Source organism: Oreochromis niloticus, linkage group LG6 (assembly GCF_001858045.2).
Source record: "Oreochromis niloticus isolate F11D_XX linkage group LG6, O_niloticus_UMD_NMBU, whole genome shotgun sequence".
NCBI lineage: Eukaryota > Metazoa > Chordata > Actinopteri > Cichliformes > Cichlidae > Oreochromis > Oreochromis niloticus.
This window is the reverse complement of record NC_031971.2, coordinates 11591672-11838552: the sequence shown is the minus strand read 5'-3', so window position 1 is coordinate 11838552 and position 246881 is coordinate 11591672. Positions and strand designations below refer to the sequence as shown.

The 246881-nt window shown below is 40.7% G+C and overlaps 5 protein-coding genes across 7 annotated transcripts; 3 read left to right on the top strand and 2 right to left on the bottom strand.

Moving 5' to 3' along the window:
- Positions 1 to 13703: 13703 nt before the first annotated feature.
- On the bottom strand, positions 13704 to 147170 carry LOC100697202 (protein ELFN1). Of its 3 annotated transcripts, XM_025908167.1 has the most exons (7): positions 146575 to 147170; positions 70955 to 71018; positions 48252 to 48299; positions 32243 to 32937; positions 32005 to 32158; positions 28719 to 28885; positions 13704 to 27059 (listed from the first exon to the last, which is right to left on the bottom strand). In XM_025908167.1, exons 4-7 carry the CDS (start codon positions 32530 to 32532, stop codon positions 24971 to 24973), a joined length of 2700 nt encoding a protein of 899 aa, XP_025763952.1. In that variant the 5' UTR covers positions 32533 to 32937; positions 48252 to 48299; positions 70955 to 71018; positions 146575 to 147170; the 3' UTR covers positions 13704 to 24970. The 3 variants fall into 3 exon arrangements, with proteins under 3 accessions (XP_025763952.1, XP_019215731.1, XP_019215732.1); XM_019360186.2 differs by lacking the exon at positions 48252 to 48299; XM_019360187.2 differs by lacking the exons at positions 48252 to 48299; positions 70955 to 71018; positions 146575 to 147170 and adding an exon at positions 46133 to 46183.
- Positions 147171 to 206812: 59642 nt separating this feature from the next.
- Positions 206813 to 218828, top strand: parn (poly(A)-specific ribonuclease (deadenylation nuclease)). Its single transcript, XM_003457760.5, has 26 exons — positions 206813 to 206970; positions 207216 to 207293; positions 207385 to 207464; positions 207640 to 207707; positions 209096 to 209177; positions 209348 to 209408; positions 212035 to 212203; positions 212373 to 212435; positions 212528 to 212566; positions 212646 to 212688; positions 212777 to 212857; positions 212974 to 213030; positions 213221 to 213298; positions 213411 to 213454; positions 213561 to 213603; positions 214557 to 214632; positions 214722 to 214832; positions 214909 to 214978; positions 215074 to 215129; positions 215389 to 215475; positions 215562 to 215636; positions 215736 to 215904; positions 216033 to 216157; positions 216560 to 216617; positions 216703 to 216863; positions 217880 to 218828. Exons 1-26 carry the CDS (start codon positions 206952 to 206954, stop codon positions 217924 to 217926), a joined length of 2040 nt encoding a protein of 679 aa, XP_003457808.1. The 5' UTR covers positions 206813 to 206951; the 3' UTR covers positions 217927 to 218828.
- A 2705-nt stretch (positions 218829 to 221533) lies between these two features.
- On the bottom strand, positions 221534 to 234144 carry rexo5 (RNA exonuclease 5). Its single transcript, XM_013265751.3, has 19 exons — positions 234020 to 234144; positions 231816 to 232088; positions 231560 to 231686; positions 231349 to 231460; positions 231043 to 231150; positions 230334 to 230422; positions 229897 to 230012; positions 226819 to 226957; positions 226449 to 226543; positions 226272 to 226374; positions 226122 to 226192; positions 225025 to 225133; positions 224694 to 224810; positions 224472 to 224609; positions 224280 to 224372; positions 223805 to 224165; positions 223559 to 223716; positions 221990 to 222099; positions 221534 to 221903 (listed from the first exon to the last, which is right to left on the bottom strand). The coding sequence occupies exons 2-19, from the start codon at positions 232064 to 232066 to the stop codon at positions 221849 to 221851; spliced, it is 2352 nt and encodes a 783-aa protein (XP_013121205.1). The 5' UTR covers positions 232067 to 232088; positions 234020 to 234144; the 3' UTR covers positions 221534 to 221848.
- On the top strand, positions 233115 to 237874 carry eri2 (ERI1 exoribonuclease family member 2). The gene is made up of 9 exons (XM_005462638.4): positions 233115 to 233466; positions 233729 to 233790; positions 233884 to 233964; positions 234062 to 234189; positions 234270 to 234426; positions 234651 to 234751; positions 235034 to 235115; positions 235190 to 235278; positions 236059 to 237874. Exons 1-9 carry the CDS (start codon positions 233444 to 233446, stop codon positions 237526 to 237528), a joined length of 2193 nt encoding a protein of 730 aa, XP_005462695.1. The 5' UTR covers positions 233115 to 233443; the 3' UTR covers positions 237529 to 237874.
- Positions 237875 to 240113: 2239 nt separating this feature from the next.
- On the top strand, positions 240114 to 242849 carry thumpd1 (THUMP domain containing 1). The gene is made up of 5 exons (XM_003457757.5): positions 240114 to 240618; positions 241108 to 241285; positions 241382 to 241467; positions 241605 to 241767; positions 241856 to 242849. Exons 1-5 carry the CDS (start codon positions 240412 to 240414, stop codon positions 242182 to 242184), a joined length of 963 nt encoding a protein of 320 aa, XP_003457805.1. The 5' UTR covers positions 240114 to 240411; the 3' UTR covers positions 242185 to 242849.
- Positions 242850 to 246881: the final 4032 nt, after the last annotated feature.

Sequence of the window (246881 nt, the reverse complement as noted above, 5' to 3'; positions counted from 1 at the left end):
ATGTGTTTGAGGGTTTCGCATAAGCTGTGCAGCACGCTGCGATCTGCTGTACCTTTGTCGTTTTTGTCTTAAATTTGAAATGAAAATGTTAATAAAACACATTGGACTGTTGATCGAGTGAGATTTAATGAGTCACTGCGTTAATAAATACTTCGCGAAGGAGAAGCGCCACCCAGACCGCAGGCATTAGGAGACACTTGGATGTGGAGCTAGCACTCGAATGACTGGTGTCCGGGCTCGCATCCATGGGTCTAATTTGCCTCAGACTATGTCCAGATTGACAGATTGGCTACACAGAAGGTGTAGTGTGAGCAGCATGTCAGTGGAGCAGCAACAGCCGCTCTGCTCCTTTCCAGAGTTAGGAGCGGGGGGGGGATCCATCCTTGTGTTTTTATAAAGCACTCTGAAGTGTTTTGGTGTTTAATAAGCCTTCACACTAATGGAACTGTTACCCAAACTGCACTTCCTGGATCACATTTTTTGTCATGGATAATTGAAGAAACACATTTTTGGTTTGTGTGTGTGTGTTTTGTTTCTTTCTGAATGCTGATTACATGTAAATTAGTCTCTACTGAACAGTGTCTATAAATGTGCGAGCTCAACCAAAGAGGTAACAAGTAGTAGCCACTGAATACCTACCAGTGGGCAGCTCAGGTGTATTGCTTCTTGCATGATAGACACTGTATTAACTTAATTTTTTTTGAATATATATATATTTTGGGGTGTTCAAACTCTTTATTACTATAGCAGCAGGTTGTGTGTTTAGAGGGCCGAGCATTACCAACTAGATATAGTTAAGACCGTCTAAGCACGGCTCTCTTTCTGGAGTCAAACTCCCACCAGGGCTGGAGTTGCTCTGAGTCAAAGTTGCTGGCAGCATTCATGTCTGACAACCCAATAACACGGTGCTGGATGCCGAAGGAATCTGTCAAACCAAAGTACAAGGATTTCTGGGCTTAGTTAGCTGACAAATAAAACAGAGGTGAGGAAAAAGGAGAGCCTGCTGGTGCCACTGTAGAACAGACTGTAAGAAGAGTCTATGGGGTTATTAAATAGGACTTAACCTACATGCTCTACGTTTCCATTTTGCAACAGAGGAAAAATGTCTGGCTCATTATGGTTCTCTGTCATTTCTAGCTCATTTATACTTGGGTCCAAGCATTTTTTTAACAGTGACTTTTTTTTTTGCTATTACCTTCATCACCAAATGCTGTTTCCTGTCTTGAGATGCTCTGTCAGGCCTTTACTGCAGCCACCTTCAGTAGCTGCTTGTTTGGTTTCAGTCTCTGCCTCTGATTTTTTATCTGTGTTTCTAAGACTGAACTTTGCACACTTCAGATTTCAGTTCCTGAATCCATCTCTTGCTTGTAGACAGCGACATGCCTCCTCCAGTGTGTGCTGGACATGGTTGGATGATATGAAGTTGTTTTTCTCTTAACCATGGATGTAATTTTATTATCATTCACTTTAGTTTTACTCTGTGGTCTTTCAAACCTTTTGGTAAGCTGGCCAGTGCATTCCTTCTTTTTAATTATGTACCTAAAGTTCTTGCTACCTGATTTTATTTCGGTTTTTCAGCCTAATGACGGCATCTCCTTGGGTCTCATCTTGATACCAAATACAAGTTCAGCACTTGAAATCACCGACAGATCTTTTATCATTGTATTTTTGTACTTAGTACACATTACCTTTGAATTTTGTTACAATAAAATATAGATTTGTGTAGAAAATCAATTAGAAAGATCAAGTTGACTCCACATGCATTTAGTCTTATTTAAATACTTTGGCTTTACTAGTAAAAATTAAGCGAGGAAGAAAAGATAAGTTATGGTAATTCACCAGATTTTAACCTCATGGGACAGATTTACACAATAAAATCAAGCAAAAGCACGAAACTCATTTTCAGTTGATTGACCTTACAGATCTTTTATCTAGCTATTTTGTGATGAAATAATGAGGAGCAGGCCTCACCTGGCCATGAAACTGTTTGTCAATTATATGTCCAATTCCCTTTGAGCCTATCAAAATGGGGGACTATGCAAGTAAGTATGGTTACTTTTATTAAATGCCTTGAATTAAAGCTGAAAGTCTGCGCTTCAATCCTATACAATTGATTTGGAATCCATTGCGGTGGTGCACAGACGCAAGACTACAGAACTTGTCATTTTTCACTTGTGTATGTCACAATAGGTCCACTGTTGCATTCAGGGACCCTTATATGAAATCTGTCCAAAGCTTCTGATAATTTTAGTCTAAATCTAAGCGTTCAGACTCCCCTAATCACTGTTTACACTGTTTCTCTTCACGTCTCACTTTTTCAGCTTTCCTGGGCGCGCCACAGGCACCCACCTGTTGACTCTGCATGTATGTTTGAATGAATCAAATAGGAGGGATTTCCCCTGACACAGCCACTGTGGGCAAAGAACAGTTTCATTTCTGTCTTTGAATTTTAATTTCTGTTGTTTTTTCAGTAACAATGTCATCAGTAGCCTTCAGAGTGCTGTTGTGCTTAAACAATGGCTTCTCGCTCCAGGCAAAAAAGAGAAGATATGTTTAAAGCTGTCCTTTTTTTTAGGTTTTCTTTGCTTGTAATCAGCTGGAACCATGTTAGCTCTAGTTTACCACCGAGAATTACCTGAAGCACAGCTAATAAAAGAATCATCGCTTCCTAATCATTAGTGCATCGTTACAATCTTAAATGTACATCAGAATAAAAGAAAAGCAGGAAAAGCAGTGAACATCTCGATCGACCACATCATGTCCATTATTATTATAATCCTTCGCTACCTGCTAAACTACAACCCCCTCACACTCTTTCATCATCCTGCTCCCCTCCGCTCTTTTATTCATTCCTTTATCTTTATTTCATCAGCCCATCATCTCAGAGTCGAAAAACAATTAGCACAACCCTTGATATCTCATTAACTATAAATGAGATGGTGGAGTGAGGTTAAAAATGCCATGGCTGAGCTGTGCGCCGTGCATCAGATTGCACTGGCGCGCCAAACCTCATCAGGCAGTAAACAATCCATTTGAAAGGTGTATTTTTAAAAGAAAATACGCAGCGGAAATCATCTCAAGGCAGCACTAAATCTTTAAAAGCAATTCTCGTGCATGATTAATTTATCTTTAAAAAATTTTTTTAAAGGAGTGGTACTTCAACTTCATCTTTTCAGCTTTATTTTTTGTAAACCACAGAGAAATATTGATGAGACCCGCTGAGGAGAGACATGCCCGCTACAGAGGGGAGTCTCAGCTGGAAACTAGAGGGAGGCTTATGGGACAGTAAAAGAGGAGAGAGAGAGAGAACCTGCCACTTTGTTCTTTCATCTCATCCCTCTTCCCTCTCTCTCTCTGTCTCTCTGTCTATACCTTCCTCACTAAACTCTCCATCTGCCAGCTTCCACTCGCACAGGAAGCTCTGCATCATTTTCTCTGAAGTGAGTCTTTCTCCCAGTGCTTCCTCCAGTCTCCAGCTCTCTCCCTCACTGTAGTCCCAGCAGAGAGAGAGAGAGAGACAGTGCAGCTGTCATGCTTTAGTTCAGATCTGAGCTTCTTTTCCTCGGGTTCCCCCCTAGAGTAGAAACAGCAGGATGCTGTATTCACTGAGTAAGGTGTGTGTCTGTGTGTGTGTGCGAGGGCATTCATGTATTCTTACAGTATTGTGCCCCAGAACAGCAGTAAAAAGCTCTTTGCTATGTAACTGTTTTAAGAGAAGGAACCCAGTCCAATATTTAACTGCACTTTTCCTCTGGGTCGTAACAGATGCTGAACTTTTACAGAGTTATTGTAACGCCGTGCCTTTTCCAGCTGAAATGAAATTCTTGGTACCGACTTGGATTTAGAGATCCCGCGAACGTTCAACACAGCAGGAGGCGTGAGGTGTGAGGTTATCATACAGGCTTAATGTTAAAAACAAGAAAGAAAACCTCAGCAGAGAAAGGAAAAGAGAATTCAACTCTGACCTACTGCGAGCAGTAGGAGCGTGCCAGATTTTCTTTTGAAATTATAAATGCTGAGATTATTGTAATGGGAATGCCTACCTGGAAGACAAAACAAGGCTTTATTGGGTGCTGTTGCATGATTTAAACTGACCCTGGAAATAAGTTTTAACTCTTTAAGACATGGCAGCAGCATGTAAATATGATCAAGGCAGCCTGCTAAAGTTCAAACTGAGCATATGAATGAGGAAGAAAGGTGATTTAAGTGACTGTGAACATGGTGTGGTTTGTTGGGCTGATCTGCTGGGATTCTCCCACACAGTCATCCCTAGGGTTTACAAAGAGTGAGCTGAAAAAAGAAAATCTCCAATTTGAGACAGTTCCCTGAGTGCTGGGTGATACGGTTCTGTTTATGTTAGACCTTTGAGGCTATAGGAAGGCAGCTGAAACTAAAATAACCACTCATTTCAACCACAGTATGCATAAGAGTGTCTCTGAATGCACAACACGTCAAACTTTGAGGTACAGTAAGATGGGTTAGAGTAGCAGAAGACCTCACCGGGTGTCACTCCAGTGAGTTAAGAACAAACTGAGGCTTCAATTTGCACAGATTCACCAAGACTGGATAACAGACGGTTTGAAAAAAGTTGCGGCAGCATCAGCATTTGGTGTAAACAACACGAAAGCATGGATCCATCCTGACAAACAGGGTCCAACCTGCTACTAGGAAGGTGTAAGTAATGAAGTAGGAGTGAAGATGTGAGATATTATCTAAACAAAACAACATGTTGCTGCCTTAACATTATAACTCTAGAACTCCGACTACAGTGACACTGAAACACCCGACTCATAGATGGTTTTTAGGTAGCTAATCAACACCAAGCTTTGCTTTGACAATGAAGAATTTCTCATCCTTCACCTCCTGAACAACATTATTGACCCACCAAGATAGAAAATACACACTGTCTGTGTTACATGCTTTGATGCTGGTGTAAATAAAGGGATTTTCCACAAGCTGCACTAAACAGCTACAGCACAACATTAATACCACCTGTCTTATATTGTTTATTATGCTCTTCTTACCCATTGTGGTGTGAATGCAGGATCTCTGTTGGTGTCCTGTCAGCTTTGAAATGTTAGCAGTAGATCCACTGGGTCCTGTGGGTTGTCTTGTGGGGTCCCTATGAATCAGATGTGTTCTGGATGCTTAATCCAGTTGGGATATGGGGACTTGGGATGATTTGGAATCTCCTTTGGGTTCTTTGTCACGTTCCTTGAGCCTTCGGGAGACTTGTGGAATTTGCAGGGGGTTGGGGGTGTTTCAGCTCATCTGCAACAATGATTAGTTGGGTGGAAAGTGTTGAGGAAAAATCCACATGAATGCCAGGACTCCACTGGACTTCGCTTTTGCACTGTTGTCAAAGCACTTTCTAAGCCCTGTTTTTAAAGATGCTATTATATTATCATCGCAGAGCTCTGGCAGGGGGTTTATTGATCGAAATACTGCAGCTGGTGCTGCATACAGATTGGAGATGCACCAAAGAAACATTCCTCAGGGATTTTACTCCATATTGACATGATAGTATCACACAGTAGCTGCAGATTTGTCCAGGATTTAAAGCTCCCGTTGCAATACAACCCAAAGGTGCTGTGTTGAATTGAGATCTGGTGGCTGTGAAGGCTGTTTGAGTCCAGACAACTCATCATCATGGTCAAGACCAGTTTGAGATGATTTTAGCTTTGTGACGAAAATATCCCCCATACCATTACATCATTACACACCAGCATCCTAAACATGGCATCAGTTCACAACAACATGTTTAGCCTGAGTTTCCTGTTTTTAGCTGGCAGAAGTGGCACCGAGTGTGATCCTCTGCTGTTGGTCACCTGCTTAGAAGTTCAGTGTGTTTTTTGTGCAGAGACGCTCTTCTCCATTTCTTGGTTGATCCGAGTGGTTATTTGAGTTACTGTTGTCTTTCACAAATATTTGTCTTTGTGCATAAATGTGCTGAGTTACTGCCATATGATTGGGCGATTAAACAGATGTACTCTAATAAGATTTCTGGTGAGTGTATATGCTGCATGTAGAGTAAAGCAGTTTTCCTGATTGTCTGGCTGTTAACATATCAACATTGCCTTAACATTAGATCTCAGCATCTGACAATTCAGCCTTTTGACAGACAGAAATACAACTAAAGAGACTGTATCCTGTTTAAAATTACACGGTCATGAGTAAAACTGAATTAGCTGAATTCCCATTTAACAGAAATGATCTTTCAAACATTACCTTATGCACTGGTTTTCACTGGTTTTCCCAAACTTTCAGGGCAAGGAGCACTTTAGTGAAGATATATGTGCTTTGTGAAGCTTCGCCACAATTAATGACCTTAATGTGGAAATGACTTGTGATTCTTTTCTTCTGTCTCATTTGATGAGACAAAAGTAAGGTCACGTAGAGGAGAGAGTGTCATTTATTCTAATCAGAAGTCTGAAAATTGAATCACAAGCTGGTCAAACGTAATTGATGTTCTTTCTCAACTCTCCAGTTATGTCTTACTCCTCAGATTCATAACAGGAAATGATTCATCTCATTAAATGTTTCCTACTTTGCTGCATGCTGACAAATTTCCAAACATTGCTTTCCTGTGTTTCAGACAGCTTTTATTTTCCAGCATCCCTCTGTGAGTTTACACAGACATGAGAGAACACTCTGTGTTTGTTCTTCTTTATTCCCAGTACCCTTCAGACTTCAGATCCCCTCTAGAAGCTCCCAAACTGCCCCTGCCTGATTAATCTATCAATGATGGGGTTACAACACAAGACATTTATCCACAATATATCATATTTGCCTAACTGAATTTGTTCAGTGCACGGTAGTGTTGATGTAGCTGTTTATTATCATTATTTGAGTTTTAAAAAATGTTCATGTCATTAATGACCTCCTGGATTTGCATAGCTGCAACTTCTGTTCAGTTTATTCCCATTTATTTAAGCTCCACCATAAAGACTTTTATTTATAACTTTTTAATGTAATGTGTTTATATAATATTTGAGGTTATGTTAAGAGGTCAAAGTGGGATTTGGGGAAACCTTAAAACCAGGTACCAGTGTAGAAATACTTCACATAGTCACTTCTTCTGTCAGGGTGTGATCAGCTAACCTGGGCTGCTACTCTGCTCTTTATTGATTTAGCCACCTGAATTCAACAAAATATAAGTAGATGTTACTCGAACTGCTAATTTTCAGCTCCTTTACACTGTTAAACCTGTTTAAAAGTTATAATTTGATGACCGGATCAAGCCAAGATCACGAAACACTGACCAATACCACCGTGTCTGCTCTGTACCGTTCCAAATTACTGTGCAGAAGCAGTTTGCGTTCGCCACCTGCATCTAACAGTAGTGCTAGTTTCTGACTGCGACCACAATTTTACATCTGCACCATGAACGCATCACAGCATTGAGAATTAAGGATGTGTTGAGGGTAAAAGCGAGTCCTTGGATGTCATTATTTTCTTATTACCATGCAAGTATCTCCATGCTGTCACTGGAAGTGACGCCACGCTGCAGCACATGAAAAATGAACTCATTTGACAGTAATATGCAATAACCTACCTATCAGATTTAATTGTTCATTAACAGAAGGTGCTGGAACGCTGTTTCAGATTATTCCAGCCCACTTTCATCCCTCTTTATGTTTCCTACAAAAGTCATAATAATTTCGCTCTCTTTGGCTGCCTGTTTTCAACGTTTGTTCTGCTGGCTCTGTGCCAGTCCATTTGGAAACTGCTGGTGTGTCCTTTTTAATGTAGCAATGCAGATATGAGCAAAAACATATATGAAGCTTCATGGAAGTGACTCCACCAAAGTTCTGCCATGAAAGAATTCAACCTCTATAAGCTATACATTGACAACCTGCACTATATTGTGTAAATATATATATATATATATATATAAATATATATAAAAGGAAAAGCACAACAAGCAAGCACAGACGGTTTGAAAAGCATAATGTCATCGCTTGTGTGAGCCAAGCTGCTGTTCTGACTCTGAAATGTTAAAATGTCAGTGGGTGACAGAAACACCAACAGAAAACACGGCTCTCTGTGCCCCTTCCTCGTGACAATAACATAACTCTGACAAAACCTTACGGTAAGGAAATGCTCTCAGTGATGGATTACCAAACTGGACAACATTTCAAGCTTTTCCAAATTGATTTTCATGCTTCCCTGGCGTGGTACGGTATCACTGGCTTCCGTGGTGGAAAATCTCTCTGAAAGATTGATAGTAAAATGATAACTGCAGTGTATAGTTTTCAATACACTCAGCAGAACCGCATCTTTGTACTCGTGCTAGGTTGGGCATCCTTTATTTCCTTGAGAACTGCCTTAATTCTTCATGCTACAGATTCAATGAGATGCTGGAAACATTCCTCAGAGATTTTGATCCATATTTACATGACAGCATCACACAGTTGCTACAGATTTATTGGATCCATGACAAGACTCTCCCATTCCAGCATATTCCAAAGGTGCTCTATTGGACCGGCATCTGGTGACTGTGGAGGTCATTGAACTCATCGGCATGTTCAAGAATCAAATTTTGAGGTCATTTGTGCTGGAAGCAGCCATGAGAGGATGGGTAACTGTGGTCATAAAGGTTGCATGAGGAGCAACAATACTCAGGTTCTATAATCAGTAACTGAATCACCTTTCTTCCCCATTCTGATGTCCAGTTTGAAGTTCAGCAGGTCATCTCGACCATGTCAAAGTCCATGGTTATGCGCTCTGAGTTTAACTGGTTAATTAGATATTTGCCTTAGTGAGCAGTTGAACAGCTATAGTAACAAGTAACAAGTTTCTGAGCTAAAAGCCATGAATGTGTGTGCTTTAGAAATGTATCATTAAAGTTATTTGTAAAAGCTGGCCCACTCAATTGAAATTTCTGATATTTTCCATCGTTACTACGGGCAAGTTGGTGATCATCCTCTGGCATAACAGTTGGTCTAAACTGATATACACTCAGTACTGGTGCCAGATCAAGAGAACCTATTTGCAGGAGCTGTCAGGGGGCATACATTATGAACTTCCACAGAGCAGATTCATTTACAGATTTCTCTCCATTAATTTCTGTAGTTTGGAGCAGTTGCGCTGCCTAAAGTCTAAACATCCACTAATCCTCAGACCCATACAGTATATAATGTATAGTTGAGAGGGCCAGTGGAAATGTGCAGGCAGGCAAGTCGCCAGGCACACTCCAGTGTGGCTGCCAGAGAATGAGAGTGACAGTTTGGCTAATTAGAGCACTTTTAATATGCACTGCTCGAGCTCTCGTCTTAGCTTCCTTCAGTCTGTGTATGTGCGGGAACACGTGCTGGTGTGTGTTTGTGTACTTTGAGCTGATTCGGTGTCACCTTGTGTGGTAATTTAGAAAGGTGAGAGAGTCTGAAGAAGGCTAAGAAACCAAATATCCGCCAAACTTTGTTTGTCCTCTGCTTATCTGCTAATTCTTTGGGTTTTTAATCCAAACTCATTTTCTTTGTGGCGCACGTTCTATGATTTGATTTTTAATTAATTAATTATTTTTGTTAAATTATTTATTTATTTTGTATTTATTGGGTTTAACCCCAAATTTCTCCAAATATACTCGCTCTCGACACTCAGTACAGTAGTTTGTGTGTGCCAAGTGGCAACGTACAGGACAAAAAAAAATAGTTAAAGTGTGTAAAACTGCAGTTCCTCTACTGGCCGGCTCCAAGTGTGAGTCAATCCCATTTACTGTTAAAAATGACCAACTTTAGATAATTAAAAGCATGTTTATGGCCTGGTATAACAACCAGTTTTGGGCTCTGGTGATCGTTTCCTAACAGTCCTGTAGGTGATTTTCATTTAATAGCTCATCTATTTGGATACCGGCTGAATTTATTTGCAGCTGACTGGTCTCTTTGATTGAGAGTTGTGCTGACCCAGTGAGCCGTAGGTGATCTGTCTTCCAATTCCAGAGGTGGCAAAACTACAGACTTTCTGTATTTAAGTAGAAGTTCAGATACTAGCTTTAAAAAATACTTCAGCACTGATTCATCTTCTTTACTCAAGTAAAAGTGAAAAAATACCGGCTCTGAAATGTAAGGAAGAGGTTAAAGTGGGATTCAGCTGGTGGGGGAACGCTAAAATCGCTTGTAATGGCTCAGTGTGGGGAAAAGAATCACAACTCACCATCATTTCTATTGAGAGCTCCAGTAGATTTTTTTTTTAATGTACAGGCTGTGATCAGTCCGTCGTGGTGAAGAGGGAGCTGAGTGTAAAAGCGAAGCTCTTAATTTACCGGTCGATCTACGTCCCGACCCTCACCTATGGCCACGAGCTGTGGGTAGTGACCGAAAGAACGAGATCGCGGATACAAGCGGCAGAAATGAGCTTCCTCCGAAGGGTGGCTGGCCTCTCCCTTAGAGATAGGGTGAGAAGTTCGGCCATCCGGGAGGGGCTCAGAGTAGAGCCGCTGCTCCTCCACATCGAAAGGAGCCAGTTGAGGTGGTTCGGGCATCTGACAAGGATGCCCCCTGGGCGCCTCCTGGGTGAGGTGTTCCGGGCATGTCCCACCGGGAGGAGGCCCCGGGGCAGACCCAGGACGCGCTGGAGAGATTATATCTCACGGCTGGCCTGGGAACGCCTTGGTGTTCCCCCGGATGAGCTGGAGGAGGTGGCTGGGGAGAGGGAGGTCTGGGCTTCTCTGGTTAGGCTGCTGCCCCCGCGACCCGATCTCGGATAAAGCGGATGAGGATGGATGGATGGATGGATGGCTGTGATCAGCTGATCTAACTTCATCACAGTACAGCAAACTAACCTGTTTATTCTGCACTAACCGGCAGAGGATTTTCATGCAGCCTTTAAATAACAGTTAGTCTACCTCGGTTTGTTTTGCAGCATATTGTCCCAAAATACAAACCCAATATCTGATTTAATAACATGAGGACTTACATGTAAGCTTTAAATTACCAGTTAATCAAACACCACTGAGCATCCTTACATTTACATCTAAGCTCTCTTCTTCTTCTCCTGTTCTGACTTTCTTATCTTTGTCCATCTCTGAGTGACGTTAGCTCTGATTCTTTTCTCTCCCTGTGAAATACAGCAGCTGGATCTTTAGCTAGCAACACACTGTGCTACAAACTACACACAAACAATTTGTGTGTTTGCTGATGTTTGTTGAGCTAATAGAAACGCTGAATTTGAAATTACGTACTGCAACATTTCACACCTTTATGCTTGCTCGTCTTTGCATGGCTAGCTAGAAGTACCGCAACTCGTGGACACCTGCAGTCATTAAGGTGTCCCCCCCCCCAAAAAAAGCACCAGTCCACTGTAACTCATGACTATGGCACATAGTTTTGCCTCTTTCATCCTTTTTGACATGAACAGGACTGCCTTTCATGTGTTACTGTTTAGGCATCGGTTTGATGTTTGGAGGCTCGCAGTGATGTGAAATAATAACTCCCCTCGAATCCATTAAACCAAAAGTAACAAGCCTGTTTTGGAGGGAGTAAAGCACAGATACCCGAAAATTGTACTTGAGTACAGTAACAAAGTATTTTATTTGTACTTTTTACTTCACACATCTGTCAAGTCATTTAACCTCTTGGAACTGTTGACTATCTTGACAGCACTGATTTGATTCATTTTTCATGGAACCACCTGATAAATAATGTGTTCCTGTGAGGTAGAGGCCAGGCGAGCAGTCTTCTGCTTCAGTTTTGGTAGGTGAAATTCTAGACTTTTGTTTGTATGTAAGATAGCAGATGTGTGTCTGTACATTGCAGCTGTGCAGCTTGCTACCCAAGCAAAACAAGCTAAATAAAGCTCACTTGTAATGTCAGCAACTCCACTGACACTCCCCACTATCACTTAACAATAGGAACTTCTTTCTCTAAAACTGCTGAGATGTTTATCTCAAGAGTGATTGGCCTCATAAGATATTTAACCAGCACCAGGTTGGATATATACCTCCTGTCAAACAGAAGATAACAGCCTAACCACTGACCTAATAACTCCTAAGTCATGTTGTTTGCCTCTCAGCCAGCCTCGACCTTTCCACACTGTTCTCTTAGTTAGACTGTACATTATTAATGCTGCTTGGCCTCTATGTGTGGCTGCCTGTGTATTGAAGTAAGAAGTGGGGCCCTCCCTTTAGCGGGTTGATTTTAATATGTATTAATACAGTGGTGAGAATGTTTCTCATTATTGCCCTTATCATCATGCTCTATCAAGCCGCCTCCTTCTACAGGCTGGCCCACATTAGGCCGTGATCTTTGAGAGAGACAGCGAGTCTAATTCTCATTTTTAAAAGAAGGTTATTTCACAAAGACAACCCCTGGGGCTCTGTGAGAAATCAAAACCGAAAATGAGCAAAGAACTCCTTCTTTCTTCGCTCTTTTATCTTCCTTAGCCCCTTATTCTTAATTCCATTTCCTTCCCTTTTCTGTTTTTCTTTCTTTTCCCCTTCTCTTCCTGTCCTCATATCTCTGCCACCCTCCATCCCTGCCGGAGGCGTCACTGTAAATGCCAATGTGGAGAATGAAGGAGGGTGGTTATTGTTTGTGCCTGGGGAGGGTTCCTTTTGTTACTTGGGCAGGCATAGAGTGATGGGGGAGACAGGCGGCGTGTGCGCACACACACAGACACATAGAAAGACGGATATTTTGGTCACTGCAGTGTTGGCTGTGACAAGCCTGACAACTACTTGTGTTCCAAACTCTGATGCCGGGTCAAGCTGGAGGCTCCTTCTCCGGTCTGCGTCAGACTGCTTTGATAATACCACATCTAGAAAGGGCAGCTCTCAAGCACAGCGCTTCAAAACTACACTTAATGTAGGTTCCTTTCCACTGTGCAGCAGCAGTAATACCAGGAGTTGTTTGGCTGCCCTTTTCAACTGGCCCACCGGGTACAGGAGCAAAATCTTTCATTCTCCTGGCCGGGAGTGCTCTTTAATAAACCACCCCCACGTCTACGAGTGCGTTTTTGTGCATTTCTGTAAATATCATGTGCAAATTTTAAAAGTTCAGCAATAAAGTTAAATCTCCAAAAGCTCCAAATTAAAATCGTTTAATGACCTGGCACAAAAAAGTGTGTTTTACCCTCCCCGCGTGTTCAGATTTGCAGAAAAAAATCATATGTGCTTGCAACTACAGAGTACGTCTGTCTCTGGGAGTTTGAGAGTGAGCAAGAGATCTGAGATGTCACAAAGGGAGGGAAATGAGGCTGGGGAGGCAGATGATGTAAGCACAGAGACATACCACACTCACCTGCCCTCGGTAAAAATCACACAGGAGAGATGGGAGATGGAAGGATAATGAAAAGGCTCTGCCAGAGCAGGTTCCCTTCACACTGTCTTGATAGAAGCCGCCCACTGTCAAGCCCCTAAGCCAATTGTACCACTGCAGTTTAAAGATAAGGAGTAATGAACCTTGCTGGTGATGTACTGAAGTCACAATTTCCAGACAGTCAGTTCAGGATAGAACAGTATTGTGCTCCAGAACGTGAATTACACCACTGCTATGAATCCAAAGAGCTTTTTCACCTGCAGCGATAAGCTCCCGGTACAGGCTTAGTGGCGGTTTAGTCATTAACTATATGTGCACTTAATTCTTCTTCACCATTAAAACATGCATACTGAAAGTCTGCACAAAAATGACAACATCAGACCTGAAAATAGGGAGCTCAATATCGTGTTTTAAAGTGAAACAATTACATGTCCGTGTCTTGTTTTGAGATGATGTTCTTTATTATCTTTTTTGTCATTTTGCCTAAATGTAAATGCACATCATAGTCATATTGCAGACTTCAGCTTTAATTCATTGAGTTTTACAGAAATTTTCCATGAGCTGCTTAGAAATTACAGCCATTTTTATACATGGTCCTCCATTTTTTAGAGGCTCAAAATTAATTGGACAAACCAACATAACTTTAAATAAGAAGTCGAGGACTGACTGGCATCACCAGTTCCTTTAGTCCTCTTCCTTGAGATGCTGTGGCAGGTCTTTACTGTAGCCAACCTCTGTTGCTGCATTTTTCTGAGCATGCTCTGTTGAGTTGAGATCAGGTGGCTGAGTCTTCCCATCGTTCTGTCACATAAGTTCATCTTTGTGTCATCTGTCCCAGTAAATGACCAGGTGCTGTGAGTTCAGAGCTTCAACTCCAGAACTTTTATCAAAATAATCAAAGAGGCCTCACCTGGCTGTGAAACTGCATGTCAGTCAAGTGTCCAGTTATTTTTGAGCTTGTGTATGGAAATTTACTTTTGGAAAATGGCAGTGAATGCAAAAACTAACAAAAAATGCAAACCTGTAAAACTTGTAATCTGTACATATACCTTTGTGGATTTTGTGAGTTGCTAAACAAGGCATATACAGAAGCCATATTCTGTACGGTGGCCCTGAGGGGTCAAACACACTGCAACTTCAGAAAACACCAGCAAACAGAAAAATGCTGCAAAAGCACACAAAACACAATCGAGGTTGAATAAAATGCAACAGAAGTAGACGCTGATGTTTTCTTAACTTGCAGTGCGTTTGACCTTTGAGGGCCACCGTATGAACATACTGCAGTCCATGCGCTCAAGTTACTGACATGCAACATTGGACCTCTGAGGCGAATGGAACACGTTATTTTGTGCTAGCTTGCTGATTGAGAGTTGGTAAAGTAACACACTGTTTAGTGATGAAGAAAAAAAAACTGCTGGGAAGTAAAATACTGCTGTAAACAGGTGGATATTTAAAGATTTAAATAGTGCTAATGTTGAATGAGCAAGAAAGCTCTTTCATCATGTTTGTTAGACTGCAAGGATCCATGTGGTTCATTTTTAGTGAGGAACACTGAAGGTAAACATCGCTCTACAGGGTGCCTTTGAAGTACTGAGCTGGAGTTGGGAGGTGATTAGCTTAGCTATACACACTTCAAATTAGGTGTTTGTCACTCTTTATAGCAGGAGGAACAGTTAAAAAAGAGCCTGCCTACTAGCACCTGTAAAGCTCACTAAATTACTAAATCTCAACTGTTAAGTCCCCAAACTCTCTGCTCTTGTCCTTTTGATTGTACAAGTGAAGGGTTCACTACATTAACTACTATTAGTTAAGCGATAAGTGGGCTAACGGCTTACTAACCACACTTCCTGCAAGTGCAACATCTGTTTTCTGCCCGGAGAGAGAAAACTCATCACACCTACAAATACGAGTTCCATCTGATTATTTCAGAATGACTACTTCAGTGAAAAATTAAATAAAAAATTAAAATAATGGCTTCTGTTAATGTAAACTGAGCAAAAAAAAGTAAGATAATTTTTGTTTGCTTTATTATCTCTTTGTTGTAACAATGTTTTTTAGCAATAAATCTTAAACCACTAGAAAACCTGTTTATTTACCCTTAAACTGTGACACATTTGTAAGGAAAATGTATTTCTGGGTTGAGCAGCAGAGGTGACTCTTGGTTTGAGCTTCTGGTGCCCCAGGTCCTCACAGGTGCCTGATCACATGCCTGAGAACATGAGGCCTGCTACAGCGGTCAGTTGGTGTCTGCTCCAAGCATGCCACGTTTGACTGATCTGAATAGGGCTCACGCCACAGGGAAACTTCAAGCTGGTGTTCAGCTTGCAGTGTTATTTGAAAGAAGCCCTGGTACCATCTCCATATTGAAGAGCAAATTCCCTATAATGGGGGAGCAGAGACAGGCCATGAATTGAACGTCCCAAGAACCAACACCACAAGAAGACTGTTTCCTCATCCTGTCAGCACTAAGGAAACGATTTTCAGTCAAGGTTTGTTGGACAATATGGCTGATGGCTCTCTACCCAGACAGACTGCACAAAGCCAATCTCTGGTCTGGGCTGACAGTCACTGTCAAGCCAGTTTGCATTGGTGTCACCAACATGTGCACTGGAACCTGAACCTATGGAGGAACTTTGTTCAGTGATGAGTTCAGATTCTGCTCATGGTGTCAAAATGCACTGCTAGAATAACAGCTTTCAGTGGAGGCAGTGTAACAGTGTGTGGCGCCATCTCCCTCACTGGAAAAATAGGGCTCGTCTTTACTGGAGGCAATCTCAATGCAGATACATATCAAGATGAGATTCTGCAACCAGTGGCCATGCAATATCTCCCAGTCTGAGACTCAACTCTGTCCTCTAAGATGACAAAAATCTGCCTCAGCAGAGTGGGGTTTATCAGAGACTACCTCCAGAGTGGAGTGGAGAGGATGGAATGGAGCGACCTCAACCCCACTGAACACTTGTGGGATCAGCTTGGGCATGCTGTTTGTGCCAGAGTGATTAACACAACCACACTGGGTGATGCGACAAATGCGCGTTGAAGAATGGGACAGCAGTGTGTGACCAAGTACAATCAATACCCACATACTCCACTCTGTAGCTCAACCCACAAATGCATTTTGCTTACATTCTTTTACCATTTAGGGGGAAATAAACAGGCTTTCCAATGGTACAAGATTTATTGCAAAGAAGCATTGTTACAACAACGAAGTAATCGACCAAAAACACAAACGTCCTTACTTTTTGTGCTAAGTTTACATATATGGCAGTTTCTTGTATTTGAAGGCAGACTCTATAAAATGTCATCTTGCTGCAGTCATTGTAAGTAACTATAAAAACAATATACTGGAATACACGTTGTCAAACATATAACACATCCGTGTCAATAAGAAGTCATTAGCTGATTTTCAAGGTGAGACCCATCCCTTCTTGTCACATCCAGTATGTTGCACACAAAGTAGCAATGTTGGAGACGCTCACCTCGAGGCTTCAAAACAGGACTTCAGAAACCAGCCGGTGACATCACAGCCATCTTTTATACTGTCTGTGATTGTACCTATTTATGTACTTTATTATTGTATTCTTTTTCTATTGATGTTATAAAAGCTAATGACAGAAGACAAAAAGGAAGAAACAACTGAACGCAGAACAGAAGACACATTTTTGATTGTAATACATCCACGTTATAACAGTATAAATCGGCATGGATGCTGATTTTAAGTTCCCTTTTGGTTCTGTAGAAGAGCAAGGACTTTCCAAAGCTTGCCAATGTATCTGTGCCCTACCTCTTAACTAAGAGACCCTCCACAACAGCACACCGAGTTGAAGGGGCTAGATTGGAAACGAGCACAGCTGTTTCCCCTTACAGCTCGGAGCCACTTTAAGTCCCCACACTTTGCAAACTTTAACTTGATTTTGTCTTGTTATTAGCCCTTACCTGCCATAATAATGGCTAAAAACACATTCCCTTTCAATAACCTGGTCTGTAACCAGGATTTGTGTTCAGAGTGTGCATTCTGCAGACCCGCACAGGTACAGTCACTCAAGTGCTTTCCTCAGATGTGACAGAGCTCCTCCAAACACCTGCTTTCACAGCTTGAATACTTTTAACGGTACCAGTAAATTCACCTTGTATAAAATAAATAAATAAATACATGAAAAGCAGTGAAGCAGTGGAGTACAGTCACTTACAATCACCGAATGTGACATAACCGTCCATGTGATGTAAAACGACCAGCATTTGTAAAAGAACTGATTTAGAATTTCTCTTGTAACCCCATCATTGCACAGCATTAGAACGTCTGCCTTGTCTGTTGTCTGTTATCAGTGCACTCACCTGCTTCACGCACAGCAAAGCCTCTGAGAGAAAATTGGATCGCCTAACTATGTGGAAAATGTCATGTGTTGTTTGAGAAAGTTAAAATTCCCTTGTGTACGTACAGGTAGCCCAGATTTTGCACTATTATTTAAGCTGCTGACAGTTCAATCTCCAGCCACGTCAAACTATTTTTTTTGTTTTGTTTTGCACAAAACAGCCCAAGAAGTGGGTTACATCAGCAGCGCCGTATGCACAAACGCCGATTGTTCCCTGCACAAAGAAGGAGAATGTCTAATTTTCTTAAATCTGTCAAAGTTGTTTTTAATGCTGCATATTTGTCGGCATATAAAACACAAAATTTCAAAATATGTTTTGACACATACTGTGCAGAAATACTTACTGCCAATACAGTTTTCATTAGACAGGTTCATTTGGTCCATTCAACTGATATCTGTCAAATTAAAATTGAGCAAAGTGAGCATCCCGTCCCAACCGCGGTGTCAATCCAAAGTGCGATCTTTATCAAGTGTGTCGTAGATTTGTCAGTATCCATATCCATCCATGTTTTCTTAAGGGGAAATGTTCACCTTCAAGTGGTGTGTAGGTTTGTCAAAACTGATTTATTTTATTTTACATATGTTACGCAGTTTATTTAATAGTAATATATTTAAGTACAAGACAAAAACTTTTTACAAGCATCAGTTAGTCAGAGATTGCCCAGTTTTAATTACTGTGATGTCTCCATGTATGAGTTTTTTTTACAAACTGGCCTCAGGCTATAGGTCAGAACTAAATATAATTACCTCTGTATGATTGGTCAGCCAGTCTTAACTACATATCAGAAGGCAGGACACTGTTCAAGTAGTGGCTCTATAGTGTTTACGCATTCACCTAACAAATGAAAGATCCCTGATTTAATCCAAGGAGAACACATAGATCCTTTGGGGGTTGCATCAGGAAGAGTATAAAAATCTGCCAAATCAAATATCAGAGCAACCTGCTGTGAATAAGAAGCAACTGAAAGCAGCTTTTTAAACTTTCCTTTGGGATCAATAAGTATCTATGTAATTATTTTTAGCAATAGGTATCAGTTGGTGTAACCCTCAATCACCTGTAATGTGTCAAGTTACTTGCTTCTAGCTATAAAGATCATTTAGCTTTGTTTATAGGTTTGAGATGTGGTATTTGTCTCTCAGATTTCTGCCTACACAGTGAGGGTGGCTGCAGGTTTATTGTGCATTATAAAAATGGTCCCAGTTAAACATTTTAAAATAATAAAGTATGTGATTTCTTCACAGACAATGTGATGCTGGCATGATCGTGGCTCTTTGTGCAGAGGTTTGTCCATTTTCATACTTAACCATGAGATGCATTATCATTACATGTTGTACAGACATTCATGGTACCCAGAGGTAGGATCCTGGTGATTTTGGTGAGTTAGATTTCAAATTCAAATCAATGTCTTATCCATGAGCTTCACCTGCTCTTTATGCTAAGTTTTAATTAGTACATGTTTGGATGCTAATGAAAGAAACGCAGGTGGTGACCATAATGAATATTCTATTTGCTAACTATTATTTAAGCAACAGACAGCATAAAATATGTATCTGAAAGCCACCAGATGGTGATACCTGTGATTGCTATTACTGTGATTGTTAGGGTGTGCCAGTTCTCCTCTAACATTACTGTGGGGTTCTGCAGGGCTCAGTCCTGGGTCCATTATTATTTTCTTTCTGCATTCTTTTGCTCACATACAGACAATTAAACAAACTTCCTGCAGACTATGTATTCCAGCTTGCCACTAAACACACTTGTGCTCACAGTCTTTGTTCACAAGCGCATAATTTGCTAGTTGTTCATCATACAAGGGTGAAGAAGAGGGGGAAACAGAGCCTTTAAGTCTGTGGCACCAAGATTTTGGAACATCTCCCACCACATCTAGCTGACTCTGTGGACTTTAAAAAACATTTAAAAAGTTTGTTTAACTGAGTTTGTATAAAGACTTTTACTGACAGTAACTGTTTTTAAAATATTCTCTGATTTAATTGTATTTGTTTTGCAGTCAATGGCACTTTAATTTTTTTTTTATTATCATATTTTACTGTGATTCTTCGCAGTTTATATTTATTTTAAACTTAGAACTCTATTGGAATTGTTTTCTGTCTTAACTTCTATAAACTCTTTCCTGACAAGTTCGAGTCACCAGTTTTGATCATATTGAATAAAACATTACACTTTTTTGTAAATATTGGTTATATTATGTTAAAAAAAAATGGAGGAGTATCTGTGGTTTACTTATTGGCTAATGACTTGACCAAGCAGTTTCACAGTCAGACCCACCCCTCCTTATCCCGTCGTATTTTTCAAAACCAAGATGTCAACAACTCAGCTAATTCTCATCTCTGAGCCTTATTACTCATTTATGTTTTAGGCTATTTTTAATGCAAATACGTAGCAATAAAATGACTTGCTAGCTCCTCTACTCAAGAGGAATGTCCTCCAGTCTTGGTGAGTGAAGTCCTGGTATTTTCTTAGTCTGATACTTAGAACTAATGAGCTAGTGTCTATAGGCTAGCCGTGAGTGCGTCTTGCTAACCAAACTTGTTAGCGTTAGCTAAAAACTTGGGACTCTACCCATTCATGTAAATATGGTCACTTCTGGATCCCAAAAGACAGAAGTGACCAGCCGCAAAGCAGAAGTCAAAGACAGGACTTCAGAAACACTAGGACGTCATCACAGGGGCCACATCCATCTTTTAAATACAGTCTCTGAATACATACCTTAGTTCTTAGCATTTCTGTGTGCGCCCTACTTCTTCAAAGGTCAGACTGTTGTTACTGTAGCAGTTGATGTGATGCAAGCTTATGAATTTCCCCCAAACATCCGTTTTTCTATTAAATCATTTATTTTGGATTTTAATCTCCTGCCTGTTTGGTTTGAGTCTGTGCTGGTGTTCTCCGGTCACAGTGTTTTCCAATAAGGCTGGAGGTAGGTTACCATGCAGTTGCACTCTGTTGATAAAAGTTACTTGCAATTTGAATATGACCAAACTGCTGTATGCTGTTCTATTTAGTACCTGACTCTTCCTGTGTGAATCCTGCAGAGATTTGATTTCACTAACTAAAGTTTTTAACGATCCCGGTTACAAATTTGAATTTATTTGCCTGATTAATTGTTTAATTTAAGTCAGCGAAGGACCAGTTTATGTTTTTAGTTTATTACATTACTATGTTATTCAGGCCTCGCAGGCACCCAGCACACACAACTCATGGATTTCAGTATTTCTGTATTTCATTCGGTTGAAACTAAAGAACCAGAGATCCAGTCTCCCGTCTCATCATTTCACAACAGAACATAACACAGACAAAAACAGGTGTAACACACGTTACAGTAGCACCACAAATAATGTCATTTCCCTCCACTATATAAGGAGGCAGAAATCTGAGAGATAAAATATCCTAAAGCTGAAGAACATTTATTTATTTGTGTTAAAGGATCCAAAGGTTTCACCATCAACTTTTTTGAGTATAACTATTTTAAAACTTCCCACAACATCTTTTGTGTATTTTGCAGAGTAACTGGTGTAGTTTTGTGGAAAAAGATGTCTCCTGAAATGTTCAGCGCTGAGAACCACAGACGGTTTCTTTTTGGCCTCCGCCTTGAGATAAAAGCAAAAATGTCCACAACCTTGTCACAAACATATGACACCAGAATTATCTATGGCTATACAAGTAAAACTTTTGAAAAAAAATGACCTTGTACGCATTTATCCCAGCAAATGTAATCCATCAAACATCTTTTAAATGCGAAATGAAAGTCCTGTGATACTTCTGGCACTTGTGGCATTTGTATGGTTTCTCCAGGGAAAGGAGACAGTGAAAGGAAGGCTATTTTTATTGTGCTCATTTTAATTTTTTTTGACAATAAAATAAAGAAAGCCTCTTTCTCTCTCTCTCTCGCTCTCGCTCACTCTCTCTCTCTCACTTCCTCTCTTGCTCCTGAGTCATTCACTAGAAGAATATAACACAAGCTTCCACTGAGGATTTCCTTGCAGCATGCTCCATTGTCATTTCTCTCTGTTAGTAGGACCTCGGTTTATTTCCACTTTCTAGGCATTGTTGTTTCAAAAACACAGTTTCACTTCATCACGGTTCAAAGAATAGCAGCGCTGATTGGGGTCACCGCCGTCTGGTCGCCTTGACCATCAGCTCGTTTGTGACTTACTCGAGGTGAGCTCTGCTACTCTCTGACACATGATAAGTTCAGGCCATTACTGTTTATAAAATATAATGAAAAAAAGAAAGAAAGAAAAACAAACCAAAAACAGTAATTGAATACATCGCTACATTGATATTACTGTTACTAAAAGAATGCTCAAGTGAGGCTTCAGAATCAAGCAATTATAAAATTGCAGTCGGGTGAAGTATATGTTAAGAAATCAGGATTTTTTTTTTCAATTCTCAAAGCAACACTAAAGTTAAAAAGATGAAAAAAAAAGAATGTTTTAAGGCTATTGTTTGGTTAAAGCCACAATCTGGAACGTGTAACGCAGAAACAGCCACGGCTCATCAGTTTCCTTTTAGATCAGAGTTGGATTGTTTGCTGCAGCAGCAGAGGAACCATGTCATAGCCGCTGCAGTGTCAGGGAAGAAGAAAAACATTTTTAAAAAATTTGCCTTTTTTTTTTTCTTTTCCAGCCACACAAATGAATGTGCTTTTTGCGGTGCTACAGACAGCTGTGATGATTTTACTCACACGCGATTATGGCTTTAACCGGGCTTAATGACTTGAGCATTCTGAACTCATTATAGCAGAGAAAAAAGTTTTTTTTAGTTTTTTTTTTACAGTGTTTCCACTCAACAATAAACTTGTCATTGTTTGCCATCTCTGTTGTGTTCTCTGTAGATTTTCAGTGTCATCGTTTCAAGGTTGGAGTCAACTCTGTTTCAAATCATGTCGCAAAACTTGTTAGCGTTAAATTCAAAGTGCATTGATATGAAATTCTGTTGACTCCACCCCTGGTTTACAGTCTCATTAAATGACTTGTTGTAGCACAGTTCTGTGTAAAGTATATTATCACATTTTTCTCCTATTTTCCACCTCCAGTGTTTAAATCCTGCAGATATTTCAGATATACACAAAGTCTCTGTTCACCACATAAGTGATACTAATCACATTTTACCATAACACTTCATATATTTAAAAAAAGAAACAACCAACTGCCAGTACTTAAATAGAACCTCTTTAGCAACTGCTTTGGGCTTCCAGGACAAACTGGTCAACTGTGTGCACCAGTTTGGTCACATTTGATTCTATAGGAAGCCGATCGCTTCTTATTGATCTCCCAATTCTTGATCTCACAATTGGCCATCTCAAAGAGAGTTTCCTCTCAGACAATGGGCACAAAGACTGAATGCAGCTCGTTCATCAGAATCCAGCTGCTGAACAGTATTAACTTCTCGAAGAATACATTCATCTGTGTGTTGGTTGCGAGTGCATGAGTACACTTGAAGTTGCATGTATGCATGTGCTAGAGTCGTTAACTGTGAGGATGATGGTGGGTCAACAGTTGGGTCCTGGCTTTGAGAGGGCGGGTTGGGGAGGGGGAGGGTAAGGTGTCAATTTATTACCACAGTACTTTGGTCTTAGAAATGATTGGAGGCGGGGGAGCAGTGAGCCAATGGTGGTGGATCGTTTTGTGCAAATCGTAGTTCTGTTTGGCACACTGACAAGTATTGATGCGAAGGTAAGAGGTCTGTAAATAGTAGTGTTTAAAATCGTCTCAAATGTGTTGCGATTTGTCAAGTTAGCACGATGGCACCACAGTGGAACCAGAAGAATTCAAAAAAAGGTCAAACGTTAAAACCCTGGGAGATGGGACGAGGGAGGGGAAGGTGAGGGAGGCGGGGCGATGGGCTTGAGGGTTGGGGTTGGGGGGGGTGAATTGTCGATAAAAACACAGTGGCGCTACAGTGTATCGGGAAGGAAGCTGAGAGTTTTAGGTCTTTTTTCCTTTTTTTCTAAGAGTCGTTTTTTGATTTTGAACAGTGCAGATATGCTTTCCCTACGGGAATTGAAGACATTCATTTGAAGATTAGAATTGTTTTTCTTTTTTTTTTTGAAGTTCGATTTCAAAATCAAAAACGTACCATTTGTAAGTGATCCGGTAGGTAACTAACTCGGGATTCTGGTTTCTGAAAAGTCTGAAAGATTTCAAAACCCATGTTGTACAAACAAAACAGTCACCTCTGTTTGCAAATATAGAACTTCTCTCTCTCATCTGTACAACGTTCTCCTCTTTAGGAGGATGAGGGTGGGGTGTGGGCGGGATGGGGTTCACCAAGAGAAAAGGTGGGCTTGTTTCTGGCTCGGCGAGGAGCACATTCCTCTTGGTAGAAAAAGGAGAACTCAAAAGTCTTGTCCATCGACTGTTTGTGTCTCTGTTGGTGTGCACTTCTCAGCTGAGAGGTTCAAAACAGTCAAAAAAACACAGTCACACGATAGAGCCATGCCATATTCAAATAATAGAATATTAATGATGAGGATCATAGGAATAATAGAAGACCAGTAATGATAATAAGAATAATGAATAGTAATAACAACATATCATATTATCAGTTTTTTTTCCTTTTTTTTTTAAACCCTGTATATAAAAACAGTGGTGAGGAGAGGTTGATACACAGTAGGGCTCTACTATCCCCTTGGTTGATTTGGCACATTATATTCACTCTCTGATGAGAGCTACCTACTCATTCTCAGCACAGTTAAATATTACTGTAGCCCGGCGACCCATCCAGAATTTGTTGCTTTTGATGTTTTCAATCTCCGAAATCGCAGAAGTTTAAAAAAATAAATAAATAAAATAAAAAAGCCCACTCATGTGGCAGCATCGCAGGACGCGATGCAAAAACAACCTCTCCGGAAAAGCAAAGTCTTTATTATACACCGCTGCGACGAGATTGAAAGCATCCCTGGACTGTTCAGGATGGCCCGCCCAGCAAACATTTAAGGTTTCTATTCTTACTGATGATTCTGTTTTTCTTCATTCAAAACTTAGTACAAATAGCTACATAAGTCTGAGCTATAACTTCCATTACATTACAAAAAGTAATTCAGTCTCTATATGTTATAATTTTTGTCGTTCAGTATAATATATTAGTTTGGTCCTCCTCCGTGCTCTCAGAAGAAAAGGCTTAGTTTGTGTAAAGTATGTCCATGTGTGTGTGTCTGTGTGTACACGTATGTGCAATCTGATTCTGTAGATCCTGTAAGATGTGTGCATTTGTGTGTATTTACAGCTCTTTGTTGAATAAGTCACTGTGTATCAGTATGTCATGGATGCACTTTTGTTAATTTTCCATCTTCGAATGGTTTGGGGGGGTCTCCACACGTGGGATCAGGCCTTCTGCTGGGCGGACACACCCTTCCAGTAGTCCAGTATGTCATGGAGATCTTCATCCTTGGCAAACTGAACTTTTCGCCTCAGCGCATGTCCGGCTGCCACGTAGCCTTCATCCTCCATGGATGCCTGCCTGTGCCTCTTGCGATGCAGTTTGAACCGCTCCCACAGCCCCAGGGTTGGGGTGCAGAGGAGCCCTTCCTCCTCCTCGTCTTCCTCGGGGCTGGAGCAGTAGCTCAGGTTGTGGTACTGTGGCGAGAGTGGGTAGTGTGGCGAAAGCTGGGAGTAGGCTAACTCCCTCTGCTTGGCCTGCCTGCTGAGAGTGAGGGGGTCTAACACCGAGGGCTTGCGCCCCCCTGGGTGGTGGTGGAGCTCCTGCAGGATCTGGGGGTGGTGCTGCAGCTCCTGGAGATGCTGCTGGGAGCCGGGGTAAGAGTGACGGTGCTCGTTGTACTGGCGGATTCTCTGGGCTTCAGCTCGTAAGATGGCTGCAGCCGGGGTGACTGTGCGGATGGGCTCACCTCCCCCGCCTCCCCTTTCCCCTCGCTCTCCTGGTGAGGCTCGCTCGATGTAGCGGGACTCTGATGAGTGGTACCCTCCCTCTGAGCGGAAGGAGCGAGGGCTCCGGGCGGAGCCGGGAGAGGAGGACGTGCTGGGCCTTTTAGATGTTGGAGGAGCCTCCATGCTGTGGTGTCGCTGTAATGAATGATGGTAACTTCTCCCCCTCTCTTCTCTTCCTCCTCTCCCTCCTTTGTACACCGGGGAGAGGAACTCACCTCCTCGTTCCCTTTCTCCTTGCTCAGACAGAAGCACCAGCTGTGGCTCTGCTGTTGAAACAGCTCCTCCACCTGCAGAAGAGGGGGATTTGATCCCCTGTTGAAAGGAGGTAGATTCAGATTTGAGAGCATCTATACAATTGTTGATGATCTGGTTAACTTTATCTACTTCCTTGGCAATGGTAGAGATCTCTGCTACTGAGCCTTGGGGATTTGCTTGCGGCGACATCTCCCTTTCCCTCTCTCGTTCTCTCTCCCTTTCAATGTCCGACCCTCTGACCTCCATATAGTTGAGTTTAGGGGGCTTGTGGGCCGGTGTCTCTATCACTTCCTGAAGCTTGTATGGATCTATCTCACCACCCTGAGGTAGGTAGGGCATTCTGGACAGACTGTCCCCAGCACCAAGCTTCTGGGAAACGGATCCTCCACTCCCTCCCTCTATATCCCCTTCTCCACCATACTTTAGCTCTATCAGTGTTCTCTGGATCCTGCTCATCTTCCTTTCCTTTTCCTCCATGATCCTCTTTCTCCTCAGGCAGTGGACAACAAAGCCAAGGAACACCAGCATTCCAAACAGGCATCCCAAAATTGTCATAATGTAATGGGTTACTGATGGCGGTCTGGGTACTTTCTCTGTTCCGACTCGATGGCCTGTTGAGATGGTCAGACAGGTGTGGTTGAAGCGAAGGGAGTTTCGTATAGAAGCCACACAGTAGGTGTAGTCAGTGTTTGGTTTTAAGTTCTTTAGCTCAATATCTTCTCTTTTATCTTTCAGATTCTGAATGTCCGTGAAGAAACTATTGTTATAAAGCATCAGGATGTACATTTTCTTGTACGGATCGGGAATCTGAACTGTTATCACAGCGCTCGAAGGTAGCACTTGCTTTACAGTCATAATGGGTTTGGCATCGGGGAAAATGGGACTCAAGCTGATCACCTCACCCCCATCAGGAGGGGTCCCAGAAGCGCAATCATCCAGTCCGCAGGGAGAGGCGAAATCTGGCGGAGGAGTTGTGGAATCAATACCATAGAATGATGTTGCACTACTGCTGTCATCTGTGCACACGTGACTGAGCGCATACAGAGCACTGCGCTGGTTAAGCATGCGGGGATTTTGGTTGAGAAGGTTGTACCCCGAGAATCCATGAGGGGAGTCACACACCATCCTCTCACTGGTCCTGTTGGGGAAGGCTGCAAGCCAGCGAAGGAAACCCAGCAACTCGCAAGAGCAATTGAAGGGGTTAGTGTAAAGTTCACAGGTGGTCAGCTTAGAGAGTCCAGAGAACAAGCTGCCATCCAACACCTGAATCCTGGAAAAAGATCAATAGGAAAGTATAGATTTATTGGCAAATTACCCCTTTAGATGCACTCACAGAGTGAGATAGTATGTTCTTTCACATTTAATGCACCTGTTCCCTCCATTTAATAGATTTCAGCTCATGGTCAAAAACATCTTCTGCAATACAACTTTCAACAAGCCCAAAAGAGCAGTTAAGCTTATTTCATTTAGCTGTTGCTATACATTTAGGTCAACAGATCAATACCAATTACCAAAACCAATAGTAAGAACAAGACAGTCATTTCCACTGAGAAAAAAAGAGAGTAGCGTAGGGATCTGCTGAGGATACCGTCATGGGAGAAAATTAGTATCACGGAATGTTCAGTAGTGCATTTTTCCATCATCAGTGCAAATAGGTGAATTTAGAAAACAAGCATAGCTAAAATGCCTGGCATTTTTATTTTTGTTTGTTCTCCAGTGCACATGTGCTGCAATTATTACAATTACAATTTCACTATCTATATATATCAACAATGATCAGGCATAACATTATGAGCACTGACAAGTGACATTTGAAATGAATAACACTGATTATCTCTTCATCATGGCACCTGTTAGTGGGTGGGATATATTAGGGAGCAAGTGAAGATTTTGTCCTCACATATACTGTGCAGGAAAAATGGGCAAGCATAAAGATTTGAGCGAGTTTGACAAGGGCTAAATTGTGAAAACCGCAGCTTTTGTGGGGTGTTCCCACTCTGCAGTGGTCAGTATCTTATCAAAAAGTTGTCCAAGGAAGGAAGAGTGGTGAACCAGCAACAAGGTCATGGGGAGCAAAGGCTCACTGTTGCATGTGGGGAGCAAAGGCTGGTCTGTGTGGTCTGATCCATCAGTTACTGAAACCTAAGTTTCTGAAAAAAGTTAATGCTAGTTCTGATAGAAAGCTGTCAGAATACAGAGTGCATAATAATGGGGCTGCCCATGCTGACCCCTGTCCACCACCTGAAGCACCAACAATGGACACGTGTGAGAGATGCACTATGGGAAGAAGGAAGTTGACAGAGGCAGTGTGATGCTTTGTGCAATGGTCTGCTGGAAAAACTTGGGTCCTGCTATCCTGGATATTGCTTTGATACGTACCACCTACCTAAACACTATTGCAGAACATGTACATGGATATGGTATTCCCTAATGCTGGGGTCAATTTTAGCATGCACCCTGCCACAAAGCAAGTATGATTCAGCAAAGGTCTGCACAACAACAAGTTTGAGGTGTTAACCTGGCCTCCAAACTCCCCACATTTCACTTTAATCAAGCATCTGTGGGTTGTGCTAGACAAACAAGTCCAATCCATGGTTGCCCCACATTGCAACTTAAGGGACCCAAAGTATCTGTTGGTCACTTCCAGATACCACAGCTTCAGGGGTCTAGTGGAGTCTGTGCGTGGATGGGTTAGGGCTGTTTTGGCAGCAAAAGGGGCACCAAAACAAGAGTCACAATGTTATGCCTGATTGGTGTACGTATATTATGGCTGAAAAAGCAGCAATTTCCAACATTCAAGCAGTTTCACCTAGTAAGGATGATTTTGTAGTAGTTTTTACTTAAATGGTTTATTGACATTAACAGTTTAATTTTTCTTCACTACCTCAGTATTGGGTCCCTCATCAGATGCACATAGTCAGGTCAATACCTGTTCATGGAGAGGTCTATATTCTCTATATTCGGACATTCCCAGAAGGTGTTGGGTGTAACAGTCTCAATGAGGTTGGCTTGCAGGTAAAGGTACTGCAGCTTGCCCAGGCCTCGCAACATGCCCTCTGTCAGGTTCCTCAACTTGTTAAAGCCCATCTGGAGAACCTGGGGAGGCAAAGACAAGTGGGATTAGTCTAATCTCCGAAGACCTAGCCTGTGCCAGGCATCACTCACCACAAGCTGGAAACATACAGAACAAACAGATGACGATTCAAACAATTTGTGTTTGACACGGTGATCTAAGCCTGTGTGCTGCGCTGAATTTACTGAGATCTTTCTTGTTCACATTTTACCTCCTGGCTCAGCTCCAGCAGCCGGATAGATGTGTAAGTATGCCAGCTCATTATGGATGTGTTGAGATCAGTTTGGTGAAACACTTTGCTTGAATATTCCTGGAAGCCATAATGAGCGGGTGTTGTCCTTCTGATGTGTCTTTGTCCATCTGTGCATATATCGATGGGAAGAATTTCGATCTCTTTTGACCCCTGTTTTGGTTTACATATTATTCTAAATACAACAGTTTCAACTTGTAATATATGATGAGTACAGTTTGAATAAGTCGATGTTTATTGTAGAAATCTATAAGAATAAGTAAAGGAATGGTATGCATGGTTTGAATCTAAACTCTTTGTCTCTATGCACTCCTCGGGACTATTTTATTTGGATTACTTTCACATAAAATTGACAATTGTACCATATAAACGAAACATTAACCTCTGTGTCAAAATGACCCAAGTTTCATATCAACAATCATCACTAGTGTAACGTGAGGGTTCATCATAGGCTACTAAATCTCTCTGAGCTGTTATAAACATCAAGATGGAGACAGATAACTTTCTCAACTTGAGTCCCGGCTTACATTAACACAACAACTTCCTTGTTCAGACTCCCCATGTGACTATATTAACCAATGAGAAGCCAGGAAATCCTAGCTTTAGGTGAATGCAGGAAAATCAACTAGGCAGATTCAACACATGGTTTTGAAACATCCAGACATGTAAAGAATAAATATAAAAGGAACTGTGTGGGCTCAAATTGTGGTCATAAATATTTTGTACTTGTAAATCAAATGTGTATTTGTGTACTGAGTGTTGTAACCTTGTAAACGAAAATATCTGAAAGTTTTATGTTTGTGCATCTACAGATGAGAAATTGTGTGTTTGTAAAAAATATTTACACGAGTTACAAATTTTTTTGTTAAGGTCTGGTTACAGATACAAAGCAAAAAACTACGTGTAAAACTCTGCGCTTAGGTTTCCTGGCTGCGTGTGGATTTCAACTTACAAGTACAAATTTCGACCCGATTTTTCTTCCTTTCAGCTGATTGGTCAATGCCATGTTAATCACAAATTTAACAATCCAATCAGAGAACAGATGGGTTTGGCTGTTGGAGGGGTGCTTTAAGGAGCTTTTCTTCTACACTTTACACTAGCGTTGAACCAAACAGCAGCTTTTAGTGGAAATGTATGCAGAAAACAACCAACCATTTGCACTCTGCGCATGTTGAAAATGCAGACCTGAGTAAGTTCAAAAGTTACTATTTCGACAGGAAGAGATCTTTTTACTAAGCCTCCCTTCTTCTAAATTTAACTGGGTAAATTATCAAGAAGAATCTATTTAGCTAACAACAGGATGGCCTGCTGTAAACACAAAGATGAGCCATGAAACTTTATTAAAGCTTTTTTCTCATAGATTCCATGTTATTGAACCTCTGTTATATTCCAAACTTCTGTCCATACTTTTGTGTGTTTTTATTTCAGTCTTTTGTCTTTTGTCTAATAAAAACAATTAATTACTAAATAATTAAGCCAGTTCTGTGTCTTTTTTCTTTTCTATCTATTTTTCTCTGCTCTCCTCTTTCCCCTCGTCCTCAGCCAGTCATGGCAGAGGGAGTATTTTCTTCCCACTGTTGCCAAACGGTTGTTCACAGTGCGTGGTTTGACTGTTTGGGTCTTCTCTGTATTATTGTAGGAGCTTTATGATATAAAACACCTCGAGGTGACGGTTCTTGAGATTTGGTATTCACTGAAATACATTTCTTTACCTTGAGATACTCTTTTGCTGTTAGCACCGTCTGACTACTTTTGCAGCATTTTGCTAAATCTGAGCAGACAGTATAGCCCTGGACACTTCAGAAATCATAGTACTTCTATCAGCAGTCACATAATCAATAAAGACTAGTAAACGGTTCCAAGAGCAGCCAAACCTGCACATTCCATAACATTACCTCCACCATGTTTCACAGATGTGCTATACTGTGGATCAGGAGCTGTGCCCAACAATGCCTTGTTGCAGACACTCTGCATTTCCATTCATGAAGGCATCTCTGCATTGTAGACTTCACGAGTGATGCACCAACCTCCTTGAAAGTGTTCTTGAATTGGTTAGATGGTGTGAAGTTCTTTTTCTTAACCAAGGAAAGAATTTACGATGATCCACTTTGGTTGTCTTCTGTGGTTTTTGAGGCTTTTTGGCATGGTTGAACTGCATTCGTTATTTGTTAGAAAGTATTAGATTTGGTCACTCCTAAAGATTTTGTGGCCTCACTGACAGGTTTGCTTATCTTTAATCTCCCTTAGAATAACAAAGAACCTGGCCTCAAGTGGCCATGAAACTGCTTGTCAGTCAATTGTCCAATCAAAACCTGTCCCATTGTCCAAATACTTATGGACCTGACTGTAAAATGGAAGCCACACTGAACTGCATGGACGAAAACCACCTTGAGGAGGGGATCAGATTACTAGAAATCAGATAAGGCATTTGCTTTTTACAGGGAAAGTGGCAGAACTGTTTTTTTATTACATACACATAAACATACACATACTACTACTACTACTAATAATAATAAGAAGAAGAAAAATAATATATTTGGTTGGTACATAATAGTATAGTAATTTGATACCAAGTGTTAAGTATACATTGTGTAATTGGATTATTAGCCCTCTGGTGCACTGTGGGATTCAACAGCAGTGTAATGTAGGATATGCACTCTCATATGCACCAACACTTTGTTTACATTGAGACTGATGGATTGCATTTAGTTACTGTGTACACTGTGAAATTATGGAGCACTTTTTACATTATCCAAATACATCCAAACAGTTTGAAGAGTGCATTTCATGTACCCAAATAATACTGTAATTTTCCACTGCTGTATGAATGTGCATTGATGAATGAGCACCTATATGGAAAAACTTATGAATGCATATTGTGTCTGGACGCACCTGCAGATTAAATTGTGCTGAAAACGCTCCATCTTCCACGTAACTGATATCGTTCTTGGTCAGGTTCAGATAGGTGAGGTTGCTGAAGCGACTCAGTGAAGAATAATGGACCGCCCGTATCTTGTTTTCGTTCAGCCTCAGATCCACAATAGTGCTGTGGAGAGATGTGTAAGATCTCTCAGCATCCAGCAACTCGGGAAAATACTATGGAAATAAGTTTCATTGTAAGTTTTCTTACCTGTTAATGTGGGAGGGGATGGCCTCGTAGGGAGGCTGGTTCATACTGCAGATAGCCAGCCACACGAAGCCTTTCTCCCCTTCAATAAGCCAGCAGTCCGCCTTTACCACCGGCAGCCGCATCACTGAAAGCAGTGCAAGGAAACAGAAGAAGGAGCTGGCTGTAGACAAGACCACTGATGAAGACCCTCCAGTCGTGTTATGTCGCTGCCGTCCCTGTCCAGTGTTCTGGGCCATTTGGGATGTCATTGCAGTATCCGCTGGAGAAAGCCGACCAGAGTTGCTCGCCATCTAACATTTATTCTTGTAGACTAGAGCCATTGGGAAGGGAGGGTGGGTGTGTTTTTTAATGGTTATATTTTCATGAACAGAGACTTGGTTTTCTTGAGAATTGTGACCGTTTTACGAGCGGCAAATGTGCCAAACCGAGAAATTGCTAAAAGCTTGAAGAAATAGAGTGCATGAATGGGATGTATCACTTCATTGGCAGTATGTGTGTCTAGGTAAACTGTATAAGTCGTTTAATTAGCGGGGTCACATTTGATTTATGTATGATTTGGCAAGTGGAAGTCGTCCTAGTGCCAGATTGGCTGGTATTCATGTCTTCTGTGGCCATCTGCACCTCTGATTGGACAAGCACCTCTTTTCTTTCTTCCTCATTGCGTGCTGCTCTGTACTTGGTGTGAGAACCGGTCCCTGGAGGGAAAAGGAGAGAGAGAGAGAGATGGGAGGAGGGCGTAAGAACGGGATTGCCAGTAAAACACAGTGGTTTGTTTGTGAGCTGCAACAAACACAACCCTGTTACCAGCATGATGAGATAAAGGTGCTTATTTTTTCCTTATATAACAGTCTGACGTGTGCACATGCATACTCAAATTTAGGCATTCGCACACACACAATTTTTATATACAGTGACATTTCTTGACAAGTCCAATTAGTGTACACACTGGCGCAGATACACAATAAGCACCTGCAGATCTTAAAAATACACACAGCTTGCTGCTGCTGTGAAAAACAACACACACAGACACACACACACATGTTTTCTGCAGTTCCATTAGCCTCTGGGCCTCGATGGCCTGGGCTAAGAATGGCCATGGCTCTGATACTGTATCTAATTAATTAATCTGCTCTAAATAAAACACTTCCTGGGAAAAACAGCTGACATATGACGGAATAGGAGAGACAGGGAGGCGGGAAAGTGAAAGAGGCTCTCACAGGGCTGTGCTGAGCAGGAGGAAGAAAAAGTGGGTGCAAGGGAGCTGCAAGGAAAGATGCATGGGGGAGGGGGAGAGAGATGGCGAAATGGAGAGGAGGTTGAGGTAGAGGGAGGAATAAAGCAGTCGGTGGTGAAACAGACAGCGGTTCTGTGGGAAAAACAGGAGGCTGAGAGGGGGAAAAAGGGATGTTGTGGGACTCTGTTCAGGGAAATTGCGAGAAAAGTGGCTCCCTCTTCTCTTTTCTGAGCCTTTTTCTCTCAGCTGCGAGAGCAACAAACAGGAAGTGACATCACCGAGGTGAAGGAGAAGAAGTGGTTAGGAGCAAAAGGTCGGGCCTTCCTGACAAGCATCTCCTGGCTGCTGTTGACAGATTATTGATTACGGCGAAGCAGAGAGGTGCTGATGTGTCACCTCTGATCTGAGGAGGAGGGTAAATGAGAGCGGCGTACTTGTGGGGAATAGGATACAGTTCCCCTCGAATTTTTGTGTGCTTTTAGAGAGCTGGCTTCTGGAATCATTCACGTATAGCTTTTTAATGATGCATTCACATAATGAGTGATGGTAATGACATTTTTCACTTTTAATGACACAAGGGTTTGTGTTGATACCCTCCGTGTTCCCTCTCATAGCTCATCAGTCATCTGGCCTTGGTCAAGTAGGTAGCACTAAACCTGCAGTGGTTTGGAGCTCGTTGGAAATTGTGTTAAATGGAGATTAAAAAAACCAAAACAATAGGAGTAATCTTTCATGCACCACCATCATGTCTAGACAAAGATATTGAACGGCACAAGCAATTGTAAGGCACAACTGTGCTCCAGGTTTTCTTTATCATTTGATTTATAACAAATGCTATGTGTTTTTCATTGAGGGGGTTTTGAACTTCTAGACTTGCAGGGATTGATGTGCCTCTGTTGTATGGCTTTAACTTCTCCAGTATGCAGTCTGTCCCTTTTCCTCTTTGTCCTCTCTCCCCTCTGTACCTTTTCTCATGCATGTCTGACTCCAGAGCTGCATGTTTCTGATGCACGGTGACTGTCCCCACCAACCTGCTGAGTGTTTACTGTTATATTGTTTGTGATTTGTTGCTCCTCTTTTTTCTCTTTGCTTTCCCCTCACCCCAACCGGCTGAGGCAGATGGCCGCCCTCCCCGAGCTCGGTTTACGTCGGCGGTTTCTTCCTGTCAAAACAGAGTCCGACCGCCTGCCGTTACAATGTAAAGTTCCCTGCAATAACTGCTGTTGTGAATTGGCACTTTAGAAATAGAAATGAATTGGGGGGGAAGAAACCCCCGGAAGCCTTCTTCATAAATGTGACTAATGTACGCTGGGATGCACGAGTGTTTGCCGGTGTAGAGCCATATGCATGGGCTTTCCCACCCAGTCAGCATAATCTATAATTGATGGTAAGACTTCCTCCCACGTTGCATGAGACAAACTACCTAGATGGGACATGAGAGAAAGTGTAGGAACTGCTGCCAGCAACACACACGCCGACGGGAGATGTCCATTTTGCTGACCAGTGGATAAACTCGAGTAAACAAACTGTTGAGAGGGAACAACATGGTGTTGTAGCAGGGGTGCAGAGCACTGTGTGTTTGTGGGGCGGTTAGTGAAGATGCTGATTTCCACCTGACCTCTTTCTTTTCATACTGAGGCAAGTACAAGGGTCCAGGAGACAGAACAAGAGTGCAGGTTACCAGAAAGAGAGATCCAGTAGCAGTTACTGGCTTTCACTTGACCTTCTTTTGTAGTAAATACACTTGTAGTAGCTAACGTGATATGCACAGAAGGAACTGTTAAGAGCCTGTCGGCCTCTTTTCCATTTTGCATCATTCATCGCATTCCCCGACCTTGGCCGCACTCTCTGCGCGTACGCACGCTCGACGCTGCCTCAGCTGCGGAGAACAGGCATGTGGAATATTCCAGCACTCAGCATCGTGACCGCCTCACTTTTCAGTCATGTCACACTCAAAGATTTATAGGGTACAAACCGTCATCCCGAGAAAGACTGAGACTCTAACCTCGCTTTGACCACGGTGGTGTCATGGCTGCTGTACTTTAAGGTAATGTTGTGTAGATGTGCATGTTCTCTGAAACTCTGGAAAAGCAAGCCACCTGGGGACAGATTTATATAGCTGTGTGTGCACAAAAGCACAAAAATGCATACGCTGTCTTCTTGAGAGATTTAGAAACCCACGTGTTTGCGCTGTCCTCTTTTAAAAACACAAATCTCAGTCACTGTGAGATTTTACGCACATGGCCGAGCCAACTCTTTGCTCGCGACTTTAGCCACGAGTGGACACAGACGCTTTCTTATTTCATCAGTTCCATATAAAATCGCTGTTTGCAACTCAGGTTAATGAAGAAGTGCAATTTACTTTGTGGAGGATGTGGAGAAAGTGGAGAAAGGGAAATGTGGCTTTGATTGGTTTTGGAATTAAAAAGAAAAGAAAAACAGAACGGGGATAAAAAGCAAAAGACCCTGGCAAAAACCTAAATGTTAGACTACAAACAAAAGGCAAAAAAAGGAAGGCAGACCATTACACATGGTCACAGCTATTTATAGCATCAGTGATGACAGACCATTGTAAAAACACTGGCTGTTTTGCTTCATGCTAGTTATTTCTCACCTTATTTTTCATCTCTAGGCTATCGGACTTGGCCTTCTCTAGAAGCATTTTTACAGTTAATTTTTACATTATAAAAAACACGTTGCATGTGGGGAAAGTCATATTATATGCATGTTCTTTTGTACATACACAGTTTATGCAGACAAAAAACCCCCAAAACTGGTCTTTGTTACAGTGCTGTGCCTCACCTTCCTCACATGATTATCAGATTATTGAGTCTGATTTTCAACATGATTTTGATATTGTGTCTTTGTAATCTGGAGACATAATTCTGACTGAATCTCCCCTTTAGACCCTCTCGAGCACTGGAGCACTCTCCTTTGAGAGTCACTCTTTCTTTATTTACTCTTGTTTCCATTTCAGATTCTATTACTCTCCCTTTTCATCATGTTTTTTTCTTTTTTGGTCAGGCATAGCCACAGTCTCCTTCCTGTTTTGAGCGTTCATTTTCCTGGGAGATTTTTAGTATCCAGACAGAATTGCATAATAAAAGCGAGGATTGTAGTTAGCCAATCTAAATGCAGACCGCATCATTATTCTCATTTTACCTGTTACTCTGTGCAGTAAAAAATAAGTGCTTCATCTTTAACAGTGCAATAAATGAACAGTCCATTTTCCTTTGATTTAATGAATCTAAATAACCTCAAATCACAAACATCCATCATCATACGCTCATTTGCTAGAAAGGAGCTGGTGTAAGACAGCAGCAAGTGGCCCGTAAAACAATAATAAACTATTTTCAATCAAAACACATATTAGAACATTTTAAACTATCAACAAAATGTTTAGTAGCGCCTTTATTGTATTTCTGATTTTCGCTCTTCTTCTCGCTCCCTGCGTCAGCGCTACCCCAAACAAGTGAGAAAGATCCACAGCATGACTCAGAAAAATCTAAGAGAGTCAAGCAGAGAAGGTAGATTGCAGATGATGTATCCTGTTTACAAAGCTAAAGGCTGTTCTTTCTATCTCTGCTGAGAAAGCTACAGAGTTGCAGTCCTGTTCGTTTGATATTTTACACATTTCAGATACACCTGGTTTAGGGTGAGGCCCTAAGGCTAAAGAGAAAGAAGCGAGTTTTCTGGTGCAGATCCCTGAGGGTTTATTTTATATGCTCTCATTTAAATGGATCAGGTATATTTAGTCGGTGTTTGTCAGTTGCATATAGAGAGGTTCACGTTAAAGGAAAATCCTGAACCCTTGACTCCTGAAAGGTATCCATTAAGTCTCTTGTGCTGTAATGGGCATTTTGTCCCCCTATAGGGAAGGGTTGCACCTCATCAATGCAGTATTGTCCTGAGTGATCACCTTTAACCCTGATGGGAGTGGTCGCTCAATCCAAAGGCCACAAGGAGTCACCAAGTGAAAATAACTGTGCTCATTTACTGTGAATCTTTAAGTCACCAGATGGAAAAGTCTGCGCTGACAGGTTGTACAGCTCTCTGCTCCACGGTCATGAAAGTACCAAGTGAGGGAATATATATTTTATTTTATTCCAGGTTTCTAGTAGCACTCAGTTTTCTTTTCCTTTGGGTGATAACTTTCTTTTATCATGCAAACACTCACCTGTTTATTCCTGCAATTACCTAGTCACACAATGTACCAGCAGTACTAAGCATAAAATCCTGCACACAAGTCCGGGGCTTCAGCTAATGTCCACATCAAACATCAGAATCAAGAAAAAAAGCGGTCTCCGTCACTGCGGCCGTGATGTGAGTGTTGATGCCAGATGGGCGAGTTTGAGTATTTCTCAGACTGCTGATCTCCTGAGATTTTCACAACATGAAAGTATGGCTGACGAATCTGCAGAAACCATGCGATCCAATCATGTCAGCATGGACCAGCATTTCAAAGGGATGTTTCCAACATCTTGTAGAATCTATGACATGAAACATTTGGGCTGTTTTGACAGCAGATGGGGCTGGTCGATGTAATGGCGGTTTTCATAATAAAGTGCTTGGCGTTCCTACTTTTGGATAAACTGGAACCTGCATGATCATTAAAAGAGATCAGCTGTTTTTACCGCTGCAAAAAATTGTGTAAATGTTCTTACTAGTAGAACTGAATTCTCTATTTTTTTAACATCTTCTACATCATTTTTCACTTTTTTTCCCGCCATGTGACTGATGAGCAACACTTAGGAGATGGGTCACACTCCTGGGCAGGCTGTGAATGAGGCTAAAATATGAGCGCATTAATAACAGGGATACTGTCATATAGCCACATACATAAGGAGGTGCTTGCTGCAGATCCCCATTTCAGTGTGTAGTGGGGCATCTCACACTCATGCCAGTGCTTTCATTACTATTCAAAAGCAATGTGGAAAGCAGCAGCGGCACAAAGCGGCTGGAAGCCATGGACGGAAAAATGATGATGAAGGTGAGGCAGAACGAGGAAGACAAATGACCTATATTGCCCATATACCTGTATATGTATGTGTGTGTATGTGTGCATTTACTGTGAAGCCATACTATATTTAAATGTAAGTAGAAGTCCTGTCAGAATAAGTTTCATGATATCACTGGCATTCCTGTAATAATAGCATAATAATAGCATAATAATACAGTGGTTTCATCTGGAGTTTAAAATTGTATATCTCATTTTTCAGAGTAGTTTTTTCTATAACAAATAGTGGAATCTGGCCATCTCCACCCTGAAACTCATCAGACTGCCTGATGCATGTGTTTATTGCAGCAGTACTTCTCACTGATAAGAACCTCACTGTTAACTGTTGCTGTGTTACGGCTTATGCAAACCTAACATTTCCACCTACTTTACTTTAAAAGCTTTCAATGAGATGACATGGAGGTTTTTTTGTGAACCACTGACTCTACATCTGTGCTTGGGTATCCTCATAAACTGTAAGAGATGAACATGTCTGCTTTGACATCAGTCTGTGCTTTCTGGATGCCTCTTTTGAGACTTTGAGTGTGGATGTTGCTGTCTTGTGTTGTTAACTTATTCCACAATTAGCTTTATTTACGATTGAAAACCACATGTGCACATCTGCAAATTAGCAATTACACATTAGGCCAGGTGTGAGCAGTTAATTTTCCCAACAGGCCAAATGAGAAACTGGGACTGCTGTGGAGGGTCACACCAACAGGTTTATGAAGAGATAACATTTCTGCTTATTTGTGCAGCCCTCCACAACAGTCCCAGCGCAAAGGTCCACATGTGGTGTTCAATCATAAATGAGGCTAACAGCTAACTAAGCTAGCTGTAAAATGATTTTTCCAGCCCATGCATTATGTCTGAAGCTACGCCACCACAGAAATGTCTTAAAATAAAGTCATACCCCCTGGGTGTTCAAAAACATCTCTGCCTCCCACAGAGTACAACTGCAAAAGTGTCAGTGAAAAGAAGAACCCACCCTTTTAAAGTACAAAACGCAGATGCAAGAGAAGCTGTGGAGAGTTTCTACAGTGACATAGCTCCTCACATCTTTCAGTGACTCAACAGACACAGAACCAAAGTAACACTGGAACTGACATTAAGAAAGCATTATAGCTAGCTTTTACTTCAGTGTAACATAAACTTACAATGGGTCCTACCCAATGAATGCCAAATGTTTTAAAGTTATTGGGCTTGTTGTCTGCACCTCCTAAATGTCATTCAGGCAGTCTTGTGAAAGAACGATGGCCCAGAAGGTTAGCTTAGCTTAAATTCTGAATCCAAAAATACTTAATAGCCAAAAAAGGGTTTCATCCTCTGGAATAGTATTAAAAAAAGCTACTGAATGCTTAAGTTAGTATTCTCTTACACAAACAGTCTGAAGAATTTCAGTTCAACTTTGTTTTCTGGGTGTGGTGTTTAGCACATCAGAGCAGCTCGCTCCTGGGTTTGAATCCGCCAGTTGACCGGGACCTTCCTGTGAGGAGTTTGTTCTCCTTGTGCCTGTACGGGTCATCACCGCGAACTCCAGCTTCCTCCCACACCCCAAAGACATGCATGTCAGGTTAACTGATGATGCTAAATTGGCTATAGGTGTAAATAGGTGTAAATGGTTATCAGTCTCTCGGTGGCCCCCTGAATTAGAGTTTTCGCCTTGTACTTGATTTTTTCTTACACCCTCTAGACATTCTACAAATACTGTCACATGCAGCTTCTCTTAATGCTGTATGTTGATTTGCAAGGCTATTTTGGGATTGCTCTCAAATTATTTGAGTATTTATGTAACCAACACAAATATATGGATGTTAGCAGTGTACAGTTTTTCCCTTTGTAGCTTCAAGCCCTGACAGAGATGTTCTAGACAGTCTTTATGATGCTTTGAGTTCATCGTGTAAATTTGTCTGCTTAAAGGCTCGAAAATTCAGAAACTCATTTCTCTGCCAGAGTTCAAAGCATTCATTGCAGCTGTGTGAGATGAATCCTTGGGAGTTGTCATTGCTTTGAATAAGTTTTTTTTCCTCTTTTTTCTTTTTTGGGGGGATGCTAGGCCTGTGTGTCTCTGTCGGTCTGCCTGTCTGTCCCCAGAACTTTTCGCGCTGTATTATTTATTTAAGACCTCTATCTACAGAATATAGCTGTCTTATTGGTGAGGTCTCCCTTGCAGAGTCTGGATCCCAAAAGGTGCAATCTGGTTAAATATAGATTTAGCGTTAAAATGGAGCGAGAGTGAATTCCTCTTTCCTGTGTTTTTACTATGTACGATGCTTATTGATTTCCCAGGACATGGAGATGTCAAACGGTGGACAAGCTTGTGAAGAATTCATCTTTGCTCAGTATCTTGGGACCTCACAACAAACCGTATCACACAGTCAGCTCTGGGCAGTACAAAAGTCCTCACACACGCATGCACACACACAGACTTTGCACAAATGGTACACGAGATTTGTGCAATCGATGAAAGTGAGTCATCTGGATTAGGTTAGATTACAGAGCAAGAAAAGGCGAAGAGGAATGGAGAACGAGAGAGAAAGAGAAGAAAGGAGGCACGGGAGTTAAAGGAAGTCAGATCAAAACGCGCCACGCTCTGAGGCAAGTTCTACTACAGCTCTCACAACCGGGAGGGCGCAGCGCGAGTCTGCGTCTGCCTGTCGTCCGCATGATTCAAAGACATCTGTGAGAATGTAATTTGTTTTGACTCTCAGTCTCACCCATCCCTCCCCACTCTCCCCCCACCACAGTGATTGACTATTACGGATATAAGGCTTCAACATCACACAACATCACACGTCCCTGGGGGACGAATGAAAGCAAAAGCCAGCGTCTTCTCTCCCCCTCTCTACTCAGTCACGAGGGTAAGGGGTTTAAAAAGTGGGGGCGGACTGGGGGGGGGTTTAAATGAGGAGTGGGCGATGGATGGAGCGAGGGGTAGAGGAGTTTGGGGGTTAAGCTGACGTCCAGACTTGGCATGATGGACGTTTCTATAAGAGATATGGAAACACGGAGCGTGACGGACATTTCTATTATAGAAATTTTATGCTGCTTGCTACCCAGCAGTTGGGAGCGAGAGAGAGAGAGAGAGACTTCTATGCAGTAAGGCATGCCAGACAGGACAAAATGTGGAGAATAATGCTATTGATACAAGCTTGTACTTTTCTCATCCTGATCTAATATCTGTGTCCTATCCGTCTCTGTCTTTTTCTCCATCACACAGTGTCTTCCTGTCTGTCTTTCGCCGTCTTTGCAGTGAGAGGGTTATGCCAGAATAATAGGCAGTGCTGATATATATCTCCTCCACGGGCCCTGCAGTGCTACACTTGTCACTCCCCTGTAGAGAGATGTGGACATGTGAGATGCCGTGGATGATCCTCTGTGGCGAAACATTGTACGGTTACGTAATGCATTTGGTATTCAGAGAGGAGAAGAAGAGGAAGGAGGAAAGATGGGAAGCAGAGGTGGAAAGAGTCACAGCTCTGTGTAACACGGCTCAGTAAATGAGGGCGAGGAGCTGACTGGAAAGATGCCACGTTGTTCATTTTGACTTAGAATTAAATCTCCCATTTCTTACTCTTAGTATGGAGTGCTGAGTGTGCTACCTGAAAACAATCACATCTGGAGGTCTCTTTAAATATCAGTTGTAATCTTGTTTTTAATTGTATTATTTGAGCATTTGAAGAAAAACAACTACCAGAAGACAGAAAAAAACCCCTCATCATAAAAAATAAATTAACAGTTTTAAGCTACTCATCGAACATCTTTGAACATTCAGCCAGTGCAGATAAATGCAGAGAAACTTGAGCTTCCAGCAACAAGCAAGCTCACTTGACTGATATCAAAACAGCAAGCTTGTACTGGAATGCCTCCAAAAGAAACATATAGTGGCACTCTGCTAACATTTAATACTGTGCAAACGTATTTAGCCAACCCTCATTTCTTTAGATTTTTCTGGGAAAATGGAAAATATGCGCAGCGATTTATTGAATGTGCAAACATACTTGGAAATACAGTACAGAAGGCAAAAAACAGAGTTTGCACAATTCCAACAACTTTGAAAGTCAATATTTGGTACGACCACCTTTATTCTTTAACACAGTGCTGCTGCTGCTGCTGCTGCTGCTGCAGTTTTATGCCTGTCAGACAGGGATATGTTTTTATCTTAGTTCTTGTAGATTCAACTGAAGGAATGGAAACAAATTGCTGTAAATGTTTTGAGACAGGCTGCTAGTAACAAAGTGCCTAAAGATGCCATTGATAATTGGATCTTTCTGTGGACGCAACACTGATTCATCTGTTGAACCAGTGCCATCAATATAGTTACCTTCTGTCCCCAAAAGTTGATTCTGTTCATCTGGACGCAGCGTTGTTAGTGGGAGAAACGTTTCATCACTCATGCAAGTGACTTCTTCAGTCTCAGCTGACTGCAGGTTTCCCCAACCTTATAAACAGTACATTACATAATGACTGAAACTAGCACCACTGAATGAACAATGGGCTGTGAGGTCAGTTCATTGATCATTAATATGCAAATTCTCATGACCACTGATCAACAACCACTGATCAAAGCTCATTGATCAATGACCATGAGTACCATCCACAGAGAGTTGGGGAATGGCTGCAATCAAAGCATTGTAAGATGGTAAAAGATGTACCCTTAGGCCCCCTCCTCGATTGGGGAAAGCTGCAGTCAGCTGAGACTGAAGAAGTCACTTGGATGAGTGACGAAACGTTTCTCCCACAAAACGCTACGTCCAGATGAACGAAATCAACTTTTGGGGATTTACTTACCTGGATGATTGAGCATGCATCAAGAAGTTACCTTTTGTATGGACAAAAAAAAGAGACTTTGAAAATGGTCAGATACAAGAAGTGGACTGAAAAGGAGTGAAAAAGCAGTCAAAGAACAACTTTGACTGGCATGAGAACTATTGCTCAAGACCACTTTAGAAATGTTTGAGAAAATGTGGGTGTTTGGAAGCAAAATATAAAGAAATAACAGTCGACTCAAGAGTTTTGCACAGTATTATATAGAATTTATTCAAACTTTTCCAAAGTTCTTCTTCTGTTTTAACTTTGTGTAATCTTTCTAAAATGAATGTAACTGTTCACACCTCAGTTCCATTTAGAAGTAAGGAGAATCAGGTTTGTACGTCACTGCCAAACATTTTCAGTAGAACACATTTTCACAAAGCGAATTCAAAGTTGAATCAAAGAACTGTTTATTTTGTCAATTTAAAGGTAATTTAAATGCAGGAAGTGTCACACAGGTCATGCCAAATGTTCGTCACTGCAGTCAGGAACAAACTCAACTCACATTTAAAACTCATTTCAGATAATGAAAGTTTGGAGTTGTCGTGTATGCAGAGTAGGACGCAGCTCAGAAAAGAAGTGATGGTGAACTGCTCGGTACTGTGTATTCACAGCGGCTGATGACACAGATCTGACCACAGATGTTCCTCAGTTGTAGCGTTCAAATCTGATTCCCATCTCGCTGTCTCTCTGTAGATTTGTGAAAACGTAGCACAAAGCCCTTTTTTTCAACAATGATAGATATATTTTAGAACTCGGTTTATATGGGCGTCCCTCATAAAGCAATTTCTCCACAGCAGTGAGCACAGTTAAGGTCATTTCAGAAAAAGACCTTAACTGAAGGTGAGCGAAAAGTCTTGCTGAATGGATTCACGTTTTCTCGTTAGTGGTTCAAAAGGAATAAAGAGCTTGTCTTCAAAACAGCCTTCCAAATATTGGACTTCTTTATGACAGCACAGTCTTATTGTTTAAAGTCATGGGTATGAGTTTTTTTTTTTTCTCAGACATGTTTTTGTTGACAGACTGAGATCTCTGAGTCACATACACAATTTTAATACTTTAAGATATATTTACTTCATTTTTGAGTAGATGAAGGGCACAGTTGCCATAAACATTAAATAGACCTTGAGGTGAGATTATTTTGTCGATTGTTTTGTTGCCAAGGTCAAGAATAGACTCTGAGCCACAACTTCACTCCCTCCTACTGCTTATTTCAAAGCAGCTAATGAAGTGCTCTTAAATTATGCATTAAAAACTAAGTAAAGTAATTAATGATTTGCGTTAATTGCTTTGGTTCTAATTAAGAGAATTCTCTCAAAAAGTTGTGTAATCTCGCACAGCCCTGCACAACCGTGTAATGATACCAGCTCGTAAACTTCTGACCACTTGTTACGGACCATCTATCTATCCATGGTTTTACCATCTAGTAATCTCATAAGGCATCGTGGGAAGCACAGATAGTTTGCTTTGACATGTCAGTGCCCCTGTGAAGAAAGGCAAGTCCACAAAAATAGCTTTTCTAGTGTGGTGCTAGAAAATGACTGCCACAGAGCTCTGACCTAAAACCAACAAATAAAAAACAAGAGAGTGAGCCAGCTTTTATCACCACAGACATTAAAAGAGAAAGCCGTGGCACTCTAGCAATCAGGAAAAGGTCTTTATTGAAGTATTCTCTAAAGCCAAATGGAGCCTGTCCTTCCAAAGAATCAGCCAGCAGCTGGGATCTTGCTGCACTGGCACACATTCGTATTAAAATGTTCAATTTCAGCTGTGTGGTGGGCACGTTTGCTTCCAATTGAATAGTATTTGGAATTTTTCACAATTCCCTAAACCTTGACTGAATTCCCAGATAAACAGCCTCAAAGCATGGCACAACCACCACCATGCTCGACAGTGGGCAATGGTGTTGTTTTGATGAATAGCATGTAGTGCAGTTTTTGTGCCAAACATATCATTTACATCACAGCACAACACATTTTGGAAAACTTGGTGTATCTTGCTTCAAACTTTAGCCAGGCTTGAATGTTTTTCTTTAGTTTCAGCTCCTTAACAAAAGATCCAACAATGAGACACCCCCCAGAAAAGGAATGGATTTACAGGTTAAGGCCACTGACATTTTTTCCCATAGAGGGGTGCAGAGGAGATTTAGGAGACAGGCAGTTACTCTAGGAGACTGTAGAACATCCTTAACCCATCAGCAGGACAGATATCTGCTCCTTTGTGCAAGGAGGAACAGGACGAGCGCTGCCTGAGCTACAAAATGACCTCCAGCAGGTCACTGGCATGAATGTCTCTGATCCAACAATCAGAAACAGACTTCATGAGGGTGGCTGAGGGCCTGATGTCTTCTAGTGGGCCCTGTGCTCACTGCCCAACACCGTGGAGCCCGATTAGCATTTGCCATAGAATACCAGAACTGGCACCCTGTGCTTTTCACAGATAAGAGCAGCTTCACTGTGAGCACATGTGACAGACGTGAAATGGTCTGGAGAAGCCGTGGAGATTTCAGGCTTTCTGAAGATCTTTTACAAACATTATAAGAACTCTATTTTTGCCTTACATACATTTCCATGTATGTTTGCACATTTCAATAAGTCACTGAGTCTATTTTCTATTTTTCTAGCATCATACAAAGAAATAAGTGGAAGCTGAAGACTTGTGTCCCCTTCTGAAAGGTTCCACCTCGCTTGTCAAAGGAATTGTACAGATTACACATTAAATTGTGGTTGTATGTAGTATGTAGACTTTTTGAGTATGTCATATTCATGGTTCCAAAGCTTCTAGATACCAACGAGACCTTGAACCCACATTAGATTCACAAACACTGTTTTTGGTAGAAAATATTCACCTGAAAATTACCACCATCACACGATATAGCTCTTCTCCAAAAGCTGATGCACGTCCATATCCACACGCAGAAACATACACAGATGCCTGCATAACAAAACAAACACACATACAGGTGTGACAACTGCGAGCGTGTCTGTGTGTAGGGCGTCTGCCTCTCCAAACAGGCAGTAGGCCAGAGAGGGGTTTTAACACACTTAATGGGATTTCACACTCTGAAGTACACACGTGTACACACTCTCGGACACACACTAATGTTGAAGATAAACATGTCTGAAAGCTATGTGTGATCCCAGACAAATAAACACACACATTCACCCACACATGCACACTCTCTGATATAAAAGGATTTGTCAGGCTCCCACATTGTACACATGCAAAATTAATGGACTCCAGTATCCACACAGAAACACCAGTGTTACTCAGTCATTTACAAAAGAGATGTGGCTTCACACACCTGACAGAGTGAAGACGCAGAAACACAGACGCTATACAAATCTTCCATTATGTGTCAGCCCAGGATTGTTGGGGCTTTACCGGTGCTGTGGTCATGGTGACCTCTTATTCTTCAGGGAGTGTTTAAGGAGTGCTCTGCTGAAAATCTATATTTTCAATCATCTGGTACTTGATGTCTCAAAACTTGCTGAATGCTGCACCGAAAAGTTTGTAAGTTGCCTTTTTGCAGAGAACGACAGGTGCGGTAGGGTTGCTGTGACCGCAGTTTGAGCGGAAATTGAATCATAAGTCATTATTTTTTGATCTGTGTATTTATGGTTTGTTCTGTCTTGTCACATGAGCGGTTAAGCATTCGGAAGAGTACATAACTTTTTTTCCATCCCTCTTGATTGCTATTGGGATCCATGTAAGGATCGACTTAAACAGATTAAAGGAATAGTTCAAACCAAAAGCAATTTATGCAAAAATTTGGCTCAGTTCTTGGAGTTCTGGTTTCTCCTGCCATCCTAAACATGCTGGTTTATTTCTCAAGCATGTACTAATATGAGCGTAGCAACTCTGGTTAAATTGTGACCGATAACAATGAATGTATTTCCATCCAAACTGTCAAAAACGTGCACACACACACAGGCCGAGGTGTACTAATGTGTGCACACAAAAACCCCCATAAAACATTGGTAAAATCACGTGTGAAATGCATTCATTAAACCCACTAAAAACATCAACCGTGTGGAGTGATAAAGACCTGGAAAGCTTCACAAAGTAGCAAACAACAAACTTTCCAGAGCCACTTATCAAGCCTGTGCGGTGAGAATTTAGCACACCAATAAAATTGATTTTCTTCAGATTTATTTCTCTAAGACTACATCTGTTTGGGACTAATGCTCAAAAACAGGTGTGTTTGGGGATCAATTTAATATTTCTCAAGAAGACAGGCTCCAGACTTCTCTCGAAGTGGACAGCATTTTTTTATTTTTTTATTTTCCCCAAACAAGAAACTCTGCGGTAGTTATCTGTTGTCTTCAGAGCATGCAATAAAATATGGGACCTCTGCGCTGAGAGAGTGAGTGAGAGCGAGAGAGAAATTTCTTAGTAATAGAGCTTATGTGCTCTGGTAGGTGGACCGTGTTATGGCCTGTCTGAAAACTTTTGCAAAGTTTGGCATTAGAACTTCACCAGACAAATGACCTGGGCCACATACCATAAGTCATGGAGGAAAGCATCTCTCTCTCTCTTCCTCTTTTTCTCCCTCACTTTCTAGTTCTATCTGTCTCTCTCACTTAGGTGCACACACACACACACACACACACACACACACACACACACACACACACACACACACACACACTCGCACACAGCTAGCGGCAGCTGAAGCAGCATCACTCAGACACCTCAAGCTGTTAATTTCCTTCCTGTCTTGATACATGCAGCCAAGTGGAAAATATTATAGAAGCAACAGCAGTGTGTCCGCTGAGCGCTCACACAAGCACCCCGATCTCTCTTCACCTTCTGACAAACACGTGGTTAAAAGTATCCGTGCGACTGTGCCAGGAGTGCCTGTTGGTGTCACCGAATGCCTGCTGGCTGCTGTTTGCTTTGTGTGTGTTACTGTGCGGCACACACTGGTGAGCTGGGAGGTCGGACGTAATGGAAATGCGGCTCACCTGCTTTCCTGGTCGCTGACGTGCCGACTGATGGAGAGGCGACCTCTGCTGTGATGGTGGGGACAGAAATTGAGATAAATGATGGAAATAATGGCACACCATGGTACAAACTTTGTTTTTCTCTTTCAGCTATGCATAACTGACATTCAGTTTTGATACTGTGCAAAAGGCTTGAGGTCTGGAGCCAGACTTTCTTGTAATTTTATAGAAAGTGGTCTTGAGCAGTAGTTCTCCAGGTTTCCTGGAGGTCTTTCAAAGTTTTTGTTTGGACATGGGACTGATTTTCACTCATTTTCACTTCAGTCGTTGTACCTGACCATTAACACTGACCTGTGAATTATTGAAACATAAATGCACCTAACTCAAAGTATGAACCAGTGTTGTGTCTACACATGATAGACGACTTAGCAAAATTGTAATAAATTGTATCTTTAGGCTCTTTTTAATTAGTCAGTTGTAAATGCACATAATTTGTTGCCACTTCTTTTGTTGCATCTATGAAAAGAGACCAGCAAGGTCATTCCCACAGTGCTATTAATTGAAAACTATATCTCAGCATGGTGTGCAGTGTGCACTTAAAAATTTTGAGGAAACTGGAAAAGAAGCCACAGCAACTGGTGTTGGGGATCTTGTTGAAAAGTACCATCAGAGTTTGGTCCACTATCTAATACAACCTGGAAAACATCTGATTTGGAACAGCTTCATTTTTCAGCATGACAGTGATCCCAAAAAACTGCTAGTGTTGTAAAAGCCTACTTGGATAGAAAAACACACATCAGCCGTGGATTGCCCTTTTCTGAGCCTACACCTCAACATTATTAAAGCAGTGCAGGATCATTTTGACTGATTTTGGGTCCAGTTTTGTGCCATTTGGCATACCTCAGCCTTTTCTCCCTGTTTTCCTCCCTTAAGAATGACTTGACAACCACCCTTCTACTGAGACCATTTCTGATGAGGCTTTAGTGAACAAGGACTAAACTAAAAATGTGTGAAAAAGCAGCTAAAGCTCAAAAGAAAAAAATTGAAAGACCTTCAGAAGACCTGGAGAACTATTGCTCAAGACCACATAAAAAATTACAAGAAAGTCTGGCTTCTTGGAAGCAAAATATAAAGAAATGACATTTCTAACAACTCTCATTTAGTCGTTATTCCTCTTGCTTATATTGGCCGTTGTTGCTGCTGCTACACTTTTTTTTGCCTCTTTTTCCTACACTCTCAAAATAACCTTGTTCAAAATCTCTCTTGCCCAATGACCACTCTGCCAGTTTAAGCCAACCTGCCCCTTTTCCCTGTTCTTTAAATCCACTGTGATCTGTCACTCTGCATTTCAGGCTCTGTATTGGTACATTTGGACATTGGACATTTTGGACATTCAGGCTGTCATCCAAACTCCGATCCAAAGTCTCTACCTCAACACCACCATGCTAGCCTTCCAAACAATCCCTCCTTATTAAAATGGTATATTGTCAATATTTTACAAGAGGCTCGATGACAAAATGAGAATCTAATCTTGTGTAACTGAGCATACTTTTAAGCAAAGCTTCACCTGCTCTCAGCACAAAAAGTCTTGTTTCACCGGAACTCTAAATTTCATGCAAATATAATTTTACTTTCTTGATATAAAAAGGCACAGTTCCTCCTTCATTTTATCAACAATAAATGCCTTTATAGAGTCGTTTGTAAATGCTGGCTAATCACCCTTAGTTTGTGTATGTGGGGATATACCCACATACATAATGCTAAGTGCCCAGAGTGAGGGACAAAAACAATATCCATGTGCAAAGTATTTGAAAATGAAAGTGCATGACCCAAATTGGGACCGATGGTCTGTTGCCCTGCTACAATTTGTCTGGCTTATTTCCAAACACTGTTGTTATTTGCTCAGACTTGGCAGTAGTTCGTAATTCTTCAAAAAAAAAAAAGGGAAAGTCAGCAAATGCAGACGCCGTGAACAAAGTGGATTATGTATTATGATTAAAGTCTCTGGGTCCACCTGTCACAGGATATTGTTGTGGGCAGAATGCTGGTAAAATTAATTATGGATTTAAAGTAGTGCATTTCTGCAGAAAAAAAACAGGAAGAGCTGCTAGCTTCTGAAAGAAGGTGCTTTTCTTTCTTTTCTTGGATGATATCTGTTCAGCGAGAGGCATTCGGGATTTCAAGAGTCTTCTTTGGTACTAAAAACATGAAAACAACATGAGTTATCAAGATGACAGTGCACTTGGGTTGATTTGATAAGTAGCTATTGGCTCACCAAGACACACTAAGTGGATAACAGGCAAAGGTGAAAACTCTCTCTGCTTTAAAGAAGAAGAAAAAAGCGGTGCGCTGCAATAATTCACCTGGTGCAGATGATAGGATTTAACAGCAGAAGTGCTGGAGGCAACTTTGCTGATTTTATTTATCCGTCCTAAACTCAGTAAGACTTTCTCTGTTTTGTGACTGTAAGATTGCAGTCCAGGTCCTGCAATTTGGCTTCAATATTGGATCTTAACAATTTCATCCCACCTGTTTTTGTCATAATGCACCTCCATCAACTTTACCCCGGAGCTCGGACACAGCCGCTGCAGCTGCCGTCTCTGCCTCGCTGCCATTAACTCATCTGTGCTTGGTCCAAAGTTGCAGTAAACAGTTTTGCTTGCTTGCAACTTGGAGTTTTATTATCCAGTAATCATGTAACATATTGCCAGTAAACTGCACACAGCTGGACGATACAAATACAGTCGGTAAATTCTCTGCCGAGCTTTCACTCGACAGAGTTTGCACTTTTTTTTTCAACTTTTCTATCTAAAATAGCTGTTTTGTTTGAACCCCGGGTACATTAATAAGATCTTCAGGTTACGATGTAATAAAGAAGGTCACAATAACTGAACATAGTGAACCTTCAGTTGTTATTTAACAATCTCAGCTGGATCGATTGCTCAAATACTTAGCTGTTGCACTTTAAACAGGATACAAAGTGACAACAGCACTGATATGTGTATCACGTTTCCCGCTGATACAGACACAGATCAAATCATCTGTGTCGCATCTGGTTTGCCCGTGGTTTTTTTGTTGTTGTTTCCTCTAATGTTGCTCTACTTTGTCATCCTGGCTGATAAAATGTTTGTAGTTTTACATAAAAAGCCCACACTGGGCTTCTTTGACAGTGCAATCAAACATTTCTAAACTCTCAGATCAAGAAAATTCCAGCAGCATCCTTCATCAGCTCTGCTGGGTGCTTTAAATTCAGTCTTGTCTCAAGTATGAAGCGGTTCGTCTTTCCTAAAATTCGAATAGTGCATCGCTGCCCATTCTGGACTAAACTGCTGCTGAAATTTCCAAAGCAAATCTGCAGGACAGTCTCAATGGCACAACAGCACAATCGATCAAATACTCTGTCTCTGTGTGTAAGCATAAACATGTGGTTACACAGAACTTAATCTGAACAATCTGAACTCATTCGAGAAAGTTAAATCACCTGGAAACATCTCATATTTCCTATAACTTTACAATTCGAAAAAAAATATTCTTACTTACAAATTGATTGATAACTTCATTGATTTGATCAGACTGCCTGACATAGCTTCCTAGTAACCATCCTCAGATTCTGAAGATGTTTCTAGAAGGTATTTTGATGTAAACACTGCAGACCTGCCACTGAGGTACAGCCTGTTTATACTGAATGGTATTTGTGATTGTTTTGAACAAATTGGGTTTATCCTGACACAAGTCTAAGCCCTCTCCCTGCTTTTTCTTTTTACCATTGTGTCCTCTGGTGTGTGCCACTGTGTGTCTCTCTCTATCCATGTGTGCTCTCCTTGTCACTTTTTGCAAGGATAGTTTAATGAAAAACCAACCTGGGATTTGTTGCATAATTCTGCTAACACACAAACAGACAGGGAAACAGAGAGGAAAAAACCTGCAACATCCCATTTATAGTCTTCTAGTTCCTGTCCCCCACAGCTTGATGCCTCCACTGCCGTGTTTGACTGTAGGGGTGGTATTAATGAGGTGATGCTCAGCGCCTAGTTTCCTCCAAACATGCCGCTGGAAATTGCGGCCAAATGGTTGAATCATCATTTCATCAGACCAATGGATTTCCCCTTCTAGTGGTCGTTCAGGTGGCCTCTGGCAAAACTCCCAGCATGTTGTGATGTGCCTGTTAGTGAGGAATGAGGTCCATCTGGCCACTCCACCATTAAGGTATAATTGGTGCTGCACTGAAGGCTGTCCTTGTAGAAGGTTCTCCTATAGCCAAGAAGGAACTACAGTATGGCTCTCATCCATCCCTTATTACTCATTTTGACTGGGTTTTCAGTTTGACTGTTGGTTGCACCACACTTCTTCTGTTCAAAGTAACATTGTTTAAAATTTCTTTCAATGCTTAAAGTATTGTCTTGTATCGATCCCCAGATCTGTGCCTTGACACAGTCCTGTCTTGCAGGCCTATGGACTGCTGACTTGACCTAACAGCTCTCATGATAATGTCCAATATTTTATCCACCCTTAGGAACCCAGAGTTTTTAGGGTTTTTTTCTCCTGTGCATCACCACAGTGGAGTTTAGGTCAAACAGTCACTACGTGGCTTCAACTTTAATTCAAAAGGTTTAATCAAAGTACTGCATGACCTGTTCATGAATTAAAGCCATTTTTATACACCGTCCCACATTTCAGAGGCTCAAAAATAATTGGACAATTGACTGATAAAATAGCTTCATGGCCAAGTGAGGCCTGTTCCTTCAGCAGATCACAGCAAATTAGGCAAATAAAAGATCTGGAGTTGATTCAAAGAGTTGAATTTGGAGCTCTGGTAGTCACGAATCTGTTCATCAAACAATTGTCCTGTTACTTTCGATCCTCTGAAAATGAGGGACTGGGTATAAAACTGGCTGTAATTCCAAAACAGTATTTTTTTTTTTTTTAAAGCATAAAGCATTATTTTTTAACTAAAGCTAAAAGTCTAGATTTCAACCACATCTTGATTGTTTAACTTAAAATCCACTGTGGTGATACACAGAGACAAAAACTACAAAAACTGTGTCATTTTCCAAAAATACCCCTATGAACCCAGCTATAGTATTTGAGGTTATATAACTGTAGCATTAAATACACCATATCTGTTCTTTAATGTATGTGTGAAATAATTCCTGTGGTCACTGCAAGGTGCTGTCACAATAAAAGGGGTCAAATTAACACAGAATTTATTGTTATCAATTTCAGTATTTCTTTCAATACATAGAGTGAATGATTGGTGGGTGTACAACCAACGCAGAGTGACTGTGAACAGTTCATCAGCTCGATGGTGATGACACTGCAGGGAGGTAAAAATACTGATTTGTTGAAAAGTTGGCTTGAATTCAAAAAGGAGTGACAGCACGCTTTACCACAAACATGAAAATGTATAAAACAATCATCAAAGCACATCAATGCAATTCAATTCAATTCAATTTATTTATATAGCGCCAACTCACAACAACAGTCGCCTGAAGGCGCTTTATATTGTACAGTAGACCATACAATAATACATGCAGAGAAAAACCCAACAATCATATGACCCCCTATGAGCAAGCACTTTGGCGACAGTGGGAAGGAAAAACTCCCTTTTAACAGGAAGAACCAGGCTCAGGGAGGGGCGGGGCCATCTGCCGCAACCATTTGGGGTGAGAGAAGGAAGACAGGATAAAAGCCATTTTTAATGGGTTCTTACACTCACTTCATAATGAAGAACTGTTATGTATGTTGTCCGTGAGTAGCTACACTAAAGGAACAACAGCAGTGCGAACACAAACAAAAGTTGCCAATGTCCCCTGGTGACAATACACAGCTACATCACGTAGATGATAATCTGCAAAGCTCCACGTAGGAGCGCTGCCATAATCGTGCCAGTCACTTAAGCTGCTTGAACAAACATCTTACTGGGGCAGGGAGGGGTCCGTCTATTTATGTTTTTTGAAAAATCTATACACGCCTCAGTTTCTGGCACGAAAAACATTGAGGATAAAAACTGCATTTCTTATTTCATCTATTTCATGAATTTGTTGATGCTCTCACTAAGTGCGTGTGAGAATCGGCGAGTGCCTGCTTTGTAAATGTGTGTCTGGATAATGGAGAGACCAGTGATTGATGGAAAGGTTAATCATTCTAGACAGATGGTATGTGCTGCTAAATCAGCACGAGGTGAAGTCAGTGTGTGTGTATGTGTGTGTGCGTGTATATCAAGGCGTTCATGTCCGCTTAAGCTGTAATGAGCGGGTTTTTCTCTGTGAGGGAAGAAGGACCGGGCCATTCAGGCATCATGGGAACCAGCAGCCTCATTATTTTCAGAGAACGGAGACAAGGAGAAAACAGCGTATTCATTTCCTAGCTTGTGTGTGGGGAAGGTGTTCGGCCACTGAAAACATAAAGCAAGCCGAGGTCAACAGCTTATCGCACCAGAGCTTCATAGAAATCTACAGTAACGCTGCCAAGGTCACTTCATAGAAACAGTGAATCCAGACGTGTGATTGGAATGACCTGATATGAAGAGGTCGAGTGCATCTGTGCGTGTGTGTGTGATGAATCCGATGAGGCTCATGCAACCTTTTTGTCTAGACCTCATAAAAATCTGCTGACCCAAGCTGACTTTCACGCTAACACATGCACACTTCCACTGCACACCTTGCTGATCAGCTTAGACATGCTCAATGCAGCTGCAACATTTCCATGCCTTTCATACATAAAACATGGCTTCTGTGTAAACAGAATACCTTCACATGAGTAAACTAAAGCACAGCCTCCCCCGACGTGAGTGCACACACGAACGCATTCACACACGCGCTTGAAAGGATGGAGGAGGCAGCGGCAGGCCATAGCTAGGAGCTAGGGCAATGTGATAAATGTGTTTGTACGTCTCATATAGGCTCAAGAATGTGGATACACACAGTGGAGGCGAGGAAGGAGAGGGAAGGAGGAGGAGGAGGAGGTGGAGTGAGTGGGTGGCCGAAGGAGGTTGTGAATGAGGAGAGAATAGAAGAAGATTTTTGTCATCTCGGTCACAACTTGAGGGTGATATTTTATTAATTAAAATGGTGGCGCTGTTTATTGCTCATTAATAATGCTGCTAATATCAATATTACTACTGCCAATAATATATTAAAGACTAGAATGATTTATTAACACCATAACAAGACAGCAATCAAATTACTCAGTGACAGTAGACTGTTGAGGTCAGGCAATAATAACACCCGGATAATTGCAATATGGTCTTCTTGAGCTATTCAGTGACAGAATGGAAAGTCTGATGATCGATATTTCAAACAAAACAAACAAAACAACTAAGACGTCATTCTCTGCTGCCACTCTTTAAATGCTCTGTGGAGAATCGCATGCTCTACACGGTTTGACAGACATCTCCGAGGTGCCGCATCAGAGCTTCATTTCCATGGCTCCTCTCAGGCACAAATAATCAGTTTGACCAGTGTCATATTTCAACACTGCTTCCTTCTTTGTTATGCCAACCTCCTCACATTCTCTGTATTATGCTACTGCCGTTGAATACTTGGCAGAGGTGCTCATATTAAAAGGTCCATTCAGCACCAATCAGATGCATTGAAATGCCTGCTGCTCTTTTTATATCTCTGTTGAACATGAAGTACAGCCGTAAAATTAGAGGCTGCCGAGTGCGCAAACTACCAAAAAGAGACGGAGAATATTTCAGACAAATGATCAGACAGGAAAGGAAAAAAAAAACAAGAAAAGAAGATGCTGTTTATAAAACTCGCTTGCATCATATTCTCCACTTTTATCGTTTATTTCTAATGACCAACTGTTTGTTTTATTTTGCTCATACTTCAACAAAAAGCATTTATTCAGTGTAAAAACAAAAAAACAAAAGAAAAAAGTTTGGTATAAATCCCAGCTAGAGGTCAAAGTTCACATCATATTTTTTATAGAATAATAACTTCATGAAAATCTGGCTGTAACCTTTGCGGTGTAACATTTTCCACAAAACATAAAACACTACAGCAAATTTTTCAAAGCTGAGTGTAACCAAGTCATCTAACTACACACACATACACTGATGGCAAACCAGGGTAGTGGATACAGCTGGGCAACAAGAAACAAGTGACGACAATCAAGACAGGAATGAACTGAACTGAAAAATAAAGTGGAGAACACAAGATGAAGATGAAGACTGAAATTTTTGTTTTTTTATTGGAGTGCATCATGTTATAACAAAGTGATGCTCACGTTCAACGTGTGGCTATTTCAGCACAGAACAGCTGTAACTCACACACAATGACGTAAAGCATACAATAAATAAAGTACAAATCTGAGGCGCAACCAAGCAAATCATGGTCTGAATGCTTCCCAAGAGGAGCATTGTAGACTTTCTATAGGCTTCCTCTTGTTGCCCTTTTTGTCGTATTTATTTATTTATTTTACAATATTATTCACATTATTATCTGTGTGTGTATTATGTTGGAGTGGGCAGGGGGTGAAGGCCAGGTTGGTGAAAGGAGAAGAAGAACGAGGAACAGAAAAAGAAAAGTGGGGGTTGAGGGTGAAGCCAACAGACATGCATACACAGTGTTTGTCATGAGCATCATGCTAACAGGGGGCAGGAAGGACAAAAACATGGCATGATACACATGATACACTAATAACGAAAATGTATTTTTATTGATTTATTTAGGCAGCAGTAAATTAAACTAGTCCTATAATGATCATTTCCATATTTTCTTTATGTTTTCCACTAAAAGTATCTTTGCATGATTCACGATTCAAAATAATTGCATCTTGGTCCAGCCGCCCACTGCAGCTTCTGTCTGGAAAAAGCTGTTTCAGCTCCTTTCCTCTTAAGTTTCTTTCTTCTGACTGGCTGCCCTTCAACAAACAAAAGGTTTGGTGGGGCAGCAGGTGGGTGGTGCTGCTGTGCACACAGACCACACTGAGCATATCCTCTCTGTGACGTTATACAAAGACAAGAAAAAAGTGTCCCACACTATTAGGAGCAGTGAAATTTTATTTCATGGTGATTACCTGCACATATCCTAACCTCCTTCGTTAAAATGTTGCACACGTGGCTTCAGACACCTATCAGCAGACTCACAAGAATATTTTCCGAGGTTTATCACATGCAGGACGCAGGAGGAGAAAGTCAGCTTCATGCACATTTTTAGTGGAAATACTAATTTAGTCAAGACCGCTGTCCGGTTAGAGCCACACGATGACCCTTCACTCACTGTAAATACACAGAACCAGGACCAGCGCTGCTCTCACATCAGAACAGCTGGACATAAGTAGGTGAGACAACATGTGCTTGTCGCATGCAGTTCCATCAGGTAATGTCTAGAAAAGTTCGGGGTTATATATATACACCATGTGTGAAAACTTGAGATTGCACTGAAACAACATTTTTCTGAGCCAAGAAAGAAATATTGTAGTTATTGTTGCTTTAGGCTGAGATTTTTCCCACCAGTTATCTAATGTATATAAAACTGAGCATATGGTTTTTGCTCTGGCAGGCCTCAAGTTCAAGCTCAGCTGCAAATCCGTGACTATCAGCTGATGTCGGTGCCAGCCAGCATTATCTGATGGTTCACCTGATGCTCTTCTAAGCAACCAACTGGCAAATATCTTATGAGGCATCCTATTCAAAATGGTTCAACCTGCCTCCCAGCTCCTCCTTTTCATGTTATTTCTCCATTTATCAGTCATGTCTATTATTATTGATGCCATCTCTGTTCTGTGAGGGGATCTTGTTGCTTTGGCTTGACTTTCCACATTTCCACATCGCTTGTAATATCTTTTCTATACTGTAGCTAGTATTGTTTTAACTTTGGAATATTCAATTTTAATTTAACATGACACTCGAGTGCCTTAGTTTTACTTACTTTCACTTATTTTTTTCTATAGAGTTTCTATCTTTAATATTAATAGTTTAAGCGAGCATCAGTATTCTGACTCTAAAATGTGCATTGAAGGGCAGGGAGGTCTGGATGCGGATGGATTAACAGTTTAGGTTTGACTGAAATGGTCCTGACGCGAACGCTTTTAGAATAAAAAGAATATGCCCAAATCACTGAAACACTCGACTGGATGAAGAGCAAAGTTTCACTACATCAATATTCATGTGGTGAAACATAACTGGGCACTTTTACAAATCTATTCCAAATGAAGTACCATGCATTTGTGCCTGCTATCACAGGATCTACCTCTCAAACATCATTTGATGCTTGAAATGAGCTCTTTCTTTCCAGCCTCCTCACCTGCCTTCCTCATCACAGGAACAGAAATGTGCGCGGTATATTTTTGGTTCCCTCTTCGGCAGACAGGTATTGTTTCGGATTCGTGACAAACGTAGAGTCGGGCTCTAAAGCGATGATGAGGGATTATTCTATTACTCATTTTTCCTCACTGAAATAATGTACACGGGAATATTTAATATGGCTTTGGCTGCTGGGTGGAAAGCATCTGACTAGACTGCAGATTTACAGCGAGGTTCTGACCATTTTGCATAATCCCAGGAGACATCTGTCTATGTGAGTCCCACCTAGTACATTTCACATTTGAAGAATTTAAATGAGGCGCTTAAGGAGCAGACACGCAAACAGACTTTTCGAAACACATACAGGCAAAGATGCTAATTTCCAACAGATAATCGGCTGTTCGCGGATAATCTCTGTTGCCCTAAAGCATGTACGCACTTTAAACCAGATTTTAATTCAAAAATAAACCATAACTGTTTAAGGTGTGTGTCTTTCTGCGCGTGTGAGTGCGCAGAGTAAATCCCGAGCCAAAATCTTTCCAGCTGCACTGCTGTTTATCTGTGTATCACTCACTTTATGGTATTTGTTCGCTGGTTTTTCCTTGTTTGCAGAACTCAGTGGATAAGAAGCACTTCTGTCTCAAGTTATGCCAGCCCTCCAAACACACACACGCACGCACGCACACACACGTTCGCAAGTCAGTTGTTACACTCTGTCCCTCTTCCTTGTCCTTGTAGTTCTTATAAATACAAATTACGCGTCCTCATCCTCTTTGATTCCTTTTGTTAAGTTTTTTTGTGCTCCTCGCGTGTCCCGCCGCTAGACGATAGTCTGTCACATCTCGGAGGTGTCTGTGCACATGCGGCGTAGATGTGTGGGCCCGTATTAAAGCGGGAAGAAGTTATGTGGCTGATTCTGATCTTCTTTCAAGTGTCAGCCGGCTCTGCATCAACTTCCCTCCGCCTGTCTTTTACTATGTATGCCTCTCTTTCTACACCTGTCACCGCCATGCAACAGAGACAAATGAGCCTCACGGATGGTGACAGGATCTTTTCACAACATTTTCCATCACCCTCATGTGTTTCTGTTTTTGCTTAACTTTCTGAAATAAACACATTTACTACCAGATATTAGTACAATCAGTATATAAACAACACTACCAACAAGATAATTGGCAGTGCCCGTTGCACCGTTTCTTTTCTCTCTCTCTCTCCGTCCCTCTGGACCAGATTTTATGTAGTATTGCACAAAAAGCTGCTGTTCTTTGGCTTCACAGAATAATCTTTCTCTCAGCACATATTGGACAGCTGAATTTGTTCAAAGCAGCTGATTTTGGGAGCTCACGCACAGAAGAACGTAGGCTGTGGAATCGATTATAGGGCTAGTTATTAAAACAGTTAAATAACTGACCTTTAGTGAACTCATCAAGTCTCGCTGGGGTTCGAATCAGGAGAAAATGCTAGAGGTGGAACTTTTAATGAATTAATTCAGGTGTGTGACCTGACTGGATAATTAGGAAAGCAAACAGGAGATTAGGCGAGTCATCCAGATGGCATTGAAGCAATAGATCAACAAGAGAGAAACTAAATATCATTATTCTCTCACACAAAGGATCTAAATTCAATTGTCTAATTCAAGCCTGTATGCGCTGTTGCATCCAGCATATGCAAACAGCGGCCGCATCACGTCGCTGCAGTTAAAATGCTTCTACGTGTTATTTTGTTCATCCTTGTCATCATATCTGGTGTTTCCCTGTGTTTGGAGATTTTTGTATTTTGGTTTATTGGTTTTTTATGTATTTTCTTAGTGTTTATGTGTTCTTTGTTTGTGGCTATAGGCTCAGGTACGATTCCTGTTTTGACTTTATTTTTCTTCCTTGTACTTTGTGTTTATTCTTCTTTATATCCTTAAATCCTTTGTTTCTTTTACTTAGTTCAGTTGCCTCATCTTTCTGTCTCATTTTCCTGTGTTTTCTACTTTATTAGTTCATTCCTGTGTCAGCGTTCCTTGGATGAGTTAGAGTTGTTCATTTCTTGTCTTGATTGTCACTAGTTTTTTCTTGTTACAAAGCTGTATGGATTGCCATCAGTGTGTGTGTGTGTGCACATATGTCCACATGCTCTTTTGGCTGTTTTTTCTATACGTATTTACCTTAGGTGTTTTTTAAGTTTCTGTAAAATGATTTTCAGAAGCTCCGTTTCTGTGTCTACATGAGGAGAAACTGAGATTTTGTCCTGCAGTATCAAAGGTGTTTGCATCTTTCACTGACGTCGGATTGCGCACTGATTTATTGCTTGTAATCTTCTGATTGGCCAACATTTCTTGATGACTAGATTTATACCAGCAGCTGCTGATTTTGCATGCTCTTAACGGCACTTGACATCATATTTTTCTTTTTCATGTGGACTACGTGGAGCTTTATCTCAGCAGAAAAGTGTTTACAGGGGTAAGGACAGAAAGACTTTTTCCCCATAAACTTCTACAAGACTATCGTCATCTGGTGACCATCAGATTTCCAGCTTGGCTTTATTTTTCCTTTTATAGTGCATTCCTGATGTGTTCCTAATATTTGGATAACCTTGTTCTGATATGTTTTGCATTTGAGTTTTTCACTGGACTATGTTAAATTATTTAGTTTGTTCACTTTTTATTTATGGACTTTGACATTTAGTTGTTTTCAACCCTGCATCCAGAATCTGGGTCCTGTCCCCTTCAAATAAAACAATCCTGTGTGAAAACAGTTGCACAATCCTGACAATTCTGTATTGATGGTGCTGCAACAGCATCAGTGTTGCTAAAGCAACATGTCTGCAACTGACCAGTCACGTTGACATGTTCTGGGATATTTTGACTTCAGGACACTCTGGCAGAAACACTTTCAATACTGTGTTCAACACGTGATTTTTTTCCTATACTTAACCAAAGGAAAGTAAAAAACTCAAAACAAATAAGTCTTAATCAGCTGAAGTCAAATCACATCAAAATTAGAAAGCAACACTGATATGAACCGATACAGTATCTTCTGGATGTATGTTCAGTGTTTGACTCATCCAGCATTACCTCTAGTCTGCACAGACTGTGTTGCTCTTTATCTCACCTCACTTCCTGAACCTTTCTGCTTAAAAGCCAGGAGGCCTGTAAGACACAGAAACACACTGATTGCCAAGTAGTCCAACTTGGCATTTTTGCCAGTGAGGCTTATTTGGCATAAAGCCCTGAAGGCAAACTTCACACTAGCTTCCAACTACTCTACTATCTCACCAGTCTGGTCTTTTCCCCAAGTCCCAAATCTACGGCATCACAGCGGTGTGATAGGTCAACCCCACCGAAGTTTCCTGAAGCAACATTAATCATAACACTGTAGCAATGCTGGGGCAGTAATGGATACTCCAAAAACAATGAACAAAACAAAAGGAACAAGAAAGACAAGTATTATACTGCAAAGATGTTGATGACATTTCTCAGATTACATGTCATGAAGATCTCTGAATCAGGGGACGATTTGTTTTGGAAAAAAAAAATCTCTGAAAACAATCTGCAATTGTTGAAAACAGTTGTGTTTTTCCATTTGTGTCTGTCTTTGGCTGTTTCATAAATCATTCATGAAACCAATACCTCTTCTAACTAAAAAAACAGATTGATTTTCTGAAAATGACTCTTTGTTCAAATTTAAAGATCCTTAAACCTTCAGAAGAAAAAGTGAGCTGAACATTGAGCAGCAGAGACAAACAGCATTACGATGCCTTGTGCAAGAGTGTCCTGGGCCAAGATGGGCAGTGTTAGTTGCATTTTTTGATGGGCTGCAGAAACCAGGGCCAGCAGAGGAAACCAGCACAAACACCAGGAGACACGACTTCCCACGGTATGAAGGAATTAAAAATATATAGGAGCCTGCTGTCTTTTCTGTGCAGTGTTTGCCTGTAGTTCCCATGTCTGTAGGTTTACTTGTTGTGTCTCATCAGGATTGTTTGCCGTACGAGAAGCTAAAGTTTTCTTGTTATTTTATATCTTTCTTTTTTTCATTATGATTTCTGGTGACTTTTCCGAGCTGTTCCATCTCTGGATATAGTGCTTGGAAACTTGCACCCAGCTTATTTACTTCTTTTTCTCATTATATATGTTATGACCGCTTTGATTTTTATGGTGCTGCTGTTGCGTGGTGACCAGAATAACAACAACAGACATGCCCGCTGAAGGATCAAAGGCTGAGGATGACACACAGAGGATGTGAAGAAGGAAAGAAAGGATGAGAAAAAAAGCTGAAGAGATATGAACTATATCTTCTATAATGTGCTGTCGCTGGATGATGGATGCGAGAAACTGAGGGTCCATCTGTGATGGTACAGTTATATGTTTCAATGAGGCATTACTCTGGATCTGATGGCGACTGCTGATAGTTCCAGAAAGTTAGGGTGACCATGAATGAGCATGCCAAGTATAGAAGGGGATGATACTAATATGGTCACATTACCATGAAGGAAAACTTCTGCAGCACAAACTTTTACCCATGCAGTTACATCTTGATGGCACTCCTAGATGCCCAGGAAGTTGTTTGCATCCCTCTTTATGCTAACATGCTAACCACAGGTAACGCCATCCAGGCTCTAGACTGTGCATTCAAATGCTTTCAAAACAATTTCCCATCTATTTCAGTTTCCTAAAATAGAAACTCCAAAACATCTTCACACCGTTCACATCGTAAATGTAACTTTACCAAAAAAGTTCCTCAAATGAGAAATCAGACGCTATTTTGCATGTTTAGTTTGGTCTTCTTTGTCATTAATCCTCAGAACGGCAGTTAATTTGACCAAAATATATATATTGATGTTTACAAATAGCCCGCATTCAGTAAGGTAGATACATGGATAATTAAAGTGTGGTGCCAGTGACAGCTGAGTGGTGAAATGTGTCTCCTGCTGTCGCTGTGCTTTATCAATAAACCAAGATGGATCTCCTCTGCGTGCCGCTCTGTCTAATTTGGATGTCTACCAGAGCCGACACCCAACCAGAGAGATATCAGATGACTTCAGTGATGTCACAGCGAGCTGGACATGATATTTCTTATTGCATCAAATCAACTTGAGCTTATATTAAAGGAAAATAATGTTCATTCTGGCTTCCTTTATAAAGTAGAAGCAAAAGACTATTAAAAATTAGTGCAGTCATATTTGTAAAACGAAAACAACAATTGATGAAAAATCCTTTGTTTTTTTAAATTAAAAGGTTTTCTTCATGATTTTCTGTTTTCATAGAAAACAATTTTTCCTGCTAATTAAAATTCAAAGGAAATGCCCCTTTGTGATGATCTCAGTGCTGAACTGTTCAATTTCTCATCATTACCAATTTTTGCTTCACTGCAATCTTTATATAATACAATCTTTTCAAACTGGATTTTTAATGCATTTATTTGATATAACTCCTTTTTTAATCATATCAAAAACAACCAAACAAAACACAAACACAACTCCCCACGCTGCATAGCTCAACCTAAGCAGTGATCTTAGCTACCACTATAAAGGACTGCTGAGACACCCCTACTAAATCTGCTCTGAGCATGAAGCTCAATCATGATCGTGTGCCAGAAAATAGGACTTGGTCTATCCTCATTCTTGCAGTGTCAGCGTTTACTAACAGCCCCGAAGCAGCCTTTGTATCATTACGCACCATTACATACTGTGAGTCCTAACAGCCCTGTGATTGATCACTCACAAGCTGGTATAATTTATGATGTCATGCGTGTTTTCCTGCATCTTTTTCTCCTTTTTTTTGGTGCAGACAGTATGTAAATACATTTTCTTCAGCAGAAATGAAAGTCTCTGTGTGGAGTTTTGACCACTGGCTGCACTGCATAGCCATGATGTGATTAACTAGCATGAGTCAAGCCAGACTCTGTAATGTTTACCATTAAAATCAAACAGCATCATTTTGGCTTTTCCCAATGATGTCTGTGGAGGGAAGCAGCCACTGAGTCAGACACCTCATTAACACCATCCTTGCAGTCTAACACGATGGTGGCAGCATCACGCTGTGGAGCTTTTCTACCACAGGGACAGGGAGGATGGTAAATGAAAAACATGAAACAGGACTGGATGAAAACTTTTTTTGTAATTACTTAAGGTCTTTGACTGAGGAAAAAGTATTTATTGCTATATAGAGTATACATGGCTTATAGAACCACCTTTAGCAGCAATCATGTTCTTTCCTTATGTTCACTGAAGTTTGCAGGCAGTCATTTATGCACAGCTCTCTTTAAGCACCTCTACAGCATTTCTATCAGGTTGAAGTCTGGACTTTGACTAGACCATTGACGCACTTTGATTCTTGTGTTTTTCTGTCATTCTGTTGTAGAGTTTATGCTGTGCTTGGGATCATTGACCTGTTGCACGAGCCAATTTCAGCCAACCTTTAACTGTCAGACAGCTAGCCTCACTAATGACTCTACAATACTTTGGTATACAGAGGAGAATGTGCTCACCTCAATGACTGCAAGGGGCCCTGTGACTGGAATACAAGACCAAATCATCACCCTTCCAGCAGCTGTATGAGGTGTTTGGTTTTCTCCAAGCATGGTGCTGTGCACGATTGCTGATTGATATCTGCCTTTAGCCTCATCTGCTCAGAGGACATTGTTCCAGAAGTGTTTTGTTTTGTTCAGATGCACATTTGCAAACCTAACCTTTGATGTTCTTTTTAGGGAGAAAGGAGAGGCTTTCTCTTAGCAACCCTTCCAAATCAACCTTACTTGTTCACTTTGTTTCTTGGAACTTTAACATGCTAAGTGGGCCCTATGGAGATTTCTCTGAGCATTGCACAGTCCAACCTTGGGATCAGTCCTGGGAACATTGTGGCATTGTGCTAACACACACTGGTATGTATCCAGACCAGCAGGCTACTGAAACGTCTGTTTTTGCAGCTGTGGTCACAGTTGCCGATGATTAATTAATGAAGTGGATTTGATTAGTAGGGAGTGGCTGCTGCTTATCCTCTTAGTTCCTCAGAAATCACTATTTTAACCTGTTGTTAAGTGAAATGTCAAAATTGTTAGTGGAATATTTTAGCCTTTCAGTCTAAAAAACCCACATCTTTACTTTATAATTTTGGAGTCTTGTGTGTACATCAGTGAGGAAAAAGATAAGATTCGAATCCATTTTAAGATAAATCTAAAACAGAAACAAAGATGAAAACAAAGATTAAAGCAGTGTGTATCTGATGTTTTTGGATTTACAAAGCTCTAATACATCTTTCTGAAGCATATAGTAATGTTTCAGATGTCTGTATGTAGAACTTAATTGCTGATGACTTTTCCCTTTTTCACAAAAAAGAGTGAAAAAATAGAATATTTATGAAGCAAAATGTCTTGTATATCTGCTTCTTATCCTTTATACAGTGAGTAACTCCTTCACATGCTTCATGAATCCTAGGAGGTGGACTTCACCCCAGAGCTGGTTGATGCAGGTTGCTGCTTGTTAAGTTGCTTTTTAATTATCATTATTATCATTGTGTCTTCTGTCCTGTGTCTCTGCCCTCAGTAACTAACTGTCCTTCTCTGAGCCTGGTCCTGGCAGAGGTTTCTTCCTGTTAAAGGGGAGTTCTTCTTTCCCACTGTCACCAAGTGCTTGCTCATATGGGTTTTGTTTTATTGTTGGGGTTTTCTCTCTATTATTTTAAGGTTTTTAGTTTACAATATAAAACTGTTGGTATCATTTGGGGCTATATTCAAATAAAACCGAATAGAATTAAACTAGCAAACATACATAACGTAGCTCCATCTCAGACAACAACTCAGTAATAAAATGCTTCTTTTAAACTTAAATGTCAGCATTAAAAATCTAATGTCACATAATATAAAAGTCTCCGAAAGCAGAATCAGGTTTTCTTTTGAGCCTGTAGCTCCCACTCTGGCACACCTTTGAGACTCAACTTAACATGTTGTCCAAATTCAACAATGCACACAAATCCACATGCACTGATAACAAAATGTGTGGATATGCGTGGATGCATGGTGTTATACGCACACACTAAGACATGGGAAAGAGTCTAATTTCTCAGTGGAAAGGAGCATGTCTTTGTATGTAAATTCATGTACTCATTGTTGTGCCTGCTTGGCTCACAAGACAGATGAAGCAGCACTTGTCTCCCCCAGTCAGATAATCTGCTCTCCTGTAATTTAAAATTCCACTTTCTCCCAAAAAATCTCTCGTCGCAACAAACACACTCCCCTGTTCACACCCAAACAGCCCTCTTCCTCACCCCTGTCCCTTTTCCTCGCTCTTTATCTTTTCTTCTCTCTATCACACACACAGGCTGGTGCCAAGTTGTTAAATTTGAGCTCTCCATCTACTTTCCTATACAGACAAACACACACAGACTCACACTCTCTCTCGCACACACATGCACACACATGCACAAACAGAGGCAAACACACAGCCTTGCAAAAATAGCATTCATCTCTGCATCCATCTCTGATTCTGGGCTCAAAGATGAGAATCCTTTGGCAGGAATCTATCACTCTGTCTCACACACACACACACACACAGGGAGAGACAAGCATAATCTCTCGCTTTCTATCTCACCACTCAAATTGAATCTGCGGTCTTGACAGGCCAAGAGGACAGGGACGACGAATAAAAATCACCTCATTACGCACATACACATCCCTCACACACACATACGCAGACAGACGTAGGCAAGCAGGTCATTCACATGCATTAGGGATGGGAATAGAGAAGCCTTGAATCTTGGTCAAACACCATTTGGTGTGTAAATGCTGACAGACGAGGGTAGGAAGCCACATTTGTGTCTGGAGGATCAGAGACGCTGTTTGGCAGAGAGGCTGGAATAATGGAGGGACGGACGGAGGCACAATGGTGTGTACATTTGTGCAGGATAAAAATAATGATGATAATGATTAGTCTGATGAAAGAAGGTCACAGTGACAATATAAGCGCTGAAACTGATGATAATGATAGTGTTCTGTCAACCATTATCTCCTTTTGATCATCGATCCTGGCACACTGGGTGGATACAATCATAATAAGATGTGCAAAGCCTCCTGCTGTTAATTTTGTTTTAGGAATCTTTTAGTTTGCGCTGAGCTCTGACAGACAAGGACTGTTTAAAGAATGAGATGTATGCCACTGGATGAATACTGCTGTGTACAAATTGGCACCAGTGTGTTGTCAAAAAGCTACAGGCCACAGGGAGCATCACAAACAAATACTGAAGGCTGACACACTGTCACCCTAGAAGAATCGACAAAGAGCACTTTCACAGGAAGTGGCAATAATAGGACAATAATTACAGAGCAGGTATCAAACCTGTGAACTGCCTCATGAATATAGGTTCGAACTCAAAATACACAGAAAATTTGCACTACTGGTGGCTGGTCCTCGAGACCCTTTACATACACAAGCTTTGTCATGAGTTTAACTTCACAAAGTTATTATTCTGATCATTATATAATCAACATTTTAAATGAATGATCAGTCTAGCATTAGTTTCACTTAAGTATATCGTTGATGGCTGTTAATAAACACTGAAGTGATGATTAACAATGTCATTAATAGTGTTTGTTTGTCATTAGTTAGTTAGACATTTCGTGTAGCATGCCGAGGATAAGAGACAAGATTTATGTTTTGATGACACCGCCTCTGTTGTGTACGTGTTAATGACTTTCAGTGTTTCGTAACTGATCAGTGAATCAGTTCTCATCACAAATCAATCAAATGCTGCTGTTTTATCATAGCTATCAGTATCTCAGAGGTACGCTGCCATTGGTGCAGTGACACACTTGACTTACGCCCAACTTCTTACATTTGAACACTTCAGTAGGACTCTTTAACATCCATCCATCCCTTCATCTGTCAATCCATCCATCCATCCATCCATCCATCCATCCATCCATCCATCCATCCATCCATCCATCCATCCCTCCATCTTCTTCACGTTTCAATTATTTACTTAAAAGTTAAATAAAAACAAAGGACTGTTTGAATATGTTCTCCAGACAGCGTAAAATTTAAACTGGCTCACTGAGCAGTATTTCACATATAAGGAGTATATATGATCTAAATAAAATCCCCCAGGTGTTTTTAATGTTACAACGCCCAGGTTGCTAAAACATACAGAATAAAAAAAAATTCTGGTGGTCAGTTTTGCTTTGGCCTATCCTCACAACAAGCCTGAGAGGCTCAGGGATCAACAGATCACAGTGTGTTTGTGTGTTTGTACTGGGAAGCTGAATTTTAACAATCCTAATCTATGACACAAAGCGATTGTTTGTTTTATAGATCTGTACTGTAGCAACCTGATGTTAATTTGGAAGGAAAGTAAAATCTCAAAAGAGGACTGGAATTCAGCTTGTGCTGATGCTCATTCAGTGCACGCCTCTGATTAACACACTGTAATCATGCAAACATAAGTAACCTCTGACAAGTCATAATTATAATCAGACTACATCAGGTATATGCACCAGATGCACGGAGGCTAAACCAACAATGTTTTACTGTGTTTGTCAGTGAAAGGAAGATTAAAATATTATTATATGTGAAAACATGCATCTTTTCCTGCTGTGCTATTGTAATTTCAAGCAAAGAAATACTTTGTTATTCTTTTGTTTTGTTTTATACTTCTATATTTCTATATACAAGGTCCCTCTTGCAAAAGATGCAAACTACAACATTTATTTATGGTTTTCAAAATTTCTGGTTTTGATCGTCTTCCAACTCTACGACCCACTGCCAACTCTAAGTCTCGTAAGTGTAGTTTATTATTTTTACTTTTTCACTTTTCTGTGTTTTTAAGTGAAACTGTATAAACTAGCAACATTGCTGGCACGGGTTCATGTACTGTGTAGAAACAGACTGCACACTTATTAAAGAGATACTAGATTAAACAGGTTTACCAATAACACCTCATCCTTAAAAAATGATTAAATTAGTGCTGAAAGCTGAATGTTATTATTAATAAATCTTTTGTCGCTATCATTCAGCCTACATATGTAAATTCTTTACTTCCTAGTAGTGTAATATAAAATAACCACAGCATCCATGCTTGGTTCATGATTCTAACATTTGGATGTAGCATTGTTTTCTTGTCCTATGTTTATAATTATAGGAACTGTGAAATTTTGAGGAAATGTGGCATTTTGCAGCTGTGATTTCTGGTTATTACACAGAAGCTACCACACGTTTTCAGGAAATCATCACATTATTTGAGGTTTGACTTTACATAATGTGTGCGACTCTGATACCTGGTTATTGATTGATTGATTGATTGATTGATTGATTGATTGATTGATGATACTTTATTCATCCCGAGGGAAATTGGGTTAAGGCTGCCAGCCGTGCCAGCGCCGTCTTACCCTTCCGACCATACATACATTACACAAACATCACATGGGGAAGACAGGTCAGAGGGGTATAACATGGAAAAGCACAACATGAGGAAAGATAAGGAGAAAACAATAACTCCCCCCAGACTGAGCTCCAACAGGGAGATCAGTTTGAGAACAGAAAAAAACACCTCTGCACATAGCACATGAAGAAACTCTTAATACACCAAAGAAACACATGACAAGCAACAGGGATGGGTAAAGGGTGAGAGACAGCCAATGTAGACAGTACATCCAGGCCTGCAGCCTATGCGCTGGTCTCCATGATCCACCGTCAGCATCGGAAGGGAATAAGCGTCGAAGGCGTTTGTTTATGCCCCTGCATAAACATCGTTACTTTGTTAACTTTAAACAAAGAAGAATTCCAGCATTATAATATGATCGTCAACCATTATCATTATCATCCATGAATCCTCTGCCTCTTATCTTTATCAGGGTGACAGAGTAAGAGTAAAATTTAGACCTTTCAAATTTCTAAACCCTGGTTACAAGCCTGCTTGACTTTAGACAAATCATGTTAAAGCTTCCGATTCAAAACATAAAACACCGTCGGCTCATGCTGTAATGCTCAGTAGGGTAAGTTTGAAATATTGTGGTATTTTCATTCTAAGCACAGCTCCAATTTGAGTGTACAATAAACACGTCTAGATTTTTCTGTTACCAGTCCCGTGTCCTTGGGTGGCCGTAACCCTTAAACTTTGACAGCTCACAATTTCTCATAAAGGGAAGAGATAATAGGATTTTTCATCTCTCCTCACACACGTGTGCACGCGGTCACACACAAAATCTCCTCCTGCGTTTGTGTCATGAACATTTTCTCAAAGGAAATAAAGGGTAAATCATGTGATGAATTACCTTTTCACCACGGTGCACGCCTGTTTATGTATGTGTGTGTGTGTATTTTGTGCATTTGTCTGAAATGTTTGCCGCATGCCACTTTTTGTCTAAACTGTTAAAGCTCTGCTTTGTATTCTGCAGATGTCTTCTCATCCAGCAGTGAAGGTTGGCGTTTAAAAGCAGAGACAGAGAACAGAATGAAAAACCGACAGACACAAAGAGGAAGGGGGGAAACTTTTTACCTTTGCAGATGGAGGTCCTTTCCAAACCAGCTGAGCCTTCAGTCTCAGAGCACTTTTCACATCACTAACAAAAAAGGGACAAAAAGTGGGAAAGGGAACAGGAAGAAGAAAATAGAGAGAGGTTAGTTTAGGTTAGAATGAAACAGGTCATTAAACCCATTTAATGCCTCTACTTCAAAAACAAGAAAGCTGAGCAGTGAGGTTGCATCAGGAAAAACACAGGAGCTGCTTACTATAAGTCTGAATGTGCCATTTTCCTGCAGTTACTGCGCGAGAGTCATTCAAAATAATAATATGAATTAGATTTATATAACACATTTATAGGACATTAAAAAATCTATGTGTGTCAGAGAGGGAAGAGAGATTGACAGTGAAATGGGACACAGTCATGGGAAAAAAAGTGAGGAATTGTTGAAATAAGAGCTGTGTGAGAAAACAGAGGGGGATTCCCATTAGAGAGACAAATGAAGGGACGGCTGAGGATGACAGCAACATCTGACAGTTGGCAAGTCAATGATGGACAGAGGGAGGGAGACAGAGAGAAAGAGCCCCTATATATTGAGGCTAATATGTGGCTCTGCCTCGCAGGAAAAACAAAGTCTCACACAGAGAGAGCTAACAACCTCCTCTGGCCTCTCTGGCACATGACTGTTTACTTGTGTCAAGACCCATGTGTATGTGAGTGTGTGTAGAGGAGAGACTCCCATCATTCAGTTGGTGGATGAAGAGAAAACAAAAAAACAAAAAAGCAAAAGCCTGCCGGCTATGTTACTATAAAGTACCCCTATTATTTTGTCAAACCCCACTAAAATATGACCAGGTCATTGCAGCCCATTACAGAGGACAACACCACAACAGACCTTTGACTGTGACGAGGCTGACCCACAAATGCTTCACAAACATGCAACTTATTTAAGCCAGGGTTGCTGTTTGAGGATAAGCAAGATTTTTTAAAATGCAACAGTGTCGAGACTCAGACAGAGGCAGTATTATTGATTTAAGCACGTTTTAAGTCATGCTACTTACGTAGGCTTGCAGAATGCTGAATGGAAATATATCATGGTATTCATATTATTTTGTCCATCCCTGTAAGAAAGGATTCATGGTTGAGGAGGGCATCTTTGCTGGCATGATCGTCATAGCACTAATAACCAGCTAGTTAGCTAACTGTTGCCGACTTTGTTCAGTGGACCTTTATGGTGCTGCGTTTCTGTCCGTTTTCTTAGGTATTTGGATATGGAGAGTTATTCTCAACCAACACAAACATATTAGACTCCAGTGCAGTCTTCCAAAAAACACAACAGTGCACAGCTCGATGGTGCACTGTCAACAGGCGATTGATTTACAAATCAGCCATATAACAATATGAAACGCACAGACGGTGGCTTTAGAGGACACTTTTTAATTGTTTCACTTCAACTCTTTGTATGATAGAACTTTGTTCTTCTTCGCATCTGGCACTAGCCAACAACAACACAAGCAAGAGCAGGCAACATGTCTGCCTGCAGATGCTCTCAGCTGTCTGTAGCTCATTATTATTTGCCAATGCACTGCCAATCAAGAACCCAGCTGAGTCCTTAAGGCCCCAGTCCCACAGGTCTAGAGGCCAGTGCCTGGCTGTCTGGCAACCACTGGTTGCTAGGGAAAAATGTACATTTCCCAACCAGTTGGCAACCTCCTTGCAATTGCTTTGATCTTTAGCAGACTGGAACTTGCTATCATATCTGCAAACCCCCATTTCAAGTACTCTCTGGGCAGTAGCGAAACTGTGGAAAGTGTGACACAAACCAGAAATGCTTCTATTTTACTTTTACTTTACAGGCAAACATTCTACTTTTCCAGCATTGCACTTTTTCACATTTTTTATCACCTGGTTTGTAGTTAGCATGTGTTTGCTGGTGCAGCCCCCTGTTTGTGACCAATTTCACCTCGTGACAGAATTACATTTTGTTACCCGACTGCACAGGCAACACATCGTTCTCTCAGGATATTTGCATAAAATGATTTCATTGGCTAACAGCTGCACTGGATCATTTGAACAAATGTGATTTGATTGGCTGACGGCTGCACTGGCCCTTGGGAAGTTGAATTTCTCTCGACTTTGACTCCAAGCAGGAAGACTAAAGCGAAACAATGGATCCATAATTCAGTTTGGCAATGTGTGACATCACCGATTCAACGCAAATGAGAAGTGAAGGCGTCGAAGCCTGAAATGCATCCATGTGAATCTTGCCTAAGTCTATGAAGCCTAATACTCACGGCAGTAATTGTCATACAGTTCCCCTACATCACCTTTACTAATGATAAGTGTCATTGCAGAATTACAAATTAGATTTAAATTGCATTACATGATATTGTGAGCTCAATAATTTGATTATCTACATTTTGCAGGATAATTTAATGCAAATTGACAGAATGTTATGTGTTATGCATGCAGAGGTCTATTCTTCTGTCAAGATGCTTTTTGGCAATAAAAATCTTCGACCCAGAATGAGTTTTATCTTTTCATAGACCTACTCTATATTCAGATATTGCACATAAAAACTGGTAACACATATCAATTTGTTGCATAATTTGATTCGTGTTGTATTAATCATAAGTAAAAATTACAAGATTATCTCTGTTTTTTCAAAAGGACAAAGAGCTCAAATGTTCAAGTCCTTTTGAGTCATGATGATTTGATGTCATTAAAGAAAAGTCCAAATCTAGTCATGCGGCTTCTCTCAAGCTTGAGCATAGCTTTGGAGTCTTGGCTTTATGCATCTTGTTGAATAGTCAGTATACTACATAATCCCTTTATTGTAGTTTCCTCTATTTTGAGCACTCAAGGGACCTTTTGTAGGCCTGTAAACCAGAACAAAGAGACTGATGCTGATCTCTCTTTTTCTCTTTTTCTTTATTGTTTGTTTTGTCTGTCTGTCAGTGTTAGACCAGTTACTTATACAGAATATGTATTCCTTATTACCAATGAAAAAAGTTGTTGCATTGCTTTCGGGCAGCTCAGCAGCAGACATCCAATCATTCACACCTACATGTTGCATCTTTTGTATTTAATAAGTAGAAATCAAACATCAGACTTGCTGCCATCCCTACAGTTCAGAAACATTTAATGACCTTTTCACCAGCAGGTGTTTTAGCCTCAGAGGCTCCACAAAGTTCTCCAGAAATCTTTAAACATTTTGATACCAGCAGACTACTGACAGCAAACCAGCCACGCACATAGATATCAAAACACAGAGTTCATAATCATCACATGCTACAGTGAAAAGTAAAATAATATATGATTTTAAAATGATGGAATTTTCCTTATTAATTTAAAGATTTTTTCCCATATGTTTTTACCACACGCTGAATAGTAGCGCTTGCCTTGTAATATTGTATCCATTTTTTTTACACTTTTTTTGTTTTTTACATTGTACTCCCTTCACCCATCACAGACTGCCCCTTACGAAGTGTGTATGCGTGGTACTGGAAAATAAAATCACATCACATTTTCCTACCCAACACTGGTCTGAGGTTAGATCAGGCTGTTGAGAGTGAAACTAAATATAAGAATAAAAAGAATAAAAATATAAACCTGATGTCTTTGGAGATGTTCCAGCTTTTTTTACAGGCTCAAGAAGTCAACTCAGACATGTCAAGTCTAAAGTCAAGTCATTTGGCCAAAAGCTGGAGTTGGTACTTTGAACTGAAAATGATTAAATCTACTTCCACAATTGAAAGAAATGACGACGAAAATAAAAAATCACATCTGCACAAACATACTCACACAAAGACACTCATTCAAGCACCGCAGCTTATGTTTTTTTATTAGCAAGAGAGCCGCTTGAGCCTGAGGATGCGGAGATGGACAGAACCAAGAGGGAGAGAGACTGAAGGAGGAACAGGAGGATTCTGGGGAATGAGAAGTTGCCTGAGTGGAAAAAGGCAAAATAGCAAACAGTTGCAGATGAATGGCTATAGAATGTTACTTACAGCCGAATGATACTGCTAACAAGTGTAGCCATTTTGTACTTGTGTGAGTCCTTGGAGCCTGCTGGCCAGAATAAACAGTGAGACATTCAGACAACATCCCTGAGCTCCGCAGCTCTGATCTTTACTGCAGGGATCCGTTTTTTCAAACATCACACGCTTTCCGTAATCGCAGAGGGCGACGGTGAAAACACACGTATTCTGTGATCAACCACAAAGACACTTCTGTCTCTCGTGTCATTTCTGGCATTTGACATTACAAACCGAATGGAGACAACACAAATTAAAATCATTCAGGTGAATCCACATGCAGTGGAGGATGAAACAGAGGAGGTCTGGTAGGTTTACAAGAACAATAAAGGAGAAAAACATGGGGAAATGATAGGGGTGGGGGGTGTTAAAGTAAAACAAAGAACAGCTAAAATTGAGGTTCTGATGCATTACCTGTGGCAAATTAGCTAAACATAGAACTACTACTGAACTGCCTCGCACACAGACGCACACTGAGTGCTCTTCAAGTATTCCTTATGCATTAGCAGTGTGCTTGCTTCTCTGTAGTCCCCTTGACTGCAAATGGAGAGGACAGCAGAGAGAGGTGCTGCGTGTTTATTGTTATCCTGACAAACTAGTGTCTGTAAAGGCTAAAAACGCAGTGACCAGCGAGCCCAGGAGCACTGTGAGTGAGTCAGACTCAGCTGGTCTCCATTAGTGGGAGGTCTGTAGTGTGGGATATCTGATTTGCTGAGAGAAATATATATATATATATAAAGAAAAGAAAAAAGGGAAAAGAAAAAAATCAGGTTGGCCGCAGGCAAGCTCGGGGCACTCTGAGCCGGCCATGGCAGCCTCTGTCTCAGCCCTCTGAATGTCATTTCACTTGACTGCTATAAACATATGCCCTGTATGTGGAATGTACCATGCGGTGTATGCATTGTGTTAACATTTGTCAACAACACGTGCTTGAATAAAGAGCTGGATGAAGTTTGCATAAGCCGTAGGAAGCTGCACAGCACCTGCCTGACACCGAGCAGCAGACAGACTGATCCTGATCCTTCTTTGCTGTCATGCAGAAGCCCGCTCCTATCAAGACTGTAAGTGTGTGGGCTCAGGAGTGTTTGATGGGCTGCAGGACCACTAACGAATGCAAAGAGCCAAACCTGCTCTGTGGGACATCAAAGGACTCTCCCACGGCATTAGAGATTACCTCGGTGTCTGCGTGGACACTTAAGATACCAATAAATGTGTTTTCCAAAGGACACACGCTGGACGACAAAAGCCATCAAATCCCTTATAAATAGGAAGAAGAGAGCTCTCGGGGCTTTGGGGAAGAAAGGAAGTTAAGTCTGTCCAGAGGGAGCCGAAAAGGAGAATGGAGGATGGAACAACACCTACCAGGACCGGCGAGAACAATCTGCGACAAAAACAGTCTAAAGGAGGTGTAGAGTGTGATGAGAACAATCGAACACGCAACTAGGCCAAACTGAGAGAGGAACAAGTGGAATACTTAAAGGGGAAACAGCTAGCTGGTAAAATTTTTATGTACACTGGGACTTTGTACCTGGTCTTAATGACCCTCTCTGTCCCACTCCGCAGACACTTGAGTATGCATGAACTGCATCAATGTGTTGATATATATATATATATATATATATATATATTTCAACACTATGTATTTCCAGAATAAAAATGACTGTCATTGTGACTTTCAAATCAAATGTGAAGGCATTTTATTTTGAAAGAAAAACACGTCTTTTGAGATTGGGATTAGCCTCACAGCCTCTGAGTGGGTGGCCTCACAGCTGAGCAGGCAGGGACACAGGCACACAATGTAAATTAACTTGTGCTTATAATTGTGGCTTACAAATCCAGAGCAGGCAGCATTTTGTTAGACGTGGTGTGCTGTAGTGAAGTGGGTGGAGGTATTTTAGGCAACCAAGATTTGAAGTGTTGAAAGTTTCATTAATTTCCTAGCTGTGACTGGCAGATGCAGCATTTCTAAGCCTCAGATGGGCATTCGAGTGTTCTGTTTTCATTGTCTGTGCAAAAGACTTGTCAGTTTAATAATAAAAAAAGCTTAAAGAAGCATGTACATGAATACTTAAGTTGAGAAGTTACCTAGTGTATGACTACCTTTGAGCACACAACTCCAGTGAAGACAAACCCAACACCAGGTTCTGTAGAAAAATGCTAGAAGCAATTAGCAGTTTAAATCAGGTTAACAGCAGGGCTTTTTAGTACTTCCTCTTCTGCTCTGTGGATTTCCTACAACTGTGAGTCACACCTCTGGTTTGTCTCTGTTGTGATAGTATTATTTTTTAGAGCTCAAGAGCAGAACCAGGGGTGTCAAACTCATTTAGGTTCATGACCCAAACACAACCGAATTTGATCTCAAGATGGCCAGACCAGTTTTCAATTCAATTCAATTTTATTTATTTAGCACCAAATCACAATAGCAGTCACCTCAAGAGACTTTAGTTTTGTAAGGCAGAGACCCTACAATAATACAGAGACAATCAAACAACCCCCTTTGAGCAAGTCTTGGCCACAGTGGGAAGGAAAAACTCCCTTTTAACAGGAAGAAACCAGGCTCAGGACGGTGTAGCTATCTGCCTTGATTTGATGGGGGTGATGGAGGGAGAGAACTGTGGAAGAGAACTAATGATTAAATGCAGAGTGGTGTGTAAGCACATAGAGCGTGATGAGGTGAGTGACCAGGAAACATGCAGTGCATTAATGAATCCACTGTATTATAACTGCCACTAACTATAACTATCAGAAATGTGAGGTTGCTGGTCAAACTCACAAAAAACATCAGCTCTGCTCCTGAGTTTAACCACCTTAGGCCCTAGGCACACAGAGACCTGTGAGCGAAATGAAATCTGTGTTTTGCAGCCGTAATACACGACTTTTACTTTGAAGGTGAACACTCCCCATTTGTGGTTTCTACCCCAACTACTGCTCCATGAGTAGTTGACCAGTGTTAGTGTCTTCCATGCAGACTATGGGCCAATCGTCTAGTGACCACAGAAGTGACAAGAAGGTTTTTAATGCAGCACCTTCTCTCTAACCTTTTCCACCTAGTGACAGCCTCAAGAAACCACACGGCAAGCAGTGAGGGAATACTGGAGGTCTCTGAGCAGTGGGCGAGGCTTTATTTCAGTGTGGTATGGGAGTTCATGTTAATGCTATGAATAAAAAGGCTGTTTTTAACTGTTTTTTCCTCCTGTTTTGAGTATGTTTGAACATTTACGTTTAATAATGGGCTGTAAAAATAAGACTGACTTGACTTCAGTTGATTTGATGTTATACATTCTTATCACTGTCAAACCAATGCTTCTTGCTACATAATACAGTCAAAGTAAGAAATTATGCCCTCCTTTTCTCCCATTATGTAGCTTTTGTTTGGCTGGTTTTAGTTGCAAATGATAATGAAAAATGAAGACGCTAAGACCGTAATATAAACAAAAAGAAGTTTCTGAAACTCCAGCACAGTTATTCAAACATTAATATTCAATGTGCGTACTGAAAACCAATATAAGTTTCTGCTTGTGTTCCAGGTGCTCCAGCTGATTCTGACTGCACAGTGTCACAATGTTACTTAACACATCAGGGAGTGTTTGTTTGGTAGCTTGTTTTACCAGCCAGGAGCGAAACCTGAATTGTGTTTATACCTGTATATGAAGAGATCACATTAGTTTGAAAGTTGAAGTGAGTTTTTGTATCAAGTTTGTGTTTTTCTTTTTTGTGAGTGTGTTAGTTTCACTGTCGGTGCGTGACAGAAAAGTAGAACTGGTGCTGTTTAATGACTTTCAAACTGGTGTATCCACAGACAAAAGGCACAATCATAAAAATAAAATGTTCATTTCATTTCAATTTGGTTGCTGATGTTTTTCTTTTTTGTTCTTTTTTTGGTTTTTTGTAATGCAATTTTACAATCAGTAGCAGAAACATCCAACTTGACTCCAACATAAAGTACAGTCATAGTTGAAGCAGTAGAGATCATAATTGAACTCCCTTGGTTATGAGGCGCAATGCCATTGTTCTTAGTCATTACTCCCAGCATGCTTGCTGGGTCGTTTTCCTCTCTGGCAAGGTGTCAATCCCGCTTCCCTGCACTGCCTGACGATGTCTTGCCAGGCGTGCGGCTAATCTTTCCTCCAAACAAATGAAAATGGATTCAGGAGCAACTGCAGATATAAAACACAGTGAATCAGAGCTCACAGTCCTCTTGTCTATCTGCATGCACAGTCCCAGAGGACAGGGGAAAAAAACGAGAAAAACTTTTTCAATTTCCTGCTAATAGCAGCACTCCCAGACACACACGTGGTCGGGTCAGCGATCAGCTATTTCATGCTGGGCAAACTGACACACAAACACATTGACACACGCACACTGAGAAGACATTGCCTGAAAGCTGAATGCTGATTTGCTAATGAGCTGTCATGGTGACTGATACTGCCATTTAATTGGCTGGCAAAGGGGGCAATTAGAATTCAGTGCATAGATGCACATCAGGAGAGGAAGACAGTCGGGTTAGGCTGTCTGTACATTATGTGTGAGACTGTTCGCTTCAAAGTGAAGCACACACTGGAACACCGGAGGCATGTCACTGACTTATTATTATTATTATTATTATTATTATTATTATTATTATTATTCAGTCTGATTATGCTTTTGAACTGCTCCATGATCTGAAGTATGAATTTACCAGTCAGTGTGAATACATGTGGGTTACTTTGCATGCAGTGTTTCTTTTTCTTCTTCATCAGTTTTTCTAGTTTATTTTTCTTCTATCGCCCCCCTGCACTCTTTCTCATTTCATTCCTAGTTCACATCTTTTTCTTTATGGCCATGGCTCACTCTTTCTCTCTCTCGCTCTCATGTTTCTCATCACCATCTGCTGGCTCAGTATGCAACATCTGTCCAATTTCTTATTGTCACTTTCCTCCTGTCCCTCCTCAGACGCGACTCTCTGTCCTTATGTCTGTCTATCTGATTTGCTTGATTAACTTCAATATGGTTTACAGAGTGTAACACTTCCCCTTTCACATAAGGACCGCCCTGATAAACATCTGACTTTACATACACGTTATAAATTGATTTGCATGTCATTGATTGAAATAGGTATTTGATCAAAACACGACTTGGTCCTTGGTGGAGACACTTGTGGAGGAAGGAGGTTCTCATCCAGGATTTTACGATACATGGCCCCATCCAGTGGCATCTCAATACAGTGAAGTCATCCTGTACCCTTAGCGGAAAAACAGCCCGAAAGCACCATGTTTCCACCTCCATGTTTGACTGTGGGCGTGGTGTTCATTGCTCCAGACACAACGGGTCGAGTTGATGACAAAGAGCTTGATTTAAGATTTCTCCAGAATTTTCCCTTTAATCATTTAGACGTGTTCAGTGGCAGATTTAAGACGGGCCTGTACACGGTCTTTCTTAAGCAGGGGCACCTTGTGTGATATCAAGGTGGTATAACTGGTGAATGTTAACAAGCTCCTCCCGTGTAGTTTTGGGCTGATCCACCACCTTTCTCACATTCAGCCTCAGCCCATGAGGCGAGATCTTGCATGGAACTCCAGGCCAAGGGCGACTGACGATAAGTTTATATTTCTTTCATTTCATAATAATCGCACCAGCAGTTGTCACGTTCTCACCAAGCTTCTTGGTGATGGTCATGTAGCCCATCCTAGAAACTAAAATAAAAATTTCATTGTAAGTCATTATCACTCTGGCCCAATCACTTTCTTTCCCGCCTTCTGCGAGCCAGTCAGTCTCGTTTCCACGTGCTGTCTTTTGTCATTCTGCCTTTCAGATTCTCTCCACCCCTTCTCCACCTCATCCTGGCTGCTTCACCTCTGCCATCACTAGCATCTAAACTCTGGGGGTGTCCTGTCCTACTTTTCCTACTGTTGGACTCTCCTCTCATCTGCTCTACTACTCATCATCACAGTCTAATCATTCTTATTTATTACTAAAATTCATGTTCATTTCCTTCTAACAAAACCCATATAAAGTAAGGTGCTCATGTAAGGGGTACAGGAAGGACAAGTAAAAATCAAGAAGCACAGATTCGCTCGTGTGTGTCGTCCCACTGGTTTTCCTTCTGACTGTGACATTCTCTGACATTTATTTTTCTGTAAGAAAATATTAAATTTTGTTTTGGTCTGAGATGTTTAATGTTTTATGTTTAATCCTTGAAATTTTAGCTTTATTCAAATAAGGAACTTCCTTCTCATGTATTCACACAGACTGAAGAATGGCAGAATCTGGATCCCTGTATCTGCTGCTCTCCCCCCCACACACAGTAAAAAGTGTTTGCTTTATCTGGGTTGCCAGGTTTGTGTTGATCTGCTATGTTGTGGTTGTTAAGTCTGTGTTTAGCGTTTGTGTTTCCTCATTTCCGGTAGCTTTCGGAGCCCCAAAATCGTCCGCCTGGCATCACGTGCAGTGGGCTTACTACGTTTAAATTTGAATGACAGTAGTGGTAACAGTCCAGGAATGGATGTATTTTTCTCTTTGAATGTTTTGTTCATCTGTTTCTTTCTTTCTGTCTATTTGTCTCTTGCTCATCTTCCATGAAGCCTCTCTGAAAAAACCTTAGACTCAAGCTTCATGAATAATTTCTGTAGACATTTTAGAGTTTCATGTGTGCTGGTGTGTTTGTTTGTTTACTTGTGTGTGTGCGCGTGTGCACAAGAGTGCGCGTGCACGCAGGCCCAGGCGTGCACGCTGCCTTGTATGAGCCGGGGAGGAGCCAGCACGGATCAGTGACCTTCGCACTGTTACATTTTTAAAACAGGCCGTGAATAATAGATTAAGTTAGAATAAAACAGTGAAGGATGAAATATGAATTAAAATAATGTGAATTAAAGAGATGGGGGGTGAGGGAGGGAGGAGAGGAGCAGCAGGGAAGGAGAGTGGGTTTGGGGGGAGGGGATGGGGTGGGTACAGGGAGAAAAGATGTTGTAAAGAATGTTATTTGTAAAGTATAAAAGAGAATAAGCTGCTGTTACACCACGTTCTGGCCAACATCATTAACGTCATAGTTAAGCATTTGTGCACTTTTTCTCTTTGCAGAAACAGGAAACTTTAACAAAACTGAATCAGCATTCAGAAAGCCCCAAAGAGCTCTTTAACCGTAGCTTGTGCGGCTCAGAACAACATCAGACGTGACTGATATACAATTTGTGTCTTTAAATGTCATCGTAAAAAGCATAAAAGGTTTGTGACGCATGCATAGTACTACAGGTACAGATAGGAGGAAAAACATTTTCTTTTAAGATAAAATAAGAGAAAGTAGCTTTAACTAAATTACATCAAAGCTTTATCTTGAAGTAAAGATGAAGCTCGCTAAAACGCTGAAAACAAAATTGCAAACAAAATGTTTGCAACTCTTAAATCATCTGAAGATGAATCTGACCTCTTTTCTGCGTTAGTGTTTTGATTATTTCTCTTCTGTGGGAAAACCCGAGACTCGTCTCATAACGAATTTGTCCAGATTCACTGATAAACACAGCGGCAAATGAAATGCACTTTTCAGTGTTTATGCATTCAACGGTCTCTACAAACACACTCCAAGTGGTTTAACAAAGTGCCGTGAAATAAAAACAAATCTGAAAAATGAACAGTCCCAAAACAAAACCAAAAACAAGTAACGTGAAGATCCCAAGTCATTACTGAAGTTCCTGAAATATGACTGCAAATAAATAATAATGAACATAATAATTCAGAGAAGCAAGTTTAACATAGCATGGCTGTGTTAGCTTAACAGGTAAAACTAAGAATCTGGATTAGAGATAGATAAGTGTCTTGTTGTGCTCGTTCTTCTGCACAAAGCGAATCGTTCGAGTGTTGCTTTCTCCAGTCTAAAAGAACAGGTCAGTCTGAAGGACAGAGCAAAGACAAAAAGCTATAGTGTTGTTGCAATTAAGGCAAGAGAGCACTGCTGCTCCAAATGAATCGTGCAAATTTGTAAATTCATATATTTATTTTTCAGTCAATGCACTGAAACGCTGCTGTTTGTTTGTAATGTGACAGCTCCAAATTAGAGCTTCCAACTCAATACATTTAACTCTGATAGTCGAGGAATAGAAATTCCACTTTGTTTCCAGACAGACCACACTTAAAATTGCTTTTATTGATTCGATATTTACTCTGATTAAATGGGTATGTTTGATGTGTGCAGTGTAAATTACTCTAATGATCTAGCCGAGCACCACATTAGTGACTCCTCACTATCACCTATCACATTTGTCTTACTTCATAGTACACCTTTCTAATATTCAGCACGTCATGCAGCATGTAAGAGGCCCCTGAGGACTTTTTTTTTTAACATTTATTTGCGTGTTTAAAATCGTAAAAGTAAAAGTGAACAGCTAACTAAAAAGGTCAATAAATGAGTGATTTGAGCGATTCTTCATGTGTTACATTAGCTAAGTTGCTTTTAGCCACCTGAAGTATTCAGAGCTTATTTAAATCCCTTCCTTGCTTTACTGAGTTTGTTTATTGTGGAGACGCAGTGCACTCACCAAACACTGCAGGCCTTTTTGTGTAATTATAACATCTGTCTCTCATAATTACGACTCACTATCTAATAAATATGAGACACTATCGCATAATTATGAGATCCTGATCTCGTAATTATGAGAAAGGGGTTGAGGTGGTTATCAGTCATCACTGTTTGAGAAGACGGAGGCATGATGGCGCAACCATTTGCTTTGATTTCCCCCTTGATTTGAAAATAGGAGATATTAATGTCACTGAGTAACATATTATTACTATTAATATTAGTGGTGTGGTATTGTATGCCTCGAGTGCAGTACAAGTCACATTTCTGCATGATACAATCCTGTAAAATGAGGCCTCGCATGAAATAAAGCAGTAGCTTCATGCACGTCTTGTTGCAGAGTCCCGTGTAATAGACACTAAGAGTGAAAACATGATAAGCATAACAATTATGTCATCGCTGTGCAACTAGAGTCCTTGTGCTGGCAGAGAGCACACTCGCAGGTGCTCTCTTCATTCATTGCTCAGTTCGGTTAAACCTGTGCAGGGTGCTTAATGGATGCTTCAAAGTCATACATGAGAAATTTAGCCAAGCTATCAAAATTTGTGGACCTGCCTCAGTATTGTGGTACCATATAGCAACAGCTGTCATTTTCCCGATCAGAGTATAATCACGGTACATCACACAGAAAGCAGTAGCTGATCAGTGAAGCCTCTCCTTTTTTTTGACTCAGACGCCAAACAGCGTCTCTGGATCTTATCAAAAAGTAAGATTCATGCTATGCAACCAGCAGGAGAATACTCCCACAGCGCAAACTTATGTTAACTCAGCAGTAAAGTTTTTGATCATGGTTCAATAGAAACAGAAAGCTGGCTTCAAATAAATGAGCTTAATTTACTCCAAGAGAAGAAAGACTTGGATGGAGCTGGTTTATCAGACTTGTACGAGTCGATGGACAAAATTCAGCACCACCTCTTGGCCTTCGTGACTTCTGCCTTCTGTTGTGAGTGCGGGTTTGATTTGACATTTCAGAAGAACATCCTCCTTCACTGCTGCAACTCACCACGGAGCTCTTCTGCCACTCCATCCCACAGAAAATCTATCGAGACTTCCAACTTTGAAGTCCTCCCGATAGCGAATGATCAAAACAAACGAGTTCTTGCTCATCAGCAAAGCATCGACTGCTCTGCTGCAGATGCTCATTAAATTCAGAGATTGTAAAAATGAGCTCAGAGAGAGAGACAACCTTATGGCTCCTCTTTGCCTCGCGCTGCTGCTGGGAAAGGCGAAGTGATGAGGCTCAGAGAGATCCTGACAGACAGTCTGCTGACAAACCTCATCGAAGCGACAACAGATCATCCCGGGTAAAGCGAAAGCTCTCCTCAGATAGTTAACGTCATGTTGAAAGCAAACTTTGCTTTGTTTTGTTGAGTTAGCTTCACACATGCCGTGTGCTGGAAGGCAGGAGAAGCTGCCAACCTAGTCATGCTCTGCTCAGTCAGAAAACCACTCCATCATACACTCCATCAGTGAATCAATTTACGCCACAAAAGCTCAAATGAACGGACACGAACAACACACACGGCCACTGCTGCGGTCCACTACGACAGCAGCCTGGCCGTGTGATGATAAATTGTAGTTACCCAGTGTGTGGTGAGATGTTCTGCTCCTCTGTACCTCTGTGCTAATACCAATGACATCTTTCATAGATCATGTCATTTTCTACTGAGCAGAGAGGGAGAGAAAGCGAGCCATCTAAACACCTGGTCACCTAGGGAGCACTGACCGAGGAAAGAAGGCAGTTTAGGTGACATTGAGGATGAAATGCATTTCACCGCCCATTGTCCTAAATGTGAAACAGCTAGAGAAGCAGATATTCACCGCATGCATCAGATCTCCCCTCTGCAGATTTCCCTTGCAAAGTGCAGCTGTAAATAACAAATGTACTGATGTGCAATGTGATGCCATAGTTTACATACTCGTAATTAAATCGAGCATTGCTTACCCCAGCAGATCAGCTGATCATCTGAGCCATCAGCTCGCATCACCTGATAGCTCATGAGATGCCCTTCTGCATATCTGTCGCTTATATAGCAGTCTAAGCTGCTTCAGCACGCCCACAGTGACTGCATATCTGCAAGCTGCTTTGCACCCCAACTCCTACCTTCATGCTGATCTGACTTGATCAGTGTCCTAACTCTTATTATCGGTGCCTGCTCTGTTTTGGGTCCTGCTGCCTCGCTCTCTGCCTCTAGCTTTGCATTTTTCATACATACAAATAATTGCATATGGAAACAACAATCTTCTTTTGACTATGGTGGTCCTGACTGAAGGTTATAGGGCAGGGGTCTCAAACTCCAGTCCTCGAGGGCCGCTGTCCTGCAACTTTTCCATGTGTCCCTGTTGCAACGAACCTAGTAGGTCATTAGCAAGAGTATAGAACTTGACTGCATGCTGAGTTGGCAATTCAGCCATTTGATTCACGTTACAGCAGCTCATGAGTGAATGAACATGGTGCAATAAAAGTATTTTAGAAGTATATGTTTCCAAATACATATATTTACTTAAATTTACTTGAGTAGGTAGGATTAGGGGTTGCCACCTCAGCATGCAGTCAAGTTCTATACTCTTGCCAATGACCTACTAATTGTATTCAGGTGTGTTGCACCAGGGACACATGGAAAAGTTGCATGACACCGGCCCTCGAGGACTGGAGTTTGAGACCCCTGTTATAGGGTATAGGGTGTGCTGAGGTTATGCATTTCCCTTAGTATTCATTAACAGTGTTCATGCTGTACAGTGTACAGTCATGCTTTACATTCTGGAAAGCAACAGCAAAACAGATGACACCCTAAATGGAATCATTACAACCATCATGTCAATAATGCAAAGACACATCTCGGTTAATCTTAGAGGAAAATATTGCTGCTGGGCTTCTGAACACAAACATTCATGGTCATTTCTGAACCATATGACAGCACTGTTTTTTTCAGTGAGCACCTAGTAAGTGAAATTCAAGTGACATGAACACACTAGTATTCATGCCCCTGGCTTGCAGACAGGTACTTGGGTTAGGCTTCCATGTTAGGTGGCTTAGATGATCATCCATGCTTTATCCTCTGCTTATCCAATGTGGTTGTGGTGGCATCAGGCTAAGCAGTGTACTCCAGACATACCTCACTCTAGAAACACATACCTGTTCTTCCTCTTGTCTGAAGAATTCCCAGACAACATGTATAATCTCTCCAGTGGATTCCGAGTCTGTCCCAGGGTTCCTCCCAGTTAGACATGCCCAGAAATCCTCCAAACAGAGAATAAGTTAGGTGTTCACCATTTTATGTGCTGCCTATAACAGTGATGCATTGCACCTTTCCCTTTAAAAAAATATCAATATTCCACCACAGGCTGATTCCAACAGACAGGAGATGCAGTAATAAGGGAAATAAGGGTTTAAGGGTTTAAATCAGTCGCAGACAGGAAAACAACGCGTCCTTCTCATCATTTGAACAGAGGCTCAAGTGTTGCTGCAATACAAGGCAGAGTTATCTGACAGGGCACTGAGCCAGGCAATTAAGTACATGCAGAAAACTGTATTTCCCCTGTTTCCTTTAGGTGTCGGAGATGAAAAACTTGCCACTGTGAATGGACTTCCCAAATGTTTTGTTTGGACTTTAATGAACAAAACAAAAGTAGGAATATGAACCAGGTCCCTGGTGTGCTTTGGCCTTCCTCTGTGATAGCTAAGATTAGTTTAAAAAAAACCCAGCAAGCTTTATAAGCAAAGTTAAATGAGCATTTAAAACAAAGATAAAAAAGTTAATCTGAAATGGTTGAAATTATGAGGATATAAATCAAAAGGGATTAAATGTGCATCACAAATCTGTGTAACAACTTTAATTCCCTTGCTTGCTGTTTTGATTTGACAGATCACGCTTACAGTTGCCCATATTAGACTTACAGATTGTCCAGTATAAATAAAAAGGGTGCTTTGCATAATAACATTATGTTAACACGTTTGGCAACAATGATGTCTACTGTCTACTGAAAACTGGGCTATTTGCAAGTTTAAGTTATGTTAACCTGAATAGCTATAAGGCAGTAGTTTCCCTGAGACTACAGTAGCCATCATACTTTGTGCCTGCAGTCATGTTTGTATTTGAAAACACTCTGCACATTTCACTGGATGTCACCTGCGCAGGATCTAAACCGCAACGTGGTCTATTTTTTGTGTCTCTTCCTGCCTCTCCTCACTTATTTTCCCAGTCCACCTTCCCTTGCTCTCTGTCATAAGAACACACACATATACACACTTCTGATTTCACGTCTCATCACCCCCATGACCCACATAGACAAGGAAACTAATTCACACAGGAAAGAAAGAAACAGATAGAAAGAGGGAGAAACTGAAAGGTGACAGGAGGCAGACCAAATGAGGAGGACAGGAGGCTGAGACACTAAATTAGAGAGAGCAGAAAAGACAGCAGTCTGCAGTGACGATCCTGAAGGCAAGATGAGAGGAGGAATTGGTGGGAATGTGGATTCGGAAGGGGAAAAAAAGGGCAAAAGGGAGGAGGAATGGAGCTGGATAATGCAGCCGGTAAGTGATAGACCGAGCAGTGGGAGAGGTAGAGTGAGGTCAGATGGAGAGATGGATAGAAGAAGAGGAGTGAAGGGGTGGAAGAGAAATTTGGGTCGGCGAAGTGCAGCTGCATCGGGAGGGAGCCGAAATGAGGAGGGTAAAAAGGGGGAGAGACAGGAGGCAGGAAATCAGTTGAGCAGACAGAATGTAGAGTATGTGTAGAGAGGATAAATGAAGGGGGTGAAGATGAGAGAGAGGTAGAAAGAGAGGAGGATGAGGAGGAGTGAGGAGGGGGGTGCAGAGTAACAGTCATCAGTATTCCAGCCTTGTACTCAGTTTCCAGCCAAGACAAATGAGAGCCAACATCAGGGAGGAAGTGGATCAGCTGAAAACACACCAACCTCTCCCTCTGTCACCCGGCTCCCCTTTCTCTATATTTCTCCCTGTCTCCCTTTTCCTCTTTGCCAAAAAAGAAAGAACCGTATAGTTGCAGTAGCTCATGCCGTGGCAGCCTTCCCTAAGATTGCAGAAATACGCCTAGACACATATATCTGGCACCATAAATAAATAGAGCTGCATCGGTGTGTGTAGTTCGGCCTTATCCTGGGTTATTTCAGCAGCGGGGGCATCCTGATACTGTGAGAGCATTAGTCCCCCTCCCCCACTGGAGACTTATTTGAGGTGTCATCAAGTCGGGGTTTGTTATTGACATTGCTTATTTATGACCTTTAGAGCTTGGCAAATCCAAAGGGGAAAAGATTTACACATTTGTGCAGCAAAGCATGTTAAATGTTGTCAAACATTAAACAAAGCAATTTGCTTAGAGTCTTAAATTATATCCTGCAAAATTTGATTCACTGAATATTTTAAAAAAGACTGTATAAAGTATAGAAATTTCCTGTATCAGATAGTTAAAAAACACAGACATGCATTAACTGATACGACCAAGCTTGGTTTGCAAGCTACTTCATAAACTGTACGGTGCAATGAACAGACACACATCCAGGTTAATGTTTGCTATGCAAGAACTTGACTTAAGCTGAAGCAAGAACTTCATTGATGGGTGGGACCTCCACAGTAGGTCTTATTATTTGTCCACAATAATTGCATAAGAAATACTCCAAAAGGCACCAACAGCACAAACACAGTTCAGTGACTCAAACCAGGCCTGGCAGACAATCAGTGTGTTATTTATGGTAGTCCCACCGTTAACTTTAGGTCATCCCAGTACAATTTCGAAAAACAACCCACTGTACAGATGCTATGACATGCTATTCTTGGTCTGTAAGCATGTTTTTTTAACATGGGTATTTACAAAAATTGGAGAAGAGCTCACTTATGGAGCCAGCTTTAAGTGAACGCTAGAGAAACTGCAATTCTTTTGCACCAGGAATTTACACTTGGATCCGTGCAATGTATGCTAATACTAATTAGTGCTATGTTACAAAAAAGTAAAAAATGCAAAACTAGACTTTACTCATAAACACCGAAGCACAGATTTCTCTTAGTGGAGTCATGGACACTGCAGATAATTGTATTTAAAATGCTCTAAGAGGCACCAACTCCACAAATACTTGGATTAGCAGAGGTAGAGCCCAGCAGGCAGCTACCAAGTACAACCGTTTGTGTCAGCATCCACCTGTCAGTCAAAACTGCCTCTCAGTTTGATCGCCATGGTCTTAATCTTTATTCAGTGCTTTTTTTTTCCCATCCTGCCTTTCCCTTCACCCTCCAACTGGTCATGGCAGATGGCTCCCCCTCCCTGAGCCTGGTTCGGCTGGAGGTCTCTTCATATTAAAACGAAGCTCTGCCTACCCACCGTTGCCAAGTGCTTGCTCATAAGGGATCGTCTCACTGCTGGGGCTTTCTCTCTAATACTGTATAGAGTTAACTTTACAACATAGTGCCTTGAGGTGTTGCAAATTGCAAATTGCTTTGAAATTGCCAGCACAGCTCTGAAAAGGATCTGATGCGATGATTCTGACAGTTTTGGCAAACTGTAGCAAACATGATGATGGCACTACTAGAGTGACGACTCCTCCATATCCACAACGGTTCATTAGCGTTCTGCTGGCATAGTTAACACATTTTCAGTACAAACCTGGCAAACACTGTGAGTCCTTTGAAAGAGTTAGAAAATTTGCAGTGAAATGAAAACTGATTTTGAATTCTGTCATTACAGCTTCATAAAGATGGGGTGAATAGCTGTAACTACAATTAGAGCTGTTACAGTAACATGGCAGCGATAACTGATATAAACCAGGAATTGGAGGAATAGTTTACTACATGCCACATATGTTACAAAGTTTGAGAAATAAACATGTTTGTTCTCTGGCAAAGCATCCTCCCTTATATTACCTCTACATAGTCTGGAGTCACATTTAAGTTTCGCTTGACTTGTTATTTGGTTATTATAAAGCCCCCAAAATGTTATGGAAAGAAGGCTGTTTGGTTGAAATGCACACTTTTATTACATCCAACCAAGTTTGGGTTTAATCCCATATGCAGGTGGCAACACTAGTCCATGTTATCCACAACTATTCACAAGGTAGAGGTGTTTAAAATATTACTAATGTTGTAAAGACAGCTTGCACATATCAACAAATGGCTATTTTCTGGATGTAATTTTCAGCTAGCTTAGCAAGACAATCAGGATAAGACAGGCAGCCTGGCTGAACACACTGAACATTCATTTGCCTTTGTATGGGTGATCATGTGCCAGACATTTTTTGGTTAACCAGAAGCCCTCCACGTGAACAACATTTTATAGAAAATGTACCCATCATCACCTCAAGACATGATGAGTTGCGCTACATTCAGTGCACAACTATAAGTGCAACAGGATGTGTTTTTGTATGTAAAGCAGGCAGAAAATTACTAAGTTACTCACTGGTGACGGTTTTCTTTTTCCTTGACACTTTCCAGTAATAATCCTTGTTTACAAGGAAGCACTTTATGTCCCCCAACTCAAACATTTTTCCCCATAGAGAATATTTGACATTTTTGTTCAAATGCTGAAGCCAGCATTGCAGCGGTGCTAAATATACACTTGAACACATGCTGTTTAGAAGCTCTGCTGACTGAAGGCTGTTAGAGGGAAAAAAAAATACAAACTATGATCTTGATGACACCATATATCAACATGAGACAGTCACATGCTCCTGGGCCTTGCCACAGCCTTCAATCAGCTTTGAGTTATCCCTTCAGTGTAATCTCCCCCCTCCCCTTGTGAAAAGCACAAACAGCAGCACACACAGTAATAATTCCACCCACTCTCTCGCTCTTGCTCTCTCTCTCTCTCCTGCCCCCCCACTGGGGTTTCCTGCTCTGATTACTGTTTGTTCGTACAAAAACAAAACCCACTGTGAGAAGGATGTTCAATTCTGACAGAAAATGAGAAGATACAGATTTATCATCACTCTCTCTCTCCCTCTAGCTCGCTCTCACACACACACACACACACATTCAAAAACACACACATTTACAGTTGTGTATAAATTACTTCAGAGAACATTACATCAACTTATATTCATCCCCATCAGCAGTTCCAGGCTAACTCAGCCTACCTGGATCCTGATCATAATCATGTCTTCTATAACATATGTTGTAGAGACTTTTTTGGCTTTTTGTCCCTATAAGGAAGAGACGTCCCCGTAATGTGACTCTGTAAACAGATTAAGGTCCCCACGGCATGAGTATACACACATACATGCACACACACACACACATACACACACACATTCAGGCGCTGATGAAATCGAATCACACTGTTACTGGAACCACTCTATAAATCATCGCAAAAGACACAGCGACTCGTTTAATTAAAATAATTTTGTTTTCATTTGTGTTTAGTCAGGTTTAGACAAAACAACTAACTGGTCACTTTCAGAAAAAGATTCTGGTGTAAGTGGGCAGCCGTGTGAATAAACGCGTGAAAAATCTCCGACCTTTTTTAGAAAGGCAATGGTGTCTTTACCGCTGCCCGGGGCGGGACTTGACATCCTGGTAACCAAGACAATAGAGGAGAAGCTTGCTGCCTTCTGTGGTGCCCCTGTGTAATTTTAACACATTATGTGCCACCACCATGAAATGCAGCGCTAAGAGGTCGAGCTTTCCGTGAGACCAAGCTGGTGGAAATTCTTATTGCAATTTCATGTGTTTAGTTGCATCTCTGTGTGTAAGCACAGCTCCCGCAGACCCGACTGCAGACTCATTCCACAAGCTCTCATTTACAACGAGATGCCCAATTCTCTGTCTATCTCGCTTTCTTCTTGTGCATCGTTCAATTTATAGAGTGACATAATCTTATATTCCAAAAATAACATTTTTAATTAAGCAATATGCCTACTGGAAATTGGCATGGATTTCTTCAAATCAGCCTCTAAGCATTTATTTAAATCTCTATATTTAGACATTAATTAAAGCAATGCAGCAGTGTGCTGCAGAGAACAACAACTCTATGGTTATTAGGGCCCACTGTATTGTCCTCATTGTTTTTTTTCCTCCTGCAACAAACTGCAAACACATTTACACATGCACATGCTTGGATGGAGTAATAACGGGAATGAGCTAGTGGCAGCCAATTGTCTCTACAGTATCTTGTTTCTACCAGAGAAGATAAGCAATCGAACTGAAATTAAATGAAGGGAGCAAAAAAGGAGAGGAAGGATGCATTAGCCAAAAAAATTAAGTTGAATTTAAAGTGCTCTGAAGAGGATAAGCAAGTAGGCCAGTCAAGAGAGGAGGAGAAATAGGAGGAGGAGAGGAGAGAATGGGTGGAGAGGAGAGAAACAGGATGGGGAATTGATAAATAGATCATTGTATGCGAGGAGCTGCTCAGCCTCTTCTCTCCGTCTTTCCCACGTCTCCATCTACTCCCTCCACCCCCCCGGACACCTGATAAAGAGAATTTCTAACTCATCTGTTTATTGTAAGTGAGCCTAAATAAGGCCAGGACACAGAGGAATCACACAAAAACAAAGGATCCACACACACACAGAGCGAACAGTAGCACAGTACAATGTCTTTTCCTGTTTCACGCCTTGTTTGTCTTGTCTTTTCATCGTCGAGCGTCCCCTATAAATGAGCCTCTGTGTGTGTGTGTGTTTACTCAAGGTTTTGACAGGATCGTGGCTAAACTCTTAACAGCTCAACACACACAGACTTGCACTAGCTCTTCTGACATACTGTTTCTCTAATGGAGGAAGCAGGCAGGCACACATGTGGATGGGAAGGAAAACGTGGGAGAGACACACACACTCTTCACAGATTTAATAGACAAACATAACAGAAACACTGTGCAGCTGTGATAACTTGTAGTACTACTCCTAACATGACAGAGGACCGAGAGAGGCGGGGATGCAGCAGGCTGAAAGGTTATTTATAGATTTCCCCACCCCCACACACTTAGTTTTTCATCTCGGAAAAAAATCATTTAAAACTGACTTTTTCACATTTGCAGGCAACCTTGAGCACTATGCACACCCGAAAAACTGCAGGGAATATTTACCAGCCAGGTGTTGGTGTATAAGTAGCTATGTATGTGAGTTCTCGATGATTCATGGGCTCTAATCACATTTTGATAGATTACATAAACAGTATCAGGAAGGTTTGCTGGTAAAATGTAAAAGGTTACAGGTTATTAATTACCCTTTTACATATGAAGTATGCAATGAAACTTTAACGTAACTTTGATGACTTTTTGTTTTTAGAAAAAACATTTTTTTTAAAAGAGCATCATAGAAAGTCCTCTACTGGCTTTCGGTGCTTGCCAAGGTTGACGCCGAGCGCTCGATACTTATTACATTTACGCTGATGGTAAACAGGCACTAATGTTAGAGCTCTGTTCGCACTTTAGAGCAAAAATATTATTGAAATCTGAGAACTGAGGAGCTGCCAGGCGATACAGTCACTCATCTCAGCTGTTCTTGTACGTCTGAGAAACACGTTTCCCAGAGCAATGCCGATTGATCTACCTTGGCAAGAGTCTGCACAAACACATAAGGAAGAACCAATCAGAAACAAGGATCCAAACTTGAGTGCATAATGTCAAATGAATGGAGACTCGCCAGATCTAGAGGTAGATTTTTGTGAGCCTTCCTACCCTTGAGGGTGAAATCTTATCTATCCCAGTGGCTTTGTTTGTTTACCCAGGTTGAGACTATCTATGACAAAAGGGTGTTTCACACCAAAATGATGCAAAGCCACAGAAAAAATCTTCTTAATAAAAACAAAGTAGGACGTAACTTTTAATCACTAATATTTTGAAAACAGATAAATAGGATAGTAGTATCGGATATTATAGGAGTATAGGAAAGGTATGTTGCCTTAATTTCTCGATACAATGAATGTGATTTATGTAGCGAAGATGAAACAGTTTTTCTGATCCCCTCATGCTGACTCGAGTATAGTTTCCTTAATTACAATAATATTCAACTTGGCTCCTTTGTTGCTTCTCCAATATTTTATATGGTTAATAAAAATTTAGTCAATTTAATAAGGTCATAAACCTTATTAAAATGTGTTACATTAAGAAGTTTGAGAACTTTTGCAATAACATCTTTCTTCTTACAGAGACTGTATAAAAGTTATTAAAGCAGAGCAGGATATCCGTTGTTGCTTCGCAGCACGAATGCCGTCAGACCTCTGGAATGTAATTACCACACACAACACATCGTTGATCCTAATGATGTAAACCATTTTAAGAACTCAGTGCCACATCAACGATAGCAGCAGGTGCAGCAGCGGCTCCTTACTTTGGAACATTGCAGTTTCCAACCCAAACAAAATTGGAAAAAAGGGGGTAAACATGGAGGCGTTGCATTTTTCTACGATATTGATATTTGTAAATGAACTGTAAGCAAGTGTTAAATCATCTGAAATTCTTTGCTTTGCATCTTTTAGGCATGACAGCACTATATAGTGAAATACTGGGAGAGCTGGGAGGGGGTTATTGATTTAGTTTCTTTAATTTTTATTTATTTAACTGGGAATACAAACTTTCATGAAATCCCCTGTAAAGGATTTCATTGCCCTCTGCTCTACCTACAGGTGCTGCATTTTCAGTTGAGCTCTGCCTCCATATAACCTCCTGAAATCCTCATTTTGTAAATACAAGGCATTTAAACACCACCTGTTCTCTGCCTTCATGTCCCCCTGCACTTTATTTGCAGCTGTGCACCAACACACTCTGTTAGAGAGAGTGCTCCAGTATGCAGTAAGTGATCGTTTCTGCAAGACTATAATAGGAAAAAAAGATGAATACGAATAGGACTACGAGTCTGAGCAGAAAACCTGTTTAATCTGCCTCACACGGAGAGAACAACACATTAACAATATAAACATACTTTTAATTAAAGTTCAGCTGCACTGGTAGCCACTGGAGTTCAGTGCTCGATAAAAGGAGGAAACGCTCTATCGCCGCAATTATATTTTTACATTTAAAGGCCAAATATACTCTACCAAACAAACTCCAGCTGCCCCATTGTTATAATTACCAAACATCTGTGAAATCTCTGGTTGTTGTTCCTTTTAGTGATTGCAGGAGTGGCATTTGCACCTGCATGTCGAGAGAAAAAAAGGTTTAATCACAGTGAAGCTTTTGCCTTTTTAACAAAACCACTTGTAGGGTTGCCCTTGTTTTTGTTCTGAAGCTAACTCTAAATTTTCACATTCATAAATTAAACTACAACAAATCCTTTCCACCTTATACTGAAGCCTAAAAAACGAATAGGTGTAGTAATGTGAAATTCCTGCCAGGCTATACTAATACTCTACTAATAATCAGAGGTATATCTTATTGTATCTAAGAGATATGAAACATGATCGTCTCATGAGCATATGTTTAATTTTTATAGATAAAATCATATTAAGTAGAATGCAACATGCAGGATTATTGGTCTAAAAATACCGCTTTGCTTCGATTTTCATAACGATAAAAGTGCAGCATTGGAAAATCCATTCAGGTGCTGTAGCCGCCGTGCTAGCCATTCGACCATCAGGTTACAACGAAGGCACAACTTTTACTTTCACTGCGGCATGCTGTTTACTTCATGTCTCAATTGAACAACCTCGTCATTGTACATTTTTAAAAACGACATCATTAAGTTATACTTAATTAAACAGAAAATTGCATGTATTACATCTAAACATCTTTGCGCTCGCTGTCTGGCTTATTTACAAAGCATTAACCAAGATTTCGAATGATTAAGTCTTCCCTGCTGGGAGGCATGCAGATGTGCTAGATTCTCATTGTTGTTATTCGGATGCTTATTAGAAGGGCAATTTCAATTTAAGACTCCACCTGTTACTCTTTGATCACTTTAGTCTGAACTTCCAAACACAGAACAAGGATCTCACTTATCCAGAAGAGACAGGGAGGGCCGCACTCCCCAAAGTGTTCATAGTGTTGTTCTCAGTTTCTCACACTGATCTCTGCTCGTGTGTCTCCCGCATCTGTCGACTCGCATTATCTTACTAATATTTCAGAGTTTGTTTCCTCACATAAAACAGCAGGGATTCATTTAGTAGGCAATGCTCTGAGAGTACAAGAGGCTACGAAGCAAAAAACAATCCCTATCAATAAAGGATGCCTGATATTAGCGCTATGGATTTTCATTTCTTTCAACTGCAAAATAATTGCAAAATGTATGTAGCTGTTGAAGTTGCACTGAGTAAAATTTTACTGTCACATAAAATAACCCTAATATATCTGCGGGGGCTCCAATCAATACCACTGCCTCAATACATTCCTTGCATGCTGAGAAGCTGAAATTTACTCCTGCCACGCATTCAGACACGCGAGTTCATGCACACCTTTAGAAAACTGTTACAGTCTACTTTATTCTTGAGCTTTGAAAAGCAAACAATCTGTTTTATTTACACAGACAAACCTGTGGATGCAGCTGTATTAGGATAGCAGCTGGTAATTGCTGATAACACTCATAAATGGCACAATGCTCTTTTAAAGGTGCATTGGAGAAAAGTGAGCGCTGATAATACATCTGAACAAAAACAACAAAGTGTGTGCAGATATGACTCCGTTGGAAACATTAGGGAACAATCAGAAAACACCAAAAGACATGACATGTTGTGGTTGATAGAAATATTTCAGAAGTCCACTCAAAGCTGCCAGGAAACTTGAAGTGGCAATTTCACACCACGTTTGTGTTTTAAACAGTGTCACACTGCAAGACATAAGGCTCAGCCCTTTGTTTTGAGTAAAGACATTTTGATATGTCACAGTAAGAAAAGGCCTGCTTTCTGTGTCTGACTGGGACTTTTTGAAAAGGGCTATTATTAATTTTATTAATAGCATGTGTGCTTTTTCCTGTTATGAAAAATCAAAATGTTCTTAAAAATTTTTTTTATAATATTTATTTGACGCAACTTTGAGCTTCTTGTCAAACATGTTTTAACATGAGATTTTAGCTTCATGACTTGTTTTTGTCATCTGCCATGGCAGAGTTGGTTCATCCGTCTATATCTATAAACCCTCTGATGTTTGAAACAGGTTGTGCAGTTGTAACACTTGCACTTCCATCCATGCATTCATTTTCTTAACCTCTTATCCAACTACTTTCATGGGGCAGGGGTGTTTGCATTAAGTAAGAGGCAGCTTGCTGACTGGATGGGTCATCACATCCACCCATGCGGCCAATTTGCAATCACCAGTTAACCTAACAAGCATATTTCTGGACTGTGGGGGGAAGCTAAAGAAGCCCTCACAGGAATGGGGAAAAGATGCAATCTCCACGCAAAAAGGCCTGAGTCAACCAGGAGATTAAGTCCAGTGAACATTTTTGCTGTGAGATAACAGAGGTGACTACTGTACCAAGATACTGCTTTTAGGTTCTTAGTTCCCTTTTCAGTGTAAAAGGCAAATGGAATTTAGTTCCATAAATGTGAGTTGATTTTTTTACAAGCTAAGTAATTATCTGAAAATGTTAATAGAAAAGCCAATTTTGATGTTCAGACTGAATTCAAAGCAAATTTTAGAGGAATAACTGCATTCAAATCAATAAAAAAAATTCAAGTGACTCTGAGATTCCTCGTGATGGCAAAGTGGTTGCAACAAACACTCAAGGTGTTTCTTCTTGTACTTATCCTACTCAACTATTAGCAAACACAGAGAGCCAAGAGGAAAGAGTGTAAAACAGCAGAGAGAGCCAGAGATCCTACGACGTTTTAAGCCTAAGCAGTCACACAGTGCAAGCTAACAATACACATTCAAGTTGCCAATAGCAATTTATAAAGTTATTTTCTGTTCAGAAAAATGTGGACACACAATAAAAGATCGATTAAGTTTAGCAAATCATCAAAACTCGATTAAAAACTGGCAGTGAATTTCTCACGGGAGTGTAAATATGTTGTACAGATGATGGAAGAAGACAGTGAGTTAGAGGAGATCAGGATGAAATATGGACATGTTCAGCGCAGGCCTTTTGAGTGTGATTACCAGTGCGAAGAGGGCTTTAATTTAAGCCTCAGGCTAAAGAAAATACAGTATGTGGATTTTTGAGCAGCCCACATACTGTACTAATGACTCTGGGTTCAGTTCATTTTTCATCAAAATGTACAAGCTGTGCTCTCATAACTGTGAGTGTACACAACTGCGGTGCTCGCAGTCTTCCGAGGCCAAAATCTGCAAATGTCTGTCATCTGAAAATGTAAACTGGATTGATGTGGTTTGTTGCCATGAACATTTAAATAAGTAGCTCATATTTTTATACCCTCTCAAGTTAACATGGAGTGACGACCGGAGAGTGTTTATACTGAAGAGTCTGAGCGGCGGGTGATTCATAAGAGGATGTTAAAGTGGGTTGTAATCATTAAAATTCTAAGAATAGGATGACTGGTGTGGGTTGGCTGGTCAGGTCATGTGACCATTTATACCTCTTAATGACTGTCAAAAGCGCAAATCAGATCACCACTTACATTATAAACTACAGGAGTCTCCTTTTAGCACTTATATTTTATTAAGAGAGAACAGTTTGTATGGTGTTCTTGCCTTCAGTATTCCCTTTTCTTCTACGATGAACACATACACATTAGTGAAACATGCCAAAATGGTGAATATTGGCACTGCGTTAAACTAGGGAACCTCGTCATTTATTTCATCTTTCAGTATTTATTGAGGGGTAAAAACTTTCTGGGGTCTCCAACTTCAAACGCGTGCAAACTACTCTTAAATAATAGCTAATCCGTCCTATTTTATATATGGTTTGAGCACTGTTAGGTATTGTTGGTGTATTTAATTCTATATATAAACTTCCTTTTAAAAGACTTTTAGATGTTTTTATGCCACTGTAGGTTTGTATGTGATTGCTTTGGAAATACATAATAGATTTTTTACTTTTTTTCCCCACATCAATGAAATACTTGTACTATCACAATATGGCATTGCAAAGGTCTGAAGCGCAAAAGACTATTCACTTCTTAAGGCTAACATCGTTACCTGCTTCTGGGTCCAAATGCTCCCAAAACCAAACAAGCTCTAAGGCACCTATAAGTATTAAAAACAGTCTAAATTATTTCAGCTACAGTAAATGGATCAATGACACTGTTCTCACAGGTGTTACAATGCTATTTAATGCCCAAGCATCCATGAAAAAGAGGATTTAAAAGGTTTAGCAGAGACAGAGGTTAGCAGGAAGTTAGCTAATCTAGCTTTCACCTAAAGATGATATACCATGTTCTGACTGAAATACTTTCTTTTTCTTTAATGTAAACCTCTGCCCTAACTTTGCAAGTAAACAAAGACAGAAAACAAACTACTAGAAGGTTAGTGGTGTTGGACAAGCTGACATATATTATATATATTATATGTTATATCATATATTATATGCTATCTGACTGCTAGCTAGGCAAGTGAGGGTTAAGCTAAAAACAGATTAGCACAGCAAAGACGTAGGATTGCATTACAACACACAATGAATGCAATACAAGACACTGCATTTACAACACTTTAAAAAGATGACACCCTCAATCAATTCAGTAGACCTGGAAACAGTGCTGAGATTTCATTACTTAAGTGGTGGGTATGGGCTAATTTAAATGTAGTGTTTTCATCTAATCTATCACGTTTTGATTCAGTTATCCAATATGTAGCCCTTAATTCACTTTATTCGAAACACTGCTGTCTCCCTCTGATTTAAATCAAGATGTGACTTTATTTTTTCATTCTTTTCTCTCTTTTTTTCTCCCACTGCTCCATGAGGATAAAAAAGGTTTTTATTTTCCTAAGAATCTCTCAAACCTGTATATTTTTTGATGAGCAGCTTGGCACCCCGATGTGAAGCCTGCTAATGGAGAACTGAGTGAACAAGTTTTTCCATTGAGTATTAAACTTTTCAAACACGCCCTCTAAGGGTATGAATCAGGAAAATATAAATAGTTAAATACTTCCAGGGAAGTGTTTAAGACCGATTAGCTACTGAATTAATAAAAAGGTTTCCATACAGTAGAAAGATTTTGAGAGATTATATTTTTGTCAAACCCTCGTGTGTGTGTGTGCATGTGTGTGTAAGAGACCCAGCTGTTACTCATGCTGTGGGGACCTTCTGCAAATCTTTTCCCACAGTCACATTAGTGAGGGGCTTTGTCATCCTTATAGGGACAAAAAATAAGTCTCTATAGTGTAAAATGTTATTTTTTTTAAGGTAAACACGTGATTTAACATGAGGGTGAGACAGGATTAGGAAATTAGCAGTTATGGTTCACATTAGAATAAATCACAAGGAAATATAAGTAAATGTCCTCTAAGGTTATAGTGCCTGCATATGTGTGTGTGTTCATGTACTTGTTAAAGCCATCACTACCTCCATAGGTGAGGACATGTACGCTTTGGGAGCACTTTGGGGGTCACTGGGTTTTTAAATACACACATTTTTTCACATACATATTCATAGAGTGTGTACTCATACACAGTCCTGCTGTACCTTTATTGGCTCTATTTCAAACCATTCAATTATTCAGTGACTCATCTTATAAATATGCATATTCAATTTGTGAAAGACTGTGTGTGTGTGTGTGTGTGTGTGTGTGTGTGTGTGTGTGTGTATGTGTGCGTTTGAAAGAGATCCATCTGGTTCTAAGTACCTTCTTCTGAACAATATGGCAAATGAGAAAGCAGAACCTTCTATTATAGTTACACACATACACATAATCTGTGTTTGTGTGTATTTGCGTGTGTGTGCTGTTGTGTGTGCTGTTGTGTGTGTGTGTGTGTGTGTGTGTGTGTGTGTGTGTGTGTGTGTGCGTGCATGTGAACACCTACAGTTAAAGAGCTGAGTCAGGTTTGTTCTCTCACCGTGCTTAGTATGACATGACCACCGGCCAGAAGGTCAAGGCCTGGCAGTTTAATGTGTGTGTCGATGTGTGTGTAACTGAGCAGGAGCAGGTCTATAAAGAGGTAACTTACATCTTTGACAGCCACTAAACGACACAGAGGAGGAATGTTTGTGGTGGTAAATGTTGTTTTTGTTGTTGAAGTGTCTCCATCAAACTTTTGACCTACATTAGCTGGAGAGCCTCTCGGCCAATCATATTTGTGTTGCACACCACAACCGCAACTGATCACTGATTCTCACTCATTCGTTCTCATTAGTCAAACTATTAGAGAGAAAAGGCATGTGTTTAATTGCGTTTGGTTAGTAGCAAGGCAATAACAACAACAATAATAATAACAGTAATAATAACGAATGACAAGCTGGAAACAACCTTTGTTTAAGATTTAACTCATTCTCTGCAATCATCACCCTGTGCATCTATCACTAACTGTTAAGGAAGGATGCATTGTTGCTAGGTTGAGAAAACGGCACAAAATTTGTGTTGAGTGGCTTTTTGTCTCTATTTTCTTCATTTTTTCTACCCTCTCCCTGTCATTCTGCATTTCTATTGGCTGCACAACAACTCATCACACTGTGCTGAGCAAAAGCCAAAGTGTCCTGACCAGCCAGTACACCACCACTGCGCTGCACTTTACTCAACACAGTGGGAAAGCATTACTGCACGGTGCAAGCAATAGAAAGGATTGGATTTTAGTGCACAGCATATGTCGCTTACTTTGTGAAAGTGGCAAGTAGAAGGTATGTGCTTGTCGAATTTGTGTGATTCATCAAGTGTATTTTGGTCAGGACCATTAGGTCATTATTATCAAGTACTTAAGATTTAAGTCATATCACATTTTGAAATGTAAAATAAAGATGGCTAGATCTTCATCGGACCTTAAAAATTTGCAAATATTTTGCAATAAAAAGAACCATTGTCATAACTAAGTAATGTTTTTCCTTTATTTCCTAACATTCTTTCTGGATTAATAACACAAACAATATTAGCAGCACTCCTGGTGACTCTAGTGCATCACTACACATTGCATTAGAAACATCTAGAGTGAGATTTACAACCTCCTGCGTGTGTGAATATGTTGTTTATGTACCTCTTTCCTGCTGTGCAGGGGAGCATTTTCTGCAGTAATGATAATTCACCATCATTAAGGTCTCCCATAATAATGATACAGGCTGTGGTTGCCAAGCACACACCTCAATAACCCTCTAACAGCCTGCAGTACTCAAGTGGTTTCATAAACCAGGTGAAAGTCTATGATCCCTTCCATGAAACCAAAGTGACAACAAGCTCCTGAACATGTGCCTTCGCACATAAAAGCCTGCAGGTGCAGACGCAGCATGCAGCTGCACAAAAAGAAAAAAGAAAAAGCAAACACATTTGCATGGATGTGCACCCTTTTTCCCCTCACCGTGTCAAATTCAATATTCAAATCACTCACACAGACACGAATTTGCACCACATTTTAAACTCACTCTCACAAAATCCATACCGACACATACAAACACAGATACAGCTGCAAGGACATCAGTGTCAATCAATTATCAGCCTCATCTTCTGCATCCTGTCACTGTCACTGCAGCTATCACGCACACACGTAGCACGGTGTGTGTCTGTGTGTGTGTGCTGACACAGGTTATTAACAGTCTATTCTGAACACCTGCACCGTTTGCACTCTGAACATCTTTCTCCCTCACACAAACACACATTTTTCACCCTGCTTTGTGATTGACAAGCCATATTTTTGTCATCCAGAAAGGCTGAGACACTTGGGTGTAAAAGGATGTTCTCTCCCTCTCTCTTTTCTTCCCTCATCCCTCATCCTTCACCCTCTGCTCCTCTTTTTATCTGCCTCCGTCCCTCCCTCCCTCTCTCAGCTGCGTGTGTATGTGTGTGTCTGTGTGAGTGTGTGAAAGCTCGCCTGATTCAGCTCCCAGCCTTTCATTGAAATGTTATTTAGCCAACCAATTAGATGTTGGGAACGGCAGGTGAGCCCTGAGCTCCATCCAATCAATGACCTTAATCCTCCTTAATTAACCAATTAAGATTCTATTATCAGCACACAATCGCACACATATATGCAAATGCCCAACTACAGTTCAACAGCAGAATTGCAGCCTAAGCCTATATCTTTGCAGAGAACCACATTACCATAACCTAAACCTGCAGTGGCTCTTTATAAACTTTAAACATGCGAAATGGAGACTTTATACCTAACAGTATTTGATAGAGGCTCATAGGTGAGTTTAAAATACTGTTAAAATACACTTATATGTTTTTTTGTTGTTGTCAGCACCCCAAATAATCATTTTTGAGGGGGTGGGACATTTAAAGGGTTAATCCCTCCCCACATTTAATCTTTCCATCCCTCATTTTTCCTCTCTCATCCATTCAGTGGAAAATAAAAGTCAGAAATGTCATAAATGTTTTAAATAATCTTGCATGTGCACCCTCAAGAGTCCCGCAGAGTCTTATTTGCAATTTAAATTTTTTCTTCTTTAAATCTCTTCCAAGATCTTAGAGGTGCAGCTGGGGAAACAGCCTCAAATGGAGGCCACGGTGAATGATGGACCGGGATCGATGGTGCGAGGGGAGCTGCTAATAACAGTAACACAAACCTAAATATGCAAGGGAAGACAAAGCAGGGATGGAGGGAAAAGCAGGAAATTAAAAATTTTCCTCATATACATTTAAAAAAGCCCTCAGGTTTGACAGGATTGCACATTTTCTTTAGTAATCTCCTAGAAAATAACCTATTTCCTCTCTGCCTTGTAGGGTTATGATTACGAATATAACCCTACACTTCTTTAGAGTGTGCGCGCACGTGGACGCAAGGCAGAAAAAGGCGGGGAGGATTATTCTGACGGTCAGTGACATCCTCTTTGATTGCATACTTTCTCTTGCGTTTCTTCATCTGTTCCTCCATCACCCGCACTACATTTCTGTAGCAGCTGTGATCCCTACATTTATTCAGATTTATTTTAGTCCAGAGTATCTCAAACAAGGCAAGTAATTGTTTGCTCTGAGCGATAAGATGTGGGAGGGAGCGGCAGAAGATGTACACAGAGAAAGCGAGCGAGAGGCAGGGAATCAAGCAAGACCCAGAAAACCAAAACTATACAGTAACAAGGACATATGAGTACGCAGATATGGATGGATGGGAAAGTGAGTGGTTAGAGAAAAGTGTGTTTGAAGTATGCCACTTATCCATGCTCACAGAACTGAGCGCGGGAGGAGGAGGTGTTGTTATTTGAGAGTAAACAGCAGCTAAGAGAAGATGGCGAATGCTTGTTGAGTATCAGAGCTGAATGGTTTCTTCAGAAATAATTCACTGACCAAATTTACTTATTGGATTCTTGTTTAAGCAGCAGAACCACACATATTCAACTATTATAGTAATTTAGCCACAACATACGCAGAAAAAAGTAGCCTGTTGGTGCACTGTAGAGTCAGACATTAAGTATAAAGCTGCTGCCTGAACGTCGAAGCTTCCAAACATCAGTCCCTGATTCAAGTTAGAGTTTTCTTGGCTCGTGATAAAAATCTACTCGTTGGTGAGCTGAAACCTGCAATGATGTGATGCTCTTGTTACCAACTGAGCCTTTCCATCCCAGAAACCTGTGTGTGACAGAGGTTGTGGTAAGTTTGACACCAGTGTGATAAGCAGCTCCAGCCACTGAGAACTTCTTGCCAGCTACGGTGATTAAGTTAGTGCAATCGACCATAAAGGGTCAAAGTTTCAGTTAACATGTATCTAAATGTGGTGCACCTGCATCTACGGCACTAAAGCAAGACTCTAGTACAAGTTAATTAAAAGACAAAACTGTAGAATGTAAACTGTGGAAGCAAGAAATGATGTAATATGCAACAACAACGACTATGGCAAACTACTTGGAATCTACACCACTGTGCAAAAGTCTTGAGCCACCCCTCATTTCTTTGTTTTTTTATTCCAAGAGCCAGACTTGTAATTTTTTAAAGTGGTCTTGAACAAGAATACTCCAGGCTTTCTGAAAGTCTTCAAAAGTTGTGGCTTTGTTTGTTTAATTGTTTGTTTTGTCTTTTTTGTTTATGAAGTCATAAGGAATGCGTGAATGATCTGTGAATCATTCACACACAAAAAGTGCACTTAACTCAAAAAATGAACCAGTAGCAGACAAAGAACCAGAAAAACAAAGAACCACTTTTAAATTGTATTTTCAGGCACTTTGTCAGAAAAACATAGTATTTTTGCACCAACATGGTGATAACTAAAGAACTACTAACTGAAAACTTGGCATATCTGAACATGGTGTTCACTGTGTCCTTATAAAATTTGAAGAAACTAGAGAAGTGAAGAACAAAAGAAAACGTGTCAGGCATTTAAAAAAATAAAAATCCCTACAACAAATGGACTGTATCTGAAAATCACATCCTTAAGAAATTTTAAAAAATTCAGCAGAGTGCTGACACAGGACCTGGGAGATGCATCTGGCCCTTCAGTTGATCCATCTACTGTTCACTGAAGCCTCATCAGAAATGATCTCAGTGGAAGGCTGGCTGTCCGGAAGCCATTATTAAAGAAGGGAAAAACTGGGAGAAAAGGCTGAAATATGAAACATTACACAAGAACTGCACTGAAAGTCCGACGGAGTGAGGAATCCAAATTTGAAATTTTTGGTGAAAATTGTTTTCAGTATTTAGGGAGGAGATAATCCCAAACACAGTAGACACAATGTAATGCACAATGGATTGGCCTCCGCAGAGTCGCACCTCAGCATTATTAAAGGCAGAACATAGATATTGACACAGAACAGATCAAAAGGCAGCCGAGATCCAAACAAAGAGCTTCGAATGTTGTTCAGGAAGCCTGGAGAACTTTTCCTGAAGACTTAAAGAACTGACAGCTTACCTAAGAGAGTTCAGTCTGTGTTGAAGACTAATTGGTCATACTAAATATTGACTTTCAGGCTTGTTAAAACTGTAAAGACTCTGTTTTTGCATCATATACTATATCCATTCATGTAATTATTTCCCATTTTCCAAGCAAAGTATGCATGAAGTGTACGTCCTGGCTCACTCTTAAAGAAAAAAAGTGAACTGCCAAATTCTATTAAAAAGAAAAAATAAAAGTCGTGATTCAAAGGAAGCCCTAGAACAGTTTATCATGTCTTAACTACAGGATTGCTCAGAGCAAGGTTTTCCTTCTATAATGAAGAGTTTAGTGCCTGCTTCGTCCAAAAGAGCTCACAGCACCCTAATTTTCTACTAGACTTTGTGGCCAAAATTCAGCTAATTTTACATTTAGTCAGCAGGATGTTGGCAAGACAAAACGGGATGGCACGAGGTCACGACCACTCTTTTGTGCAAAGTTTTTGCATGCAGTCCAAAGTAAAGCAGATGACATTGAATAGGTAGCTGTAATTCGACCCTGGTTAGTGACCAGGGTATAGCTGCTGCTGATGAACTTCTCAGCTTTAATGCTTTATCACTGAAAAATTGTCAAATAGTCATGACAAGTAAGCCGAGCACATAATACAGTCAATGGGAGCCCCTGCACAAAAAAGAAAAAATAACAGCTAATCTGAATTCTTGTTTGGTCAGTCTGATGCTCCTGATGCCACTGACCTTGTTATTCTACTCTGACAATAAAAAGGTTCTTTTCGTACACAGCAGATTGGAGATGAAAAACATTTCTCTGTGTCAGATCGTCACCACAGCCTTTCTGAGAGAAGCCACAATCCTCTCAGTCACGAAGCCTTTTAGCTGAATTCCAGCACTCCTGCATCCAGTGCCCTCCCTGTGTTGCCATGACATTCTACTGTTTGTACACATCCTATGGCTCGGTGAACAATTCCAGCGGCATTATGTAACTCCTGAATTTTTCCAACACCCTTGGTACCATGTATGTGTATCTGTGTGTGTACGTGTGACAGAGGGAGGATGTGTGCTCTCTGCATTGCGTTTAACGGGGTAGCACATGCTGAGACTGGGGAACAGTTTTTTTAACATCTGCCTTAATTGAACCGCACTCAAGCATAAATTAGTCCGCCCTGCCAGCTCTGCACTTTCTAGTTTGTGTGTCATGTGTGTAAGAGGGTGCTTGCCCACACATGTTTGTGCATTTTGCAAACAGATTAAAAGCTGGACCTATTTTCCTCATTCATCTCTCGTGCACTTTTACACACACACACACTTTCACACCTTTTTTAATCACAATACTTAATCAAGGAAAGCAAAACTTCAGCGGGGAAGATATTTCCTCGCTCATCCTCCTCAGTTGTGTTTTTTATTTTCTTATAGTGGAGCTTAGCACTGATACATTTCATGCTCCTTCACAATTTCAACATATCCATGATGTCCAAATTCTGTCCTCCATGATCACATCTACCTAATTAGCTAAATTCCAACCTGAAATATTCATTTGGGATACTTTCAGGGCAAGTTTTCCACAACTCGCTGCCTCTTTAATTACCACCTTGATCAGCAGATTTCAGGAAGTGGTTCCATCTACCAGCTGTTGGCTGCTCAACATCGGCAGCATCTAGACTCAGGGGAAAACCCCATTAAATGTTTGGGCCAAAACAGACTTTTCCCCCCCAATTACAGCCATTTTAAAAGACATCAACAACTTCCAACATTAACAAAACAAGCAAAAAAAGTTTTTAATAGTTGTGCCAACTGGCAGAACTAGAGTGACTTACTTAACCATTGTAGTTGATCTTACTTGCTGCTAAGGGTTGAAGATCTCTGTGGTTTTCTTATGAAAATTTTTTTTTTGAGCATATAAGATATGTACGCGACATGACTGTGAGTTCTATAGAAATTAACTGAAAACAAAACTGAAAATACAGAAAAAACAAAGTTAAAGCAAAAACTAATTAAAAAAGTTCAACTATGATAATAATTAAAACACTAATGTAACTGCCAACAGACCAAAACTGTGGATTCATGCTACCTGTCTCTTGTCCTCAGTGTATTTATGCATAAACATGATCAAGATGCTGAAGTTCAAACACTGCTAATGCAGGACCCACAATGTAGCATCAGAATGGCAAAGAGAGGAGATTTAAATGACTTCTTATGTAGCATAGTTATTGGGACCTGACCTGTGCGCTCATGAATGAGCCGGAAGTTGAAATTTCCCCCAGTCTGAAATTATTTGTGCAACTCTCCCTTAACTCCTATTTCCCACTTAGAAAGTCTGAGAAGTTCTACATATTCCAAGATGGTGGGACTGAACGTACAGAGTAGTAAAACTATCAACTTTTAATCCTTACTGCAACTGTTGTGTATTTCTGACTTGTTAAATAAGCCATACACAGAGCACTGACCGGGTGTTTTTAAGCAGAAAGAAGTATGAATTCTCTGGGTGAAAACGCTTTTTTGATGCCAAAATAAACAGAAGAATGACCAGACTCCTTTGAGCTGATAAGAAGGCAACGATAACTCAAATATCTAATCGTTACAAGCAAGGTATGCAAAGGAGCATCTCTGGAATTCAACACATCCAACCTTGAACTTCTGTCGTAGCAGAATACCACACTGGGTGACTTCTTTCAGCTAAGAACAGGAAACTGACTATATTTCACATGTGCTCACCAACACTGGGCAAGAAGAAGATAAAGGATAAAGAAGGAAAAAGGATTCAGATTCAGATTGAAGTCAACAACATGCCAGCATGAATCCACCCTGCCTTGCATTCATGGTTCAGGCTTCATGGATATTTTTAGTCCACTTTGAGACCCTTAGTAGCAACTAAGAATTATTTAAACATCACGGCCTACCTGAGTACTGTGGTTGACCATGTCTGTCCTTTAGTGCGTACCCACCTTCTGGCATGTGTTTCCAGCAGGATGATGCAGCACATAGCAAAGCTCAGCTCAAACTGGTTTCTTGAACATGAGAATAAGTTCCCTGCACTCAAATGGTCTCCACAGTCAGCATTTCTCAATCAAATAGAGCACTTTTGGGATGCGGTGTACATCACTTCATTGATGTGCAGCCAACAAATCTGCAGCAACTGTGTGATGCTATCAAGTCAATATAGACTGAAATCTTTGAGGAATGTTTCCAGCCGATGTTGGATTCGTGCCACAAAGAATTAAGGCAGCTTTTAAGGAAAAAGGTGGCTTTCCTTAAAGGTCCTTATTTCCAAACAGGTCACTTTTCACTGTTAGTATTCAACAAACAACTTGTATGCAAGTTTTATATTTGCCAGCCCGAAGGCAAACAAACTCACACAGGCTGATTGCAGAGAGGACATTAATTGGTCTGCAGTCACGCGCTATTGAGAAAGCAGAAACGCTGGGAAGGAGTTTGTGGTTGTTTTGCAATTTTTAAAGGACGTATATACATTTTTTTAACATATTTCCAAGCCACGTGTCCTGTGGCAGGTTTATTCTAGAAAATGCATCTGATTGAAAAAAAAAACCTGCCTGAGATCCCAAAATAGCCAAAGCCTCTCAGCACGTAACTGACACTATGCGCAAGTGTTTCTTCGATCCAATCACTTCTTTGCCTCATCAGTGCGCTGCACCGAAAGAGACCCACTTCCCCTCCACTCCTGGCCACAATCAGCTTTCCTTTTGTCACCTCCCTCCCACACCCCCGCCAGCCCTCCTTTTTCACCTTCCCTCATCCATGTCTCGTCTCCTCTTCATCACTATAAAGAACATAAGTTCAACAGAATGAGGGCTCACTTCAATCAAACCATATGTGCACTTACCAAACTTTCTCTCTCACTTCCCCTTTTTTCCCTTTTAATCTTGCTACGGGAGATAAGATATGAATGCTTCTCAAGGGTCTCGAGCTGGGGTCAGATGAGTTATCTTGGTGGAAGAAAGTAAAAAGAGAGGAGCGGGCAGTACACAACAGCAAAGGACAGAGGGGTGGACAGGTGAGAGGAGGATGAAGGGAGAAGAGTTGTGCTCTAAACTGAAAAAGCGCTTGAGTGCTGTCGGTTGAAGTGTATTGTGCTGTTGCTCTCAGTCACACTCCAGTGTAGTGTTAGCGGTGTCTGGGGCATACAGGAGTGTGTCAGCACTCAGATGATGGAGACATTTGGTGATCAGAAGCTATCAGGGCATCAGTTGCTTGCTCTCTTCTAAGAAACTGGGACACTTCACTGACTTCTCTTGTGTGAAAGCGTGTACATGTGTGCGTGAGCGAGACAGTAAGATAACTGTATCCTTGGATGAGTCCACTGCAAGGACACACACACACACACAAAGAAACCACTTAATAAAGAATACAAAGCACATGATGCTTTAGATTTTGTGAAATCAAAATATTTAACCTCCAACAGCAGTCATTAGCCACAGAGTGGTTGTTGAACCAGACACTCGAGGCCCAGTGAGAGACGAGAGCCACTGGAGATGAGAGGCATCAGAGGGGAAAGTCTCGGGGCAGATTGCGAGGAGAAGAAAGCCAGACGTACCAGTGAAAGAAGACTGTTTTTGGACAATGAGAAATGGTTCTGGTTTGTTAATGACACTGCACAGCAATGTCACAGTAAAAATCATTGCGTTTTTTAATAACAAGTAGGAATAAGTTGAAAGACACTTACAGTTAGATTACATCTACATTTATCGATTTGAAGGGATAGGTAAAGCGTCTTACCCAGAGTTATCTGTGGCATCAAGGCTGTTTTTCTTCTGATTCTGAGCATACAGTGGAAACACTGATTCAGGAGCCTTACTGTAAACAGAAGAACTATGCCCCTCAGAGTGCCAAAATTCAAATTTGCTATGTTTTGCTGTACCTAAGCCACAGGAAAACTGTGTAGTCTAAATGTTCACTAAACAAAATTCAGTCATAATGTGTTTCAAATTAAATAATCAGTAACTGAGGGATAACGTGTGATTGTGTTTGTTTGTCATGATTTCATGTCAAAATCTTATTTCAAGTTTTTATAGTGCATTGCTACAAAATACAAAATAAAGTTTTGTGTTTTGGGGTTGTTTTTTTTGTTTGTTTTGCTTGTTTTTTGTGTTTTTTTCCCACTTGTTTGTTTTTTTGATGGCAGGCTATTAAACAGCATGACAGTAGCTGCACATCTGCATGTCACTTTGCAACCCACATAAACCCCAAATTCATGTTTTATGCTGTTTCTGACACCCAATGAACATCTTATCTTCTTCAACACTTTCATCTCTAACTTGGCCTCCAGTCTTTTTGTCAGAGCCGCCATCTTTAAAGTATACCTCACAGCAGGTGTCACAGCTTGGTCTTGTAAACCTTGCCATTCACTCTTACGCTTGACGATCACGTTTGAATTGGCAAAGATTTTATGCTGTTTCTGATCCTCATTTATCCCAGTGTGGGGATATCTAGCTTGTGAATCTCCAATTCCATGCTTAACAGCTGGTATGAGGTGTTTGTGCTCTTATGCTGTGCTCGGTTTGTGCTGGGTTGATGGATTTTTTTTTAATAGCAAAACAACAATTGCTTCTTTAAGATCACTGCAGATGTCTTCATGAAAACTTTTTTTTTCACATGGCATAGGAGACTGACTCCACTGAGCCATAGTGGTTAGTGTTACAAAAAAAGATCATCTGCATTAAAGTAGAGTCTTTTACAACATAAATCACACACTGTAAAGCTCTACTTTTCAGACTTATACTGCACACAACATCTGTGGAGAGACCCGAAGACGACAGTTCACAGATGCTTCCCATCCAGCCTGACAGAGCTCAAGGGATCTGCCAGGAAGAATCAGATAAACTGCCCAAATCCAGGTGTGCAAAGCGTATAGAGACTTTCTAGAGTAAGGACTGAATTAATGGCCTGAATATCTGTGGAAATGAGAAACTTCAGCTTTTGATTTTTTATATATATCTGTATTTGCACCCACATTTAAAAACATGCATTTATAACCTTCTGTCATTATTGTAGATTTATGATAAACATGTTAAAAACGGCAAGAACACAACATAACGTGCAAAAAGTGAAGGGAATAGTGTACATTTCACAACTAGGTCATTTTCATGCTGTTTCATCATGTTGCGTTTGATTTCATCATGTTGTAAATTATATCACTTATTTTAGCCCACTCTTTACACACGGTTGATTTCTTTCAGATGTGTACAGTAAATATGTAAAAGTAGTAACTTTGTATATAATCTGAACTCAGATGAAGCACGTATGAACACTCACCATTATTTGTGGAGTTTTTTGGCGTGCCTGGTTTCCATGGGGACTTAAATATTTTGGGACAGAGTTGAGCACAGGCGGTACTCGGGCCATATGGGGTGTAGTTGTGTTACAAGGTGCCTACTACTCAGATTTAGAATTTACATGATGCTGTTCCCCAAGCCAAGAGCAAATACAATTAATCAAATCAAAACTCAGAGGCTGCACAGATTTTTTTCCCCCTGAAACACTGATCACTACTTCTGAACACACCTATGTAAATGTTTATTGGAGGTTTTAGCTTTTTAACTTTAAAGAAATGCACGATGTAAAAACATGCATAAAAACAGAGCTTATCTTAAGATTTGCTCATTTATCTGAACTGAATTTACCAGAACATAAATCATATTTTTGTAAAAGCTTAAACCAGCAAATATTTCATTTCTGCAAGAAGTTATCATATATACATTTTTTTGAACCTTCTAACAAATTAAAACAAAGAAATTAAATATCAATTTGCATATCTGAGTTGTAATTTGTATCACTTTTGCAACATCCAGCATTTTTGTGTAATTTTTGCTTAAAAATTTATTGTGCAAATTATAAGTTTTTCATGAAAAAAAATCCCACTGATGATGTAGAAGTCTAAGCATGGGACATAATGATTTTATTACTATATGAAGAAATTAGTCATTTTTAAAGGGTTTGAAAAAGCTTTTTTTACTACAACTACCAACATTTGTTGCCTTACATGATCTTTTCCCGCGTGTTAAATTAAGTTAACACTCCTGGGCAGTTTTACGAGCTGAAAATGTGATAATATAGGAAGTTATCTGAAATGTCATTCTGATGTACAAGGGCTAATTAGACTTACTTCAATGATTAATGCATTCAAATGAATTTTTTAGCGCTTAAACTGTGTTCACTGTGAAAATCAGCATGTAACCATTTTGCTGTGAAAATCACTCCTCTGAAAGTCTCTTTTCACAGACACAAAGATCAGAGAGACGTCACTGTCTGGGAGGCAGGACCACCTCTTCACTCTCATTTCTGTCACATGTCAGATTTTACCTTCAAACTGTGTCGCTCTGAGGCAAAGGAGTGAAATCTGAATACTGAGCTGCATAATCGCTCCACCATCCAGTAGCACCATATTACGATTATATACTTGTGCATTCAGTAAGCATCCTTTTCCCTTTAGTAATCATTCATTTTTAAGCAGTTTGCATAAACTTAGACTTTTGTCACAACACATAATTCAGAGAAGCTAATAACTGGCACACAGCAACATACGCAGGAGAAAACATGCAAAGGGGGACATTTATGAAAATGATGACAGTACTGTCTAAACCCAACCAGCCCAAGGTGAACAATGTGGTTTTTTATGGGTGGCAGATCACTTTAAACAGTCCCAGAAGACTTTGTACTGTAACACTGTGTTGTGAGCCGAATGAAGCAGGGACTTAATTGTCCCAGATCCTGCTAGCAAACTAAATGCCAGTCCTGAGTTTAGCTTGTTAGCACGCTAACATATTTTAATTAAGGACCAGTGAAAAAGCCTAGACCAACACTTTGTAACCACCAGTTGCTAAAGAAAACCTCCTTGTAATTGCTGGGATTGCGGGCAGATTGCCACCATCGCCCGTAGTTTCTATGTAAGACACCGACTTGTCTTTAAACTACCGTAGTTTTCGGGTCATAAGCCGCTACTTTTTTCCCACACTGTGAACACTGCGGCTTATACTGACGTGTGGCTAATGCATATTTTTTTTCATGCGGCCAAAAACATTTTGCCTGGTAACAGTAGACCAATCAAAATGATAAGTAGTATATATACGGTATATATTTTTATCGGTTGTTAAGAGACGTTGTGATGTTGTTTGTGCACTGTTCCGTAAAAAACCATAAGCAACGTAATTTGTGTGTTACCGGTACGTACGTATACTTAAAGGTAGCCGTGTTACAGGCGCTGATCGAGGAAAAAAAGCATTTGCAGAATGTATTTTTGTATGTTACCATAATGTTTATGTTACCTTACGGATTAAATTAAACATTAAAAATCCTCACGTGTAATATTTCTGTGTAAATATCTCATATTACAAGTGAAACGCATACGGCTTAAAATCCGGTGCGGCCTGTACAAGTACAAAATTGATTTTCTTTCTACAATTAGAGCATGCGGCTTTTAATCAGGTGCGCTCTGTAGTCCGGGATTTACGGTACTTGCTAAGCAGTTGTGGACTGTAAAGCGTACAACATATGCTGGAAATGGAGCTGTTTGCCTTTTGAGAGGGGTGTTTTTTAGCAATAGAGCACAATTTAGCTTAAGGTTTCTACTCAGTAGTTTGTTAGTGAATGTTTGCAGACAAACCGATGTCTAAGGGTGACCAAAGCAATCCGCTAACTACCAAAGCAATCACAAGGAGGTTTTTGGTGCACTAGCTTTGTAACCTCAAGCAACTACTCACCAACCAGCTGGGGAAAACACATTTTTCCCTAGTGACAGGAGGTTGCCAGGGAGTCACTGACCAATCTGTAGGCTTGTGTGATTGAGCCTTTAGTGGTAAAGACTGAATTTTGCCAAAGTCAGTAGGATTAATTATCTTAGGACTGTGAATTATAATTAAATAAAAATGTTCCATCCATCTTTGTACAGGATTATTTTTCTCTTCAGCCGACATGCTGAGACCATGTCCCATGTTTTGTCTGGCTGCAGTTTACATGCACATGCAAATGTGGTATTTTTTAATGAAAACAAACAAAACTCATTAACCTTTTATAACCTGGCCTCTGGACACTGTTGGAGGAATCAAGCCATTGTTTGGATGAGGTTAATGCTATAGTGCTAATGTATTATTTGATTGATGTATTTCTGTTTACTGCCTTCCTCGGGGTCGATTTGTTGTTGTGTTGTTGCTCTTCCATGGTGAGTGCATTTCAGAATAAGAAAACTGTGAAGAAACAGTAAATGGTTCTCTTCCACAACTTTAGCAATGTTCAAGGTGCACAAAGGAGCATAGAGTCTAAAGATGTTAACGCATCTCACACTTCTGTTTAATCAGTTTTCTCTCTGACAGCTGTGTGGAAACTTTAATCTCAGCCAAACTCAGCCAACTTACTCAGGAACAAATAAAACACTGAAAAAAGCCAAACAATAAAATTTTTAAGTTACCTAAGTGACTTGTATATCATGTTTAACCTGAGTAGCGAAAGACCGCGGGGGTCTGAAAACGATGTGCAGGGAGTCCAGTGTTCTCGCCGGATCTAGTGAGCCTCAACCTCCCAGTCAGCTATCAGGCTGGTGGGTAACAGACGTCTGGGATAGGTTGGGCCACAAAGGATACGCCGACCCTTCAAATTCGGGGAAATGAAGGACCCATTTGTCAGCCACATTTGGAGCAGCCTTTGAATTGGGACAGCTTTCGTCGCCTGGTTGTGACGTAATCGGCCTTCAAATGCGGCCTCCGAAGGATGCAGCCTATGAATTGGCACATACCTATTCTCCCCTGTAGCATAGTAGACTGTTTGTGTCAGCCATGTTGTCACATCGTGACCAGGGATGGCACCAGTCTAATGTGGAGTGCAGTAGTGATGATGCATGGCATCCAGTAACTTGGTCTGAATAGTTACTTCATGCAGTTACATGCAGAATTGCTGCATAACTTCACTCACTCATTCACTCTTTGCCTTTTGTCATATCTGTTTTCATTTTCTTCACTGGAAGCTCCTGGGGTCCAAAATCTGTATTTGATGATGTCATTTTTTCCAGCACATATTGTGTTCATGAGATTTTCACCGCATAATCACTGTTCAGAGGATATTTTTTAATCTCTTATATATCCGGGGATCATTTTTATCTTTTTTTTTTTAATTTCGTCATTCTATTTAATGACAGCTAACAGTATCCGTTAAATTGACTTGGCCATTTTTAAATCGGATTTCTCAGAAGAAAAAAAAAGTGACATTATGTGTTTCACGCAGAGAGTAGCAATTGGTTCAGAGTCGGAGCCAAGTGTTGCCTGTAATAGGGATGTGTGTATGTAATAGTATTATGTTTAAGTTGGGATACGATGCCTTTATGTGAAAAGGCAGCTTTCAAATCTTTCTGATGAAGTAATGAAATCTTTTATATTCAGGCGCTGACATTTCCTCTTAACTGGGACTCAAATAAAAAGTTTCACACAGTAGCTTTAACATTAAAATTAGTGTCTTTCAAAGACAAACAAAGCACTCATCTGAGCCCAAACCCGATTTTCTGCACTTGCTCCAAGTCCCCAGTACATAAGTGACTGCGTGTGACTTGTGTTTCCAACACTTACTGAAGCGCTGCCATAATGCTCTGCTCAGGGCTGTGAGTGACACTGAGGAGAACTTCGCTTGCTCCTCAAATTCCAGATTAAGGTTGAAAATTCAATCAGACTGTAGGCAAAGCAATAAAACTGAAAATGATAGTAGATTAGTGCAGAAGTAATATACTGCGATAACCTAAAATCTGTTCCGAGGCAACCTTATTCCCCAGAAATCACGTTCATATATTACCGAGTTGTTTTCACAGCTATGATGTGGTGCTAATCTAATCACCGACTGGATTCTGTTCACTTCTGAGTTTAGGTTTGGAGGCAACGAGAGCACGATAGAGGTTTTTGTTTAATGCAAAATAAACGTGGATGTTGTTGACAGAAAACACGAACCGTAACTGAGTGCCGCCGCTACCTAAACGCTAAAAACTGCATGTTGTAATCCAAGAATGGATAGCTCAACAAACGGGTGGCGTTACATCGAAAAGATTACATCTTTTCTCCGATGTTTCAGAAAATCATTATATTGAATTTTGAGCCTTGAACCAAACCAACCAGCTATGATGCTTTTTACTCATACCTGTAAAAATTTTTGATTTTGATCAAAAGAATAAAGTCAAATGTGGGGAAAAAAGCAAAAAGGTCCACGACTGTGTAAAGAATTACTTTTAACAGTGAAGGAACTACTCATCCCACAATGCACTACAAATTCCGTATTCCATACACATTGGTGTTTCAGGTTAGGATTGCAGCTTGAATAGTTCTACCCACTGATGCAGTGGAGTAGCTCTACCCACTAGTTTCCTTTTTTTAGACTTTGAAGCCTGTAGCTCATAATCAAAATCCCCATGAAGAATAAGAACGGGATTTTTTACTGTTGAGCCCTATAAGGCTTTTTATACACTTAGATGGCTTCGACGTGGTGCCCAGTTATGGAGATATCAGCTGGAGAAATATCTGCCGCCTCTTGAATATAATGGTACAATGCTGTGTGGTGCACAAAGCACCAGAAAGTATACATTTGAAAAACTCATCAGTGATGTCTCTTTCTTGAAATCACCATCTTATCTCAAACTGTGTGAGGTAAGTACCACCAAGCTCCATTATTTTCAAGAGAACAAAAAGAAAGAAACAAAAAAGATGCATTGCACTCTATCCACAGACAAAATGTATATAAGCTGTGTCACTCAAATCGACAAATCACAAAGGGTCATTCAGAATCACAAAGATTTAAAAAAAATAGTCCACTCTACACTCACTGTGAAGAAAATCACAATAAAAAGGACGTCAAACGGACTTCTCCTGTGAGAGCAGTACCGATAAACCACAAGGCGCAATTCCTAATGTCGATCTCACGTTTTCTTGACCAGAAAACCTCACTCATGGGATACATAGTGCCGCTCTCTGCAATCCACCGCTTCGTACATTAGTTCATAATAGCGTCTCAGGAGGAAATTGCGGGCTAAACTAAAAGCACATGAGGGTATGCAGGGGAGAGTAAATTACAGCACTTTAGCGCATAATAATTCTTGGAATGTACTGAACATCAGAGCCTAATAGCTGAAAATAACAATGCATCCGTCTCTGAGGGTCAATTTTTCTTTAATGACACTTGCCTTTTGTTATTGTGTATGGAACCATCAAAACAGCAGCTTCTGTGTAATCGTTCAGGCCTCTCGGGCTTTCACACGGCACTCAGTTTCTTATCTGCACATGCGCATTAGCATGACAGATGGAAAAACGCAGCCCAACCAGTGTTGGTTTAGGACTCAGCAATACATCAAAAATGATGCTATAAAAGGGTCGGGGGTTTTTTACAGTTTTTATGTGAACATAAAGAGCTTCTCATAAATTAACAGCTTAAATCATGTGTTTTTGTTTTGTTTGTCTTTTTTTTAAGATTTGCATTTCATCAGAGCCTAATTTAAGTCAAATAGTGGCTTTAAATGACATAGTAGTGCACAAGTTTTAGTTTTATTTATATATTTTTATAATTAGCAATCCATACAAGTAGCCAAACTAGTCAAAGCATACTAAAACGTCATTAGCAGTAATCAAAGCTTTGGTAACAGCTCAAACAGTGACAAAGGACAGCATCCAAGGTTAAGGTTAACTTCCTGAAAGATGATGAAAAGAAGCCTAATGAATACTGGTAACACATTCTGTCTTCAGGTGAAGCCACAGTACATTTATCCGGCTCATATGGGATCCAGTATGTTCGTGTGAACCTTGAGCTCTTCCTAATCTAAGATGGCGCCTGTGTGTGTGCGCTGCTTGCTGTCAGCTGTTGCCTGTTTTGTTTTTGCTAGCTTTGTTTACATCTGTTTTCTTCACAAAATGTCTCTAGTCTTCTGGTTTATGACTTCCAATCGCTACTAAATATCCGAACTACTGCTGAAGAGCAGTCCCGACTGGCCCCAGGATGTGAGGAATTTTGTATCCCACCGGTGTTAGAGACCATACCACTGTTCTACAGCGGCGGTCCACCTTGCCATCCCTCCAGGAAGAAATGCCACAGAAGGCGAGGGAAACGGGGCAGTGTATTGGTAAAAATCAATTCAAATGCTACATAAATAAATTTGACTTTGACTTTGACTTTACCAGGACTACCACAGTGAAGTGTGAAGCTGGGAGTTTTGATGATATGGGGCTAAATGAGTACAAATAGTGCTGGGAGGATCATACTTAAATATGGCACCATCAGTGCCTATGGGCATACCAAAATACTCCCAGCATCCAGAAGTCTGGCATGAAAGGAAAATTCCAGCATCACAATAATCCAAAGCACACTGCCAAAATCACACAGGAGTCTCTGAAGAAGAGAAAAATGGAAACTATGACCTGGTCACCTGACTCAAGTCCAACAGAACACCTCTGGGGTATTTTAAAGGGAAAGATAGCACATTTCCTCCAGCAAGGAGGCTTTTAAAAAAAAAGGTCTCTGTGCAGTCTCTACAGGAATTTAGCTTCCTTCATGCCGAGTAGGTTTGTGTCACTCTTCAAAAATAAATCTGGACAGTGGCAGTCCACATTTATGTTTGCATTGAGGTCATAATGTGAGGCCTTTATTGTTAAGAATAGTAAAATAATGAATCTAAAATACAAATATATGCACAGGTCAGTGGATTCAGAGCATATCAACACAAAAATAAAGGCATGGGAGTTTATGTGGGCGCTTGCCTGTATGTCAGAGATTAGAGTGTCAAGGACCTTTGGTCTGATGAGAAGAGCTGCACTGTGCCTCCTGAGTGCACACACGCATGCTCTTCACAGAGATAGCAATGTAATATGCACTTCCCATACAAAGATAAGAGAAGCAGAAACTAATAAATCCCTGCCTCACCCAGACACATGCAAACACCGCACGTCTCTGAGTGAAACCGTATACACACCAAAATTTGACCCGAGCTTGAAGACAAAATGAGCTAAACATCTGATTTAATCAATTTGTGGCACGACAATCTCGCAGGCAGATTTTTTTTTTCTTTTTCTCCAGCAAGCACAAAGCCGAACGAGGAGCGCATGCCTTAAAGCTCAGTCGTGACTCTCTGTGAGGAGCAAAAACACTTTGATTTCGCTCATGCACATCTGCTAATGTTCTTTTCAAATTCAAACCTGAAACCACAGCAGCCTTTAAAAATGGCATGTGGACAAGCCCGGGGCGGAATTGACAAATCCCCCCCACAGCATCATTTAGGTCTGCTGTTAGAAGGCATGAGGGACAAGTGGTGCACAATGTGAGGAGTGGATGCCTGTTGCCTTTGAGCCTGTGGCGATGCATTAAATATGTAAAGTCATTTGGCCTAACATCACTCTAGAGTGCCAATACTGGTGCTGGAAGAGAAGAGGCTATAATAACTCATGCTCGCCAAAGCAGTAAAGCAGCCGCTCCCTGGGCTGCGGGATGATTTGGACCTTACTGTGACTGCACATACATTACTGAAGTGGACTGTGAAATGAGAGCCAGTATGCAGACATAAGGCTTATGGTACCTCTTTTTCAGTCAGGTCCATTTCTGACTGGCTCACACAACAGCCGCCCTACACTTTACGTTCTGGACTTCAACTCTGAAATGGTGCATCTTTAAAAAAAAAATGCAAGTGTAAGTATTTCTCCTCCTCATTATTCTCTCTGCACAAATGCATTCCTTGGTTAATGAACAACTTCTGATCAGCGGCAAAACACAAAAACAATAGCATGTATTTTGTTTGATGTCAGGAAAATAAGAGTGGAACAGAGTGTCCCCGATACTCAGAAGCACATTCTTTGCAAACTGCAAGTTTTTCTCAGTCCTTCCCTCGTAGGTCTTTACTATTCCTCCTGTTCTTCACCGCCTTTCTGTGAAATATATTGCTCTTAGCACTTGAATATGTATCCGTCCTGACTCCTTTGGGTGAAAAATGGCTTTCATCTGGGATCTGAGCTAAAGCAAATTACCCTTCTGGTGGTATAGATCACTTTTAGGAAGGTAGGACTCGACGCAGAGAGAAAAAGAGAGAGAGGGAGGGAGAAAAGTAAAGCAGTTGAAATACTCTAGTTTGATAAATGGGAAAGATTTGGGAGGCATAAGCGAAAGTGAAAAAGAAATATTAATGAGCGAGAGCAACTTGAACTTGCTGTGTTTCACCGAACAACAAACAACAGAGGGAGTCGGGTTTTTGGTAAATTGACTCCAAACATCATTCTGTCATGAGAAAATCTAATGTGATACCACCTGAGAGAAGAGAGAGACCCTATTTTTTATGAAACAAATATAATATAATATGAAGTTTTTGTGTTTTGCTTTTTTGACAACAGAATGACCCACATCTTTTTCCAAAAGATATTTTTTTTTTTTTGGTCTTTTTGTCAACCTCAGGGGAGAAGGACTTCAAAAAGCTCCTGTCAGAAATAACTAGACAGAATAACAAAGAGGACTGAGCATGAAACTTCAGGGAGAAAAGTTCATTCACCAAAGACGACGGGGACGATAAAAAAGGGATCAAGGAAAGGAAAGGAAAGGAATTTACAAGAGGGAGGAAGAACAAAGGAATGGAGGAACGATAGCTGACTCTGCCCTGAAGCATATGTGTGTAGTGCGGTGCCAACAACATATGCACAATTATCTAATGATAAAACTGTCTGGAAGCACTTTGTTCCTTGTCTCGAACAAAATATCGCGCAGTCACTTTGGTGTTGACTCGGACTTGACACATATACGCACCACATGAGCCAATCCATCAGCCCGTGGTGATGACAATGAGTGAGGTGGCTGCGGGCGAGCCTGGCGATAGGTGCATATAACAGATGGTCCCATCAGAGCGAGCGTCAGAATGACACCGGACTTCCTCTTTATCATCTCCCCTGACCTCTTTGCACTCTCCTATTTCTCTTCCTCGTTACATTTCCTATAACTTTATTCTTCAGTGACTTACAAATCTAAGTTTCTAAGTTTAAGGTCTTTTTTGTAAATTAAATTTACGAATTCATGGTTTATAAAGATTTTAAAAAAGAAATGAGAAAAGACGGCACGTTTAAAGGAATTAAGAATTCCGTGTTTTTAAAAAGAGATGAGCTAATTTTATCACATCTAAGAAATATTACAACAAAGAGAATCGCTGAGAAATTAGATAACATTTAGTAAGGCAGAAGCAGTTACATGAGATAGTAAAATTAGAGAACAACAAGGAAAATTAGATTTAAGAATTACATAAAACATTACATAAAAAAAATGACACAAGTGAGAGAAATGAGATCTGCTAAAATTAGAAATTCAGTTCAATTTTTTTATTAAATAAATTTTACATTTAGAAAAGGAAAGGGTAGATAAAAACTGATGAGTTAGAAGGAAACTGACAAAAATATATTCAATTGAAGGCAGGTTTAGACAAAGACAGGAAAATAAGAGTGATAGTAAAATGAGATCTGAGAAATTAGACAGAAATTACTGCAGGAATTAAATGAGCCACCATCAATAAACTATGAAATGATGAGAGAGAGAAATGGAGAAATTAAACGGGGATAATGAGATGAGATACAAGAAATTATATAAGAGAGGAATCCAAAGAAATAAGATGAAACAGATGATTGGGATTGCAGAAACAGTAACATAACAAAAGTCGAGGATGTTCCTGGGGAATTAAAAAAAAAATCAGCTTTAACAACTTAAAATACATATCGAACATTCAGAAAAGATAACTCTTTTTAATGTAACTCTACTCAACATACTCAACTTCGTCAATAATCTTACTGTATTATAATCAATTGGGCATTGTTTCACCGGTTTATTGTGACACAGCATGTATTGGCACAACTCTGCATTTCCTATGTCAAAGTACGGCACAACTGCACAGCATCTTATGGCTGTCGTCTTTCTTACCTTGGTCATTTCTAACTTGCAGTCACAGAGAGTTGTACTGTCTGCCTATTGGCAGCTGGCTGCATAACATCTTCAAACCGGCTGTCAACTGGCATTGCGTATATTAATTAATGTGATAAATTAGTTTAACTAACTTTACCTCCACTGAGGAGGTTTGCTTTTCATTCTGGCTATAAAAACGACCACTTCAATAATTTTGAATGAATTCTAATAAAAGTGGGTGTAGATGGGGTGGTGTTAACAATTTGTTAAAATCTTCATGGTCAACTTACTGATTTATTGGTGAAAAATTGACACAAACTCTTATAATTTAGAAACTGTGATTCTTATAGGTGTGCTGTGTATTCTTAGCATGTGGAAAATTTCTTATAAGAATGTTATGATATCATCTTTCAGTTGACCTCTGACCTCACCTTCAAGGTCAACAGATTGATCTGAAAGTCAAAGTAATAATAACAGATCTGCCATTCTTTCAAGCTGACCCTAAAATCGTTTATGTCTTTAAAGAAAGTATGAAGAATGACAACGAGCTGCCTGGTTAGTTAGAAATGTACTGTAGTATAATATTATATAATAAGCTCAAGTTATTAGTCAAATTAAAGACTGCCCAGAGTGTGAGCTACCGTGGTTCAGTTTTTTGCTGTCTGAGTGCTTCTTGTTCTTGTTTTCAATAGAATTCATTTAACTGAAAAGAACAACTACAGAGAAAAAGCATCACCAGTGTCCTGTATATGTGGCTAATCTCTAACACAAGCTCCTTGAATGACGTTGTTCCCTGATGGTGAGTAAAGACCTAAAATAGCAAGAATAATCACCTAATGCAACATTTAGAGCGTGAGTTCACTTACACAGCAACTGCAGTTGTGGGTAAATTTAAACCAAAGGTTTTTAAAATCGTGAATCTGATTTGAGCTGGCACTTATTGAGTTTTAGAAAGTTTCAGCCTTTCATCGAGGACTGAAGTTTGTGCAAAAGTTTTACATCGTGCAACCCTACCATTTTCTTCAGCTTTATTTGGACATTGAGAGCAAAAGTTAATAATGAGGAAGACCCTTAACTTTAAGTGCCTTTAATTATTTAAATGATCAGATATAAGGGAAAAATGATATTCATTACATTTTTTCCGTGATGAAATAAGGATGATTTTGTGGATAGCGCTTTGATAGCATGATTACAGAGAGATGTAAATGGCTTAATGACAGAGGCTGATGCTTGAGACTGAAGCAGAATTTGTGGCGTTGTTTTAAAAAGTGACAAGAGAATAAAGAAATATAGTGATCGAGGAGTGAGAAAATAGAGAAATGCAAAACAGTATAAGATATACCATCACTTTCAACACTTAACTCTTCGTATCTTGCTCATACAGACACATCTTGTCTGCTTTTGAACTTCAGCAAACCTGCAGTGCATGTGTGTTCTGTATTTTGCAGCAGCACGTCCATCTACACGCCGGTTACAGCTAAAACATGACTGCTGTGTCTACAGTATGGAAACAAGCTGATAAAGCCAACAGAGAAACAAAGTAGTTTTGCGACCCAAGCCTAATTAGTAATTGATGGAAGCCTGGATTTAATAAAAGGGATTTTTGATGGCCTTGCTGTGAGATAGATGAGAGAGATCAATGCCCAGCCAAGGCAAGCGACGCCACAGTATTTCTAAAGAGCGGCAAAACTCGAGCGGCTGCTCAGACACTCTGGCCAGCCTGATAAGATTTGACACATGGGCCCCCACATGTCCGGCGCATATGAAATCCTACAGTGCAGCCCTACTTCCCCTGAAGGCTTCTTCAAGCTTCAGGCACCCTGCGAGTATTATCTCTTCCTCCTCCACACAGGTGGACTGACTGACTGACATCATTTACTGTTTCAGAACTGCCCCGGATGCTCTCCATCTCCCACTAAACTTCCATCTTCACTCTGCCTGAAGACATCTGTCACGGATGCAAAGAACATGTAAATGGAGGGAAGGGGGGTTTAAAGAAGGGGGTAAATCTCATCACATTAGCACAAAAATATTTAGAAGCGAGAGATTAGAGACCTGAGGCTGATAGTCACATCAAAGACATCACTCTCCTGCTCAGTCTTTCTCTTTTTTTCACTCTCCCTTGTTCTCTCTGCCTCTCTGTGACTCTCCCTGCCTTCACTCCGTGAGTGCGTGGGTGCAGCTCGTTCCTATGGCAATGCCAGTCTTTCTAAGCTCGACCCCTATGTCCCCTCTCTCAGAGCACTGCTACTTCATTAATTATGGACACACAGACTGCCAGTATCGCCTCGATATTTATCAGAACTGCTCATTTTGTGATTTTGTTTTGTTAGTTCCACCACGCACATCTGAGAAGATATCTTTTAAACATCGATCATTTCAGGTTAAGCGGGGAAACAGCGCTCCCTGAAATCTACTTCCTAATTTTCTGCACTCCGGCACCTCGGCGCTGTGATGAGCCTGATAAGAAAAAGACTCTTCAATGATAATTAAATCAGGTGTTCATCATCAGTACATCAGGGCCACTGATAATTAGCAATGATGTGACACTCTGTTTATCCCTCTGGGGAGTTTCTCTTTCCCGCTGCCCTCCAGCTATACACACCAGCAGCCTCATTTTAGAACCAGAAGTGATTCATTGTCTTGCTTAAGGACACTTTGCCAGGTCCGACGCTTAAGGTCAAGTCATGTGGTCTCTCTGGCAACCAGGGAGGAGCGGCGTGCTGACAAACAGTGTGCAGCACAGTCATCAGCCCATGACTATCTGCAGATGACCCGGGATGGCCCATTCAGGAAACTGAGGGACTCAGTGTGGACGTTTTCTACCAGTGGAGAAAAAACCCAAAGACCAGTCCCGGAAGTTGATAAACTTAAAACTTAAATATTTGATTTCATTCTATGTGCATGGTATATTGATATTTAAAGTGCTTATTAAGTCAGTGCAAACAAGTTCAGTTATTAATTTCATTTTCCTCTGGTTGGCTTTTTTTTTCTTATTTGCACAAAAACAGCATGTCACTGTAATTATAGGCAGGCGTGATGAATGTAACCGCATCTTCTCAAATCTTTTCAGACTCAAATGGCACAATTAATGATGATTAAATGCAGAAACTTATAATGAGTGACCCGCTCTTGAGGAACACCAACATCATGGTTAAAATTACCTTCTGTGATCATGTTTAACGACAAGCTTTGCTGTCTGAACACAAGGTTGAATAAAACACAACATGAGGAACCGAACTAGATACTATGAGACAAGCATGAAACTAAAAAGTTTTAAAGTCAGAGCTCAGAGGAGATGGCCAGGAAGGCAGCAGCAACTCAAGTAACCCCTCATTACAACCAACGTATGCAGAAGAGCATCTCTGAACACACAAGATGTCAAATTAAGCAGATGGACTACAGCAGCAGAAGACCACACCGGGTGCCAGGCTTGTCATTTAAGAACAGGAAATCAAGGCTGATAGCTGCTTCCAGCAGGATAACACACCATGTCACAAAGTTCACATCCTCTCAAACTAGTTTCTTGAGCATTGCAATGAGTTGACTGTACTCAAATGGCCTCATGGTCCCATTCTACTACAAATGGGAACCCACATGATGGATGCACAGCTCAAAGATCTTCAGCAGCTGTAATGTCATCATGTCAAATCTCCAGCACCTTGTTTAATCTATGCCATAAAGAATCAAGGATGTTCTGAAGGCAAAAGCAGGTTGAATCTGGTGCTAGCAAAGTGTACCTAATGAAGAGGCAAAGTCTATTGAAAAGCTATAAATAAGAAAAATATGTATGTGAATATGTGAATAAAGTATGTGTATCTCTGTGTTGTGTGCATATATTAACTATCAACAAGGTAAAATGACAAAGCTAATTCTTAGTTTAGCTTTTTGGAGCCCCTTGAAGAAAATCTGACTGTATCAGTAGCTCACTGGAAACCATTAATATCATTATTTATCGCAGCATTCTGGTTGAACAGATATTATTATTGTGTGTTTCTAGGTTTTTCCAGCCGTCAAGTCTTCGAGCCAAGCAGAAACATATCCAAACAAATAGTAGATGTTTCTGGGAGACTTAAATTTGGCACGAGATAATGGGCTGTTATGTGAATACAAAGCGCATGAATTTCTTCCCGACATTTATTATAAAACAGAAATCATCGCCTGGCAATGCCAGCTTACAGCTTGCTTGGTGGGCTTTACCAGGCACTTGTTTGTGACATAATATATAATAAACAGCAAGTAATGATTTAGAGTTCCCTCCCTCACTCTGGAAATTTACCAAAGTAGGTCTGCGGTGTCTTAACACAGTACATTGTGTAAGAATTTTTTCACATTTCTTTTCATTTTGTTTGTTTTTCATGTTTAAATTCTTCATTCATTTCACTGGGAAGTCACGGCAAACTCTTTCACTTAGAACCGTGTTAGAGTGGAGAGCCAACTTAGCAGGGGACGGTCCTCCTGATTGCTCCTGCAAACTCTAGAGGAAATATGTGACCATTTTCTTCAATCAATCAGGGAATCAGGCACCTACGTGAAGTGCATCTTGTCTTACAAGCTAATCACTAATTTGTTGATGACCTTGTGCGTTTCCTTTTTAAGCTAGAAAAACATCACAGTGAAGTGTTAATGAAGGAATGTCACATTCTTCCAGCTCAAGTTTTCCTTTACTTAAATCATCAAAGCTACTTTCGGCTGCTCCCTTGTCGCAAGGGTTTTGCCACAGCGGGTAAGCTGGTTTGATTTGGCAGACGCTGATGAAACCCAAAAGGAGGGTTTGTTTCTCCAGCTGGAATCGAACCAGCGACCTTTCACTTGCCAACGGAATGTGTTAACTGCAACTCAACAAATTTAAAGACCTGTCGATTCTCTTGTGTGAATCACATCTTAATTTAACCATGAGCCATAGTTCATTAACTTGCCCAGTGTATCAAGCTAAGCTCAGTTTATTCTTGTGGATGTTTTCCAGACTTGCACTTTGTTGCTTTGCCAGTTAATTTTTATTAATTTAGGGCCCAGATATTAATTTACAGTAACTTTGGTGGCAGCATGCATAAATTGCTATTGTATTGCTTCTGTATACACATACAGAGAGGTCCCAGCTTTCAGATCAGCATGTACTACTACTCAGAGTCTTCAAAAAGTACAATGGAGTTCACTTTCTGTTCCACGTTATCGTCCTCAAACACAAAATGATCATGTCACTTAAATCAAAGAGTCCAGTGTTTTGCACCATTAGGCTAAAATATAAGGAGTCCTAGTTGGCTTCTGATTGGCAAGAGGCCCGTTGATACACAGCTGCTGGCTTCACACATCAAAGGGCTTTGAGGATGGAAGAAGAGGAGCCAAATATTCTGACAGCCACTCAGTTCTAATTGTAGAAAACGTGGACAGAGTGACAGTAGTCAACTGTTCAGCCATTACAGAGCGCTCCATTCAAACAGACAGGGCACACATGAGCGCACAAATGCACACGGTAAAGCGCAGTCGTACGCAACTAAACACCTAAACACACGCATCCCCAAGGATCTCATTACTGTGATTGGCTTCGGGACCTTTTGCTGATCGAGACATTCCTTTATGTTACATTTGCATCTTAACTATATAAAGTGCCTGAAATGCATGTGTGTGTGTATGTGTGTGTGTGTGCAGCGCAGTGCAATGCAGTGCAGGCGGTGGGGCACGTATGTGTTCGTGTGCGTGAGTAGTTTCGCTAAGAGTTCTGCAGAAACCAGCGGAGAGAGAAGAGAGGAGAAGAGAGGAGTGAGGCCGTGCATGGTCAGAGAGGGCAGACGTGAGCTAAATAGCTGAGTTGGCAACTGTAGACGAGAGAGGGAAGAGAAGGGTGGGTGAGTCACACTGCTCTGTGATGAGGTACAGTGTAAGGACAGTGGACTTTTTCTGTTTCTTCCTGTGGGGAAATGTTCTCGGTGGCTGGAAGCAGTGAGCTGTGCGTCTGTATAGTTGTGGGGGTTGCTCTTCTGTGCTTTATTTCCTATGAAAATCATATTTGACTTTAATCTGTGGCCTAAATTTGCCCAGGAAAAAAAAAGAGAGGAATAAAATGTACCACATGGTCAGAAATATGTGGACAGATCACTGCTTTGTATATTGTCCACAAGATTATGAATTATGGCTACAGGGATTAGCTTTTATTCAGCCATAAGAGCCTTAGTAGACTTGTCCACTGATGAAGAGGAAACAGGCCAGTTTACTTTGGAGATTTTTCAATAAACTGAAACAGTTTATTACATACAAGCATGCCTCACATGCTTGTATGCACGCTGTGCACAATGTGCTCCTCCTGTTTACACTGTCCAAATTGAGATCTTTCTATTCTAATTCTATTATTAGAGATGGGGACATATTCCAGAAAATCCCGCCTCAACAGTACAACTTGGCCCAATCACCAGTGCGCTATGGAGTATCTTCCAAAGCACTACAGTCACACAGGAAACAGTGTTTCCTCACTAAAACTAGAGCTCAGAAAACAAATTTACAGTGAAAGCCTGAAAGTTACCAATTGTATATACATTAGATTGTAGTGCACAGATTTCTGGTTGACGTTATTGTGCAAAAGTCTTGAGCCAAACCACATATCTTTATATTATGCATACAAAGCGCCAGGCGTGCTTGTATTTTTAAACAGCAATATAAGTTTTTCTTTGGACATTGGCTGCTTTTCACTTATTTTCAGTTCAGTCCTCATGATCCAATATTGTGTCTACACAAAGCAAAGAACTAAGCAAAGAACCAGTTTTAAATTCTACCTTGCAGCCTGTTCCAAAAAACATATAATTTGTTCCAATTTATTTATTAGAATCTACTACAAATGCCAATAACACAGATTAACAGACATAAAATAGCATTTTGCTCACAGCGAGGTGATTCCCAGAGAGCTATTTGCCAGAAATTTTTGTCAGAAATTTGCCAAAAAACTAAACATGTGAAGGACAAAAGAAAAACAAAATATATCTACAGCAGATTAACAGTAACTTCAGCAGCTTCCCCTGCAGCAGCATCTGGCCCTTCACTTGATCCGTCTACTGTTTACTGAAGCTTCATCAGAAATGGTCTCAGTGGAGGGGTGGCTGTCAGGAAATCATTCTTAAGGACGGGAAACAGAGAGAAATGCTTAGTTATGACATATCAGACAAGAATTGGACTGCAAATCATTTATGGAGCGATGAATCTAAATGTTTAAGTTTGTTCAAATCAGCAATATGTATGAAGGAGGTCAGGCAACACTGAGGGAATTATGAACGCAGGAAAGTACCATCAAATTTTGATTCACTGTGTAATACCGGGAAAATCTCTGATGGGCAACAGCTTCATTTTTAACAATGACAATGATCCCAGACACACTGTCAATGCAGTAAAAGCATACCTGGATAGAAAAACACACAGTGGAACATTATCAGTCATGGATTTGGCTCCCAAGAGGGCCGGACCTCAACATTACTGAAGCAGTGTGGGATCATATTGACAGAGAAGTGAACAAAAGGCAGCCAACATCCAAAAAAGAGCTTTGAATGTCCTTCAAGAAGCCTGGAGAAATATTCCTTAAGACTACTTCAGTCTTCGCAGCAAAAGCACACAAAACACAACGGAAATAGGAAAAACGAGAAGGGAACCAAAATATGCTAAGAATTCCGCTGGAAGACAATGGAGGATCTGTCAGTTTTGTGAGGAAAGAAAACATGAGAGGTAAGTGTGTTAGCCTAACTATAAGCCTAAGAATCCGTCATCAATATTATATGAATCATGATAAAACACACCTACCATTTTTTCGGTTCCTGCAACTGGTCCGTCGGGTTATTGTCTCCCCAGAAACACTTCCCTTGTCGTTTTTCCTATTTCCGTTGTGTTTTGTGTGCTTTTGCTGCGTTTTTCTTATTGCTGGTGTTTTCTTAAGTTGCAGTCCATTTGGCCTCTCAGGGCCACCGTACCTTCAGGCTGTATTGAAGAATAAACTCATTAGATTTTTAAACACTCCTTTTGTTTGCCTATAAACTGGATTTCCATTATATGTTTGCATGTTTCAATAAACTTCCTATTGTCCTAGCAAATATAAAGAAATGAGGGGTGGCTGTACATCTAGTAAGCATGACTCCCAACTACATGTCATCTCTGATGTAAAGATCCTTGTCTTCCATTTGCCCTACATTTCATCGATGTTGATTTTTTGATGTTTTATGATTATGGCTCAGAGTTTATGTTAGTGCCAAATAAAACCCTGTGCTCTTGAGTGAGTTTCCAGATGCATATGTGCATGTGTATATTTGAATGTGTGATGACTTATTGCCAGCGCAAGGAATAGCAGGGGATCTTGTCACCTCAGTTCCAAATATTGCGCCACCTGCTAATAACTGAAACATGTCCACATACTTTTGGTTGTATCCTGTAGCAGCAGCCAGTGTGAGTGCAGGCATGTGAGAGCAGCAGCTTTGCTCACAAAAGCCTAACTGTGTTCAGCCCGTGTGTTCAAAGACATAATGGTGCATCCAACTCCGTGTGACACGCATACAGACGCAGACACACAACAGAAACAACCTCCTGTGTGTGATATTTTCAGTTTACACGTCTCAATGTGTCCTTGACTGAGCTCGCTCTGAGTGACGCACAAAGAGGCTCTGCTCTCTGTAAAGTCCCCACCACTCGCGTCTCCCTTTCTCTCACTCGCGCTCTCCCTTCTTTCTCTCACCAGCTCTTGCCTGAACACCCCACCCAGAAATCCGGTCTTGATTCTAAGGGACGCATGTGGGATTTAATGCAATTTGTAGGGGAAGGAGGCAGAGAGGAATGAATGATATATTGACTTCTATATAAAAGCAAGGCTGTGGTGGTAATCTCATTTCAGGATGCTGTGATGAGATTCTGGCCTGTTTTCTCTCCAAGATGATGTGACTTTGTTCCTGACATCACCATGCAGCTGCCGTGCGTGTGCATCTGTGTGTGTGAGTGCCTCACGCTCTATGATATGCTACTCTGATTTTATCAGGAAGCTCAGCTAAAACAGCATCTCTATTTTTGTGTGCACGGTGGAGATAAAATCTGAGCACCATTCTCGCTCTCTACAGTTACTCTTTGCCTTCCTAAATATGTACATTTTAGGCCTTTTAGAAAGAACATCTAAATAAATCTCTGGAGCGCTGCTGGTTTTTTAAGACGCTGAAATGCTTTTAAACAAGCCTGCTGTGCTTTTTGATGTCAGAAATATTCATGAGGAAGGCAGCCTCAGCACACAGGAGTGGCAGTGGCTCACAATCACAGTCTTGATTATTCAGTGCAAATTTAATGAGTGTTAACTAGTTATATTCCTGTTTTTTTTAAATATATTTTTAAACACAGGACCCGGCTCAGCTTTCATTGGGAAGCAGGCGATTCTGAACTGGAACCTTCTTTCAAACCACCTGCCTGCTGTACTTCATGTCCTCAGCTTTGAGTAGAGGCCTACTGTGAAAATGGCAGAGGGTTGGGGGTGAGGGGGCTGTAGCCTGTCCCAGCTGTCAAAGGGCAAAAGCCTGGGTACACCATGACCAGATCAGCAGTCCATCACAAACTATAAATATGCATCACTTGTAATTCTAATTGTGTCCTGATATGTTACACATAACAACTAATAAGAAGAAGAAGAAACAAAATGATAAAAACAGAGCTGCAAACATGTTTCATATAAAATCATGAGCATGTACACACTTGTTGCTAGGTGACACTGGCTGGTTAACTGTACTGTAGGCTACAGTGCCTTGCTGTCTTCACAGTAGCTTGCCACTCTAACCAGAGGACATGAAGAAGAGCAGGCAGATGGGATCCTGACACTGATATGGTGCTAGATTTCTCTAACTTGTATTGTGAAATTCTAGACAGAAGGCACTAAAATAAACTTTTGACATTAGGGTGTTTCCAACGCTCGGCTCAGTAGTCATGGATTAGTGGCGCCAAAAGAAAGCAGGTGCTGGAGGTTGAAAATATGCCTCTCATAGCAACAGCTTTACAATGATGTTAAATCCCACTCATGGCAGTGATGGGCAAATAGCTCCACTCCCGGAAGAGTGGGTTGTCTGCCAGTTCAGTGGTTTGATGCCCTGTGTACTTCAGTCTGCACGCAGTTGCCTGCGATGCATCCACTGGGACTTGAGAGACCAGTGGGTGATGTCACCAAGGCAAGAACCAGCCCTGCTTGTAAAATGACTGAATGCCCAGAACAGGAAGTGGATGGACTTTGTGATGAGATTATTTTGTCAACTGCAGTTTAAGGACAGCCCTGACCTTTCACTCCTAATTTGATTTCAGATTTATTTTTTGATTGAATCAGTGACTTATGGGCCAAAAAACTTTACTCTCACTTGTAGCATCTTGGCATCTGGTATATGTGCAGCGCACCTGCGTAATGCTGATGGGAACTGTTCCCAAAAAACTCCCTGAAGAAGGAAGGCCTCATAGAAAAGGGGCATGTCATGAGATTATGCTGTTAAATCGAGCTGATTTAAACACATTTCTGCTGTCGCTTAAACTGACGAGTCATTAAAAGAGAAAGGTTAAGTTTCCCTGTGTCACAGAGCGAAGCATCGCCTGCTGCAGCTCTGAAACACTTGAACACTTGAACAGTCCTGAGCGGTTGACAGCGCCGCTTGTTTGTCGTTACCCAGGATTCTCGGTGTTGTCATGGTAATAGATGTCTGTGGGAGATCTAAGGGGGATAGAGAAATAAGGATGGGAGTGCATCTAACACTGAGCCACTGTGATACATTCACAAAGATTTTTCTTTGCTTTTGCCTTTCTTAATTTCTTTTCACGCTGTTTTCACCATCTCAGGACGTCGCCTGCCCTGTGAAGCATTTCATGCTAAGGGTGTGTTTTCAGTTCCCTTAAAAAAAAAAAAACTTTGAAGAAAAGTAAAAGATAAAGTTGCCTTACTTTTAAAGACTAAAGAAATTTTTAAAGTGTTTAACTATGCATTACTTCCAAAGTCAAACTGATGGTAGAGATTAAATATAATTTGCGATTGCTTGAGGGAATAATTTGACACTTTGGAAAATGCACTTAATTGCTTTCATAGATGAGAGGATCAGTATCATTCTCATATCTGTAAGGTATATGAAGCCATTACCAGAAAAATGGGGAAAACTAGCCTTACTCTGTCCAGGAGAAACAAAATCGAGCCGCAAGCACACGTGAAGCTCACGACTCATTATACTTTAAAATTCGGAGGGATCTTGTTATCACAGTGTGGTTGCGAGGTGTTTGTACACTTTGGTTTCCAAACAATTAAAACAAATAAGATCTGATGCGTTAATTAGTGCACTTTGGAAGTGCTGCTAGGTGGATTTTGTCATTGTTGCACAGAAGCAGCTGAATCTCCTGTCAGCTTCAAATTATTTTTAACAATATTTTAGACACATGACAATAGTTACAACCTTTATATTTAATGCTTGACACAACAGAAAAAATTATGCAGCAATCTGAGCTTTAATTAAGCATTTGTGGTAATAAAAAATTACTTTCGTGTTGCTGTTTGTGGCTTACAGGATGTACCCCATCTCTCAGTTACTGGATCTATTACTGGCTGTTGTCCAGAGGTTTTTAATCACCCCTCGTTTCTTTATATAGTACTAGAAAAATGGAAAATAGGTAGAGTGATTTATTAAAGCATGCAAACATACATGGAAATATAGTATCTGAGGCGCAAACAGAGCTTGTACATTTCTAACAAGTTTGAAAGTCAATATTCGGTGTGATCACCTTTATTCTTCAGCACAGCCCGAACTCTCTTAGTCATTTCTTTAAGTAGTCTTAAGGAATAGCTCTCCAGGCTTCATGAAGGACATTCAAAGCTCTTCTTTGGATGTTGGCTGCTTTTTGTTCTCTTCCCTTTCAATCCAAGTATGTTTTTACTGCACTGACAGTGTGTCTGGGATCATTGTCATGCTTAAAAATGAAGCTGTTGCCAGTCAGACATTTTCCTGATGGTATTACACAGTGGATCAAAATTTGATGTTCATAATTCCCTCAGTTTTGCCTGACCTCCTTCATACATATTTGCTGATTTGAACAATCTTACACGTTTGGATTCATCGCTCCATAAATGATTTTCTGTCCAGTTCTTGTCTGATATGGCATAACTAAGAATTTCTCCCTTTTTCCCAGCCGTTACCCTCACTCACTGCTGCGCCTCTCTCCTGACCCTCTACTTACATATTGACCAAAAGTTCTATTTTTTGATTCATCACTCCCCAAGATCTGTCGCTCCAAATTTTCACTTCAGTTCCTGTATAATTTGGTATAATTTCAGCATTCTCGCCCTGTTTCACTTCCTTAAAAATGGCTTCGTCTCCTTTTTTGATGAGGCTTCAGTGAACAATAGATGGATCAGCTTGAGGGCCAGATGCATCTCTCAGGGTCTGTGTCAGATATTTGCTGGATTTTTTTCTCTTTCTTAAGGACATGACTTTAAGATACAGTTCATCTGCTGACGATAATTTTTTAAGGCCTTCTTCATTTGTCCTCTACTTGTCCAGTTTCAGCTAATAGCTCTTTGAAAATCACCTCATTGGTCTATTAATACTATTTTATGCCTGTTAATCTGTGGCATCTTTGACATTTTTCATAGCTTCAGCTAAAGCAATGCTAAAAGTTAGGTGTTTTTGTGACAGGCTGCTAGTAATAAAATTGGTTCTTTGCTAAGTCGTATGGTTTATCTCTTGAGTTAGGTGCTTTCCTTATTCTTGAATGAGCAACAGATCAGTGTTAAACAGTTAAACTAAAAACCATTCCTCTGAAAAAATGAAAAGATGAAAAGGATTGAACTGCCAATGATCGAACAAGCAGCCAGGTACCAAAGCAAAACTTTGAAAGTTAAGCATATTATAAAAGTACGCATAATACTTTTGCACAGTAACGTAACCCAAAAATCTCAAATCAGTTATACAGTCCTTTAATCCATTAGTGGGTCAATGACAAGTTAATCACAAGTCATTCTTTATTAACAAACATACACTCCTGATTCGAGCTTCTCCAGTGGAAGAATTACGTCTTTTTGTTGGTCCCTTTGGGAAAAAAAAAAAAGGGTGATGGACCTTTTTTAAAGCCCTTGTTTGTGGTTTCCTAAACATCAATCGAAAATAATTGGAAGATTCACTCTAAAGAAAAACAATCATCAGTTGTAGCCCGAGACCGGACAGCTCCCTTTTTAGCACTCACGACTCTGAACAGCATGTTTTTACCGCCCGAGACAAGCTGAAATAAAGAGTCGACTCTTAACATTTTGTGCAAGGCTCCTCAAACAAAACCAATCTGCAGAAGCTAGAAGACAACATGTCACATCACAACACAATGCCCGGGAAACAGAAAAAGCGACAGACAGAAGGAGAAAATCATAGGCTGAGCGCAGACAGCCATTATAAATCATATACACCTTACATTGCCTTCACTCACACATTTAACACCCAGCATATGCCTCAATACAGAGCATGTCACACTTCCAACATGCAGTATAAACTGCCAGCAGCTGACAGATATCAACGCCGTGCTCATGTTTCTCTTTCTTTTCTTTGGTTCGGCTCTCCGACACTTAGTGCACGCGCACACACGCATGCGTGCACACACACGTACACACACACTCCCTCACACAGACTCTCAGCACACTTCTGCGTGTCTGCAAGCTGGCTACAAAAACTGGATAAAATGCACAACGCTCTGGGAAATTAAAGGATTATACAAGGAGTGATATTTAGTTTGTTTCCGCGCACACTCAGAAACACACACGCATTTTCCGGCAGCATTTGCTGCCTACACACACATACGCATGTGTACTATCCACCCAAATTGACATAAACATACACACACGACCTCTGACCTCCTTCAAACACTTAGTCTGCCCACTCGTTCACTCAGTCACTTAGTAATTCACACAAAACAGACACATTAATAAACACGCGCACACACACACCAAACACACATTTGCCTGCCAAGCGCTGGTATTTCCCCCCGGTGTTGCAGCGCGCTAATTGACAAAGGGTTTGTATGGTTTAGCCTCTGCTGTGATTGCCAACTGGATGATTTCACAAAGCTTGTAAATAGCTGGAGTGCAAAATTGAACAAAGAAGATTTTTAAAAATCGAACACAGGAACAAGGACAAGTCACGGAAACACGGGATCAATTAAGCAAAAACGTGTTTGATCAGAGGACTCCTAAAAACCTGCAGCTGTGAACAGCAGCCTTACCATCAAATAGTATCCAGTTACACTAATAAATTCAGAAACAACAAACAGTGGGGCTTGCGTTACTTTTACACATACACACTGTGTTTACGCATTATTCATGAATCAAATGCCCCAAAACTGTTTATTTCAAAAAACAAGTTTTCTTTTGTTTTTGTTTTTTTTTTAATCAAAAACTGGTTGAAGTTCACTTGTGGCCGTGTTTCACAGATTTACCAAAACAGACACTTAAATTGGACACCCACTTATCAAGCTGGCTTCCCTGCCAGCCATATGGGTATTACTAATTAACTAGAAAAAGCACAAATCATAACCATAAACTATTTAACACAGAGCAAGTGGCTGAAAACTGAGAAGTCGTTTCAGCCATCCAAGACTGTCATACTGGATCTGACGTAAGGAAATAGTCATTCATTTTATTGATCCATTTAACTTTCTAACTATATATTTAATGATGTCTTGGATAAAGAGACCCCTGCACAAAGCACAGTATGCACCTGTGACAAGTGACAGGACATGATACGAGGACCTTGGGTGAAAGTAGGTTGCAGCTTTAGCTTTTGTTTTAGCCTGCCTACACCAACTGCAGGCAGGCTAACAGGACTACTGGGATTTTCCCACGAAAACCATCTGCAGGTTTTACAGAGTGTGGTTCAAAAGAAGAGAAACTATCCAGTGAGGAGCAGCTCTCTGAGAGAAAATGTCTTGTTGATGTCAGAGGTCAGAGAAGAATGGCCAGAATCACTGATATGAAGGCAAAAGTAGTTCAAATAACCACTCGTTACCAAATGTACGATGTCAGACCTCCTTGTGTTGTGCTACAGCAGAAGACCACACTGGATTCCTCTCCTGACAGCTAAGAACGGGAAATTGAGACTATAATTCCCCAAAGGTGGATAATAGAAGATCGGAAAAACCTGATGTGATGTCTCAGTTTCTGCTGATGTTTTGATGGTAGTATTAGAATTTGGTGTTTCAAAAATCAAAAACATCAGCATTTCAGGCTGGTGTTGTAATGGTGCTGGGGATATTTCCTTGGTGCAAGACATCATTTAAAAACAACAGCCTACCTGAGTAATGTTGCTGACCATGTCCATCCCTTTATGACTACAGTGCGCCCACCTTCTGATCGCTGCTTCCATCAGGATGACACACCATGTCACAAAGCTCAGATCATCTCAGACTGGTTTCTTAAACATGACATTGAGTTTATTGTACTCAGGTGGTCTCCACAGTCACCAAATCTTAATCCAGCAGAGCATCTTTGGGATGTGATGGAGCAGGAGATTCACATCATGGATGTGTGACCAACAAATGATGCCAACATCTCAATATGGACCAAAATCTCTGAGGAGTGTTTCCAGAACGTTGTTGAATATATGCCTGAAGACAAAAGAGGTTCAACGCGGTAAGAGTAAGCTGAACCTAATCAAGTGGCCAGTGAGTGTACATTCATGTGTCTTTTTTGATGTTTGACTTCTTCAGCTATACCTTTCTCGAATAACTCACAAGTTATGCATTGCTGAATTATTTTAACTATCCTACCTTATATATTTTTAAGATGTTTTGATAAAAACACAAGGATTCCACTTTGAATGGTGAAAACATGCAGTATTAGCTTGAATTTGGTCTCTGTGGTTTTGGAAATGGCCAAAGCTTTTTCACTCAGTCCTGTGCTCGTCCTCCCCACTGCCTGAGAACGCTACACAAACTGCTCCACGAGTTTATACAAACCTAAAGGCTAGTGGAAACATTGGCGTTATAGACCATGTCTTGCTCCATCATTGACACATCTGAGGTTATTCGATACTCCCAGCAGAGAGGAGAGAATATCTTCTCGAATTTCCTCTCAAGCAGTTTCCATTTTTTATGTGCTCACAGTTTTGGGGGGGTTTTTGCTTCTTTTTTTTTCCTTGTCTCTTCGAAAGCTCTGGATCTGAGCCGTTGTTGCTGTGAGCCTATAAAGCCCGCTGAGACAGTGAATAGGATATTGGACAATACAAACAAACTTGACTTGACGTGACTTGACAGACTGAAACCATAAGAAATGCTGTTTTTCTTTTTGTAGATGCCCACTTTCACACTTGTAACACAAATGCATACAAAGTAGCTTCTTCAGTGCATTCAGTGCTTTCTTTTGATCCTCTGCCACAAGCTCGAAAAATAAAGAAACAAAGAGCTTACCTGATAACACAACTCACGCATATCAGGGATTCAATGTGCTGCTGATGTTGACGGTGGGCAGATGAGTTACGAGGTTAGCTGTTTGTGCCCGATTTAGTGCTTTGTTTCGTTTTTTAATTTTTTTTAACCGAGAGCTCTGCAGCCTTTGCAAAATCTGAAGCCTGGAGTCGGACCCAACTGTGCTGGTAGACTGTGATGATGTGAACAAGGCTAACCCCACCAATTATAACAGTATGGGAGAAAAAACAGAATTAAGCACAGCACGCTTTAAGTAACAAGCTAGTTCACAAGGATGTGCTAATATTTCCCACTTGCTGACACTGAATACTTCCCCTTTATACTTGTATTTCTATCATTCTTTTTAGAAAAAAAACAAGCCCAAACTTTCTTCAGATGACTTCTGCTTTTGCTTTAACCCCTAAGCTTGACTATCCCGATGTCTCCTAATAATATTGCTCAGCTGTAATTAAACAATAGTCGTTGAGGGCACGCACACACTTCACAGAAAGATAATGAGCTCCTTGTAAATAAGAAGTCGTTAGACGTGTCTCGGGGTTTCTATTTGAATACGTTCTTTACATGTTGTTTCCGCAGCAGCCTTGCACGCCGTGAAGTGGTTAGAAAAAGAGCTTCCAGGTGTTTAAATGGACGGATATTTAGAAACGGAGCAAAATTGGTTTTTTGGGGGGAGGGGGGTTCAATCATCATCATACTGTGAAATGTAAAAGTTACCTGTTAAGCAACTGGGGAGAGAATCATCTTCACCATTCTTTTCCACCATTGCCTCTTTCAAAGCTGCTCTCAGAGTGTTTCAAGCAACGGGAGGGGGATACAAATGACGCCTAAACCCTACAGAAATTTGTCGCCAAAGAAAAGATGCCTGAAAGATAAGAGACGAGGGACAAATCAAAAAAAAATCTCCGTGTTGTTCTGCTGCTGCCGGCGTCTTGGGGTTTTAACAACAGATCTGATCTTTGTCAGGAAATGGAGGAAAAACCGATGTGCTGCTCAGTCAGAGAAGGTAATACGATTTCAATGGTCCAGCCTCCAGTAGTTAATGGGACAGCCAGAGAGATTTCTCCTCTTAGCCCTGAAGAGCACCTCAGACACAGAGCATCAGAGAGCTTTTCAAGTCTCTGCCAGGCCACAGTCTCCAAACCACCTCTGCTGCAGCGACAGTTCTGTCTGCAGAACAGAGGGCAGAGGGAAAGAGGGAGAAAAAAGACGAGGAGAATGGGAGGAAAACATGTCTATTGAGCGCTTCTTCCACCCTTTTGTTGCTGGGTTTTTTTCTCCACTCTGCCTTTTTCATTTCGCCCCGTGGCATCGCTATCCCTCTCTCCATCTCTCTTTTCAGTCTCTATCGCCTCACCCTCTTCACCTTCCCTCCCCCTTCTCTGCTCTTTCTTCCTCTCCTCCTCTCATCCACACAGCAATCTCGCCTTGATTTCTAGAGAGGGGGGGTACAGCAGCAGCCAGCATACAAACTAGCTGACTCAAGACACACATACACACACACACATAGGATGTGTGCATTATGGTATGTGTATAGATAGATGGGAAGAGATGAGAGGTAAATTTGGGAAGACCAGGAATATGTTTGGACAGAAACATGAAAAAGGAGAAGCTATAAAGAGCTTTACCAGGGAATTTAAGTCAGGATTAGGTCGAGTTGTGGAAAACTGGCAACAGCGAGATACGTGTCAGCAGATATTAAGCACCTCGTTCATCATTTACGCTATGGATATGAGGTATGAGGTCAGCTTTGGGTTGTCTCAGCATTTCAAAATGTAACGGCCGGGTTAATAAAACAGGCTCTCAGGAATCTTTATACACCGCGACTCGAGACCCTAAACGGATGCAGCTGCTGCTGCTGTTGGCCAAACTTTGACGGCCTTCGTCAGACCAAAATGAAAAGCTCACCTTCCACTTCAGAGCTGTGAGAGGATAGCGCGTTACTCGCTAATTGGCTATACACGAGCTACATTAGAGGAAGATTCATTTTCTCATTGCATCTATGCAGACAGATTTGATTGGCTCACTTGCCCAGGATTTGAGTTCCACCGTAGAATACGACAAAAGAACTTCTGACGAATTTTTCCTGGAGCTACCGTTCTCTAACAGCGGGACTATTTGCAAAAGGAGATGTTACTCTGAATTTTTTAAACGCACCTTTTTAATGCTGTATGCACCACAAGCTGTATTCCAGTCACTCACGCTGTGTCAGACCACAGAAACTGCACGCTCCCCTTTTTTCTGGCAGCAGGTGTTTGGGGTATTTTTAATGCGTTAGTCTTCTTTTAGACAACTTTTGGGTCACTTTAATGCACCGTTCAGGTTTTGTCTGGGGTAACGTCACACCCCTGATTTATTTTGCACATGTTTTGTGGCATAAACTGCAAAAACATTCCTTGTTAAATTTCAGTAGACTTACTGGCATGGTACTCCTACTGTCTACATCAGCAGACTAACTCTAATAAAATAAAGTGCAGTTCAGTATAGAATATAATCACAGTAGGTCGCCGGTAGTATTTCAAAGGCGTCATCATTGATATTCAGCTGCATTTATAAAAACTGCAAATTGCTGTGCAAAAATTCTTGCATTTTTATAGTGTATCTAATCTTTCTGTGTTGTTTCTGCTCATCTTTGCAGAGTAATACTCTACCACAACCTTCACCATTTGCATTCTTTATTCATGCATGTGCCTATATGCTTACCAATGTGTGTGTGTGAAAGAGAGAGAGAGAAAGGGAGAGAGACAGAGAGTTGCAACTTGTAACAATAACTTCCTAATTACAGTTCCCCAGTGTTTGTGCAATCTTCCTGAAATGCTAACTAGCCTCCTACAGGGAATATGGTACATTATTAATCCATGTGCTCGCCTGAGTGTGCGCATCCTTTGCTGGGAAGTGTGTGTCTGCAGCACGCCCGTGTGCACCTCTGTGCGTAGACGTGTGTTTATTAGCGCTACCCGTCCCTCTCCCCTTCTTGTGCATATGCTTTGTTCGCATTCAGCTGAGTACGTGTGCGTGCCACCGCTGCTGTGGTTGCACGTTGTGCATGACTCCATGAGGTGTTTTTAGCATTAAAATGTTATGTTTTTCCCCTCTCAACACAAGTAGCCTAATCTAAGATTTTTGTACAACCAACTTGTATTTATATTAAGAAAAAGAAAGAAAAACAATAAATGTAACAGAACATTTTGCAGTAATAGCGCAGTAAAGGGAAAAAAGTATTCATATTCAGGCCCAGTCAGCACTGAGGTGCCACGTTAACTATGCACGCGAATTTGCTTCCACACTACGGGGTATTCCCTCTCAACAAAGATCAACATTATGATGAGAGCTTCTGCCAGCACTCTGCACCAACATGCTTAATATGGGGAGCTAGTTTCTGTTGAAATATGGATGGCTTTGACAAATAAAAACTGGTGAGAGTTGATTCTGAAATTAAGCTGGGGATTTCACCAGATACACGCCCCATGTTGCTCTCTTGCAGCAGCAGCCAAAGGGGAGAAAAAATGCAATAAGTGGATGGGAGAGCAAGGAGTGAGCTCCCATTACATCGCCGCACTATTCCTGAAGAACTTGCCCCACAGTCATGCCTCTAGGTACTTGGATTGTGCTATGGATGGATAGCTCGCTCTTGGGTCTACAGTAAATGATACAGCAAGAGATGGAGGGAAAAAAAACCCTCTTACAACTTCAGGAGAAGGTTAAGAGCACCAACTGAAAGCAGTACAGACATTACGCCCATCAGTTTTCATTCATTTTACTCTTGCGGACATCCTGGCAGTTCCTCTCCACTAAAGTTGTCACTTCTCATTATGGCAGATTTTTAATGTTGCCACCTGTCTTATTAGAAATGTGACCATTATGGTCGCAAGATCTTTCCCACTTGTGCAGCTTTGGCACAAAAAGCTTTCACTGTGGAGCTGCTTGCAAAGAGATGTTTGGCTTAGTCGTGCAAAGCTTTTAGGTCTTAACAACCAAACAAAGCAGGTTGGTAAGCACAGGTTTGTAGGGGAGAAGGGGGGGGGATGTCCCTGTTGATTGGAGAAGTGTACTGCTGCAGCAAGCACTGCAGTGCTAATGCAGGATGAAAGCAAGATGAGCGACCTCTAAGATAGTTATCAGTGAATTCCCAGGATAAGTAAAGACTTCACTGTGACAGAGGATCTCCGGCCTTAAAAAGAGCCAGTCAAGCATTTCAAAATCCCAAAAGCATAATGTCCTAAACTGAGTCATTGAAGCTGTTAATGCTGGAACTACCTCATGTCTATTCATGGCGCCAGGAGTGGGGCCATGCTCCTCTCTCGCTCTTTTCTTTCTATCAATCTTTCCTTCTTCCTTTTCTTTCCTGCTCTCCCTCTGTGGCACTCAGCCAACAATTGGAGTCAGTCAGTGGAAAAACTCTGTTAGTAGTCCATGCCCTATGGGACAAAGTGGCAACAACATCCGTTACAAGAGATAGTGGGGCAGTGGGCAGGAGGCACAGGGCACAGAAGCCAAAATTTAACTGGCTGAGTGACTCTGGGTCACACGCGTGCACTTAACCGGCTGCTGTGTTTAAAAAAACACGTTAGGGCTGTTTTTAAAGGTGTGGTTTATGGCTTCACAGCCACGTTTAATTGAGAAGAGTTTATTCATTTATGAAAAAGCTGTGGTAACAAATAAAGGCATGGAAGGAAGGAACGAAACTTATTTAGCAAAGTCTGGAGCCACCACGGGTCCCAGTGTTAAACAGCGCTGCTGCTCTTCACTCTGAAAGTGTGAAATTCTGCTGAAGTGATGTTTGTATGATGGCAATGAGCGGTAACAAAAGGTCTCCCAAAAATCTTCTTTAAGTGTTCAACAGGGTTCAAATCTGGTTACTGTGAAAACCACGTGAATACGCTTCACATTATTCCAGTGTTCATTAAGTCACTCCAGGCCCACCCGGTGCCCTCTTAGGAAGAATTATCATTAATTAGGTTTCTCTACTCTTGTATGCAGTTTTTCCTTTAAGGGATTCACCATTGGTTTCACACAGGAAGTTTCATTTATTTGTCACAATGATCATGAAACCTGAAAAATAATGACTTATGCAGCTCAGGAGGTGACACTCTAAAGTTTGACAAAAGGTCTAGTTAGGGGATTCAATATTATGTTTGGGATTCGTAATTAGCTGCTTTAATTTTGACCTCATTTTGTCATGGTGATGTGTGACAGAGGGACAGCAGTGAAAGGGAAAGGGAAGGTTTACAAGATGGTAGTGAGACCTGCTGTGATGTTTGGTTTGGAGATGGTGGTGCTGACACAACAACGGGAGGAGGAGTGGGTGGCTCAAGAGGCTAAAATGATTACTGGGAGTGATCAGGATGGACAAGATCAGAAATGAGTACATCAGAGGGATAGCTCAGGTTGAGCAGTTTGGAGACAATGTTAGGAGACAAGGCTGAGATGGTTTGGACATGGGCAGAGGACATGGATATACTTGACAAAGGAAGTTGAAGATGGGGAAAAGAGGAAAAGAACATGGGAGGTTTGTGGATATAGTGAAGGAGGACATGCAGAGGGCTGGTGTGACAGAGGAGGATGGTAGGGATAGGTTGAGATGGAGGCAGATGATCTGCTGTGGAGACCCTTAAAGAGGAATTAGCAGCCTGTTGCAAAAAAATGTATATATAAAAATTAATAGACATAATAGCATTTCTGTGTCAACAAGGTGATTCTCAAAAGAGCTTTTAGTTGAAAACCTGGCATATCTTGGCATAGTGTGCAGTGTGTCCTTAAAAGATTTGAGGATACTGGACAAGTAGAGGAAAAAAGAAAAAAGTAGCAGGCCTAAAAAAAAACTACCTACAACAGAAGAGTATCTGAAAGTCGTGTCCTTAGGAAATGGAAAAAGAAAATCCAGCAAAGGCCTGACACAGGACCTCAGAGAAACATCTGGACCTTTAGTTGATCCATCTACTGTTCACTGAGGCGTCATCAGAAGGTCTCAGTGGAAAGCTGTCTGTCAAGAACCCATTCTTAAGGAAGAGAAACGGGGAGAAACGGCAGAGGTGTGAGAAATTATGGCGACCCCTGAAGGGAGGAAGCCGAAGATTGTTTTTCACCCAATCTCATGTTCCCCCAACTTTATGGTAACATAATACCAAATCCCAGGAATGCCCTTTAATCAGTCACCTGCACCTGGTCAGCTTCTTCTATGGCAGGATTTTCTGCAGTGCAATGGTGAAGGTGCTCTGCGTGTTTAGAGGGGGGGAAACAGAAATTATGGAGAATACTTTTTCGGCATGAGTGTAAAGTTATTCCCGCTTGAGCCTAAAATAAGAAATTTGCAGCTGAAATAACGATTTCAAAACATCATCAACACAGAGGAGGGGAAAAGAGTTCGGAGTGCAGGATTTTTCTCTCCGGGCAACCCGGCTTGTGTGGAGCCGCTGTCCAGGGTGCTGAACACCGGACTGCAGAGGGGTATGAGGGCTCTGGCACTACAGAGCGTCCCGGGACGAAAACTACAGTAAGACCAAGTGACCGACCTAAATGTGAGTAAAATGTGGCCCCATCTCAGAAATATTACCAAATCCTGAGCAGGCTTGCATCAAAATCTGAACAGAAATTACTTGCACGGAATGGAGCACGGTGTCTGTCAGGCATGCATCCACCGGACTGATAATGTAAATCTGGGTGTACGTACTGTATCTGCGCCCGCATTTATCAATGGACTCATGAGGATGGAGATAAGACAGTCAAGACAAGCTGCCTGGGAATAGCCATTCAGCAAATCCCCCCCCCTCGTTCACCACCAATGCACGCGCGCGCGCACACACACATAGAGAGAGAAAAAGAGAGAGAGAGAAAGACAGACACACACACACACACACACACACATTCTTAGACACGGGCTTCAGTGTCGGTGATTTCAGAACCGCAGGAATGCCAGAGCGCTTGACATATTTCAAAGTTGCCTACGCAATGCGAGTCCAGCCATCACGAGAAACACACATGAAACGCACATGAAAGCTCTGCGCGCAATCCACACATGCTCCTCGTGGTTTTTCACTTTACCTGTTCCAGATGCAAGCGTAGAAAAAGAAGAAGAAGAAGAGCTTCGCCTCGCAGGTGTCCTCGGCACCAACGTCCCCTCGTTGCCTCTGGCAGTATGTGTGGCTTTGTTGATACTGGGATATTTATATTTATATATATATGTATTTATCTTTGTCTGTACTGATTTGTCCCAGCTTGTCTCCTCTGCGGTCTCCGTGAAGAGCGGTGACCGGGAAGTGGCTCGTGCGATCACGGCATCAGTCAGTGTGGTTATTGACCCGCGTCAAGATTTTCTGGATGCAAAACGGCGCCTGATGTGACGCGCTGCCTGCCCGCTGCTGTCTCCCTCGTTCTCTGCCTCTCTCCTCTCAGTTTCTGCCTCTCACACTGCGTCAGGCTCCGCTCCCCCTCCTCTGCCTCTCTCTCTCGCTATTTCACTGCCTTTGACTCTCACGCTCTCTCTCACACACACACACACTCACGGGAACAGACGGTGATTAATTCGTTAGAATTCCACCTCTCGCTCTCTCTCTCTCTTTCCTCTGCTCTCCCTCTCTTTCTATAGCTATGTGCCTCGATCCGTCGCTTCTTCTCTGAACTAAAGCGTCCACCAGCCAGCTGTTCCGGTAGCCAGGAGAGCGAGAGAGAGAGAGAGAGGGTTGCTTGGCACTTCAAGCGCCGCAGACAGTCATTTAGATTAGATGCTTTCCCATTTGGAGAGCGACATACTGTAGCTGTATAAGTGCTGCACTATCAAACCTAAACTGGGAAAGTTCTTGACGAAACTATATGAAATCCAGCTGGGAGTTCTTTAGGAGAATAGGAGAGCCATGCAGAATAGCGTTAGAGATATACTGTAGTTTGTTTTGGAGTGATAGGATTTCACATTACTGCCTTTTTCTATCTGCACTCCAGCTGCCGCTGCTGGAAGCATCAGGTCTCTGCAGCTGGAGGCGAAGTGACAGAAGCCTACCAGACTGAACAGTTCAATGTTATTTGAGGTTGGCTGTTTGCCTACATGCACTACGGGGCAACCTGATGTCCTGCCAGCAGACATGGTCAGATTAACTGCCTCTTTAGTGCAGGCACACATGCACACACACACACATACAGAAACAGACACACACGCGTGGGTGCGGATAAATAGCTAAACAACTTAAAAGCGCTATGAATGCTGAAACCACATATCACCACTACAACATGTACTGTGGTCTAAAATAAGAAGAAAAAAATATCAGAGCTTCTGTTAAAAGTTGTGCACATTAAACACACAGTTGTGTGTCCTCTGGCTTATGTTTTGTGTTGCATTAATGGATATGGAAACTATATATAAATCCAGTGACCTACCACTACATGGCTGCAGGTGATGGCTGGCATTATAGTGAACCCGAGCCTTGTGACCCTCGTCCTGCATGATTGAGTAATTAGGAATTAGGGGCAGATGAGGCTGGGTCGGGGGGCAAAGGAAGCAACAGAGGGAAACACACCTCATCCATTTGCATAAATCCATGCTTGTGTCTGCCTCTGTGGGCATGTGGGGTAACTAAAATCATACAGGACTGCACAACAGACCACGCAGGAGCTTCTGTGAATCGCATATTAAATCTCCTGCTTCTGCTGGGTTATTGAGGCAGCTGACCGCTGACCTACTGTATTAAAGCATCCCCACGAGGGACTTAAGTATTGAATGATGAATCACCATATTATTATTGATGGAATAAAAAGGGTGAGTTATATGACAGAAAACTTAATCAGCATATCAAAGCCGCTCTCTGTGTGTGTTTTTACTAAAGGATTCTTCAAAATCTGAAGATTACCTGACTTGGTAGATTTAAAGCAGGCAATAAAAAATGGTCAGAATGAGCCCACAGGACATTATCGCCTGTGTCCTGATGTCAACGTTACATTTAGTTCCCTCCAGCGCCGTGTTTTGGCTTTTCAGCTACACTCATTTCTTTCACTCCCTCTGCTCCCATCAGATCTGCGTCCAGATGTATCAGCATCTGCTTCCAGGAGAAAGGCTCTGAAAAGCCCACGGCACACCTACCTTCTCATGCAGCACCAGATTAATGACAAAGTTATCGATTAGCTAGTAAATGTAGCGGAGATTTCAGCAGCTAAAGAGACATTTCCTACACCAGCTGGCGAGTGAGTGCCGGGCTGACGTTCTTCGGGTGGAAATAAAACAAATCTAATAAATGAGAACGTGTCTCATTTCTGCTGGATGTTTCAAAGAGGCAACATTAGTGAAGCACACAGTAGTTGTTTTCAAAGCTCATTTGCACTGCACGCAGCGCTAAAAGGAAGATTATTACCTTTAGGTGGACAAATCAATGAAATGCAACATAAAGTATTCTGACACCCTCTCTGTATGATTTGCATGTATTATTTGCAGGGATCATCAGTCCGCCTCAGCCTCTTCTTAGATGCCCTCGCACTAAGACTTTGATGATCCTAATTTCCTGACATGCTTTTTCAAACCAAGGTTTGATTATTAGAGGTAAAATGATTTATTCATGACATTAAAGCTTTGATTACACTGTACGTGATCAGTTTATAGATCTACTAAAACACAATCAGTTCACATGGGTGCTTTTAGCGAAAATCAATATTCAATACCAAACAAACTAAATCCACTCTGATTTGTAATCTATGCAGACTTAAACGTATCACTTCCCCTAATGCGGTCACAACTACAGCTACCACGTAGAGAGCAGTATGCACTGTGCTGTGCAAGTGAACCTCAACTAAAAGTTTAGAGTAACTCCATCTATTATTCAAAAGCGACTTTGGTAGGATTATGCTCATATATATATATTTGCTTTGTTGACTGATATCATTTACTGATTGCGTTGCATCATTATTCACTCACACGAGTGGCTAATATTTATCTCTTGTATCAGTTGTTCACCGGCTAAATGTTTAAAGACAGAGTGATGAAGATTTAGAGTGACAAACAGTTCAGTTGTTTTCTTACACATGAGAAGATTTATGAAGATTGATATGAAGGTGTATGACTTATAAAGATTTCTTTGTTTCTTTGGAACAAAACTGGAAATGCATGACATGAAAAGAAAAGAAGAAAGACTTGACTGCTATCAGCCACAATGATATTTTCACTAAGTATCAGCAGAGAGTTTTATAATCTGTGTGTTGTTATAAAGCACCCCTGCTTTATCCAGATTTCACAAATTAGTTCAGTGTTTTTTTTGTTTTGTTTTTGTTTTTTGCTTCAAATTCCAAAAGTTTAAACGAAGGGCAAACATTCTTGAACCCTTGAATAAAATAATCAAGATGCATAATCAAATTGATTCACTGTAAAAACAAGTGAGTCATACTTCTGGTGTTAGTTTGGCAGTATCTTTTTTTCTCCCCACAACACAGTGACTTTCAAAAACACCTGGAAAATAAGAATGAAGTTTTGAGCTGTGAGTCATGCGTGTTGGCAGGACCCCAGTACCACTATGCAGTAGTTCACTAAATCTGCCGTGCACTGTGGTCGACTGTGGATATAAAATACATCACTTCCTGTGCGACTGTTGAAAGTCAGTGGGAAATTTTGACACTGAGCCATGGACACCTCGACCTGCTTTAAAAGTGTCTCACTTCTAGACCTTTACAACTAAACATATTTAAGAGATGTCATGTCACATTAAGGTATTTAACGACAGGTTTTTCCTTTGGACGAAAGCCAGTAACCAGTATGGCTGCTGATCATGGTTGGATGTCTCCTGTGAACGTCTTTTCAAGAAACTCAAAGAGCCGCTGTCCCAGTTTTATGACTTTGAGTTGAGCACTTCATGTGAATGTGTTCACCTACAGTATGTTTCTGTGTATCAATTAAACATCATCCTATTGACCCTAATGTGTCAGAACACTGCAGGGGCCATTCTGTCGCTTTAGCAGATTGTTATTCGATTAATTGTCCGTCGAGGTGTCGTCTGAGATGCTGTCTTGTTCTGTACTCTCAGTGACAACTGAGCAAATTCATCCACTCTGTATGCGTGCGCTTATTACCGGGTCAGGAACTAACCTGCTAGTTCAACATGACATCTTTATAACTGAGTGAAGTTTTATAATTAGTTTTAAATGAATGTGTGATGTGTTTACTTCTGTATCCACAATTCTTCCAGATAACCATGATAACCACAGTTTTACACATTAATAACTTTGTGTTTTTTGTCCAAAAGCAAACTCAGCAAAGCTCATAAAATATCTTAGGCAGCTGTGAAGGCGACTGCAAGCAGGTCCGTCACTTTTTTCTAGAGTGACCAACAATAATATTGGAGAAGCTAGATTGATGAGTTAATCATTAATTTTAAAAAAGGAATGAATCACTAATCGATCAACTGCACCTGTCTTAAAGGTGCATTTAAAAAAGTGAAATTAGGTGGTTGTTACATTTACAAGAGTTTAACTTGTAATTTGAACCAAATAATTTCATGTTTCTATGTTAAATGTAATTAAAACATGTACAACATGCATGAAATTCAAAAACTTAACATTTGTTAAATGTATTCTTGTTGTGCTGACATGATGCAATCTAGTAAGAGTGGTTAGTTGCCTGGACTCGCGATATCACAAGATCACACAAGATTTCAAACCACAGGAAAATCACTGTGGATATTGTTATTTATTGTGGTTTGACCAGTCAAGGAAACAAATATAAAGAAAATTCTCTATCAAGCCTTGTAATCGTTGATTTCCTACTTTTTTTAAGTATGACGGCTCAGTGGTGCAGTGGTTAGCACTGTTGCCGCACAGCAAGAAGGTCCTGAGTTTGAATCTGCCTTTCTGTGTAGAGTTTGCATCTTCTCCCCATGTTTGTGGTGCTTCTCTCCAGGTACTCCGGCTTCCTCCCACAGTCCAAAGACATGCAGTTAGTGGGATTAGATTAATTGGTGATTTTAAATTAACCATAAGTGTGAATGTGATTTAATGTGGCTCATTCAAGCACAAAATTGGCACCTAAATCAAGAGATGAAACAGTGTTCCATCTACACATAACACAGAACTTAGCAAAGGTGCTAGGAAAGGATGCTAGGAAGGATGTTGAATATGGAGCTGCCAGGCAGGAGGAAAAGAGGAAGATCTCAGAGGAGGTTCGTGGATCTAGTGAAGGAGGACATGCAGATGGTTGGTGTGACAGAGGAGAAGATTTTAGTCACTTTGTTAGTAGCAGCCAATCTAAAAGAAAACAGAGGCAAAATTTGTTCCCATTTCTTTATATGAATCTATATAAAATCAAACACAGTTTGACATCATAAAACAGTGTTTTGTGCCAACATGGCGACGTGTCTTGGCATAATGTTCAGTGTGTCCTTAGGAATTTAAGAAAGCTGGACAGGTATAGGACAAAAGACAAAGTGGCAAGTCTTAAAAAAACTACAACAGATGAACAGTATCAAAATAGTAAAAGATCAAGCAAAGACCTGACACAAGACCCAAGAGATGCATCTGGCCCTTCACTTGAGCAAGCTTTTGTTTACAAAAGCCTGATCAGAAATGGTGTCAGTATCAGGGTGGGTGTCAAGAGGCCATTTCTAAGGGACAGAAAAGGCTGGGGTATGCCAAATTACACAAGAACTGGACTGAAGTGGCAACAGGTCTGAACCCAAACTTGAAATTTGTGGCTCAAATTGTTGCCAGTAAGCATGGAGGAGGTCAGGAGAGAGAAAGGTAGAGATTCTGTCATGGGTTGGAGCTGCATTTCAGCCAGTGGTGTTTGGGATTTATGAGTACTGTCAGATTTCAATCCATGTAATACCATGAGAAAAGCCTCTGATTGGGAACAGGTTCATCTCTCAGCATGACAATGATCCCAAACACACTGCCAGTGCCAATGCAGTAAAAAAAAAAAAGTACACCTGGAAAGAAAAACACACAGTGAAAGATTATCAATAATGGATTGGCCTCCCCAGCACCTGGACCTCAACATGCATCAAAACCATATGCAACATGCAGCTAACCATATGCATGTTTCATGGTTAACCATATGCAACATGCAGCTGGCATAATGGCTCCAAATGTTCTTTTTTTCAATCATCCATGATTAATTTTGTCCGTTTTTCTTTGGCTACGGTAATTGTGGTATATTATCTTCAGTTTGAGAATATTCACTTGCAGACCCTATTTGTTCCATGTGTGTTTTTACCAGCCACATTTCCTCCGCATGTGGCTGACATTCAGACACAAACGGGCACACAATCGCTCATTTAGTGTAGAGAAACACACTAACAGGTCGACCGATCTGGCAGACAGGCAGGCAGAATAAAATGCCGACAGGTGGAGGGCTTCAGATGACTGACACGAGGAGAGCAGAGGAGCGTAGAGGTGAGAAGGAAGCCTATCGAGCATTCTTGAGTTGCTTTGGACCCCTGTCACAGTGCAGCTGCTGGTAATGTCACCTTCATTTGTGTGGCAGTTGTGTATTGTATATGTTTATTGTCACAGTTACAACATATATATACAATATATAATACAATATGTGATATATTACAATGTTACAGTTACTTTCAGTTCCAACAAAGACCCAAAGCTTGCCTCACCGATCTCCTTTTTTTGTACTCATAACCTTTGTTTGAGTTCACACATGCTCATCAGTATCCTTCCTCCTAGCTCACAGCTAATGTTTTTAGGTTAATGTTACTGCCATTACTCAGCAATGGGGAACAACATGAAAGTGAAAATTAGCCCGTGGCTAGAGGAACAGAAGCCATCACAATGCAGATGAAGATGAGCTAGTACGAAAGAAATAAGCCCTCATCTAAGCACACTTTGGTTTCAGAAAGCACGACGAAACAGAAGAAAACTATATGCTACAAGAGGAAGATCCTCCTCTGATGAGGAAACACAGACAGACTATTCCAAGTGCGTGCCCAAGAAAGAGGTAAAAGGAAAAAATCAGATAGGCAGCAGGGCATTACCCAGGTGTTTGATAAAGATGTTTATTGGAAAAGGCATGGGCTGTATTTAAGCTTTTGAATATTTGATTTCATGGAGCAACACGAGGTGTGACACAATGATTTAGTTAGATTTTTTTTTCAGCACCTGCCTGCCTGAATACCTAAGCCAGTGAATATGGCATGAAATATTTACTCTCAAAGTTACAGTTTAACACATTTTAGATTAGAGTGAAGAGTCTAAGGAGCTTGGAAAGAAAGCAAGTCGTCTTCAGGTCTAAAATAACTTTTAGACCTTTTACACCATGACCTGGATGACTAAGAAGCTACAAAGACATATTAGAGTTTAAATTTCACTATAAAAAAAGTTCAAAGGCTTTGTTGCTGTTTAATATTTAATTAATATCACTTGGGATTTAAAGCACAGTGTAATAAATTTAAAAAACATATCATGATAGTTTTTGTTCATAAGTGAATCTTAAAAAGCACTGCTATATCATTACCAAAGTAAATGTGACCCTTAAGTGTTATATTTATGTTTCCCAGTCTACAATTTGGCATTTTTTCAAAGCTAAACCTGGTTAGAGGTTAGGATGAAGTATCAGTTGGATTTAATGAAACAGCACTCAAATGCAGAGAACTCTATCAAACATATTTTCACTTCACATCCTCCAAATTTTTTTAGGTTTTTACGCTAAGCAGCAAAAATAATTGTGTTCAAATAATATAATAAACTTGTGTTTCATTTAGATTGTCACACATGTATGATGCGCCCATTCACCTGTGAGTAAAAGGCTGTCTTACCTCAGCTGTCGATATGTGTCCAGTCTATTTACTCTATAGGAAGTGCTAAAAAAAAAAAGTCATCTGATACAAGTTGATGAGTCAGTGAAGCTCACTTCTGTCTGATGACAGCGATACTGAGTTGAGTTGTTGGGGCTATGATCAACTTTCCTGTCAGTAAATGATAAATGAACGTAGATGGCACTTTTATAGTGCTTTATACAACATGCCTCATTCACACACACACATTTATGCAAACTTTTTTTTTCATATGTCTAAGTGCTTTCTAGCTTGCATTCACAGTCCAGTGGACACATCAGGAGCCACCCCCGAGGTAAGCGCTGCTGTTTTTGCTGCTGTTAGCCGATGGTAGTGAAACTTTCCTTGAAGTGAATCTAACACTGTTGGACTCAGACATCGTGAATAAGCTCTCTTGTGTTGCAACAATGTAATCAAACTGTTTATCAGAGAGAAAGTGGGACTATTAGGACGCTCAAGCCTAACAGTAGCTTGGCTAATGTTAGCTTTAACATAGTTGTCGTTGTTGTTTAGCTTAGCAAGCGTCAGCTGTCTGGGACAGCAGGGTCGTATGTATAATCAGCTGACAACAACAGCAATAAATTAGCATGTTTATGCAAGTTTTTGTGTGTTAGAGCCTTGACTTCAGTTCAAGAGCTGACCCTTGAGGTGAGGAGGAAGATGATGCGGTGGTAATGAGGGAGGAGAAAGACGTAATGAGAAACCTACATGTGCAAAGGTTAAATGGTCACATATAGTTTAAAAGAGCTATTTGTGATCTTTAAATGAAAAAATAAGTTATGTGGTGTTCAACGTATGTGGCCAGTCTCTAACCACATACGTAAAATATGATGAGCTGAAACAGCGATGTCCACCTTGATCACTGTATTGAAAATGGTGGGGCAACAGTATGGCTTCCACAAACTTGTGCCTGCTACTATGCATCTTTAATGGATACGTTCACGAATGCATCAGTTTGTTAGAAGAAGTAATTTCATACTAATGTGTATATTTATCGGTAAAACATTCTTCTTTGTGTAATAAAATAAATTGTTATGCCTTCAAACCTTTAAGGTTTGAACTTTGAAACAGTCAGATGGAAAGAAGCTGAGAAAAAGTGAGAGAGAAAAAGTGTTTTTGATTAAAGTGATGGAACTTAAATTTAATAAATTAGTCCACTACAGCTGACAGCAAAATCAAAACCTGCTTTTGTGTGAGAACTAAAAAAAAAAAAAAATCCAAAGCCTAATTGACTCCAGCCCAAAATCAATAATAGAGTTAAAATGTAAATGAAATCTTGATTGACATCACAACATTTAAAAACCTAACTGATGCAAACCGCCAAATAAAATCCTGATGAATGTGTGCGGGTCTGCATATGTGTGCATTAATCTGTGTCAACGTCTGTCTGGGACTGCAGCCCCAGAGGACCAAAGTCTCCTTTGATATGGAACGAAAGGCCAGCGGTGGCAGCGAAGACTAGCCGAGGCAAGAGAAAACATGAAAGCAGCAGCCGTAATTATGCTTAACCCTCACCCCCGTAAGGAGAGATTTGGTGATGCAACATCGCTCCTCCTTTACTGAGGTTGATAAAACAACAGCACACCGCTCCACCTTTTGTAAGGCTAAAGAAAAACTGTCTTTTTTTTAAATAAGAAGCACACATGTACACACACACGATGGAGGACAGAATGAAGAAGGAAAAGAAAAATAACATTGCACTTGAAATCTTTTGAAAGCAGCATCTGTAATCACTCATATTCCGTAATTATATCCAAGCCTTCAGGGTGGGTTTGGATGTGTAGCATCTCAGCAGCTCCACCACACAGTTCTCACACAAACATATGTAACAGCGCGCTCACACATACAGACATACATGCGCTCATTTATCTCAATGCGGTAATAAGACTAATGATATCCCATGGGTACCTCAAAGTATGAAAAAGGGACTGAAGAAGGAGAGTGGAAGAGAGAAAGAGCGGGAGAGTAAGTCTTTGTGAACAGTGTGCTCTCATCTCCGTTGGCAGGAACACCATTTGTGAGTCTGTATGATGTTTAAATAGAGACAGCCACTGACGCGTGCGCGCACGCACTCGCCAAAAGACTCGCGCATATGCACAAAGACGAGTGCGTGCGCTGACTAGAAGACAGAGACTGGGGGAATGGAGAAGAAAAGAGGATTTAAGCGACACTGGCAGGCTCTCACACTGTTTTTAGGTCAATGACAAGAAGCCTATTCAACAGAAAGACACACGCAGACACACAAGTTAAAAGTACACAAATACTCGCAGTATACCATTCACAGATGAGCAACTCCAACGCCTGCATCCACACACGCACAAGCTGTGCATACGCGCAAATATACTTAGCTGCATTTACAGTCAACCCTCAGAGACTGTGGCAGTACTAGAAAGGCTTGACAGACATCGCTCTGTCTGTCCTCAGCTGGTATTTTTTCCTCATTGTCCTCTGCTTCATGTCTTTTCTCCTCTGTCCATCTATTCTCTATCTACGCAACACGTAAACAGGAGTTTGTTGATGCTGTTTTCTACATGGACCGGCTCCATTTCCTGTCCAGTTTGGACGCTGTGTGTGCCTGACCCACCATGTTGGCCGGGGTTCAAAGGGACAGTGTGTTTGTTTGTGTGCAAGTGTGCGCATGTGTGTGAGGGGATACAGGAGCGGGCATTCAGATCAAAGGGGGCTGGAAACAGTCTGTCATCCCACTAGGAAGCATCAAGTCTCATACATATTCACCAGAGGACGTGCTTGTGTGTGCGCGTTCGTGTGTGTGTGTGACAGCATGTGTGTTTTAATGAGGCCCAGTCATTTGCTACTTCAGTAATCACTTATCTTTAAGAGGTGTACATCATTTCCTGCCAATCAACTAACTTCCACCCGGTCCCATTAGCATTAAGCTAAAAGTCTGATTAGAATTTATTCACGGGTGCAGGTCAGAGACAGGCAAGATGTGGCACTTCACAACGTCAGAACACCTGTATGAATATTAAAGGTAAAGGTATAGCTCATGTTCTTGAAGTTAAATCCATATATCTGTTAGTACACCTTGTATGGAAGCCCGTTTCCGCCACTAAAAAAAAAAATAGTATCCATAACTTGAAATTTCAAATTATTACCACGAAATTTCAACTTATTAACTCGAAATTTTGAGAGAAGTAACTCAAAATTTCGAGTTAGCTCTGCCAATCGTAATCTACGTGGAATGCGCGCTCAAAACCGGATCGCAACAAATTGGCGCTTTCAAGAGTACGTTTGCTGATAGTAACGCCATGTGATTTAGCTAATAACACAAGCAATTTGTGCATTCATGACTGGCTGTAATACTGGTAGCTTAGCTGTAGCATTTGTATATGAGGGCTTCAGCTTCTGGGTAACAAGGAAATGACGTCGTTCACATAGATTACTGATTGGCTGTGCTAACTCAAAATTTCAAGTTATTAACTCAAAATTTTGAGTTATGGATACTTTTTTTTTTAGTGGCAGAAACGGACTTCCATAACCTTGCTTTGCAATCAGAAAATAGAGACTTGATATGCCAACAGATATGACGCAGCGATTTCTATGCAAACAAATTTTCTAGCACATGTTTAAAGTAGCACAATGGCAGCAGGGTGATGTGGTGGTTGGGGTTCAACTCCACCATCTGGCTGCGGTCTTTCTGTGTGGAGATCGCGTATGTGTGCGCATGAGTTCCATCCCGGTATTCCGGCTTCCTCCCACAGTTTAGGTTTGTATGTGAGTGCAAATGGCCGTCTGTTTCTCTGTTTCTCTGTGTCTGCCTGGAAACTGAATGACAACATGTGCAGTGTGTACCCTGCCTCTTGCCCTATGTCAGCTAGGATAGGCACCAGAACCACTCACCGCAACCATGAATTGGACAAGGGGAAGAAAATGGATGGCTGGACAGACATTAAAAGTCTATGAAATTAGATTTGATGCTGATGTTTCACGTGATACATACTGCGTTATGCGTCACTTGCACATCAGAACACTCTACACATGCACAGAAAGCAATAACTACATTTTTAGAATTTCAGTTTTTCGCTTGGTGGAAAAAAATAATGCTGATGGTTCATCCTCTACTCATGGGCACCTACAAAGCAATGAAGTGAAATGCTTTTGTGAATGTCAGCAGAGTGTCATTGTACGCCTTTGTTTCCTGCTTGTATCCTTCAGGGTTTCAGGTAAGTTTTTTCCTTGCTTGGGTGTTGTATTACACCAACCACTCAAACTGTCCAACTGAATGTTATGCATTCAGTTGGACAGTTTTCTATGTCTACTGAACATCTAGTGTTGACGCGTGTAGGGCTTCCGTGTACCGCCTTTTTATAATCTAAATGTGGTCGTTGTGGGTGTCTTTCAACATCAAACTAAGACTCATTTTAGAGGTCGTTTTTATACTGCTTCCATAAGCTCTGTAGTCTCATGTTTCCAGAGGGTGGAAGACATGTTTTCTGTACAGAAACAGTCATGTGTGAAGGAATGCAGAGTGATCGGTGGACATTTCCAAGTTGGCGTGGGCTCTTGTTATTAAGACAAAACTGAGCAGCTGCTTGGATTTGGAGCAGAAATGTTCCCAGCTTCTCACAGGCAATTTGCAAAATGTGCGTATCGATAAAGACTGTCGGGCAGATAATCCTGTTCATACACACATACCTGCACAACCTTCTCATACTTTGGTAGTCTCCATTTAAATAAAGACTTTTTGTCAAGGCTGAACACAGCCTGGATGTGGTGTGGTGAGTGGAGCCCACTCAGGAGCTGACCAATCAAACCATTATGACAGGAGGTGGCCAAACACACAGAACCACTTACTTTTACATTTACACTATATAAATGTGCACTTTCATGAAAATGGGTATAAAGCTCTCCTGTTGTAAGACTGACATGGAGGATCTGTGATTATCATATATACATATATACATATTTTTGTATCCATCCCTCCATGGATGGATACATTTTTGCAATCAATAACATACTACCAAGAGCAAGAGCAAAGAAAAAACTAAATACATAACTCACCCTTTTCTGAACCAACTAAGACCTTGATAGTCCCAGTATACAACAAGATGGATGCAAAAGCAGACAAAGAGCCGTTCAGAAATAGTAGGAAAAACCTGTCGAAGGTTGACGAGAAGCCAAGAGGGAGTTCAATAAGCAGGTGACTTACTATATTGCTTCCTTTGGGCAAATCAGAATATCCAGTAAAGTAAGGGGGGAAAAGTCAAGAGTTAAATCCAAGCAGAAAAAGGTGAAGATTAAAAAAAATCAATCATAGCCACTCTGGGGATTGCCACTCTGTCAAGCAGCACATGGTTGCCCAAGTAAGAAATCCAGCTGGTTCTGCATACAAACTGCCACTCACTTTCTTCCAGATGTACTTTTTCTTAGTCACACTCGTGTGCTTTTCTCTATTTATTTCAAACTGGATTCCATTGGATAAATTGACTGTTTTGTGACCACTCTATCCTTTCTGTCCTCTTCTGTTTTAATTCATGCGATATGGATTTTCCCCTTCAGCAATTACAGAAGTCACTGATTTACCCCTTCAGACTCTGTTTGTTTTAATCTCTGTGCTTTCCTAACCTCTTAATAGAAACGTCCCTTGGACATTGTTTGGCTACTCAAGGACCCCTGGAATCACCTCATGGCAATGTTGTGGTTTCTTAGTTCCAGTGAAAAGAACTCTTAATGCTTCAACATACCAAGAGATTATGGATAATTTCATCCTCCCAACTTTGTGGGAACAGTTTGGGGATGACCCCTTCCTGTTCCAACATGACTGTGCACACAAAGCAAGCTCCATAAAGACATGGAGTTTGGTCTGGAAGAACTTGACTGGCCTTGAATGGTGAAAAATTCCCATAAACACCCTCCTAAAGCTTGTAGAAAGTCTCCCAGAAGAGGTGAAGCTGTTATATGTGCAAAGGGTAGGCCAACTTCATATTAATCCCTATGGATTAAGAATGGGATGTTACTCAAGTTCGTATGCCCGTTAACGCAGATGACAAATACTTTTGGCAGTTCAGTGTACCAATCGTAACATTATTTAGAGATAAATTATCTGAATTTCAGGAGCGGGACCACGCCTCCAATCATGCCCCTTCCTGGTTTTATCTATATGACCCCCGAGTCCTACAAGCTGTTCGTTCCCAGGAGCAACCACCAGTAACCTTCAAGGCCTTCCCCAAACAGCACCTCAATTCTTGATTAGGCCATTCGCCTTTATCTACTAAAAAATACTGCCCAACCTACAATAAGGACGTGGGCCCAGCTAGTGAAAAACAGCAACAAAAACATTCATTTCTCTTTACAGCTCAGATTTATAGTTTTGGTGAATAACTCATCAACACATAATGGCACATAAAAAATCCATTTAACATAGACTATGAATGTTGGCTATGAATGAACGCTACTAAAAAAAACAAAACCAAAAAAAACCAAAAAAAATTGTTTTATTACATTTATTACATCACTACTTCCAAACACAGCTGATGCTCGGCTCTGTAGCAAGCATGGCATGGCAGTGTGTGTTTACTCTGTCAGCTGTTTACCATCTGTTAGTGATTCAGGAAATGCACATTAGCAGGTGACAGTCATTCACCCAGCATCCACATCAACAAGGTGGAAATCTGTAATTGTATTGAGTGTATTTTATCCTTTCACAGTTCATATAAAGAAACTAGAATATAAAGGTTCCATGGAGCGTAAGCTTATTTAGTTCTCAAGCTGGCAGGCATGATTTTAGTGCACGTTCACTGACAAGAGAACTATCCCATCAAGTTCACCCCAAGGAGAACGGCCAAGTTTTAAGCATTATCTCATTTTAACACTTGTTTTGCCAGTTTTGTAGTGAATCCATCCATTCTCTTCTGCATATCCTAGTCAGCGTCGCAGGGGGGCTGAACCTATCCCAGCTCCCATAGGGCAAGATGCAGGGTACATCCTAGACAGGTCACCAGGCTAACACATAAAGACAGACAATCATTCACAGGCAGTTTTGAGTTACCAGTTAACCTAACCCCATTAACTGCTTGTCTTTGGACAGAGAGAACCTACGCGAAGATGTGGAAAACGTGCAAACTCCACAAAGAAAGGCCGGGTGGTGGGATTAAACTCAGGACCTACTTGCTGTGAGACAACAGTGCTAATCACAGTGCCATTGTGCTGGTGAACAGCCTCCACATAAGTGCAAGAAAGCTTAAACTGAGGTGGGGTGTACTGCTGCAGTCAACAGGGCAGCGCACGGCTATGGGTAAAATGGTCACTGTAGAGGCAAGTGTTAGTGGTGACCCTCTTCTTCAAAGTGGCTCTTTAAAAAAAAAAATCAATCCAGCTCTCCTTCCACAGATCAATTTTAGTAATTTTTAATAAGAGGACTGAGCCATCTGCAAAGTCTGGCATCAGGGGAAGACTAATAGCACAGTGAAGGCTCAACTAGCTATCTACCAAAGTTAACAAAAAAAGTTAACACAACCTGTTTAATTGATCAGCACAGTGGTGCAGTGGTCACTCACCTCACAGCAAAAAGATCCTGGGTTCAAACCCACCAGGATCTTCTCTATGTTGTCACTGTGCCTGTGTGACATGCATCTAAATTGGCTGTAGGTATGAATGCTTTTGTTCTCTCTGTGTTAGCCCTGCCATCAATTGGCAACCAGTCAAGTGATATGCCCCTTCCCCTTTAACCTTAAACTGGATAAGTGTTAAAAAAAAATGGATGCATGGATGGATCAGCAGCATCTGGAGAAAAATCTTTAGGTACGTACCCATGGCTGTTGAATAGCACAGTTTAATGCTAATGATATTCATCCACACAAGAGACTACTACAAACTTAAAAATACACTTTGGGCTTTTAGAGTTGTGGTTCCCTACTGTTTTTTTTTCTTTTTCTTTTTTTGCTTGTAATCAAAAGCAGAGATTTTTTGTGACCCCCTCATTGCACATCTATGATTTGTGAGCAAGTTGTTTGAGGATTGATTTTCCCTTCACACTCTGTTTTACTTGGATAAGTTTTAGAGGTCTGCACGGGGACTTGTAGTTCCTTAAAAGAAAGGAAAATCTGAAAAAGATACAATATAGCAGAACTGAACTTTTTCTAACTCTCACACATGGGCCCGGGCATTGTCCTGCACCAGGACCCACTGCACTAATGTAGGGTCTGTCGATTGATCCAAGGAATTCGTCCCAATACCCAATGGCAGTCAGGTTGCTGTTGGCTATCCTGTAGAGGTCTGTGTGTCCCTGCATAGATACACCTCCCCATACCATCACAGACCCACCACCAAACTGGTCGTGCTTGCTGGTGGCAGCATAACCTTCTCCACACCTTTTCCAGGCCCTTTCACATCTGTCACACATGCCCAGGGTGAACCTTCTTTTATCAGTAAAAAGCACAGGGTTCAAGTGGTGAACCTGCCACTTCTGGTATTCTATGGCAAATGTCAATCAGGCTCCACCGTGACAGGCAGTGAGTAGAGGACCCACTAGACAATTTTGGGTCCTCATTGCCACACTCATGATGCTTTAAGGACCTTCTGTGGCCCTGCCAAGCTCTCCTAGAGCAACTCTAAGAGGCAGGCACTCTCCTCCATGCTCTTGAGACTGTGCTGGGAGACACAGCAAACCTTCTGGCAATGGTGCTTATTGAAGTGCCATCCTGGAGGTGTTGGACAGTCTCGATTACCAGTAGTGACACTGACTCTAGCCAAGTGCAGAACCAGTAAAAAAAAACAGAGAAAGAGGGAAAACCATTCCTCTTTGGGGGGTTGTGTCATTGTTGCCCCTCTAGTGCACCTGTTGTTAATTTCATTAACACCAAAGCAGCTGAAAGTGATTAACGGCCCCCTCTGCTACTTAACTGACCAGATCAATATCTCACAAGTTTAACTGACTTGATGCTAACTCTAATTAAAAAGTCTTCCTTTTAAATTTTACATTTTACACTCTAAATACCCTAAAGTTACCAACTAAAATGTTAATCCTGTCTGGGCTCCTTCATTCAAGACCTGCTGCACCTTCCCTGTTTGATGGGGATATTTGACTGGAAACTCTACAACAAGATGATAAATATCTGCTTTCAAATCTTCTAATGCCTGATAAAGTTTTTATTTTATAAATATCTATCTTGCACTCCAAGCTAGTAAACAACTTAATGAAGGCGTTTGCAGGTTTTGAGGATTTCTGTGTTCTAATAGAGCTGGCTTGTAACAAATCTAATGGAGACAGTTATCTTTTTTTGTTGTTGTTTTTCTATAATGTACATGATGTTCCAAGATGACATATTTCGCCTCCATGCTGTTTGTGATTTGAAGATGTGTGCTATATCGCTGTTTTAGTGCAGGCCTGACAGACGGTAACTTTTTATGCCAAAAGTGTTTCTATTTTTCAGCAAGAGTCAGCTGCAGCATTTTTTAAAGCTTCACCGAGAAGGAAAATGAAGTGTTTCTGCGAAGCCAACACAAGCCGATAAGCAGGAAACGCTTCATGTGAAAACATAATGGCTGCCATAATTCACCAGCACCTTAACACTTCCCTAAAGACCCTGTATCTGTTTATGTACAGTACGTGCGTGTATGTGTGTTGCATTGATTTATCAATGCTCAGATGGCTCAAGCAGCGTCTGCTTTAAATGGGTCAGTTTAATGACCTTCTGTGTTAACAAGTCGGGCAGAGGGACATAAAGCTGAGTTATGGAAGAAATACAACTGGAGAAGACTTTTATATTTTATTAAGGTTGCGTTTGGACACACATGTGCACAGAGCCTCAAACGAGGTGGCTCCTCTGCACTGCAAGAAATATGAGGTTTCGATATAAGCATCGGTCCCGTCGGCTTCTCCTGTGTGGCCGTCCTGTGGAATCAATCGTCTCCCTGCAAACAATATGCCCCCAGGCAACAATAGACGGGCTTACTTTGACTGTGTGTGTTTGTGTGTGCACTCTGCATGTACATGTCCATGCACATGTCTTTGTCTGCGTGCCTGCACAGATATTTGTGTGCAGTGTATGTGTCAAGGACAGCTGTTCCTTCTGTTCCTTAGTAGGGCCTCGGGCAATTCCCCATCCAGCCTGTCCAAATGCTCCTTTCTTCAGGGGACAGCATTAGATTGTCACCGTTCTTCGCCCTTAATAAATCCTTCCCAGTGGCACTCACCACAAGCTGAAATCTCTGCTGCTTAAAATTTCTGTTTGTTTAATTTCAGCACTGGTAGCTTTGGAAGTGCTGAATATAATATCACTTCCTCCTGCATCTTTCAGCCTCATCTCTTTGAGTGCACAGCATATGGGTGAGTCTTTGTACATCACCTCTATGTTGCTAGAAACTCGGGACAAAGTTTGTATTTCAAGTGTTACTAATTATCAAGGCAAAAATTTTGTAATAAAAATATGAAAATCATAAAGGAGAAGAAACACAAGACACAAAAAATGGGTTGTCAGTGGCATCACTGGGGGGGCTCTGTTATGATTTTTGTATTTCACTTCATTAAAACCAATAATATTCCCTCATACCCAAGAGGAACATGTGACTGTAACACTTATCTGACTTAACCAAGCAAAAACCTCCAGGGCTAAGAAATGAAGCCAGCACAGAGGTATAAAAAAAAAATGCAGTTCCTCTAATGGCCCCTGGAGACCGGCTCCAAAAAAAGAGTCAGTCCCCTTAGACTCTATGTTAAAATTTAAAACTTAACCTGCAGAAATAAACAGGAACACAGCTGGTTAAGATTTTGGTCTCCTTGGCTAATTTCCCCCTTCGTGACATCTGTATGGTACAGTACGGTGGTCCTGAGAGGTCAAACGCATGGCAACTTGAGAAAACAACAGCAAACGGGAAAATGCTGCAAAGGCACATAAGAGAAATAGGAGAAAAAACAAGACAACAACAATGGAACAGAAAAACACAACAGAAGTGTTTTTGGGAGACAAGAGTGTGACAGAACAGCTTTGGAAGAGAGAAGCTACCAGTAAACAGCTAATAGCGAACATTTATCTGTAGAATTATATGAATCAGGCAATTAAAACACACATTACATGCATCTTTTTCTGCCTGACAACACAGATGAATCTTCTGCTTCTTTTAAGCGTGTCTCAATGCGATCCTTTTCCATTTTTGCAGCTTTTATGTTGTGTTTTTGCCTCCCCATAAAAACTTCCATTGTGTTTTATTCGATTTCCTTTGTGTATTTTCTTTATTCCTATTGTGTTTTGTGTATTTTGCTGTTTTTTTTCTCAAGTTGCAGTGTATTTGACATTTCTCAGGGCCACTGTAGAATAAGGACACAGTTTTATACAAATTCACCCATTTAAACTGTATAAAGGACTCAAGCCTCAGGGCTTTAGAACAGTTGTGTACAACCCGGTCAGTGAAGTCATGGTGGCGACATCACTCTTCTATAGGTAGTCTGTGGCCTTAACATAAGGTGAAAAAACAAGCATGTCTGGCTAACAAGGCTAAAGCTTATTAGGAGTCAAATAACCTCACATTCACAGTCAGCATTAACTATTTAAATTAACTAACTTCATCTCCAGTGATATGACCTCCCTTTATCAACTTCAGCACACAGTCCAGTAGGAAGTTTGAACTTTTTTCATGAGGTTAAAATAGTTTATTTGTTTCCATGATATGAAATGTGCAGAGACTGGTCCATTTCTCAGCTTCTTAAAAGGTGTAAACTTACTTACAGTCAGTTGAGCTTATGCATGTTCACTCATGGTTTTATTTTTCAAATTCTTTCCCAGTAGGTCTGGTTTTCCTTACATGGTACCCCAGTGAATAATTTTCATCCATTAAACTCCTGGCTAAGCATTTTTGCAGCATTTTGGAAACTTCTTTAAGCTTACAGTGGCTTTTCAGCTGTATGCCCCACCCCCCACCCTCGAGGTTTACCTTTGGCCACCCTCGTCCACCACATACACACACACCACACACACACACTACACACCACACAAAATCTCATAAAGGAAAACTGGAAAAGAGTAAAAACCCACATTTTCTCTGCGACGTTTAAATACTAGAAATTAAATGCACACGCACACACAGTATGATGTGTGGGTAAACAATATATGTGTGCAGGGGAGTTAAACCGAAACACAAAATATTCAGTCAAAGCAGGAACCACCACAGCTGAACGTGACTGATTCTTCTAACTGCTAACCTATGCAGCTCCAGTATCCTTTATTCTCTTTCCAGAAACTCAGTCAATATTTATTTTTTAACAAAACATTCCCTGATATCATTTGTTGCGCATTTAAACCAACCAGTTGTTACACTGTCTGGTCTTTCTGTGCCATACAGCTCGCTCTGTCGCCAACTTAAAGTTAGGCGCTCCAGAATACACTTAAGTCCAGTTACTATTTGATTTGCCCTGCTGGTCTTAGGCCTCAGTCACACACTTCTAGAGTCCAATTAGCAGCCAGTCCAGTTGTACCAAAAGCTTCATTATTATTGTTCTGGTTGCAGATGCCCACAGTTTGCGTGGAAGAGGTCGACTTGTCTGCAAAAACATCAACTACTAGAAAAAGTGCAACGTAAGCTTTTGGTTTTTACACCAGAATAAAAGTTGTGCCTTACCACTGAAACCGACACATTTCAAAAGGCAAAAATTGTTGTTTGAAGGTGAACGGCTTTAGCAATCAATTTCACAGTGACTGCCAGCAACCACTTGCAACCAGTAGGAAAATGTTCTCTTTTCTATAGTGACCAGTGTTTGTGACAGGGCCCTTAGGGTTCAATACACTACCCATGCAATGCTACTTCAGATATTCTCTTTTATGTCCTATCAACTCACAATCTATAAAAAGAAGAATATCTACATACAAGCAGCATCTCAGTTTCATACTCTCTATTAATTCAACCAGACATGTATTTGTACTGCGACTGTACGAAGGTCAAGTATTCTCAACATCTGCACAGAAAATGCAGCGTGTACTTTCTCAGGAGTTTGAGCACTTTCATTCTCAGAATAAAGACACAGCTACAAAGACTGCATCCCTTAGTGTATGCCTGTTAAAAACTTTCAGTCCAGAGGGCTTCAAAATGAAGCAAAGGGGGTCAAAAACCTGGAGGCCCTGAAATGGCCACTTTAAAGTTCTTCCAAAAGTGTGTCCACCCTCATAAACCCCCATACCAAAACATTTAACGACTATTTTAGGTTGGTATCTGTTTATATTTTCATTTTTTTCTTCCCTTGTGGTATAAATATTTTCTGATAATTTCCCAGTTTAACCCCTTGACGGTTAGTGTATCATATTTAATACATGAGTTTTTGAGACTTTTCCATCATTAGTTTGACTTCTTTCCGTCCAGAAAACTTAAATAAATTCCAAACTACATTCTAATGCATTGGAGAATTGTACAAACTTAGCAAATATGATGCTAATTAAAGTTCATACATAGGGTCGGGGGGGGTTCCAAGGTTCAGGCTTTCAGGGATTAAAGAATTGTATTTTATTTCATCTAAAAATGCCCCAATGTACTCACTATGCAATAAAAATTATTTGTAAATTAAAAAAAATATCTTAATATTATCCACAGCAATGAAAAATTAAATAGATAAGTGCGGAAAAAATCCCTTCCATGCTAAGAGTCCATACTGAGGTAACCTGAGGAGTGATTACATATGACCCCTGCTGACTGGAGCCACCGTTAATACGCCGCAGGGTTTTTTTCTGTGCCCTTTGAAGTGACCTCAGCAGGACTCAAGAGTTCAGGCTTCAGAACGTTCCCTTAGAAACTTGTAATTCACACTGAAGAAAGCACATTTCAGTGAAGCAGAGTGATGTGGACAATGGGCCCACAGTAACAATAAAAAGAAAAGAAACACAATCAGGAAAAAAAAAGTCACTATGAGCTCAGATCAGGCAAAAAGCCATAAAAACCACCTTCGAAACCAAGGCTCGAGTCCTGCTCTATTAGCCTGCGTGATCTTTAAAGTATACTTCATAGCCTTCAGCCACACAGGAAAAGCTCCTTTTCAAAATTACACTGTTTTCTTTACAGCAGAGTTCAGTTATGTTAACAGAAATGTTCTGCAGTTCCACAGTCACAGCATTTCTGCAAACCAGGCGTTTATGCCTATTTATCAGACCGCACACGCTGCTTTGTGGTTTGGGTGGAACATTCAAGAACGTGTCTTATCATCATATTCTATTGTTAACTTCTGTTTCTTTGTTAATTACAATGTAAGAGGCTCATTGTTTGGTTTTTCACATGTAAGTAGAAGAAACGTGTGTGTGTTTGTGTGTGTCTGCCTGGTTGCATGCTTGCACATTCTGAAATACAAATCTATAGACAGTAATCAATTCATTTTATTCTGTGTGTTTCTTTGATGTATTCTTTCTATATGTTGGATAAATGCGTTGTTTGGCAATTAGACTTCAGGGCAGTTATCGATTATCGGCTTCTCCTGCATACTGTGTATAGCCTATATAAACATGCTTTACTACAAACTCACACACACATACACAGTTATTGCAAGGAGTCTTTGAAACAGAAGTTCTGAGATAACAGCACCACTGGGTTAATTTCACCGCTGGTGAAATGATGCTGAAAAGTGACAGAGTTACAACAGTTAGCGCACACAGACACATTAGGAGAGATCGTTCTGTGGTAGCATTCATAAAAGACTCTGTACGCTGTTGCATTGAAATCTTAATAGCAAACAAACCTAAATGTATAGCAATGTATGTTGGAACCATTACTGCTGAGACGTTCGTGGTTCAGAGTTATCGCTGTTGTTCCACAAGGGCAAATCTGTTCTCTAGTAAGGGTTTGCATACAAGAATACAAAGAAACAACAACAATAGCATCAACAATAAATCACAAAACTAATACAGAATAAGGGAAACTCGTACCAAGTGAGCAAAGCGCCGAAGTACAAGAGTAGTCCAAGTACCCAGACGGAGTGCTGTTTTCCATTAAACATACCAATATCACTTGGAATAAAAGACACTGAAATGGTACCAGTGCCACTCGTGATGCAGAGCCACTAATGCTTTATATCTTTTTGAGGCATTTTGTCCATGTGAGAATCTAACATTACACAGTATTACAAAGGAGAGGTTTCATGGGAAGGAACTAATGGAGAGAATCTGTGGGCTGAATCGGCAAATCATCTGATTTATTTAGGCCTTGCACAGCCGCTGATGACCAAATCTGTCTGTAGTAACGTTGCTGTGCCATTGAAACAAAGAATGGTACATCCTGTTAGACCTCCTGATGACCTGTCTGTTAGGCTTAATCTGACTCTTGCCATTTTAACATTTTGTTCTTATTAAGAAAAGCAAAGACGTGACAGGAAATACACCATATGGACAAAAGTACCAGTGTAGGTACCAAGTATCTACACATTACACCAACTTCTCAGCCATGGAAACCCATACCATGAAGCTCCCAGTGCACAGTTTTTGTGCTGATGTTAATGTCGGAGAAAATTTGGAGCGCTGCAGTTATCGAGTCAGCAGAGCATTGGTAACTTTTTTGCACCATGTGTCTCAGCACTCATCAATCTCAACTGCAACTTTGCATGGTTTGCCATATTGTGATGAAGTCAGTGTGGTTCATAAACTCTTCTACTTTGCAATAATCCCACTTACAGCTGTTTGTGGAATACTAGGAAGAAAGAAATTTCACAAACAGATTTTTTTCCAACAATGAAAACACCTAAATTGAAATATTAAGAGGTGTGGCCAGATACCTTTGTCCATATAGGTGTGGGGGGTATGCTGTGTGGCAGGCAGGAGTAGGACCAAAACGCAGGACTCAAACGAAAAGGTAAAGTGAAAGAGCAGCTTTATTTTGCTGTAGGAAAACTCCAACATTACAAACAGGAAAACAAAACCTGAACTGAAAACTAGGGGCGAGGAAAACCAGGAACATGGAGAAACACACAGCAACAAGGAACGATGCAACAACAAGCAGAAAAAGACAGAACTGAATGCATGGAGGAAAACGAGGGGATGGGAAACACAGCTGAAACTAATCAGACTAACAAGACAGGGTGGAAGCAAATCTGACACAGGACAAGGGACTATCAAAATAAAACCGGAAACATGAGACACACCCTAAGACACGGACTGATTGAACACAGGGAACAGAGGGAGCAAGAGACACGAGTGGGAAACAGATGACTCAACATGGAGACAGAACTTCACATGCACGATACACATGACAGACAACGCAGGGAGGCACAAAAGGGAATAGGTCAAAAGGAAAGTCAACAATACCAAATGAGAACATAAGAAACACAGAAACACTGGGTCAGAGGCCCAGTACTGTGACAACAGGCTGTGTTTATCTGCTTTTTCTTAGACTGTATTGTTTCAGATAGTGTATCTGTTGCTTAAAGGTCATCTATCAATCATAACCATACTTTAACTGTATAAGAAGGTGCTTGGGTTACCGTTACCATGTTTGCATCCTACAGCTTGTGTTTAGAGAGTGTATCTCTCCTACAAACACACATCTCAGAGAACCTAAAGTATTAACTTCATAATATTAATGCAGACATAACCACCAATTACTTTTAAACTCAGTCTTTTAATAGTCTACACCATCACTACTCATTCCTTAATATTCATTCCTCACAAGTCCTCGGGGGGAGCATTAGTAGCAGCAGATGTCCTGTGATTGTAATATCCAAGAAACTTTCAGAGAGATCAGTGATCCCTGTCTCGCTGCCATGGTGAAGGAATCCCAAGTGGCTCCAATGTACAAAACGGCTCCAACAACAATTTCAGCGCCTTCCAGAAGATCAGTTATTAAGACTCCCTTCACTGTTTGGCTCGCAAAAACACCAAAAAACATGCTGATCGGAAACGAGGCATATGCAGATAATGTTGGGTTTTCTTTTCATTTTCTTAACTTTAAAAGTACATTTTTCTGAAACAGTTTTACAGACCAATACAACAGAGGTAAATGGGATTTATTTTAAGTCTCTCAAAATACTGAAAACCTGAGCAGGAATACCAAAGACCTAGCTGTAATCCATTTTCAGTGGAACTGCTATGTACTTCAAACATCAATCCACTCACCTGCGTTAGATTGGCAGGAGAACGCATATCTAAACCTCAGCAAATAAAAGAGGAAAAACTCTAAATGACTCAACCTTTTCAACCTTATCACCATGCTGGTCTCTAAGCACAAATCGCTTCATTCCTACAGTCTCTGTCCAGGTTATATCACTCCTGTGGCTATTCATAGAACATGTAGAAGGTTTTTTACTGTAGACAGCCACACAAACACTTAGGTTTCTGCACTGGCTGACTTTTCTACCAAGTAAAAGGTCTGTGAAAGTTTCATCAGATGTCGAGTTTCTCCTTCAAACCATGTGTTTGATTTATGCTCAATTTGATCATTTTTGACAGAACAATTTAAAGATTATTTCCAAAGTATTTAGGACTAGGATGGAGGGTTTGCCTTTGACCTTTACATTTTGAGGCCCTTAAGACTTCAGCCCACTCACCTCTAAACAGATAACCACTTTTGCTTTTACATCGATCATCTGTGCATCTAATCGACTCTCAGGATGTCATGTTTAGTCTGAAACTGAAAAAGATCGGTTACCGTCATGTGATACAGACAAAGATCTGGAGACCACAAATGTTAAATCCCTTAGCACAGCGGTTCACCTGTAAACACCATGAGCTAGTCCTATACACATATATCTCAGACAAGATGTTTTTATTAATGTCCCTTTAATTGGAAAAGAAACCTCTCTTTTCTCCCACGCAGTCACCCATTTACATTTTCATCCACTCCTCCAAATGAGACATTATGGAGGATTCCCAATGGTGAAGATTGTTTTTTTTCTGCAGACAAAACCACAACCAGCCATGTTTTGAAATTTTTATGCAATGTGGTGATAATCCAAACAGACACAAAGTAGGGGATTACCTCAAATGTATTCCTAATACCAAATTCAATCTCTTTCCACACACTTTCATCTTTTTCACAAATGTATGACAAAAAAGGGTCCCCCATCTCTTTTCCACTTCTCCAGCATATGTCATTAATTTTCATCTTGCCAGTTTACAAGGAGTCCCGAAACTACTATTGATTACTGTGCAAAGTATTAGCTGTCACTGCACTTCATGTCAGTAAGTATGAAAACATGCTTTTTTTGTTACAGTCATCTGGATGCCCTGAACAGTTTCATTTTCCTCATTTCCATCCTGTCAACTGTGGTGAGTTAGTGCCTCTAATATTTTCATCAAGTTTTTATGGCCAGAGCTCCATGTAGTGTCTTCTGAAACAGAGCATGAATTCCAGTGACACAAGCAAAGGTACATTTATTTAGCAAAGTCAAAAACGGGTGTGAAATAGGCTGTGTCCACTAAACCTGTACTCACCTATAGAGAGAAATGAATATAAAATTCAGATTGCCTGACAGGGAAAAAAAAATACATTTTAAAGTGTGAAATTGACACAAAATGTGATCTGTATCTTTGTGTATATGGTAACATATATTCCCTTTCTTATGGCACTCAACACCACTATGAAAGTCATTTATTACAACTAGAAATCAATTTTGTCCTACACATCTATCCATTTTCTTATCAAATTAAGATCATGGGGGGAATTTAGCCTAGTCTGGATGATACTGAGCATCACATGGGTAACACAGGTCTAACACAGAGAGACAAACAACCACACAAATACCACCAATCACTATTAAATCTAACATGCATGTCTTTAGACTGTGAAGGAAACTGGAAACAGAGGAAACCCAGACACAAGGAGAACATGCAAACTACGCACAGAAAGAGCCCAGCTGACCAGCAGGTTCTCGCTGTGTGACAAAAGTGTTAACTCTAACCCGAGGTGCGGAAAAAGTAGGCTGGGGCCCCCAACAAGTGGAGGACACCTGAGGGCTGGAAAACTTTAAGCCACAGCACTGCCAGTGCACAAAGGTTGTACTGAGAGTAGGAGAGAAATGTCCTCCCAGTCACACCATGGAAAACAGTGGTTGGAGACCACAGCATCACCAAAATTCTTGTGACCATGTGCCATCACAGTCCAGAAGTTGATGTTAGAATAACATCACAGTCCAGCCAGAACCTCAGAGATTTGCAAGATAAAATTCAGAAATTCCTCCACAAGCAGTCATGTAATTGCTGCATGATGGCAGTTCAACTGCAGAATTAAGCAGGTGCTCAGCCGCGTTGTTTTTATACAGGAATAAAACCGAAATACAATCAGTTAGCAACCAACTGAGTCACATCGTCTACTGCAATGAGATGTGTCAGTGCAGACTGACTCAGACTGATAGCAATGGTGTTGGCAGTCTGTCTGCATTTCTAAGTGAGACTGCAATTATTTGAAAACCTTCAGTTCGTCTCAGAGTGATTGCAGGCAGTCCAAGTCAAACCGCAAGAGGTTCCCTCCCACTAGGTGAACTGTGCTGTCAAAGACAGTGGAACAGATGACCACAATAACAATGAATGTATTGCTAAATAACTTAACGCTGCCTAAATGTGGGAGAGTGACACATGATTAATATAACTTAGCTAACAGAGTAGCCTAGGAAACCAGCAGTCACCTCAAAGACCAAAAGCTAATTTGGGCATTGTTACTGAAATAAACTTGGTCACTGCCTCCAGAGTAAGATTTTTAATCTGTCATTTTATCGAACTGTTGTTGATATTGGTGATGTCAGACTATTTATAAAAAAAATGTGATGAATGCTGGTTGGAGGGGTGAATCTTTGCTTAGAACCAGGCTGTAGGATCACCACTGGCCTAACTCTAACCAGGCAGTCTTAATGCTAAAGCTAACCAGACAGTGTGTTGATCCATGCTCAATCAGCCAAGTAAGTAAATCCCAAAAGGTTGATTGTGTTCATCTCACTGTTGATCAATGGTCATGTAATTTGCATATTAATGATCAAGGAACTGACCTCCCAGCCCATTGTTCATTCAGTGGTGCTAGTGTCAGTCATTGTGCAAATTTACTGTTGATAAAGTTGGGGAAACCTGCAGTCAGCTGAGATTGAAGAAGTCACTCGGATAAATGACTCAATATTTCTCCCACTGAAAAGGCTACGTCCAGATGAACAGAATCAACCTTTTGGGACTAACCAGACAGTATAAACATACAATACAAGAGGAAGTAAAAAAAAAGATTTTTCTCATGTGGGAATCAAAGTCTCCAGCACTCAGTGACAAAACCTCCTGCTTCCTAATGGGGACTTTGGCTCTTTCCAAATGGTAACACTGTAACAGTGTTAATTTCATTGACTAATATTTGTGGGTCAATTTTTGCATTTGATGTCATGAAAAAGAAGACACTTTGTGGCGCAGCTTTCACCAGTAAAACCACGACAAACTTTGACAGTTTATAGTTTAGTCACTGAATCACATTTTGATTTAGTTTACGATAATCTTATGATATTTAGTTGGTTACAACTAAAAGAATTTAGATGCTTAAATTATGACTAAAACTAAATGATCAAAAGACCATGACAAAGACTAATTCAAATTTGCTGTCAAAATTAACACTGCACTCTAATTTGTGTACATGAATACAGGTGAATGAGTACTGACTACCTCGTGAACCATCTTCAGACTATTTGTCAAAACTTGAAGCTTAATTTCAATGACCACATATTAATGTATGGTAAATATTGGACGGTGAAGGGAAAGGAAGCTTTTCCATCCATTCATTTTCAGCTGCTTATCCAGGTCTGAATCATGAGGGCAGCAGTCTGAGCAGAGATTCACAGACCTCCCTCTCCTCAGCTATCTCTTTCATCTATTCTGGGGGGACGCAGAGGCCAAACCAGCCAAAGAGACATAACCTCTCCAGTGTGTCCTGGGTTTGCCCAGGGGTCTTCTCCCAGTTGGACATGCATGAAACACCTCATGGCACTTAAAACTGCAAGCCACATTTAACCATACATTCTTACAATCCTTTTTTTCTGTACACTTTTAGCATTTCATCTATTTTATACCTGTACATCATCCAAACTAGAGATGGCACGATACCACTTTTTTATGTCCGATACCGATACCGATATCATAAATTTGGATATCTGCCGATACCGATATGAATCCGATATTGTGTTTTTTAATCAATAAAACTGTTTTTTTTAATATCTTGCTGCATTTTGTATAAGTTCATACTCAAGTTTAAATAAACAACAACACTAAAGCTATTCTGTTATACCTGTGTGTAAAAAATACACTGCACCCAAAATATTTCATAGTTCAGCAACACTGATCAATCTAATAAACCTTACCTAACTTAAAACCTAACTTAAACCTGCTCCATCCTCCCTATTCTGGTATTTTAAAGAGTACTTAGCAGAAATATTAAGCAACCTAACTAATAGGGTTGCAAACTCCCAGCAAAAAAAAAACAAAAAAAATAGGGAACCACCCCCCACCCTCCACCTCATGATGCTTAATCGATGTAATCAACTTTAATTTGATGCAGGGTGAAAAAAAATGCACAGAAACAAATTATTTTTCAAGAATAATTAAATAGATTCAAAATCTTTCTTCTACAGAATTGCAGAATTCACAGATGGTACCTTCCCAAAGGAAAAAGTACTATAGCTTACTAGGGTATATAGACTTAAGAGTTACTATATATAGTAATGGACTTCTATACATTTTACATCAGATTAAAACTTTGGGTGTAAGATTCAGATAATTATTTATTAAAAGCTACATATTTTAAATGAGAATAAGAAAGAAAAGTATGTCTTTGTGCCCCCTTTTCCCTGTTCATGCCCTATCGGCCCCCCTGGCTGCACTTTGCTAGATCCGCCCCTGCACAGTTACCAGCCGTCAGCTACGTAGAAAAGGATCCTGGTGTAGAAAGTAATATTAAATAAATTCTAACAACAGCTTATCAAGCTTAAACGTGCTGCTGTTGTTCAGCCGCTGGTTTCCTCTTTCTGGCGCGAAGTGGGCCAAAAACAAAGAAGAGAGACGGACTCGCGACAGAAAAGCCGATCAGCTGATCATTGATCAGTTTCACGATTGAAGTAGCGGCAGGAAGGTGAGGGAGAGAGAGAGAGGCAGTCGCTCCATATATCGGTTGTTAAGCTTAACATGGGAATGCTTTACAAACATTCAGAGATGAACTTACACACTTGCTTTACTTCTCTCTGGGATAACTTCCTCGGAGATGAAATGCTGTTTTGGTAGTGAGGCTACAAATACACACAGCCGCTCTATCATGTGAGGCATACTGCTGCAACGTGCTACGGTTATGAGCCGAGTTACGCCGTGTTGCAAGTTTTGTGAGATGCTTTTTTTTTTTATATTTAATGGATCGGAGTACATTTTTTATTTTTCACCGATATCCGATCCAGTAATTTAGGTCAGTATCGGACCGATACCGATACGTAATATCGGATCGGTCCATCTCTAATCCAAACTTTAAAAACCTACCAAAGCTAACGAAGTTTCCTTAAATTTAGTAAAGAGATGAAGGAGGGGAAATACATTTTGTCTCTATAAAATTGTAAAACAGGGCCCTACCCTTGGTGACAGAGGTGTTTATTACATATAGATAACTACAGACATGTAACATGACAAACCAAGCACTGTGCACCACTGCTGCCTATCAGGCTCATGATGTCCTATCCTTACATGCTTGATTGGTAGATAAAGGACATAACGCTAGCAGTCCATCTTAGGATGGGCTACAGAATCATCAAATATCAAACGAACTGCAAGAGCTACAGGGATGAATTACATACTGCGTGAGGTTAACGAGAAAATGTTCGCGTTTCAGTAAATTGACCCTTTAGATTCCATTTGCATCATGTCATAATGATCTAACATCAAATGGGTTTCATAAATTGCAAGAAACGACGTTATTACCAGCACTCATCATCAGACATATGATAATTTCATTTTCCTGTGTGACACTGAACTACTTTTTTTTTTTTTCTAACTTCACGGAGCACGGACTGGTACGTGTTCTCTAAAAAGCAAAGCCTGAGCAGCTCCACGGTTAGTTACTGCAGCCTGGCCTAAAAGACCTCTAACAATTTCATTCCTATTTCATTTTTCTGTACTGACTGGAACTTCCTTTGACACGTTGACACTCAAAAGCACCCCATTTGCATATCTATCGAGAAGAAGCTCTCATCTCTCCCTCGCAATTTACAGAAATTCAAGGTTTTATTAGGCTCATCCCCTGCTATTCAGCTTCACATGTGGTACTGCACACGCTCCACTTCACAAACTGTTATGACGGCTGCTCTGAGGGTGGGCAGAAATTACTGTGGCTTGTCTTTGGGCAAAAGGAAACCAAAATAGCATGTGACGATAAAGTATTGTATTTGAGCAGAGTTCTCTAGGAAAGTCTAATATTCAGCAGTTTCTTTATTCTCCAGGTAACGCGTTGATAAATATTCCCGCTATTACAAGCCATACTTTAATTATTACACAGTTGTACCTTGATTCATTTCCTGTTCTGCCAAATTGTTCATTATTGTTAGCGAACAGTTTGATGTGTTTCCAAAGGAGGATAAATGTCAAGGCTACAACAACAGGAGATCATAAAAAAATTACATGATAATCCCAGAATGGAAGTTATGAATCATGAGCAAATTAACTTTTCCAGTAATACTCATCATGCTTATTACCTGCTCCTGACCTGTGCTCGCTTGCAGCTCTCTCTTATTTAAATGCTTGCGTGCATGTACGACATGTCAAGAAGAAAGACAGAAAGGGTGTGCATGCACGCCAGAGCAAGCTGCCATGCCGTTAATGTCAACGAGAGTATATATGGTCTAGTTTTCACAGGGCAATAAGAGGAGGGGCTGCTGTGAGAAGAGATGCCCGGAATCTAGCATCTCATCTGGGAAGAAAAACAACTCACTCTGGGAGTTGTAAACCAACTGCACAGCTCGACTTCCACTCTCATGAACAAGGAGTGCACTGACTGTAGGGGGAATTTTTTTTATTATTATTATTATTATTTTTAAAGAAGGAGAAAAAACCCCACTCCCTGGGTGAATTTGTGTGTTTCCTCACAGGCTACAGTTCAGCCTGCTCAATGCAAGCATGAGTGGTGTAATAATTAAGAGAGCCCTGGCCCTCCAGCCCTGGTCAGTCTGTCTATTATTGGTTCAAGCTGAGAGTTATGTCTGTGCCAGTGGACTAGAATAAGCACTGATTTAATCAGCTTGGCCACAATTAATCATTTTGCTTTTCTGTGATTCATTAATTCACACCGATGTTTGCAAAATTAGGTCTAGGAAAGTCTCCAGGAGTCTGATTTGTAGTATTTCACACATGCGCCATCCTCCAGCCTTGAGAAAGCTTTTACAGTTTCATGGTTAGACATTTTATTTTAAATCAACACACTAATGCATGGGTTTAATGCGGTTGTCCTTATGCTTATGACTGCTTTTCATTTAGATTATTCCATTTACTGAATTGCCTTAAAAACTCCTCTGCCATGTAAGGTCTTTTAACACCCACTAAAATGAAATCTGAAGGAAGCTAAACTTTTCCAGTTCTATCCACAAAACATTTGGATGCAGCTTATGAACTCCCCGCACACCCACAGAGATATTTTCACTGATTAGAGCTCTACTCAAAGTTGACTGGAAATAAAGTAAGATGTGAGTCCAGCAAACTCCATGTCACAATAAAACTGCTACAGGTGTAACTGTTTAAGCTAAAACAATGTAGAACAGAAGGTGATGTCTGTCAAATACGGGTTTATATTTTTTTTTTTTGCATTACTACTGAATGCATGTACATTTTCAGTCATGACATAACACAACAAAACTATTATAAACAAAGCTGAAAAATGATTTTTGATATAAAAACATAGAGCTGGCAAAAAAAAAAAAGAATCTGGTTAGTTTTGAGGAAATATAGGAGTACAGGTTAAAAAAAAGCCCCAAATTCCACCATTGTTACCACATGTTCATGGTAGATGATGATAGAACCAAGAACCAAACACATTTTTCTTTTATTCTGATGCATCTAGTTCTGTATATCTACTTCACCCCTTGCCTCAATGACTTTCTAACATCTAACAACTTTCACTAGACTAGCATATCGTATCCATTTACATTTACACATGACTAACTAGCATAAGACACATTGCCACACAGACATTAATATATCATTACACGCGCACATTCTTAAACTGCTGTTTCTATTGCCCTAAAAAATGGGTTAACAGATCTTGTGTTGAATTATGTTGTCACCAACAAGCTTGACTACATACTAGCACCCCTGCAGTTAACCACAGTGACAAAGCAAAGCCTTGTTTCTTTGCTGTGTCCCCATCACAAATTCTTCAACCTGTACACCAGCAAACATTGAATAACCATCAGCTGGTTGTTTGTTTGGGGGTTTTGGATGTCTAATTCTGGCTGAAATATAGTTCCAAAAATAATGTTAAACTCTTCGAGGTACATCTGAAGCATTGCCTGGATGTCCATTTTCTAGAAAGAGAAAGTTTCAAGAACTGTTTTCATCTACCTCTCTACTGATTGCAATAAGGCAAAGAAACCCACAAACAGATTTTTGATCTATATTTCTCTGACAGTCTGACTAAACCTCTATTCTGTATGGAATAGTCTAAGTCAGTGTCCATTAATTTCAGTTTTTGTAGTCAGACCATGACCAGAACTTGGCCAAACACATTTGGGACCTAACTGCAGCTGTCTTAAATTTCCTATTGATGACTCTAGACGTGATGAAAATGAGTGTTCAAAAGCAGATGGCAGAAAGTCAATTGTTGCTGGTGGGTGTTGTGAAACAGTGGACGGAGATGGTGGCTGTTTGTATCAAGGATTCAGTCTAGGGTCCAGAACAGTTACACCCCTAGAAGCAGCCGAAAGCAGCTTAGTGATCGTTGACAATGCTATATTACTTTTTAAAGTCTCTTACTTCAGTCTCGTCAAATAAAATGCTGCACAATGTTTAAGCACTGCTTAAAATAAGATGAATGAAATTGATTGGAGACGTTACTGACAGACTGTCATAGCATTGTGGCAGAAAATTTGCATGCCCATCCATGCGTGATGTTTCCGTGTTTCCATCACTGTCAGACTACCTGCAACTACAACAGAGTCCTCTGACTTGGAATGAATGGCGACTGTACCCTCAGCTTTAACTAGAGTGTTTCAAACTAGAGGCAGGCATTGTGCAAAAGTGCTGCGTGCTGATGCAAATACAAGGCTTCAATTACACTCCTTTGTGTACGCACTCGTTGTGACTGTTATTATGTTTAAATGATCATATTGTATGATTCCAGGAGTTTTGGGGGGGTTTCAGTCTATAATAAGGTTTTATCATTTTATGAGGATAGACAGACCAAATTGCAGACACTGACTACGGGAGCATTTATTACAGATACATTTTGCTATTCTGCAATTATGAGGCACTGGGTTTTGCAGATGAGTGGGCAAGCAGGTAAGTAATCCAGCGATTCTGAATAAAAGTCCAATTAACTCCAAATGCACATTGTGGGAATCTAGCTGAGTAGCAAGCAGTGAGACAGTACACTGGGAGCTTCCTTGGAAGGAGACAAGAGCAAGAGAAAAGTGAATTCAAACTAGGCAGTGCAGTTGTGATGGGTGAATCATCTGGTAAAGGTGAAGAAGAGAAGCCAATACTGCGTCCATCTCAAGCTCACAGACGGTCTTGGGATTCAAGGTATGCAGTTAGTTTAATCCGTAACCTCGTCACTAGATATACGTTTATCCTACACATGGCTCTTTTAAATATATTTCATTAACTTTTGATTAGAAATTATGGTTGTTCGCTTGAGCAGCACGGGTTTAAAGCACTGATCCAAGGTGCAGTGAGTCAAATAATACATTCACTGGAAGAGAAGAAAAAGATCCACTTTGAAGCGAATAGCAGGCTCAAAGAAAACACATAAAATGTCTTGCAATTACAAAATTGAGAGAGAAAAAGTGAAAAGGAGCAGATAAATGAGACATGCTGGTGTTACAGCAGTTGTTCACACACAGAGAGAAACACACAAGCGCACATTTGTCACCAGAAGATAATTTTCTTCTATTTTCATGGTTTATTAGATGGCAAATTTTACACTATATATCACATTACACATTTCTGACAGTGTTTATAATGAGTTAATGTTGAACCTCAGCACTCAGATATAGATAAGAGTTTTACGTTTTGCTTTTTGCTCTACATTTGGGGACTGTACGGTATTTAAGTGTGTATGCGCATGTGTGTGTCTGTGTGTGTGTGTGTGCACGCATCTGTGTTAGATGTTAGTAAAACACAATCTCATTTCCTGCTTATTTCAGGGCTGCATGTCGAAGCCAGAGTGTGTCCGATGTCAGCTTACAGAACATAATCGATCCTTCTGTTGTGTAATAAACTGTTTACATGTACAAGTATATTATTTACATGCAAATTATTTAATATATATTCATGCAAAAGGAAGCTCAAAGAGTAAACTACAAAAAAAACACTGTAGCTGCCCATGAAAAGTGAAACATAAATGTGTTTCTGTGTTAAATGTGTACACTGTTAAAAATTAGAAAATGAGAATAGCTTGAAAACTCCATATGATCCTCCTCACGTTCTCCTTTCCCCCCTCTTTTTTCATTTTTCATTTCTTTATCGTTGCTTCTCTCTGCCTTCAAGGCTGAACTCAAGCTACCTCAGAATCCTCCCTCAACACAAGGCCATGCAAGATTAACAGTGTGTGTGTGTGTGTGTGTGTGTGTGTGTGTGTGTGTGTGTGTGTGCGCGTGTGTGTGTGTGTGTGTGTGTGTTTACCATAAATTCTCCTCTCTTTCCTCTCCATGTTTTCCCCCACATAGAACTAGATAGATGAGGTTATTTGTAAGTACTCTACACTGACAAAAACTGCTTTTATCTGCTCTGTGCTGAAAATGATAAAACAGGTCTCGGGATAAAAAACATATCCTGAAAGATGATGCGTTTTATTTATTTATTTATTATTTATAGGTTGAATGCGCTATGTGACTACTCCTCTTCAATCATTTTGCCTCTTTACCATTGTCTTACAGAATAGCAATAGCAAGCCATAAGTGGAGACACCATGATTCCATAGTTTTCCAAATCTTGAACTATTCCTTTAAGAAGATCCACTGTGAAAACACATCTACAGTCCGCCCTTGCTGCCTCCATGAGACATAAGAAGGAAGTAGCATTCAGGTGCTGATAATCAAATAGGCTTGATTAAATGAAAGTGCAAGAAAGTGTGAACACCTTAAAAAAGCAGTACCTGAGTGCACAATCGTCCCGTGAAAAAAGAAAAAAGAAATCCAAAGCTACATCTCAGACTCTACAGCCCTTCATAAAAGTACAATTATCAAAATCAGAACACTTTATTAATCCCTGAGGAAATAATGTGTTTAATTACTCCAACTAACAAAACTAAATTAAATGATGCAATATATTACAAAGTTACAAACTATAACAAAATAGCTATAATAAATACAAATAGCTCTAATAATAAATATCCGAGTATAATACACAAAACTAAATATACACGGTTAAACATTCAGGTGCCCGTCTTATCATACTGCACACTCTGTAGAGGATGTGCAGTAACTAAGGGTGTGCAACTACTGCAGTCTGTAGTTGTTCTTTAGATGGAAAAATTGTACAGTGAGATAGCCACATGCGGATCAATTAATTGATTTTGTTGGCATTCGCAGAAATCAACCTGCTGCCCCAGCATGCAACTGCATAGAGGAAAGCACTGGTACCACAGACACGTAGAATATCCTGAGCATTGTCCAACATACACTTGGTCCATATATATTTGGACACACGTTTTGTTCTTTTACCTGTTTACTGAAACATATTCCAATTATAGTCATATGATGAACATGGACATAATGTGTCGACACTCAGCTTTCATTTGAGGGTATCCACACTCAAATTGGATAAAGGGTTTAGAAGTTTCAGCTCCTTAACATGTGCCACCCTCTTTTTAAATGGATCAAAAGTATTTGGACTCAAAGGCTATTTAATGGGCAGGTGTGAGTAATTCCTTTGCTATGTTATTATCAATTAAGCAAATAAAAGGCCTCCAGTTAATTGTGGTGGTGTGGTGCTTGCATTTGGAAGATTTTGCTGTGAACAGACAACATACGGTTAAAGGAGCTCTCCATGCAAGTGAAACAAGCCATCCTTAAGGTGTGAAAAAAGAAAAGACAACATCTGAGAAACTAATAATATATTAGGAGTGGCAAAATCTACAAAAGGAATGAAAGCACCGGTAAACTCAGCAACACTAAAAGACCTAGACATTCACAGAAGACAACAGTGGTGGATGATCGCAGAATAATTTCCATGGTAAAGAGAAACCCCTTCACAACAACCAGCAAGTGAACAACACTCTCCAGGGAGTAGGCGTATCGACATCCAGGTCTACCATAAAGAGAAGACTGCATGAAAGTAAATACAGAGGGATCACTGCAAGGTGCAAGCCATAAGCCTCAAGAGCAGAAATGGTAGATTGGACTTTGCTAAAAAAAAAAAAAAAAAAAGAAGAAGAAGAAGAAGAGGAAGAAGAAATCTAAAAAAAGAAATAAGTCAGCACAGTTCGAACATTCATTGGACAGATGAAACAGAGATCAACTTCCACCAGAATGATGGAAAGAAAAAAGTATGGAGAAGGTGTGGAACAGCTCAGCATCCACAGTATACCTGATCTTAACCCAACTGAGCATTTCACTTGTTGAAGACTAAACTTCAGACAGAAAGGCCCACAAACAAACAGCAACTGAAAGCCGCTGCAGTAAAGGCCTGGCAGAGCATTAAAAAAAAAGAAACCCAGCATCTAGTGATGTCCGTGAGTTCAAGATTTCAGGCTGTCATTACCAGCAAAGGATGATCGCAGAATAATTTCCATGGTAAAGAGAAACCCCTTCACAACAACCAGCAAGTGAACAACACTCTCCAGGGAGTAGGCGTATCGATATCCAGGTCTACCATAAAGAGAAGACTGCATGATTTTCGACCAAGTATTAAAAATGAACATTTTATTTTCAGTTATTTAATTTGTCCAATTACTTTTGAGCCCCTGAAATGAAGAGATTGTATTATAAATGCTTTAGTTCCTCACATTTTTATGCATTCTTTTGTTCAGAATTAAAGCTGAAAGTCTGCACTTCAACTGCATCTGAGTTGATTATTTTAAATTCATTGTGATAACGTAGAGAACCAAAATTAGAAAAATGTTGTCTCTGTCCAAATATTTATGGACCTAATTGTATGTTAAAAGGCCTCAAATAGAGACTTCTCTGGCTGGACTGAAACAGTCACTGTTTTCCTGGTCCACAGTCATTTCCTTGGTCTTTGTCTTTAGTTAGAAAAAGACTGAACAAGTATGGGTTACTTTTAGTGACTGCCAGGACAAAGTTTCGTCTCTCTAAAAAAAAATGTGGTCGCACAATGAGATTTCTGGTGCACTGCAGATCACAAGTGGAGGTTTTTGGCCATAATGAACAGCATTATGTTTGGTGAAAATCAAACAGAGCATATCAGCACAAACATCTTATAGCAACGGTCAAGCACGACGGTGAAGGGGTGATAATCTGGGCTTGTTTTTGTGTCCTTCAGACATTTGGGTCAACTTTGAACCCCTTTATACACAAAGTATAGAAAATCTTTCTGACAGCTAAAGCTTGGCCGAAATTGGGTCGTACAGCAACAGCAGCAAATCTACAACAGGATGGCTGTAAAGAAAATAATCAAGATGTTGCAACCGTCCAGTCAAAGTCCAGACATCAATTTGATTGAAATGCTGAGGTGGGACTTGAGCTGTGCATAAATGAACACTTGCAACTCTCAGTGAACCAAAGTGGTGCTGTAAACAAGAGCAGGCCCAGATAACTCCATAACGATGTGAGAGACATACGAAAAAATGATTACTTCAAGGTATTGCTGCTAAAGGTGGTCCAAGCTACTGAATCATAGGATATATTTAGTCTCTCACAGGAAAACTTTTTCACATGACTGCAGTTGATGACTTCAATATGATTAGTGGCGATTGAAAAATATAAATTAAAGTGTATAAGCATAAATATTCTCACTATTAATGCATGAAGGCGTCAGAAAAGCTTTGTGGTTGTTGCTATGCATCACAAATTCAGTTGGCAGAAGGACAAATCTGTTTGGTGCCACAGTGGTGCAATCAGTGGGTGAAATGTGATAAATTAAGTCCTATGACAGAGGCATCCACAATGGGACCTCTATACATCATGCTGAAAATATATAATTCAGGCTTTGGCTGAGCATCTGTTGGGCAGTAACAGAGAAATATGGCACTTTGGACAGTGCAGATGGGAGTTCAAAGAGAAAAGTAAAAAAGTAGGATCATACTAAAATGCTCAAAGTGGGGGATTGGTAAACGGGCGAGAACAGAGATAGAGAAAAGGCGAGACAGAAGAGATTGAGGAGGAAAGGAAAGGACACAGGTGTAATGTTTAAAAGAAAGAGAGATTTTTGAATCAACGCATTTCACACCGTGTTTGAAAAATTCATGGGCAGACTGTGATCTAGCAATCTCGCACATAATTATTTTATTCCAATCTCTGTGGCTTATATCACCACTGTGATGATAAGCACTCATTGATTTGGTGTTCTTTTACTACAGATGATTTGTGCAGTCATACAGCATCCTAACCGCCTTGAGCTCTTTCCTTTCTTTACCTGTGAATCGCTCAGGAGTGGATGTGTTTTCTTTAAAACATAGTTCGATTTTTCTACACACAAAAATGAATAAAAGTACTAGAATTAAAGTTGTCATATAATAATCGTAATGTTGACAATGATGTCCAGGAAGCCTGTGCAGCCGGTGCAGTTTTCAGCTGCCCTAAAGGACAGACTGATATTTGCAGAAAAGTCTGCATCTTTCTGACTATAGACAACAGCAACCTGCATTGCTTTAGCAAACTATGCAATTGCAAGAATTTTCACGTTAGCAAATGGCAGCAAGTATTTGCCGACCAGTCACAGACTATCAACTTTTTTCTTAGCAACCAGTGATTGTTTGAGGCCATATTTCAAGTCAGATTCATCTTCATAAATACATTTTTTGTGTTTCCTATATATAAAGCTCCTTCATCGTCTCATCCTGCTTATTGTCCTCAATCCTGCCATGTTTGCTGCCGTCACTGTCAGCTGGCAGTGGTAGACACACAGCACCTCAGCTGGTTAGTATTGTTACGATATGTCATTGGATGTCAACAACTGCAAATGATGAGTGTGTCTGCGGTTGATTGATGCCCTACAATTGTAGAATCTCTGGTGGGGTAAGTAACCTTTCACATGTAGTAAATGCTTTTCCTGTATCGAACTTTTTGTGGTTCATGCCGCCTGCTTTTCTTTTCCTTTTCTCTTCCCGTTTCTTTTTCTTGCTTTCCCACTCTGCACCTCTACCCTTCTCTGTCATGTTCTACCTCTTCATTTTCCTTGGTCTGGTTTGTGTGCCTGTGGGTGGGCAGACTTTACAGCTCCTGAGACTTCCTTCTGCAGGCATGGCTTCCTACTGGTTCCCAGTGGATCCCTGCCTGGCACACCTGCTCTCCAACAGCTCATCACCCACCTGTGTATTTAAGGACTCAGTCATCCATTCTTCATCACATCATGCACCTTCAGTAGCAGTAACATGTTCAGACTCAGCTTACTTTCTTGCAAATGTGTTTTTTGTGTTTTGTGTACTCTCATTTCCTGTCCTAGACTCTCCTTGGTGTTTGAATCTCCAGCCAATTGCCTGACAGCTCCTTTTGGAGCAAATCTCCTCTGGATTCGCTCCTCTGGAAAAATCTTTCTTAGAAAAATCGTGCTTGTGCACTTTCCACCTTGTTCTTTATCACCATGTCAATTCCCAGAAAATTGACCTCATCCATTTCTCATATCTCCCTTTGTAAAACAAACCGTTAAACTCTCATTTTACCTCTACCAGTTCTACATTCATCAACAACTAAAGTTTGTTTGAGCAATGCTTATGAAAGTCATACGGGGTAATGACAAATAATTCAAATCTATCTTAATTCATACTGATATTATAAGATTACAGGTGATTAAATCTGAAGTTGAATCAGTGTTTTTACCGGTGAGAGCTGCTCCACACAGTTTACACAATCTCTTATTTTCCTTGACATCAGATGTCAAATGTGTCAAATGTGTCCATATGTTCACTGTACTGTGTAGCAGAGACAGATGTCTGTGCATGTCTAACCTTACTGCATGTCTCTCCACAACATTTTTATCTGTTTTTATTTGTTGATGAATGTGTCGGTACAGTTTTTTGTCGTCATGCATTCGTTTTTATTTTGTTATGATTTTATTTTCATCAGAAAAAAGAAACCTTTTCGACGAAAACTATGATTAAATTAATGAATCAGTGAAATTAGCACTGGTCCACACATGGCCTACAGCAGGTTTGCCCTTTAGGACTTGAAACCCATGTGGAGTTTGAGGCCTCCATGACAGTTTTCTGTGGGCAGCCCATAGTGGGTTTGTGCATAGAAAATCCATATAGAAGCCCCAAAGTGCAAAACTGCTGTGGGCCCTGTGTGAGCACACCCATGTTAGATAAGTGTGGGTTTTCCCCAACCCACACAGCCTCACACCTACCCACTGTGGGCTCACATGGGCATGTTTGCTGGCACATTATTCATAATAAGGAAACGTCATAAGGCTGAGAGAAAGTCAACTAACTCAAAACCTCAGTGTGAAAACCTCAAATGAAAGATAAAATATATTATTGATGTAGTCCAAAAGAACTGAAGAAGTGAACGTTAGAAACTGGATGTCCAAAAGTGTTCTGCAAGAAAAAGCATCCCCCCACACTTTTATTTCTTCAGATTTAATTACCGTAGTGCACTTTGACTCTGGAATAAGTCATTAAGTTATCAACAAGCTATAGTTAACTCAAAATGCTGCTGCCAGGCCTCCAACACATTATACCAGCCCTTGCACCCTTTCACGTGCTACCTATTAGATGTTATTGCTCATTTTTAAAGCCCTATATGATCTGTGACAGCTGATTTTCAAGATCTTCCATCAAGGCCATGGTGGTGATCTCAAAGATTCGTCTGATCACTAAAGGTGATCAGTCCTTTGCAGTTCAGGCCGCAAAGCTATAGAACTCCCCACCTCAAGATCTCTGGCAGCCAAAATCTGTAGCCTCTTTTAAATCTCTTCTTTAAGTTTATAAACTTATATAACGCTCATGTGGAGTAGAAAAGCACTATATAACAACCAGTCCATTTACAATTTACCACTTGCCGCCCTTTGCTTCTGCTCAATGTGAATTTATATTTATTTCTATTAAAGTAATATGAGAATGTGTTTTTACTTGTTCAGCACTTTGTAACTTTGTTTTGTAAAGTGTAATATGAGCACAACAAATAAAAAAAATAAATACAATCGCTTATGTTGGTGCTAAAAGTAAAAGTCAGGGGATCCTCAACATCTGTAGAATCCATCGTCTGGGCCCAGTGAAGGTATGTTCAAGTTATTAAATAGTTGTTGAGATATTTCAATCTGAAACCAAAGTGGTGAACTTACTGACAGATCTTCATTGGCACCCTGAAGCCATGCCACTAGCGTGGCTGAGAAATTATCAAGCAGCTGTCTAATTTTGTCGCTGCCTTGCAGATGAAGAACTTAGATCAAAGTGTCTGGCTGCACAGCTACACCCGTGTGATTGCCAACTAAACACTTTTGACAAGCCCCATCCTAACTTATCCATGCATTCACAGCCTCAGACAACTTTTCTTTTTTTTTTTTTACAAACTGCAGCAACTTCTTAATAAATAATGTACAACATTTTCATGTTGGTGTCACCCCCATGCTTTGCCCACGCACCGGCTGAAGATAACACAGCTAAATTACATGTGCAAGCTTATACACAAAATATTTATGCCTCACGCATAGTTTGATCAGCATCTCAACGCACAGGCTTCATTAAATCGCTGTTCAAAGACTTCCACCTTCATCAAGGCATATTTTCTCACGCCTAGACACACGCATAGACAACATTCACAAACCCAGTAACCTTGATTAGCTGGGTACCATCCACCCCCATAACTTTAGCATATAATGTACGCAGTGTTGAAATGGAAAGCAATACTTTGACATTAATCCAATTAAAACAGTACTCTCAGTTAGAAATTGTAAACAGCAGTTTTTAATTAGCTTAACCCAAATAAGGTCAGAGCTTTGAATTGAAGATGAGAGGGATTCAATCTTGTTATCAAAGGGCACTCCAGACATGTATATGCCTTTATCTGACTGTGACTCAGAGTTTTCATGGCAGTTTGCGTCACATACAGCAATCCAGCTGCTCAGTGATGCATGGGTTATTACTGTGCATGAATCAACTCCAGCATATAGTCACCGAAAGAACAGATCGAGGTAAAATTTCCACTCAGCCACAGGACAGACTGTTGCAGTCCATGTAAATACTGTCAGTGACTGTGCGTTTCTACCAGCCTGTCTCAGATACCAGATGGTGGGATTTGTCCTGGTTGACATGTTGTATATTCAGAGTCAGACTCTATATCGTGAATGGATGAAAGGAGCTATTGAGCCAGAATGACGGCCACAACTGTAGGAGAAGCCAGTTAGGTCTTAATGAGGTATAGCCCTGCAATCTAATGCAATGCCATGGCAAACTCCTGCAACAAATTCCACTTTTGTGAAGCCCCTAATCAGTTTCTCTTTGAGATTCTAATGCTGTGGTAATGCCATCAGGGATGGGTGGAGAATGGGAACGATTTGTTTAGGCTGACTTACCTGGACAACTCTATATGATCGTCTGATTGCTGAGAAAGTCTTGTGAGTGTTAAGAGTAATGTGCATTGACGACATTGAATTTAAAGATTAAACGCCCGCACAACCTCTCACGTGTCCTCAATTACCCTGACCTATTAGCCCTGTAGTCAGGTAGAGGATGGATGAGGCTGTGCAGAAATTGCATTGCGTCAACAATCTGTGTACCAGTACTGATAAAGCAGAACGCTGTCCATGTAACAGGTAAATTAAATCTTGAAGAAGAGTTCCTCGCTGTCTTCCCACTTCCATAAAAACTCCTAATCTTCCCACAGAATACAAACTGGATACTCACCTCCACAGCTCAGTCCATTTCCTATTGGTAATTCAGGTCAATTCAATTCATTTTTATTTATGTAACGCCAAATCACAACAAAAGTTGCCTCAAGGTGCTTTATATTGTAAGGTGAAGACCCTACAATAATACAAAGAAAACAGAGAAAACCCCAACAATGATATGACCCCCTTTGAGCAAGTGCTTTGGTGACAGCAGGAAAGAAAAACTCCCTATTAACAGGAAGAAACCTCTGACAGAACCAAACTCAGGAGATGGCTGCCATCTGCCACGACCAGATGGTAAAGACTAGTGGACACTCACCCGGCTCACTGGAGTTTCTTCTGGAAACTAACAAGAAAGCACAGTGGTTCAATCATCTCTCACCTCTTTGTGAAAAAATTCTCTGTTAACCTTCTGGAAACCTTTTCACCTGGACTAACTGTCCAGGTGAAAAGTCATAATTATGACTTGGACGCGCCTTGAGGCGACTGTTGTTGTGATTTGGCACTATATAAGTAAAACTGAATTGAACTGAATTGAATTGAATTGATGTTGAAACAAATGCTATTTCAATAAAAAGAGATCACTTGGAAGAACTGAACATGATTTAATGAGATCAAGAAAGTCATGTTTTCAGTAATTAGACTGCGATTCGACAGAACGGAATCCCAGTGATGATAGGATTTAGGACAGGACCCCCAGGAGTCTAGATGCTGGTGGTGGTGAAGATAAAGGTAGAGTTGTAGAGATGGGGAGGAGGTGGGTTGCATCAATGACAGTCTGAAAAGGAAGAGTGACAGAGAGCACAGATTTAAGCTCCACAAAGTGGAGGCTGATTGGCCCAAAGAATGCAGGCAAGAAGATGATTGGACTAGAGTAATGATGACAATATTGAGATTGACAGCGTGGGAAAGCGGTAGTGTTATAGAGAACATAAAAGCGAGGCTGCTTTTATGCACCCAGGAAAGCAGGCAGACAGGGGATTACAGATCTTCCTTATTGAAGTTATACGTAAGCTTCATTTAAACGTTAGAAACCAATGTTAAAATGAATCCTTTCAATATGTCTGCATAGATCCAAACCAGCTGTATTTTGTTGTAGAAGCAACTGATTTCAGAGGTAAATGGAATGGTTCTTACATACTCTACTCTAACTGAGCACTCAAAGCTCTTTATACAACTTGGCTCATTCACCCAAGCACTTTTTTCTACTCTTTTCCTATGTAGGTTGCTAACTAACATTCACAAACATTCATATGGAAAGAAACTTGGGGTTAGCATCTTAGCCAAGGATATTTGGTATGCAGACTGAAGCAGATGGGGATTAAACCACCAACCTTCTGATTACTAGGTGACCTGCTCTAATCAGGAGCCACAGCCACTCCAAGGTGAGTGTGAGAGGTATAGGCCTTGTTCAGTGGCTATTTTGCTCTGGCAAAACTACAGAAGAAGATAAAAACATCAACAATGACTTGTTTTAGTCCTGTGTCCCAAGAACATAAGCAGTGAGTGGGAAATGAGGAATGAAGCAGCTAAATGATTTTCAGATGTCAAAAAGTTTTTTGTGGAAAAGAGCCTATATTAGTCCAGTCACTGGAAAAGTTCATCTTTGGTGAACTCTGACACGCATAATTTGCGTTATTAACAGCAGCAAACTGCCCTGACAGCACTGACCTATGAGGGAACTGAGAGCTGCAGAGTCCAAAACAGTGGAGGCTATATCGTAATAGCTGAGAGCTGTGGGCAGCATTAATTTTTACATAACCCTGCTCCACACGAAAGGCACGATTTGCACTGCAAATAAAGAATTTGAAGCCAGTCATAATATCTTAGTTTAGAATGATTTTTTTCTCAGCAAAGAAAAGTGATTTTGCCAAGCACCACATGCACCCGTTTATTAGGCTTGCTCCGAGCCTACTGGTCCAGATTTGTGTTAGATTGTGTTAGCAAGGTATTCAATCCATTTTTTTAGCTCGAGCTCATAAGAATAATAATGTAGTGGAAATCGTCTTTGATTTGAATTTGTGATGGTGTATTAGCTTTAATCTAAGCCCCTTTAACTCTGTGATTTTTTTTATCTGTAGTGGCTGGTGATAGAGAATCTGTGGACACTTATCAGACAGGAAGTGATCCTGTGTAGTGTAGCAAGCTAATCCTGCAAAAAGCCATAATGTACAACTGCAGGAACCATTTCTTCCACATGGATGCTCAGATTACATTTTCTGTGCGAATGAGTTGGAGGTGCTGCTGATTAAGAGGTATCCTATATATAATTCATAACTTTCTAACTCTAAATGTCATTATTCTTCCCTTGATGAACATTTCAGTGGTAATAGTAAACTTTCCATATCATCTCAGTATGTGACTATAATTCATTGGAGACGATTATTCACAGTAATGATCTAATTTAAATACGGCATTACATGTAGCTATAGTTTTCATATCATGTCCGAAATACATTTATTAAGCCGGACTGTAAAATGGCCATTTTTGAGGAACTGTGTAAACGAACAGTGATTCATTGATAGTGATCAAAGCCAAACGCGGATTATCAAAAAGATTCGACTGATGTGAGAAATGGGTTTTTTCCCACTTTGGTGAAAAAAAGTTGATTAATTTATCGAGTCCATCCAATCAGAACAAGTATGAAATCGAGATTTGGCAGAGCCTAAAATCCATTTCTCAGTTAAATGAAGTGGCAACACCGAAACTTTCTTCTCATCCCTGCGGATTTTTTTTAAAACACTTCATTTAATCTCTGAATCTTGGTTTGGAGAGACAGAAGCAGTGTGTGTAGTCATAACTTAAATAAACAAACCCATCATTTTAAGCCATGCACACTCAATTGAAAAGCAGCTGATTTTTTTTCTAAGACCACTGTGTCTCTGGAGTGATTAAGTGTTAGCAGCTGAGATCTCTACAGATGGAGATTCTATTAATAATCTAATATTATAATATGATTATCTGTGATATGGCACACCTTTCCAATAAAGAAGTCATCTGTGGAAACTTATTCAGCATCTTTATAGCTCAAATTATTGTGTTAAATGTTGTCATTTGCGTTCTGCTTTCTTCATTTTTTTGAGTATTTCAGCATCTCTTACCTCCCTGCTTTGGGTTTCTGGCCTGCTGGTAGGACCAACTGTTCCCAGACACAACAGGCAGCTGCTTCTTGGCAAACGGCTTTAACGAAATTAATTATGAAATACCTGTCCAGAACCAAAGTTGTCAACTAGTAAATAGTAAACAGTAGATGATTTATGAACTACAGAGCTTGATATTTTTCTCAGTAGTTAGCACAGGATAAAATGAGGCCAAAAAGAAGTAATATGGAGACAGATCATAAGTCTGAGCACATGAAGTTACCTCTATGTTGATTCTGTCTGTCAGCAAAAAATCTAAAAACATGATCTTAAGGCTGTACTTGTGGTGCGATCCATTAACAACTATGTAAAGGAGAAGAACTAAATTTGACAAACTTACAATAAAATGAAAATTCTGGCTTCAAAGGAGAAAAATTTGAATGCAGGCAACAGGAAATGTGGCAAATACACAAGCTAGGCTACTTTGGATAGGCTATTAGGCTATATTTCCAGAGGTTAAGTTACAGTATCATGAAACATAGATAATCCAGAAAACTATTAGTTTGTAAAGCACTTAGCTAACAATCCTAGCTTAGCAAACAACTGCATTTCAGCTAGCTAGCTCATAAACTACTCATCTGACATCGGGAAGTTTTCAACAGTGATACAATTTTTGTCCACAACTACAGATGGCTGCGCCTCACTGCGCCTGATTCTACTGGAGGTTTCTTCCTATTAGAAGGAAGTTTTTCTTTCGCACTGTCGCCAAGTGCTTGCTCAAAAGGGGGTTGTTTGATTATTGGGATTTTCTCTTTATTATTGTGGGGTCTTTACCTTACAATATAAAGTACTTTGAGGCAACTGATGTTGTGATTTCGTGTCATATAAGTAAAACTGAATTGAACTGCTTGAACTGAACTGTTTCAGTCACAGTGAACATTAAATCAAACAATCCAAATGTGATTGAAGTGCAGACTGGATAATGGATAATGACCCAAAGCAAACTGCAAAAGCAACCCAAGAGTTTCTCAAGGCAGAAAAAGTAGCCTTAAATGGCTTAGTCAGCACCTGACCACAGTGCAATGCTTTTCAGTTTTCAAATACAAAACTGAAGCCAGAGAGACCCACAAACAAGCAGCAAGTGACTATAGTAAAGGCTTGATAGAGCATCTCAGGGGAGGAAACACAGCATCTGGTGATCTCCATGGCTTCTAGACTCACTCACGCACTGATTGAATGCAAAGAATTTTCATCCAATTTTTAAAAACAATCCTTAAATGTAGAATTATGTCAGCTTTTCCAATTAATTTAGATTCTTGAAAATGGACTGTCTATAAAAATGGCTCTAATTCCTAAACAGTTCATGTAAAATTTAAAGTCCCTGAATTAAAGCTGAAAGTCTGCACTTATTGGACACATATTGGTTGTTTGATTTATCCAAGCAATTAGTCCATGTTGTTTGATCCACTGTGGTGGTGCACAGAGGCAAAATTGCAAAACTTATAGCTTCCTCCAACTAATTATGGACCTAACTGCACATTTGTTAGGTGCAAAACAATTCCTGTAGATAATAGTGATGTTGCTCCACATCTAGTGGATGCAGCTTGCTGCTAATACAGCATGATCAGACCTTATGTAAAAGATGAACATGGCCTCTGGGTCTGAAAACTGAAGCATGTGCAACAGCGCCTTCAAACTCCATTCTTTCAGATAGCCAGCAGGGGGTGATTCGCTTGGCTGCATAAAGAAATCAGATTATCTTGAAGTCTATTTAAAAATGCACACTTGATTTATTACCTCAGCGAAACTTTTGATGAAGGTTTTATGATGGCAGCCACTAGTTTCAGGTATTATTTAATACAGCATAAGGAAGACGATAATTTTTCACAAACATATGATTGCATTTAGAGTAAAACAGACTATAATGCAGAGGTGACTGACAAGTTGACTTAAAAGAGCTCAGTGTCCTATCTCTCTCTCTCACGTCCACCTTATATTTACTGCTTGTTATATCCCCAAGTGGCCGCAAAACAGTTAACGCACAACTTAATTAACCTAACAGCAGGCTGACTGTTGTCAAGGTGTGCATTTTATTGGCTATATCATCTAACGGGATACGCACACGGACTCACATTAACACACACACTCAGAGCCACTTACGCAGAGCTGAGCATTGGATGGTGATAATCTCAGTCTGTGATGGCACTCACTGACACAGTAATTTTATGACTCACTTCCAATTTCCCAGCCCTCTGACTCTACAAGAAAGGAGGCAGTTACCAGTTTAAAAAAATGGCTGTGTTAGACCTCTTCTAACATCCAATTCCCTGTGTCCAATACTATCGCCAGTTGCAAGATGCTCTTACTAAGATAGATGGATAGATAGGAAAATGGATAGATATTGTTGTTATTACACTGTGTTTCATCATTAAGCTGTGTCACAGCTCTGGAGCTTAATCTGCTCATCTTTGCCAGGCGCCCCACAGTAGAGATGTGCATGTGGTGCGTTTACTTTGATGGATGAAGAGACGAAAGTCTTTGTGCGATCAATATGAATCATACTTATTATGATTCATATTGATCCATTTTCATATTGTTGTATCATCTGTCTTGTGGTTTGTTCATGCAACTTAGGATAGTGTATTTAGGCCAGTAAAGGCCAGGAAAATGAATAAGATCTGAGACCAGTAGGCCAAACCTTTTGAAGCACATGAGCTCTGTGAACTAAAGATGTAACTTTAGTTTGACTTTATATTATATGTTTTTGTGGTTGTCTGACATGATTAAAGGGCTCTGCAGATATTGTTATCCAGCCACATGTTTAGCTTCCAAGCATAGCATTATGGCTATTAAATTAACACTGACATTGCAGCCACATTCTCCTCAGGCCATGTTTTGTCACTTTGAGTTTTGCTTCAAATGAAGCCTGATTCTAATTCTAATCTTTTAACACCCCATTGCTCTTCATGTGTGTCCTTGTAAGACAGAAAAGGACTCAAGACTGTGTTGCTGCACAACAGATTTGTTTGCGACAAACTTACACAACAGCAACAAAAGGGCTGATTTGACCTGTTGGGTCAAGTGATCATTAGTGAGAGTCAGACTCTGATTTAGGACTCTAGCACTCCTGCAGTGCAACTTTGTACAAAGAAAAAGGCAAAGCTAAAAAAGCAGTAACAGGACATATATAAGCCAGCAAAGTCTCCTGACTTTACAAAACTCTGTTTAACTCTCTTTAATATCTTATCATGTACAATTCTACCATTAACTTCTTAGTTGAGGGCTGTGTTAGAATTCTTGAATGTATAGTGTCAGATATTTCATGGAGCTGACTGAAACATGTGGCGCCATGATGGCAAGAGAATCCACTGGATGGCTGGGTGTGGGTTCTCTCTGGGTACTCCAGCTTCAACCCACAGTCCAAAGACATGCACGTGAGGTTAACTGGTGATCCTAAATTGACCATAGGTGTGAATGTGAGTGTGAATGGTTGTGTCTATTAGTTAGCCCTCTGAAAGACTGGAGTGCTGTCCATGGTGTATCCCACCTTTCGCCCCATAATATCTAGGAGGAGTTCTTATTTCATAATGAATATACTGAAATATAAATCTGCAGTGTCCACCCTTTTGTGTTTGTGGCTACAGTTCAACCAAGGTATGACGTAAATAAAATATGTGTCCACAGATTTGTGGTATAAATATTTATTTCAGTGTTGTAGAGAGAGATATATTAGTAAAAACAAGTACTCGTCCAAAAATAGCAATAGCCCATGGCATAAAAATGAGTTGCAAATGTTCTGTTGTTGCTTCAGAAGTCAACATTTTCAGTTCAATTCAATTATATTTGTATATCCATACATCTGTCTGTTTTCTTAACCACTCATCCAACTGGCTGTAGCCAATACCTGCTGAAAAAGGAAGAGTACATGTCAGAGGTTACCAGTCATTATCCTCAGATTGATTCATTTATAAAACTGGGGCAGTGGGAATGATCTTTGTCCAAGAGACACCTGTGGGAGTGTTTTTTAGATACAGTAAGTTTCCTTACACTTGTTTCTGAGCCAGAAAGACTTGATTTCAATGTAAAACTAATTAAAGAATAAATAATACTCTTATAAGCTAGCAAATACTCTGTTGTTGAACGTGTTGAATTCTCATCAAGTCTAGAAATTTGATCAAGTCAACATGGACTATACTAGATACTCAACATGTGTCTTGATGGCTCTTCTTCTTCTCCTCCTCCTCCTCCATCAGGTCCCTTTAGGGGTCGCCACAGAAGAACATCTGCTTCCATGTAACGCTATCCCTAGCATCGCGCTCTGTCACACCAACCCTCTGCATGTCCTCCTTGACAACATCCATGAACGTGTTTTATGGTCTTCCTCTTTTCCTCCTGCCTTGCAGCTCCCTATTCAACATCTTTTGTTCAGTATATCTGCTCATGTCCAAACCATCGCACCCTTGTCTCTCTGACTTTGTCTCGACACTGCTCGACCTGAGCTGTCCCTCTGATGTACTCAAATCTTGTCCATCCTCATCACTCCCAGTGAAAATCTGAGCATCTTCAACTCTGCCACCTCCAGCTTCACCTCCTGTCCTTTTGTCAGTGCCGCAGTCTCCAAACCATACATCAGGCAGATCTCACTACCATCTTCTAAACCATCCCTTTCACTCTCGCTGCTATCCTTATGTCCCAAACCACCCCTGACATTCGTCTCCACCCACTCCATCCTGCCTGCACTCTCAGCTTCACCTCTCTTATGTACTGTCTGTTGATGCCAGGTAATTAAACTCCTTTGCAACCTCTAATCCTTGCAGCTTTGCTGTTACAGCTGTCTCCTTCTCATTCACACACATGCATGTGTTTGGTATGAAACTGATTAGCTTTTTTTGATACATAAATGTAATAAAGACTGAATGGGAGAATGACGATGGGCACAATTTTATACATCAAAAAAGAACAGTAGCTCAGTGACAGCCATTTTCTTCTGTCTTTCATGCCCTGTACTCTGCCCTTGGACTTAAACTGAGTCTCTGTTATCCCTGTGTACCCATGAGCTGTCACACACGTGTTTGGCTTGAGATCTCAGTCAAACCAACAGCAAACAAATGGGAGTCATTTTCAGAATGAGCAGCAGCTCTCTGATTTAGTGTGATAATTTTAGAGTCCAAGTGTAATAAGTGACGCCATTTGTGCACACCAGCGATGGAAATGAGTGTATAAATTCCGAGGCTCACCTCTGACAGGGAGACTTCCTCTTACTTGTCTCCACAGCTGAGATTCATTCAACCATCTTCCCTTTCATCCGAGTCAAACCCCTCATCCTCCCACAAGTTCTTTTTTAAACAAAGAGCCAGACCAGCGACAGGCAGCCAGCAAAGCTCCGCTCCCTAAATTGCCATCAATTTATTCTTTGTTCTCACTTATCTGTTACACTTCCACAACTCTGAAACACTTTTATCCCTTTCAACAACTCCGTTTCTGTTCCTTTCCCTTCCCCACCCTGCAATTATCGCGCGATAAACCGCACTTTACCGTTCGTCTCTTTGGCCTGAAAGCAAATCAGTTTCTATTCACCGGAGGCCCAGTTTAAACAGAGAGTGTGTGCGCATTTGTGTGTGTAAGTGATGAAATGGCATAGGACGTGTCAACAGCAGGTTTTTGCTTGTGTGTTGCTACCTAATCTCACGCATGATTAGGAGAGCAATAACACGACTGTCTGAGCAGGTTACAAAAATGTGAGCGTCCCTTCTCAGTGTGTGTTTGCATGTACGCTTCCCTGTGTGTGACAGCCTAGAAAATGTTTATCGAACCACTAACTGTCACATTACAACCAGACTCTTTCTTTTCCCCCCACCTGTGCACCTTCCGTCTTTGTTTTATAGCGACCGGATAACAAATCTCTGCCCTTGACCTTCATCTAACATTCTCAATTTTCCCTCTTTACCTCTTTCATCCCTTGTGGCTGCACTTCAATTTCTTTACTCTCAAAAAAAGGGTGGTTGAGGAGACATCCACCGTTGGATCAGCAAACAATGGACACTCTCACTTGACAGAAGCCAACAGTTTCCTCTCAGCATGCTTTTTCCACAAATTGCTACTCCCCTTCTCGCCTCCACCCCTTCTCTGCCTCTCTCCCACCATTCATCCCCTCGCCTTCACTTCATTTCGTTCTTTCATTCACTTCCTACTCTGCCCAGTTTGCAGACTCCCCATTGTGCTCCTTTTGACTGAAAAGGTATGGTGGACTTTGATGGAAAAGAAGCATAGAATGGTTTTACAGTGATCTCAAGTACCCTTGTGCGCCTGTGTGCATGTGTGTGTGTGTGTGTGTGTGTGTGTGTGTGTGTGTGTGTGTGTGTAAAAGGGAGAGTGGAATAGGACTATGTAATAGCAAGTTAAAAAACAAATCTCAATTTCTGGGGTACAGCACCCTCATGTGGTGCTTGTCTATTTTTACCCTCCAAGTTTGTGCTGATGTCTGTATGCAACTCTGGATTTAAAGATCACCATCCATCCATTCATTTACTTCCATTTATCCAGTTCAGGGTCATGGGAAGGCTGGAGCCTATCCCCAACTGTGAATGGAAAGAAACAAAAATGTGACACCCACCCTCTGCAAAACTGGTGAAGTTGGTAATGATCAAGTGATTTCTTCTGCTTTCAGCCTTATCGTGCAGCACAGCAAAATTTATGAATGGCTTTACAAGAATTTACAAATCAGATCTAGTTCCATAATTTAAAAGCTATTAAAACTTGCAAAAGCTACACTTTTCAAAAACACTGAATGAATAATTGAATTTTATATTGGCCATCAGAAAATATCAGTGAATTTAATATTCTGCTTTGTTTCAGGGTTTTGTTAGCCGAGTTATTTATGGATAGATTTTTTTTCCTATTCATTTTCATTGTCTAATTAAATGCTGAATTTGTGGCCTTGACGGCTTTGTCACTATTTGGAAGTAAACACCTAATCCATCACAGTTTTGTACGAGAAAGTTTTTTTAAATGGCCACAAAAAACATTGCCAGAAAAATACACATCATGAGCAAAATTACTTATCTTATATTAGGTTATACTTATATTGTAAGCTGAAAATGATGGTGGTAAATTAAATCTTCCAGATTATGTTATGCTAATAGAACTGGTTAATACAAAGCATTCATACCTGATCAAAGTCAAACTTTACGCTGGATTGTCATGCCAGGGGAAAATATCACTCGTTACGGCACTCAAATATTAACTTGACGACTGTCATAAATATATGTATAATGAATGAAAAGGAATTTTCAGTGTTGTTTAACAAGGAATTTCAAAGAGTCTGGACAACTGAAAGAAAACTAAGAAATAACTTTCTATTTGAGTTTGACAACTCGCTACTTCATTAGTTATAAGTTGCTAGTACCGGGTTGGACGCCCTTTTTCTGGTGACTGGATCTGGTGACTCTAGAGCACATTTCAGTGCAGTGAACTCATTGCTACGTACAAGAAATCCGTTTGAAATGACCTAAGCTTTGTGACATGGTGGTCACATGATGGTCATAAAGGGATGGACATGGTCAGCAACAATATTCAGGAAGGTTGTGGAGTCTGTTTTTTTATGCCAAATTCTGAGCCAACAAATCAGACAATGTGTTTTCCAATGTTTTCTTGTCCAGTTTTGGAGAGCTCATGTGAATTGTAGCTTCTGTTTCCTGTCTTTGGATGACAGCCGGTGAGGTCTTCTGCTGCTGTAGAAGATTATACTATCTGCTTCAAAGTCAACATATTGTGCATTCAGAGATGGGCTTCTGCATACCTTTTTGTTATGAGTGGTTATTTGAGTTATTGTTACTTTACTATCAGCTTCAAGCAGTCTGGCCATTCTTCCCTCCTCTGCTATCAACAAGGCACTTTTCCCAAGAAAACTGCAGCTCACTGGTTATCTTCTCTTTTCTCTTTTCATTCTCTGTAAACCCAAGAGATGGCTGTGTCTACTGGGATCACAAACTGCTGATTCCAGTGGATCAGCAGTTTGTGAAGTAGTCAGACCAGCCTGTCTGGCACCAACAACCATGCCACATTCAAAGTCACTTAAATCATTCTGATGCTCAGTTTGAACTTCTGCAGGTCATCTTGATCATATCTGCGTACCTAAATGCAATGAGTGACTACCACGTGATTGGGTAATTAGATATTTGTGTTAACAAGCAGCTGAAGGGGACCTATTATAGGCATTTCCAGCTCAATTTTTTATTCTTTAACTTATAACAGCTTTCTTTCACTGTTTAACTCCTCTCTCCTTTAAGGACCCCCTCCCTTTAAACCAGCTTTCTACTGACTCTCTGCCCTTCACAGATAGAAGGTTTGAACAGCAAGGCCACTGTGCTAACAGCTAGAAATGTGTTTCTGGAGATATTAAGGACATCTACTCTGTTTGACATTATGCAGATCAAAGTGTAGGAAAGAAAACTGTACCAAATTGACCATGTATGAGCAGTGTAAAGCCTGATCTTTGGGCTCTTAGGGATTACTTGTTTTTTCATTAACCTTATTTTAAACATGACAAAAAAAAAAAGAAAGAAACGCTTAATCGCTCTACCTGAATAAAACTACCAGAAGCTTACATGACAAACACACCAAAACATGTGCCAAATGATACAGTGGTTTGAGCTTCCAGGGAAAATACAATAGTACTAACTGTGATATAGTGTGATGTGTACACTCAAGTTAATTGACTCTGAACATATAACACATACTACCTTACTTTTGAAATGCCACAGGTCCTGCCTTATCCTCAAGATTTGGAGGCTGCATATGACACTAACTGAGGACATTTGTTTCAGTCGCTTCCCATCTGTCAGTTAAAGGTTAAGTCTACATTTTGGAAGCCTGTCTTAAAAAATGACTGCATGAACATTAGTACATAAAAGTTTTCGTTTGCTGTGATTGTTTCCTGGCAGCATGGTTCCTGAAACAGTTCATGTACAAGCAAATGAAAATTTATTGAAAATGAAAACTTGGACTTAATCGACACTTGTCGAGGATTAGAGTGGCAGTTGTGGTGGAGTTCCTCAGTGGTGAAACAGCGCTGTTGACTGCTCAGCTGGGATTGGCAGTAAATTAAAATCAAACAATTATGATGTGATAAGCTGGCTTAAATAATATGCTGCTGAGTTATTGATATTATGTGGGGTGCTCAAAGGCTTTGGCAGGCTTATGTTCTGTAGGTTTTATACTGAAATGATCTTAATAACGTATACTAGGAACAGACTAAACTGAAGGCAGTCCGTATTAGAGCTGAATGTTCGGTGTATGAATGGGGAAGCCTTTGAATAAGATGTAGCAGGGGCGACAAACAAACATAGCAGCTATGACTTTTTGAACAGAACTGTACTGAACCAAGTGGTTCATGAGTCCATCCTAAACTCGTAACGTCTTTTCACTGTAAGAGGTCATCATTTTGTCTGAAGGAGGCTTCTTGTGGTTGAGCAGAAGCTAATGAGGCTTGAGCAGTCTTGAACAGCAAAAATGGGCATCTTCCACAGTTTTTTATACTAAAAAGACTAACTGTGGATGATAAAATCACTTTTTGAACTAAAAAATATCAGAATCTAATGCCTATTTATGGATTTTTGCACAAAAGAAAAACTGTGCGTTTTGTAAATTGGAGCTGTTTTCAGAAAAAGTTTTTTTCCTCCTTTGCTACCAAAGCAGCCCTGACCCATCAAGGCACGGACTCCACTAGACCCCTGAAGTTGCGCTGTAGTATCTGGCACCAAGATGTTAGCAATAGATATTTTAAGTGCTATGGGAAAGTGTAAGTTGTGAGTTGGGGCCTCCATGGATCAGACTTTGCGGTTTGTCTAGCACATCCCCCACAGATGCTTGACTAGATTGAGATCTGGGGAATTTTAGGCCAATGCCTCAAACCTGTTGTTGTGCGCCCTCAAACTTTTCCGGAACCATTTTTGTTTTGTGGCATTAAATTTAACTTATCTGCATTAACATTAACTTTATCTGCAGTTTAAACTACAATAGTTTGCATGTTGGATCAGACCACACAGGCCAACCATCACTCCCCAAGTGCATCAATGAGCCCTTGGCCACCCAAGACCTTGACACTCATTCACTACTGTTTTTTCCTTGGATCATTTTTGATAGACACTCACCACTGCAGACTGGGAACACCCCACAGGAGCTGCAGTTTTGGAGATGTGCTCACCCAGTCATCACAGTTTAGCCCTTGTCTAACTTGCTTTGGTCCTTATGCTTGCCCATTTTCTGCTTCTAACACCAACCTTGAAGACAAAATGTTGACTTGTTCCCTAATATATCCCACCCACTAACAGGTGCCACGATGAAGAGATAATAAGTGTTATTCACTTTACCTGTCATCTGTCAGTGCTCGTAATTTTATACCAGATCAGTGTAGAAAAGACAATAAATGAAAAGCTGTCAAATGATGGGAATACAATGGTCAGGACTCACCCAGGGAGGGAAAGAGGAGAAAAAAGGAAGGATTAGAAGATTAAAAAAAATACAGAGCGAGAGAAACTCATGAGATGTTGCAAAGTAGTCAATTTGCACTGAAAGAGATTTGAAGTATAAAGCTTGTATTCCTAAAACTATTTTACAGGTAACAATAACATAAGTTAAAGATTATTTCTGTGCTAGCTGACACTCAAGTGTTGAGTCACTAAAGCTGATCACTGTAATACAAACATCCACAGACTGATTTGATAGTTAAGCTATAATCTATCCATATCTGGAGGATGAGAGTTGTTTGAATTGTTGGCCTGTCAGAAGCTAATGCTGAGATCACCGGCACCACAACAAACCTTGATGTGACATGTGTTTGCTGCCAGTCTGAACAAATGATACGATTACTGTGACCAGAAACTCGTTCAGTATAACATATGTGAGGGTACTGTCACCATGTCAGCAAAAACGTTTCCCTTTTAAAGCCAAAATCTTTATTCAAACTCAACGTGTTCTCAGTATTACAAGAGCAAACATCCTTCAGGGAAATGAATTTTCTGAAATGAATCAAGTTACAAAATCTATATTTGTCGTGGAAACGTTGCGACTCGTTCAGGTGTTGCTCAGCTATTACAGGTGACTTTTCTTTTCACATTTAGCAGACAAAGATTTTTCCTTTTCAAGCTGGAGAATAATTAAGCATCCTTGCTGTTTCTGAGAAGTGCACAGATCTCTCCGTTCTATCACCGAGTGTATGGGAGGAAAAAGAGAACGGCAGCAAATGTGAAGCGACACCTTAAAGGTCATTTAAAAATCAGGGCTTCCTCAGATTAGTTGTGATTCAGCTGAAGGTTAATGCACACACCCCCACACCCTTCCCCACACCCTCCCCCACACTCTATCACTTCCACTCGTTAATCATATTTAATTAAATCTGTTTAATCTGACTTGTCATTCATCTCTTATGTAAGCATTTGTCACCATGTCGGACTGTGCTCTAATTTGTTTTTCTTTGTGAGTCATCCCAACAGTTGGTTTGCTCCTGCATTTCCCTTTGTTTGTTCTGGTGTGAGATCTGTTCATACTATTATTATTATTTAATCCTCCTTTTGTAGCAATGATAATAATAAAATATAGTATGCGTACATTCTGTCTCGATCCTAACACATAGTAAAACTCTAAAAATAAAAACAAAACAAACTTTTTACATTTCTACTGAGCATAAAATGCTTTCAGTGTGACGACTAGAAAAGATGTGGCATTTCACATTTGATTCTGAGAAGTAAAAAATGTAATTCTACAGCTTTACACCCCCTGAGAAAATACATACAAGCAGAAGCTTTTCTTTTCCATTTCCTTTATAAAAAAGTAAGAAAAGGAAAACCTTCCTGTCCCTATTTTTTGAAATGTCATCTTTGCATTTCAATGGAGAAAACACCTCACCCCTTGCTTCTTCCACTGGGAAGACATTTTCTATTGAAAAAGATTTTTTTTTATATATATTCCTTTGACAAATGCATATAATAATTGCAGAAGCTGTTCCGGCTCTAAGAAAATCAGTGGCAGACACACTGCCAGATTGAATTAAGTCACCACTTTACAACACATCTGGAACTAACAGTTACAAATCAGTCAAGATCTGGAGTAGCCCACAGATATAAGATCCACAAAACACAGCCTCCTACAAGGCACCATTTGTACAGCTTGACAGGTGCACGCAGAGTTAATGGTTTTTGTTCAGTGTTTGAGATGAATTCTGTCACTGTGAAGAATATGAAGAGAAAAAATGTGTGGTATGTTTTGCACATAAAGAACTGTAAGGATGGAGATGTTTGCCACTGGTAAGTGTAAGTATCATGGATGCAAAATGGGGAAGGGGGAGTTCGAATCACGATTGTACCTCGAAACAAGCCAGAAATGACAAATAATGATCACAATGATGCAGTAGGCAAGAATAAAAGAGATGACTGAAAAGAGCTACAATACTGTGCAAAAGTCTTGAGCAACTCCCTTTTCTTTATATTTTGCTAGAAAATGGAAAGGGGGTGGATGAAGGCATGCAAACATACATGGAAGTACAGTTCAAACTTCTAACAAGTTTGAACTGCCTTATAGGCAGCTGTCTTGACATTTCTTTCAGTAGTCTTCAGGAATAGTTCTCGAGACATTTAAAGCTCTTCATTGGATTTTTGCTGCCTTTTGTTCTCTTCTCTGTAAAAATGATCCCACGCTGCTTCAATGGTGTGGAGGTCTGGGCTCTAGGGAGGCCAGTCCATGACTGATCGTATCCAATTGTGTGCTTTTCTACCCAGGTATGCTTTTAATTCATTGGCAGTGTGTTTGGGATCATTGTCATGCTGATGACAATGATGGTATTGCATTGTGGATCAAAATCTGTTGATTTTGACCTATACTTCCATTAATTTTGACAAATCTCCAATACCACTGACTGAAAGGCCACTCCAAACTATGACAGACCCTCCACTGTGTTTTACAAGTGACAAAACATTCCTCTGCAAATGGACTGAAAATGAGTGAAAAAGCAGCCAGTGTCCACAAAAAAACCTTTGAAAGACCTTCAGAAATCCTGGAGAACTGCCCAGATTAGTAGCTGTAGGCGTTTCAAGATGGCTGTCGATTTTGTAGAGATTTGCTTCTAGTAGGATTTTTTTTTTTTTTTTTTTTTAAATCTGATAGATCTATTCAAACTTTACAGAAAATATTAAATATGAAAAAGAAATGGAATTTAAAAGGGAAATAAAATTAAGGATAAATTAAGGAAAATAACTGAACAGCTGCAATAAATTGCAAAATCGTGTTTTAAGTGTTACTCTACAAATATGCCCCAAAGCCTTCATTAAAAAACTGGAACATTTATTTTAAATAATGTCATTTTATTATTGTCAATTAAATCTCTTTCAGCTCAAAAGCTACAAAGATGCCTGACCGCGACACCGGTACTTCGTGCTGCGGCACCGCCGCCGGAAGTGTATGTCAAACGGGTTAAAAGCCAATTGACGAAGGCTAGCTAACGGTAGCTGTCAGCCGGGTCCAGTCATTGTGTAGGGATGGAGGTTACACGGAAAAGTAAGTAGCCAGACACCGTTTTCAGCGATTTACGGAGTTTTTGTTTCACCATACATTTCACGATAGGATGAAACAGACTAGTGGTATGAAAAATATTTAGTACTGACCAGACTGAAAATGAACATCCCAGTGTGAGTGCTGCCTGCGAGCAAGCTACCTAGCTAGCTTGATAGCTGCAGTGGGTTCGAATGCTGGCTAGCATTGTGCTAGCGTTCTGATACTGACTGACTTTTTCCTTCTCTCAGATTATAAAGACTGCTTAAACACTGTGTACAGCGCGATAGAAGAGGCTGACTTCCTTGCCATCGATGGGGAATTTTCAGGTATCCGTGTCAGAGCTATAGCAGACGTTAGGATTGAAGTCCCCAGCATTATGTGTGGAAACTGAAATTTTTTTAATTGTTTATTTTAAAGGGATAAGCGACGGTCCTAATGTCAGTGCACTAACCAATGGACTGGACACACCGGAAGAGCGATACACGAAGCTTAAAAAGGTTAGCAACGTCGAGAAACGCAGTTTATGCATATTAAATAATGTCGCATCCTCCATACACACAATTCTAGTGGGATCCTCTACTTTCTTTATGGTCCTGCAGTAGCTTGAACACTTTCACTTTACAGTTTATCGTGTTTGAACGTGTTAACATGTGTTTCTCTCCATGCCTGCAGCATTCCATGGACTTCCTCTTGTTCCAGTTTGGTTTGTGTACCTTCAAGTACGACCAGGCAAAGTCAAAGTGAGTGGTATCTGTTTGTTTAATACACTAAATGTGTTATTCTAATTGGTGAAACACGAAAATGACTAACAAATTACTGGACTCCCATTAGTTTGCTGGGTTGTGGTCCTTTACATTGAAGTGCACCATATGCATACACCACAGATGGCCTCTGGTCAAGTGTAGGCATACTGTTTTAGATTCAGACTTATCTACTGATGTTCTCCTCCTTGGGCATTCTCACACTTAAAGCCGGATTATGAAATGGATCACTGCCCACAATTAGGCCCAAAAGCCTCCAGGCTTACTACATGCCCATTGCTTTGTACCATTTCAAATGAGTGTCTGGGATAGTGCAGTTTCTAGGCACATTATCATAATCTGTTTAGGGAAAGAGGTGGTCGGAGACAAAAATTAAAGCAACTCTTTCCAGTAATATTAGGCTTGTTGCTTTTGATATGGTTACTTTGAAGGTGGGGACCAGGCCTGTGACCACTCAGTCAGGTGCTGTCTTCAAAGCAACTCTGGTGCATCAATATGGCAATAAAAGATGAAGCCGGTCTGCTGTTGCGTAACTGGCTTCTCTTTCCGGTAATACAGAGTATAACTGTGATAAATCAGGGAAACTGGTCAATGTTTTGCTGATTGCATAAGCAGGTATTCAAATCAACTACTTGCAGAGTGTAGTCAGAATCTCATAGATTGACATAGGTGCAGGCATTTTTTTGTTTTTTTTTGTTTTTAGTCATCAATTCATCCTATTCCTAGTTTTCCTCATTTATTTCTACTTACAAGGAGGTTGATGTCCTATTTTGGCCTATTGAGCCATCGTTTGGTTAACTTTTGTGATGCATACAGTTTAAACCACTTAGTTCTCTGTGCATTTGTGCATGTGAGATCATGTTAAATCCTGGTCCTGAAGACACTGTAATTTTTGTGTGTGTCTGTATACCTTGCAAAATATTTGTCAGTGATTGTAGCAATGCATAATTGAAGCCCAGTCTCCCTGTGGGGCTTAAAAGATGTAAAGTACTGGAAGCAATGATCAGCACCTAAATGACTGGAGGTTCTATAAACAGGCCTGAAAAATGACAGAAACTGCTCAGTTCAAGAAAGAGCTTCAAGGGATTACTCCTGCTAGGCTTTCGAGGGATAATGAGTTGATGATAGGTGTCCAAGAACTCATTGGTGTTGCAGCGGGTTTGAGGTCTAGTCTCAGTTGTTTCAATTAGTCAGTCTGTTTTTATTCCAATTAAAAACAATCCAAATACTGTTAATGGGTTTTAGGGTAGCAATTCTGCTATTGGGGGTGAACCATATGTATGTCTGCAGGTTATTGCAATAAACTCCCAGGAACTTAAATTATTTCTCTCCCCCACCCCCCGACTCCCCATTTCCTTCCTCTGCAGGTACATCACAAAGCCCTTTAACTTTTATATATTCCCTAAACCGTTCAACAGGACATCTCCTGACATAAAGTTCATCTGTCAAGTGAGTATTGTTCCTCAAGATTATTGAATTGCTTCTTAATAAGCAACTGGGATATGACCTTTTGGATTCGGAGAGATTTAGATGGTTTAAAATGGTGCTTCATGAAATGCTGGTTCAGCTGCAGACAGCTTTAATAAAAGTATGAACACAAACACATTTTGTCATTTCAGAGTTCCAGTATCGACTTCCTGGCCAGTCAGGGATTTGACTTCAACAAGGTGTTCTGTCACGGTGAGTGCAAAAAAGCAGTTATATCTATTGTTATACAAAAATCTTAAAATGGAAGCTCACTGTGATTACTTGGCCACTAGACTTAATATATAATTACTCATAAAAGCTATAAAGGGTTTTCTGCTTCTACTTTATAGCAGTTATGGTGGAGTGCATGCACAAGATTGCCATCAGATTTATGAACCATGTGCTCTGGCCAGTTTTCTTGCCACCGTGGGTATGTCAGTGAATCAGAATCATTCTACGTCAGCAGCCTTTTACAATATACAATATAAATGAAAACCTTTGTACTTTGAGGTGAGGGAGAAGCCTGTACTGCAAAGGGGGGGGAAGAGCAGAAGTCGTCCAGCTTAAGAAGCTGAAATAAGGGTTTGAGGAGGAAGCCAGAAGAGGTGCAGCTTTAAAATAAGTTTCCACAGGAATGATGATGGTCAGCCTCCAAAGAGAAACACAGCAGTTACTGAAAAACATCCATGTCCTTCAGCATCTGTGGAATACTAGAAACTAATTAAACAAAGTTACATAAGCGGTGACACCCAGCACTGATGGAAGTCATTTTTAATAAATGATAATAAGATTAACCATAAAATAAACACTCATCAAGGCACCATCATCCAGTTAAGGAAAGGATGGTGAAATGTATCTTCATCTGTATGTTGCATTGGGCAGCTCTTTCAAAATGAACTAATTATTTAGTTTCCATTTTAGACATTGTTTAACTGCATAAAACATCTGTCAGGAAAACAAACAGAAAATAAACCCTTTGACTGAAGTAAGGTGCCATGTTAAATTCGCTTAATGTGCCTTATAATCCAGTGTGCCTTAAGGTCCGAAACATACAGTAACTTCTACCTCCCTTTAGCATGTCCAGAAGTCCAACTTTTCTTTTCCCCTGCATTTTGGGTGCTACCGCAGGTGCAAAATGTTTTGTCGACATTGTTGTGTTTGTTGGGGAGAAAACTTACAAACATACAGTACAGCACTTCAGAGTCACACTGCTAGCGATCGAAGATGTATGTAAATTTGACAAGCTGAACGCATTCTGTACTGGACAGGAGACACGGCACGAGATTGACAATGGTCTACAGCCAATCAATCAGGACGCAGAACACGATGCGCTGTTTATAAAATAATAAATCAAAAAAAAAAAATATTTAAAAAGCAAAAATGCAAACAAAAATTCCGGGAAAGGTGAACCGCGTTAAAGCGAGGGACCACTGTACTGTAAAGTACTCTCTGGCAGAGTTCTATCTCCTGGATGAGGCAGATTTGTTGTGTGTTCATGTTTGAGTTTCTATAAACGGACGAGTGGGTTTGTGTCTGTAAGCCTTTAAAGGAGAATGTGATGGCTGCAGTGAAGAAAAGGGAGCATATCAGCATTCTGAAGTTTGCTTTGTGCTTTGATGCCAAGTTTCTGTGCTGCTGAAAATCAATTTTTTTTTAAAAAAATTATTGGTTTGTGAAAAAGCTTTCATTTCTATATTTAAATATTAATGCAATTTAATTTAATGGGTAAAATATTTTGTATTTTAATCTGAAAAATTTCACAAAAGCCTTGAAATGAATCTGGTCTAGCACACACCGTGCTCCTCTTTAGAGATCACTGCATAGTTTGCTTTATGTTTGTTGATCAGGTGCTTTTATGGACTCCCACTAGCTTCTTCCCAGTAAAGGTTTCAATGGTGATTACAGGAATGGCACTGCTGTTTTGGACACTAGAAACAGTTTCTCACTGTCTTGGTGATGACTCCACCTCTTTGCTCTTCGCTGTGTGTAAACAGTCTCCAGCTGCACGTTAAACTGCAACGGCGTCATTGTCACTGTTACTGTTGTTATCAGTGGTTTGGGGGTTTTTTGGGGGGGGGATGGGCTACAGAGTGTTGTGTTAAAGGAAGCAAAGAATTTGTGTTGAATTCTTTATAGTATTACTCAATGAATCGTATTTGATTGTAATTCTGAGCCTTTTTTTTGGGGGGGGGGGGGTTATGGTGATTTTTAGAAAGCTGTAACAATAATGTTGTAGTAAAAGCAGTGCTCATTTGAAAGAATTGAGTACATTTTCTTAGACTGCTAAGTCTTCATCTGTTTATATGTATGGTCTGCGGTCATCTTCAATTCATTCATCGAGTACGAACAAATTCAAGCACAAATGTTTCTGTGCACACATTGTGAATGTGGCCCATTGCTGAAACGTTTTCTTGTCACTTAGCGTACACTCCAGAGCACAAACCACACATTACAACTACACCCAATTTACGCCCAGTGAACCCTGCTTGAATCATGTTAATCAACAACCCGTGGGTCTCTCTCTATTTTCACGTTGCATTCTTTCTGTCTCAATTGTGTGCCTGCAATTTCATCTAATCTCAATGTGCAAATTAGTTTGGCACAGACGGCTGATTTGTCAACAAACATTGCACGTCCCAGGCAAGCAGTGGACCAGCCGTGCACAATAGCGTGACTGCTGCTACCTGGCCTCCCACAAATGCAGTTGGGATGAATTGGTTGCATTATATTAAGTGCATTAAACCTCATCTGGATACACATTCCATGTTTGTACAAGCAGCGCGATAAGCTCCAGGTCACTATGCAAAGTTTAAAAACGAGGCTTTGTGGTATTTTAAAGGAATCCCCTACCTAAATCAGGAAGAGGAAGCCCAGCTGAGAGAGCAGACAGAGGAGAGGAGGAATCAGCATGCTAATGGTGTAGGGACACCATCCTTTATCTCCCCATCATCCTCCAAAGGCTCTTCACATGTACCCGAGGAACATAAAGATTTCATCAACAAAGTTGTGTAAGTGCTGCTTCAGGTGTTGTTTTCTTTACAGCATCAAATGAGTTCTTTGATCATGTTTTAGCTTTTGGTTGCTGTCCTTGGTGGTGTATTGGTCAAGGAAGCCACAAAGGAAACATTGTTTGCTTTTGAGTACTCTACAGTCATTTTTGTTTTGTTTCCACTACAGCGAGAAGGTTGAGGCCCTCTTGGGTAACTCTGAGAAGACTTTGGACCTGGAACCATGCACTGGGTAACTGGACGCTTTTCTAGAAAAGCTGCATCTACCCTGAACTTTGGTTTTCACCATGTATATTTCATTTTATTTCTACTTTTGTTTACCAGATTTCAGAGAAAGCTGATATACCAGACGCTGAACTGGAAGTGAGTGTTGCTTAAAGCCCTGTCTTTGCTTTGACCGTCTTGCTTGGCTTAAAGATTAACATTTGTCTTGTTCCTACAGGTTTCCAAAGGGCCTGCACGTGGAAACTGTGGAAACAGAAAAGGTATGCTTATATTTTGTTTGTGAAGCTGTTTTTTCACTTTTTTTTTTTTTGTTATGTGAAAATTTGGAAGTAAATTTTGTCTTTGCAGAAGGAGCGATACATACAAATCAGTAAAGTTGATGAGGAGGAGAGGAAGCGGAGGGAGCAGCAGAAACTAGAGAGAGAGCAGGCAAGCTATCAAATGTTTCTTGTGCTAATTGTCAAGCTTGTATGAAATTCAGAAAAACATGTTGTAGCTTTGTGCATTTATAAAACTAACAGAACTGAATCACCTCCCCCTGACAGGAGGAGCTAAATGATGCTGTCGGTTTCTCCAGAGTCATCCATGCCATCTCAAAGTCTGTAAGTCTAGTTTTTCACTTACAGATTTATACACTAATATAGACTGAGGCTTTATACCAATATTCAACTTTGTGAGCAAAGTTTTGTTTGCTAAATAATTTTTTTTTCTATAGTGTTGCTTTTTTAGAAAAAATTTTAAATTTGCCTCCATAAATGTGACATTTATGGAACCATTCCTTCTGACTTGCAGGGTAAACTGGTTGTTGGCCACAACATGCTCTTGGATGTGATGCACACCATCCATCAGTTTTACTGCCCTCTGCCTGAGGTATGTTGTGCATATTTTAAATATGGAGCTAAAATGCATTTTTGGTACAAGAAATGGCAGTTTCAAGCTTGGTATGAGATGTATGCATTATTTAAGGTCGTACTCTTTTTAGGATCTTCAAGACTTTAAAGAAGTTACGATGTGCGTCTTCCCAAGGTAATGTTGTTAAATTTGTTTTTTGTCATTACAGCAGGGGTTTTACATGAATTTGTTTGGTTTTTTTTGCTTGTTTGTTTTAATGGATTTATTTATTTACTTGCAGACTTCTAGACACCAAATTGATGGCTTCCACTCAGCCATTTAAGGTAAATCATTTGCTTAAGTGCTTTTAGTGGATCGCTGTTGGTCACTAAGATGTATTGAAAAGATGGGGGGTGGGTGGGTAACGCTAATTTATGTTTTGTTTACTTTCTATCTGTGAACCCATCAGCTGAACTGCTGACTTACCCTCATGAGGCCCATTTTTCAGGCCTTCTGCTACAGCCAGCCAATATCTGGGCTATGATTTCCTATTTTATAAGCCAGTAACTGTTTATGAATTTTAAAACTCGATCTTAATTGGACAGAGTTCAAAATTCAATTCGTCTTCTGCTCCATGTAGGCTGTTTTTCCTGGATGTGGGCAGTTACCTTGAAGTCTTTATCTAAGATCATTTCAGATGTCACTTGGGCAACAGTCTCCCTGAAAGGTTAACACTGTTACCCAGTATGATGGCTGCATTGCCTGCTGAGTCCCGAGTGGCAACGTCTCTGGGTTATCCTTTCCAAACTCTAAACAAGTGCCAGTATGATTCATATTGTTATTGAGCTGACCTGCAGTTTTGGTAGTAACAGTAGCATTAATAACAACATTTGCCTACACACTGTTAAAATTCTGCTGATATCCAATTAGTCAAGAGAGCTCAAAATACAAATGGAAACAAAGCTTGTAACATTCAAACATGTCATCCCTGCATCCTTCTGATGTGTTTGTTTGAGATTAGTGTCCACTAAGTCTGTGTCAACCTGTAAATTCCCCGCTGCTCTGTAAGTACTTTAGGAGCTCCCGTGCTTTAATTTCTCTGGTGTCAACATACTTGACCACAAAAGCTGATTATGATTTTAAGTAGGGCTTATTAAGACAGTTTATGTAATTAGGTCTAATTATACTGTGATGGTACAAGTGGCTAGAGCCCTCCAATCACCTGAAGATATAATTTGTGATTTGTTGTAAATTATAAGTGATCAGGGCGATAATGGCATGTTCTTTTACATTTCAGGAATTGATCACAAATACTTCTCTGGCAGAGTTGGAGAAACAGCTGAAGGAGAGCCCCTTCAAGTCACCACAAGTTGGTGAGTAAATAAAGCAGACTCTGTCTGAAATGCAGTGACTGTTCGGAAACCCCGCTGACACACTTTCGTCTCTGTGCTGCTGTTCTCAGAAACGGCAGAGGGCTTCCCCAGCTATGACACAGCCCAGGAGCAGCTCCATGAGGCGGGTTATGATGCCTACATCACTGGCCTTTGTTTCATCGCCATGGCCAACTATCTGGGTAATAACTGATTCTTTTCACACAGAAAGTTTCAGTTCAGATATTTGATTTTAAACTTGGTCGTTTCCCTTTACAGGTTCTTTCTTGACTCCGCCCAAAGCATACATCTCAGCTCGTTCCAAATTAATTGAGCCTTTCTTCAATAAGTACGTGATTTCATTGATTTGCTTTAAGTGTTTTATTTTGATTTACATGTTTATTTTAATAAAACCTTTTAATACTTTTGTTTTCTGTCGTTAAGGCTTTTTCTGATGAGGATTATAGATATACCCTACCTCAACATCACAGGACCAGATTGTGAGTAAAGTACTGCAACACAACATGACTGTCACTAATAGACTATTATATTATCTTGGTTTGGACAAAGCGAGACCAAATCTTAAATATTTAGCATTTCTTAGAGCTGCGGTGGTATTAAACCAAAGTAAAGTGAAGCAGCTCTAGAAGCGAACTAACACAATACACAAACTTAAGTTTCAAACATAAAATATGCTTGGTACAAATTCAAACTGCAGCTTGTCCACATGTTTGTCTTTCTTCCCTCCTTCTTGCATAGTGCAACCCAAGAGAGACCATGTCCTGTACGTCACCTTCCCAAAAGAATGGAAGACTAGTGACCTCTACCAGCTCTTTAGTGCCTTTGGTACGTCACGATTTAGCCCATTAATTCTTCTTTTAAACAGATATTAGCCATTCTTAATCTTTACCCTCTGCTCTTTATCTATTCAGGGAACATCCAGGTTTCATGGATAGACGACACGTCTGCCTTTGTGTCCCTAAGTCAGACGGACCAGGTACAGATAGGTGAGTGTGATGCTTTAGCTAATCACAAAGTAGTAAGTAATCTTTCATAAATGTTTTAAACTGTGCTTTTTTTTTTTTCTTTTGTTTTAATAAACACAGCTATGAACACCAGCCGCTATGCAGAGAGCTACAAGATCCAGACATATGCAGAGTACATCCAGGGAAAGCAGCAGGAAAAGGAGAAGCAGACAACCAAAACATGGGGAGAGGACAGTTGGGTGAAGCCTCACTACACCTGCTCCACTACTTCTGGATTTGGATATTCCAGGTGCTCGTGCAATGAATGCGTCACGTTGTACATTTCCTGATGAAATTCTGTCCATTTTTCCCTTCTGTAGTATTTTCTTCAGATTTTCACAGGTTGTGTTTACATGAAATATTCTTCTGCTGTTGTAGGATGAGGAAGCGAAGCATCAGTCCCATGCAGGGAGAGCAGGGAGCTGATGATGCTCAAATTACAGATGGCTGGAGTCACTACTCTTACCCAGATACCACAGGCACCAAGAAGATGAAAACTGATGGTGTGTCAATACGTGTGTTCATTTGTACTGTTTTTTTGGGGGGGGTTGTCTTCAGTGTGGTAGTATGCAGCAGGGTTCCCCTAGGAAAGTACTTAGCAGAGGATGAGAGCAGGTGGCATGGTGAATGATCATCACTGCCAAGGAGTTAAAGTTAAGCAAGCCTGGGTACTCTAGTGCTAGATTTGTGTAATTTTAGTAATATTCACCTGCTCCAAAGCAGAGATGTCAAATGACTTTGACACTACTCCCAAAGATATTTATGCTGAATAGTGAGGGAGTGTATATACTAATAAAAGCTCTGTCTTAATGCATTTTCTACACACACGCTGTGTCCCATTAAATGATAATGAATACTCTGAGCTATAATCTTGGGTCTTGTGCACTGTTGTCACTGTTTTATAGATGCGGCAAATACTAAAGCTGTCGAGAGTAAGACATCCGAGGGATGGCTGAAGACGACGTAAGTAAAAGCAGCCATCATTTACGCTGCCACTGTTGTCATGTTTGTTGTGATTTAAGCCTCTTATGGTTGCTGTGTTCTGCAGGGATCTATCAGATTCACCTGGGCTAAGTCCAGCCCCTGATGATGAGAAAAGCCCCGAGGGTACAAATCCAGGCAATGAGGCTGAGGGGACTGTCACTTGGCAACAAACTCCAACGGTACACAAAAGGAAGGGTCAAAAGAACAAGAAAAAGAAATCTGAAGGTGCGTTTTTGATACGGTCCATTAACCTACTTACAGACCTGGAACAAAGATTCTCCTCATAACGTGTTTTGTTTTTTTGGGGGGGGGGTTTTGGTTTTGTAATGGTTCATCGTCACATTTAGATGTTCTGGAAGTAAAAACAGGACCAGGTCAGATTCAGGCTGACTCGCTGCTTTGGGCTCTTTGTAGTGTTGTCAAATATAAAGATGTGTAGCTAAAATCAGCTTAGCTGCGCATTTTCCTTAGTTAACTCTACTCCTTCTTTTATCCTAGATAGAAATAAGACAAACTAAATATCTTCTCAACATGCACTGATTAGCCACAACATAAAAGCCTAATATTGTGTGTGTGTGTGTGTGTGTGTGTGTGTGTGTGTGTGTGCGTGTGTGTGTGTCTGCGTGTCTGCAATAACTTGAACAGGGCAAAATAGGAGTTCCAGACTGAGACCATAGGTGTATTTACAAAAAATCTCAGGCAAGTTTGAATCCCAGTGGCCTTGACCTCAAGGTCAGAGGTCAAGTTTTCTGAAAATTCTGTGAATGGAATAACTTAAACTGGGTGACGTAGGCTTATGAAACTGATACCGCAGGAGGCCGAGAAATGGCACTGGGGGCGCCTTTATGCCATCTTTTTGACATTCCAGGTGAATATTTTGGGAGAAACTGAAATATGGTGGGGATCAGGTAGGGAATACTTGACAAAGGAGATCTGCTTGTAGTTGATCTCACAGAAATAATATAGTCACCAAATATACTTGGACTATGGGTTTTTTTTTCTTTGTTGCTGGGAGTCTCATTTGTGAAAGCTGAAATTAGATGAGAATGTAAGGGTTCACAACAGCCTGAGGATGTTAGTAAGGGATTACATGGCAGTTTAGGGAAGGGGAGGACTAATGGTAAAAAATAAAACTGTACATTTATCATATACTGTTTAATATGACCTGGTGAATGTAGACACTGGAAGCATGTTTGTGGGTTTTTTGTCATGTGAAAAATGTGTGTCTCTCTCCTGTGCAGGTGCTGAATCTACACCAACACTGTTCGAAGTCCCAGAAGTCTGGTAGCGAGAGGTGAAGCATGTAGAGGCCGCTGTCTCATACTGGGCTCCTGCACAGTCTCTCTTCCTAAGCACTTGGGATATTCTCCTTCAAGGTCGTACAGTACTATATTCATTTGTTCATCCAACAGCTGTGGATACCGTGTCCATAGCTACCAGCCAAGCTACATAACTGGACTACTGACAGAGAACACAAGCCATAACAGCAGCTGCCATATTTTGATCCTACATCAGAGGAGCAGGCAACTCTTCTGGGTAAACACACACAGATGTACCACCAGATCTTTAATATCGAAATTATTGTTCATTTATTCTCTGATGTGTTCAGACTGGTATCTGCCACCACATCCACGTTGTCACTTTGGAAACATTTGCAAGTTTTAATGACGGATACCTGTAGTCAGTCTTATATTTGTGTGTGTGTGTGTGTGTGTGCGTGCATGTGAGGGAGATGTACATTTTTCTCCAGTCTTTGTATCCCTGTGAGTCATAAATTGTGAGATACCGCTTGACAGGTCCTATAGTTTACAAAGTCAGGGTTATTTAGTATTTTAATGCAGTCCAATATTTTTTCCATTTTTAAAAAAGAAAAAGATCTATCAACTTCTCCAGTTTTATCATAGAAGCTTATCAATGATAATGTGATATTTATTATTGGTGGCATTTTGACCTTTCATGAGAGGTGCTTGTATTTTTTCTTTTCTTTCTTTTTGTACAGAAATGATTTTTCTTTACCTTTTTGTGTTGAATGTTTTGTAACTGTGTCAACCTTCAGCAGTCTGAGTATGTTCTGATGCAAAAGGTGTAAGCGTTAAGATGACGTATACATTTTTGTATGAGATAAAGTTTAAAAATCCTTGAATATTTCCTTGGAAAAGGGGGAAAAAATTAAAGAATGTTTCTTACTAATTGTTTTTGTCTCCTTTTCTTAAACACTTGTTAAATAGATCAAATATTCATCTACTTTAGAGGCTCTGTTATGTGTCCTGTTAAAACCCCAAGCTTTGCTTACATTCCTTATGATTAAATTGACTACTTCTGATTAGTTTTGATGTAGCAGAGTGGGGAAAACATGCCTGAAATTATTTATTATAGCAGAGGAATTTAATTTGGTGACTCGGCTTCAAGGTCCTCCCACGTTTTTAAACATTCCACTCAATTTCTGTGTATATACCCTGCAGCCTATAGGAGGATGCTGAGGTGGTGGAAGGCTTGAAACTGCTCCCAGAGGGGGAAGAGGGGAAATTCTGGAGCCTAAATGGAAAATTGGAAGTCGTGTTGATTCTTGTGCTATCTGTCCAGCTTGCAGGTCTTTTAAATGTGAAATCATTCAAATGCCACAAGGCCTTCACAGTCAGTTGAGGGTTTTGTTTTGTTTTGTTTTGTTTTGTTTTTTTGTTTCTTCTGTTTTTTTTCAGTACATTTGTTAAAGCCTTACAAAATTGTGCCTTCATTCCTTAAGTACATGGCACTGTATTGAATATTTGTCTTTTGGGTTTTTAAGTGCAGGTGCCACTTTTAAGTGTAAATAAACATTTGAGCTCTGAGAGCACAGTTAAATCTGAAGTGTTGGACATCAGCATCATGGAATATATTAGACTCTGTAATAAAACGGCAGCAATGTAATGTCTGTGACATGGACTTGATTGTGTTTGTTGAGGCGTTTGGAAGAAAGTTGCAGGGAGCCCGTCCTGTCCCTCTGACCCTGATGAAAGGGATTACTGCCCTGCTGGCTAAATTAACTAATGCTGAACATCAAAGTGTACAAAAGAAATAATGTGATGCTGGTGGAAGTTCCTCTTCTCTACTGGCTGCATTTACATGCCATCATATTTAATATCCATGCATTCTGTTCTATTTATGCAATTCAGAGCGGTGGAGCTACCTTAAGATGATAGGTGGAGTACACCTTGGGCAGCTTGACAGTCTGTTGCCAACACAGAGGCAGACAACCATTCAGAACATACAAACTACACACAGAGAGGCTCCGGCCAAATGGTCGATTCAAACCAATGATCCTCTTGCTGTGAGGCAACAGTGCTAACTACTTTGCAGCCTATTATATTAATATATTTATGGTTATTATCCAATCCACTCACCGCTGTTTTGTTGGGAAGCGGCACCTCTGCATGGAGCACGAACAAGCACTGGTACCCTGACTGTTCTATCTTTTTCTGATAATTCACTGAAGAATACAAAAAATTCATTTTGTGCAAATTTTCAAGGGCCGTGTCACCATACAGCAGACTGGTGACCTGTCCATGGTGTACCTGACCTCTCTCCTCAGGAGAGACCCTGAAATGCTTAAGCAGAAGAAAGTGGATGGATGGATAAATTTGTGATAAGTGGCATTTTCATACCTATATTGATACCAGGGTCATTTTTCTAGCTGTGATTCCTTTTCTTCTAACAGAATCATTTCTTTAACTCTGCAAATGTGAAATGAAGAAACTACATTGGCGCTCACATGTTCTATATTATTTCTGGGATCTATTATTTTGAACATACAACACTGATTAAACAATTTTACATCCTGATAGAGGTTCAGAGGAGGGCCTCGATCAGTCAGACGCTGATGCTCAACCTTTTTCAACCTGTGTGGATATATTCCAAAGACATTTTGCAGCATAACTTTGTACTGTAGGGCCTGCAATTCAGACATGCATGGTTTCATTAAATATGCTAAAGTTTCTGTATCACAAAAACATCAGCTATCTCTGAGGGAATCAGATAAGAGGCACTGATTGATTGATTTTATATGCAATGACCTTTATATTTATATGCAGGTTTGGCTTATAAATGTTTACACTCTGTCGCAGAAGAACTGCTTTAATGTGTAATTTTAGTCTGTAAATGTAATCCCTTTTAAGTACAACATCCAAAGTGCCCTATATTATAAGCACAATAATATTCATCCATCCATCCATTTTCTTCCGCTTATCCGGAGCCGGGTCGCGGGGGCAGCAGCCCAAGCAGAGAAGCCCAGACCTCCCTCTCCCCAGCCACCTCCTCCAGCTTATCCGGGGGAACACCAAGGCGTTCCCAGGCCAGCCGAGAGATATAATCTCTCCAGCGTGTCCAGGGTCTTGCCCGGGGCCTCCTCCCGGTGGGACATGCCCGGAAAACCTTGCCCAGGAGGCATCCTTGTCAGATGCCCGAACCACCTCAGCTGGCTTCTTTCGATGTGAAGGAGCAGCGGCTCTACTCTGAGCCCCTCCCGAATGGCCGAACCTCTCACCCTATCTCTAAGGGAGAGGCCAATTTCCATAGGGGCGTAGATCAACCGGTAAATTGAGAGCTTCGCTTTTACACTCAGCTCTCTCTTCACCACAACAGATCCGTCTGTCGATCTCCTGCTTCTTTCTCCCATCACTCGTGAACAAGACCCCGAGATACTTAAAACTAATAATAATATTAGTAATATTCATGTGTTTTGTATTTAATTCACTGCGTTACATTCATGGAAATCATCCCATCTTCCTTTTACATACAGCATAATCCCTCTGCATGATTTCCCCTCATAAATGAGCCTCCCAAGTGATTCTTCAGCATGTGTTGAATCTAATTCTTTGTTTTCTTCAGTTTCTATCATTGCACCACAACATCAAGTCAGGTTAATGTATAAATATTGTTTATTCATAGAGTGACAACCATCATATTTTTATTATACCCTTAGGGTATGGAGTTCTTCAATTTAGATCCACACAGTAAAGGCAAATCTTAGTTTGCAGCTTTGATTATTTCAAGGCCATAAAAAAACGTGCCCCATTACACAAAACTAAAAAACCAATTCCTGAGGTAGAGCGAGTCTCAGTAAAACCCAAAGCCTTCAAGTTTCACTTTGCTGAACAGATTTCATATGATCCAGGTGACACAGGTTCAGACATCCTGGAGCCGACAGCCCGGCGACAGTTTTACGCTTCATCTCCTCAACAATCTTGCTTGACTTCCATTAGACACAACCCAGGAAAGTGACCATTTGTGCTAGGGGAGGAAAAACAGGGAGGAAATGGTTCAGCAATGTATGACTGGAGGGCAGAATGAGGCAGAGACGCTGCAGGGTTTCTCACCTGGCGTGTCCGAGCAGCACAACAACAGACAAAGTGCCAGCCGGGAGAGATGTGAAGAGCTTCTGCAAGCAGCGGTCTAGCTTCCTCATCACGACATCCATTTGCTGTTCCTACGCATATGAAACATAAGAGTCAGCATTATACATGTTCTGTACATCAATAATATTCTGAAAAATCTAATTACCAAAGATGCTTTTAGCTCTCCTAATTGAATTCAATTTTATTTTTATAGCTCCAAATCACAACAAGAGTTGCCTCAAAGTGCTTTTTATTGCAAGAAAACCCCAACAATCATATGATTCCCCTATCAGCAAGCTCTTTGACGACAGGGGGAAGGAAAAACTCCCTTTTAACAGGAAGAAACCTCCAGCAGAGCCAGGCGTAGTGAGGTGCAGCCATCTGCACAAACATATTGCAGCATAACTATTATAGGAAATGAACCTATACTGAGATTGGATTCTTATGAAAGAAAAAAATGCAGCATTATCTATATCAACCAATCACACAGAGATATCCTGAAACCACATGATGACATCCATCATACTACGACTCCATTCATTAAACACAGCAGCTTATCACGCTCACCATGGGGATCTGTATTTGTAAGATGGTGCCAGCTAAGCATCTAAAGATAATCATGGTCCCAGCACTATCCAGCTTTCTATTTCTCGTACTCTTAAATCCAATTTAACAAACTCCAGTGGGGCTGTCACTTGGCCTCTGCTCAAAGTAACCCTGATATACTGTGAGCTCAAGGCTGCAGTTTTATCCCTGCGGTCTACAGAGGTATTTAGATTTCATGCCTTGTTTTCCTTTTTCTTTTTTGTGGCACTGACACGCTGTGCGAATTCTGGGATCAGTCTGATTTTGCACAGGAGGGAAAAATTAATTACTAGTCACATTTCAACTCAATAAAACCTGACCACACGTTCAGAAAGTGTGCATATAGGAAAGAATAAAAGTAACTAACAGAGATTCAAATTCTTCTGTAAGACTTTACAAGCTTATATTGTTGGTAATATTCTTAATTAGTGAAGTCATCTGTGTGTGATGTTTCTTCTTGGTGTAGCCTTTCCTTTTTCCCTTTTTGTTTTGGATTTTTTTAGGATGACACAGCAGAACTGTGTTATGACCCAGGATGGTTGAAATACTTGTTCTAAGGAAACAACAGTATTGAATCCAGAGCCTTGGAAAAAAAGCCCAAACATTTCAAATGAGACCTTTTTGTGCACATTTCCAGATCAATATTTTTATGCTTGGACATGACTGGAGTAGCTTTGCATGACTCACAGTTCTGCCCTGTTAGCAGGCCCTGAGTTCATGCGCTTTCAGAAAACAGGTCGTTTTAACTCCCCTTACTTTCAGGTCAGCCTGCTTTTTGATTGGCTTCCCCTCTCAAGCATTTTTGGCTAGAAAGAAAATTCAAATGGTTCAAAAAAGATGGGAACTATTTTGTCATTTTTATAGCCAAAGTTATAAAACAAGTCCAGGCAACCTGTGTCATACACGGGTGATAAAGGGTTAAAAAAGAACGATAACCTACTGGAATCACAACAATCTACTCTTTACCTGAGCGCTGCTGTGACTGTGGGTTGTCTTCTTATTCTCCGCTCCAACCCATGAAGGCAAATGGACCGGCGTCAGCGATGGACAGATGAGGTACTTCTTCTTCCACAGATCCTCAGAAGAGTTGAGGGCTGCACGTCTGTCCTCTGAATTCACAAACACTGACAGACGGACACGTTAGACTCTGAAGTGTACGCAAAGGTCCCACACAGCACGTGCAGCGCGTGATAAATGTAGTTTTCACCTTACCTATGCGGGCATGTCCTGTGGATTCTTTAGGCTTGGCAGATACGATGACTCTCTTCACTGTGCCAAAGTGGCCAAAAGTCTCTTTGACTGACTCTTCAGACAGTTCAGATTTAGAGGTATTGAGATGCAACCATTTGTTTACTTTAGCTGGAGGCAGCCCGTTGACTGTTTTCACAGGAGTGACATCTAAGCATTCAGCATCTGACACATGCCCATTAACTTTTGTGGAAGTGCTGATGCACTCAGTCATACTGTGGTTCATTTTAACAGCATAGAGGTGACTGGCATTCAGAGGGTCACCCATCAGTGCTTCAAGAGTCACATCCAGATCTAACATCGACTCACACACCGGCCTCTGTACCTAGAAAATAACAAGTAGTTGGAGATCATCTGCATGAATGTGGGCCTAACTGCAGCACAAAGGGAATAAATAACAGAAGCAAATGGAAAAAAAAAGAAAAAGGAAGAGAGCTACCTTTATAGTCTGCCCGAGCACATTAAGGCCATTCAGAGTTTTTACCGCCAGCATCGCTCCCTCCAGCAACTCAAACTCAATCTCTGCGTGAACCTGGGAGATCAAACACACACAGCACATTCAAGCAACAGTGAAGAATTTTGCAGCTCTGGTTTTATAGTGAATTGGTAAAACAATGAAAGCGATGCACACCCTGACCACTGTGTTCAACATCGTGACTTTTCGAACTGTTCCGCAGAAGCTAAACAGCTGCTTCACGTCTCCGTCAGAGAAGCCTGTGGGGAACGGCCCAGCTAACACTACACACATGTCCTGAAGTCTTGAGCAAGTCTGCAGGAAATAAATAGACAGATTAAATTATACACGCAAGCGAATGTGTTCAAAACGATACAAAGCGCTGGCTAAAAGCCTCACCATCTGATGGTGCCGCTCCTGATGAGGGAAGTAACTCTTCAGATGGTTTGACAAGGTTGAAAACTGAAGGACGGAGAAGGACGGCCGCGTTTTCAGATTTCGGAAAGATTTAAGCACCTGGAGGGGGGCGGTGCATAATAAGTTAGATGTAATTGGGCAGAAGCAAAGCAGGAAGAGTTTACAAGAGGAAAGTGAGGGTAAATATGAAAGAAAAAAAATGAACCAATACTTTCGTATGTACTGGAGAAGGAGTCGGTAACATCTAAACAGCTTTGGAGGGTTCGGTCGAGTGTTTCATTACAGACACAGGAGACATCACCTTACTTCTTACCTCTTTGTCTGAGTTGCACTGCTTGTGACTGGACTCCTTGAGTGCGATGTCAGAATCTTTTCCTAAAAAGGCTACTGAACATCCAAGTGCCTGTAGCACGTCAGAAAACCTGCACAAGAAGGAAAGACAGAGGACCTGTCAGCAGCAGGTGAACAACTCAATCCATCCACAGTATTCTGAGACGACTTTAATGCTTAAATTTGTTTTCTCATTTCAGACTTTCATAAAGTTGTTCAGTCTTAGCTGGTAGCTGAGGCCACTGGATGGAAAGAGAGTCAAAACAAGACAAAAACAGATTACAGAGATCAGGAGGCCGATTACAAATAGCTTCACATTGTGTTAAATACCTATGAAGATAACACAGTGGGTCATGTGAGTCAGTTCCTACATGCTGGAGGTTTACATCCTGTTTTAAAACCTACATTTCTTCAAGTGCTTAATTTTCAGGTGTGCAATGCACTGCCTTAAGCTGAAGGTTAAAAACACCCGGACAAAGACACAGTTCACTCAGCTCAGAATGAACACGAACATGAAATGAGTACAGAGCAGAGGTGCACAGATCAGGGTTTTTTTCTTTTTTAGTAGACCTATTATGTGAGACAATCCACACCAGCAGACCTGCAAAATATGTGGACATTAACTACTCAACCTGACCTGCAACACTAAAGTGACATTTGTTATTCTACAATTCCATTTCATCCACTTCTCTGTCTCACTCGCTCCAGCGATCACCTTGAAGCTGAACGCAGCAGATTGAGTTTATTCATTCAGGGTTTTCTCCTTTTCTCTCTCAGTAAATGACAAGCAGGGTCATTTAAGTTATTTGACCTTAAATTATATATAACGGCAGCATCTGAGTGCAGTAAGGTTAATTTTCTGACCTGCTCCACCTACAGGTTACATCAGGTTACTTTATAATTTGTTAATGCCTGGCTATAAGAAAACCTGCGCCCTCTGCTGTGTGTGGGGTTTACACATGACAAGTTTTTTACTGTGTTTTACGTTTTTAGTCAGACCCATGTTTTTTTTCTTTTTAAGGTTACCCAAACACAAGTTATAGACTGACCTGCACGCTAACAATATAGGGACTGTTGTACCTGTGAGTCTCTGGGGGCTCCTCTCTTGTTTCTGTTTCTCTCCACAGCGCCTTCCAGTGAATCTCTAAAACCTGACAGTAAGCAAAGGAAATGTTAGATTATTCCTGTGGTTGTGAGTGTGTGTGTACTTTTCCGAATATGATTTCCTACCTGGCGAGGTCCTGTTTTGATAAAGTACTGGGCCAGCTCCAGGGCTGCCAGAGCATCTTCAGTTGGATGATGACCCAACATATCTTCTGTTTGTATTTTCCTCCTGAGATACAAGTGGAAAATTAGATTATCGATCACAGTGGGACAGAAATATTTAGAGATAACACGAGAACTCACTTCAGTATGATCCCAGTCAGAACCTTGAGCTTAAACCTCCCCCCACACTCCCTCTTGTACAGCAGTGACGTGTCAATTACATGCTTGTGGATGAGCTGCAGGGCGGGCACAGACGCAACATGGTTTACAGTTCATGTTAATGAAAAAACTGAGGTATGTCTTTTAAGATATTTTCTCTGAAATTACAGGACATGATTACTGCTGGAATAAAGTAAAACTTCAGCCGAGTCAAGATGATCATGTTCTAACATTTCTGATAAAATAACCAGCTGCCAATATCCTGCACACAGTTTTTTGTTTTATTAATTTCTTTTTTTTTCTGAGCCATGACTTCATCAGAAGGGCGAGCTGTTTGAAAGAAATCACTCACTTTCAAAGCTATGAGGTCATGTTCGAGAGAATGGCCCACCAGAACTGCGTCATGCGGCAAAATCCTAATAAGCATTTCTTGAACATCCTGCAGGGTGGTTGTTATTGGTTGCAACATCGCAGGTGTGATACCAGAGAATCTATCAGGAGATACGAGCGGTGTTGGAGAAAGAATGTCAGACAGAACAATGAATATATTTCTATAAGATGGTCAAAGGAGTTTGCAAAGAAAAGCGTCTGGACTTCTTTAAGTTGCTTGAAGACGTTTCACCTCTCATCCGAGAAGCTTCTTCAGTTCTAAGGTCAAATGGCCGAGAGTCCCAGATTTAAACCCAGTGGGAGTATCCCCCCAATGAGGGACAAAGGACCCCCTGGTGATCCTCTAATCACATGCGCCAAGGTGTGAAAGCGGGTGTGGGACCTAATCAGCCAGGGTTTCGGGTGAGCCCATTGTGAAACCTGGCCCCACCTTGTCATGTGAATTCCTGAGGTCAGATGGCCCAGGATGTGAGTGGGCGTTAAGGCGTCTGGGGAGGGAACTCAAAACTGGATTATAGATGGCAGACAGTTGGTGTCGTAAACCACCGCCTCTGTTCAAAGATGGTCGCTCACAGTGGACATAGATGGCCTCTTTCACTCCTCTTTCAAACCATCTGTCCTCTCTGTCCAAAATGTGAACATTGGCGTCCTCGAAAGAATGTCCTTTATCCTTAAGATGCAGATGGACTGCTGAGTCTTGTCCTGTGGAGGTGGCTCTTCTATGTTGTGCCATGCGCTTGTGAAGTGGCTGTTTGGTCTCTCCGATGTAGAGGTCTGGGCATTCCTCACTGCACTGTACAGCATACACCACGTTGTTCAGTCTCTGTTTTGGAGTTTTGTCTTTCGGGTGAACCAGTTTGTGTCTGAGTGTGTTGCTGGGTCTGAAGTACACTGGGATGTCGTGCTTGGAGAAAACTCTCCTGAGTTTCTCTGATACACCGGCTACATAGGGGATGACAATGTTGTTGCGTCTGTCTTTCTTATCCTCCCTCGCTGGTGTCTGATCTTCTTTTCTGTGCCTCTTTGCTGACTTTATGAACGCCCAGTTAGGATAACCGCACGTTTTCAGTGCTTCCTTTACATGTGTGTGTTCCTTCTTTTTCCCTTCAGGCTTGGAGGGAACAAGTTCTGCCCGGTGGTGTAGGGTCCTAATTACTCCAAGTTTGTGTTCCAGAGGGTGATGGGAGTCAAAGAGGAGGTACTGGTCCGTGTGTGTGGGCTTCCGGTAAACTTCGATGTTGAGGTTGCCATTCTCTTCAATGTGCACCGCGCAGTCCAGGAAAGGCAAACAGTTATCCTTTGTGTCTTCCCTGGTGAACTTGATGTTTTTATCCACGGCATTAATGTGCGCAGTGAAGGATTCCACTTCTTGTGTCTTGATTTTGACCCAGGTGTCGTCTACATATCTGTACCAGTGGCTGGGTACTCCTCCTTTGAAAGAGCCAAGAGCCTTTCTTTCCACTTCCTCCATGTAAAGGTTGGCTACAATAGGTGACACAGGGGAGCCCATGGCGCAGCCATGTTTTTGTCTGTAGAAGCGTTCGTTGTATTTGAAGTATGTTGTGGTAAGGCAGAGGTCTAACAGTGTGCAAATCTGATCGGGTGTGAAGTTGGTCCTGTCTTCCAAGGAGCTGTCTTCTTTTAGTCGTTTTCTGACAGTCTCCACTGCTTCCGTGGTGGGTATGTAAGTGAAGAGAGAGACTACATCAAAGGACACCATGGTTTCATCTGGATCCAGGGTAAGTTTCTGGACCTTGTCGGTGAAGTCGGTGGAGTTCTTGATGTGGTGTGGGGTGTTCCCCACGAGAGGTGCAAGGATGGTAGCAAGGTGTTTCGCAATGTTATAAGTGGCTGAGTTTATGCTACTGACTATGGGTCTGAGTGGGACCCCTTCCTTGTGGATCTTAGGAAGTCCATAAATGCAGGGTATGGCATCCCCTGGATAAAGGCGGTGATATTTGAGGCGGTCAATGATTTTGTCCTTTTCAAGGTCTTGAAGGCAAGCTATAACTTTCTTTTTGTAGCTGCTTGTGGGGTCTCGTTTTAAAGCTTTGTAGGTGTTGTTGTCACTGAGGAGAGTAGTGATCTTTGTGTGGTAATCTGTTGTGTTTAGGACCACGGTGCACCTTCCCTTATCCGCTGGTAATATAGTGATGTTGTGGTCTTTGCTCAGAGAAGCGACGGCCTTCTTTTCTTGTAGTGTGAGGTTAGACGGAGGGACTTTGGCACTGGAGAGGGTGGCTGAGACTTTCATCCTGATTTGCTCTGCTTCTGTCTGTGATAATTTGTTAATCCGTATGGCGGTTTCTGCGGCTGTGATGAGGTCCAAGCGCATGGCACAACATAGAAGAGCTACCTCCACAGGACAAGACTCAGCAGTCCATCTGCATCTTAAGGATAAAGGTCACTCTTTCGAGGACGCCAATGTTCACATTTTGGACAGAGAAGACAGATGGTTTGAAAGAGGAGTGAAAGAGGCCATCTATGTCCACTGTGAGCGACCATCTTTGAACAGAGGCGGTAGTTTACGACACCAACTGTCTGCCATCTATAATCCAGTTTTGAGTTCCCTCCCCAGACGCCTTAACGCCCACTCACATCCTGGGCCATCTGACCTCAGGAATTCACATGACAAGGTGGGGCCAGGTTTCACAATGAGCTCACCCGAAACCCTGGCTGATTAGGTACCACACCCGCTTTCACACCTTGGCGCATGTGATTAGAGGATCACCAGGGGGTCCTTTGTCCCTCATTGGGGGGATACTCCCACTGGGTTTAAATCTGGGACTCTCGGCCATTTGACCTTAGAACTGAAGAAGCTTCTCGGATGAGAGGTGAAACGTCTTCAAGCAACTTAAATAAGTCCAGACGCTTTTCTTTGCAAACTCCTTTGACTACGATGACCTGGATGACTGAGAACCTTCACAGACATTTCTATAAGATGTAACATATGACACTGACTGACACCTGATTCCTGTACAAACATAATGTGACTCTTAACAATTTATTAAAACTTGAGACGATAAAAAAGCGTGTGTACTTGGTACAGTAGTTGAGAATGTGGTTCGGAGGTTTCACCAGCTCATCCATTAAACACTTCCCATCACCGTCCACCATAGAAACACGAGTTAGCTCTTTTCCATCTTCTGTTACACACTGAAACATAAAATAAACATAATGGTGAGTGATGTAAAAACTCAGTCAATGAGATGCTAACACAGGCATGTAAGTGGAAGCTTCCTATTTACAGAGGCACACTGTCCTGCTGGGAAACATCGGGCAAAGAAATGGACATAGTGCTACAGTTTTTTTTGCTTGTTTTTTCAATCTGAGATCTGGTTTTCAAGTCTTGGGTAAGTAAAAAATCAGACACAAAATATAGCGCCGTACAGGTTGTCAGCTGTCAGCTGCACCTCTGTGATGCCACCTGATTCCATCGTGGAAAATGGGAAGTGACAAAATATTTTAGCCTCTCACCATTTCACAGTCGATTCCAAAGAGGGGGCTGCTGTCAGTCACACAGTCAGCGCAGTCTGTACACACAAATTCCTCAAAGCCGGGCATTCCTGTTTGAGAACAAATAAACCAAGAGGTGAGGAGGAAACACTGAGCCCACACAACACCATACCACTCATATTCAAGGTCTAAGCCCAAAGTAACTCTCGCCACTCAGCACTCATGTTGAAATGTCCCACGGTCAGCTTTCCTTTTTTTTTTTCCATCTAATGTTTGGTAATTTTGTCACAAGATATAGTTTAAAAAAACATCAGATTACTGTTTTAACACACTAAACCTCAAATGGGCCCTGATCCATCAGAGATCAGTGCTCAGAAGTGCTCAGAAGCACAGAATAAAGCTCTGTATGAATGGGTTGTTACGGCTTGTAGTAAAAAGCACCTTGGGTTGTCAGTCAGAGTAGAAAAGTGTTAGATAGAAACAAGAAGAAGCCAAGTGGCAATTAAAAAAAGGATGGAAAACAGAAACAACTGTGATTGATCCCAGTATGAACCTCTGGGAGTTTTTTTTTTTTCAATTTTTGTTGGATGGTCATGACAACATAAAAAAAATGCATGGACAGAAAAAAGATTCCTCTCATCTCTTATTTAATGATTTTTTTTTATTTTTAGGGGTTATTACCAAAAAGTAACTCTTAGTTGACATAATGTTACAAAAGAAAAATTCTTACCTTTCACAGGGTAGTTATTCTTGATCATCTCCTTCTCTGTGAGAACATATGCTGTTAGTCCTCTCCTCTCGGTCCCGAACACAGTGATGATTGGGTGGTTCTTCATCGCTGCACCAGTGCACAGAAATAAGTGAACACAGGTACAGAGAAGAGCAAAAACATTACATGAAAACTGAAAAACACCAAAGAGATCGAATATTCTTCACTAAATGTTACAGTATAATAATGTGGTGAATATTAATAAGAAAACAAGATAATAGGAGCAAAACTACTAAATTAATCCATCATCCATCACATGAGTCTCACCTTCCTGCAGTTCCTCATCTGCTTTGGAGACAGTCAAACCGTCCTGTTTGGGAACTTGACTGGAAAAGATTCCAGATACTACATCTACAGATGATGGCGTGAAGGTGACCCTCTAAAAAAAGTCAGATTTATTTAATTTTTTTGTTAAAGTGCTATGAATATGACTTCACTTATAAATAATTTGATTTGCTGTGTTTAATTTCCCTCTTACAGAGGTGTAGCTGGTCCTGAGGTGCTGCAGACAGAGGTAGTGTTTGTAAAAGTGATTCTGCGTCAGGTCCTCCACAATCACAACATTTACACCTTTAACTTTTCTGTGATGGCGGAGACGGCACCAACTAGCAGACAGGAAAAAACATATTTTAAATTATTATTTTTATGTGAGTATAACAGCACAGTATGAGTTACTGAGGACTCTTTGACACCAGCTGATGGGGTAGATAACACATTACTACTGCAGCTGTTACCTGGGCTTTTTGATGCCACCTGTTTTCCCCAGAGCAGCATACTGCAGCAACTCTGTCAGTTCATCCAGGGCGATCGGTTGCTGAAGGCGGTCAGGCAACACCGAAACCCTTGGCAAGCAAGGGGCAGGTCCACACTGCAGCACCTCATCATCTCGCTGCTCAGTTTTGAATCTCTTAGCCTCCTCCTGAGCTGTGTGGGTGCTGTTTTTCCTTTTCTTTGCTTTGCACTTTGCAACTGTGGAAGACTCCATGTTCCAGCCTATTATATTTACACTGGAAGGCAAACCAAAAACATATTTCAGTTTGGTTAGAGCCAAGATTTACTGCTGCTCCTTTTTAAATGGTTCAAATGAGTGCAGAGCAATGCAGCCTTGTTCTGTAGAGCTGGAGCTCAAACTTTAGAGTTACTAATATAGCTGTGGGCATTAAAAACAGCTAAGAATCACACGCTGTCAGTGAGCTTTTTCATTTTCATGCTTACTTCATTTTGGAGCTGGTAATTGTTCGTTGAACTGTATTTTAGACAGGCAGCTCAGAAAGACTATGCTAAGTTTACAGCACATTAACTAGAGCTGGGGAACTGAAAACACAGCGAAGGGCAATTTGTTATCAACAGAAGCTCAGTTTCACAAATTAAAGCGCTCCTAAATGCTGGTTCAGCGGACGACTTTCTTATTCTTCTCTCTCTGGTTAGTTAGAGTCACAGTTACACAGGAAATCCCAACCTAGCTGAAATTTTAGTTTAAATTAATTTTGAAGTCCGGTATACGCGTAAGATGTATAATGAGGGTAAAATTGTGTAAATACCACATGCCATAGGTCCGGTTTGGTCCAAAATTATGTTTCTACCAATGTCTGCAGTTAGTAACACATGGCTAAAGCATGTGTTACTAGTTTTGTCTTGTAAGAGCAAATAAAAACAGGTACTAGTACTACTTCCGGTCTGTAACTTTAAAAATAAAACACGAGTAGCTACGGCTATGTGCATGTAGCAGAATTGTTGTTTATAGATTAGCATTTTCTTCAGGAAAATCAGCACAGTTACTACAATAAAAACGCAGCACTTTTTAAAAGCAGCTGGCTCACAGTCTTGCAGACAACCAGAAGCTCAGTAAACACGACATCAATACCTCATCAGGCATGTTGTAATAAAGTTTTTACCAAACAGATACTAAAACGGGATATTTCATCTAAAGTTTTTATTCTTTTTATTTTAAATAGTTTTCGAGTACACAAAACCGTTTAATTTGACGTTTTTAAGTCGTTTTTATTTTTGTTTAAGTTTTTACAAAGGCGGAGTATTTTTCACACATCTAGTCTTAGTTTTTGTTCAGTTTTTTGTTAACTATATAACAACCTAGCTGCTTTGAGTGTTAAGAGGTCTTTTATTTTGATAGGAAATCGTGAGACGGCAACAAAAGCTCGACTAATTTTGACTCTACAGTGATGCCTGCCGACTTGCAGGCTTAAATAATCGAGCTCGGAACTACAGATGCTGTTTTGAAAGGAACAGCGCGAATTCCCCGAGTTTTCAATTAATGGCTAAAGTCAAGCTCCTGCTATAGTTCACAGTTTCTCCTAGAAAGACGGTCGCAGAAACATCACCGTGGCAAAATTAAATAACAGCTATGACCACAAAGAAATTGGCGAAGTGAGTAAAATTAGCCTGTTTGCTGGCTAATCTGCTAACCTAGACAAACTGAACAAAGGAACCTGTTTTAAAAGCAACGAATAAGTTTATGTCGATTACAAGCTACGTTTTTCAATATTGTTTTAGATAAATGCTACAAGTACATCTACAAGGACAGCGTATTCAGTTAAAAGTAGAATTGTAGTTGACTGTAACAGACTTTAAATACAAGGTTAGGTCAGGTGTTGTTACGATATACACACTATTTTATCTTCCTTCGCAGGGAATTAGGATTGTTGAGACAGCGGAGCAAGTCCTCTGTGTCGAAGAAATCTGTGGTATCAAGTGAGTATGCCATGTTCAAATCGGATTTGTTTGACAGTTGTTTTGTTTTTTTTACACTGGATCATGGCTGTGAAAACTGTCTGGTTCTTTCAGATCAAGTATTTTCTTATCTGATTGTGATCGACTTTGAATCCACTTGCTGGAGAGAGAAAAACAACCGCAGCCAAGAAATTAGTAAGGAGCAGATTTACCGTTCACAGTTTACAATTCATCCTCTTGATGTCCTTACTGTGTTAACACCGGTCCATCTTTTCTTTCTTCCTCCCTGCAGTCGAGTTTCCTGCTGTTCTGCTGAACACGTCCACGGGGGAGGTGGAGTCTGAATTTCACACTTATGTCCAACCCCAGGAGCACCCCATCCTGTCTGACTTCTGTACTGAGCTGACTGGGATTACACAGGTGTCTGCAGCATACACATTTAAAAATGCCAGCATGCTCTGTGTTACATTACAACCAACTTTTATTTCTCTCTCGCACAGATGCAGGTTGAAGCAGGGATCCCGCTTCAGATCTGTCTCTCGCGGTTCAGCCGTTGGCTCCAAAACCTTCAGCTCGAAATGGGAGTGGCCTTTGCCAACAAAGACCAGAGATGTTCGGGACCATCTCAAAAGCTGTGTACTTTCCTCACATGGTCAGGTAAAAGTTCTGAGTATATTGGTCTACACCTCTGTAAGCTCAGCATTGCTATGAATTGGCATTGGTGAACCACTGGGGTGTCAATTGTATTTTTAAACTAGCTATAGAGAGCCATTAAATCTGCTCATTTACTGCAGTTCTTAAGACTATTTAAGGTATTAAATGGTATAAAATGAGCAAAAGTGCACTGAAATTTGTGTTCTTCGGTCTCCGCTCGGTGTCAGACTGGGATCTTGGGGTTTGTCTGCAGTACGAGTGTAAACGCAAACAGCTTCATAAACCTGATGTTCTCAACAGCTGGATAGACCTGAGAAGCACATACCGGGTAAGAGTTTTTAAGGCGTCTTTGTTTATTGTATGTTTTATTTAAGCTAAAATGTTTAAAGGGGTGTCAATTTTAAGGTAAAAGCACAAAGACTAGCATACAGATTTAAGTGAGTCCAAAACAAACATAACTTATGGTAATTACAGTAATGTGAAATTAGGTAAACTGAATAACAGGAGTAAATATTTTTATTAAGATGTAAGATGTCACAGACTGTGTAATTTACTCTAATTACCTCTCTGCTCATGTGGTTGTTTCTCTAACTTCTTTTTGTTTTTCCAGCTTTTTTACAACAGGAAACCCAAAGGCCTGAATGGAGCTCTTCAGGATCTTGGAATACAGTTTTCGGGCAGAGAACATTCTGGTATGTGACCAAGTGTAGATAATTCTGTATTACACACGATCATCAACCTAACCCTTCTTTGTTTTCTCTCTCAGGTTTAGATGATGCCCGAAACACGGCTCAGCTGGCAGCAAGAATGATGAGGGATGGGTGCATAATGAAGATTACTAGGAGCCTGGAGAGGGTGAGTGGCCGGCCGATGTCGCCCTTAACGAACCCCAACTCTGGAAATCCTAGCATCCCTCATCATCTTCCAAATTTAAAATCTCCGTGAAGATAATGATATGAAGGAAATTTGCTCTGTGCAAAAACATTTTGATTGTAGACATTTTTTTTTAAATATTGTTCTGATTTAGATTTTATTTAGTAATAAAATTATATCTTTAAGTTTGTATTTTGTGCTTGGAGAGAAGACAACATTAGAACTAAGTACACTATATTGCCAAAGGTGTTCGCTCATCTGCCTTCACACACACATGAACTTTAGTGACGTCCCATTTTTAATCCATAGGGTTTATGTTAGTTCACCCTTTGTAGCTATAACAGCTTCAGCTCTTCTGGGAAAACTTTCCACAGGGTTTAGGAGTGTTTATGGGAATTTTTGACCATTGTCTGGAATCACATTTGTAAGGTCCACTGATGTTGGATGAGAAGGCCTGGCTCAGAGTTTCTACACTAACTTGGTTAACTAAAGGTGTTCTAATGGGTTTAGCTCAGGACTCTGTGCAGGCCATGCTTTCACAAATATTAGTAGATGCAGTCTGCATGTCTAGGTGCTCAGTTTTTATACACCTGCAGCCATGGAAATAACTGTAAAACATGAGTTCAATTATTTGGTTGGCTGAGGGAATGGTTTTGGCAAAATAGTTTATGTAACTCGGAAGAAGTGCTGCCAGAGTTAATTTGATAATTGATGGGTTGTACCATTCAGTTACTGATTTAAAATCTGCTCTATGTCCTGTAGACCCCAGTGATGGCCAAACCGGTGTTTGGAAACACTGCCTGTCCTTCAGTCAAGAAAGAAAAACCTAACGAGAATAAAAAGGAAAATACAGTCATCCGTAGCAAACACTCGTCATTTAAAATTCCTCTCAAAGCTTGTCCAAAACGACCATGTCCCGAGGAGACTGCTCAAAACTTCGCCGCAAAGAAAAACCCAAGCTCCATTCACGAATCTGCTCAAATCTGTCGAAGCCTGATCTCACCAAAGACTCTTCTGAATGGCACGACGGCGCCGCTGTTGAAGCACGGCAAGAGATCAGTCACAGTAGAGGCTGCCCCTAGCCTTTCCACCTCAGTTGTTACAAACTGTGTTTCTCCCCAGAATAACAATAACAGTCTTATTCTGTGTTCCACTACCGTGAGCTGCCTTTCAAATCTGTCTCCACCAAACTGGGCCTCAAAAACAGAAGCAATGCTAGGATCCACGGAGAAAGAGGAGGGTGCGGAGCTTTTAGTGGAAACTGAGGAGAGGCGTGGCTCATATGACGACGTGGTGTTGGAGGGTGATGTTAATGAAGCAAATGATGAATGTGATGCAGAGTACATATCTGAGTTTGATAGTGGCTGTTATGATTGGGTAGAGCAGCATACCTCACATTCAGCAGGAAGTCAGCTCACTTTGAATGATGATATGAGAGAATCAACTGGAAAGAGCTCTAAAATGCAAAAGATTACCACAGATTCTACCAGTAAAGGTCAAAAATCTCATGGTTGTATCTCAACAGAAACGAACAACAGAACAACAACAGAAACGATGCTTTCAGTGACCTCACATATTTATTTTGCTGTGCCTAAAACTGTTAACATTGGTAAATCAGATCAGTGCAACACAGGACTTAGAACCTCTCTCCAACTTCACAAAACATCTTATGTTCCCACTAAGAACTGTTCAATTAGGCCTAATCCTTTTGTGCCAGAAAAAACCTCCACCCCCAATATGTCCATTGGCCGGCCCAAACCCGCTATCGCACAAATCCCAAAACACAAAGACACTCTGAGGTCCTCCTTTACCATTTACACCGAGCCGGCCAAACAAGCTACAGCTCCCTCATGTCCTTCCTTCCACGGCAGTGTCCTCTCCTCTTTGTCAACCAACGCTCTCTCCTCTCGTGCCGACCGTTCCATCATTTCTGTGAGAGGAGCTCAGAAGATCACTTCTCCACTGTGCATGTGCGGCCGTCGTGCAAAGCGACAGGTCGTGTCAAACGGCGGCCCAAACCACGGTCGAGGGTTTTATTGCTGCCCAGTCCGCCGATCAGGCAGCGGAGGACGGATGGAGAAAGGGTGCGAGTTTTTTAAGTGGGAGTCGGCTGTGATGAAGAGCACATCAGCGGCCGCTCCTGCTGTCGGATCCTCTGTTTCACTCTGTCAGCTCAACTCCACTGTGTCCCATCGTCCAGCCCACACGCCACTGCTAAGGAAAAGCTACTGAAATGCTAATACTAATAATACATTAGTATTATTGGCATTATAGCATTTTCATAGTGAAGTATACTCAGTGCTCAAAGATAGTTAATCAATTACTGATTTATTTCTTGATCAGTGTCCTCTTGATATTTAAATCCCCTCTGAAGGGACGCCGTATTTATTCCACTGGTTCTTATTTCAGAGCTCTCCTTTCATTAATTAAACACTTGTCAAATTACAGCGTTTAACTGGCATCATAAACACTGAAATTACTGATTTGGTAATTGGAAAAAAGGGTTTCTTTATCTCTTTCAAGTCACTGCAAATTAAGTAGTTTAAAGACTTGAGTGCTTTATTCACCCATTCCCAAAGTCAAGAGTGCTGCAGCCCAGCAGCTTCACTCTAATCAAAACACAAGAGAAGGTGATGCACTTCCTTGAAAATTTTATTCAAAGACGCAAACAACACAGACTATAAATCGCTAATGCTACACAGTCATATGCAAAGTCTTATGGCCAATGTATGACCCACCTGTCCCTGGGCACAAACCTCAATACAAGAGCAGTAAGCTTATCTCAGAGTAATGAGTAATATCACAAAGTAACCACCTCTGATTACCAGTTTTAATTAACTCTTTATATAAATATATGTATTTATATAAATTTGTAACTTTACATATGTGTTAATGATTTCAAACTGAATTTCTGTTATCACTGTGGTCCACCTGGGGAACCTTTGAGACACACCAGGGGGCCCTGGTCCACATGTTTGGGAAACACTGGATTCATTCATTACTGCACTGATCAATAACTGGAGCCACTCAAAAGAGAAGATAATTTATTATTATGTGCTGTTTATATTAAATATACTTTTAAATTTGAATCAAGGATCCATTACATTCTTTTATAATAATAAAGATGATGATATTTGTCTGCAGGTAGAGAGGAACCATGATCTTTAACAGAGTATTAATATGTAATAATAATATAAATATAAACACATCATTATATGGTAAAAGAAAATGTGAAATTGTTTTTTGTTTTTCTTTTTACTCTTGAGGACTAATCACATAACACCTTCATCAGAAACTCGCTCTGTGAGTGATAATGCCAGTTAAACAAATGGACAGAACAGAGTTGAATATAGAATTCTGTTTTTACTCTTCTCTATAAATATGAGTTGGCTACAGCCTGACCGATTTATTAGTGGGTTGATATTAGCTATTTGTTTATCTGTCGCTATCAGCATTTATAATGACTGATAAATGTACATTTAAAAAGCCAAGGGGAGACAGGAGAAATACCTTTCACTCATGAGTGTTGACATTGCATAGTCTGACCACCAGAGGGCAACTTCTCTGTTGGTGTTTAGAATATCTCAAAATCAGCTGGTATAAGTAGAGTGTGGAAAAAGTAACTACATATAACAAATGTTAGGGAATTCTACTTGTTTTGCATTTATGAAATAAAAATCAGCCAATGTATCAGAATATTGGCTTTTTGAATCACTAAATATTGGTAGAAGCATTGGTCCTAAAAATCGGTCAGGTCACATTTGAATCTGTGGGAGCCAGAACTCGGGCAAGTTTTAGCATCTCAAATAATTCACTCAATGACAAGCAAGTCAGTGTATAACTGCTATGTAATTAGTTTTGTTAAAATTCTGTTTCTCTCCATTAATATGAAAATATGATTAAAAATGTGAGACTGTTCATTTCTTTGTAAGCTAGCAAACTTACAAATTCACCTGGGGTTGAAATAATTATTTGCTCAACTATTTCCACTCTGACATAACCTACTGGTTACAGAAGGTCCCATTTTGAAGTTTAAGCCTCCAGTTGAGTGTTTCCACCATAACAAAAGGTCAGATATGACAAGGAAAGGCGGGTCTGACTGTCAAACCACACACTCATTGGCTAATGACTTCTGATTGACAGCTTATTAGGTAATAATAATGTGGTTTCAAGATAATCCCACATTTTTAAACATAGTATGACCAAAATTTAAAAAACAGACTTGATTTTTTTATTCAATGTGTTCCAAAATGAGTGACTGAGCCCATAAACTCGAAAGGTCATGTCATGGTCATTTTTCCATAGACTTCAATAGGGCTGGATGTCTTTTTGGAAGGCATTGCCTTCTAGTGGCTTTCAGATAGTGTTCAGGTTCATTTTTGTCACCCATAAGCTACATGCATGGTTTCTACCATCAATGGTTCTAGTGTTGGATAAAGGAAATCGGTAACTCTTGTGTAACATTATCTATGAATATTACCCATTAAATTGAGTTATTTGTAAACACTGATTCCTGATATAAACTACATGGGTGGAAACTCTTTAACACTTATTCATTCAGGATGTACTTTAGCATTGTTTTGGAATGATTTCGAGTTTGACCCCCCAAAAAACAAATATATAACAACCTTATAATGATTATATAAAGATTGTGAAGAACAAACGTTTACTGTGACAGCATTGTAAATAAAGTTTTGTTTTGTTTTGTTTTGTTTTTACAGTTATTTTGTATTATTTTAAGAATGTGGTCATTTTTTGGAAATCTGATACGGAAATCTGATACGGTGCCCTAACAGTAGCGTAATTTGACACGCTGCCAGAGACTTTTGTCCCTCCTGACACGCCGTACAGGACGACCAACAAATGTGCACGGAGCCCTCCTTTCTTGGAACGGTTTGAACGCACGTGAGGGGGGGAACGGCTGCACCAGTCCGTTAACTTTACTCGGTTTTATATTGTTGCTGCAGCTTTAAAATCTCCGACAGTTCGTGTTGAGCTTACGGCTAATACAGGCGAGGAGGTACAATCAAAACAAACACAAAAACAGGTAGCCGATAAGCTAGTGAGCCTCCGAACTCCCGGTTTTAGTTCTGTATCTGAAAGCGCTCTGGGAACATGTCAGCCGTGCAAAACGAATCCAGGAAACGGAGCAAGAAGCGCTTTATGGCCGGTCACCACAGCAAGCGGTGGAAGGGCTCCCGGGAGCTGGAGGTGGGCATGCAGGGGATCCTCATCACATGCAACATGAACGAGAGAAAGTGCACGGCGGAGGCCTTGAATCTGCTCGGTGAATACGCAGACAAGCTCTATGGTCTCGAGAAGGTAAGTTTACATTGTTTTCATTATTGGATCAAAAGCCTCAGACGAGCAGTGATTGGGGCTAATATACTGGATGGCTTGAGTTAAACTAGGATTTAGCTTGCTTTGTTAATGGAATAAGTGAAAAGCAACAATCTGTACGAACTATAATGAATATGTGAAGCACAAATGGCTGGTTTCAGTGTTTCCATATGTGGGGTGATTGCTTCTTTTCTCATGTTTTATGTTACTGGAAATGCTTTTGTGTTCCACATGCGTAAAATGAGAAGCACACGTGTTGCTTTTTCGTGTCACTTGTACTTTTTTGTGTGTTTTTAATGCTCTACATATACCATTAAGTAATTTTCTATGCTTATTATTCTCTTAGTGTAGTTTATTGATTTAACCTGTGTGAAGGGAACATACAAAGTAAGAATGGCATTGCCCAGCGTAACCTATGTGTTTTGCAGTGTGTATATGTGACAAAAAAGTTGACTTGATTCTTGCTCACAGCTTCAGGAAAATACGGGGAGCAGCAGTGAAGAAGAGGAAGCTGAAGAAGAAGATGTTGATGTTGCCCTGAAGAAAGAAGTGGCCCAGCTGCGGGCATCGGAAACTAAACAGGAGAGGCGGTTCCAGGCGCTCGACAGCGGAGCAAACAACGTGATCTTCATCAGAACTCAGAATATCGGTAAAGCTTTTTTGTAGTTGATGCGAGTCTGTCTTTCAGTGTTTTGTTTGGGCTTTTTTTCCTGATTTTTGTGTTTTTTGTTTTGTTTTGCCGTAGAGTCTGATAAACTGGTTCATCACATCCTGTCAGACCTCCATACTACAAAGAAGAAAAAGTCACGTGTCATCCTTCGAATGTTGCCAGTAAGTAGCTTAGTTGTGAGTCTCGATGTGCATATGCGTTTAAACTGATGCAGGATAGTAAGTCGAGGGGTTGTTGAATCATCTGATGCATTATGACAACACCAGTAAAACCCTTGGGTTTTTTCTTTTTCTTACAGGTAACTGGAACCTGCAAAGCTTTTCAGGAAGATATGGTGAAATATCTGACCACTTTCCTGGAGCCTTGGTTCAAAACTCCAAGCTGTGCTACCTACCAGATTGCATTCAAGGCCCGCAACAGCAACCACAACAAGCGAGACGAAATCATCAAATCTATCGCAAGTAAGCTCGTTCATTTTCCCTGTTTTTCATGGCTGCCGGTGCCCGTGCTAAAGGAAACTGACTCCTTTCGAATCTGACTGTCTTACAGGCCTTGTGGGGAAGATGAACCCTAAGAACAAAGTGGATTTGACAAACCCTGAACTGACAATCATTGTCGAGGTCATCAAAACAGTGTGCTGCCTCAGTGTGGTAAAAGACTATACGTTGTACAGAAAGTACAACGTTCAGGAAGTGGTGAAAGACGACATATCTAAGCCTGACGTGACCACAGCAAAAGCAGACGCAGACACGAGCGATCAGACGGAGAAACCCGATGCAGGAGAGACGGACAGAGGAGAGACGAAGGGCGAAGAAGACAAGGGCACAAGTGTTTCAGAGAAGGGGGAGGGTGATGAGAGTGAAGGTGGGGGGGAGTAAAAGCTCACACTGACGTAAACAGTTGAGGATATACAGTTTAATTTGCTTTGTAGTGTCGTGATTTTGTTTTAAATGGACTGATTTGTCAACGTCATGAGCTCCGTAAGCATCACAAAGGATTCTAAAATAATTTAATATTTGGGGGGTTTTAATATTCATGGGGATATCTGGCATCCAATATCAGCTTTATTGAGTTGTACATTTCAAATGAGAGAATTTTTTAATGGATTGTACAAACTATTTGTAGCTTCTGACAGTTTTTGTTTTGTTTTGTTTTTTTGTTTGTTCGTTCGTTTAAATGGTGAATTTGACTTTTAATTTCAGTGTGTTTTTATTACTTCTGGGGTTCTCGCTTAAAAAAAGGACTTTTCCTCAAGTTAACAGGTATCACTCCTAGTACCTATTACTGTTGTGTAACTCGTTTCCTATACTTGTCCCTGCTGCCTGTGTGTTTAACTGGTTCCTCATGTATTCTTTACTTAGTTCATGGTGCTCTCTGTTCTGCTCATTGGCACAATAAACGGACCGAAGTGGAGGAGAGTGAGGAGGTCAGAAATGGCATACGTATAAACTCTGTATGGTGTGTTACGCTTAGAAAGTGTAGATATTTCTTTGGCAGTTCTTTTGTACTCCACAAGATGGAGATAAAACATCATTTTCCAGAGTACTGACTGTTATGTGATAATTGTGCTACCCTCTAAGTGGATATTCGTAGCTATACTGTTGTTTTCTTTTAAAAATTATTTTAGGAGAAACAGTCTTCTGGTTGTTTTAGTCTTAAAGACTACATGATACTACTTGAATACTCCAGGCTGTAATTACCGTTTAAAATATAAAACACTTCATATAAAGAAAGTAACATCTTATTACAGAATACAGGAAGGGTATAACCTGTGATGCAGAGAAATATCAATCATTTATTTGAGTGCAGTTTTTTCTTCTGTCATCCCTCCAGCTGCTGACGACCTGGGCAGCAGCTGGAGGGATGCCAGAAGAGGAAGAAATATTTCAGCCATTCTAGTGCTTGATTGATATCATGTAGTTGAGAACAATTAATCTCCAGTCCTAAGGTGCGGTCCTGCCTGTGAGTACTTGTTATTCATGCATTAAGTTTCTAATGAATACTGACTACTTCCGTGCAGTGCGTCGAGTGCATTGTTTAGAACACTGCAATAAACAACTGATACTGGGAAGAAAGTATGGGTCGGCTGTGAGAGGCACTGACTGTCACATAAGCTGGGGGGGGGGGGGGTTGCTATATTTTCAGGTCCCAAAGGTAGACCAACTGCGCAGACCAACTGTGTGGGGGTGATGGAGCACCTCTTCAACCTGAGCCTGAGGCTGGGGAGAGTCCCACAGCTCTGGAAAACCTGTGTTGTTCCAGTGCCAAAGACTTCACGCCCCAAGGACCTCAACAGCTACAGGCCGGTGGCTCTAACATCCCACCTGATGAAGACCCTGGAGCGGCTGGTCCTGGCTCAGCTTCGGCGCCTGGTGAGCTCATCACTGGACCCACTTCAGTTTGTCTACCAGCCTGGCATTGGAGCAGATGATGCCGTCATTCACCTCCTACATTGTTCCCTTGCTCACCTGGAGACTGCTGGGAGCACTGTGAGAATTATGTTCTTTGATTTTTCCAGTGCCTTTAACACTATTCTTCCCTCGGTTCTGAAGGACAAGCTGGAGAACTCAGGAGTGGACCATCACCTCACTACCTGGATTTTGGACTACCTCACCGACCGACCACAGTATGTGAGGACTCAGGGCTGTGTGTCGGACAGGGTCGTCTGCAGTACGGGGGCCCCACAGGGAACGGTTCTGGCTCCGTTCCTCTTCACCATCTACACTGCAGACTTCTCCCACAACTCCACCCAGTGCTTCCTGCAGAAGTTCTCTGATGACTCTGCAATAGTCGGCCTGATCACTGATGGGGACGACAAGGAGTACAGAGGACTGACTCAAGACTTTGTGGACTGGTGCCAGCTGAACTACCTCCAGATCAACGCCAGTAAAACCAAGGAGCTGGTGGTAGACTTCTGCAGGCACAAACATCCTCCACTGCAACCACTGAACATCCAAGGTATGGACATTGAGGCTGTGGACAGCTACAGGTGCCTTGGTGTTCATCTGAACAACAAACTGGACTGGACTCATAACTCAGACGCCCTCTACAGGAAAGGGCAGAGCAGACTGTACCTGCTGCGGAGACTCAGGTCGTTTGGAGTGGAGGGCCCACTCCTGAAGACCTTCTATGACTCTGTGGTGGCCTCAGCCATCTTTTACGGTGTGGTCTGCTGGGGCGGCAACATCTCTGCTGGGGACAGGAAGAGACTGAACAGGCTGATCAGAAGGGCCAGCTCTGTTCTAGGATGCCCTCTGGACCCAGTGGAGGTGGTGAGTGACAGGAGAATGGTGGCTAAGCTGTCATCACTGCTGGACAACATCTCCCACCCCATGCAGGAGACTCTGACAGCACTGAGCAGCTCCTTCAGTAGCAGGCTGCGGCACCCACAGTGTGGGACGGAGAGATTTCGCAGGTCTTTCCTCCCCACTGCTGTCAGACTCCACAACAAAGACTTCAACTGATCAAACACACACATCCACACATGTGCAATAAGACTAAGTGCAATATTCTTTTTCTGACATAGTTGTATTTTTACTCAGTTGTATAAAGCATTTGCATTCTATTTTTATCCTATTGTATATTTTATTCTATTTATTCTACTGTATATAGTATTTTATTTTATTCTATTCTGTACAGTTGTGTACAGTATTTTATTCTTATTGTATTCTAATTTTGCTATATTACTTTTGCACTGTCCACTTCCTGCTGTGACAAAACAAATTTCCCACGTGTGGGACTAATAAAGGTTATCTTATCTTATCTTATCTGCGCTTACAGCTAAATCAAACAGCCCATGTTACTTATGTGTCAAATATAATATCCATTTTGTAACCAGATACAGTGCAGATGGCATTGTCTAAGTGAAGGTGTGGCCTCAATGTGGCTCACGCAAGTCCGTGAGTCAGTAGGTTTAACAAAAAAAGAAAAAGTCTGTAATTAGGAACAACCCTCATCCTAAATAAGTTAATGTCATGAGGAAGCATATTCAGACATTTTGATAACCTGTAAGCTATAAATGCAAAAGTCTGTAGTGCAGTGCTGTGAAATACTAAGCACACCCTCACTGCTTCCGTAGGAATTAAGAGGGTAATGGCAGCCAGGTGCTGTTAGTTAAATGTACTTGATTAACTGAAAATCAGAGTGTGATCACCTCTGTAGAAGCAGATGTGTGAACAGTTTGCTGGTCTGGAGGAGACGTAGAGCCACAGCCTGCAGGAGTCGACACCCAAATTCAGCCCAAGAGCATGCAATGTTCAGAGAGGGAGTAAAAGCAGCAAGAGCTACAGTGCTTAGCAAATTTATTAGGCCATCAACCAATGTAAGGTTTATGCCGCAAAGTTAACAGTATTGGTAAATAATTTTTTATGTTTTTGTAATGGTTAAACCACCAGTATGTGCAAGCTCTATAATCAAAGTTTTTAATGCTAAAATATTATTATTGTTGTAAATTAATTTTCAGATTTACTGCTTTATAAAAATGGAAAGAAATATAGTAAAGCACAATATTAGTTTTTGATTAAGATGCCAAAATAGAGTTATTTACTCGTATTCCTGCACAGAAAAATGCGTTTTTGTGGTTGAATGTTATGCTTGATTAATCACTGACTTCTAGCTCAAATTTGGTAAAAAAAAAAAAAAAAAAAAAAAAAAAAAAGGAAGGAAAAGAAAAAACTAAACTAAACAAAACTTGAGACCTGTTTGTTATTTGCCTAATAAATAAGTTTAGGCTGAAACAAGACAGATTTCCAAAATATCTGGTTTCTATTAAAATTGTTTAGCACTGTACATCTCAGAAACTACTTCAAGTAAGCCTCAAGTAGCACATTACATGTTAAAGTATCTGACAGTGAAATCAGAGAATGGCTCAACAGGTACGACTTGTTTGGATGGGTTCCCAGGAAAACGCCTCCTTTCTCTAAAACGAACATGAGAGCACATCTTAGGTTTGCAAAGTTATATCTGAACAAATCACAAGAGTTCTGGATCAATGTCCTTTGGACAGAAGAGACCAAAGGGGAGATATTTGGCTGTAATGCGCATCACCATGTTTGGCCAGAAGCAAACACAGCCTATCAGCACCTCTGCCACCTGTTAGACATGGAGATGGAAGGATGATGATTTGGACTTGTCCCAAAGGACCTGGGTACCTTGCTGTTGGGTCTGTGTTTCCACAAGCCCCGCTGGTTTTAGAGACTTATTCATCATGAAGAAAACAAGACAGTCAGCGATCGATCGATGTTCTTGCAAGGGAGGCCTCGTCTGTGTCTACCACGAAAATGACCCCGGCGATGGCCTCCTCTCGCTGCCTTTTATTGAGAAACAGTTCACACAAAACACATCACAGCAAAGCAACGCCCACATGGTTCTAAGACAAGGCATTGTATGTATATGTGTGAACTTCTGTATGTATGTAAGAATGCGTGTGTGTGTGTGTGTGTGTGTGTGTGTGTGTGTGTGTGAGACCTCCTGCTGGGCAGAAAGCTTACATCAAAAAGACCTTCACAGGGATGTGTCTGTAATAAAAGACTACAGCCCCCCACTCAGAACCTCGAGAATCTGGGGGAAGGACAGA

What these genes read in the sequence shown, in the direction of transcription:
- LOC100697202 (XM_025908167.1), bottom strand. Translation starts at nt 32,532, where the DNA reads ATGGCGAGCAACTCTGGTCGGCTTTCTCCAGCGGATACTGCAATGACA. An exon ending in ATCCCCTCCCACATTAACAG is followed by an intron (nt 32,159 to 32,242) that starts GTAAGAAAACTT and finishes ATCTCTCCACAG; the next exon opens with CACTATTGTGGATCTGAGGC. An exon ending in CAGCACAATTTAATCTGCAG is followed by an intron (nt 28,886 to 32,004) that starts GTGCGTCCAGAC and finishes TTGCCTCCCCAG; the next exon opens with GTTCTCCAGATGGGCTTTAA.
- parn (XM_003457760.5), top strand. An exon ending in TTTACTGCCCTCTGCCTGAG is followed by an intron (nt 213,299 to 213,410) that starts GTATGTTGTGCA and finishes TACTCTTTTTAG; the next exon opens with GATCTTCAAGACTTTAAAGA. An exon ending in CAAGAAAAAGAAATCTGAAG is followed by an intron (nt 216,864 to 217,879) that starts GTGCGTTTTTGA and finishes TCTCCTGTGCAG; the next exon opens with GTGCTGAATCTACACCAACA.
- rexo5 (XM_013265751.3), bottom strand. Translation starts at nt 232,066, where the DNA reads ATGGAGTCTTCCACAGTTGCAAAGTGCAAAGCAAAGAAAAGGAAAAAC. An exon ending in GAATAACTACCCTGTGAAAG is followed by an intron (nt 230,423 to 231,042) that starts GTAAGAATTTTT and finishes GTTCTCAAACAG; the next exon opens with GAATGCCCGGCTTTGAGGAA. An exon ending in CTGACTGGGATCATACTGAA is followed by an intron (nt 226,375 to 226,448) that starts GTGAGTTCTCGT and finishes CTTGTATCTCAG; the next exon opens with GAGGAAAATACAAACAGAAG.
- eri2 (XM_005462638.4), top strand. Translation starts at nt 233,444, where the DNA reads ATGACCACAAAGAAATTGGCGAA. An exon ending in CAACCGCAGCCAAGAAATTA is followed by an intron (nt 233,965 to 234,061) that starts GTAAGGAGCAGA and finishes TCCTCCCTGCAG; the next exon opens with TCGAGTTTCCTGCTGTTCTG. An exon ending in TTCGGGCAGAGAACATTCTG is followed by an intron (nt 235,116 to 235,189) that starts GTATGTGACCAA and finishes TTTCTCTCTCAG; the next exon opens with GTTTAGATGATGCCCGAAAC.
- thumpd1 (XM_003457757.5), top strand. Translation starts at nt 240,412, where the DNA reads ATGTCAGCCGTGCAAAACGAATCCAGGAAACGGAGCAAGAAGCGCTTT. An exon ending in CATCAGAACTCAGAATATCG is followed by an intron (nt 241,286 to 241,381) that starts GTAAAGCTTTTT and finishes GTTTTGCCGTAG; the next exon opens with AGTCTGATAAACTGGTTCAT. An exon ending in AATCATCAAATCTATCGCAA is followed by an intron (nt 241,768 to 241,855) that starts GTAAGCTCGTTC and finishes ACTGTCTTACAG; the next exon opens with GCCTTGTGGGGAAGATGAAC.